The following is a 288,358-nucleotide window of genomic DNA, read 5'->3' on the forward strand; positions in this document are numbered from 1 at the left end:
ATATTTCATATTCGCAAAATCCTAAAGATATGCAAAATGACTTCTAGCTATCAAATAGCTTTTAAGATGCACGGTTACATTGCAGTGAAATTCAATAAGCCCAGATCTGGTGCCAAGGCAGATGTTGGGTTGAGTCTCAAAACAGAGGTTGTAGCCTACTTCCCTGATTCGGTGATCAACAAAAAAGTAATTGCTATCGAGACGCATTGAAGCTTCAATTCAAAACTAAGTGTCATAGTACTTTTGCTAGTACCGTCCTAGTACTGTTTATGAATAAAAAATTAGTCCAGGATTGGAGCAATAAAGTAACCCGAAATAATGCCATCTAATTTGATTAGATCTTGCAACTGAATGGACTACATAGTTAGATAAAAAAACCGACTGTCTTTTCGAAGCTTCATGAAGCTCAGGTCATTATATAGCCAGATCTTTGCTTTCTTCGCAATGCTTCTTGTGCATCTCTTGTGCTTTCCAAATTACTAAAATAAAATTCAGAAAGTAAGTTACCAATATTTAAAAGTACAACATCTACAGGAGCAATACAGTGAACGTCAAATTTAAGCGTTGCTTTGAAGACTTGAGTGATGCCTTTATATAAATATTCAAAACATAAATAAACTGAACCGGCCCTCAAAATAAAAATTAAATGAAATAAATCCAGTGAATATGTTATCGCAAAAGACATTACACTCACCAAATTTGAGAGAAATAGCAAAATTCAAAACCAAATCATATCAGCCTGCTGATGCATTCAAAATACTAGTTCACGTGACAAAAATGTTGGCAAAATTTGTTTACCTTCATTTTTTTTCTGGTTCGGGTCCATCTGGTTTTGGGTTTTCGTATGACTGTGGGCCTGCTATTGTTTTAGCTCCAGCTTCGACCTTTTTGGTAAGCTCCTTGCTGCTATCGCCATCCATTTCTAACTTTTATACCTATGACAAGAATATGGAATATACTTCCGAAATAAAGAGCATATCTGCCATTGCCATAAGTTAACAAAGGCAGAAAAAGAACGAATTCTGATTTTGACAGAAGGTTGCTCCGGCCTGTTGTCTTATGCAAAATAAGGATCGATAAATTTATGTTAGAATAACATCAATACTTTTTCAGGCAACTTTTCAATGTTGCCTTTGGACATAAAAAGCTTGCCAAACAAGTTATCTAAACCGCCCAGTCTACATATACATAGGCTATGAAATATTCCCGGTGGTACTTCAAAGATAAAAACTTTATTAAAAATAGCTACCAGCAAAGCCCAAAATTGATGTTTCAACATAATCTGAAGTGAAGAGAAAAGGGAAAAATAAAACACAAGTTAACATAAAAACTTACCGATGACACAAATTAAGCCAAAATCACAACGGCCTTTCTTTTGCGATCTGAAGTCCAAATTGGTACACACCACTCCTTATAAGCAATATGCGACCGGGAATTCCCTTCAAACAACGAACAGGCGAAGGTAATTTCCAGCAGCGCAATGCAGAAGACAATACATAACGCATGCGCGAAGACAAATATCCTCCTTCACAGATTCCTTAAACATCAAACTGATTCTTCTAGTTGACATTACGTATATTTCAGAGCAAGCGGAAATTCCCTTCGACCAAAGAACTGCCTCTTTCTGGCTAGAAAAAACAATGTAGACACCTTTGGGTTCAAAGAGAGGTGAAAAATAGGGGGGTAGATGTTTTGGTTCAAAAATCAAACTTAATTTCCTCTGCGTGGCAATCAAAGAAAGTTCTAGAAAACCTAGATAATGATTAACTGTCGCAGAAAGGAAACATCGAAAAATGCGTTGTAAGTCCAAGCAAAATACAAATGTGTACCAATACCAGAAACAGATTCGCAAGACCTACTTTTTCTGAGAAGCAGTGTTTCAAAAATCATCCAATAATGGCAGAAAGCAGAGTCACTCGGGGGGAGCAACTAGCTTTTAAAGACTTGCTTAGCGGAGGAGATAATTTCCCCCTTCCGTCAGCACCAGATATAAAAAGAGGCAACAAGCGAATTTTCTACGCGGATATCGCAATATATGAAACACATCGAAAGTACAGTATTCACTGTTAAAAGAAGCTCTCACTATGATGCAAAATAATGAAGATTTGTATCCTTCTGGGCCTGAAGATGACGGTAAGCAAAGTTAAGAATTATTAATCACAATACTGAATAGTTAAAAACGACAGTTAAAGAAAACTGTATCTTTGAAGGTCCTCCGCCACTTTGTCTTAGTCTATTTTTTGCACAGAAACATTTTTAGATAGCGCTAAATGTTCGATTTTATGTTACGCGCCAACCTGCGCGGCATTTACGGAAATACCGCCGATCGAAAAGACAAAAGCATTTTAGAACGATTTTGGTACATTTTCAGAGACAGATAAGGGTCGATTATCAAATTTTAGGATGAATTTACTGCAATAAACATTGAAATAAGCCATCTCATGTTTTGCGATTTAAAAAACATATTGAATCAAGTCCGCCGGATGACGATGAAGCGGTAATGGTTGCATGCGAAAAGCAGCTAGGTTGTACCAAACTTGATTTAAGACGATTAAGCTAAGTTACAAATTGGGAACTTAGAATTTGAAACTAAACTGACACTTTCAAAACATTAAATAAAGCTGAAATTCATGAAATCGTTCAAAAACCAGTTTTAAAACACTACGTAAAACTGGGCCATCTCAGGGAGAAAGCGTAGGGAATTCCCCTTTGACAAAATCAGGCGGGCGAGCTACCGGTTGAACTTTGAGTTGATTTGAACATCATTGAATACAGCATTAAAATGATACAAAAGAAATACAGCATTGAATGCCAATGATTTAATGAATTTCTCCTTGTAACGTTTACATATATCAGCTTAAATGACAAATAGATAGTCAAGAGAAAAATTCTTCTGTAGTATTAGACTTCCCTGTAGGAAAATAAGAAAATTACCTTGAATAGAAAAATAACTGCATATCTTTTCTATCTTTCACACAAACCAGCTTTAGAAAAGCTAGACTGCGTTCAATCTAGAATGGAATGAAAATGCATCAAAAGTTTTTCCATCACGAAATTTGACAATTCATTATATCTTACAACTACAAAGTCACAAAATTTGGTACTGTCGAGTTAAGCAATTTTTTGTTGAGGACATTATCCTACCGTTTATTATCCTAAAGTACATTAACCTACTGAGTTTGATAGTTTGCTACCAACATAGTTAAAGAGCCACGTAGGTCTGGAGGCCTTGGTTTTGAAATGTGAGGCAACAAATATGGCAACAAAGCAAAGGGAATTTCCCTTGGCATCTTTTATAAACTGGCCAAAATTCCCATGGCCAAACATTGGACAAACTCCTTCGCAGATATACAAACGGAAAACTGTACTTTTTAAGCAAAATTCTTCAGGTTATCCAAGCAAGGATTTTCGACGAGTTTCCTTTGCCTATTTTCAAATTCACTAACATCGTTTTCTTCAAACTAAGAGTTGAGTCTACATTCCAGAATTTTTCAAGAACCAGGACTGAGCTGAGTAGTATAAATTAAGGTTTTCATTTCATAAGAATAAGAAACCTAGCAACTAATAATAGCAATACTCACGCTGTGATTTTTAACCAAAAATCAAGATTCTTTCACAATTTTCCATTCAAAGGAACTACATTAAAGAAATTTACATAACCAGACAACTTCTAAAAACTTCCAGAGATTAACACTAAAAAGCGATGACTGCACTTGTAGACAAAAGCTCTTTTACCAAAACTATCAACAAACGTTTCTCGTAAATTTGTGAGATATGAGTTGCATATATTGGCCCATGTATGTTAGTATTCATATACTATACTAGTAAATGTTCTATAAATCATGATTGATTATGCAAATCTAGCGTTAAATCTCAGTAGCATTTGCTTCAGTAAGGTTTTCTCTGTTGCGTTTGGTTTTAAGAATTTCAAAAAACATTTTAAGGATGAAGATACGAAGTTACCTTTTCAAGTAATTAGAATCTAACAAGTCAAGGTAATAACTAAATTAAACATCAGTTGTTTCTCAAAAGATATATCGATTTCCTTCCATGCAATTCCAAAGTGGATGAAAAGTTTTACTGTTAAACAATCATTGTGCATCAAATTAAAACAAGTTTGCCAGAGAGTCTTAAAGTTCAAGAATCATTGGCATTAGCAAAAGTCTGCATTCAGAAGTCAAGTTTCCAAGGAACTTTTCCAAGGCATAGTGGTTGACTATGGGGAATAAAGTTACCCATAAATAAAATGCAGCAGCGTTTGGAAATAACACTGTGTCAACTTTTCACAAAACTAGATAAAGGTACATACTCATATCTGTCTTAGGCCATCCCAATCATGTCTGCCTTGATGGAAATCACTCCCCACCATTGGTTTATCCGAGTGGCAGTAGGACGCAAAACTACTGTCAACACAAGACAGGTAGCAGTCTGTAAAAATAAGAAGATTCTAAGGGAGGCTTATACAAAAAGTCCGTTGATTCTTTCTAGGCTACTGGCCCCTTGTGGCACAAGTTGCAAATTGCCGATTGGCTCCTTTTGCAAAATGTGAGAATGGTTAGGGCTAACAATGTTTTGGTTCAGCGATTATCTTACTTGAAATTAGGACAAAGCTTTTCAAGCCATGTCTTACAGATGATACAGTAAGGATTTCAATGCGTGACTCTTGGCATCATGGAAAGCAGGAACTTTTCTTCGTTGTTTTGTACATGCCTTTTGAGCAAGCACATGAAGAGGTTTTAGTAGTTCTATTTCAATAATGGGCGGAAGTGATCATGTGATCGAAATGAGGAGAATGATTAAATAACTTAATACATGAGAAATCAAAGAAACAAACTTAAGATCTGAATCATATGAGTCGACCTTTGGATAAGGACACAGGGATCAACATACGGGGTTTTAACGGATTCGGATGTTTTTTTAGATTGCAAATTAGTTTTATCAGAATCGAAAAAATTGTGCCAAATCTTCAAATATTCATTCAACTCATATTAAACTATTTATATAAAAATCCTTTCAGCTTACAAACGTGAAGCTAAAAGAGAAAGTAAATACCAATTTTTGCAGGCATTTGTAATAAAATCCTCAACGATAGCAGATGTTAACGTACAGTTTGTGTCGTCAGCATACATATTAGATCTAGAGAACTTGAAATATTATTCAAATCAATTCAGGTAGACAATAAATAGAAGTGGTCCTAAGCATGAGGCTTGGAGTACACAACATGTTACCATTTCTATGCCAGGACGTTTCCTATTTTAGGGGAGGGGGTGTTCTATCTTAAATCGAGATACCGCAGTAGTTAAACGTTAGAACTTCCAAATACAATTTTTATGGTTGTGATTCTTTTTTAACACTCATGACATATAATTATTTATCTTAATAATTATTTGTGTTAGCCAGCATAAGTTTTGTTTTGGTTATTTGGCAAAATAATTAATGGCCCATCCTAGATTCTTATTTAATCTTTGTGGCTCACTAGCAAAATCAGGATGTCTTTCATCACCCTATACATTTTTTTCATTTTATCATAATAATATCTAAATAGTTATTGGTGTTAGCCAGCATTGGCTAAAATCATAGGCTCCCAGTGCATAGGAACTTTGGGGCTAAACCCTTCCTTTTGGATATAAAGAGGGGGCTTTGCCACCACATGCAGCTTTCTGAAGCAAAACAGATTTTTGGTAAACACAAAACAGCAGTATATTTTCTGTTTGAGAAACTGCATATCCAGAAAGATGCATTTCGAGATGCGATTTTCTATTTGAGGGAACTTTTTGATCTATCTCTGAATATTGATGGCGAGCCATAATCGGAATAATTTTGCTATCATCTCTCTCTCTCTCTTAACTTCTTTCGCTTTACCTTTCTTTTCTCTTTTCTATTACTCAGGTAATGATACTCAGGTAATTCTTAATGATATTATGATCTAATGATTGCCGATTAGCATTGTGTTTTATTTTTTTAAAGCTACGAAGGCAAAGGAGAAAACCGAACAACTTTTTAGGGTCATATACAAAGTTTAAAAGATTTAGGCCCATTTTTAAAATACAAAATATAAAACTGCCGCCTGCCCGATATTTTTAGTGCCTTTCTAATGAGAATCAACTAATTTATTTTTTATCGCCTAAAACAGTTGAAAGCAATTCTGTGTTGTTTATGCTTAAAACATTTTTCGACGATCTTGAAGAACCCCAGGCAAATCTATTGTGAGAAAGATTTTAACCACCTTACAAAATGTCGTATAAAGCCCATTTTGGCTTTCGATTGTCAGAGAAAGGACGTTTCTTTGAACGATAAAAGGGCGCGGGTCTAAAAATTTGTTTACATCTTCGACCCAAACTGTTGCACCATCGGAGCTTTTCCCCAGGGCCTATCCCGCGTGGTGGCAGCCTAACGAAGATGTTTATATGCATTCCACTTTTAAGGAGAGTTTCTTTGTTACATTCTTAGCTGTGTCTCAATATTTCATTACTCTGGGGTTATTCAAGGATTGCAAGTACTAACTACCTTTTTTTAAAATATGAAACTGAATGTTTTGGGATTTCATTTGAAAATTTCTGCCATTCGGAAGTTATTTCAACCCCCTGGGACAATAAGAACAAAGGGACAATGGGGTGGTAAAATGCAGGAAATGGATTTGGTTTTGAAGCAAAAAATGATTTTTTATGTGTTAGACCAGAAAGAAAATTATCACCATTTTTCAAGTGGATTATCCTCATCCCTCTTCTTTTTGGTATAACGTTTGGTATAAAAAGGTATAACAAACAATTTAAACTGGTATATATCAACACAAAATTACAATAAAAATAGATCATTTTATGAATATATGTCATCCTGTCGTTAGCTGCATATATCAAAATTTCTTATGAGTTAGCTTTCACGAGAAAGAATTATTGTTTTTCCAGTCCCATTCGGGCAAGGATTACAACGTCCGCAAAGACAACAAAGACGACAACAACATCAAAATGGTTGGCATCATCAAAAACATGATGGATATCAACAGAAAGGTAACCGAATACTTACGAAATCTTTTCAAGAAATTTGCATTTCTACATTTATTTAATGTTTTAACGAAAACACAAAACAATTACTGATAAATAATTTCAGAATTATTGTTACTTCGTTGGTGTTATATAAACAACGGGCGAATCATTAGATCTGCATACCTTTTTGTTGCAAATCTTCAAAAGCAAAACTAATGCTGGCTAACACCAATAATTATTAAGATATTGTCATGATTAAATGAAAAAAATGTATAAGGTGATGAAAGACATCCTGATTTTGCTAGTGAGCCACAAAGATTAAATAAGAATCTAGGATGGGGCATTAATTAATTTGGCAAACTTTTTTGGAAAATCGTCCACCCCCATATAGTAGAATTCAACCCCATAATTTAGAATCCTGTGTTATGTTAACTCTATTCAAAAAATTAAAAATACACAAATTTAACCTTTTTGGTTGCTGTTGTCTATGCCATTTTCAGTCTTTGGCTAACCTTTTGCGAAAGAACAGAGAGCAAAAATGTTCTTCACCTCCCGGAGTAGGATCTTTTCCTTACGTGTTGTTATGTGTTGTAAATAAAAAACTGGGGAAGGTCGGATTATTTAATTTCCATGAATTAAGGCATTACTAAATATAAGATTTTTTAATTTTCCACAAATCTAAGACGGGCGGGACTTTTATATGAAAATATAAAATATCAAAAAAATCAAGGCGGCACCAAAATACGATACGGGCGCTGATGAGAATCAACTAATTAATTTTATTTGGCCTTAATGTTTAATTTCGGGCCTTTTAGGTCCTTACGGGAGAAAGTCTTCCATGGAATGATGCATTATTGTTGAAAAGTAAGAAAAACACCTTGATTTTGAGCAAGGTACACTTTTTGGGCGCGGGCCCAATGAAACTGCCCCTGCTGACACCCCTGTCGATGCTACTGCATCGCGGTAGTAAAGTAAGACAAGATTTTCGATATGCAATACAACCAAACCATCAAGGGTTAGTTGAAAGAAACAAAGGAGGTCCTAAAAATGTGACAGGTTATCGACAAGGCACAAGACAAAGTAGTAGCGTCAACTGAAATCTCAAGCTTATATGTTGTTGGGGAAAACAATTACAAATGAAAAATATTTGACTGAGGCACTTAACCACCATTTTGTCACCATAGGACAAAGAACAAACATAGGGCAAACATAAAAGCAAATTAGATTCTAGGCCTGAAGATGACTCTCTAAATCACATCAACGATCAACGGAACAAAATTTTGTTTGCACCTATCGATTAAGCACCTGTGCGAAGTGCCATAAACTACTAAAAACTTTATAAATAACCTCCACTACGCCTATTAAAGATGCAGCAGACTTTATTTGGATGAAACTAGCAATGGTTGCAACTCGTCGCTAAAGTATGGTATTTTTCCAGATATCAGAAATTTGCACACAAATTTTTATGGTAGGTTAAAAATTATAGGCCTCGCTCCGTCACCTAAGGTTTTTCGATGATATTGGAAAAATAGTTCCATACTGCTCAACACAATCCTTCTTGTTCGAAACATCAGTGTTTTTATGACCTCGCGTAATAAAGAACTACGCCTAAAGTTCGAATCAAAGTTCGCTATGTTCGGATACAACCCTTACGAAATCTGAATAGTTTAGTTTATAAGGTGACACGTCAATATTTTTGAAGCTGGACTTTAAAACAGCACAAAGAATCAACATAAAAAGGCAATACTTACATTTCATTCTCATGTAATCTGTTTAGGCCTAAATACCAAGAAGCATTTCAGGCGACTGCTTGGCTAGGCCGTCTTTATCCTGTATTGACAAAGTCAAAAAAGATAAGAATGATAAAGAAGTTTAGCTCAAATAATTGCTTTAAAATTATTTGTGTTTTCTAATCATTAAGGAAGAGTTTGATTCTAAACGTTGAAGAAAGCTGTTAGATTTGTTTGACTTCTTTCTAGATAAGAGCATTTTGTTTCAATAGAGCAATAGAGCTTCCTTTTGAAGTTCACGGTTATCAAGCATTGTATGCTACTTGAAGAAAGCATACATTTCGATTTATTGAAAACGGATTAAAGAGTTGGATACAGACGGAATTAAAATTGGCAGGTAGCTTGAGAGAACACGTTTTTTTAAAAAATTAGGCTAAAAATTAGAAGTAAATTTCAACAAATATGGCAAGCTTTTTATTGTCGCTAGAATGGCGGACCCTACCCCATAAATAAAGATCCACAAAAGCATGCAAAACATCAAAATACTGGTGGCCTTTACATTTATAGCTTAGTCTTCGTAGATTACGAAGCTTGACATACCGAATCTTTTGCAGCTAGAATGACCGAAATACATGCAGCGCAAAAAAGAATCTTTTGAAAAACAATACACTAAATGTGCCTTCTCGTATTTTAAAAGAATATTTTTGATTACCTGATTTTCCAATTCAAAGGAACTTTCGACGAAAGCATCAGATATTGTACAATTTGTGTATTTCTTCCACATCTTCAGTGTTATTTTGATAATGTGACCTGGAAAAATAGAGATTGTTACAGGAAATGCAAAATGGAAATCATATTGCCTTAAACTGAGAAGGACTTAGTGGAAGTCTTGAACAGATTCTGTCCCTAAAAAATGGCAAAAGCAAGCTTTTGAGCTTCTGCTGCATTTCACGAATAGTCAACAAGAAACTTTACTGACAATGATCATTAAGTTACACGCTACCAATTTTCCCTAACATGACCAAAATTTCACTTAGAGTGGGGGGAATCACTAGTTCTCTGCAATTCTAGGCATAGGAGTCACAAAGTGTGGTCACATCAAAAGGAACGACCAGGACACTGCTCAGCCTTTCAGTGTCCTAAAAACTACCTTCGGATGCTAGGTGGAAAAAATACAAATACAAAACTGAAAGGAGCAACAGCTAGAAGATTAGAAGATGAATACTGAAGATGTCTGATATGAATATAGGAAATAAAAACTGGGAAGGGATATTTTGAAGTAAAATTAAGACACAACGGAAATACAACAAAAGGAAGAGAAGAAGCAATCAGAACCACAATTGTTCACAACTCAAAATTCCTGTCTCTTGGGTAGCTAATACCTGTCCCTTCGTAACTGTCGAGTTGTTGCTTGAATCAGACATAAAAAGTCGAACCTGAAGCCAACACATGGCCTGACCTGGATTGTGTTCTGACAACATTTTCTTCTATGAGGTTTCCTGTGGGTGCCCTATACAATTCATCATCCATAATCAAGGCTGCTAATGTGACATATTATAAATATGAATACCATTTTGCACAAAACTTGAGAAAGGGGTCTCAACATTCTAAAAGACAAGGGAACGATGATTCATTGCATAGTTTGTGGCACATTTCGGGAATCATTGGGGTCTAAGCTCACTAAGCTACCCGTTAACATGTTGCTGAGACACAACCAAAGGGCAAGAAATTGCAGAATTTTAATAGAAGAGGAAGGTGCCTCGCCTGTTTTTGAAAAGTCAAATATGAAATTGTAGAAAGGGCGTGTGCCAACATGTTTAGGTTGTTTAAAGGTTAAGTCAAGGCTACCACCAAAGTTAGGCGGCAAGATAAAGTTTACAAATATTACATTCAAGGGGTGGCCAGAAAACCTTTTCCTGTACCCCGACCCTGTGCCATAAAAAATAGAAAGGTGCAAGGTTATCAATAATAAAATATAATTTTACATTAAATAAATCAAATGAAACAAGAAGAAAAATATAAATAAATAAAAAGTATGGTTCAACAATATAACATATAAACATAAGAACAGACTTATGAACAAGAATAGTAAAAAATATAATAATAAGTTAAAGTAGGTTAAAAGTAGGGTGAAGTAAACAACAAAAATATTGGTTCTATCCGCTTTGCTTTTTGATATTCCACCTTGCATAATATGTATAAATAAGAGTCCAAGGAAGCTTCAAGGGAAGATTGTCAAGATAAAATATTTTCTTGTCACATCTTGATTGGCTAGTTAACAGAGATCAACATAAAGTGGAAAGAGGTTCAAAAGGATAAAAAATGAAGCAACTTTAGTAGAAGGACAGAACAGAGTTGTCAAAAGAAGACCTTGTTTTGGCATGGACAACTCTCTGCACTAGATGAGATAAAGAAGGGAGATGAAGAAGAAACACAAGAATACCAATATAAGATACATACCCTGAAAAACAGGGCTGTCAAGAGGGGGGCAGAGGGGCCAAATTGCCCAGGGTCTCAAAGTCTAGGGGACCTCATAAAGCAATGTATACCATCTAAAGAATGGAATTAATCAAATGTTGTAGAAGTATTGCCTAGAAATAGTAAAACCTTTTTAAAAATTGCAAGAAAATTGTTAAACTTTAATCTCTGTACATATACGCAACGCACGTGCTTCGCTAGTCTTCACTACTCTCAACACTAACAACAACAACAACATAACATTAACTATAATTTTTTTTTTCTTTGCGGATAAAATAAAGTCAAAATGTCACAATTTTAAACTGAATAAATCCTTAAAATAGTTTTCTTCCCTGTTGAATGCACTTCAGTAAATCCAGACATGATGCACCCAGCTTTGTTAATGGATTAGCTAACATCTGTTCCCCTGGAATCCATTGAACACTATTTATGATTTTTCTTTCTAACAATTCTTTAACTGACCCAACATCTATACGCAAACGTTTGTCTTCAACTGATTTTGTGGAGTAGACAGCTTCTACAACTGATTTATTGTCAACAAAAGCATCAATAGGAATGTCATCAAATGAAGTAAGCTCTGAAATAACTTGTTGTAGATAAATTGCATGATCTAATGCATCAGCCAAACTGAGCATTTCTGCAGCAAGAGTAGATTTGACTACTCTTTTGATCTTTGCACATGACCATGCTATAGCAGCAGCTGCATTATTCATTCCAAGTAGCAGAATGATGTGACCTCCCATACTAGATACACCATCACACATGTTGGCAAGAGATGCATCAGAGAAGACAAGAATATGCCAATTCTTACAAGGTCCAAGATGTGGAATTCTGATGATTGAATTGTGCTGCCTAACTCTTAATAAACTTTTGTTGGCTCTCAAAAGATCTGACACTTGGCTGCTGTTGAATTTTGAACTCATTTCAACAACATCAAATGCAAGATCAGGTCTTGTTCCTTGTGCAACCCAGTTGCACTGTCCAACAATTCTACGGAACTGTTTCTGTTCCTCAGATGTTAAGGGGCTTTTCTTTTCCTTGGCTCTTCCTGGATCAATTTTAATACTTTGAATATTTTCGACATATGCCCCTTGACTGATAGTAATACCTTTATGGGTTTGCTTGATGTCAAAACCAATGTATGTAAAATTGTCCTTTGCACGTCGCCCAACTGTAAATCTCTCTGCAAGTGGTTTCAAAACTTTCTCTTCAAAAACTTCATTACCACAATGCAAAAAATCATCAATGTGCATAATCAGAGCACCAGTAACTTGTGTATTTGATGTCATGTAAAACAGTGATGAATCAACTTTGGATTGTTTCATCCCAAGATTGATTAACTCCTCTTTTACACTGTCAAAGAATTGTCTCGCAGCATCCGCTAGCCCATAAAGGGTCTTTTTAAGTTTCCACAGTGCCCCATTACTCTGCGCAGCTTCTGGAGGAGGTTTGATGAACACATCTCTTTGAATTTGCTTTCCTTGAAGAAAGGCAGATGTGATGTCACTAGATTTTACTGTCCAACCATTGCTAGTAGCAGTTGCCAGAAGTATTCGCATGGTTGTTTTTGCAACTGTTGGAGAATTACTTTCAATATATTGAGTCTCTTCAAAACCTCTGGCAACTAAACGGGCTTTCATCCCACCATCTTTATGAGTTATGACCCACTTAGTGGATATGCAGGGCTGACCAACATCCTCAACTTCATCGTAAACATCAAAATCTTTTAATTTCCTTAGCTCAACATGTTTTGCTTGCAAAACATCACTTAAAGTAGATTTGGTATCAGAGACAGTCACTAAGTCAATTTCTTCATTTACCTTTTTCCAATCACTCAGTTGTTCAAAGTTAAGACTTTTCTTTTCGCCTGTGTCTTTGTCCTCTACATTGAACCAGTATTTAGTTGAGGTACTTGCTTTGCCTGCTCTCCCTAAAACTGTCCCTGTAATCCATGGATCGTTTTCATTTATCTTGTATTCGATCTGGTCATTTTTTCTTAATGAGATCTTTTGTTGGTATGCCAATTGTGGTTGCTCTTCCATATCATGTGCATGGTGCTGGGTATCAGGGTCTTGTTCCTGACCAACCCTTAATGCACCCAGGTTTTCACATAGCTGTGGCGTTGAGATTGTAGCACCAGAGCTATTATCTCTTTGCAAGGGAACTGACATATTTGGATTTGTGTCCCTTTGATCTACAACCACATCATCATTTTTCAAGTCTACATCCTTGATTAGTCTGTTTGTTGACACACGAACATATACACCAGCATGGCGTACAAAAACAACTTTTCCATCTTGATAAAGGACTTTTCCTGGACCAAGCCATTTATGACTTCCATCACGCTTGTAAAACACCCTGTCACCAGGATTAAATACATCATCAGTGGCTCTGATAGGATGTCTAAGTGCTCTCCGTATGCGTTCATTAGCTTCACATTGAATGAACGCTTTCCTTGCTGAAAATAGGGCATCCAAATGCGTTTTCAGAATTTCACTTGAAGTGGTGCCTTGTAGTGCTGGAAGTTTCTCTGACATAATGTTTGGCAAGTTTGGGTTTTTTCCAAGGACAAGCTGATAACTGCTAAAACCATTCCACATCTGCAGTGAATTTTTTGCAACATTTGCCCATGCCAGGAGAGTATTTTCATCTGTCTTGGGATTCTCTTCTGTTAAGATTTCCAGCATTCGATCAGTAATTTGGTGATTTCTTTCGCATAGACCATTGCTCCATGGGCTTTCAGCAGGAGTAGAGGAAAGCTGGATATTGAGAATACTAGCCACCTCACGCATTTCAGAATTATTGAATTCTCCACCATTATCAAAAAAAATTCCTTCCATGACACCCCATCCTGCTCCAATCCAATGCTGGATGATTTTCTCAACAACAACAGGTGGGGATTTGCTGTTAATAAAAACTGACACACTCAGTCTTGTGAACATATCTATCATGTGAAGGATATACTTTCCTTTCCAGCTCTTCAGATCAATGGCTATTTTTTCATTGAATCTACTTGCCATTGGCATACTGACCACTGGTCTTGCTGGTGTCTTTTTATACATCTTGCATGTCTGACAGCCATCATAAATCTCGCAAAGTTCTTCATTGTATTGATCTTTCCACACTCCAGCATCAGCCATTAATGCTTTTAGTCTGGGCATAGATGGATGGGCAAATTGTTTGTGCAGCTTCTGCAAAATTTTCTTTCTTTCTTCTGGCATCACATCACTCAGAACCACATTGCAAACTTCCTGTACCCTTATCTCATCAGTTTTTCCAATAGGAATGCAATAATGACCACTTGAAGTAAAGTTTAATGGTACTTCGGTCCCAAAAAACTCGGCTGTATCTTTTTCGATGTTCAATTTTGCATTGGCCTTTTTGAGAGATTTTAGACTCAACAAAAGAGGGATGGCAGACATAACAACATCCACTTCAATGACAACATCTTTGCCAGCAATATTACAAGGTAATTCACAAAACAAGAGAGACTGTAGAACTTCTCCACCACCAAATTTGAATACCTTTTGACCCTTGGTCTGCTGTATTTTCATCAGCTCACCATCTGGTAAAGTGCTTAGGTAACATTGAAACCATTTTTGCCCACAAACGGTAGAAGTACAAGCTGTGTCAAGTACAGCACAATTTATTGCTTCTTCACCAAGAACTTGCACTGCATCTTTGTTGTAACCAGTAAATAAGACAACTTTCTCTGCAGGGTCTGAAAGAACTTGTTGGGCCATCTTTGCATTTTCATAAGAATAAGGGCAAGATGCAACTAGATGTCGGTAAGAACCACAAGCATGGCAGGTTAAAAGTGAACCATCAGGGCCCTTTTGATTGATTGGCCTTACAGAAGCACCACCTGTACTCACTGGAATCCGAGCCATCTTGCGACTTTTGTCACTGGGGAACATCATTGAGCCTCGACCCCTTGACCAAGGCCGCCCCCTGAATGTTTGAAAGTTTCCCATTGCCAAAACATTTTCTGGAGCAGCAACAAAGACAGGTTCCAATTTTATTGCAGCTGAACCTGTATCATCACCAGAAGCCAAATCTCCCTTAAATTTCTTTAAAGATTTCTTAGCCTGCTCAAACAAGTTGTCCTTTTTGTCAAAATTTATCCCAGACAAAATCAACAATTTTTCAGGCTTACTTATATTTGCACTACTTAGAAGCTCAAAACAAAGAATTTCTTGCGGTAACTTAATCCCCTTTTTTAGGATACGGTTATATTTCTGTTCAAAATCAAGAATAAAGTCACTTATCTTCTGGTCAGCAACTCTGGTACAATTTTTAAACTCTTCATACTTTTCTAGGCTATCCTCCATATCATCTTTACCGAGCGTTTTTTCCATGAAGTTGAGCAAAGTGCTTAAGCCATCTTCCTTTTTCAAATCATCGAGTGGAACACTTTCCATCACCTGCGCCCGTACTGACTCATTTTCAGGAAGAGAAAGAGCAACAGCAATACCCATTTTCTTTTTCTCCAGATCCGTTATTTCACTCCACATTTGAACTTCCACTTCCCATCGCTCAAACGTTTTTTCACTGCTGTTGAACACAGGTGGATTTAATTTCATGGCGGTCATGATAGCTGACGGTGCGTGATTTAGGCCTAGGGCCTGACCGGCTCCGTAACGTAAAATAGGGAAGGAAGTAAATATAGTCCAGTACAAACGACACAAAAATCAGGCAAAATGGCACAAAAAACACTGATATAACGCTCCTTAGAACTTTTTTTCCTCTGCTACCACTGTTAAACTTGAATCTCTGTACATATACGCAACGCACGTGCTTCGCTAGTCTTCACTACTCTCAACACTAACAACAACAACAACAACATAACAAAAATGACTGCTATAAATATTCTGAAATGTGATCTTAGCTAGTCTAACAGGCCTGGTCATGAAAATTTCCTGCCCATCACACTAGCAGGGGCCCTCACCTTTCAGCCCCAAAAACCTCTCAGTGGTCCTGCTGAAAAATGCAAGATAGTAATTAGCATGTGAATACTCTAAATGTAGGACTTGAATAAATTCTTTTTAAAAATCTGCTCATTTTCAAAGGTAGCTATTCTATCATACACTTTTTGCAACAAATTCCAACTAAAAAATCAATGAAGTAAAGGATGTTAGTATATTCCTTATGGCGCTTTTATGATAAGGCGAGTTGAACCATTTACTTTAAACACATTTTAAAATAATCTTTCTAGTTCAATCTTTCCAGAAAACAAGAAAACGCAAGATTTACAAACAAAAGGTCTAGAATAGGCAAGGTTATTCTCTGAAGAAAATTTTTTATATTTGTAGTTAAACAATTATACTTTTTTAAATCATGTCCCAGTTTTTGCTGCCCAGTTCAAATGGTGATATACTTTAGTGAATGTATGATGTTTTTGCTTTTTACATAACTTCTTGACAGATTGCTTTCAGAACAGCTTGAAACCTGTTCTATTTTTCAACTCTAAGACCAGCAAAGCCATCTCTTGATTTCAGTGTGAATTTTTATCAAATAGGAAACCCAAACTCTGTCAACATATAAAGAAAAGAATTTGAATTCTAGGAGTTCAGGTATTCGTGAGAAACCTTGACGGCAGATCAAGAAATTATACAATTATCTCTTCCACAACAACTGATGACCTGGCAAAACTTTTTTTTAGAGGTAAGAATAAATTTAAAAACCAATAAGTTATTATAAGTGGCGTAGCGTGACCACAGAACTAGGCATGCGGTAACATATCATACAAGTTTATGTTGAATGTAAAAAATTACATTTTCAGCTTTTTATAGATACAAGCGGTAATTAAAGGTAATCGCCATTATAAATTTTGATTTTGAAAATATGCTTGGGTTTGAGAACCCTGTGATACTTCATGCTCATTTTCTTCTAGAAAAAAGCTGGCATGGCCAGCAAAATAATTTATGTAAGTGCCCCACCCTGTAAGCCATCATACTGGTCAAGAAAGGCACCATCTAAATGTAAGAATTTCAAAGCAAGATCACATAGACAAGGATTTTGTGGGACGTTTTTGATGCCCTACATTGCAAAATTGTTAGCTCACAGGCAGGCCTGTAGACACTTGGGGCAGGGGGGTTATGCCCCCAATAATTTGCAAAAATTGTGTTTGACAATCTTATAAGCGCAGCTTGATCTGACAGTATTTCATAAGGCAGGTATAGAAAAAACTATATCTCTATCCATGCCCTCCCAATCCAGTTTGACTGTCTATGGGCCTGCTCAAAGAAGAGCCCAAACGGACAGGAGCACAAGTTTTTGCTAATTTTGTACCCTCATAGTTGACAAAAATAAAAATACTGAGATGTTAAAGTTGTTAGAATTGAAGATGAAACCTTGTGTAAAGTTTCAGAATGTCAGTCTCAGCTAATCATCAAGTATTTGGGCAAGGCTTGCACTCAGATCTACAGCATGCTCTGGTCCGTAAATTCTGACTATACTGGCAAGCCCTTTGACTTAAATTACGATATGGGGATCATGACAAATAGACTATGACGGAAAGACTAGACTTCAACAGTCACAAAAGCAACAAAAGAAGAGTAATTAGATTTGAAACTATGTATCATGCAAAGAATATTTGCAAAAAGTAGCTTGTAGACAGAAAAATGTTGAGGATTATCAAATATTTGGGAATGCTTGCGCTCAGGCCCACAGCAAGCTCCAGTCCGTTTAATTCTAACTTCTCTCAGAAGCTGCACATGAGCAGCACTAAAGCTGCTCTGGAGTATCGCATGTCCATTTCTATCATCGATGAGGACAGTAGACAGGCAAAAAGAGTTCACTGCATGCTGTTCATGCTCAGAAAGAGAGGCCATTTATTGCGGAATATATTATACAATGACTTTAACACTGCAACCTATTTATTACCGGTAAAAATGTTGCAAGAATTTTGAAATGTGTCTAGAACTTTTTACGCTTTGACGCTACACCACTAGTTATTATGTCACACCAATTAAAATTTCTGACAGCCAAATCCTGCATCTAAACATTACCAAAAGATGCTGCTTATCAAATGCTTTCTTCACTATTGGATTTGATGTGAATAGCAAAGATTTGATAAACAACAACATAGCTATCCCCACAGAGGTTTGTTTAATCATCACATGAGAGGGAGACAACCAAAAAGTCACGAAAAGGAGTAGATCTTTTATGAAGACATTTAAGAATCAAAAAACAATCTTCAAATGAGCACTTTGGAATTTTATAACAGACAAAGGTACATGGCATTGAAACAACAGATATGATTAAGAACAGACAAAAAATAATTCTTGAGAAAACCTTGACTGAAAATAGTTTAAAACATTTTCGTCAAGGTTTCTCACAAGAACTGTTTATCTCAAAAATATAATGGTGCTATTTATTCCTAATATCTTAGCACATGTATAAAATGAAAAAAAAATAATCGTATGCCAAAAAAAAGAGTGACATTTGCTATCAATTTTGTTTTAGTGCCACCTGGTCAAGTTTACTTTGTTTATCAAGGGACTACATTGACCAATGCTACTCTGCAGAAGGTCCCCCAAGGCAAGTATACATGAATGCTACAAAGCAGGAAAAAATAAAAAATTCTTAATCGCAAATCTACAATAACAAAATGGCTTTGTTAGTGAAAACTTTACACTTGCATTTAACTGATTTCAAAAATCATCATCAATCAACCACTTCTTTTTCTGAGCAAATTGAAAATTTCAAATCGAAATGGCTAGCCAGATAAAACTTTTAAAGGAATTCAATTATTTATATTTCATGAGTCTCTTTCTTTATCATTTGCTTGATAGATAAAATTTTACTTCTTTGTTCATCTATTGTTCACATTCTCTTTTTTAAATTTTCAGGTGGTACAATTGACATGATGGGAACACTGAGAGGAGGGTAAATATATATTTTGCAGCAAATAGAAATTGATATATTTGTAATACCCTCAGTCCTGGTAACATCAGGCGTGCGATCGCACGCGCACGCCTCCACACACGCCTAGAACTCCCGAGGCATGCTTTCTATTGCACGCGCAGTTCCATGTTTTGAATTACTATTCTTTTTCTCTTTTGTTTCTTTTAATTTCTTTTGTGTGGGTTATATTGATGGCATTCCTGGAGGCATTTTAACTCTTTACTTCGTTTTCATTAGGCCCGGTTTCCATTACTCCGTTATGCTGTTACTCCGTTATTGTATGTCTCCGTTCTCTCTCTCTGTTCTTTTCTTATTTTCTTGAACACATTGCCCCGGGCCGCTCTGTTTTGGTCAAAATGATAACGTGGCTGTTTCAATTAATCCATATTTGCCCATTATCATATCCTTAGCTCAAGCTCTTTTTGCAACTGAGATTGAATGACTCCGTTTTGAATGCATCTGTCTTCGCTGTTTCCAATAAAACGAAGCGTATTCAAATGATTCCGTTTTCGGATGAGTCCACTTTGAACAGCGTTTTTGAATATATTCGGTTTGGTATCAAATGACACCGTTTTTGTGCGTATTAATGAAACTCAAATTCGAAAACAGAATCACTCGAATCTGTTCTCATACGGAAATGGAGTAATGGCAACAGAGCCTAAAAAACTTGTATCCTTTTTGCTAAATTATTTTGTTTTCAAGAAACTTCTTCTAAAATTCCATAAAACCCTTTTGGTTTTACGAAAACCTCATACGCTCTCTCAAGCAGTGATACACACATTCTAATACAAAGATGTCACCAGGTCTTCATAAAAATCGTAAGGTCTCCATTTTATTGATCGCACGTCATCGCACGCCATGGCACGCCTAAACTTTTCAAGGCGTGCAATTACCAGCACGCCGCCAAATTTCATATTACCAGGACTGTACCCTGCTTAGAATCTATAGAAATCCAATCAAAATACAGAATTCATTAATGATTTCATGCAGTATTAAGATCTTTTCTGGCTTGCTTTCTTTATTTTTCATTCCTCTGCCTTCTTTTTTGGACATCTAAATTAACGGCACAACATACAATTATGTATAATATGACCCCCTGTTTATTTACGCATGTGTATATGTGTGTATACAATGCAATGGCAGTGATATCAACACAGAACTGAGGCTTTTGCATACTCTATTAAAGTTGTATTTTTAGAACCTACTATCCATTGGCAGCTGGTGGTTTTACTAGAATCATTAGTCTAACAACAATTTTTCCAGCAAAAATGAAATGCTTCTCCATTATCCTTACATGCAATTTGTTTGAAAAAATAATATGCTTCTCCCATGAAAACTTAAGTCTGATTACTCATGATTCAAAATATAATTGACCATTATTGACTATTATTTGATGATGCCTAAGAAAATAGAGATAGGGATTTTCTCTATGGATTCAGCATGAATGAACACCATAAAAAGACACAAATAAATAGTTCTTTTTAATTTGCTGCAGCTACATGGCCATATGCATTAAATACTTTTCAGAGAAATTTTACAGCATGGCCTTCCCTGTAGAAGGTATTATTTGTTTTCCATTCCTAGCAGAACAGCTCAGAAAGTCATTGTGCTTCATTTATGTCACCGCTAGTAACCAGGACCTTGTTCTATTCACAGTTGCTCTTAAACATAACCCTAAGCTCAAAATGAACCTAAACCACTAGTGCTTGATACTTTCATACTTTTGACTTAGTCATGATGAGGCTACAGTGAATCAGTGGGTATGGAGGCATTATTGCGTTGGTACAATCAAACCACACATAAAAAATTCGAAATTTTTCCACTAGAAGATTTTTTCCTGATTTGTTAGTTCCATTCTGAAATTCATGCCACTATTAGTGATGATCTAAAAAAATTATCTTTAGTAAATAGTTCAATTACACCTCTAGCAAATGGGTGGGGTTTAGCTTTGTGACTTGTAAGGGCATGGTCAATGTGATATTTTCAGCTAATAGGAGTTCTAAACGAGAGCCAGTCCCCCCCCCCCCCCCCCCTCCCACAAATATCATAGGATCACCACTCCACTGTCAATTGTCATGCCTGGACACTTTCATGACATCACTGAATAGCTGACTACAAATACTCACTGCAAATTGAGAATGTAGCCAAGTCTGATATGAATACGATTTATATTGCTTCGGATACATATCAATAATGCTCAATCATTAGCATTTATATTGGTTAATTCAAAAATTAGTTCTATCAAATTTTCGTTCCATTTCAGGTGAAAGATGAAGAGGAAAACTGGACACTTATGAGAGCATATTAGATTAGCACAACAATATATTTCATTGCTCTAGCACTTCTATTAGTTTCTCTAGCACCTCATTGCTAAATGGAAATAGATTGCATGATTCATTGATATTTAGATATCAATATTTAGTTGTATTATATCAGTCTCACCGTTTCAGTTTGAATAACGAATGCTCCTTTAACTATAGCTTGTCATGTCTTTCAATACAATTCTTCCTTTGTTAACTTTCAGGAATGCATGTAGCAATGCATCATAGCCAATGCAAATGTGCTATCTTCATAGATCCATCCTCTACGCCATACTTTCAGATTCGGGGATGATCTGGCTTAGGTAACCGGCTTACCCATAGAGACGGACTACCCCTGTCACTCAATAGCTAGCCTCACAGTCATGCTTTCTCGTATTGAAAAGGAGTTTGGCAAAGGGAAAGCCCAGTTGCATACTGAATTTGCTAATAATCCCAGTTATAAACATTACAGAAAATTGAACAGCAAAACAAGAAAAAAAGACAAATACAACTCTATTCAATTCTCTGAGCATGAAATTAATAAGTTGACAAACAAGAAATGTAAGGTTTTTATTCTGAACTGCAGTCCAAAAATACATTTTGGGGGCGTTATCAAAGCTTGATATGCATTTTATCTCATAACTATTTATTTCATCTCATAATTATTGTGTATTTATCTATAAATGCACAATCCCGCAGCTATGCGACTGTACAATCAATACAGGGGTGGTGCTAGAGACAAACATGCAAGGTACCGACGTTTATATTCAACCTAACTGCCGACGAAAATTGTATCAAATTGCCGACAGAAAAATAAAAGAAAGATAACACGCATTTAAGCGATGCGCATATCAAACTAGAACGTTTTTTCGACAGTTTTCCTCCTGTAAGAAACTTAATCTCCCAATATAGCCTACACTCTTTTCCTATAAGAATATTGTTTATAAGAATATTCAGGCACAGAATCATCCATGTTTTGATAATATTATAAGAATACTATTCAGCCTCAGATCACGTATTTGTGTCTCATTGTTCAGCAGTTGCCTGTTATGCTATGACAGAGTATTGCATGACTGAGATATTTCAGTTTTTCAAAAAGCATGATTTCTATTTCAGGGCAGCTATTTTCTTTAAAACCTTTGAATTTTTAATAACTATTTTCCCCTGAAGAATTATCACCTTTCAAAAGAAATAACAATACTTAAAGTATATTAGGCTCAAAACAAAAATTTGTCAAGAATATCAGGGTTGAAAAAAAGTTATGATATTCTTAAAAAACGAGTGTATTGTCTAATAATTCTGTTATTTCTAATTCACAAATTAAATGGAAAAAAAGCATTTCTTGAAAAGAAAGAAATTCAAAAGTTGATCGATATGTTCGTTTAGGGAGATTTTTTTCAAAAATTGTAACGCAAGAGAATGTGCTTGTGAATGAATGTTTTAATGGCAATAATACTGTCTCTAACTGAAATGATTAAGGCATACTTTTGTTACCTTTGCTTAATTCAATTTCTGAAATAGAATTCATTACTTTATGAGGCTTCCCCTTATGGTGGTCCCGATTCCAAGCATCAATCAAGAGTCACGCATTCTGCTCTTCACACGCAAACATATTGTGGTGTACGTCGAGACGAAGAGAATCATAAATATGCCATCCAAAACTAGCCATATTAGCACAATGTTTTTCGTCATTGCTTCCGATACAAAGATGACACATAAAATGCTGTTGACAGTGCCAAGAAACCAAATTGAGGCCATAGCTCTGAGAATGTTTTTCTTTGTAAGAATTATCTTGTACCTAAATGGAAAATTAATACCAATGAATCGATCGATATTCAGCAGAAACATAAAAAGGACCCATGTGATGTATAAAGTGCTGACGGAAATCCAAAGCCGATTTTTTATGTCCTCGTCATTATTGTTAAGGTACAGTACCGCTGTGTCCAATACAAGCCACGCAACTGAGCAGACAATGTCAGATATGCTTAGATTCTTGATGATCAGAATTTGATTTGAGTTTCGAACGTCTGTTTTTGATAATACGTAAATTCCAACTGCATTAAAGATGACCGACAGCGCCGATGCACTAGTACATATGATGTAAATAGACAATGTTTCATCTGCCATATTGAATCATTTACCTTTCCACCAGAAATTGGGTCTTTCGCTTTGAGAAATCCTATAATCTCAACCTTCTGAATTCAATTGCTACAAACCATCTCAATAGTACACGGGTGATCTCTATGTACATGTCCAATGTTTCTTTCTATGTTCTAAGTAGTATTTAATATCCTCTACATTGCAGCTGCATTGGTGTGATATTTTCTTTCGGTTCTTGAATTTAAGCTGTTCGGTAGTGCGGGCATGTATTTATGTAATTGAATCCACCTGTTACATGAATCACAAAAAGTGAATATATAACCAAAACGATTGAAAAAGGATCGAGGTGTTTCTTCTGATTTATTTCAATTTAATAATGTTTACTGAGAGAAAGCGTGAGTTATACGAACAGAGAACGACTGTGCCACGTCGTTGCTCTACCGAATGAGCTAGCCGATGTTTTAAAATCAAAATCCCAAACTATACCAGGAGCACCATACCGTCGCAACTGAGTACAGTCGGGGTACACTCATTGATTTTGTTTCTATTTCGATCATTACGTCTGTCAAGTTAAGTTAACAAGTCATCTCTCAAGATTTGCTTTTTTGTCACAGATGCGGTGGCAAGCTTATAGAAAGGCAGCTGGGATATGCCTTTCAACGTGATTTCATCCTTAAGTCAAATTATCGAAAAACATTGATTCTACAGTTTATTGCAAAAATGTATTACATTTTTAAATTCTTAAATTTGAAATTGAATCCTTCGAATCATGATCCAAAATGGCAACTGAGAACACGATTAATCTTCTAGATATTTTTCTTCTAATACTTCTTATTCATGCCAAATCTTGTTCTTCTCTTAGATTTATTTCTTCCTTCTTTGTAAATGGGTTGACAGCCTGGAAAATCAGAAGAAATGGGGAAAGCTTTAGAACTAGAGCAACCAAGCTCCAGTCGGTCTGAATCTTGAAATTAGGGACATGCTCTCATTTGCCAGTAGCAAACAATAAACATATCCTTAAATTGTCATCTTTGTCCCCTTTCATTTCACAAAGGCGCCTTTGACGTGCGAAGGTAGGTGACCAAAGCCTCGGTATTTAGACACAGTGGTTCAGTTCTTACAAAATGTCATTCCAAATTGTTAATCAACCTTTTTGATTAAATATCAAGAAACTTTATAAACAAGACAGCTTTCTTGCTCTTTGAACTCTTTTGCCCTTTCCCAATCCCATCCTTTCCCTTTTCCTTTCCCGAACCCTTCTTCGTATTCAAAATAAAAAAGTTCTTCGTAAGTGGACCTAGAAGTCCTGAAGACAAACAGAAATTCCTCCTTATTCACTGATATAAAGTAGTGTCCCACATATAAGAAACATAAATTTAAGAAACACAGACTCTGATTTTCAACACAATATCCCATCTCATAAGAAACTGGTCCGGTCTGAAAAGCCTGTTTCTTACTCTAAAAACTAAATATATATTTACAAATTTGAAAAACATAACCAAAAACGTTGATAAGATAGTGTATATACAGTGCTCTTTGTCAGATTCAAATGATATGTTTTGAATAACAATCAGAGGTCTTGTCTGAGTAGTTAATCGAAAGTACATGATATTACTAATAAGAAACCGTACTCTGTTTTGAAGTTGATCTCATTTTATAAAAATCAAGTCAGACCTGGAATTCCTACGTTACCTGTTTACCATTTACTTAGCAAAATATTTGTGTTAATTTACTCCAGAGGTCTTTCATTTCAATCTACAAACAGAAGAACCTATCTTGGTGACTTTCTTGCTTCTCCTCACCATTCAAAATTTATAAAATATTGTATTATTTCAATGCCAACCTTCTTTCAATGCCGGTCTCGATTATTCGACTCAACGAGCCCTGTAAATGAATTCAGCAGTCCAATGAACCTGCAAAAACCTGATCGTACCTTGAAACCTGAAAATTTTATACTGACCGATAATAGTGATATCTTTGATTGTAACTATTCATACATAAAAATTAAAATTTAAGTTTAAAAGAAGTAAAGTTTCGCCAATGTCCAATTCCAAATGTTCGTTCTTTTTACAAATGGCCTGTATGATCCAACAGCATAATTTCATCTTGCATAGTCAACACCCCGGCAATCTCCCTCTCCAAATCTTCATACTTTCCCACTTTCTTGCTTTCTTTGTCAAGAACTTCTATGTCACAAGGTATTTCCTAACATTGTTGGCAATAGTAGGCTTAAAAGGGATGGTTAAGATCAGGCCACTCCTGGATTTGAAGAAAGTATTGTGGATATATCAGCAATCTAAATGCACAAAGATGGTGGAAATATTTCAATTGAAAATACCAAGTTATAGCCTGATGCTATGTGAAACAAAGTGAAACACCTCCCCCCCCAAATATCTTCAAACTGACCTAGCTATTGACTGTGACAGCTGAAACCAGAAGGATAAAAACAAGAAGATGCAAACAAGTTTGACTTTTAAAGCTGCTATAAATTAATCAATATAAATTAATTTGGTCATTTTTGAAAATAACATTTGCTGGCAAAAATTTTGCAAATTATTAAACACTTAGTGCCACTATGAGAAGAGTGTAGTTATAGAAATAGATCTTCTTTTAAAACGGTTATATGTGATCCAAATAATTTTGCTTTTGTAGCAACTTGCTTCTTTCTCAAAAGTTTACAGTAGTTTCTATGGAGCATCCAGGACGACGGTGTGTTCAGTTGCTAGAGGGCATGGCGCTAGTGGGCATGGCTACAAATTTTTCTGGTGCATTCTTTCCAAACAACCCCCCGCCTTCCATTTTGCTCCGCGGAATTGTTATCGATATCATTTTTTCATTGCAATGTTTTTCATTCTCTAAGGATGATTTAATATTTCTCAAGACAAATGGTGAATATTTTTGCTTTTGGTTGTTAGTGGAACTTCAAGAATCCTCCCGAGTACTTTTATCTCATGCCAGGTCTTCTACATCCTTTTATTTCCTTCTCAATGCCTGATTTTGCGAGAATGGTAGGATAATCCTCAACTTCTTATAGGCAACTCTATATGTGACCTCTGAGAAAGAGGGCTTAAACATTGATCTTAAATCTATCTTCAAGTCAAACATAGTTCATTTTTGCAAAACCGAAATGTCTGGAAGTCTATTGCTTTGAATTAAAGATGATTTTCATTTCTTAAAAGCATTTTCTTGGCTTTTATTTTTCCAGTGAGCTCTTGGCGTACCTAGCTCTTTCGTTTTTTAGAAGAATCTCTTTGAAAAGGCTGTCTTACCAATTACCGGTCTTAAAAACTCTATGCTCGTGTGCTTGCTCCGGGTAGCCCGGCTTGTGCAATCAATCACTGGACCTCTTACATCAGATTTGGATCAGAGTTTATACAGTTGTCTCGATAAGAGAGTTGTTTTTATCGAAAACTCGGTCTAAAAGAAGCATTTAGGATACCAAGTATTTCGAGGTCTCTTTATGCAAAGATATTTCATATTCGCAAAATCCTAAAGATATGCAAAATGACTTCTAGCTATCAAATAGCTTTTAAGATGCACGGTTACATTGCAGTGAAATTCAATAAGCCCAGATCTGGTGCCAAGGCAGATGTTGGGTTGAGTCTCAAAACAGAGGTTGTAGCCTACTTCCCTGATTCGGTGATCAACAAAAAAGTAATTGCTATCGAGACGCATTGAAGCTTCAATTCAAAACTAAGTGTCATAGTACTTTTGCTAGTACCGTCCTAGTACTGTTTATGAATAAAAAATTAGTCCAGGATTGGAGCAATAAAGTAACCCGAAATAATGCCATCTAATTTGATTAGATCTTGCAACTGAATGGACTACATAGTTAGATAAAAAAACCGACTGTCTTTTCGAAGCTTCATGAAGCTCAGGTCATTATATAGCCAGATCTTTGCTTTCTTCGCAATGCTTCTTGTGCATCTCTTGTGCTTTCCAAATTACTAAAATAAAATTCAGAAAGTAAGTTACCAATATTTAAAAGTACAACATCTACAGGAGCAATACAGTGAACGTCAAATTTAAGCGTTGCTTTGAAGACTTGAGTGATGCCTTTATATAAATATTCAAAACATAAATAAACTGAACCGGCCCTCAAAATAAAAATTAAATGAAATAAATCCAGTGAATATGTTATCGCAAAAGACATTACACTCACCAAATTTGAGAGAAATAGCAAAATTCAAAACCAAATCATATCAGCCTGCTGATGCATTCAAAATACTAGTTCACGTGACAAAAATGTTGGCAAAATTTGTTTACCTTCATTTTTTTTCTGGTTCGGGTCCATCTGGTTTTGGGTTTTCGTATGACTGTGGGCCTGCTATTGTTTTAGCTCCAGCTTCGACCTTTTTGGTAAGCTCCTTGCTGCTATCGCCATCCATTTCTAACTTTTATACCTATGACAAGAATATGGAATATACTTCCGAAATAAAGAGCATATCTGCCATTGCCATAAGTTAACAAAGGCAGAAAAAGAACGAATTCTGATTTTGACAGAAGGTTGCTCCGGCCTGTTGTCTTATGCAAAATAAGGATCGATAAATTTATGTTAGAATAACATCAATACTTTTTCAGGCAACTTTTCAATGTTGCCTTTGGACATAAAAAGCTTGCCAAACAAGTTATCTAAACCGCCCAGTCTACATATACATAGGCTATGAAATATTCCCGGTGGTACTTCAAAGATAAAAACTTTATTAAAAATAGCTACCAGCAAAGCCCAAAATTGATGTTTCAACATAATCTGAAGTGAAGAGAAAAGGGAAAAATAAAACACAAGTTAACATAAAAACTTACCGATGACACAAATTAAGCCAAAATCACAACGGCCTTTCTTTTGCGATCTGAAGTCCAAATTGGTACACACCACTCCTTATAAGCAATATGCGACCGGGAATTCCCTTCAAACAACGAACAGGCGAAGGTAATTTCCAGCAGCGCAATGCAGAAGACAATACATAACGCATGCGCGAAGACAAATATCCTCCTTCACAGATTCCTTAAACATCAAACTGATTCTTCTAGTTGACATTACGTATATTTCAGAGCAAGCGGAAATTCCCTTCGACCAAAGAACTGCCTCTTTCTGGCTAGAAAAAACAATGTAGACACCTTTGGGTTCAAAGAGAGGTGAAAAATAGGGGGGTAGATGTTTTGGTTCAAAAATCAAACTTAATTTCCTCTGCGTGGCAATCAAAGAAAGTTCTAGAAAACCTAGATAATGATTAACTGTCGCAGAAAGGAAACATCGAAAAATGCGTTGTAAGTCCAAGCAAAATACAAATGTGTACCAATACCAGAAACAGATTCGCAAGACCTACTTTTTCTGAGAAGCAGTGTTTCAAAAATCATCCAATAATGGCAGAAAGCAGAGTCACTCGGGGGGAGCAACTAGCTTTTAAAGACTTGCTTAGCGGAGGAGATAATTTCCCCCTTCCGTCAGCACCAGATATAAAAAGAGGCAACAAGCGAATTTTCTACGCGGATATCGCAATATATGAAACACATCGAAAGTACAGTATTCACTGTTAAAAGAAGCTCTCACTATGATGCAAAATAATGAAGATTTGTATCCTTCTGGGCCTGAAGATGACGGTAAGCAAAGTTAAGAATTATTAATCACAATACTGAATAGTTAAAAACGACAGTTAAAGAAAACTGTATCTTTGAAGGTCCTCCGCCACTTTGTCTTAGTCTATTTTTTGCACAGAAACATTTTTAGATAGCGCTAAATGTTCGATTTTATGTTACGCGCCAACCTGCGCGGCATTTACGGAAATACCGCCGATCGAAAAGACAAAAGCATTTTAGAACGATTTTGGTACATTTTCAGAGACAGATAAGGGTCGATTATCAAATTTTAGGATGAATTTACTGCAATAAACATTGAAATAAGCCATCTCATGTTTTGCGATTTAAAAAACATATTGAATCAAGTCCGCCGGATGACGATGAAGCGGTAATGGTTGCATGCGAAAAGCAGCTAGGTTGTACCAAACTTGATTTAAGACGATTAAGCTAAGTTACAAATTGGGAACTTAGAATTTGAAACTAAACTGACACTTTCAAAACATTAAATAAAGCTGAAATTCATGAAATCGTTCAAAAACCAGTTTTAAAACACTACGTAAAACTGGGCCATCTCAGGGAGAAAGCGTAGGGAATTCCCCTTTGACAAAATCAGGCGGGCGAGCTACCGGTTGAACTTTGAGTTGATTTGAACATCATTGAATACAGCATTAAAATGATACAAAAGAAATACAGCATTGAATGCCAATGATTTAATGAATTTCTCCTTGTAACGTTTACATATATCAGCTTAAATGACAAATAGATAGTCAAGAGAAAAATTCTTCTGTAGTATTAGACTTCCCTGTAGGAAAATAAGAAAATTACCTTGAATAGAAAAATAACTGCATATCTTTTCTATCTTTCACACAAACCAGCTTTAGAAAAGCTAGACTGCGTTCAATCTAGAATGGAATGAAAATGCATCAAAAGTTTTTCCATCACGAAATTTGACAATTCATTATATCTTACAACTACAAAGTCACAAAATTTGGTACTGTCGAGTTAAGCAATTTTTTGTTGAGGACATTATCCTACCGTTTATTATCCTAAAGTACATTAACCTACTGAGTTTGATAGTTTGCTACCAACATAGTTAAAGAGCCACGTAGGTCTGGAGGCCTTGGTTTTGAAATGTGAGGCAACAAATATGGCAACAAAGCAAAGGGAATTTCCCTTGGCATCTTTTATAAACTGGCCAAAATTCCCATGGCCAAACATTGGACAAACTCCTTCGCAGATATACAAACGGAAAACTGTACTTTTTAAGCAAAATTCTTCAGGTTATCCAAGCAAGGATTTTCGACGAGTTTCCTTTGCCTATTTTCAAATTCACTAACATCGTTTTCTTCAAACTAAGAGTTGAGTCTACATTCCAGAATTTTTCAAGAACCAGGACTGAGCTGAGTAGTATAAATTAAGGTTTTCATTTCATAAGAATAAGAAACCTAGCAACTAATAATAGCAATACTCACGCTGTGATTTTTAACCAAAAATCAAGATTCTTTCACAATTTTCCATTCAAAGGAACTACATTAAAGAAATTTACATAACCAGACAACTTCTAAAAACTTCCAGAGATTAACACTAAAAAGCGATGACTGCACTTGTAGACAAAAGCTCTTTTACCAAAACTATCAACAAACGTTTCTCGTAAATTTGTGAGATATGAGTTGCATATATTGGCCCATGTATGTTAGTATTCATATACTATACTAGTAAATGTTCTATAAATCATGATTGATTATGCAAATCTAGCGTTAAATCTCAGTAGCATTTGCTTCAGTAAGGTTTTCTCTGTTGCGTTTGGTTTTAAGAATTTCAAAAAACATTTTAAGGATGAAGATACGAAGTTACCTTTTCAAGTAATTAGAATCTAACAAGTCAAGGTAATAACTAAATTAAACATCAGTTGTTTCTCAAAAGATATATCGATTTCCTTCCATGCAATTCCAAAGTGGATGAAAAGTTTTACTGTTAAACAATCATTGTGCATCAAATTAAAACAAGTTTGCCAGAGAGTCTTAAAGTTCAAGAATCATTGGCATTAGCAAAAGTCTGCATTCAGAAGTCAAGTTTCCAAGGAACTTTTCCAAGGCATAGTGGTTGACTATGGGGAATAAAGTTACCCATAAATAAAATGCAGCAGCGTTTGGAAATAACACTGTGTCAACTTTTCACAAAACTAGATAAAGGTACATACTCATATCTGTCTTAGGCCATCCCAATCATGTCTGCCTTGATGGAAATCACTCCCCACCATTGGTTTATCCGAGTGGCAGTAGGACGCAAAACTACTGTCAACACAAGACAGGTAGCAGTCTGTAAAAATAAGAAGATTCTAAGGGAGGCTTATACAAAAAGTCCGTTGATTCTTTCTAGGCTACTGGCCCCTTGTGGCACAAGTTGCAAATTGCCGATTGGCTCCTTTTGCAAAATGTGAGAATGGTTAGGGCTAACAATGTTTTGGTTCAGCGATTATCTTACTTGAAATTAGGACAAAGCTTTTCAAGCCATGTCTTACAGATGATACAGTAAGGATTTCAATGCGTGACTCTTGGCATCATGGAAAGCAGGAACTTTTCTTCGTTGTTTTGTACATGCCTTTTGAGCAAGCACATGAAGAGGTTTTAGTAGTTCTATTTCAATAATGGGCGGAAGTGATCATGTGATCGAAATGAGGAGAATGATTAAATAACTTAATACATGAGAAATCAAAGAAACAAACTTAAGATCTGAATCATATAAGTCGACCTTTGGATAAGGACACAGGGATCAACATACGGGGTTTTAACGGATTCGGATGTTTTTTTAGATTGCAAATTAGTTTTATCAGAATCGAAAAAATTGTGCCAAATCTTCAAATATTCATTCAACTCATATTAAACTATTTATATAAAAATCCTTTCAGCTTACAAACGTGAAGCTAAAAGAGAAAGTAAATACCAATTTTTGCAGGCATTTGTAATAAAATCCTCAACGATAGCAGATGTTAACGTACAGTTTGTGTCGTCAGCATACATATTAGATCTAGAGAACTTGAAATATTATTCAAATCAATTCAGGTAGACAATAAATAGAAGTGGTCCTAAGCATGAGGCTTGGAGTACACAACATGTTACCATTTCTATGCCAGGACGTTTCCTATTTTAGGGGAGGGGGTGTTCTATCTTAAATCGAGATACCGCAGTAGTTAAACGTTAGAACTTCCAAATACAATTTTTATGGTTGTGATTCTTTTTTAACACTCATGACATATAATTATTTATCTTAATAATTATTTGTGTTAGCCAGCATAAGTTTTGTTTTGGATATTTGGCAAAATAATTAATGGCCCATCCTAGATTCTTATTTAATCTTTGTGGCTCACTAGCAAAATCAGGATGTCTTTCATCACCCTATACATTTTTTTCATTTTATCATAATAATATCTAAATAGTTATTGGTGTTAGCCAGCATTGGCTAAAATCATAGGCTCCCAGTGCATAGGAACTTTGGGGCTAAACCCTTCCTTTTGGATATAAAGAGGGGGCTTTGCCACCACATGCAGCTTTCTGAAGCAAAACAGATTTTTGGTAAACACAAAACAGCAGTATATTTTCTGTTTGAGAAACTGCATATCCAGAAAGATGCATTTCGAGATGCGATTTTCTATTTGAGGGAACTTTTTGATCTATCTCTGAATATTGATGGCGAGCCATAATCGGAATAATTTTGCTATCATCTCTCTCTCTCTTAACTTCTTTCGCTTTACCTTTCTTTTCTCTTTTCTATTACTCAGGTAATGATACTCAGGTAATTCTTAATGATATTATGATCTAATGATTGCCGATTAGCATTGTGTTTTATTTTTTTAAAGCTACGAAGGCAAAGGAGAAAACCGAACAACTTTTTAGGGTCATATACAAAGTTTAAAAGATTTAGGCCCATTTTTAAAATACAAAATATAAAACTGCCGCCTGCCCGATATTTTTAGTGCCTTTCTAATGAGAATCAACTAATTTATTTTTTATCGCCTAAAACAGTTGAAAGCAATTCTGTGTTGTTTATGCTTAAAACATTTTTCGACGATCTTGAAGAACCCCAGGCAAATCTATTGTGAGAAAGATTTTAACCACCTTACAAAATGTCGTATAAAGCCCATTTTGGCTTTCGATTGTCAGAGAAAGGACGTTTCTTTGAACGATAAAAGGGCGCGGGTCTAAAAATTTGTTTACATCTTCGACCCAAACTGTTGCACCATCGGAGCTTTTCCCCAGGGCCTATCCCGCGTGGTGGCAGCCTAACGAAGATGTTTATATGCATTCCACTTTTAAGGAGAGTTTCTTTGTTACATTCTTAGCTGTGTCTCAATATTTCATTACTCTGGGGTTATTCAAGGATTGCAAGTACTAACTACCTTTTTTTAAAATATGAAACTGAATGTTTTGGGATTTCATTTGAAAATTTCTGCCATTCGGAAGTTATTTCAACCCCCTGGGACAATAAGAACAAAGGGACAATGGGGTGGTAAAATGCAGGAAATGGATTTGATTTTGAAGCAAAAAATGATTTTTTATGTGTTAGGCCAGAAAGAAAATTATCACCATTTTTCAAGTGGATTATCCTCATCCCTCTTCTTTTTGGTATAACGTTTGGTATAAAAAGGTATAACAAACAATTTAAACTGGTATATATCAACACAAAATTACAATAAAAATAGATCATTTTATGAATATATGTCATCCTGTCGTTAGCTGCATATATCAAAATTTCTTATGAGTTAGCTTTCACGAGAAAGAATTATTGTTTTTCCAGTCCCATTCGGGCAAGGATTACAACGTCCGCAAAGACAACAAAGACGACAACAACATCAAAATGGTTGGCATCATCAAAAACATGATGGATATCAACAGAAAGGTAACCGAATACTTACGAAATCTTTTCAAGAAATTTGCATTTCTACATTTATTTAATGTTTTATCGAAAACACAAAACAATTACTGATAAATAATTTCAGAATAATTGTTACTTCGTTGGTGTTATATAAACAACGGGCGAATCATTAGATCTGCAAACCTTTTTGTTGCAAATCTTCAAAAGCAAAACTAATGCTGGCTAACACCAATAATTATTAAGATATTATCATGATTAAATGAAAAAAATGTATAGGGTGATGAAAGACATCCTGATTTTGCTAGTGAGCCACAAAGATTAAATAAGAATCTAGGATGGGCCATTAATTAATTTGGCAAATTTTTTTGGAAAATCGTCCACCCCCATATAGTAGAATTCAACCCAATAATTTAGAATCCTGTGTTATGTTAACTCTATTCAAAAAGTTAAAAATACACAAATTTAAGCTTTTTGGTTGCTGTTGTCTATGCCATTTTCAGTCTTTCGCTAAACTTTTGCGTAAGAACAGAGAGCAAAAATGTTCTTCACCTCCCGGAGTAGGATCTTTTCCTTACGTGTTGTTATGTGTTGTAAATAAAAAACTGGGGAAGGTCGGATTATTTAATTTTCATGAATTAAGGCATTACTAAATATAAGATTTTTTAATTTTCCATAAATCTAAGACGGGCGGGACTTTTATATGAAAATATAAAATATCAAAAAAATCAAGGCGGCACCAAAATATGATACGGGCGCTGATGAGAATCAACTAATTAATTTTATTTGGCCTTAATGTTTAATTTCGGGCCTTTTAGGTCCTTACGGGAGAAAGTCTTCCATGGAATGATGCATTATCGTTGAAAAGTAAGAAAAACACCTTGATTTTGAGCAAGGGACACTTTTTGGGCCCGGGCCCAATGAAACTGCCCCTGCTGACCCCCTGTCGATGCTACTGCATCTCGGTAGTGAAGTTAGACAAGATTTTCGATATGCAATACAACCAAACCATCAAGGGTTAATTGAAAGAAACAAAGGAGGTCCTAAAAATGTGACAGGTTATCGACAAGGCACAAGACAAAGTAGTACCGTCAACTGAAATCTCAAGTTTATATGTTGTTGGGGAAAACAATTACAAATGAAAAATCTTTGACTGGGGCACTTAACCACCCCTTTGTCACCATAGGACAAAGAACAAACATAGGGCAAACATAAAAGCAAATTAGATTCTAGGCCTGAAGATGACTCTCTAAATCACATCAACGATCAACGGAACAAAATTTTGTTTGCACCTATCGATTAAGCACCTGTGCGAAGTGCCATAAACTACTAAAAACTTTATAAATAACCTCCACTACGCTAATTAAAGATGCAGCAGACTTTATTTGGATGAAACTAGCAATGGTTGCAACTCGTCGCTAAAGTATGTTATTTTTCCAGATATCAGAAATTCGCACACAAATTTTTATGGTAGGTTAAAAATTATAGGCCTCGCTCCGTCACCTAAGGTTTTTCGATGATATTGGAAAAATAGTTCCATAATGCTCAACACAATCCTTCTTGTTCGAAACATCAGTGTTTTTATGACCTCGCGTAATAAAGAACTACGTCTAAAGTTCGAATCAAAGTTCGCTATGTTCCGATACAACCCTTACGAAATCTGAATAATTTAGTTGATAAGGTGAAACGTCAATATTTATGAAGCTGAACTTTAAAACAACACAAAGAATCAACATAAAAAGGCAATTCTTACATTTCATTCTCATGAAATCTGTTTAGGCCTAAATACCAAGAAGCATTTCAGGCGACTGCTTGGCTAGTATTGACAAAGTCAAAAAAGATAAGAATGACAAAGAAGTTTAGCTCAAATAATTGCTTTAAAATTATTTGTGTTTTCTAATCATTTAGGAAGAGTTTGATTCTAAACGTTGAAGAAAGCTGTTAGATTTGTTTGACTTCTTTCTAGATGAGAGCATTTTGTTTCAATAGAGCAATAGAGCTTCCTTTTGAAGTTCACGGTTATCAAGCATTGTATGCTACTTAAAGAAAGCATACATTTCGATTTATTGAAAACGGATTAAAGAGTTGGATACAGACGGAATTAAAATTGGCAGGTAGCTTGAGAGAACACGTTTTTTTAAAAAATTAGGCTAAAAATTAGAAGTAAATTTCAACAAACATGGCAAGCTTTTTATTGTCGCTAGAATGGCGGACCCTACCCCATAAATAAAGATCCACAAAAGCATGCAAAACATCAAAATACTGGTGGCCTTTACATTTATAGCTTAGTCTTCGTAGATTACGAAGCTTGACATACCGAATCTTTTGCAGCTAGAATGACCGAAACACATGCAGCGCAAAAAAGAATCTTTTGAAAAACAATACACTAAATGTGCCTTCTCGTATTTTAAAAGAATATTTTTGATTACCTGATTTTCCAATTCAAAGGAACTTTCGACGAAAGCATCAGATATTGTACAATTTGTGTATTTCTTCCACATCTTCAGTGTTATTTTGATAATGTGACCTGGAAAAATAGAGATTGTTACAGGAAATGCAAAAATGGAAATCATATTGCCTTAAACTGAGAAGGACTTAGTGGAAGTCTTGAACAGATTCTGTCCCTAAAAAATGGCAAAAGCAAATTTCACTTAGAGTGGGGGGAATCACTAGTTCTCTGCAATTCTAGGCATAGGAGTCACAAAGTGTGGTCACATCAAAAGGAACGACCAGGACACTGCTCAGCTTTTCAGTGTCCTAAAAACTACCTTCGGATGCTAGGTGGAAAAAATACAAATACAAAACTGAAAGGAGCAACAGCTAGAAGATTAGAAGATGAATACTGAAGATGTCTGATATGAATATAGGAAATAAAAACTGGGAAGGGATATTTTGAAGTAAAATTAAGACACAACGGAAATACAACAAAAGGAAGAGAAGAAGCAATCAGAACCACAATTGTTCACAACTCAAAATTCCTGTCTCTTGGGTAGCTAATACCTGTCCCTTGGTAACTGTCGAGTTGTTGCTTGAATCAGACATAAAAAGTCGAACCTGAAGCCAACACATGGCCTGACCTGGATTGTGTTCTGACAACATTTTCTTCTATGAGGTTTCCTGTGGGTGCCCTATACAATTCATCATCCATAATCAAGGCTGCTAATGTGACATATTATAAATATGAATACCATTTTGCACAAAACTTGAGAAAGGGGTCTCAACATTCTAAAAGACAAGGGAACGATGATTCATTGCATAGTTTGTGGCACATTTCGGGAATCATTGGGGTCTAAGCTCACTAAGCTACCCGTTAACATGTTGCTGAGACACAACCAAAGGGCAAGAAATTGCAGAATTTTAATAGAAGAGGAAGGTGCCTCGCCTGTTTTTGAAAAGTCAAATATGAAATTGTAGAAAGGGCGTGTGCCAACATGTTTAGGTTGTTTAAAGGTTAAGTCAAGGCTACCACCAAAGTTAGGCGGCAAGATAAAGTTTACAAATATTACATTCAAGGGGTGGCCAGAAAACCTTTTCCTGTACCCCGACCCTGTGCCATAAAAAATAGAAAAGTGCAAGGTTATCAATAATAAAATATAATTTTACATTAAATAAATCAAATGAAACAAGAAGAAAAATATAAATAAATAAAAAGTATGGTTCAACAATATAACATGTAAACATAAGAACAGACTTATGAACAAGAACAGTAAAAAATATAATAATAAGTTAAAGTAGGTTAAAAGTAGGGTGAAGTAAACAACAAAAATATTGGTTCTATCCGCTTTGCTTTTTGATATTCCACCTTGCATAATATGTATAAATAAGAGTCCAGGGAAGCTTCAAGGGAAGATTGTCAAGATAAAATATTTTCTTGTCACATCTTGATTGGCTAGTTAACAGAGATCAACATAAAGTGGAAAGAGGTTCAAAAGGATAAAAAATGAAGCAACTTTAGTAGAAGGACAGAACAGAGTTGTTAAAAGAAGACCTTGTTTTGGCATGGACAACTCTCTGCACTAGATGAGATAAAGAAGGGAGATGAAGAAGAAACACAAGAATACCAATATAAGATACATACCCTGAAAAACAGGGCTGTCAAGAGGGGGGCAGAGGGGCCAAATTGCCCAGGGTCTCAAAGTCTAGGGGACCTCATAAAGCAATGTATACCATCTAAAGAATGGAATTAATCAAATGTTGTAGAAGTATTGCCTAAAAATAGCAAAACCTTTTTAAAAATTGCAAGAATATGACTTCTATAAATATTCCGAAATGTGATCTTAGCTAGTCTAACAGGCCTGGTCATGAAAATTTCCTGCCCACCACACTAGCAGGGGCCCTCACCTTTCAGTCTTCCCTTGGGGCCCCAAAAATCTCTCAGTGGTCCTGCTGAAAAATGCAAGATAATAATTAGCATGTGAATACTCTAAAGGTAGGACTTGAATAAATTCTTTTTAAAAATCTGCTCATTTTCAAAGGTAGCTATTCTATCATACACTTTCTGCAACAAATTCCAACTAAAAAATCAATGAAGTAAAGGATGTTAGTATATTCCTTATGGCGCTTTTATGGTAAGGCGAGTTGAACCATTTACTTTAAACACATTTTAAAATAATCTTTCTAGTTCAATCTTTCCAGAAAACAAAAGGTCTAGAATAGGCAACGTTATTCTCTGAAGAAAATTTTTTATATTTGTAGTTAAACAATTATACTTTTTTATATCATGTCCCAGTTTTTGCTGCCCAGTTCAAATGGTGATATTCTTTAGTGAATGTGAATGTATGATGTTTTTGCTTTTTACATAACTTCTTGACAGATTGCTTTCAGAACAGCTTGAACCTGTTCTTTTTTATCAACTCTAAGACCAGCAAAGCCATCTCTTGATTTCAGGGTGAATTTATCTCAAATAGGAAACCCTAACTCTGTCAACATATAAAGAAAAGAATTTGAATTCTAGGAGTTGAGGTATTCGTGAGAAACCTTGACGGCAGATCAAGACACTATACAATTATCTCTTCCACAACAACTGATGACCTGGCAGAACTTTTTAAAGGTAAGAATAAATTTAAAAACCAATAAGTTATTATCAGTGGCGTAGCGTGACCACAGAACTAGGCATGCGGTAACATATCATACAAGTTTATGTTGAATGTAAAAAATCACATTTTCAGCTTTTTATAGATACAAGCGGTAACTAAAGGTAATCGCGATTATAAATTTTGATTTTGAAAATATGCTTGGGTTTGAGAACCCTGTGATACTTCATGCTCATTTTCTTCTAGAAAATAGCTGGCATGGCCAGCAAAATAATTTATGTAAGTGCCCCACCCTGTAAGCCATCATACTGGTCAAGAAAGGCACCATCTATATGTAAGAATTTCAAAGCAAGATCACATAGAAAAGGATTTTGTGGGACATTTTTGATGCCCTACATTGCAAAATTGTTAACTCACAGGCAGGCCTGTAGACACTTGGGGCAGGGGGGTTATGCCCCCAATAATTTGCAAAAATTGTGTTTGACGATCTTATAAGCGCAGCTTGATCTGACAGTATTTCATAAGGCAGGTATAGAAAAAACTATATTTCTATCCATGCCCTCCCAATCCAGTTAGACTGTCTATGGGCCTGCTCATAGAAGAGCCCAAACGGACAGGAGCACAAGTTTCTGCTAATTTTGTACCCTCATAGTTGACAAAAATAAAAATACTGAGATGTTAGAGTTGTTAGAATTGAAGATGATTCCTTGTGTAAAGTTTCAGAATGTCAGTCTCAGCTAATCATCAAGTATTTGGGCAAGGCTTGCACTCAGATCTACAGCATGCTCTGGTCCATAAATTCTGACTATACTGGCAAGCCCTTTGACTTAAATTACGATATGGGGATCATGACAAATAGACTATGACGGAAAGACTAGACTTCAACAGTCACAAAAGCAACAAAAGAAGAGTAATTAGATTTGAAACTATGTATCATGCAAAGAATATTTGCAAAAAGTAGCTTGTAGGCAGAAAAATGTTGAGGATTATCAAATATTTGGGAATGCTTGCGCTCAGGCCCACCGCAAGCTCCAGTCCGTTAAATTCTAACTTCTCTCAGAAGCTGCACATGAGCAGCACTAAAGCTGCTCTGGAGTATCGCATGTCCATTTCTATCATCGATGAGGACAGTAGACAGGCAAAAAGAGTTCACTGCATGCTGTTCATGCTCAGAAAGAGAGGCCATTTATTGCGGAATATATTATACAATGATTTTAACACTGCAACCTATTTATTACCGGTAAAAATGTTGCAAGAATTTTGAAATGTGTCTAGAACTTTTTACGCTTTGACGCTACACCACTGGTTATTATGTCACACCAATTAAAATTTCTGACAGCCAAATCCTGCATCTAAACATTACCAAAAGATGCTGCTTATCAAATGCTTTCTTCACTATTGGATTTGATGTGAATAGCAAAGATTTGATAAACAACAACATAGCTATCCCCACAGAGGTTTGTTTAATCATCACATGAGAGGGAGACAACCAAAAAGTCACGAAAAGGAGTATATCTTTTATGAAGACATTTAAGAATCAAAAAACAATCTTCAAATGAGCACTTTGGAATTTTATAACAGACAAAGGTACATGGCATTGAAACAACAGATATGATTAAGAACAGACAAAAAATAATTCTTGAGAAAACCTTGACTGAAAATAGTTTAAAACATTTTCGTCAAGGTTTCTCACAAGAACTGTTTATCTCAAAAAATATAATGGTGCTATTTATTCCTAATATCTTAGCACATGTATAAAATGAAAAAAAATAATCGTATGCCAAAAAAAAGAGTGACATTTGCTATCAATTTTGTTTTAGTGCCACCTGGTCAAGTCTACTTTGTTTATCAAGGGACTCGATTGACCAATGCTACTCTGCATAAGGTCCCCCGAGGCAAGTATACATAAATGCTACAAAGCAGGAAAAAAATAAAAAATTCTAAATCGCAAATCTACAATAACAAAATGGCTTTGTTGGTGAAAACTTTACACTTGCATTTAACTGATTTCAAAAATCATCATCAATCAACCACTTCTTTTTCTGAGCAAATTGAAAATTTCAAATCGAAATGGCTAGCCAGATAAAACTTTTAAAGGAATTCAATTATTTATATTTCATGAGTCTCTTTCTTTATCATTTGCTTGATAGATAAAATTTTACTTCTTTGTTCATCTATTGTTCACATTCTCTTTTTTAAATTTTCAGGTGGTACAATTGACATGATGGGAAGACTGAGAGGAGGGTAAATATATATTTTGCAGCAAATAGAAATTGATATATTTGTAATACCCTCAGTCCTGGTAACATCAGGCGTGCGATCGCACGCGCACGCCTCCACACACGCCTAGAACTCCCGATGCATGCTTTCTATTGCACGCGCAGTTCCATGTTTTGAATTACTATTCTTTTTCTCTTTTGTTTCTTTTAATTTCTTTTGTGTGGGTTATATTGATGGCATTCCTGGAGGCATTTTAACTCTTTACTTCGTTTTCATTAGGCCCGGTTTCCATTACTCCGTTATGCTGTTACTCCGTTATTGTATGTCTCCGTTCTCTCTCTCTGTTCTTTTCTTATTTTCTTGAACACATTGCCCCGGGCCGCTCTGTTTTGGTCAAAATGATAACGTGGCTGTTTCAATTAATCCATATTTGCCCATTATCATATCCTTAGCTCAAGCTCTTTTTGCAACTGAGATTGAATGACTCCATTTTGAATGCATCTGTCTTCGCTGTTCCCAATAAAACGAAGCGTATTCAAATGATTCCGTTTTCGGATGAGTCCACTTTGAACAGCGTTTTTGAATATATTCGGTTTGGTATCAAATGACACCGTTTTTGTGCGTATTAATGAAACTCAAATTCGAAAACAGAATCACTCGAATCTGTTCTCATACGGAAATGGAGTAATGGCAACAGAGCCTAAAAAACTTGTATCCTTTTTGCTAAATTATTTTGTTTTCAAGAAACTTCTTCTAAAATTCCATAAAACCTTTTTGGTTTTACGAAAACCTCATACGCTCTCTCAAGCAGTGATACACACATTCTAATACAAAGATGTCACCAGGTCTTCATAAAAATCGTAAGGTCTCCATTTTATTGATCGCACGTCATCGCACGCCATCGCACGCCTAAACTTTTCAAGGCGTGCAATTACCAGCACGCCGCCAAATTTCATATTACCAGGACTGTACCCTGCTTAGAATCTATAGAAATCCAATCAAAATACAGAATTCATTAATGATTTCATGCAGTATTAAGATCTTTTCTGGCTTGCTTTCTTTATTTTTCATTCCTCTGCCTTCTTTTTTGGACATCTAAATTAACGGCACAACATACAATTATGTATAATATGACCCCCTGTTTATTTACGCATGTGTATATGTGTGTATACAATGCAATGGCAGTGATATCAACACAGAACTGAGGCTTTTGCATACTCTATTAAAGTTGTATTTTTAGAACCTACTATCCATTGGCAGCTGGTGGTTTTACTAGAATCATTAGTCTAACAACAATTTTTCCAGCAAAAATGAAATGCTTCTCCATTATCCTTACATGCAATTTGTTTGAAAAAATAATATGCTTCTCCCATGAAAACTTAAGTCTGATTACTCATGATTCAAAATATAATTGACCATTATTGACTATTATTTGATGATGCCTAAGAAAATAGAGATAGGGATTTTCTCTATGGATTCAGCATGAATGAACACCATAAAAAGACACAAATAAATAGTTCTTTTTAATTTGCTGCAGCTACATGGCCATATGCATTAAATACTTTTCAGAGAAATTTTACAGCATGGCCTTCCCTGTAGAAGGTATTATTTGTTTTCCATTCCTAGCAGAACAGCTCAGAAAGTCATTGTGCTTCATTTATGTCACCGCTAGTAACCAGGACCTTGTTCTATTCACAGTTGCTCTTAAACATAACCCCAAGCTCAAAATGAACCTAAACCACTAGTGCTTGATACTTTCATACTTTTGACTTAGTCATGATGAGGCTACAGTGAATCAGTGGGTATGGAGGCATTATTGCGTTAGTACAATCAAACCACACATAAAAAATTCGAAATTTTTCCACTAGAAGATTTTTTCCTGATTTGTTAGTTCCATTCTGAAATTCATGCCACTATTAGTGATGATCTAAAAAAATTATCTTTAGTAAATAGTTCAATTACACCTCTAGCAAATGGGTGGGGTTTAGCTTTGTGACTTGTAAGGGCATGGTCAATGTGATATTTTCAGCTAATAGGAGTTCTAAACGAGAGCCAGTCCCCCCCCCCCCCTCCCACAAATATCCTAGGATCACCACTCCACTGTCAATTGTCATGCCTGGACACTTTCATGACATCACTGAATAGCTGACTACAAATACTCACTGCAAATTGAGAATGTAGCCAAGTCTGATATGAATACGATTTATATTGCTTCGGATACATATCAATAATGCTCAATCATTAGCATTTATATTGGTTAATTCAAAAATTAGTTCTATCAAATTTTCGTTCCATTTCAGGTGAAAGATGAAGAGGAAAACTGGACACTTATGAGAGCATATTAGATTAGCACAACAATATATTTCATTGCTCTAGCACTTCTATTAGTTTCTCTAGCACCTCATTGCTAAATGAAAATAGATTGCATGGTTCATTGATATTTAGATATCAATATTTAGTTGTATATCAGTCTCACCGTTTCAGTTTGAATAACGAATGCTCCTTTAACTATAGCTTGTCATGTCTTTCAATACAATTCTTCCTTTGTTAACTTTCAGGAATGCATGTAGTAATGCATCATAGCCAATGCAAATGTGCTATCTTCATAGATCCATCCTCTACGCCATACTTTCAGATTCGGGGATGATCTGGCTTAGGTAACCGGCTTACCCATAGAGACGGACTACCCCTGTCACTCAATAGCTAGCCTCACAGTCATGCTTTCTCGTATTGAAAAGGAGTTTGGCAAAGGGAAAGCCCAGTTGCATACTGAATTTGCTAATAATCCCAGTTATAAACATTACAGAAAATTGAACAGCAAAACAAGAAAAAAAGACAAATACAACTCTATTCAATTCTCTGAGCATGAAATTAATAAGTTGACAAACAAGAAATGTAAGGTTTTTATTCTGAACTGCAGTCCAAAAATACATTTTGGGGGCGTTATCAAAGCTTGATATGCATTTTATCTCATAACTATTTATTTCATCTCATAATTATTGTGTATTTATCTATAAATGCACAATCCCGCAGCTATGCGACTGTACAATCAATACAGGGGTGGTGCTAGAGACAAACATGCAAGGTACCGACGTTTATATTCAACCTAACTGCCGACGAAAATTGTATCAAATTGCCGACAGAAAAATAAAAGAAAGATAACACGCATTTAAGCGATGCGCATATCAAACTAGAACGTTTTTTCGACAGTTTTCCTCCTGTAAGAAACTTAATCTCCCAATATAGCCTACACTCTTTTCCTATAAGAATATTGTTTATAAGAATATTCAGGCACAGAATCATCCATGTTTTGATAATATTATAAGAATACTACTCAGCCTCAGATCACGTATTTGTGTCTCATTGTTCAGCAGTTGCCTGTTATGCTATGACAGAGTATTGCATGACTGAGATATTTCAGTTTTTCAAAAAGCATGATTTCTATTTCAGGGCAGCTATTTTCTTTAAAACCTTTGAATTTTTAATAACTATTTTCCCCTGAAGAATTATCACCTTTCAAAAGAAATAACAATACTTAAAGTATATTAGGCTCAAAACAAAAATTTGTCAAGAATATCAGGGTTGAAAAAAAGTTATGATATTCTTAAAAAACGAGTGTATTGTCTAATAATTCTGTTATTTCTAATTCACAAATTAAATGGAAAAAAAGCATTTCTTGAAAAGAAAGAAATTCAAAAGTTGATCGATATGTTCGTTTAGGGAGATTTTTTTAAAAAATTGTAACGCAAGAGAATGTGCTTGTGAATGAATGTTTTAATGGCAATAATACTGTCTCTAACTGAAATGATTAAGGCATACTTTTGTTACCTTTGCTTAATTCAATTTCTGAAATAGAATTCATTACTTTATGAGGCTTCCCCTTATGGTGGTCCCGATTCCAAGCATCAATCAAGAGTCACGCATTCTGCTCTTCATGTACTTTTTACAATGCGCTAACTAGAGCGACATGCCGATAAGCTGTAAAGATGCCGAAAACAATTCAGAAAGAAAAATCATAAACCAGCCACTAAAATTTCCATGTCGCTGTTAGATGTCATTCCGACCTTCTCTAAACTGGATGAAGTGTATCGAGTGCCGACGGTATTGGGAAAGCCAAAATAAATTGGCTGCCGACTGGGGGCTAACTAAAATGTTGGGGGGCTTAAGCCCTCTTGACCATCCTTGCCGCCACTTTTGATCAATAAACTTCAGAGAAGCAAGTTGTTTGACAAAATTAAAAGTTTTAACAGCCATTACTCTTTGCTTTTATGCCAAGCCATATTCTGTTATGTTCTGTTATTTTTACAAAGTTTTGAAAGCTTCTTCCGATGGTATTATCCGATTTGAAGAATTCAAAAGTCGAAATTTCGCAGACCATACATTTTGCATGCTTCCGAAAACGTAACTCTCGGTCACTCGCCAAAATGTTTCCAAAGCTAGAATTATCAGTGGTTTTTACTTCGTTTAGGCAAGTTGCTAGTTGGTTATGCAAATTCAATGCCTAAAGAGACAATGAAAAAGACAGTAAACAATGTTGGTGTACATTATATCATTCTAAACTTCAGTCATCACCTTAACATTGAAGTTCACAAATATACTTAATACTAATAAACTATAATTTATGCTTAAAGACAATTAAATACTGGCTCTATCCTAACAGAAGCGAAAGGAATACCTTTGAACGGTCAGCAATCTAAGTTCAAAAACGAGTATCGTAGATAAGAGCCTGTCACACAAAATAAACAGATGACTGCTTCACTCAGGGACAGTTTGACGTTCCATACGATATTACATAGATGTTTCTGCTTTTTTTTATGTGAGCAATAAGTTACACTACACATCTTTTAGAACACTGTCATTACTCGCAGTTATTGATGTAGCGAGCAGAAGGGGGTGTAGGAGGATTGGTAAATCTTCAGTTTATCCATCAAATCCTTAATTGGTCGGTAAAATCACCTATCGTTACCTGATATAGCACCTAAATCTTTCTTTCTCTGTTGTCTTTGTCGGTAAATTGTAATCTTGATGACCCCCCACAACCCCCCCTCTATATTATTGAAGGTCAGGCTACGCCATTACTCACGGCACACATCTAAGTATTGAAAAAAGGGTACGTCTTGCTTGCGGTTGAAGAAACACGTAGATAAGAGGATCAACAAGAAGATTAACTCTGTAGCAAAGAGAAACATTAACTAGCCAATCATTTAAGTTGCTTGTCTGTAAATGAAAAACGGCAATTAATGCCGCATCTGGGACAACTTCAAACAATACGAAACTCATTAGCATGCAAAACACCATACGATAAAGTTTCTGATTGTTACTCATTTGCCCTGACTTGGTATGCTGTATCTTACCTCCAACTACTCGAAAACATATTGATGAATATGTCATTATAAAGAGAATTATGAACAATGAATCCAGAATCAACCAAACCAGAAATATATGGCTTTTGAACACGTCTGAAAAAAATAAAACACAAATGATAGAGCTTGTGCTACCAACCATCCAAATAGAGGCAACAGTTCTAAAAATGTTCTTCTTCGAGGCAATTATTTTGTACTTAAATGGAAAGTTTGCACCAATAAATCTGTCAATTGTAAGAAGAAATAAAAATGAGAGCCATATGAAGTATGTAGTAACAACGAGGCACCAGAGTCTCGTTTCCATTGTTCCATCATTTGGGTACAGGTACAGTGCCAATATATCCCAAATAAGCCACGCGATAGAGACTATAATGTCACATAAACTTATGTTCTTGATAAGGAGTATTTGATTTGAGCTTCTATAGTCAGTCTTTGATAATATATAAAGACCAGTAGTATTCAGAATTATCGAAAAAGCTGATGCCACAGACGATGTAATCTGTAGATGCAAGATTTTCTCCACCATCTTTCTAATTATGAAACAATTCCTAACAAGTCCCAGTTGGTACTGACAAAGGTCTTGTACTTCAATTGCTTAGCTATACAATCTTTAATAAGCTGTTGTGTACGTATTTTCAACTTCTGGTTCATTCACTTCGGAATTATTTACTTTTTGTAATCAATTGTGTGGGAAACTTGGGATTCATAACACGTAGTTCTTGTCATTTGTTTGGATAAAACAGCTGATAAAATGGAGCTTTTACTTCTACTTTTTGACCGCTGCTTGCTTTTTAATTAGCCTTTTCTTAAAACAAAGCATGTTAACCAGTTATTTGGCAATTCAACTTAAGACTTCAACGAATCTTGTTCTCTCTTTTCAAAGTCCCTTTTGCGCATAAAAGTGACTTTTGAAATAATTTTTTCAACTTACTTTAACCTCACCTAACCTCAATCCTATTTCAAGGAGCTTTTGAATTTGTTGCCATATGCCACTTTGTCAGTTGCAGCACTACGAAATTTAGCTGAGAACCACAAACACATGAAATCTAGAGGCAACTGCGCACAAAATATGCCTCCGCAATAACATAAAAAAAATATTTCAGTGATTTGAAGAGCTCAGAAATGAACAAAAAAAATAATAAAAACTGCCTTTCTTCCTCTTTTGCCTCTTACTGATGCCCAAAATTCATTTTCCTCCCAAGGTGTGATTTCATTTATGTCTGCGAGATAAGCTTGATCAAATTATTGATTCTGCAGCAAATTTTTGTCCGTATTTGAAAATTCTTCACGAAAACAAAGAAACTATAAGTAATATCATCCTTGAAAACGAGGCTTATGAGAAATTTACCCACGTGCAATTTTGTGCGTTATGGCAACTGAGCCCTCTAAAAATTTTGATAACAAATACGTTTTATTGCGATTTATCTTTATTTGTATTAAGATCTACTTTTTCCAACATTTCATCTATCTTCGTCGTAATAAATACTGTTGAGATTTCAAAATGTTTGTACAATTTCTTTTTGACAAATTGAAAGCCAAATATGGCTGGTAAAGAGCGTGAAATCGTATCATATGACGATCAGACGCAAACAAGTATATGATTTGCCTTTTAATTGAAACTTTGAATTTGCTTTTAATCATGCATTCGCTCAAGGACCGCGCACCTGTCTAAATGTTGGAGTGCTGAAATGGCCGTGGCAGAAACTTTTTGAGGCCATGCCCTCTAGAACGCCGGAAAACGCCTCTTTTAGAAAACACTGGCTTATTTCTACTGAGGTTTTATAAACAATCTGGCTCAGAGAAGAAATCAATAGCTATAAAAATAGAAGAAATTAGCTTGGGGATAATACAACGTCAAGAAAAACACCTAGAAAATGAGCAAAAAGGGTTCTCAGTCAAGAAAAACTGCTACTTCTTAGGGGTATACTATTCAATGTTGCGTGAGAGCATTGTAAGAGTAAACTTTCCACAAAAATTTCTAACATATTATCGCAAAAAAATGGAGGGGCTATAGCCCCTGCTAGCCCAATGGCTGCGCGGTGCCTGCATTTGCTAAAAATATGACTTTAATTGGTATTTTTCGGTCTTACGCCTTTCTGTGCCAAAAAATTGTAGCAAGTACGAGGAAAAGTCAATCTTTTTAGGCAGTATGTCTCGTCAGTCTGGCGGTAGCCCGGCCAAAGCGAATTGAAATGGCAATCGAATTGTTTATAGAACACTCTTTAAGCAAGACTAAAGTTAAAATCTGCTACTACTACATAAGAATTTTTGAATGAACTTTTATATTCAACATTTCAGTTTTATTTTAAGGATTTGCGAAAAAGTATAAAGATGTACCTGCTAAGGAGCAGTTGGGCAAAATTTGATGGGAAAGACCCAAAAATGGAAACTGAAGAACTTTTATTATTTTGGTAGCCAAACTTTATCGTTTATAACTAAATACAAATGTATCTTACAATGTTTTAATTCAAGAGCTTGTCTTGGCAACAGTCAATGTGTTAATTGCTGGGACTTTTGATAACTGAATATTTAAATGAGCAACGAGAAATTCTCGCTTCTGAGCTTCAGAGAGAATTGCAGACATTACGCAGTTTAGGCACCTTAGGTTCACCATATTTCCAATGACTTTAAAAGTTTTAAATAAAGATTCTACAACTCAGCTCTACATGCTATAAACCATTGGGAGGTTATGGTATGTTGCATTCTAATGAGACAACCCAACAAGAAAAATGTATTTGATTGGTTGAAATTTAACATGAAAAATTAAGCTGGTTTAACTGTTTCAGTGAAAATTCTTGCGATGGAAAGCATTGTTAATGCGTGCAAGACCTGTACGTGTATACAAACCTTGTTAAGAGCCTTACAGACTGGAATTTAGAATAGCAGCCTGTTTATTAAGAACCTATTCAGCATGCATCTTCTATTAAGCGGGTTTTTACTGTAAACATTCAATAAAAAAGGACCCCATCTCACTTTTACCTTAGGGTCCCAGATATCTGCGTTGTGCAGTTTGGCAAAAATTTGTAGATCAAAGATGAAAATAGTTAGTACGTCGGGCAAACTTCCTGTCTAGAGAAAAGGTACCACTAAAAATTTCTTCTATGATTTATAGTTAAGTTTATGGATGAAAAAAACATCTTTAAGTTAAGCAGTCACACAAGTACCATCATGGTCACCTAACATATCATAACGAAATTCAAGTCAATTAAGGACATTGAAATGGCAGTCATTTGAACTGAAAAATTGAACTAAAATTAAAGAAACTATTTTAATTCTATTTTGCTTTCAACATGTGCTTAATAACTCTCAAAGCCAAAACTGACACTCTACGCCCAGACAAGAGTGGGAGCCATTTTAAATTGTCAGTGATGTGTCTCTGACTAAGACAGCGCAGCCCTCGTGGACAACCTAAGAATAGTAGTTTGTTAAGAAGTTGCTGTGCCTTTCGTGAATTTGGCCGAAATGAGCTGTCAGGGCTTGGTGCCTGCTCTACTGAAACCCAAGGATTTAGTTCATTCTTCGACATACTGCATACTTTTATTCAACCACAGAAACCAAGAGTGGTGCAATTCTTCGTACTTGGTTCCAGAAATGTCTCAAAAAGATGATTATGGTCTGCTCAATATTAACAAAACACTTAAGAGCTTACTTTCGGTAAGAGTTTTTCCCCAAAGCTACCAAAGATATTTCTTGTTTAAAATTTTAGCTTGTTATCCTAATTTTTACTTTATAAAAAAATCAAACTCACATTTCAGCTTTTCGTTGTGACCTATCAACTGTAATGGGTCGATAACTCTGAAAAAGCTCTATACTATACTTTTCAATGCCAATTTGCCATTCATCTTACTTTTCAATGCCAAAGTTTTTCAAGAGGAGTAAAGCCATACTTGGGACAACTTCAAAAAGAATGAAGCCCATAAACATATAAAGTATAATGCGAAAGAGCTTTTGCGCGTCATTCATTCTTTTTTAGATCCATAGAAAAATATAAAGGAAAAATTACTTATTATGTGTGCATTCATTATCTACTCTTGTCTAAATTTAATGAACTAGCTGTAAAGCTCATTTTGATAATGTTTATAAATGAGATTTTTTATCAGGCCTTAAATTCGAACACAAGAATTTTTCTTTATCTAAATTGTTTGCAAACAAAAAAATAGAAACAAATTATGAGAGATAAAATACGTATTATGTGTGCATTCATAATCTCCTCTTGTGTAAGTTTAATCAAGTAGAGCAGATGGTTAGGAAGTCAATGTAAGTCATGCTTATAACTGAGTTTTTGGCAGGTTTTAATTACGAAAGTAAATATTTTACTCTATGTTAAGTTTTTGCAAACAACAATATAGAAAACAAGCGCAAAAATTGATCACATTATTATGCGTCTTTGAGCCCTGAAGATAATTTGCGCTATCTAAATACCTCTTAATATTATTTTTCATCATTATTTATAATTGCGATTACTCTTAAACTCCACTTGCATCAAACTCTGCGTGATCGTAACTTAATCATCGACTGATAAGAAGGTCTAAATAACATGTACTTTATTTTAAATGGATTCTAAAAATCATCTTTTGTGGATCGAAGTGGACGTTCACGATTGCCTTAGTGGAAAGAACCATTATTTTATCATGAATCCGGGAGATTCCATGCACAAGACTATCTTAGTCACTCCAACTGGCAAGCTTTTCAAAGTAGTTTGGGTTAGATTTGCATTTAAGATATGAGATAAGGGCTCGGCACCATCTCAGGCACCAGTTCAAAATATGAATTGAAGAAAATTTACACGAGAATGTCGCCAATGGAGTGGTCTAGCTATGTAGAACCTTCAATGAAGCTAATGTTTGTTAGCCTATTCAACTTAAGTTTTCATGGTATCCATGTAGCAAAGACAAATTTCTCCGTTTCTAGAAACAAATACGAAATAAACATTAGAACACTTTGCCTTTTTTTCTAAACGTGGTGTTTGTTTATAGTTGGAAATATCAAGCGCGGTCATTATGAATTGTATCGTGGAACCAGAAATCTTTGTGAGTCCCCAGAATTCTTTACTCCGTATGGAAATCTAACATGTCGCATCTCGATTGCTACATTTCTTTGCTGTCATTTTTTTTCACACTAGCAATAAACTTAGCAAAATTATTTTAAAAATAGGACAGCACAGAGGAAACACTCAAGAAATATTGAAACACAAGTAACTGCCTTATACCATTTCTCGTAAGAAAATTGTTTAACAAGGAAACTCAACCGACACATTCCACCAGAGAAATACTTAATTCCTGGCTAAAAAAACACTAAACATAAAATCAGCTGCAGTCTCAAACAGAGTGACAGCTTTGGCGCCACTGGAAATGTGCAAAGATGTTTGTGAATTCAAAAAGGTTAACAATGAAATGGAGAAACACTCTGTTTTTAATTTCTTGATCTAAATTTTACCATGAAATGGGCCTTCGTTACAGTTCATGAGCATTGGGTGTTTTCCCAAACAATTCAATACAGACTCTTTTCTAGAAGCATCTATAGTTTCTAATAGCATATAAAGTACATTGTTTGACAGTAAGCTGAGTTTGTTTACGCTATACAGACTGTGCCATGCCCTCTTCTGTTGTGTTTAGGTTGTGCATTGCAGCAGATTTGTGGTTCAAAATATTATTAGTACTCTTTTTTGGATAGTTCCGTTGTTTTTAGGAAAAATTGGCAAAAATCAGTAAAGTAACCGCCTTTGAAAATAAGCAGAAGAATTTGAAACTGGTGGGGGTCAGGTACTAAAAATTGGGGAAGATAGAAACAATGGTTAAGTGGCCAAACACACTTGACAAGGACCTCCTGGATTTGCCTACCAGCAAAATTGCTTCTCAGGGATCTAATAACCAGAACAACTGTCATTTTTGCCTTTTTTCACTGGAAGTAGTACAGTTTTACTTACATTAGATAACAAGAAATCATTTTGAAAATGTGATTGCTAACCTAAAACTAAATGATGCCTTCTTTTAAGAAGGATCCCCACGACTTGAATACCATGAATACTACAAATTGACAATTCAGGCCTCTTGATTGCATATTCCAAGTTTCTAATTCAGAGACCGTTTCACGTTTGCGAGAAGCACTTTTCATCGATAAAAGGGACATGCAGAAAGTTGAAAAGAAAAGTGAAGGGACATGCGTCACTTGAAATTAGTTTCAAATGTTTGCCCCAATGGAATGTATCGTAGCTTCGTTTCATAACGTTTTGGGCAGTGGGCAGGTTTGAAGATGACCAATGGCATGGTAACGATGCTGAATTAGTGAAATCTGCTTTTATGGTGTGCAAAGATCCATAATTGTTATTGAGCAGAGAAAATTTGGCAAAATGCTTCAATTGGTTGAAATATTTCTGCATTGGCCTACTTCATAATAAATTTGCCAAGTGACTTAGCGCCGAGTGATTGGCCTGCTCATGTAGAGTCTGTCGAACAGTATCACAACAATACTCAAAACTTTCTATCAATCCTCACTAATTTCCACTTCTAAAAATTTAGCAGAAAGATATTGCACAACAGCTAACCAGATTAAACCCCTGGCAAAACGACTAAACATTTCACAAAATTTTCACAAAAAACCCTGTTTAGTGTTGTTGAGATGTGTTCAGTGACGTTGTGTTAAGTTTGATCCTGGTAAAGAGTGTTTAGTCTTGTTTAGTGTTGTTTAGCAAATTTCAGTCGTTTTGCCAGAAATTAAACATTTGTTGTGCTTGCAGAGAAGTAGAAGCTTTGGAAATTAAAAGGTGTTCTTCATTGTGTGACACAAGTTCACTAGAAAGTCAACATCTGGTTTTACGCTACTTGGTCTTCAACACTCTGCTTTATTATCAATTTGCGTCTGGAATCATCATGGCTTTTTTGGAAATATTAGGGTTAAGTTTATAGATAAACTTGATAGAAAGAAATGGGTTGGATACTTGAAAGTTCCCTTCATCTAATTTCCCTCATTGCTAAAAATAAATAATTACAGGGCATATTATATACATCTATAACAGCTTTTCATAATTGTCAACTTTACACTTACATTGCGTTAACTACAATTTATCGCTTTCAAAACTGACATGAAAGTACGCTTTGCCTGTGGTTGAAGAAATACGTATAGTAAAGGGTCTGTAAGGTGAGTAAACCTATAAACAGCAGACAAATATGGGTCCCAAGCGTTTGAACGTTCTTCTTCATCCAACATGCTGAAAAGAAAGAAAATCATATCTGGGACAACTTCAAATAAAATGAAACTAAGAAGCATATAGAATACCATGCGAAAGAGTTTTTCTTTATCGTTCTTTGGGCCTGATCTGCTACCCTTTATCCTCGGGTTGAGCACTCGAAAACATACCATGGAATATGTTATGATGAAGATTGTGATGAACAACCCATCAAAAGCTATCCATAGCCGAAAAGCAATTTTTTGAAGAGCATCTGATGCAAATAAAATGCTCATAATCGAGGCAATGGTTCCAATGATCCAGACTATTGTTATTGTTCTCCGGACATTCTTACTTGAAGTGATGACTTTGCTTTTAAATGGAAAAGCAACACCAATAAATCTGTCCAATGTTAATAAAAACATGATGAGCATCCACGTGAGATAGACTGCTTCAAGGAGGCAAGATGCGGCGACAATCATTCTCTTGTTTTTGGTGAACAGAAACTCAGTCCATACATCCGACAACAGCCAAACGACTGAGACTACAATGTTACTGAAACTAAGATGCTTTATAATGATGATTTGATTCGTGTTTTTAATGGCTGCCTTTGATAATACTAGCAGCCCAACTGCATTAAAAAGAACTGAGAGAATTGTTATGGTAGAAGATACAATATAAATGGGCAAAGTATCTTTCAACATCACTTTCGAGTCCTGCCAGCATAGATCTTACAGGGTTGTAGTATTATAGTGCTGTAGTATTCAACATTCCTTCCCGTCCTTAATGGTTGCACACTGACATATCGATTGCGTACCGTTTTTAACAACACAAAGCAGGTGCAAATCTACATTTACATGCAGAAATAATTCGTTTGAAGCTTACGTTAAGTAAATAGTAGGCAATGAATTGTTGATAGCAGAGATCCTTTGATAGGAATTTTAAATACGCAAAGACCCCAGCAGGACCCAACTCAAGGGCACATTATCTAACTTCTATTTGCTGTGTGAAAATGAAGAAGCATTGCATGAAGGCATTTACTGCTTTAAATGTTGTCAAAAAGAACCGTGTCACATGCAAAGAATGTAATTTTACCGTGCTGATAACGGATGGCTGCGCACCGTAACAACCAGGGACGGATTACCAGGGGTTGTAGGGGGTGCGAAACCCCCCAACACTTTTTGGTTCTTCGGTAAATTTTGCTTCGATTTCGTAAAAAGCATTTTTTAGTAGTCATTAGTAACAACTATTGTTTTATTTATCTTTTATCTTCTTTATCTCAAAGTTAAAAACTTAATACAAAATGGGCGTTTCCATTAGCTTTCAATCACCTGAAGGGTGTGGCACAAACTGAAATCATTATCCATCAATCCCAATTATTGCGATATAAATCCGTTCCTGCAAAGCCCCTTGATAATTTCTCCATCTCGCATAAGACCCGCTCTTATTCAGCGTGTTTAATAAGGCTTCCTGCTCAAGAAAATTAAGATTTGAATAAGTCTCCCTCTAAAATAAGTCTTTGTTCTGCTTCAGTACCAAGCTTGGATACTCTTTAAACATTTGAGTACAAAATAGTTTCCTTTTGGCAACCCTTGAAAGAATGGTGCGCAAAAGAAAGAAGCTTGCAAAAAGGAGCATGAATTTCACCAAAATTATCTCATATCTATACATTGTTTATAATAAGCACTTTTCAAGTAAGTACAAGCATCTAACAAACTAATCTATCTATGTACATAAAGATCCAATATGAATTATCCAGTATCAAGAAGGATTTCTTTCCAGGGAGGAGCACCAAAAAAATTTAAGACTGCATTTTTTTTACAGCAAAATACACATTTTCTTCTTTATTCTGATGGGTAATAAAACAATACTTTTTGAAAAGTTGAAACTTACCAAGGAGGGAGTGAGTAATTGAATAGGATTACTCTCTCACACACATTAATAATCTATTAATAATATGGTTATATAAACACTGGTGCAACAATCAATTAACTTGGCAATAGTTAAATTAAACTGTTTTCAATTGGGAAGTAGAATTTCTACATGAAAAATAGAGTTTTTGGGTTATAAGGCATCATTTCTCAAGACTGAAAGAGATATCAAACCAGCCTATTTTCTGGTATCAAGTTCCAGGACTAAGGAATATCATAAATTTAACTATATAATGTTTTTGGCAAAATATAACCTGTTTGAATCTGTATAATGTTAAATTTAGCTGATGTGTTGAAAAAAATACAAATTACTGGCTAAAATTAATTTCCCATTCAGGATTAAAGTTTTAAAATTGGATAAAAAAGCCTTAAATGATTGGGTTTTTCAAGTGGTAAAACCTCTAAGACATAAACAAAACACTGAGCATAAGAAATGTTCTTGATACATCAGTAAGTGACTTTACACACAATTAACTTAGCAGGAGACTTACAATTTTGCTTTAGCACAAACCAAACATTGCTTTCATTTGGATAATGAATCACTTATCCTTCAACTAACCATTTTCTCCCAATGTGCCGTCATCTACCTTGACATTACATTTTATTTTACTGGACATAACATTTTTTATTAAAAAAGATAAAGGAAGATAAGGTTTTAAAATATTGGCTTTTGAATTATCCAGAGACTGCTTTAATGTAACTTAAAAATTGCTGATAAGCAAATGGTGGATACAGGTTCTCCCACATGTTTGTTGCTTTACATTCATTTATATAGGGTCAATTGATTATGCAAAATTTCCCTCCCTTCTTATTTTGACACAAAATGCATGCTAAAAATTAAAATTCTTTTGGGTATACGCACACAAAACAGGACTTTAAAAGTGTTTAGCAAATACAAAAACTTCTTATTTTGCTTAGATATCTTTTTTCAGTGAAATAATATGATTCTGAAGTGGATAAAATTTCCAGGAAGCAAGAGGCTCAACAGGTGGCTTTTAATTTATCTGATAGCATTTGAATATCAATGATGTGCAAGTTAATTTCTTTGAAACCCTAGTGTAGGAAACCTGTTTGTATAAAAAATTCAAAAAGGTTAATTCTCCCCAGATTACTCATTATCAGCAATAAGTCTCTGGGTATCTGTTGCATCTATATCTGCAAATGCTTGTGGTATTTCTGCAAAAGATTGCAACTCCTGAGGTAGCCGGTCTCTTAAATTACAAGAATCTCCATATGATGGGGGTGGTTGGTCAGTTTTAAAAGGGTCATCTGCCTGGTATTCTGGAAGTGATTCTGTCAATACAGTATTTGGCAAAGGGAGTGTCAATCCAGTGAAGACAAAGGCAGGTTGTGGAATAGCTGGCACCTCCTCATAGCAAGTAGGGTCTGCTGACTAAAAAAATAGAAATAGTAATATTAGCAAAATAAGACTTGAGACATCAACACATTACATTAAAAGTTGTCTTTTTTGATAGCTTTCTGCCAATGTTGATAATAAGTTGTTATATATCTATATATACATCTTTGACCCATAAAAGCAAAAATTTCCAAAAAGAAAAATGTCACCCTTGACTGTCTGTTAAACATCCTAATTGCCTATTTATTTGAGTTAACTACAGTATTCTACAAAAAACAGAACTGCAGATTCAACAATAAAATAGGAGAGAGGTTTATGCATTTATATCTTTTAACAATATTGTCTAAATGTACCATAACATTGTCGGATTCATTCTGCCGCTGTCGTAGTCTTCTGATCCTTCTGTTCTTCAGACAAAGATATAAGCACCAGAACATCAGTTTAATGAGAATAACAATAACAATGATTCTACAAAAGAGAAATACAAAATCGATGTAATTGGTATGAATTTGAATGAAACATTTTATATATGTATATATATACCTACAACCAAAATTATGCCAATAGAAATTTTTTTTGCAGATATGACCCGAATTGTTGATAATCTAGAGAAGTACTGATGTTCTAACTAAAGAGGGCTGCAATTTGAGAGAGGGGCCTTTGGTTTGGCTGCCTGGGGAGAGTTGCTCAGGGCCCACCAGGAAAATATTAAAGGGTATACTGGGAAACTGTTAGTGTATTCAAAATAATGAATAAATCAGAAGTAAAAGATGACCTTTTCTTCTACATGACCAACCTTGCAAAATTTGTCACAGTGTGAATAAGATATCAAAAGTTAATTTAAAGTTCATATGCACCTCTTACAATCTAAAACCTCAACCTTCTTTGCTAAGATAGGATATCCAATCAAGCTACTCACATGTAGAACAGCACTTCTGTTTCAGCCATACTTGTTTCACTTTAAAGAAAACCTGTTCAAGATGAAAGTTAATAAACTTAAGAAGGTGCAATCAAAACTGTTAAACTGTACAACCAAGTTTCCAAATATCATAACAACCCCAAAAAATAAAAAATATATCTATACAGGCTTTCGTCGGAAAGGCGTGCGATCGCACACGCACGCACTGGCGCACGCCTGCTGCTTTCCAGGAGTGCAAAACATCGCACGCCTTCTTTTATTATCGGAGCAAAATTCATAATTATTGGTTTTGTGCGTTTTTGAGATGAGTTAATATATTGATCCCTCCTTGGTACAATTACTTAATGCCACTTCAAAAAGGCTTGACACCTTTTCAGGATTGCGGATTAAATATAAAATTTTGAAATAATCAAAGAACTAATCTACAGTGGAATCCTGATATTATGAAACCTGACCTGGTTACAAGTACAACTAATTTTCCGGCATGACAAAAAATGTCTGGCCCCTTGAACTCTGTCTCTGCACATTTTCCCTCTGTATAACGAATTCCGTATATAACGAATTCTCGTTATAACGAACCTGATTTAGTCTCTTCATCATAATTTTCCTCATCATAACTTTTCCAAAAATTTTCACCGTTATTTTGGTCTACTTATTCCCGGTGTATATGTATCACTATTTCTCGGTGGAGTCATTATTGTCAGCGACAAAACATACATTGGCAAACATGCACTTTTAATGATGCAAAAAAGGAGAAGAGATTTGTGCAAACGTTCACACCTTTTCAAGGCTTTAAGGCATTTCATTGAACAAATACAAACACAGAAGACTATAACAGACATTTTTTTGTCCCCGAATTTTAAGAGGAACATTTAGTGTTTTCAACAAGACTTTCATTTTCTATCGCTAATGTACGAAAGTAGCCGATTTTGCGATAAAAAGGAGCCGATTTGCCAATGATGCGGAAAAAAGATAACAGAGGATTTGCGGATTTCGCTACCCCCTACAGCCCCCTCTTTAGACATCGCTATGCTTTAAATCTAGATTTTAGCAACATTTGATTCAATGAAAATTGGGCCATCATTATCTTTTATGTATCTGGCCAGTGAGGTACACAAAATAGCTGTAATGTTTGATAACAAAGGGCTCTTGATGCACTGATTTACACGAAAAAACTGCCATTACAACCAGATGAACGCCAAAGCATCAATGATTCTACTAAGGATTCATTATTGAAGCTAATGAAAACTGCTTACGACATGGCAAAACATATTTCTGTACTTGTAGTGCCGTTTTTTGTTGATGTATTAAATAAGCTCAGTTTATACTTGTTTAGAAAACTGCTCAGTTGCTATAATGTAAGTAGTCGTGGTAAGAATTCAGCGAAATAAATTTCATCAAATTATTGCTGTCATCAGTTTCGTGTTGGCTATTTCTTCGTAGATCTACCATAATTACCAAAATGTTTTGTGAAAAAATGTCACACGCCATCACACGCCTGGATGTTTTCAGGGGTGTGGTGGTTAGCACCCCTGCTATATTTTTCCCACGAAAGCCTGCTATATGCATTTAATGAGAGAAAAGAACTAAAATTTTCAGATAGCAGATTTCAGATTTCAGACAATAAATAACCAAAATAAATTCTTCAAATAGTGCCTATTTTGCTCCCTATTGTGGCTAATTGCTTTGCTTTGTTCAAATTCTCCTGAAAACATGGCTGTTGTCAGGTAGTGTCCAAAACTTTAACTCTCTCATTTTCGCCATGATTGGGTAAATATCGATAAAATTGCTCAAAGGAAGATGGGTTTTTTTGTCATTGATGCGACAGGCAGGCGACGAATAGACCCGCAAAAAGAAGATCTTCCGACAAGGTTATGTCAATCCAGTGGCGTAGAAAGGCAAATTCATTAAAGGGGCAAGAAATTTAGATTTTCTGACAAAAATTTTATAAGAGCTTTAATTTCTTAAAAAATTTGTACATAACTTCATGTAAGTCACATGTCATAGATCATACTACTCAAAGGTTCTTCTTGTCTTTCCCTCTGAAAAAAGGCATTTTTAAGTTCTATACCTTATTGAAAGAGATTGTCAATCTGATTCAGAACAACAGAGAATATCAACATATTCAGCTTTAAAATCTTCTCTCAAAATGTAACATTTGGATTAAAATAGACAACTGTGTTAATTTCTGAACAGATCAAGAGTTTTCTGACAAAACAGCAGTTTAGCTGCACAGAGGGGTTTCACCCCTCCCCCTGACCCCCTTTTTATCTATGCCACTGTATCAACCAATATATCCCTATAGTTGTCCCGTAATATCGGATGTTCTTGGAATGAGCACAGCAGAAAAACTCAAGCAGTCGGGCTCTCTGCAAAGTACCCCAGGGCCTTGAGGTGTAGGAGGCCTTATAAAGTGATGAATTCTGTTTTGAAATAAAATTGATTAAAAGTAACAAAATTATGCCCATAAACAGTAAAACATTTTAAGCAAATGAACAAATTTAAGCTAATTTAAAGGGCGTTGTCACAAAATTTTTCTACTCGCTTTGCTCGCAGGGGCCTACTTCTCCGCTTTTACACCAGGGCCTCCAAATTCTCTCGCACACGCCCTGCGTGCAAGTTTGGAAACGTGACAGAATGGTTGAGGTTCACCCTTTTGTTTCCACTAACCGGTCTAATTTTGCTCTGCCATCTGGAATAGTTTTGACCCTGCTAGGAAAGAGAACAAATTCTGTACCGTCATGGTTCTGTTTCTGAACGGGGCTGTGTAAACAGGGTCCGAAATAGCCTGATATTAAAGAGTGTGAATCACACACATGAAAGAAATAATGGTTTACCACACACATGGTGATTTCTTTATGATGAAGACTGATAGGAAAACAGTTAATAGAAAGATAACATAAATTTTCAAAAATAAAAAAATAAGAAATTTTCATAAGGAAGTTTCAATCTAGCTCTAGCTATCATCTTTAATTAATGAACACCGGACATTATAAAAAGCTGACCATAAAAAGTTAGCAGAGACTATCACCTTAAACATCTTATACTTAAAGGCTTCTTTCAACACACATTGAAATATTAATAGGTGAATTACAATGTGGTCATGAAGTTTACTATAAATGCAGGTGTCAGTATACACAAAACCTGTATAATGTGAGTGTCACCATTACAATGGATTTTCATGTCATCACCATGTGGTAACAGGTAGGCAACCAAGGAAAACCTTATTCTATATCATAACTTTATTCAACGAAAGCTTTCTAAAAAAATTGATTCATATATTTATACCTCAAAAGTTATTTTGTTCATACTTTCAGGGAGGTGACTGGTTAAATATGTTACCATTACCCACACATTTTAAATCAATCCAGTGATAGAAGGTTACCATGAGAAAAAATTCAACTATACAAAACTTCAGTTTATACTAACATCTAATTTGAAATTTTTTTCTACTTTCAGTAATTTTTCCAAATTAAAATTGTTTTCCATAAGACAAGAACTCTAAATAGTTCTTTATCAATAAACCTGATTTCAACCAAACTTTCTGCTCCTGCAAACTAAAACTTTGCAAGATTTCTTGGCAAATAATTTTCTCCACGATCTTTCTGATAAATGATGAACTATTTTTTGATAAAATTAAATTAAACTGGATAATGATTCTGATGATGTATGTATTCCAACATTTGGTGGATTACCTTTCCCAAATCATTGGCTAGTTTGGTAGCTGGCTTTTAAACTGAATATGCTTATTGACCCACATCACATTATTTAATCAAAATCTACTGTTTATCTATTGGCATACACCCACTATAATAAATATATAAATTGGTATACCACCTAAAATTAATTGCCCAGTATACATATCTAGTTGAGGGCGCCGCGCAAAAGACTGCGACAGGACATTGTCCTTCCGTAAGATACAAATGGATAATATATCCAATGTACATGTAAATACGTCCAGCTTAAAGTCAAATTCTAGCTAAAGTTTAAACATAAATGTCCAAAACAGTTTAAATAAGCTCAGTTGGCAGTCACATTCCGCTTACAGCCCTAACTTTTCAAGCAATATTTTGCTGTGACTATAACCTGGTCGTAGTAGGCCATAGCCTACTTATTAGCTAGTGTTGCTTCGATTGTAAATTGATTGAAGAATTAAAACTGAGTCAGCACTCACATTAAAGATCCAGTAGAAGTTTTGGTTCCACACCTGGATACTCAACAAAGATCGGGTAAGCCATAAACTTATGTTTGCGGGTTTCTGCTCTTCGCAGACTTTACCATACTTCTTGTTTTCGTTCGGCAAAATATACTCATGCTACCCACAATTCCTTGCTTTCTGTTTCCTACTTGACTAGGCTCCTGCTCAAGGAGAAAGGGCACCAGGGCCACGAGACGTTACTATTTCGAAACCAAGCAAAAAGTTGGGTTGCCTATAAATCAAAAAAGAACATTGCTTCTTTTTCAAACATAGGGATAGGTAAACCCCTTGAGAGGCCCTCAGATCTGAAGGCAAAGTTGCCTGGCAAACTGACATTCAATCAGGGGCGGCGCTAGAAAAACTTCTTAAAGGAGGGCTGGCCAGTACAAGGTTGCCGAGTAGGAGATTTTCAATTTATATCAAATAAAGGCATACACCGGGGTCGAAAGTTGAAGGGATCTTTTTAAAATCTGTCTTCCTTTCAATGGATGTTATTAAGGGCCCAATATTATTTGTTGGTGTGAATATCAATTTTGGATTGTTTAATTGCTTTGAAAATTAACCCGTATTTTGAATTCCTTCCCTACATTCTCAGGCTTAAAGTATCATACTGTATATCATTATGTGATTTGGTGATAAGAGTGATAAGAGAGTTCTGAAGTGATGACGTAGCAAAATCTATTTTTAGAATATTTGAATTTGGATCCCATAAACTGAAAGAACATTATAAAATAGGCGAGCGCATGCGCTACTGGTCACTGCGAACATTCACTACTGGCATTCGACTGCGTTTTTCTGACTACTCGCAAAAACTTGTAAGTATGATTTCCTTATTATGAATACATTTCTTACAAATACTAGCCGTATTTTTCAAGGTTATACACATACTTACAGAAACTTTGTTCGGCTCTAATTTTCCATGTAGGTAAAATGGTTACAGCGCATGCGCTACATTCTCAGTCAAATACGTCTAAAATCGGGTGAGATATGGCCAATGAAAGATTTGAAGTTTGCTAACGAATTACTGTTATTTTCGCTCTGTTCGTAAAGTTATGAACAGAGTCAAAATTACGGAGGTTTGATTGGCAAAGAAGCTGTGCTCATGTGACCATATCTCAGCCAAATCGAAACACATTTGACTGATCTTGCATGATTAGAAATATTTCATGGTGTTCTTTTATGCTAAATTGTTAGAATTCAAAAATTCTAAAAATATTTTTGTGACGTCACACTTCAGAACTCTATAGCAGCAGTCTAGAGCAACACAATCATTAAAATATTAAATATCAGCTTATGAACTTTTGTTTGACAACATAATAATCTCAGCGATAAAATAGTATATAGACACATGTGCGCAAGGCCGTAAGGAGAAAATTTTCAGAAATGGGTCAATCGTCAAAAAAGGTTTTTGGGATTCTTCTAAAGCACGTGGATTTTCCTCACTATCACAACTCTTAAAAATTCAAATGTCCCAAATCCACCCTTCATTGGACTACTGCTCTTAAATTTGGGGTGGAGTAAATATCTTGTGCTGCACATATAGATACATAAAAGGAGCGATAAATATTTGTTGTGGCCTGATTAAATACACACTTATTCTTCTTCAAAGATAGATAAGTAAAGCAAAAAAGCAAGTTTTTATTAGGAACTGTGGATTTATTAGGAACTGTGGATCACTAGGGTTGGTTTATTACATATACAGACTTTGTAAATTGGGAGTGAATTTAGAGAAGAGAGCCAAAGAGTAAAGGTAGCTTAATGAGCAAATTATTCTTCAACACCAAGGATTGAACTGAACAAATATGAACAGCAATAAAGCTTTTATGTCATCATTAGTAGCAGGGTCCGCGCCACAAGGTGGGCGGGGCTGGCCATGGCCCCCCACCTTTCTTCGAAGCAAGTATAGTAGTTTTAAAGCTGCAACAAAGGGGTGAGAAGCCATAGCCCCCCTACATTTTTCCACTTGCCCGTTGATCTATTTTTCAAAGAGATACGTAATAATCTTTGCATGTGCTTAGATCGTCGTCGATATTAACGAAAGCCCAAGAAAATTATTTCCATGGGAATACAAAAATCGTCATTTGTCCTTGTACTATATCTCGAAGTGATATCTCCACCTAGCTATAATTGACCTCAATGCTCCACTTCTTCTCAGATAAATTTCCTAAACTTTATATGTGGTAGAATGTAACCAGGAGTGCAGAGCCAAAAATGTAGAGGCGAGCTATAACGCTTTTTTTATATTGTTTACCAAATGAACGTTACAATTGATTTCGTTTGCATACCTCCTCAATATCAATTTTTTTACCTTTCCTTTTTTCTAGGGTTAAATCAGCTTCCAATGCCTACCTGTTACTTGAGCAAAAAAATCTTGAAAATACAGAATTTAAAGTAGTAAAACTTCGCCAGCATTGATTGAGTTTTCAGTTATCATGTGAGGTCATATATGAATGTATATGTATAAAAATGAATATCAGTCCAATCAAAGATTAGATCCCGGCAGAAATTAGCCATGGTCAGTGGCGTAACCGACAAAGGCTAGAGTTAGAGCAACTCCTAAGGGCCCCCAAAGAATTTAAATAGACAGGCTCCCAAAGAATTTAAATTGACAGGCTCCCAAAGAATTTAAATAGACATGCTTTTTTGCACTATTTGATGTGAACAGGGATTCATTAACAGGTTGCACGGGAGTAATAATCCAGACCTTGGATTAGAGTTTAAGAAAGTGATGTTGCAAACGTCATGACTGGAATACATGCTAGTGTGCAAACGTTGATAAAGAATATGGTTGATAGTCCTGTTCCATTTTTTAATTGCAGCAGCCATGACTTGAGTCTGGTCATTAGTGACTCTATGGGGGCAGTACCGAAGAATGATGATTTCTTTGGGACATTGAAGAATGTTTTTAATCCTTTCTGTTCAGCATATTCGGTGATAGATATCCACATATTATGACAGTTTTAACTCGCATTACCTTGACATCAAAACCAAAAATGAGCGAGATGAAGCAAAGAGACTCAAAGAAAGGATGAATTCTTATGAATTCGTTCTTTTTACTATTATTATTATTTGGGAACAAGTTCTACGGGCAATCGGTACAACTTCTCCTCAATTGTAATCCCCAAAAATTGACCTAACTGTTGCATCGCGATTGAAATGTTGCTCTATTTCAGACCTTGTTGTTATACGCGAGTCCTAGGACTCTGTTAAGCAAACTGTGTCTGCTTTTGCTAGCGCTTGGCACACAGTAGTTGATTTCAAACCAATAACTAAAAGTAGAAGGTCCGTTATTGGAATATTGGAGGACAATATTTTCAATTCCCCACAACAAAAATTAAAAGTAAATGTGTTTCTTAAAACTGTCGATAATGCTTTGATGCAGTTTAAATCAAGGTTTTGTGCCCAAGATCTGGTTACTCCAACGTTCGATATTCTTTTTCTAAACCTTCTAGCTAATAACGAAGACATCTTCAAAGCATAAAAAAACTTGCTGAACCTGTATCCCAAAGATTTTACAGAGGACTTGGAACCAGAGCTACCGGCATTTGCTAACGAATTTCGCGCGGAAATAAAAGAGAAATGGACAGCGGTAGACTTGGTTAATTTGATGTTGGAAAGTCGAGTCAGCTCTCATTTCCACAAGTCTACAAACCTCTTTTTCTTTATTCCTGTCACTGTAGCTACCGCTGAGAGATCTTTTTCGAAGCTCAAATTGATTGTCTTGAAATAATTTCCATGTGAAAGGGCCCTTAAGCAAAATATTCCTAAGAGCCCCAAACTGTTCCGTTAGACTACTGGCCATGATACTTTAGAACTACCCCGAAAAAGAGGAGGGGGTGCAGTCCCCTTTCGAAAAGTAGAAGGGGGCTGAGCCCCCTCATGGAAAGTCAATACTTTACGTATTTCAATTTTTTCACCAATATAATCGTCTTCATAGCAAAGTAAAATGTAATATTTTTAAGGTCGATCAAATTTTTATAAAAATGGCCAATAAGCTCCAGATGTGCTCTCGTTTCATTACTTGAGTGCATACAATCTTTTCTTGGTGAAGCAAAATTTCGATTCCTACTAAAGCGAGATAGAAAGAAGGTTCGAGCATGGCTATCCTCAGCTTCAAAATGAGGTCAACATGGCTACCAAACTTTGAAAGCGTTTGGTCATTTAACGACTGTTAGGAGAATGTCGAAGCTAAATTTTACAAATATAGTTTTAGTTTTATTTTCTCTTTATATTATTAATTGTCTATATGTATTTTATATTCTGTTCAACCCGCCTAGCTGCATTGGAGATGGTGTTCGCTGTCTGCGGCCTAAGTACAGGATGACCGGAAAATCAAATGCAGAAAATCTGATGGTAAGAAAACAAACACAGCGAGCTTGTTTTCTGCGAAAAGTTAGCTTAATGAGAAGTCTTCACTAAATTGATCCAGTAAATAACACATCTTAACAGATTTCATGACAAAGAATTAATGGTTACAAATGATCTACAAAGTAAATTCACGATCGTATGGGAGTTTACAAAAGGATGTTAATGGGTGGACATTGAAGAGGCCTTAATGAAGGCGGCCTTTTTTGTTGGGTGGGCAAAAAAGGCTATTGGTAATTTGATATAAAAGCAGGCCCGCCGGAACCGGGGCCTGGGGAGGGGGGCTGGAACCCCCAATAATTGTCAAACTGTAATATGTTTCCTTTATAACTGTGTACTGAATGAGAAGGAATACAATAGGCAGCCTCCCCAATATGAATTTCGTTCCGACGGCACTGAAAAACAGCTTTTACAAAACATACACTCATTTTTTTTATAAGAAACTGGCTATAAGAAACAAGTACTGGACAGTCAGAAAAAATTAAGAAACTTCAGTACTCGAAGCAAAAAAATTAAGAAACTATTAAATCATGATAAAACTGAGAACAATGAAATTTTGTGAAATCCAAGAACAAGATTGCCCTGTTGGCCTAGAACTTGAGACACAAGGGATAAAAATATACTTCCCACATCTAAATACAGCATTGGAACAGAAGTGAATCTCTTGACGTGATAAAAAAGGGCAAGAACATTTCATAACATCATTCACGACATCATAATTGAGAAACTCTTAAGAAACAATGAGTATTGACATTTTCAGAACATTAAGAAACTGGAGTACTCAACATCGACCTTTGTTTCTTATAAAAAAATGAGTGTAACTAAACTAAAGACATTTCCACAAATGAAAAAATAATTAATGCAATATGTTGTCTTCTATTTGGTTTCTACATTGGGTGCCACTCATAACCGCGGGCATGGGGCCCCCAATGGCATCACCAGCCACTAACCTCTGGGGGGCGAACAAAGATTTTTGAGCCATGCCTTCATTACCACCAGAAAACGCTCTGAATAACAGCTCACTTGATGTCAAAGAGAGTGTATATATTTGTGTGTAAAATGTACTTAGTTTTTCAGAAACTAGTTAATTTTCTTTACTATCTAGATTGGTAACATCCATTGAGCTTTAATTTATTTTTGTGACTTTTTAAAGGAAAGATAATGCAATTAATTTATGCTAATTTACTTTACTGATACCAGAGATCTTTTTTCTATCTCTGTATAATCAATCCATCTCAATACTTATTCTTTAGGTTTCTTTATACACAAGTCATAAAAGTAGAACTTCTTCTGTGACTGATTTGGATCAAGTCTGGCAAAGTAGAAATGTTCTGAATTATCAAAAGAAGTATGTAAAATTTTTATCCAGTTCAACTTTAATAATATGGGCCTTCTTATATATGTTTCTAGAACCCTGCCAGGTGGATTTTAGATCTGATGGACCAGAAAATGCTCTGTCTTCCAAAATGTTTGATTTTTATATTAGATACAGATACAGATGCAAGGAAGGTTTACTTTTTTATTTATCGAGCTCATGATATCAAAACCTTCTGCAGTATACTGGTTGACCTAATTTTAAGAATATACTGAACAATATAAACATGACTTACACACAAACTCATTGATATGACTATACACAAACACCTGATTCATAACTTTCAGTTTCAATTGCATGAAAAGTGATAATACCAATACTTTCCATGCTATAGCTTTTCTGTGTTATTTTTAAGCTTTGTGGTATCAAAGGATCATATAACTATGTTAAGAGTGTTATAGACACCCACAAAAGAAACTTCTATTATTTTGATCCAAACATGAATTTAAAGTAGTAATGTATGTAAATGATAATTTTGAAAGTACTGAACAAGCGTTGTTAGGCTATTAAGGCCTTTTAACACTTTTTCAATGTAAAATTTACTTTCTAAATTTACTTAAAAAAACAGTGGTGATACAGATTTAGAGTGGTTTTTTCATCACACTCAAACAGGCCAGACAGGTTTCCATTTTTACCATGCATATCGCCTCATGCAATTCCCTAGCACAAAGCAACAAGACAATGTTTCTAATAAAAAAGTAATGATTACAAAATACAAATGGCTGAGGTACGCAATATTGATATTTTTTTAGAAACAGGTGCATGGCAAAATTCACAGCTTTTCTCACTTAGGCACAGACATGCAATCACACACCTCAAACTGAACTGCTTAAACTTTTTAGTTCTTTCACTTATTTCATTCTGAACTCAAATATTTCTTGACATGCTCAAAAAATTCTAGACTGTAAATTTGCTGATAATGAATAAATAAGCTCAGCTACCAAACTTTTTTATTGTTTGACAAAATCGAATGATATGCTGATTTTAAAATTTTAGCTCCTTCAACATCAGTCTTCCAAGAAAGACAAGAAGGAATGGGACATTGTTTGGTTATGCATTTGTCCACCCAGTTGATTGGTCTCCATTTGACAGTCATTCATCATCAATACTCAAATTTGAAATTTCACAATATTCGATACCAAAAGACCAAATCTTTAATTTGCTGAGTGAAACTAAGACAAAGGTACTCTTTCAGAAATCATATGTGAGATTTACTTTTTAGATTTACACAAAGAATGTCTTCTTAAATTTGTCTTCAGTTGATATGTACCTTGTTTATAATGCAAAAAGCCAATTGGAAATATCATGAATAGCAAGAGAATGAAACTCTTTCTGATAACAGTTTTCTAAGATTTGCATTTCAGTGCAAAAAAATTATTAGTTAATTTAGATACAACAATGAGAGAAAAATAATTGGTACATAAACGTCAAAATACAAAGTATAGCTAAGAGCTAATGTGTTGGTCTTCCAAGTAATCATGGTTCAGAAAAAATTCTTGTTTTTTCAGAAATCCCATTCAGTTTTTTATGAATGTAATAATTGTGGAACTTGTTATAATTTGCAAAGAGAAATCTAGATTTTTCTCTTGTAAAAAACTTGTGTAAGGAACAGCGTTCACAAATATTTACATGCAACTAAATCCACCTTAGAATCTTTTCAGACATCACAAGTTCCAATAACACACATCAAAGCAAATATTATACTCCACGTTTTGGTCTCTGATGTTTCATTTGAGCGAATGGCAATACCAGCGGAGATTTATCGATCATTACAGTGAGTTGAAACCAATTTATTTCATCAACGCCGTTTACTATGGTTCTTTTATACAATAATTCTTTTTCAGAAAGCCCGGGCTTGCATTAAAAAAGTTTTTTTTGCCTGTAGGGTTACTCAAGACGGATTTTATTTGCCCATGCTTCACTATGACACACTCAGTGCAACTGAAAGATTTCTAAGGGTTTGTATAAAATTGTTTCTAAAAGATGCTTTGCGATATTGGTTTTGCCATTTTGACGGGAAATTTTTTAGAGTCAAGTAAAGCTTAATTTAAGATTTCGCAGGTGGTAATCGCATTAATTAAGCATAAAACTTAAGTAGCAACTTAGAGTCGTATTGTACTACTCATCAAAGCATGTAAAGCTTGTTTACATCCCATTAAGGACCAAGGAATAGATCGGCCATGAAGAACGCCATGAAAGCCAAATTAAGACAATATCTCGCGGAGACCTGATAGTTTGCTAACCGCCCAGACTGCACTAAGCTGATTAAACTTCAATTTCTATGAAAGGAATGACAGAAAAGCCAATACTTCCAATTTGATTTATGCCGTTGCTCGACATATTTTCACCAAGATAACTCTTCATACGTTGTTCATACCAAAAAAATTGTTTTTTTACCCAATTCGGCTAATACCCCTCTCTCGAAAAGTTTTTGAAACACCCAACGCCTGTCCCTAACACACTCTCCAGTACTCAGTACATGGACATCATCCTTCTCTTTTCTCAAAACCTTGTTGGTAGTTTAGCCATTCAAACAGGGGTATAGGCGTGTTTTCAAACGTTGTAGGTTACTTTGTAGTTAAAAAAACATTGATTAAAGGTGGAGAGAAGGACGGAATACAGAACCCTATTGACAAGATATTCTTATCACCACAGAAGACTGGGATGCAAAAGTAGGCGAAGAAGGATTTTATGGAATTGCAGGGAAGTATGATTTAGGTGAGAGGAATGATGCGGGAGAGAGAGTGCTAGAGTTCTGTGATCCAAACGAGATGGTAATAGCCAACGCTTGGCTCAAACAACCGAAGCAAAGACTGTACATATAGACAACACCCAATTGAGTCCACCGAAACCAGATTGATTACATCCTGATAAAAAAGAGATGGGGAAGTACAGTACAATCAGGCAAAACACTCCCTGGAGCAGACTGTGGGTCAGATAATGAACTCATTGTGGCCGACATTCGTTTGAAACTGTAGAGAGTAAAGAGGGCCTAAAGTGAAAAATCGATTCGCAGCGTTAGATCGAACCAGATGAACTATGGCAAGCCATAGTTAGAGAAGAGACCATGACGAACAAAAAGAAGGACAAAATCGAAATAGCTAACAAGTTAAGCAATTGAGATAGCGGACAGAAGGCGAGTAGCCAAAAAGAACGGAGCTCCGAGAGGGAACATACTACAGCTGAACGCAGCATCCAACGCCAAGCCAGAAGGGATAAAGAATGTGCAACGAGATTGAGGATGAAAATCGAAAAGGGAGGACGAGAGATTCGTTCGAAAAGATCAAAGACCTCACAGGAAAAGTCAAACCGAGATTAGGAGGACCAAAGAGGAGGAAACTTGAGTGAGGAGAGCCTTGTAAAAGAAAGGAGGAACAAAAAGCTGTATAGAAGAGAGGAAAATATCACGGAAACGTTTGAGAAAAAGGGCTATGAGCAAGAACCTTCAATAACCAAAGGTGAAGTTAGAAAGACATTGAAAGAACTAGCAAACAGGAAGACGCCAGGAAATGATGAAATATCAATCGAACTCTGTAAAATCCCAGATGAAAAAGGAATATATGTATTAACCATAATATGTCAACTAATATGGATAACCGGTTCATGGCCGAAACAATGGAAACAATCAATATATATATATTGATACCGAAGAGTGGAGACACCAGGATGTGCTCAAACAACACAATAATCGCACTGATATCTCATGCCAGCAAATTTTTGCTCAAGAGCATACAACACCGAATGCAAATACCCATGGAGATAGAAATGCATGTAGAACAAGCTTGATTCAGGAAAGGATGAGGGACGAGATACCAATTATCAAACTTTAGGGGGGTAATGGAGATCGCGAAGGAATACCATCAACCAGTGTACATGTGCTTCAATGATTATTGTAAGACATTCAATTGTATTGATTACAGTATCATTAGGAACGTAATGCACGAGATGGGAATACCAGAGCACATAGCTCAACTCATTGGAAATTTGTACAAAAACCAGGAGGCACAAGTAACAACGGAGCATAGAGACACGGAAACCTTTGGAATCGGAAAAGGAGTGAGGCAAGGCTGCATCCCCTCGCCGTATCTATTCAACCTTTACAGTGAATTCATCATAAGGAAAGCGAACCTAGATGAAATGAAAGAGGCATCGGAATCGGAAGAAGAACGATTAACAACTTTAGATATGCAGATTACATCATCTTAATGGCGCACGAGGAAGAGTAGTGAAGAGGCGGGGTTATATCTAAACTTGAAAAATACGAAATTATGGCAACAGAACAGATCTATGAGTTCAAACTGGGAGATGACAACATTGAAATCGTCAACAACTTTATTTTTTGGGATCAAAAATCGTGGATAACGGAACGTGTCGTGAGGAAATTACAAGACCGTCTGCGACCGTCTAAATTCCAGGGGGGGGGGGGGGGTTGTCTTGCATTCAGGGTATGGGTTATTCTATCAAGTGTAAGGAAACCTTTCATGATTGTGGTTTACTGTGGTTTACGGTTTATTTTTTTTTTTATATCGTAATGCTATTTAACTTGAGAATATAAATATACGCCAGAAGTTTGTACCGCGTACGCTACTATTTCTCCCTTCTTTTGCCATCTCTACCCATGACTGCCTATTTCTGCGCATTTCTTTCCTTTTTGTCCATTTTCGCCCTTTTCATTTTTTGTCCATTTCTGCCCATTTGCTACAAATTACTGTCAATTTCTGAAATTCCAATCCTTTTTTCTTAACAATGCTTTACACCGTCATTTCTAAACATGATAAAATGGTTTGTTTTTCTTGTTTTTTGTTTTACAAGTTTTTTTGCAGCCTGTCAATGAAAGCACTAAGAGCGTTGAGGTGCTCTTAGAATATAAGCCAGTTTCAATTGGACGGCTTAGGCTGTGGATGACCGTTGAGCAGTCACTCAGTCGAATGAAGGAATTCGGTGAGTAGATTACTTTTTGTGAATAAAGAAATTAGCCTGAATTAGCGCGTTTGCTCTTTCTGGAAATGTGCGTCGGGGTCATTGGAATAAAATAGCCAAGTTTTATCCCATTCCCCCACTGTATGTGTGATCAGATTCTTTTTAAAGGGAGGGGGTTCATGAGGCCAAAAAACGTGCTTCTCGAAGACTTTCTCGCAACCTTATTGGTTCAGTTCGAAGACGATTCCCGTGGCGGTGATTCCTTTCCTAGCCAATCAAGATTTGACGCTTATGCTGCCTGAATTAGTCAATTGATAATGATATTTAGAACCATTTTCACCAACATGCAGATTACGAGTATCTATGCAAAATTGCGACCTTATTAACTAAATAATTTGGAAAACTTTTGTAAATTGTTTTGATGACTATATATTTTGGCTAAAATGTACCTAAATGACATATCGAATGTTTACCTTATAGGTTTTACAGATAAGGATATGAACGAGCTGAAAGGAATTTTCACTGACACCAATTTGTATTTCCTTGGACTTACTTTTGCCATCTCTGTTTTGCATGTAAGTGATTAAAAAGCAACTGTTCAATGGTATTTTGTCTTTATCCGATAAAGTTTTATATGAGCAGAATTGAGGGCTTTACAAAACGTTCTCTGTTATGACAGCAATAATTCAAAAGTATCTTTTGGAGAAGAATTTGGGAATACTCATTTTAAATATAGACTTCCAGCAAACTGTGCTAATCACACAACCTTCTATTTTGAAAAATTATTGTTTGGTAGTAAATTCTTTGTTGTGGAAGCTGTTCCTGAGTTCTTGTATCAACTACTGTATTTAAATCAGGTGGCTCCTGTTGTAATCGTTTTTTAGAAAAATCCTACGTGATAGCCAGAAACAATGAGGGCTAACCTTTTCAGGAAGCAGCTGGTCAACAAAGGTCCAAGGGAAATTTGATCAAGAATGGTCTCATGCAACAGCAATAACTTTTTGCACAACCTTTTAGGTTTATTTCCTCCTTTATTTATCATTAATACGGTTTCTCATTCACTTGTTTTACTTGCTCACCAATAAACATTTTACCTTCATCAAAATTGTATTGATGCATTTTTAATTTTATACCTAAAATGAATATGAGTGACATTTTTTCTCTAACCTTTAGCTCCTTTTTGATTTCTTGGCTTTCAAAAATGACATCAACTTTTGGAAAAACAAGAAATCGATGGAAGGGTTATCATTGAGAGTTGGTAAGGATGATTTTTTTTCAGCCACACTTTCGTAGCGGTCATGACCCGGTACACGAAACATTTGAATATTCAAAAGATAATGACCATATGCAGCAGTTTCTAGAAATTTCCAAAGCTTATTAATTTCTTCTGACTACATATAAGCATCGATATTCATAGCGAGAGATGTACGTTTTTGTTTAAATTACTGTTGTTTTGTAATTGGCATTCATTGCGTATTGTTTTTATAGTGCTCTGGAGATGTTGCAGTACAGCAATAATATTTTTGTATCTTCTGGATGAGAAGACCAGTTTACTTGTGTTAGTACCAGCCGGAATCGGGTCATTGATAGAAGTAAGTAATCTATTGGAAATCTATAGATCATGCTCGCCAGGGGTCTCGGTACATTAACTTTCATGATTAGTTTGTGTACTAGATTCTATGGAAAATTGAAAATAATATAGGCAAAATCACAACTCAATTTTTGACTCATATCAATGTATACTTGATCTTAAGTTGAATTATAGAGCTCGTTGTGTGCTTTTTAATTGTAATTTAGGTCTTTGTAGGTCTTTGTGCTCTGAAAACCTTTATTATGACCAATTTCCGTTAGTTCATTTGTGCTCATTCTCTTACTATCTGAAACGCTCAATGCCTGCAAAATTCGCTGTACACTTACATCTAATTATACACAAGTTGTCAATAGCAGTGTTTTTGTATGTGATGTTTGGAGCTTCATTATTGTTGAGTTGATTCCAGACTCGTAGTTATGGTATTCAACTGTAAACCAACATTTTTTAGGTTAAAGCGACTGTGGTATCAGCTGCATATTATGAAAAATATTTATTTTATAGCAAAGTAATCTAGCTTAACGGCCTTAGGAAACTTTTTGTAGGGAATGTAGTCCTTCATTTTTCACTGATTTAATATTTATCCATACAACTATAGTCAAATATTAATGTAAAGTATTTTTTTGATTATCCTGGAATGTAACCCCTTGGTAGTCTACCGTTGGTCTTGTAGAGACCATAACACCTTAATTTCTGCCAAGAAACGGGAGTGCTTTTTTGAAATATAAAAGATTCTACTGGCTGTACTTGTTGAAATGTAATAAAAGGTTTATTGTTATCAATAATTGCTTTTATTTCAAAAACTAGACAGTGGCTACATTTTAGAGAAAAGCTTGGAAAAAATATCTTAAGTTGCTCTTTCAAGTTTTAAATAGGTGAATTATAGAGAAATAAATGTGCCATAAGACAGAAATAATCTTCCTTCGCTTTAATCTCAAAGTGGTGCATTTTGATATATGTATGCCTTTTTAGGCAAGTAGCACAAAACAGGATTTTTAGGGGAAACTGGTTAACATTATTTACGAAAAGAAAGTCGGTAAATTATCGCGATTTGGAATGAATTACTTGGTTTGGTAACATAGTCACAGATAAAGCTAATGGAACTATCAACGATGACAAACTTATCTGTCCAATCACTAGAATATATCTGTTGATTCTGGAGAAAGTTTTCTAGATTTAGCATTGAAAAATACTCTGGTTAAATTGAAATATATCGATAAATTTTGAAAGAAATAAAATATAATAAGTCCATGCTTATTGTAATGAGAAATTAGTTGCATCATTTGCATTAACCCCCACTTACTTTTATGCCAAGTGTCGTGTCTTTAGTTTTGGAAGCTTCAAAACTTAGCTTGATTTAAACACAGGTCATATTTTATGAATTTACTAATGTGCTGAAGGTTGTTGAGGCCTGTGCCTCTTAATCGATCGTTAGAGGATTGACTGTGCCATATTTTGTTTCTGATAGAATTTTTTATTCATCCATATATTTGTTTTTGTCTTAGTTTTGGAAGGTGTCAAGGGCATTAAAAGTTGAAGTCACTTTTGGTGGTGGCATTTTCCCACGCTTCAAGGTACATGTGTCTGTATACAAAGGTGGACACTCACATCCCCATACGTCACATCGTTCGATTAACCTGATGATGCAACTATTCTTTAGCATATTTTGGTGAAACTTGCTACTATACTGTATGTGTTGATTTTCAAGAATTATGTTGAAAGGAATTACATTAGTACATGCTCGAGGACAAGTATGTTTCTTTCAACAAAAGATTGAATTACTAGCAGTTACTTTAGATTGGAAACAGAAGAAATATGAACAAGGTGCTGATTCCTGAAAATAGAAAAACGTATTTATAATATCACAGAAAAATAGGAATATTCAGTTCTTAATAATGTCTTTTCTCTTTCTTTCTTTCACTTCTCGATTCCTTTTTTACACTATTAGGAGCTTTGTTGTATATACCTTCTTAATTCACGAGGCTTGAAAATAATAAACTGGAGTTCTGGAATAAGGTTTTCATTGGTGGATTTTTTTCGAAACCTTAGTTAGTGGGATGGGATGTTTATTCGGGGCTTGAGAGTCGGTAGCTAATTACTTAGTATTTTCCCTGTTTAATGTTGTAATTATTTTAGGTAACATTTTATGAACTTTTAATGTTACTTTGTTATCTATATCTATTAATGAGTGGTAAGTTTTAATGTTGAATTTCTGTTGTTCTAGCTTGGTGAAAAGTCTGCCTCTGAGCAGGAAACAGAAAGCCACGACAGTGAGGTGAGTATTTCCTGTTCTTTTATCTCTCAAGGTAAAATTGTGCAATTTTGAGGATGCAAATATACCTTCAAGCTAACGTTGCATACAGTGAACCTTATGATGCTTTTGGGATTTTTTGTCTCTCTTTTCACCATTACCACACTAGATCTTTTGCTTTCATAACATCAGGATTTTCTCAACTGCAGTACAAAACGACCTCTAATCAAAGTCCGAAATTTTAATTGACCAAATAATCTCAGGTCCTATAGCAAATGAAAGCATTATGAAAAACAGAGAAATTGGGTAGGGTAATATCTTTTGGAAAATATTCCATTTTATATTTTCCGAAACTATTTTTAATGTATTGCAAAATTAAAGAATTAAAGGAAAAACTGAAACAAAGAAAAGAAGCATCTTCCAAGGCTCTTTCTATAAGATAACAGGATTTTGAATAAACTGCATTTTCTTAGGTTATTTTTTAGGTTTGGGCTGAATAGCGCAAAAAAGCTTCAGAAAGATGTTGATTTGCAGAAAAGGTTGCTTTTTTTTAAAACCTGTTTTCTGAATTTTTTTTTCAGGCAATGAAATATCTGTCATTCCTGTTATATCCTTTGCTAACTGGAGGAGCAATTTACTCCTTAATCTATTATCCACATAAAAGGTATGTTTGTCTATGCTTTTGTCCAACCTGCTTTTAAACATTGCAATGGAAGTAGATCGGACGTTGATCAGGCTTGATCTCTTGTATTTTGCAAGCAAGAGTCTAAACCCACTGCAAATAAAAAGTGGTTACCTGATGGTACATCTCTATTTAATCATCCTAGATAACTGTTGCCATTTCTCAATCAAATCTTCATCACTCTAAAAACTGAAATCAATGAGAAGGATTTTCAATGGTGTATTATTGACCTTTTATAAATTATTATTTATTAGTAAAGGAAACCATTATTTGGTCAATTTCTGTTAGTTCTGAAGATGCATGCCTTTTTTATTATGGAAGAGAAGATTGAGACTCCAACAACACGGTTATTTCTGCAATTGATATCACCAACAAATTGAAACATGTTCAAAGAATGCAAGTTAGGCCCAAGTCAGTTCATTGCAAATCCTATCACTGTTCTGTCTCAAGTGTTACTGAGTCAGATGTATTCTTTTTCGCAGTATAGCTAAATTTCAAAGAGACTTTCGTTGTGGATTATTGTGTACCTTTTTTTTAATTCAAACTTTCTACCTTTCCTTACTGTGATACCTTTTGCATTTGTTTTTTACTTTGTATAAGATTGTTCATCTTATTATCTTTGTGTGTGTATGTTCCCATGAATTTCTATGATGGTTCATATCTAAATATCATTTTGATTGACCAGTAAACCAGATGAGACATTATTCTTCAGTAAACCAGATGAAACACTATTTCAATGCACCATTTCAACAAAGCAGCCTTGTGTTGAAAACTACAAAAAGTTTCTTTGTGTTGCTCAAAAAGAAATTTACCCCAGCTTCCGGTTTAGTAACAATCTGATTCATCGTAGCTACAAATTATCACATTTCAAGCTCTCGTGATATCAATTATGTGTGAAAAGAAGTTGTTCCGATATTTTATATGTGATTTAACCGTAATAATTTACTTGCAGTGTAAAATTACTCTGTGAATGATCCATGCAGTTCTATGCCTTTTTATTTTTTAATCTTTGTATCCTCATATATGCATTTCGCAGAAATGCTTGTAACCCAACTAGCAGATCAAATGCCCAATTTAAATGCACAATTTTATCTGAGGTCAATGCTTTCTTATAAAGAACGTTTGTGAATTTTTCCAAATGATACTGTTAATAGAGTGGTGTTCTGATGGAGACACAAGTCTCTGTAGCGTGAAATGGGCTCTCAATGGCAGCCTTACGGGAGATCTGCGAGGAAATGCCATGCTTCCTCCTAGAGAAGTGCCCCCCTTTTGCAAAATCCCATTGTCACACCCTAACTCTAAATATTGTTTTGTTTATAATGATGTGTAATTTCCATTTGAAAATATCTAAAAACGGTGACCATCCTCTACCTGATAGTTCTTTACCCACATATTGGAAGAATTAGGTAAGCCTTACATAAAAGTTATGCAGGGGCAATAACTTCTTTGTCCCTTTTTTATGACAACACTGGTTTTAATTGATGGAGGTTCTTCTGTATCTGATATTTGCCTGTGTTTCCATAAAATATAATAAGATATACTGTGTGATGTGATGCAGCAATTTTAATTATACTTTGCAGTTGGTACTCATGGGTTGTTAGATCTCTTGTCAATGGTGAGTTTATTTAGCCAATATAATGTCAGGTGCTATTTTTTGAAGTTATTGAATGTCTAAATGGAGTAATCAAATTTGTTCTGAATTTATTGAATTTTGATAGAATAGTCAAAAGTAAAAGTAAGAATTATATATAAATTATAAGGGTAAAATGCTTTATACTTTTTCTTAGTTTTTTATTTAAGCAGCTGATGGGATGCAGGCGTTGTTTTTGTTTTGGGAGTACTTATCTTATCAGGTCTGGTAATTTTCAATAACATGCCTCAGGATCATAAACTGCAGATCATTCAAGAACCTCTTGATTTGTTCAAGATTTATCTTCATGAAGGACGCAGGACATAGCCTAACACAATTTTGTGCAATTTTTTAGCTTCAACCTAATGTAGATGCCCCTTTCCCGGTCTGTTTGATATTGCCCAATGACAGATCTATACATGCTGTGGTATGTAGAACAGGACTGTTGTAAGCTAGAACTCTGATTTTCTCACTTGAAGTGATCTTCAAGCAACTGTAAGCGAAATTACCTCAGCACAAAGAAGTAATTTTTTGCTATCAGAGAGCAAAATAAAACTAACTTTTTAAACTGTTTGATCGATATGGGCTCTTCTTTTCCAGGTGTATATGCTTTTGGATTTCTGTTCATGCTACCCCAACTTTTTGTGAATTACAAGGTTAGTATTCAAAATTTTTTCCCAAAGCTTGACTGGAAGAAGAATGTTTCTGCATATTTTTACTGGTTTTTAATTTTTTTCCCTATCCCTTTGTTAACATTTTATATTTGTTTTTGATTATCAAAAATTTCCAAGTTAACAAAAGTGAGCTATTTGTGGTTTAAATTTTGTATCTTCCCCATGTCCATTTCAGATTTCAGGGTACCAGTGCCTCTAAGATTTGAAGTTAATTTTTGGCTGTATGCAGCCTATTTAGCAATTTTTTGTATTGTTTTAAACAGCAATGTTTCTTTTTTTCTATAAAATCTAATCATGTGTTACAAAAGATCAACTTTGCCAATCACAGCAGAAGTAGACAGAAAGGACATAAAGCTTCCACAGCGACTGGCACTTTCAATTTTACTCAGTTTTAAATAACTTGATGGTACTAGCATTTAAAATTCAGTATGAACACAATTACAAAATGCAAAATACGACACATAGCAGAAAAAAATATCAAGCATAGCTACTCCTACTAATTTTTATTTATCAATTTTTGTTTTGTTTTTTAGGATAAATTGAATCGTTTCTTATATATGAGTAGCTTGCAATGACTTTGGACTCTTTTTATATGCACCATTGCAGATGCATATATCAGTTATTGCAATTAACTGTTTAATTTTGAGAACATACTAGTTGATAAATTCAGTTGTTAAAATGGCAGTGTTGGTTATTCTTGTTGTCATTAGAAAAGTGGCAGTTAGATTTTTAAAGTCAAGGTAGGACCACAAATAAGAACTATTTGGAGGATGTGTGACAGGACCAGCTCTTGACACAAAAGGACAAATATTTGTTGATCAAGATAAACTTTTCTCAGACTGCGTCAACATTTTTGTTCAGACCCAATGTTTCAATCATGAGAGTGCGACTGCCAATAATTTTTTTGTATCCCTGGGTCAAGGTGTAGCATCCAGAATCAAAGGATTTGGTTTATATTTTCTACAGTCAAATAAATTGTCCCCAAAAATTATGGAAAATTGTATTTTTGTCCATGAAGACATGCAATTTTCCCCCTATTAGTTGTCCCTAAGTTGTCCATTGACTTCCTATTAATTTCTCTAGTATCTTAGGCATTGTTGCATCTTTTCCTTGTTGTAGATGCTGTACAAAAATATTCCTAAAGTATCCATAAAGTTTATGGATCTATATCATAAAATTTTCATTGCCAAATATGCTGCCAATGTTGCCTCTTATTTTGCCAATTCAGTTTTTTATATATCTTCAAATGGTTTTCAATCATGATGTGGGTTTAATTCCATAGCTGAAGTCAGTTGCACACTTACCTTGGAAGGCATTCATGTACAAGGTCTGTCAACAATATATTGTATCTAGATATTCTACTTATTTACTCTTTAATTCAATTTTTTAGAATATAAGTCATGTTGTTTCATTAAAATATTTTGTTGGTCAAAAATGTTTCAGTAGCTGCTCCATCAGTTTTTATCCCACTTCTAATTCTTTAAGGGAAATTGATCTGCTATAATTGTTATTCCTGTAATTTATATCATAAACTATAAAGCTTAAATGATTTACACCTAGTTGTTTACAAAATTATGAAAAATATATAAATTTTAATATAGCCAATATTTCACGCTGGTTTACATGGCCTCATCAGAGTGAATGTTGTGAAAAGTTAAGCTATTCCTAGTAAAACATTTATTTCCTGGTTATGGTTTTTTTAAAGCAAATTATCAAATATTGTTTAAACTATGAAATGCTTGGTTTTTTCAGGCCTTCAACACTTTTATTGATGACATATTTGCATTTATCATCACAATGCCTACAGCTCACAGACTAGCCTGTTTCAGAGATGATGTTGTTTTTATGATCTATCTTTATCAGAGATGGTAAGGCAAATTTTCAATTATAATTTATTTAATAACATATCATCATCAGGCACCAAAATTCTTCATTTCTTTTATTTCTGGAATATATGTATTAGTTAATTTATGTAGAGGGCAAGATTAAAGATAATTTGATGTTGACATCAAATTAGAATTCACTTTTTAAGAATAACTTTGTAAAGTTATGATATTAATTTATGAACATTACCCAACAATTTATACTCTGCAGAGTGTTTGAGGAAGGGATTTTTAGTATGCTATACTTCCATTTTGACTGTTTTTTTTAATTTTGCTGTACTTGAAACATGTTTTGAAGTTTATATTGAAATAATTTTATGCAAATTACTGTTTAACTTATCTTTCATATACATGTTTTAAAAAACAAGAAGTTTGAGTTGAGCCTTACTTTTTCGTAATATTTTCAGATTTTTTTCTGTATTGTTAAATCTTTCTTTAAAATAGCTTCAAGGTAATAACTCTTAACTTTAAAATAACTTTGTGATTTGATGGTGATGGAAATGTCTTTGATATCATCAGACATGCATTGTCTGTTGACAGTTCATGAACAAAATCATGCAATTTCAGTTTATACACTGATAAATTATAATATAATACCATTGCATTTTTATAATCTTTGCTATTGCTTAAGTCAGTCTTTTAATGTTTCTTAAAATAACGATTCTTAAAATTAGGCAAACAGAGCCTCATGTTTCTTTGAAACACGGTTTTGTGCTCAATGCCCTGTAGGCAGTGCTGATCATTATTTGATATTTTAAATAGGACAGTAAAATACAACTAAATATCTATTGCACTTCATGCTTAATGCCATCATCAGCAACTATCTTTTAGATTTGGCATAGTTATACCATAATTCTGCTACCGAATTTATTCAAACTTTGCAGCTTTCCATAATTTGCTCCAATTCCTTTTAGGTTATACCCAATTGACAAGTCCAGAGTAAATGAATTTGGAATGTCATATGAAGATCAAAAGGAAAAGAAGGAATAGATTGTATTATACATTTTTCCCCAAAAATTTATTGTAGTCTCTTGAAAAATTATTGTTAAGAAAATTGTTTTATCTGATAATAATCCACGAACTTCTTAAGTTGCAAAAATTGGTGACCTTTTGTCTCTAAGTATTACTTTACAAAAACAAGAATTTGTTCTGTTTTTGACACTGCAACTTTTTTATTGGCTCTTAGGATATTAAAGTGCATTTGCATTATTGTTGGGAATCATAAGGACTTCTTGGTATGTAATCAAATTGTCATCAGAAAAGTAGCAGTTAGCTTTGAAACTAGAGGTAGGAGCAAAAATAAGAGCTATTTGGAGGAGTTTTGACAGGACCAACTCTTGACATAAAAGGACAGATGTTTGTTGATGTATTCAAAAAACCAAGTTTACCTTAGCAGGAATCAGGATAAACTTTTTCAAGTCCACATATTCTTCAGACCAACAGTTTAAATTATTGGGGGAGAGGGTGTGACTGCCAATAATTAGTGCCTTGGGATCTAGGTGTAGCATCCAAAATCAAACTGGAATGTGCTTGCCAGGGAAATACTTCACATGAATAAGAGAATTATTGGTTTGCCACATGAAAACACATAAAGGCAAAAATATAAATGGAACCAATCATGTTTGGAATGAAGATTGATAATTTCCCAATTGTAGTTTCTCTATTGATCAATTTCTTGAAGATCAAGATAATGACAGAACAAAAAAGGATGACTGCATTTTATCGCAATTTGAAAATTGGCTCAATCCATGTTGCAAATGTTTTGTCCTGAACAACAAGGTCATTTTGTAAGGGCAACAATGCATTGTACAGGTGGACTCCTTGTGAAACATTACAACAAGAAATTTTAGGCAATTCAGAATTACATCCACTGGCAGAAACAAATTGCTTTGTATCAAAGAGATATATGAGCTTAACCACCCTTGTGCACATCCATGAACACCATAATGCTCTAATTTACAATACAAAATGTTATGATAAACAGTGTCATCGCCTTTTGTAGATCAATGAAGATAATCCAGCCAATCTTTTTATTATAAAGTGTATTCTTTACAGTCCTTTCAGACTCACTAGACCATGAGCAATTGAATGATTTTATTAAAACCCATTGTAGTGAGAAGAGAACACCATGTATCACAAGGAATCTATAGTCTCTTGTACATTAACATTCCATAAATTTGCTTGAGGCTGATTTAAAAGAAGTTGGACTATAGTTTGATGGTATCTTGGGATTTCCTTTTTGAACTATGAAATCACCTTGCCTATCTTAATTGAGTTAATCATGAAAAATACAAGATAAGCAGCATCTCAAAAACTAAAAGAGACAAATACCACAAGCAGACAAGAAAATAAAATAAAAATACAATATTTACTAGACAAGAGTTCTTTTTAATCTTTTATACATAATCTGCTCATAGGATTTTTTTGCTTAATATGGGATCTAGAAAGTCATCACTGATATAAAATCCAGCACTCTGTTCGCAATATGGGAACCTCAGTTACCATCCTCTGTCAAATGCATTCAATCCAAAGGAAACTGACTTTTCAGTAAACGCTTTATTTTTCCAATGGTGTGTAATTCAGCAGCTTCTCGATCAGATCGACGTGAGCAAGCAACATTCTCCGACAGCAATATCTTTTAAGGCCAAGCGAATCAAGGGCTTCACCTTCAGAGAACTCTGACTGCAACAGACCAAGATAACTTTCCCATTTATTTCCAATTACTTTACCACAAGTAAAACACCTGATTGGTATGATCATGGTTCAAGTTATCTCTTTCGGTAACGGCTTGTATGAGTATGAAGAAACTTTTTAACGGGAAATATTAAGGATCAGCAATGTTGATTCAGTGCAGTTCCTTGGCTTAAACCTTCATAAAATATCCTTCTTCAATTTATTACTGATTTTTTCCAGTTGTCTCTATTTGCTGCAATCCTTTCTTAATCGATATATATATGACCTGACAAGCAACTGTTCTTCTTGATTTAGGCTTTTTAGGCCCATGCTGCAAACCCATCCAGAGGATAGCCTCCTTTTCGAAATGAGGGTATAAATACCGCCAAAGTTTTCTTCTTATGGCAACCAATTGGTGTTTTTGTTAGAATTTATTCTGTATCATTTATTTAAAATTTTGGAATTGAATTGGTAAAAGAATAGGTTTCAGTAGAAATTATCATCAAATACCAAACAAGCTGGTTAAAATATATTTCACAAGGAACGTCGGTCATCGTTACTGCGCAGGAGAGCTCTTTATGAACCTTACCCCGTGCACAGTGATCTGACCTTGCTTTGTGTAGCATGGCTGCAAGAAATGTCAGGTTCCCCCTACAAAGGCTCGTCAAAACAGTAAACCAGTTGAAACCGAACTCTGCAATGGCTACTCAGGCGAGGGACATTTCCACAAACTTTAATGCGAGAAACGACATCATGCTACCGAAAGGCACCTTTGAAGGCAAAGTTGCATTTGTCACAGGGGGTGGAACAGGTCTTGGCCAAGGTATGGTGAAAACTCTATCTGCTCTTGGTGCAAAAGTGGGAATCATGAGTAGGTAGGAACAATTTTTTTAATTTTCCAAGTTGAAGTGATTCATATACGAATTTTTGTGAGAAAGGGTTTCAAAAATATTTTTCAATGGATTGTTTTTGAAGGGATTGTCCCCCTCTAAACTTGTATTTAGTTTTAGAATAATAAATAATCCCTAATATGTTGGGGGAAAGGTTAGTCTACGTTAACATAAAATTGGTCAGAAGGTCAGGAGGGGGAGGGGGGGGGGCTCAGCCGTTAAGTGACTTAGTGCACCAGGTGGCCTGTTTGGGAAGTGTAGTATTTTTTAGAACTTATTTTTACAAACTTGATGAAATAAAAAACAGGGCCTGCACCACTGATCCTAAACTGGAGCGGTCATCTGATTGTGGCAAACAGTTCAAACTGCAAATGCTTACTCTGTTTTACTTGTGGATTTTGGTTAATGTATTTGTTGTAATCTACAGGCTTATCTATATCAATGATTTGAGCTGATTTGAATCTTTTATTTAGTGAAAAAGTGGGGAGGCCATGCCCCCCCCTGGTCCCCTCTACGGTTCGGCCCTTGAATAAATGAACTTTTAACAGAAATAAATTTAAAGTATTTTTACTCTTAAATTGTAGCAGATAAAATTCAGGAAACCAGTCTATTGTGAATGTATCTGACTTCCTCTGCATCTGCACATATTGGGAAGATTGCAAAAAATAAGGTCAAAGTGAAATCAACACTTTATTGTCTTACTTACTGTACACCAAGGAATTTCCAAATGGACATCCAAGATCTTGGGCAATCATTACATGTGTTCTGGATAAACTCTGCATGCTAGCTCAGGCACCATACAGCCATTGGGCTAGCAGGGGTTATAGCCCGCCACTTTTCCAGCGTTCTAAAAGGCATGGCCTCAAAAATGTTTGGTCACACCCATCTCAGCCCACCTACTTTTAGACTGGTGCACGGTGCTTGTGCTATCTCTTCATTTCACTTCATAGGGGCTGTTCAGTTTCAGGTCTACTCTGTAATAGAAGTTTATGAATCATACTTGTTTGCTGTGATACAGGCAGGTCTGAAAAGCTGTAGGCTGGGAAGGCAAAATGCCAAAACGATAGCAAATAATATTTTGTGAACCTGCAGAAAGTTAACTAATCAGGTACCATATTAGTTAATCTGTAAAATTTATGTATGTAATTGTCATTAAGTAAATGTCATCTATATATTACTTATTACTGTTATTATAGCAAAGATACATAGCAAAAAAACATGTGACAACTAGATGTGTTGGTAATCAAGCAGCCACAGTTAAAAAGTGTTTTCTTGATCCCAATATACATGGTAGGCTAAAGGTCACTGACTGGTTGGCTAAAAGTATTTTCCAAATTATCTGTTTCAGGAGATATGATGTATTGAAGAAAACGGCTGATGAAATTTCAGGCGAAACTGGGAATCAGGTATTTATTGATAGAAATTCTTTGATATTTTCCTTTTTCGAATTGTTGTTAAACTCTGCATCATATTCCCACAGAGATTAAGAGAATAATGGTTTGGAAAATAGAACATTAAGGAGATAATCCCAAAAGTCAGAATGCCCTTAATCAAATTTAATTAAGCCATAGGTCAACATTTCTCAGATGCCAGAGCATGCAAAAACTTCAAAAGTGATTAAAATGTTCAAAATATTGGGCAAGCAAGGTATTTTGTTCAGATGAAGGTATAGTGCATTTTGCAGTTGCTACCTCTGCTTTCTTTTATCTTCTTAAAATAATCATTGGGTTTGAAGTTATTATTGATATGCACAGTGTTGATCTGCTCTCTTGTTTGGTAGCTTCTCTGAACTGCTTTCTTCAGGGTATGAGGCTACAAATTCCCCCCCCCCCCCCAATGTTCTCATACTTAGATCGGCTGTCTCCCAGTCTTTGCCAATGGCATGCTTAGCTGTTTTGTGATCTATTATTACTTATGTATATATGTATGTATAATTTTGCCATCAAATAAATTACAATTTAAAATTAAAAAGAAAAGAAAAAGAAGATCTAAGTACAGATATATAAAATTTACAGATAGAAGTTAAAAGCATATACTAAAGACACCCCAGGTTAAAAATGACAGGGAAGCATTAAAAGGGTCAATACGATCTTGTTTCCCTACTTGTGATATCAAGGGTTTTCTTCATCAGTCCAACAGAACAAGCTTCTCTTTTCCTCAGACATTACCTATTATAATTGGGGAATGTGACATTTAGGTGCCAAAATAATTTATTTCTTGAGCTACCCTGGCCCAGTAACATAAAATTATATTATTATATACAAAATTATAAAATTATATACAAAACAAACAAATCAATTTGCACACAAGTCATTGGCAGTATCAGTTACTGTGTAAATGCAGATACTTTTGGATTCAATCTTGTGTAAACTGGGTCTTAGTGTGTTATATTTTCTTTTTTCTGTGCTTATTTGTTATCCTTAATAGCGTTCACCTCCTTACAATGCCAATGCCACATCCTTTTCTGGGTGAATTTCACCTTGCACTACTCTCACTGCTCTAGAGATGGTCCTGCTTTTGGCATTGTGTGGGGCTGATTATAAATAGGTGGATCTGCAAGTATAGTAGCCCTAACAGGAAGATATTATGCTATTCAGTGATCTATATAAAGTTAAATGCTGTGTCAGAACTATCTGTAGGGTTGTTTTGATAATCCACATGTTAGTCATACATTAATAAAATTTTCTGAAGTAATTTTTGTGGAAAGATCTCAATTGGTCTTGCAGCTGATGCCAGCACAGCCAAAATGAAGCTGAAATAATTTTCAAAAATATTTTCTTCAAATCTGCCTTTCAGTTAATTGTTTGATCTTTATTTTGTGTTTATTAAACTTCCTGACTTAATCTTATTCAGAAGAAAGCTCGTAGTTTATTTAACTTCTTTTATGGCTAAATGGTCTGCTGTTGAAGCTTTAAGTGAAGCATTTATGAAAGCAATTCAAAATTTATAAATTCCTGCCATAATATTAATTGTCCTAGAAACATCAAAATGGATTTCTCAAAATTTGAGGTATTTTGGCTTCTTTACAGGTGTTTGCCGTTCAAGGTGATGTTAGAGATCCAGAATCTGTAAAGGCAGCATTGGATGCAGTAGAAGCTGAGCTTGGATTGCCAAATATTGTCATTAACAATGCAGCTGGAAACTTTATCTCCCCATTTGAGAGATTATCTCCAAACGCATTTAAGACTGTCATTGACATTGTACTTAATGGAACTGCAAATGTGACACTTGATGTAGGCAAGAGACTTATAAAGGCTAAGCAAGGTACGTTTTCCATCTGATGCTTGTTTATTTGTGTAAACCAAGTGAAATTCTGTCTTTTTCTTTCTTGAAAAATTCTACTGCTCAAACTTTGAGCCTCAAAGTGATGAAAAATCATAGAAAGCTAAAACGAAAACAAACATTTGCAATATAAACAAAGAAATTGATATTGATTTAACATTTTTTAAACACAGTTCAATTTCCTTTCTTTTAAAATTATTTAAGTGCCATTTCCAAATACTTAGTCTTAATAATATCAAAAAATAATATCAAAAGTAGGATTTTGCAAGTTCATCTAATGCACATGAGCCAAGCAATTTTTGGTAACAAAATGAACAAACACCTATTGCCCTTTTTATTAGAAAAAGGTAATTAGTAACTCTTATCTTAACTAATTTATGTATTAATCTTCTGTTTTTGACTTAAGCATCAAATGATATTATTAGATTTGCAGACTAATTTGGTAATATATGTGATTTAGTTTTTAAGTCTTGATTAGTAAAACCTGTCAACATCACTGGAGTGTGTAGATCTCTGCCTAAATTGCATCACACACTCTTCCACAGAACGGTTTGCAGCAACCTTCACTCATTCTTTACTGAGAATGCTAAATATGCTGTATTTAGTGTTGAAATAGCCCGATTGGGAAATTTTGAAGCATTAAAAGATTATATATATAACATTAGAGCACCATGTTATTAGTATAAAAATATATGGAGTCTGTGATGTCTTTATTCTGTTTTAGGGGCAAATTTTCTCAGTATATCAGCAATATATGCAACATCCGGATCTGGTTTTGTAGTGCCTTCTGCAGCAGCTAAGGCGGGAGTAGAAGCAATAACAAAGTATGATTCCCATTAACATTTGCTTTGCTGATATTTGGCCACCTGATGGGCTAGAGTTTAATATAGTGTGAAATATTATCCTGTGCATTTAGAGCCTCTCTTCAAGCACCTTTCAGTTATTGCATTCTCTAACTACCTGTCTCGGTATGGGGGTCTATGAGAAATCAAAATAAAAGTAACAGGCAAAATCAAATGACCCAAAAGTTCCTGATTTTCAAAGATGATTTTTTGAACAAGCATTAGATTTTCTCAGCAAACTTTAGCAAATTGTGGTGGACTGTCAAATTATCAATCTTACCATCAGGTATATTTGATATTGAGGAATGGCTAGGTAGTAACAACGAGAGAATGCTAATAAGCTAACAAAATAATTCACTTTCTTTTCTTGCTCTTTATTATCAGTGTTTTTCTATCTCCTACTTAGTTGAGATGCCCCAATGATTATTCTAAATTCTTAACCCACTATTTGTCAAGACTCTAGTTTTGGTGTAAAATAACTCTAAAATCTAGATAGGTTAAGAATTCCCTTGCTAAACATGTTTTCGCTTGAATACTAAAGAATTACAGCTTGAAAACTAGAGAAAGTGTGCCAGGTTTGTTTTATCAAACTAACTTTTTAACAAGGCTGTTCTACAATGTTCGTGTACTTAGAGCCTTTCTTCCAAGCATCCTCCCCAATATGTGTACTTAAAGCTTGCTAGAAGAACTTCTTAACGGACGCATTAACAGCTCTACCAGCAAACATTATTTTGTAAAATCTTAACAGTGCAGGATTGGAAAGTAGCTGAAATTATCGTTTAGATCCATTCATAATTTCTGCCGCTTAGCCATTTTCTAATTAAGAAAAAAGGTTGCCTAGGCTTTTGTATTACTACAGGTTTTATTTGACTAATGTAAACTTTAGTATTGTTTTGTTTTCTGTTGAGTTAGCTTAGATAACTGTTCATCTTCGCAAGTGGAAGACAGCTGTTTCGAAAAGTTTAACTTAAAGAAAAGAACCACTTTTACTGATAATGGCATATTTCTACATTAACAAAACGATGCTCCACCTATGTAGTAACTTTTGAAATCGTTCCAACAAACGAATTTCCCGTAGCCAGTTCTTCCACATAATATTTATGGTTAATTTACTGCAGTGTAAGGATGATTTTACAATACAGTCTGTTCGATTCAGTTGCTTTTATTATGACAGATATACTTCTCAAACCTTGCTTACTTTCCCTTTTTACTCGCATAATTTTTACTTTTTACTTTTTTAATCATTATTTTAAAAACCCTTTGCTGATTTTACCAGAGTTTCCTACTTTTGCGCTTTTTTCTTTCTCTTTTTTAGTACGAACGTCAGTTTGTGCATTTTGAAAGATTTATTGTGTGTGATGCTGCATTGTGCGTAGATCTGAAGCAATGAAATATTTTCTTCCAGGTCCTTGGCCGTTGAATGGGCTCGATATGGTATGCGCTTCAATGCAATTGCACCTGGGCCTATCAAAACAGAGGTAAGGCACCATTTGGGTGAATCAGTATGCAGGAAATTTCAAATTTCATCAATATTCAAGAAGTTTACATTAAAGGGTCTTGTTCGTCGAGAAAGTCGAGTGGCAATTCTAAAAAGGCAGATGCTTAAACATGAAATATTGTCTGAGGTACCCTGTGAATTAAGCTGCGATAGCAGCAATGGCAAAAAGTCTAAATACGCACGTATATATTACTGTTACTGCAGAGTCCAGAAAAGTTGTTAACCTTCCTTCAGACAAAAACATCCCAGAAAGAAAATCTTCCTCACAAAAAAATAGGAAGTGGGCGTGGCTTGGGTGTGTCATTGGAGCTTCTTTTGTTTTTCGTGGACCTTCCTCCAGTCAGTGGCCGTGCGACCGCAATTTTTTCTTGACACTGTGTTCATGTTTATAATTGGTTCTTGTCGTAGATGCAGGATGTCCTACATTTGATCGGTATATCGGCCTTGTAGAAGCTACTGTAACATGTGTTCAGTCAAAATTAATCGGGCCGAAAAAAATAATCATGATTAGCGTTTGAAATTATTTTGCTACCTCGCAGGTTTCATGCTGACATGACCATGCCTTGGGCACCAAAATCCAAAACTGAATTGTGAAACTCGGAGTCGCAACTAAGAACCTGACGCTCTACACAGCGCATCACGTCAAATATTTCGAATAGGAAATTTAAAATATCACATACTGTCCTTTTTTCAGGGAGCCTTTAGCCGGCTTGACCCTACAGGTGCCTTTGAGGAGCATATGCTTGAGAGAAATCCAACGAAAAGAATTGGAACGAGAGAAGAACTTGCTAACCTTGTAGCATACATGGTTAGTGACTATTCAAGTTGGATGAATGGAGAGGTGAGATCATACGTAATGAACTGAAAAATTGATAATCCATAATATTCTAGTCCCAAATTGTCTTTGATTTTGTTCATATTTACTTGTTTTGGGAAGTTTTCAAAGCTAAATTTAATATCTTCTTCGTATCTACCACTTAACTATGTACTAGTTTTTCTAGTGTGTGCTAGCATGATATACTAGTTTTCAAAAGAAAGTATTTGATAAATAGCCAATGATAATCGAAAAAAAACCAGTGTCGTTGCATTGGATTAAAAGATATCATGATAACAAACATTTCTGAGAAGACTAAAATTTCACGTGTGAAGTGCAAAATTCTAGGTCAGCATACGAAAAGCCAAGGACCTACCAATTTTAATTAAATTCATACTTGACATGGTTTACATTTTCTTTTTGTTTAGTTTCGTTTTTGCAATATTCTATGAATAAACTCGAATCTCTAGTTTAGGTTCTAAGTTTTATTTAGCTGAATTTTGTTTAGATAATAAGAACTTTTAGCATGATGTGCTAGTTTTCAAAAGAAAGTATTTGATAAATTGCAAATTATAATCGAATAAAATCCAGAGTCATCGCGTTTTCATGTGTTTGGAATGGAATACAGAACATTCTGTATAGCATGGAAAGTGTTTAGAGCAGCTTTTCTTTTTAGTTTTAAAAATTGGAACTGTTGAAATTTATAGTTTTAGTAACTTGTTTTGATGCAGGTTGTCGTTCTTGATGGAGGCGAATTTAGAGCTTTGGCGGGGGAAATGAATGCAGCTTTACAGGTATGATGAATAGATTCATTAAATTCTGGTGGTAATGTAATCACTTAGCAAGCGTTCTTCAACCACTTTGCTGCGTGGGTTGAATGCGTGTGCACAAAAGTGTGCCAGGTGGTATTCTCTGTTGTGTCGTGGAAAATTCTCCAATTTCACCCTACTGGTCTAAAAGATTGAAAACAATTACGTCTTTCTTCCATTCCTGTCAGGATATGAACTCTGGGTTCAGCAAAACAGGTCCACGTTTCACACTAAGGGAATCAGATTTTTCTTTTTCATTTATTTGATTTCTATTCAAGATACTTCGTTGAGAACGGCTTATTATTGTGCCTATAGGCCATAGAGTTTCAATTTTTAACATTGTCTGTTGATGGTGTGCCCCGTGATTTTTTTCTATGAAAATGAGTGTCGTAGATCAAAAAATCGTTTTTGAGTAAATAAGTCTTTCGTACTGCTGAAGTACAATGCGGCGAAGTAAATCACCGCAGAGAAGGAGCTACTTTTTCAATAGCCAGAATGTTGTAGGTTCTTGTTTTGAGGGTGAAAATGTTTATTATAGGATGGAAGGTTCTTATTTCAAGGGTATATTCCTTGCCTCTGAGGGACAAAAGGGCCAAAGTGTCTTGTATTATAAGAACATGTAAATTCAATTTGATCTTAAACACAAAATTGTTTGGAAATAAACAATACAGTTCCAATGCTCCTTGGAAAAAAGCTAATCACAGTACATCGGTTTGGCTCCCGCTGTTGGTTCAACAGTGCTTTCCTCGTCCTTGACACAGATTTCTGAAGTAAAATTTGTATACAAATCACAGCTCGCGATTTACGTAACATTTCAAAGACTCTCCTCTTGTCAAACAGTCACGCCAAACAAGCTTCGTACCTTCTTCTTTTAGACTTACTCTAAGGATCCTTACATGAAATTGAATTTGTGTCTTGGATAATATTACATTAAAGTGATAACATTAATGTTATTCCCTATTATAAAATCTTTGCTTTTCCACGTTTCATCTAAGTTCCGTTCCTAGAAATGGAAAAACAAACGAAACATGAAAAAGGGAAGAATAAGGGTTGATTTTCGATGATTTTTTCTCATTTTTCTCTTACCTTACTTCTCAAAGATGCAGCGTATTTCATTCGTTGTACTCTAATTTATTTTGCATGCTGTGCGCTTATTTACATAGTCAAATGAATAAGAGTGGGTTTTCACTTCATTGTTTGCAGAAAATTTGAACCAAATGAACGATATTGCATTTTTGTTAACTGTGTAATTTAGTATTTGTAATTCATTCGCCAAACATTTTTAATGTTTACGTCCGTACTTATTCGTCAAAAAGAACATATCTTTGTGTACTCTTGAATAGGTGATTCCTTGAATTACTAAAAGTGCAGCTGCCTAGTGATTCAAATTTTTTTGCTTAATCGTTTTTTCGCTATTTCTGTAAGCATTGACGCAGTTTCAGTGTAAACAAACTTAGAATGAAGGGAAAATAATATCATTATTCTAAAGAGCCATGTCATTATTGATTGAAAATTTAAAGCAAGATTTTCGATTGCAATGTTATACTGGGCTCAATAATTCTCCCATATTTTCTTAAGTTTAACAAACAATCACTGAAGTTCTTTCTGAAATCGTAATTTATTCAATCGAAATTCTGCTAGATCGTGCAGATGGCCAAGGCTTTATGATAATAGATCTTGTAGACATAAATATCGATTAATTCGTTCATTCTTAACTAAATAATACTACCAGTTTGAGATTCGATCTGTAATTCGGTTTTTTGTCAATTGTTTGATAAACGAAAAATTCTTACAACACTGAACAGCGTTCTATTCAATGTTAAGTTTGCTATTAAATGACATAATCTTAACATAGAATCAACAGAGGAAAATATTATCTTTTATGCTTGTGATTCGCAGATGCCTCAAATGCAATAGTTGTGTTTTATGTTGATTAAAACATTTCCTCTTGCCAGTTATAACCGCAACTGAAATACTGTCGGTTTTTAATTGCTTCAATATCAAATTTCCTGCTCGTAAGCAGTTTAATTAAACCGCATTTTTTAAACTTGCGATTTGTTCTCATTAGGTTACCGATGAACAATGGGATATGATGGAAAAAATGGCAAAGAAGAAAAAACCAAAACTTTGAAAAGACAGCTAGTTTGTAGCTTCTATCCGGTGCATTTCACTGCCAATATTTTAATGCTAAAATAGATTTTAAGAGTGAATGATAGTTCAGATTTTGAATTTTGGAATAAAAAGTGTAATCCTGTACATGTGAATTCGATTCTAAGCCAAAAATGTGTTTGCCTTCCGTGTCTGGATTGTATTGGAACCTCTGTTTCAGCTTATTTTACTTTCATAGTAATAAACATTATTTTAACTCCAATCACCCCAAGATTTTAGATAAAATTTTGGTACTATAAACATTGATGAATTTGAAGAACTCAGATACCGTTGTTTTACCACTTGCCAACTCAGTGATCATGATCGGGACCATTAGCATGCCGTGTTAGAAATCATAATCATTGATTTATTATTATTGGTGATAGCAGCAACGAAATATCTGATTTTGATCTATGATGAAAACATGATCGTCGTTTTTTAACTTTAGAAAAGATGCAGCCATTTAAAACGCTCGTTGTACAGTTTTACAGGATATTCATGCAACATTTTTGAAAATGAAACAAGAGTTGCGGTTGACGATCATGGTTGGCATAGTGATTGTTTTGATCAATCGATGATCGATCATCTTCAAAGTTTGTATTGCCTGAATCATGATTAATATGGTAATGATTTTCATCGACGATCATAATCATTCTTTTTTATTGCTGCTATTATTCATAATCATGATTGTTAGCCTGTAATCGTTAGTTTGATGAGCAACTCTAGTCACAGTGCGCAATGTCATAGTCATATTAACAGAAGTTTAGCAAAGTTTAGACTTATAATCATAATCAGTTTTAGGCCCCGTTTTCATTTGTATAAATTCAAGTAGCCATTATTATGTGGCACACTACCAACATGGTAGTGAATTTCAAAATTAAGCACCTTTCAAGCACATGTTGCCTACAGACAGTATGGAGATATTTGTACGGATTTTTTAAAGACCATTTTGTATCTATCTATTGAAATGCTGCTTTTTGGTGTGATGATCAAGATTTGTCGGCTTCTCTGATCCCTCGGTTAATCGGGATAAAATCAACACAGTGAAGTAGCAACAAGGTGTCCGTATCAAGTTTCTCTTATCTTTATCTAATGCAATGTTTGTCCAGTGCATTTGCTCAGTTTGGTTTTGAATGCAGGTTCAATGTCTTCAAAGAAAACCATTATCCAAACAACTGAGAACATGACGAAGCTGGCATTCTAGGCTCGAATGAAGTAAAATTCAGCTTGAAAGAAATTGAGTTTCAACTTACAGTACGTATTTCGATTAGATGTTTCTATTTTTATATAAGTTCTACACATGTTTTCTACAATATTAGAAGGATGATGGTTTATTATTTCTAGAGCGACAAGTGTTTATACGTACGCAAAGATCTTGTTAGAGTTTCATGAGCTTTATTGATTTTGTATATTGCCCGATTTTCACACTGTTTTTATGATGGGACAGTAACGTGGTTATAGGGTATTTTCACGTGTGACAGGCTGCTATTATGATGGGTTGTGAAGGTTAGTGTGTGTGGTGATTGCTAAGCAGCATATAACCTTATATCAATTATTACCATAAATTACCTTATTGCTTTCGTAGTTGTCAAAAAGGTACTCAATTTGGAACCATTTCTCAGTTTGTAGATAAAAAGGGCTAATAATACAGTTTCTTCAAGCCTGGAAGCCTGGAAGCATGGCCCCTGCCATATAGAGACCTCCGTACATTTATATGATTCCATAGGTATAATTCACAAGTCTTCAAGGAAGGAATTCATGACCTTTTTTGGACGTTAAACGACGCTTTCACCATGAAGGAATTTGAAATTTGAATTGGCTTACATTTTCGAGTTTTTCATTCTCCTTCTTATTCTTTACATTTTCATTATTTTATTATCAAGAAAATATAACTAGGTTTCTCTTTTTATGTTATAAAGATAGTAAAACCTTCCAAGATATATTCCTCCATGCCAAGCAATTATGTACATAAAGATGACTGTTACAATTTCATTAGGCCGATACTGTTGTGAATGTCATCCAACAAAGAAGTCACTTTTCAAGGGCAATGGGGCAATATTTGTTATCTTAAGTCAATAGGTACCTGCCTTGACGCGAGTTCTTACTAAATTAGATTTAAACAGCCTATGTACGTTTCCTGAGAAAAAGATTTTTTATATCTGCATCTAGTCTAAAGTTGCTGGTGTTATCGTCAAGCTCTATTTGAAACAAATGGAGCTATTTTTTTGGGTCAATGTAGTTTGGATCAGGATTCGTAAATATTTTTGCAGTTTTGCTTAAAGCTTGTTTGGTGAAGTATTGTCTTCGTCATTTGGCTGGAATGAATTCAGAATTTTTTATGCCATTGCTCCAACTTTCCTAACTTCCTATTCTCAATGTCTCCTGTAGCATGAGTCGTGTCTCTGTCCGTGGTATAATGAAGATGTAAGCGCTATATAACAGCTATATTGCAATGCTAAAGCTATACAGAAAACTTACGTACAGAAAACGTACAGAAAACGTACAGAAAACGTACAGAAAACGTACAGAAAACGTACAGAAAATGTACAGAAAACGTACAGAAAATGTACAGAAAATGTACAGAAAACGTACAGAAAATGTACAGAAAATGTACAGAAAACGTACAGAAAATGTACAGAAATCAAAGTATTGATGTTTTCCCTGTTCTAATCCTTTCCAGTTCATCCACTAGGACTGCCAAGTGATTGTAATCACACTCTTCTCTCTTAATATGAATAAAATTTGCAAATAATTTCTGGCTCAGAATCATCCTGTTTTTAAGAATATCGTAAGAATATTGTTTAGCCTCAGATTGCATACATTTTTTGGCAGCTGTATGTTTTTTATGTTCATAATAACAGCCATACTTACTTCTCATACCAGCCATAATTTCAAATACCCTTCTGAATAATAGTTGCTGTTGCTTTTTTTGTTAAACCTTGATTCTTTGTTTTTATGGGGGGAGGGGGGGGGCTCTCTCTCGATTAGCTTACCTATTTAGAGAGCTCCTCTTTAATCAAACAATCTTAAATACAACCATGTAGTATACTCTCCTGAGTATGTATGGTTTCTTGTGAATTAGTAATTGTACAGTACTTGTAATTTTGTTGTAATTTTGTAGAGTTGTATTCAGTATTAGTTGATAAATGAATAAAAATGAACTAAAACTTATAAAAGAGAATTGCATAACTGACAAAGCTCGTTTTTTCGAAGATTTGTTTTATTCAAGGGCGGGCGATGTTCCTTGAGAAAAACATGAACACTTTAAGAATATATCCGGGCTCAAACGAAAATTTCTTAAAAATATCGAGAGGGAACAAAATTTATAGTATTCTTATAGCAAAAAATAAGTGTAAAAACTCTACTATCTGCTACAACAAAGTCGAGTGAATTAAAGCTGAATCTCTAATAGAAAAACCTTTTCGCGTATCGTATCAAATTACGCGTATATAGATGTTTGAATTTCGGTGCAATTACCATTACAAAATTTTAGACACGTGAATTGAATGGTGGATAGCGGCTGTATTTAGTCGAAAAATTATTCTTTTATTATTGTTAAAAAAACCGTTTTACCAAGAAGAGAAGGTTCTGGGTAAGAAGACTATTATCAGATCGAAAATTTAAAAGAGAGTTTTATCTTCTAATGCAAGACATGCTTTTGTACGACCAAGAGTTCTTCTTTAGATTCTTCAGGATGACTCTACATCAGTTTTAAGTTCTACTTGCAAAGGGAATTGTTCTCGTGGAATACTTTGTGTTACTCTGAGATATCTGGCAACACGTTTCTTCGACAGAACTTTAGCCGCCATCTTGATTTCATTATCAATGCCCAGAAATACAAAAGTGAATTGGTTGTTTTATGGCTTGATACGACGTAGTACGTAAAAAAGTAGGATCCAATTCAACTTTGTTTGTGTGCATATGCACGTTCTTGAGATACGCGTATTTCAAAAATTCACTAGAAACACGCATGCGCGTCTGTACGATCCGTGTCGATACGTGTAGAATTTTGCTCATTGGAAATCCGGCTTAAAAACCCTGCTTTTGAAAAGCTGTAGAATGGAAATTCTTTTGACCAAATTGCCTGATGCTGTATTTATTGTGCTCTTTTCAGGGATTCAGAGTTTTCATATGCTAAACACGATAATGCACACTGCTTTTGATGATATTTGCCTGCTTTACTGATACACCTGTCTCGCTAAATTCTCAGGGGGGTTAACAAGGGCATACTATTGTTGCGCGATTTCAGTTTGGAGTCACTGATTCTCGTGTCGATCCTCAGTTTGAAGCTGCTCATGGTACCAACGAATGTAGTATTTGGGTGATAATATGCTCCATGGTATAGCTTTAACGCATAATTTGTTGTCATAGAGCTCAGTTTCAGAGTGGTTTAATTTCGAGATTCTATACTTGGTCTATTTTCATCAATTTCAATGTTCTTGGATCATATAATCACTGTGCTTTTTCATAAAATTTACTTTGGTGTTTCGAGGTCTTAGAAAATGTCACTATTCAGTTCCTATAGACCCCCCTGCTCATCTTCAGCCTTGAAGATCTGTTGATATAACATTTACTTTTTCGTTTCGAACAGGTTTAAGAGTAACAGAAGACAACAGGAGCGAAAACTTCCCAGTGGATTTTTCAGTTGATTGGTCGCTGTGATCGAAGTGCCTCCCCTTAAAAAGGTGAAAGACAGATATCAGCGCATGTGATGGTGAGTAAAGTGAATTAGTTCTTTGATTCTGTAGGATCGTCCGTGCGTATTGACTGCGACCGTTTGGGAATGTTTTTCATTTCACGCCTTCCTTTCTTTTTGATGAATTATTTTGTCGTAGTATGCTACAAGGTAAAATGAAATGTAAGGGACTCAGGCTCTACTCGTGTACAATGTAGTGAGGAGCATCACAAACAATGAGAACAATATACAGAGATGTTAAATCATAAGATTATGGAAAGAGTATCGTTAAATCTCATACTTGGCGCTCTCTTATGTTTATCTCCATGTTACTTTCAACTCGCCATCCTGGTTTTTCATTTTGATGTTATCATTCAATTTCTCCTTCTTATATTGTGTTTTCGCGAAAGTGCTAACCTCAAATGCACCAGCATTGATTGACACGCGTTTAGCATGCACTTTTAAGTCACGAAACCAAAATTCCTTTATTTGCGTTCCCTGTACTTTTTATGTCTGAAAGATCTGAAAATTTGTTATTGTCCGTTTAAACATCTAGATATGCCATTCGAAAGATCCTTTTTACCCGTCTGAAAAACTAGATATAACTCATGCTATCCGTGCGCTTCAAAGGTGTATACGTAAGTTAGTGGGTTCCTAAAAGTTTTTTCACTTTGTACAAAATGGCTCTTTGCTCATATGTTGGTACTCCGGTAATAGCCACACAAAAAGTTTCTTGACGCTTGAAAATTTGTGAATTATGTCTGGTCTTCTTGCTTCAATTAAATGATCATATTGAATATTCATGTCCCATAGTAGCTTTACCTGAACATTTTCAACTACACCTTCGGGGGTATGTTCATGCAATTTTCCGTCTTTTCTAGATTTTATTTCTTGCATAAATGCCAATGCACAATCCTCGCAAGATTTTCGTGCCTTCGTTTATATTCTTTCTGTGCCATCTTCTTGCACTCACTGACAATGTGATGTACAGTTTCGCCCTTCTCTTCACACATCCTACAAAGTGATGACTCTGCTGATTTGTCAATATGGTGTTCAATATAGTTTAATCGGAGAACCTGTTCTTGCGCTGCACACAAAAGTGATTCTGTTTGTATCTTAAGATCAGCTTTTCTCAGCCATTCCCATGTCTTCTTTTCATCTGTTGATTCTGGCATCTCTCCAACAAACTGCCCGTACATTCTTTATTCCTTCCATCTTTGTTCTTTTTCATTCATCCATCTCCTTTTGAACTCATTATTATCATTATTATTTTTATTATTAATCATAACTGGAGAAAACCTTCGCCCAGATCTTCTCTTGAAGACTAACAACAAAGCCCCATCAGAAAATATGGTACAGCCCTATCACAACATACTTAGAACAATTGTTAAGGTTGATGTATTCGTTCATATTTTGAATAACCGTTACATGCGGAATCACTCCGAGGATTTGATTATCAATAAATTTGCTGAAATGAAAGATAGCTCGCTGGTACTAGATGAAATAAATAAATGAATTGGTTCAATTATATCTTGTTTTTATAATTCATACATGAGTTGTACAGCATCAATAGACCAATTCGACTTACGACCTCGTTTTGGAAATTTCTCCAAATTTAATTATACGACTTTTTTAAGCTCAGATTTGGTTTTATCACAATAGATTTAGGCTGGATACAATTTTTCATTTTGTGCTTGTGCTTGTAATTTAGATTTTATGGAGAAATGAAGTTTGAAAACTTGCAAGGGATTTGACCGCAAAAATCATTCCGGGCGAAACTTTACCCCCCCCCCCCCCAGTCGCCAATCACGGTCAAATCTCTTATAAAATTTTTATATTTTTGCCGTCATAAAATCAATATCGTGAGCAATAACATAATGAAAATTTCCAAGTAGACTAAAATCATTGCTCTTAATCCGAATCTGAGGTTAAAAATTTTGTACAAAAGAATTTGAAGATTTTTTCAAAACGAGGCCGTAAGTCGAATTTGTCTATTCTAAATATTTTCGACGTCAATCCTGTGGATATTCCCCTTGTTACTAAAGCAACTCTGATCACATCAAACCAGTGATTACAAGTGATTACATTGCTGTTGCGACCGACTTCATAACTGAGCGACTAAATAGATGACAACTACGGGGGGGTTGTCTGCTAGAGCGCCCATCCTCAAAGTTTTTTAAAACAGGATCATCCTCCCCTTGCAGCTTTTAGATGAAGAGTAGATTTAAGGTGTAGCCTCAAAAGGGCAGCAATTTTTTCTATTCAAGAAATATCATTTCAGAAAAGTTGCTTTTAGCAGTCGGGATTCTCAATAAAACGACCCATTGTTGGCTGTCAATCTCATCAATGGCTGTAAATGCATAAACATCAATTTCTGAATTATATAAACCCCAATATAAAGCAATTACTTTTTTTTAAATACCCCATAAAAAAATAAACTCGTCGCCCGTTATTGGCCCGATTTTGTTGACCAACCTGATTGCTTTGATCACAGCCAGCAACATTATGCCTAAACTGATCAATAAGATCATGTGATAATGTTAATCTATCCTTCCTTCCATCCTAACCTTTTGCAATGCCTTAAAAATGTGTACCCATGCGATGCATTTGTAATTATGACAATCTCACTTCTTTTAGTAGTTAATAGTTGTGCAAACTTCGAAATCGCAGCAAGAAATCTCAAGGCAAACAAGCTACGAATTATCAATTGTCTGAGACAGCAAATATTGCCTTGCGAATTTTGCTTTAGTTTTCAGATACCAAAAGCATATTTATTTGTTTGCTTTGTTCTATTATTGTCGGGTTTTCGTGTTTGAAAATGCACCAGCCATCTGCATACAACTACGCATTTCTTGCAGTCATATGTCTTCGAGGTAGTCAGGGACATTTTCCATTTTGCTTAAATATTCGGTGGTAAGTTGTACGTTTGTGTTATCCTGCGTCATTTCTCATAGCTTTTTGCGTAGACATAGACATGCCCAGCTTTATTTGACACTTGAGTTTAGTATCATATTTACCGCTGCCTTTGTTGACATATTCTACGCAAATGTCTGCTTCCACATGACGTCACTGAAACGTTTATGTACAGGGTCATGTACCACCTCCGTTGATATGGTTTTGTCCACTGAGAAGTGGGCCAGGGGTCAATTGCCACAGGGCCTTTTTTAAGGTTATTACAGTAGGTTTCCTTGCTCAACTCAGTTCCTATTCTTTTCTGTTATATTTAGTAAGATTTGGTAGCCTACAGCCCAAACGGGGCACAAACCCAAATAATTGGAGAAATTTTAGAATACATTTGTTCGTTTCGCACATAAAAAATGGAATGCCTGTTGATCATCAAAAATGAAGTTTTTGGCATCTTTTGCTTGAAAGGTCACATAATTACCTGCTTCATTAAAGTCAACTTGCTAATATGGTCACCATTTGAATGGATAGGAAGTTGTTATGCGTTCTCAAAACCAAGGCTAGGGTGTCTACACTGGCAGGATATTTTATCATAGAAGTGTTCAGTTTTATCATTTAGAACGAACCCGGTCACGTAAAATTTATTAGTTAGATAGTTATATTATATTCTATTACCTCTAGTTTTTTTTATATTGTTTCTGCCTATCACTCATTTTCAGATTTTTTGAAAGCAAGATTTAAGAATCCAGTGCTGGCCAAATCCAGCGTTTATTTCTTTTTCTTGTGTTCCCCCTTTAGGGCCTGTTTACATGAAAGAGGTTTAGGCCTCTTTGCCGAGATCTCACCTTTTTCATGTGATCCTTTTTGAAATTCCTTTTCATTTACATTAGAGGTGGGCCAGTTTTTTTAGGCGAGATTTCGCTTCTAACTACCCTAGATTTCGCCTAGGCGAGCTAGAAATTTTCCATGTTAACGCAATCAAGTGGGCTAGCCCTCCAGGGAGGGCTGGAAAAATTATTTTGTGCACGCGACAACATACCGCTTGCGTCGCCAAAGTACAAATAGCTGCCAGTATCAAAATTACCAATTCAAAGTCAATACAATTTGGCTGGACTTCTGACATGGCGGAAATGTTAATCAATGCTCGCCGTAAATACAAAAGTATAATGGTATTCAAAAATATAGATTTCGATGGTGATAGGCCAAAGCAGTATGCTAGGTTAAGAGAAGAAATGGTGAAAGGGTATCCCGATGTAATGTCCAGATAATTAGTAGACCGTATTGCTGTAACAAAAGCGCTGTAAGAATTGTTGTTGCCTAAGGCCTGGTTCAAACGTCGCGCTTCTCATGTGCCGAACCTAACTCGAGAATTAAGTACATGAGGGGCGCGATGTTTGAATCAATTTGGTACGGCAGATTGAGTTAGGAGCGGCAGACTAGTTTGGATCGGTAGAGCTTGCCGAGCTGCACGACTCCAGCATGGCACGGTTCCAAGCGTCGAACTTGTCATGTACCGAACTCAATGCATAATTATATTTAATTTATTTTCCCTCCCAGAATTCATTTCTTTCTTGGAGGGCGCATGCGTTTCAAACAAATATTTGAGATTGCGCGCCTTAACCAAGATACTTCATGTAACAATCCTAAAACCCATTTGGCGCGACATAATTAAGTTCGACATTTGAAACGGGAGCCGCGCTAAACATGCTCAAGTGTCGCTCCAAACAGAGTTAGGTTCGGCACAAGTGGCCGCCATTTCGAAATAAATATTGGCGCAAGAACTTCTCGTGCTAACTTGTTCGTGGTTCCAGCCCTCCCAAGCGGGCTAGAAAATTCTCATATAAACAAGCATGCAAATCCAGCTCTCTTAGGGGAGCTGGCTCTCTCAGGCTGGGTCTTCTCATATAACCCCTAGTGTTCATAATTTTTGCCCTAAAGATATCTGAGAAATGATCATGGAGCTTTCAAATTTGCCAAAATCTTTGTTGAATCTATCTGCAAAGGCAATTTCTTGCTTTACAGACGTGGATTCACTCCTGAATCAATCTAGAAACATTCAAGCGCTCTTTATCTCAGTACGCTGTCAGATATACCAAATTTATTCGTATGCCTAGTTACTGATTATTCACATTTATTGTTGATGATTGCTATTAGCAAACTGGCGATACACCATAGTAAATATTTGCACTGTTTTTCCAGACTCTATTAATTACTTGAATCTTTCTGTCCGACTTCTGTCCAAATTCATTATACATATTTGCATATGATTTGCCGAACACACTTTTCTTTAAAGCGTGTTAATCATTTGGTGTGAAATTTTGCGGGCCAAGTCGATGCAGGGAATAGCTTTTCGGGACATGTTGTTTTCACTTTTATCGATGTTTATTCAAAAACTCCAGCTGCTAAGATAAAAAAATTGCTGATATTAGTGACGGAGAAAGCTTGAAAATTGTTCACAAATGTAATCGCATGAAAGAGTTTGAGCAACGTACATGGGTCACGCGGTAAGAGGTATATTGTTCCCTATTTTCTTTTATGATAAATGCTATGAGCACGCGTGTTGACACGAAGAAGATGGATCGAAATATGCTAAAGTACACTCTCATTAAAAGAAATAAAAAATTGGTTATTGAAATGAAAGACACGGAAATGATGTCACATTAGTGAAATTGCTATCATTACCATATTTATAAAAGAGAGACGTAATTCAAACATTCTAGGCCAGATGGAAACGTGGTGATTTCCAAAAACTGTGATCAAGCAGCTTTCAACTTCTTTGCCAAAGCAAAGTTGCCTCTTTTATTAGCAATTATACTTGGAAGGGGGGGGGGGGCAAATTTTTTAAACCTGTAACGACTAAATAGCTCTGGTCTGAAAACAATGGTATATTGAACTTTGAAAAATCCTAACCCTTGGCCATTGCTTTGTTTAGTTACATTCCTCGTTGACGAAAGATTATCAGATATCATTTACTGCTATGTATTGGTTTTGTTAACTGGCTGAGATTTGCTGGCATCAGGAAGAAATCTTAGCTGGCTATTTAGCCTTTTCACCATTGCTCCGTGCGTATTATGTAGCAAATTCATTTAATTACAAAGACCGATTTAGGGTCGCCGAAGAAAAGATCGGCCAATGGAACTAGGCACTTTTATTTTAGAGGAACACATCCTTCTCTAGTAATTTTTAAAAGACCTACAAAAGAAGACCTTATTTAGGGCCTGTTTATATGGAGAAATTCATCCCACCTTCCAGCCAGTGAGCTGAGAGGTGAGATCCCACTCTTCTATAGAATCCTTTGTGTTGTTCGTTTTGCATTTATATGGAAAACAAGCTAGCCCGGTTAAGTGAGATCCCACTGCATGAGAGGTGGGATTTCACTGAGATGGGATGAATTTTTCCATATAAACGCTGGAAGGTGGGATGAGGCAGGAAGATTGGATGTAACGTTCATAGAAACGTGATCAAATTTCGTCCCACTTGTCAGCACACAAGCTGGAAGGTGAGATAGAATCTACATGTAAATATTTGAGGATTTCATCCAACCTGCCAGATTATGGGCTGAGAGGTAGGATAAATTTGCTCATATAAATAGGCCCTTAAAAATATTGTTTTGCTCTTTATGATATATTTGTTATAGTTGTCTTAAGTTGAAATGTAGATTTTTTGTGTATCGTTAGAAAGTTTAAGTTAGAAAGCGTCTTGCAGCTTCTTAAAATTAACAAAAGATTGGAAGAATTTTTAAGGGCAATTGTAATCTTTTTCTAAATGAACTCAAGAGCAATTAAGAGATGTTTTGGGATAGACATTTCAAGATTTCAAACTTCAGTTGTTTAGGATCTTTGCAAGGAGTTGTTGCAAATTCAGGATAAATGGCATGGCTAGAGGGGTGTGGGATGTTGACGCACCCCTCTGATAATCAAATCATTTTACTTGCATTATTGAATGTTTGTCGTCCTCCTATTTTTCATTCAGAGCGTTGCGTCATGTTTTATTAATATGTCTTACTAGTTTCCTTCTCCCGCCCTCTGATTTGATATGCAGGTTTCTTTCAAAATCAACAGATCTTAAACCACTTTTCAATCAAAAATTACACCAGAACATGCATTTTTAATCCAGCTGGCCTGTTTTTATGAAATTCTATTTTCACATTCTCTGATGGGTATAATGCAGTAAAATGCCTTTTGCAAAAAATGCTGTACGATTGAGCATCGATTTTCGCTAACATCTAAAGTAAGGACGGGAGGAAGAATTTCAGTCTTGATGTGAATGGTATGTTATGAAATTTCTTTAATTGAAAATCTTATTTTTCAGATTTCTTTTTCACTTTTGAGCTAATTATATGTCGAAAGCCTACTGAGCTTGTTTATGTTGTCACAGAAGATAATGAATATCGATTATTCTATTACTCTAATGAAATGTATTCTTTTTAATGTTGTATCTTTTGTCTGAACAAGCCTTGTTTGGCCCTAGTCTTTTTAGGCTTGTGTGCTTAATTTATCCTTTTTGTCCATTGCTTTTAACTTAACTTCCACATAAGCTTGTTAAAAAGTGTAGAAAGCGAACTAAGCAATGAGAGACATTCGTTTTCTTCCCTAATTATTTGCTTATATTTGCATGTATACGAATAGTTATCAGAAACTAAAACTACATGAAGCAACTGTTTTACGGCAACCTCCATCCATAAGCGGAAATATGCGAGCCTGCATTTGCCGGGTATTTGTGGCTGCACTCACAAGGCTTGCAGAAAAAAGTTTAGGAACATGGTCTTGATTGAACTTTAATGTATCCGCTACACACGAATCTAGCAGTCTCGTTTTGAAATTATTTGGCTACAATTTTTGGTTGCAAACGTGTCCTATCTGCTCCAGTGACCCTGTCAAGTTTACATCAGGCAGCCCAGCAAGAAGATTGTATGTAAACAAATGCATGTATTTTAAGTTGAATGATCTTTCAAAGGAATGTATATTATACGTACACCAATTTTAAAACAGGTTCTGCAAGGACAAAAAGGAACCTCCACAAAAGTGTAAGACTGTTGTGGGTTCCTTTAAACAAAATTTTCCTCCAACAAAATTTTTCTCATCAAAGTTACTAGAATTTTCCCTCCAGCAGGGCTACTTTTTAGGCGCATTCATCTTTGTCTAACTTCCAACTGCTTTTTTTGTTGAACCTAAAAGCATAAACATTCAAAACGCAAATGCTCATTGGCTATTAAAATAAGTACAAACATTGAAGACCCATTGGTCATAGCTTCAACACGAAGTCAAAGAGCCTATGTTTCCACTTCCTTAAAAGAATATGTTTAATTCCACTAAAAATAGTTTTCACTCTTTGTGCTTACGGTGGTTAATTCAAAGTCTCGCTAAATCGAACAAAGTACTATTAATAGGATTTAATAACGGATGTTTGATAATTGGAGCATAGTTTGCTTTTTTTATTCACTTTATTTAATGTTGGTTTACAGAATAATAGCTAATAAATAGTTAATTAACACCAACTTGTAACAGTAACAAATATAACTAAGAAGAATCGTGATGTTTACAAGTATCCATTATTAGAAATATATGGTGTGCATAGTCTACACGAGCAAGTAAGATCCGTTTGTTTAATCTTAGCTTTGAAAACTTTGCAGTTTTCTGTCGATCGAATGTCTAATGGTATAAAATTCCACAATTCATTACATCTAAAGGATATTTTATCTAGCCCATAAGTAACAGTGTTCGGCTTTTTGTGTGTAAACGATTGATTTCGCAAATTATATGCAAGTTAAATATTTTTTTCATATATACTTGATTTCAGTTATTTACTGTTTTGTATATTTTTGTTGCTAGTAGTTGTAGGTTCTTTTGATGTATCCTGACATCATTTTTTGTGAGATAATATTTTCAAAGCTTGATTCAAAATCATTGTAAGTTTTTGTCCGGTGCCCTTTTATGGATATTTTCAATACGTTTTCCAGATTTTCGGCTACAATGCATCCATAAAAGTGGGCAATAGTTAAAGTGACAAAGTATAAAGGTTTTCATCAATAGTGGTCTTTTATATTCATTCATAGAAGGGGCGATTCTGACTAGGGCATTTATCTTTTTACCTGCTTCTTTACATAAGTTTTTTATATGTTCTTCAAAGTTTAGTTTGCTGTCTAAAGTTATTCCAAATAGTTTGGCATTTTTCGTCTCTTCGATTGTGGCATTTCCTATTTTAATATTTGTTTTTCAGTTCTGGTTTGTTTATGTTCAAATAACATAAAGTTACATTTGCCTTCATTTAGTAACAATGAATTATCCTAATTTATATACTATATCAGCAACATTTTTACCTACTGTCCATATTGTATTATCATCAGCATAGTTACAAAGAATTTCTATAATCATGAAATAGAAAATATCATTTAGAAAAAAGTTAAATAATAGGGGGCCAAGAACTGATCCCTGTGGGACTCCTTGTGTAACATTTTTCCACGTGGTTGTTTGAGAATTAATTTTCACTCTTTGTCTCCTCTCCTTTAGGTAATTTTATAATAACATCAGAGATTGTTTACTGAACCCATACACATGTAGTTTAGCAATAAAGAGGTCATGTGAGAGGCAATCAAATGCTGTCTAGATGTCTGCTGTCTAGATAAATTTCATTAATAAACAGCAAATGACCCCCACCATGCGTATTTCTATTTTTCCTCTTGGGCTCAGAAAAGCCTGGTCTTTTTAACAAATTGTTTCTAAAGGACTTTTGTTTTAGAGATAAGCATGAGAACTGATTTCCCTGTGATCATATCCATAAGTGGATCTAATTTGTTTCTAATAGAATTTATATTTAAGTGCCCAAAAGTAACCTTTTTGGATTTTTTAGTTTTATGCTATGTAGTTACTCGTATGCACATTTTTCAATGCTGGCTTTGGTCTGTTTGAGTTGTCGTGCGTCGACTGCAGTGCTTTTAGCTACTGCGCTGTTGTGTATCTTTAAATCTGATCCGCATACACCCCGAATTGGATCGTTAAAAGGAATAATTTAGAGGCATTGTTAACTAGGTATCCCACCTGCTTATGCGTAACTTCAATGTATGTAAAGCGCAAACACTCAGAAATTGGCAATGAATACGATGCCTGTTAAAACAATACCGAGTGTTGTCATCACTAATTTCCCTAGAAAACAGCCTAATTCAATAAGAATCCAGTCATGCCTATTTTCTTGTTTTTCTTTCTAGAAAGTTTTTGGCTACAAGGATGCTGAAGGAGGTATGAAGCTTCAAATTCTATTTTTCTACTTTGACATTCTAAAAATCTTTTATTTCAGGAGCAAGTTGCTTGATTATTATTGAATTAGAGAATAAATCAAAAAATAACATTTTCCATTAATTCGCTGAACAATGCATGTATCGTTACATCTTGTTTTCGTCTGCGCCTTCCTTGCTTTCAAGAAGATTGCTGCGTGGTATAATTTCATACCAGTATAAATTAGAAGCTCTATAAAGACTGCAGCAGTGTTTTTCAGCAAAAGGTCGTTAATAGATGTTGATATATAGATGTTATTCATAATAAATTTGTGCATTTCGTGATACAACATATTCTGGAAACAAAATCTTCCACCGATTTTATAATGGGTAATGGCTGGTAATGTGTTTGCTGGATCTCCGAAACAAATATTTCTTGCAAAAACCTCCGAAATAGTTTCTAAATGATTGGTCAAAAAATATTTGTTTTCAAATCCCGTGATAGAAGCGCCTTATTTTTAAAAATATTATTAACAAGTCCGACATTCTATGTAAATTTACATAATAAATCTCAGGTTTTGAAGTTTCTTACAAGTCTGTCTGGGACGGTACACAAACCTCGTGTCTGCTACAAGAATAAATATGGAATCAGCTGTTTATGATGATTTGAGTACCTAGACGTTGGGGGTGTTTCTAACTTTTCCTAATTGCTTAATATAAGCAGTTTTCCGTTTCTCCTTCAAATTAACAAGATAAAGATTGAAGGGTACTAAATCTTCAAGTATGATTTTCCTGTATTCTCAAGATACGCTTACTTAGAAGCAAACTTGTCTTTCAGGCATAACATTTCCCCTTGATTTATGTGTACCTGGCAGTTTGCTACCTCTGTTTATGAGGCAAATGCTGGTTGTGGTATCCCTGAAAGATGCAGTAGGGTCAATGTAAAGGGTGTGCGTTTCTTTAAAATGAGAGCAGTTTTTATTTGCCAAAATCTAGACATCTGTTACTAATCGGTCTCGAAATCTTTTGAACATTGAAAATATTCTCTTTTTATTATAATTAGCTGTGAAAGTACGAGCATCTTTTTGATTTTTGGAGATTTTTTTGTTTACGTCTTCCTCTATAGAATACACAGCATTATGATAGTATAGAATTTACTGCTTTGTAAAGCTCCTTTCTTGTGTGTCTTACGATTTGGAAGTTTTTTTGTTAACTTCAAAAATTATTTCTGAGTGATATTATTTGCAAGCCAACGTACAGAAAAGGCTAAATTAAAAACCTACTGCTCAATGTCCAAAGTTTTAAAAACCTTTCAATAAGAAATGCATTACAGTGCAACAAAAATATCTTCCTGTTTCAACCATACCTATGTATGCATACCTATGTATGATTAGTTTTTACGCGCTGATGCTCTGTCTTTAGTGAAGCGAGCACTATAAAACAGACAGTTTAGATATAATTTTCATTAACGTTTTCATTTTTTCTAGATGTTGAAAATTGCAGTTTCTCTGTTTTTTATAAGTGGTAAGTTGAATTACCTTAGCAATTAACATTGAATTTTGTCGTTGATATTTTAGCTGAGTTTTCTGAAAGTCTGTATATAGTTGATATAAGTTAGTTTAAGGAAAATATTTTGAAAGATTTTAAAAGGGAATCTCTTCAGAATAGAAAAGGTAATGTGATTATAATAGCTAGGGCAATTTCGTATCTATTTTGAGACTTCCATTAGACATGGCTCTGCATTTTGTTTCAACAATACTACTGCAATCAGAGAATCGAATTGAATAAAGATGTAGATGATGATTCAGTCGCCAGTATAATAATGTATTTGAAATATACTTGGTTAAAACCAAAACTGTTCACTATTTATTCAATACAATCATGTTTATTGAAGCATTATATGATATTATACCATAAATTCTGTGTGATTGCTGAGCAGTTCTGATGGCGCCTAAAGACCACACCCATTTAGCACTGGGCGCTGCTACTAGATTTATACAAACCTATAAACAGCTTCGGGAAAATCAAAAGCAAACAAAGAACAGTAGATCTACCTGTTTTTTAACGAGACTCTGGTACCAAGTATAACCTATCAAGCATGACGCCTTATTGGCTGGCCACAAATACAATGACGTAATATGTTTGCTTGCCACCTGTAATATAACAAAAAGTGTCATTTCTCCACAGCATGGTTCTATTTAATTCAACAGTTCATCATATTGTCGATTAAGCAGTTGATCACGATCGCGTTGTCAACTGGCATTGTAATGTCAGCCTAACCTATTCCAATATCCTCTATGGGTGATATCAGAACCCGCGCCACAGGAGGGCAAGGGAAGCCATAGCTTCCCCATCTTTTGCGCTAAATAAAGCTAAATTAGCTAAAAAGCAATTCTATAGATACCAGCCTTTAGATTATAATAAATGCATTGAATTAAAGCCCGACAGTAAAACAACATAAGCAAATTAGTGGCGCAGGCCCTGAATATGGGTATATCTGTAAAACTTATATCGTTGGTAATCAACATGAACTCACTGATATGTATATGTTGTACATGGCTTATTGTCATATTGGCTGAGCTGAGCTAACTGGACCAAGTCTTTCGGATAAGAGATCCACAAACAGGCGATTTCAAATGTTTTTTTCGAAAGTTTCCATCTTCTACAGAAGTCAAATGAGACCTAGTTTCACTACTGAATCCTTTTGTTAATATCGTTTTGTTAATATCGTGGAATCTTTTGTAAGTAAATTAGATGCATTTTGATTTTTTCGGGCATCAAATCCAAGATTTTTGCTAAAGTTATCTTCCGCTGAGCCATTACTCGTTACAGTGAATACGTAGGCACATGCATTTACAAACGTCCGTAATGAAGCCTTGTTTCTAACTACTTTTTATTCAATTTTCCAAGTTTAGGCTTGTGTTAAAAAATCCTGTCAATATTTCCTTTCTTGAGGACATTGTTAGCCTCGTGTTCGGCCCCTATATGACGTGATGGGGTCTTGTTGCTCTATTCAATAAGGCCTTTTTGTCCATATGTATTGAAACACTCCTAGGGATATTATAAAGGTCCATCTGCAGCCTTGTATCACTCTTGATAGTTAAATGGCTGTAACATACTAATTTCAATAAAGCTCTTATTTTTATATTCTCTATACTTTAGCCAATTGCTATGCAGATGTCATCTTCAACACAGACAACGCTGAATTGACTGAGAATGGCACAACTCTGCTGACTGGTAATCTCTTAAATAAGAAATTTACCTGCTCTAACAATATAACATGGACTTTCAAACTTGCCGCCTATAATCTGGAATCTGAGCATTATAACATATTTTCATATGGAAAGAAAGTGTTCTTGAAAGGTAGCAATCCCCTGGTCATCAGAACAAGAGGTGACATTGTCGTGAATACCACAGTTGATGTCAGCGGTGTGCCACTGAATGCATCAGGATTGCAAAATCACCTTGGTGGTTTCGCTCTAACAACAAAAAATTGTTGTTTTGTCGGTATGTAGTCAAAACCTTTTTTTATATACCCGAATGAAGTCTTGAGAAATTGATTTCTTTGTGTGCATATAGTGAGTGTATATATATATGATAGTATCCCTGTGATTTTTTTACATTTTCTGTCCTTAATTCTATAATCTCTTGTTAAGACTTTGTCAATTTTTCCCAGGAAATTTTCAGTTTTTAAAACACTTGAATGACAAGTAGTTGAACGTTTCAGCCTATTTCAATAGCATAACTTTAATGAACATATAGAATCCGAAATACCCATAAAATCTCCATGCAAAAATGTGAATCGAAATCTCCAACAGTAAACTACAAAAATTTGAATCAAAATCACTCTTTCAAAGCCAAGCAGACACCTGAATATGACTGACACCCTCGTCTTTCAGGGGCTGGACCAGGGGCTGGTTTTACGTACCATGGAGGAGGATACGGTGGTGCTGGCGGTGGGTCATGGACAGACCCCAATAATAACTATTTTTATGGGAGAAGCTATCAGTATACCGGAGAGATTATAGGCGGTAGCACAGGTGTGTATTTGTATATTATTACCCAGCTTTGATGGTGAAAGTCATCCTAATAACTACTCTTTGTGACAAGGACAGGGCAAGTACAGTTACTTGAAATGGGTAATATGCAAGATGCTCTTCCATTAATTCACCAATTTACGTTTTACGGTATTAGGAATGCAATATATACTCGCTGTGTGAAATACAATTCCTGTCAAAATTACTTAATACACCAAACAGCTTCAGTAATGTTTCAATATTTTCAGTTTCTTTTCCCAAAAACTGCGTCTTATTCTATTTTATCTAAAACCCTTAAGCCCATTACTCTGTGCTTCAAGACCCCAAGATTATAATCAATGCTAGTGGTGAGGTGGATTTGTAAAATTTGAGGCGCCATAAAACAGTCTATTTGCTGTGTTGTTAAGAATTGCAAACGATTCATGCACGTCAAAAATTTCGAAGCTGTTTCAAATGACACTCCTTATAATTCTGCAGTAAGCAGTTTAAGCCAACGTTAGACAGGTGTTTGGCAAGGATGAATGCTGAACTCCATCCTTTTTGTGAGTTTTTTCAGTTGATTTAGATTGAGCCAATGGAATCTGTAGATTTAAATAGGCTGCAATTTGACGTAAATTACTTGTGACCAAAGAAAATTAGTAAAGCCTCAACAAGTTGATTCCCGTACGATGGCTATGGTATGACGAGGCTCATTTTTCTCCGTGACTCGAAACAAGTAACGATCTCTTTAGGTAATGTTCCTTCTTCTACAGCTACAGCAGGTGATTTGCAGCAGCTCTAAAAGATATATCATTCCACAATCCTAGCTGTGTAAAGTATTTATATTTGAAGAACATTTTGCTATCTTTGAATAATGTTTCACGTGCACATGCTTATCACATAAATCTCATGTGTATTTCATTTACTGGCTATAAGACACAGATTAGATAAGCCATATCGAAGGAAGTTTAAATAAGAAATCTTTTTTTTGTAGGTGCCATTGTTTATGATTCTGATCCTGGAACAGGGGGTGGAGCAATTGCCATCCAGGCAAATGGTAGCCTGGTTTTAGGTATGAATCTGATCTATCACAAAATGTGTCCAAAGTGTCCGACGACCTTTTAGCATAAGGCTTTATCTAGCAAAGTACCCTAAAAATTGTTTGCTCCTTTTCACCTCATCCATTGCTCTAACCCTGTCGTTTCGCAACGGCTGAAAACGATTTAGAGATACGAGGTAGAAGTATTTGATCAGTCACGAAGTCTGTCCCAAGTATCCGACGACCTTTTAGCATAAGGCTTTATCTAGCAAAGTATCAAAGCAATTTTTTGCTCCCTTTTACCCCATTCATTGCTCTAACCTTGTCGTTTCGCGTCTGCTGAAAACGATTAAGAGATACGAGGTAGGAGTATTTGATCAGTCAAAAAGTCTGTCCCAAGTATCCGACGACCTTTTAGCATACGGCTTTATCTAGCGAAGTACCCTGACAATTTTTTGCTTCCTTTTACCCCATCCATTGCTCTACTTTGCCGTTTTGCATCGGCTAAAAACGATTTAGAGATACGAGGTAGAAGTAACCGCAATATCATATCTCAATATCATATCTCATTTGAGCAGTGTAACGATTCTTTAAATTTTGTGATAGAAAATTGAATCGCCAATATTTGCTTCATTTATTATGTGAATTATCCTAGTTGGTTGAGATATGGAATTTAGTACTGAAAATGAATTTATCTACCCCAAAACTCGAGAGAGACAATTTACAAACACCGTTTTTAGTGAAGAATAGACTTCAAAGACAGAGAGCTCAACGCTTTGAAAACACATATTATATTTAGGATATTTGTTACTGTAAAGCTTTTAAATTTTTTGAAAATCATATATGCATATAAGATAACATATAAAGGTTCTTGAATAACAGTAATATGGAATTAAGGGAAGCCTTCTTTTGAAAGCAAATATTATGGTCATTTTTTAGTTGCAATTTTTGCAATTCATTTAACATTCTTATGTTATTTGCAAATTAGAAATGTGCATGCTATAATTTGTGCATGAATTAAGGGCGATCTACATGTTCCGATCAGCCATCTATCAGCTCACCAGCAGTTTTCAGGAGCCGCTTTATGTGTGAAACTACTTGCACTTAGTTGCTTCTAGCTAGCAATTCTCATTTCCTTGAGCTACCTAACTTTGCATTGGCCTTTAAGTGCTGGATAATAGCGTTTGGCTTCACATTTCAAAAGGCAACTGATATCAAGAGACTGTTGACTTTTTTCTTATGCAAAATGCAAATGCAAAATGCAAAATGTCGCAGAGCATGGCACAGCGTTAGTACAACAGTTCCCGTTTATTGTAAAGTGTTCTTCAAGACTTGCAAGAAATTGCTACAATCCTCCAACAAACCATGCTAAAATTTGCCCGGCCATTCCTAAAGAGTTGAACCCAAGAATAGTCTATATTATTTGCTTCTATTATACTCTTTTTATCATATTTAAATAAATTTCAAAGAAATGTCTATAACAGTTTTTCTCGTCTCATTAATCAAGGTTTGATTTTAATTTTATTATAGGATCTCGAGGAAAGATTATTGCTAATGGATATAGTGTGACGAACACTAGTTACCCAGCATGTTCCGGAGGCAGTTCCGGCGGTAAAATTGTGCTAGCTGCCAATAAGGTAATTGCATTCTCGAAGATTTTTTTGGCTTTTGTGGGTCGAAACTTGATATTCTAGCTATGACCCGGAGGGTACGAATCCTAGTAATACTAACTTTAATAATGTTGATAAATAAACCATTAGAGCCACAGCTTGGTTATCGACTAAGTATATTTACTTGCCTTTCGGTTTGTATGTTTGGTTCCTAGGTTTTATGCTATATGCTTGCTCACTTGCTTGCTTGCTCACTTCTTTGCTCGCTCACTTCTTTGCTCGCTTCTTCGCTGAATTTGTCTTCGTGTTTTCATTTTTGCAAGTTTACATACCTGCTTGTTTACGTGCTCGCTTGATTGTCTGGTTGGTTGGTTGCTTGCTTGCTTGTCCGGTTGCTTGCTCAGCTCCATGCTAGCTTGCTTGCTTGTTTGTCCTGCTTCTCGCTCACTTGCTTGCTTACTTCTTTGCTTGCTTCTTCGCAGAATTTGTCTTCATGTTTTTCATTTTTGCATGTTTGCATACCTGCTTGCTTGCTCGCTTGCCCGTTTGCTTGTTTGTTCGTTTGCTTGGTTGCACGTTTGCTTGCTTGCTTGTTTGCCTGGTTGCTCGTTTAATTGCTTGCCTGGCTGCTTTATTATTTCTTTGCTTTTCTTCTTTGTCTTTATGTCTTTATATCTCATGTTTGATTATTTGTTTGCTTGCTTGCCAACATGTACACTTGGATGTTTGGCTGAGGGATAGCATGCCTACTTGTTTGTCTTTTCATGGTCTTGCTTGCCTGGTTACTCCGTTGCATGTTTTCCAGCTTACAAAAAAATCTCATTTTCAGGTCGTGTTAGAAGGAGAACTGTCAGCAGTTGGAGGTAACAGCGGAAAGACTTCAAATTACTCTGATTATTGCGGTGATGGAGGAGGTGGTGGCGTCATTCTTGTTAAGTCGTTTAGTTACCACACAGCAGGGTCATTTGTTATCAAAGTAGAAGGCGGCAAGGGTTTGGTAAATGGTACCAATGGAATCAAGAAATTTTCCAGTAAGTCCGTGAAAAATAAGTTATGATTGCATTTTTCTCTATTTCAGAATTATTCTTGCAGTGTTCTCGAACAGTTTACCAACCAAACACCCCCTCTCACAACGAGGCTTAGTTTTCCCAATCATAAACCTCATAACAATTTGCTGTTTATTGCAAACCTGAACTTTAATCTTTATCTAATTACGATAAAATTTCCTATTATAAAGTCAATCGATTACCATGTGCTCATAACAACATTTAAGATGATGTTGAATGATGCATAAACTTTTAACATAAATTTTTTAGATACAATTCAAATACCAAAATATTTTCTATAAGTTGTGAGAAACTGCAACAGCTCTGTAATTCACAAGTAGCCGTTTCTTTAAAATGCATTCAAATATGTAAGTTTTTATCAAGTTATATAAAGCAGTATAAATTTAGGTTATAATACGACATTTTATACTTTGCAGAGTATTGACTGTGTACTTCAGGAAATTCAGCAGTATGATATTTGATAAAAATACTATTGTAATATTAATGACTATTCTGTAAAGGTCTACCAAATTGATTTCTGTTAGCAGTTTTTTAAGCCTTATCAATGACACTTGCTGTTTTTCAACTATTGTGCTTAGGGTTCTGGACAAGCTTGAGAATTCTTTCATTGCTTAGATATTTCGATATTTTATCTTTGAAGGCCAAAACTTGTTCATCCAAATAAATTTCGTTTTCTTGAAGAATTTTCTGAGAAATTTACCAATTTTCTAAAAATTCCTTTTATTTTTTTTAGAAACAGCTCTTTCTCTTTTCCCTAATCGCAGGCCTTTTTGGTCAGCAGCTCACTGCCTTCGTATTTGTTTGTAGTATATTTTCATCCTTGAATTTTCTTGATTATAGCCAAACATATTCAAACAACTGTGATAAACACAACATCTTGTATAATGACAATCAATGGAAATCTAGCAGACAACTTTTCAAAACATGGTAACCTGTCAAGCGTGAACAACGATATAGGATGCACGCAATGGAGTTGGAAAATTTGCACGTTTACATTTGAACATGACTTTGAGTTTTCAAAGGGAAGCAATGTAACAATCACTGGAAGTCATGCTCTCAAAATCGTTTCTCTCAATGGACATTTATCTGTTTCAACGAATTTGGATCTAAGTGCTCGTGGGAAAATGGGAACGGCGAAAATGCAAACCACATTTTTGGGAGGCTATCATAATCATGGCAGTGAGCGTAATACAGGTAAGCTCCATCTTTCTTAGTTTATTTTTTCAAGGAAATTCCCCAGAGGCCTATATTAAACTTTCAAAAAGGCCACGAGGAAAGAGCTAAGAAGAGGGGGAAGTGAGATCAAGTCTTTTGAGTTTATTTCTGGAGGAAAACAGGTTATAAGAATCCGTGAAGCATGAAGAAGGTAGTGTGAAATGAGAGATAAATCGTGGGACTAAGCTCATATATATGGCATGGATAAATGGAAAGTGTGAACACAGGACAAATTTATGGTGTTTTTGAGGAATATGAAGTGTAAAGGGATATGATTTATATAAATTTCATGGGAGAGTCTGCATATGGGAGTATCTCATGTCGGTGGAAGTATGCTCAGGCAGATCTCCTCTTAGAGTCGAAAAATTCTTAGAGCATTTAGATAACTGAATCGAAACAAAGATAAATCTCAAAACAATACAGTCTAGTATCTCCCAAAGTCTAAGAATCGTGTAAATAATTTTGTTTTATAACGGGCGTATTAAATTGTAAAGCATAGAGACTATAAAATTACTTGTACATATCTGCTACTCAATATGATTAAGGCAAAATTATGGTTATGATTATATTATATGATTATAGCATTGTATCTCTTCTGATGTATGAAATTGTGTACAAAGTTTCTTAATATTGCTAAGCCAGTACTCAGGGATTCGTAACTGCTCTGCAGTTTTAAGTACCCAGTTTATTTTAATTTTTTCCTGTATTCAAAGGACCCGGAAGTGACGACAACGGTGCGGGACATGGTGACGTCAACAATACACTATCACGATCGTATGGCATTGATCCAACTCTTTTAATTGGTGGCAGCTCATGTCGAAATTGTAAGATTTACATTTCAATCTTCTTAGTCACAAGTAAGACAAGTTTAGACAGGTTTTTCTGCTTCAGGTTTTTTTACTTCAGGTTTTTCTACTTCAATGCCTTCATTTTTAATGGAGATTTCTGTTCATTGAAGAAATGTAATGAAGAAGTCGGACATAAAGTGCTCGATGCCGTATATGCACAACTTTATATTCTTGTTGCGTAATAATTGGATTAAAAATGAAACTCGGAGTCTTAGTACCATCATGTTCTATATACCAAAGCGTACCTTCAACATATTTATATATTTCTTACCAAGCTTTTTTATTTTGTTTTCTATTTTTACGATGTTTTAATTTTCATATAACGTTTTGATTATGCTGTCATTGTTGAATAACATCCAGTGTAATTAACCTTCTGTAATTAACCGGCTTTGTAATTACGTTTGCGTAGAGAATGCCCTGAAATGTATTTCTGAAGATGCATGATTATCTTTAGCGAATTAGCATGGCTTATCTTGCAATTTCGCCTTTCGTTCTAGCGAGTCTATCAGCAGCATACGGTGGTGGAGCAATCGCATTAGAAGCAAAGAAAGGCAAAATAGTAATAAGTAAGCAATATTTTTAAGCTTAGCTGTTGCAAACATTTTTCTTAAACTGAATGTATAATCATGCTTGTAAATTTGTCCAGAATCGTGAAGCAAGTTATCTTTATTGAAATTCTAAAATATAAGAGCTAGATTTTTATCTTTATTTTTCCAAAGTTTTCATAAGGGCCGACAGTGGATTTTGTATGGGTTCGTTGAAATTGATCTGTCTGGGTTTCCATTAGGACACAAGTCTAAAAGATGATATATTTGTAGATAATCAACTTTAAATCCTCAAAGCACAGATGTTTCTATTGTACCGTTTTGTATAGATATAGTCTGATACATATATCTAATAGTCAAATTTTCCATTACTTTCATCTTCCATCTCTTATCTTCTCACTTTTTATGCGGGGCGTGGGTCTCGGGCTTGTGTTCTTGTTTTTTGGACCTTGGCTTTTCCTATTGGAGACAATTTTCAATTCTTTTGGGAAAGACTATTCTTAATTTTGAATGATGACAATGCAAGCAAACTATAAACATGTTTCGGAATATTTAAACGGCTTTATTATTTTCCATCAAGCCTCCAATCCATTCTGCAAAGTGACTTATATTTTGAGAAAAGGGCTCTTATACGTTGACGTTTCCTTTGAAAATGTGCTCATTTGAGTCTTCTAAATCATTGACCCTTCCATACACATCAGTTTATATCCAATATAAATGCGTATCATTTGTACTCAATAAAAATTTCTACAACCTTCGCAATTTGATGCAAGCGTTCTGTTTCGTAGACGGAAACATATCTGCAGATGCCTATTCTGAAAACCCCGGAGCCAGCTGCGGTGCAAGTGGAGGGACTGTCATCCTTGATGCTAATGAGGTGAGTCACTAAAACCTCCATGCTTAAAGGCTCCTGCGCAACCGGCTTGCTTTGCGACTATAATTCCAAAACCGCCCTAATATCGTACTGCATGAAAATGATAAAAACAGTCAATTTCTCCTTGCGTAAAAAGACAGCTACTGCTAAGCATGCCGGTTGCGCAAGATCTTTTGATTTCAGCCTTAAAGTTTTACAAACCCATAAATCTGTTTCATTGCCTGCAATTTATAGAAATTGAAAAATACTTATCAGAAAATTAAATCAAGATTAAACACGGACTGGTTACTTAAAACCATGTAAACCCGTCAAAAAGGTCGGAACAAGGCAACATTGACTTTGTGAAACTGTCGAGAAACATTTCACGTAGGGATTCCGGGTGCTATGTATAAAAAGTTTCTTAGAGATCAACCAATAAGCAAAGCTGGTTTTTAAAAGCGAGTTATATCGTGTTTTCATCTTTTTCATCTTACTTTTTTCCTTTTCTTCCTGATAGAAATTACTCTCTTTTATCTATGTTAAGTCGTGCGTGTGAAACCGTATCATTTCTCTTGCCTTGTTTTGTCTGTTACCAGTAAGCTGGAAATTATAGAATAGGAAAATTTGCGTCATTTCTCTTCTTAAAACCGAACCTTTAGTTGAATGTGTTTTTGATTACTGTCATATCTCTTGAATTTTCTTGTGTTTCGATTAGCTTTGATGAAAATTGCATCTTTTTTCTATCAATCTGCTGCAAAATATCACTAAGATTTTTTGCAACAAACCGAACCTTCAGTCGACTTTGATTTTGAGTCAAAAATATGTTTTCGATTACTGTAAAATCTCTTGAATTTTCTTGTGTTTCGATTAGCTTTGATGAAAACAACATCTTTTTTCTATCAATTTGCTGCAAAATATCAATAAGATATCAAATTAAATCATAAGAAGGTAGGCGTATTGACGATCCTGTTTTTCAATTTGAATTGAAACCTGAAAGCTCCACCGGCTGGGCTTATGAATAATGAATTCTAACGTTAGGAATTACTGCTGATGATCTGTTATGACATTTGAGTCACCAGATAACACTTCTACAATGCTAATACTAAAATGAAAATACGAACATCATATCCCAGGGAATCACTTAATCTTTTTTATACATGGGAAGGTCCACCTGCCGTTAACAAATTTCATCCAAAAGTATCAAAAACAAATTTAACAGACTCAAAATTTTCAGCTAAAAAGTGTGGAAAAAACCCAGAAATATCAAAATACAAAATCTTGTTTTTGAGCACATAAAAGACGACTGGTTATGGTAGTTTGGACTGTTTCCTATAATAATCAATTTAAACACGCCTGTTCACTCTTTCCTGTTCTTGACATTTTATGTGCTACTTGAACCCATAGGTATCAAAAGGGTTTATTGTTAAATCAGGTATCCAAAAGGATCAGATCACAAGGAAACTTTATATCCATAATTATCGGATGGACCTCCCTGTATTTAAAAAATTCAAGTGACCGCCCTGGTCTCCAGATAAGGTCTTGCTTTCGGAAATGAAAAAAGTTCCACTAAATGAAAGTCTTTCTGACCACCATGTGGACAGTTTATTGCCCGGATAACTTATTTGGACAGCTGGTTAGTTGATCAATCCATCACAATACGTGTCACCGTTTCCTATGCAGAATTGTCATTGCGAGTCATTTCTACTGTTGTTGTGAAGCTTTACCCGCTTCTAAGAATTACGTCATTGCACTATTCTCTCATTGAGTGCTTTTCAGTCAATGCAAAGCCTTACTTTATTCATTTTACCGAGCTTCACAACTCATGATCCCATAAAATTTGTCTTCAAAGTTTTTTCAGTAAAATGCACAGCCACAGGGGAGTATTAAATGAAAACTACGAATTAGGCACAGAATAGATGCCGCTCTATTCCTTTGACATGTTCAAAAATGTACCGAACCCTAATCGTGCCGAGTCGCAAAGGTATGCCTCGAGATGACCTGCGCTTTTAAGAAGTGCAGAGTCTTTAATTTGCCGTTTTTTATCTATTTCTAAGAAGACTGAGTCACTGCCCGAAAGAGATGCCGTAAGCAGGGCCGCGGAGAGGATTTATGGGCCCCGGGTCAGATCGGATCGGGTCAGGACGAAAGATTAATAGCAAGGCAAGCCCAAGGTGGACTCTTCTCGCGTTTACGGGGAATGCTCCTCCAACAGAGTTTGAAGACAGTTCTTGTGAAAATTGTTATCATGGCAAAATTACGCTGGCGGCTTTTACTTCTGTTGGCTATTTAAATATAATTTACATAGATGTGATATATTGATTCCACAATGCATAAAAATAAAAACATCTTAACCATAAGATAAGGAATTCTTCATGACTACACGAAATGCCAGAACATGGCAAACTAAAGTAATTCAAGTTTTTCGGTAACAAAACTTTTTTGGCAATTCTTTATATTTTGATTTTATTTAATTTAATAAATTCAAGCAAATAAGATCCACCGTTGCAAACAGATGTAGGTGCCCCAGTTTTTTTGTGTGACGTTAAGTCACCTTCACCTTCTGTTCTTTAAAAGCAATAGGTAGAGTGCAAAAAGCTTGATATCCCTCCAGAGTCAAAAACAGACATTGCTAGCTTTTCAAATTACTTAAAATCGTTCAAAGCAATAATATTGATTACAAAAGGGTTTAAATTTTTGAAGCAAGTTGACACTAGAATAAAATTATTGCAGCTAAGACAAACCACAATCAATCCTGAGTAGCAAAACCTTGCAAACCATTTAGATGAAATACAACTGTCCCAAAAATATCGAAGACCATAAAAAAATAATAAAATTGATCTATCTGTGAGTGTAACCCAAAAATAGGCACATGGTGGTTTCTAGTTTTGTTCAAAGAATTTTTCCTAGAAAGCTAAAAAATTACCTAGAGCTACAGGCTCTGTTTCAGCGAGATAACATAATATGATTATTGCTGTTATTCCTTTACTTCATTCATTTATAGACCGACAATTATTACTATTAATGACAGGTTGTGATAATGGAATCCCAGGTTCAGTGACCCCTCTGCCCCCCTCTCCTCAGCACTGGTCGTAAGTCGCCTTTAGCTCTCCTGTTATTTGTTATTAGGGCCATCTGCCAACGTCACATCTGTATGTGCACCCAGCTTCTTATTATGTTGCGTATCTCAGATCTAGAAGTTTTCAGAAGTTTCTTATCTAAAGAGTTATACACTTTTTTGAAATATAAGAACGTAACATAAGATAGTAAAAAAAGACCTACCGTAAATTCTCTTCTTAGCCCCCCGGGGGCTTATTGTTTCTTAGCACTTTAAAGGGGGGCTTATAAGAGAGGGGGCTAAATTGAGCGAGGGGGCTTAATGAATATTTTGTAATAAAACCGTTTATAGTGGTAAACTAATTTTTTGTAATTTGCGAAAAGAAAAACATCAAATCAGCCTTCTATCAATAATATTGTCATCATCATCGTCATCAATTATTAATTCTAAGATGTCTTCTTAGGCCATGTCGCCTTCTGAATTCGAGCATTCGAAAAGGTCGACTTCATCCCTCGGAGTACCAACGGCCTGTAATTTTGGTAAAAGGTTCTCACATGGCCTGTGCTTAATGCACATCGTGCACATTAAATCTTTGTCTTTGGATCTGACATGACTGGAAGAGACATATTGTGAATTTTGATTTGATGCGAAGTATTGAACGACCAATGAATAAAATGAAAATCTCTGTTTTTGTCAAGTTTACTTATTTCAGCATCAGTGAAAATTTGGGGGGAGGGGCTAAATTAAGAGAGGGCTAATTAAATTTTTCCTTCTGAAAAGGGGGCGCTAATAAGAGAGGGGGCTTAATTGAGAGGGGAGCTAAAAAAGAATTTACGGTAATTAATCAAAAGGTGCTCTACATTCTATGTCAATAAACAGGAAATAGGTGGCTAGTTTTCGAAAGAATCAACTCCACCCGGTCTTTAGCATAAGGGTATTCGAGCAGTTTCCTAAGATGGATGTCATCATCTATGGTTTCTTGATTTTTTTTGTTATCTTAGGGATCGGTTTCTAATAGATGGTTTTTTTATTAAAAAATTGAGTGTACTTTGAGGTTTGTTTTGTTAACCGGAATGAATGGTGAATAGAGTCTATAACCTGCTGCCAAAGCATAAAGATGGATTCCTTCCTAATCGGATGGACCTCGGGGCCTATTTCATGGATCTTTAACGACGGCAGTAGTTGTCAATAACTGTCATGTTCATCAAAATATTCATGAGAGTTTTGCCTGTTTGTTTATCATGGTTGTTTGGATCGTAATATTAGTTAGAGCAAGTAAAAAGCCATCATAAAATATCGTTGTTGTATTGCTACGTAGGACACCTTTGCGCCTCATAAGCTCGAAAGCAATAATATACATTGTTTTCTAGCGAATTGATCAAACTTGCACGCTCTAAAAGGAGTACATATTCATAAATCCGCTAGATTCCTCTAATTTACAGGCAGCCAAAGCTCAAACATCATTAACATCAGCAACATAATCAGTATCATGTTATCATTGTCATCAACACCTCTGTCCAATTCTATACTTGACTGCCTCTTCAAATTCTTCATTCACCAATCCAATATCTTTCTTTGAAGCTAGACATACTTTGATGAAAAAGTGTCTTTCGGTGCATCCCGACACACATTTAGCTTTCAAAGAAGATGTCTTTTTTCACGGGAATGAGTCCTGTCCGAAATTTTGTGTCTGAAAAAACCTTTTGTTAAACTGTTTTTAGGTTTTTCCTTAAAGATTCTTTAATGTATTCAAAACAATTCCATGTATTTAGAGCCACAGCTCATTAAAGACTATGCGGAAAATGAAGTGATCGACTTGGCCAAGAAAGCAAACTGTTCTTCGCTCGTAGTTAAAATCTCCTGCGACGCAAAAACCTATTTGCATTGGATATTCTCATCACCGGCTTTTTAGATGCCTTGATAAGAAAATTAAAAAAGACTTTGTGAATATTTCTGATTGTTTGAGCGTAGATTATTGTCGTAAAATTAATAAATGTCTTTGGGAAATGGACAAACTGTTTGCCGGCGATGAGGTGTGAATAGAGTGGAACTAATTAGAACTTTCGATGTACCTGTTCTACATACAGAGCTTTTTGCGCAATCGTTTCTCAAGGATAGCTCATTGAAGGCCACCCTCTTGGAACTCACAGCAGATAATGACAACTCCCGATGAATCAGTTTGAAATTTTTCTGCTGAAATTCTCTTTATTGTTATTGATTATTGCAGTCGTCAATGTGATTTGTCATTATGATTTTGATCAAATGATAGCCTGACAAGAATTGACCAGGCTTAGAAAAACAAAGGTAAATTAAGGTTCTAGACTCTAGTCTTTCTATACGATACCAAGTAGCGTTTATTAATGTCTTCTCTTCATCTTCGAATACCCTAACTTTCTCTCGTGCCATCTTTTTTATCATCCACAACAGAGCTTCGTTTCGTTTGAGTACTTCCCCAAAACAGCCTATCAACAATGCCATCATGTCATTGCCACCCGTTTTCCTTGCCTTATCAAGATCATTTTAATCGGCACCACTTTCTTTTCGACGCATTAATTCCTTTTTTTCAACATTACTTTTTGTAAAGAGGCATGGACTAGTCCAGAATTCTTTGATGTTGTATTCTAGCTATGGCTTCTTTACTCTACGGCTGTCATTCTCTAACCATGTTAAAATAAGCTGCTCAAACAAACAGAAGCTTGTAATTGTAATGTAACTGAATTTAGAACAAAAGCTTTTCTTTGTCATTCTCATTTTTTGTTTAAAACAATGAAATTTATACACATGTTGATTCTCTCAGCAATGAACCGATTAAAAATTTTTATGATACCTTATCAATCTTTAGTTTGCTTTTAAGAAATTTAAATTGCTATTCAAAAACTGACAGTTAACAACCAGTGCTTCCTTTTCTATGTGCGTGTATGACAGTGCTGTATAGGTAAGCTAAAATGTATTCAGAGATTGAATGCAGAATCCAGTTGACCCCCGTTAAAGGAGCGCTTGAGAATGCTGCGAAGGCGTATGTGTATACCTTTGCGAACACGCACTAGAAACCATTCATTAAGGTGGAGATTAGCCTCTTCAATGTAATGATTTTTACGGTTTATTCAGGAAGACGATGATATGAAGTGCAAACAGCCGTAAAGAGCAAACATGCTATGCTTCGCCGCTATGTAAACATCAATTGGCTTATCTGATAGCTCAACAGAGCAATATCGATGGTCTTCGTCTTATTTTGAGCGCAAAGAGAAATCTCCGCAATAATCTACACCAAGATCTCGCTTTTATGTTCAACGTCAACCACGTTTTAGAAAATGTCCATTCTGGCGTGAGTTAGCAAAGGATGGTACACAATATTATCAAACTTAGTACTTACATAACAGCAGCTGAGCCCCACTCATTAAAAACAGTTTTTTTATCAAATTTGAAGTTTCATGATGAAGTTTTTCTTGCAATGCCTGATTTTGCAGATAGTGATCAAGGGATACGTAACCGCAGACGGTAGCGATGGCAAGCATAGCGGCGGCGATGGAGGCGTAATCTCTACAACCTCGGCATACCCAAAAGCATTGGCAAGGCCCGGGAAATGCATCGAAAATAATGGTGTTCCTGGCAGACCTGGCACTGTAAAAGGTGGGAAATTTTTTTTGATTTTGTTGGATAAGGTAGTAAGTTTTTTGCTTTTTTTTTTAATCTCGGCATCAGAACTTCCTAATTTTGTGTGGAATATGTCTGTTGATTAATTTTTGTGTTGAAAAACGATCAGTGAAGGTAAGTTATTTCTGACAACAATCTTCTAACAGCAAAAACTAGTTTAAAGGGCTGCTTGAAACCTGCTTAAAACGCTTAAAACCTTTGAGAAAAATTCAATTTTAGATAATTTTTCTCATAATTTTCCAGCTAATTATGTTTGCTCATGTTTGTAAAAAGACAACTAGGATTTCACAGATGATTTACGGGGGTTTCCGATAGTTTGATGACAAAATATTTGCACTCAAAACGTTCTGCTTGAATAAATTATTCTACGTAAAAGGAAACGCGAAAGCCATAACACACGTCAAGTTAATTGAGAATCCTCTCAGCTAGAACGTTGGTTTCCAGAGAATGGTGAATTATAATAAGATTTAACGTTTTATATCGACCAAAATATTTATAATACTTATGGGACAAACAGCTGATTTTCTCAACTATCTCGAAGCTTTGTTTCTTATTGATGTTATTAAAAAAGGTCTTCCCCATTTTTCAAAATATGCGCGTGTAACTCCCAGCGATATAGCATACGAGATATCGTTTGTTCACTTTCAGTCGAAAAAAGATGAAGGAGCTGTCTCTCCCTGGGGGATTGGAAGGGGAGAGGGGGCAAAAGATGCAACAAGGCTCTTTTTTGCGTTATAAAATTCGTGGCGTAACGGAACAGTGTGGGACCCTTATTGAAAGTAGTGTTTTGGGGCCCCTATACTTAACTAAATTTGCGTCAAGTTTTATAGCCTGAGTGCTCACTCTATGGGGTTTTCCTGTAAAACCCAAAGAAATAACATTCAACAACATATAAAGGGAAATTCTGCTGCCTGAGATATTTTCTATGATCTTCATCTAAGCTTTTCCTGGATTTTTATGCAGCGTATACAGATGCAGCTCGTACATGCATTTGAAAACATGTCCAGAAAGATCAATATTTTCAAACTGCTTCATTGAGGAAGTCAATTAGATTATTGATATTTGTTATATTCTCGTAAATCAAATACAAAATTTTATAACGATATGGAAGAGGGAAATCTAATTGACATGCTATATCTTGCATTATTTTTTAGCTGCTCACAAACCATATTCAATCTTTTGCCAAATTCGATGATGCTGTGAATGCTATTAAGAAGCATATGTTTGCATCAAAAAACCCATTTTTCGAGAATTTTCTAGTGCACACTGTGCGTTACGCCACTGTATAAAATCTTTCTGTCATTTCTTGTTTATAGGGACCATGCACCAGTCTAAAAGTGGAGGGGCTGAAAAGGGTGTGACCATAGTTTTTTGAGGCCATGCCCTGCAGAACGCCAGAAAACGCCCCTTTTAGAAAATACTTTTTTCATTTCTTCTCAATTTTTATAAACACTCTGGTTCAGAGAAGTTATCAATAACTATAAAAATAGATAAAATTAGCTTGAGAGTAGCAAAATACCAAGCTAACGAAGCTAGAAATGAACGAAAAAAGTTCCCAGTCAAGAAGAACTGCTACTACATAGGAGTAAACTATGCAAAGATACGTTAGAGTAAACCTTCCAAAAAATTTGAAGCCTATTATTGCAAAAAGGTGAGGGGGGGCTATAGCCTCGGCTAGCCCAATGGCTGCGCGGTGCCTGCTTGTTTATGATCGTTTTTCGAGAGTTACTACTGTATGCTCTGCCTTGAAAAGCATACTAACTAACCGGCAATTGCCCATCCAGCCACAATTATCTTCCTTACAATAGACAATAGACGAAAGACAATATTTGATTGTCCTACATTTTATATGAACAATAGCTTGACCTGCGGTTGAAATCTTTTGGCAAAAAGTCTGGAAAAATGTTTTTGAAAAAATCTATCGATCCGAAAAGTAATTGTTACGGAAGATAGCTTTTTCTCTCAAACGAAGATTAGATAACGAAAACTACGTCAGTTTCTTATAGTCGGGCGTCTTTGCTGTCATAGAACTATTCGAACCCTCTAGTTGAAGTAATAGTGGCATATATCGTTGATCTGATAACCCTTTAGATCTCAAATCTTTTTATCTAAAAGCAGTAACGACATTTAAAGTTATTTCGTTTGTTCAGATTCTATTGAAAAACCATCAACAAGACACCCAGTGTCGCTTTCTGCTCTCTTGCACTACAAAGCGAGGTGTTTCGGAGATCTTTCAATACGTTTGAACATCCGTTTTTAGGTTTGGCTTTTACTTACCCACTTGTGTAAATTCAATATGAAATTTATTTTCCTTTAGAGGAAACTTAAAACATAAACGTCGTTAAGTATATTGATCCCTATAAACACACTTTGGTATATTTTGCATATTGAAAATTGAAAAGCTGCTAAACTGGTCGCATTTCTTGTTATAAACGCCACAGGCGTTACAGTAGCTACTATGCATATGTAGGTAATTAAAAAACATTATCATTTAACAACTTTGATGGCAAAGGGTAACACCTCACGTTCAGAACGTCTAATGTTCTTACCATTGGTGACATAAAACAAATAATTAATCCCCTCGTAACCTTATTATTTTGTGAAGATGGAATACGTAATGGAAAATGGAATGCCCTCGTAACCTGATTATTTTGTGAAGATGGAATACCTTTAAGAGGCAGCATTATCAATCCTTTTGCAAAGATGCAATTATTTTGTCTAGCTCCCCATTTGAAATGCATCGTTTTAATGCATCTTTGTTTCCTTATTTATTTTGTATACAAATGCCACCTTCCGATTTTCACACATGTGTTTGTTAATTGGATGGTTCAGAATGATAGCACAAAGCAAAAAAACATAATTGATAAGGTTTAAGTTAAACTGCAGATAATATATAATGCAGCAGTGTCAGGTTCTGGCGAATCGTGTCCTTTCTCCCAAGATTTTCGTAAGTCATGGTTGATTCCACGTAAATGTGGCGATAGCTCCGAATTCTGTTGGTAGGTTGCCTGTTTTATTGGTTGCCTGTGAAAACAGCAATGCTTGCATTCCTTGCTTCTCAAGTCAAAATCTGACCTGTTTTTCCAACATCTGACATGCAAAATCAACATTTGTGCACGACTTTAAACGAGATTCTGGTGTCTTTAGCATTCTATTTGTAAATAATAGAGGTGGAGATGAGGAAACTGGGCTGTCTATGATCGAGGATCCAGTCTTTCTTTTGGAATGATTAATGTATATTTGATCTTGTTTTCAATAACAACCTTTCATTTTGATTTTATAGACGTAACATCCTGCCATTAGTTATTATGTTCTTCCTCCTAGCATAATGTATTCAATTAAATCAAGGCTTCAGGAGAGGTTAAAAATTAGAAAATTCCTCAAGCCGGAGGTATTAATGGAGGTATTGAATTGTATTTTTGTATACCAGCATAATTTGTATTACTGCCAGCCAGGTAAGCCTTCAATGCGAAATCGGTTTTCGATGTGCGTCCCACAAAAAGATGGACATTTCCACCTCAAGACTTCACTGCCAAATGGCAGAGTGTATTTTTACATAGTTCTTCAGATATACATATCCTTTTTTCACTGTTTTCTTGCGCCATTAAGACAATTTTTCTATATTTTCAGGCCTTCTAGCAACCTCACATTAGCTTTCTTCGAAGTATATCGAAAGCCTATTTGCAATATCTCTGACTGTTACATTTTAATATTCGTTCAGCAGATTCTCTAAATTAGCCAAAAATTCCTGTCTTTTAGAAAGGGTAGAACACATTCTCTTTCCACACTCTGTAACCCTCAAAGAGCTGCCAAGTCTTGATACGCAGGGTTTAAGTGACTCTTTATGTGGGAAGACAGGATTTCATATAGGATTTGATTTGTACAGTTGCCTGATGATCGGATTAAGCGTGGCACTCCGAGTAGCAATTAAGAAAGGTGTTGTTCTTTACACCAAAAGCCTAGGACTTGATTTGATTTACTTTGAAACCGGTAATCGAGTAAACTTTTCTGATGATTCTGAAGAATCCAATTATGTTGTCAAGCTGAAGAAATTTTTTGTAATCAAAGTTAGCTGATAGAGGTAAAAACGGATTTTCTATTCTACCAAATGTTACTAAATGGATTTTTTGGAACAGCCGTTAAGAGGTCTTATTTCAAAATTTACATGGAAGATTTCATACTAGGAATCATTTCTTTAGTCTTTTGAAGATCCCATAATTGATCAGATTTCTGAGAAAGATGTCAATGCTTTATACGTCACTTTTTCATCCAATATGTTATGTACGTTGCATTACAAATCATTTCTCTTGAATTAAATTTTTTGGTGCAATTTTAGTTTCTAGCGGGAATCTATTGTTAAAAAAGCGAAGAGATCCCATCATCAATAGATGCATCAAGCAATTACAGTTTTTCAGCTGCAGTTTTTTATGATTGTGAAACTGCTTAAAAATGCTTTACTTAAAGCTTCGGACCGACGATTAAAGAGTTAATGGATAATTCTTATCAGAAATGCATTTTAGTTTGCTTAGGTTGGGTCACCTGACCTGATTCTTCAAAACTCAGAAACTACAATCGAGAATTCGAACTCTGGGCTCAAGAACTTTGGCAATCAGATATGCCGTTTTGAAACATAACAGAGTGTCAAATGAACACGTGTGAAATCCATCTTATGCACGATTGCTTAGCAACTAATTTGAAGATGCAAGGATTCAAGTCAAATTGTAAACACGAAATTAGGAGGTAGCACCTATAGAATTCTCAAGTGTTGACGACCCAAAATTCGTTTATAGAATTTTTGAATTTGAATCCGAAAACCTGAAAGATGATAATTAAAAAGCTCTTACTGTGCAAAAGCAGTCCGATGTCTTGCGAATTGCCTGTGATATTAGCTCATGCGCTTTCCCCATCATATCACTGTAATTTGGTCTCGGTTTTAAGCCAGTATAGCAGTGTACGAAAATTTTTATAAAATCAAAATCTTTCATTGACCACATCTCACCAGTTTTTAGACATATTGAACTGATTTAATATTTAGGATGTTTTAAGGTATTATTTCAGGATATGTTTTTTAATGTAAAAACTGTTTATAAATATGTTTTTAAGGGCATCAGGTCTAAGAACTCTAAATGATTTGTTGCTGAGCTCAGGTTTGAGCAGCTACCGTATTTTGTGATCAATGGGAAAGTCGTTCATATTTGTGTGGATGGAGGAAGGTTTATAGGCGGAATTTGCCTATAGAACTTTTTTTGATGACAGTATAAGCGGGGAAGCCATGGGTGGAAGAGAACACTCTTTCATACCCTTATCTCCTACTGTTTAAAAAAATTGATTGGTTTTCAATCAAATGCTTCCTTTTCTTCAAGAAGTCAGTCCACAGGCCCACAAACTACCTAATTCTTTGATATTCTTACAAATATGAAAATCTTTAGTTGAATAAGTCCTTAACAGCTGCAACATTTAATGCTACTTACATGATTCATAAAACAACTTTTACCGTTCTTTTTCAGCGAAAACTGATAAGTGAATTAGACTCTGAATTCGTCTAGACTTGAGGCCGTTGTCTGACAAAAAGCGTTGGTTTTCCATATCTTTCTTTTGCGCCGATTACGTCTTCGTTGTCCTAAAGATCATTTTATATCTAAATACTTCTTTACGGGTTTTCAGTATCATTTATAAATCAAACAAATAAAAAAGAGAATTAGAGGTAACTCTAGAATGGATATAGATTGCAGGTCAAAAATATTTTGCAGTAGGGCTTCGCTGGATAGGCCTAAAATATTTTGCAAACAAAGATACACACTAAATTAAAAAAGCTCCGTTGTAATTTGCTGGTACTGACGTCTAAGGGGCTCTAAGGAGCCTCTTAATTATGTTGAGTCAGCATTGCGACTGCTGTAGAGCATTAATAAAGTGCATACATTCCTAATGCCTAAATCAAGAGTCATTCCAACCTTCACTTGTTTACTGTGAGAAACACCAGTATATACTGTGAGGTTAACCCTCCTGAGATGAGCTCTTTAAAGATTACAATCTTTACGAAATATAACAGATATATAAAACTAATTTAGTCAAAATTACCATCTAAGATATGAACATCAGTACCGACATTATCTAAATCAGTTTAATTTGATTTCCTACCAGAGTTTCAGAAGCAAAAGCCAAAATAGAACGTGACCTTGGTCAAGTCAAATCTGTTTCTCTAGTCAATCTGCAAAATCAGTACCTTACAGAAATCTCTGCAAAACAATTAGCTTTTCAGAAATTTCAGAATTCCTTCCCACAAACTTTTTGATTAACCGTTGTTTTTGTTTGTGCAGATATAAGTGAGTTCGTTGGAGGTAGCGCCAAAGGGGGGCTGCCTTATTCTCTCTGTTCTTATATTTGTTGGATTTACTGGAAACTTTTAATGACGAATTTTCAAAGTAATAAGTTTCTATCACTGAGACTTTTATTGGTGTGTTTTTTATTCTGAAAAACTTTGCCGGAAAATTGGTCTTTTTGGCCCTCTCTATAAGTCAATCATTTCAGGGAAATTTACAACCAAGCGATCTTTCTGCTTTTTGCTTGAGGCTTTCAATGGGACAAATGAAAAGCTTGCTCGCAGAACCAATAGACGCCATGAATATTTTCAAATCTTCAATATTTCACACGCAATATCATCTTCTATTATTTAAGAGGGGTTCCACACTTTCTGCATATTGCGTATGTTTGTTCTGCCTCGTGACGTTGCTAGCCAATGTCCTTTTAAAATGAAGCAATGAATCGTCTGTAATACATGAATATCATTTACAATCTTCGCCATTTTATTTTTCACTTTTTCTTCCAGTACCTGGAATAAATGTTCGAAAGATTTCCAGGTCATGCTTCTCTTCAACTCCTCCAATGACGTCATCAAGAACCTCAGCAATATCCTCCTCCACCGCTTCTTTTAAGATCACAGGTGTGTCTCTAATGCTTCGTTAAAAGTAGTGTTGATGTAATTTGGAAAAAAACGTATGTGGTTATTCCATAGAGGTGAGTTATTCAGACACTTGAAAATACCGCAATGAATATCTTATGTTTGAATTGTACCTTTTCCCGTCTGCAATAATAATATATTCTTATTTAATAAACTTTGAACAATACTTTAGATAAACTGCCAATCGACGTTCAATATTCCCCGAATTTTGCCTAATTATAATGATTGTTATTTGTGAACGTTTCGACTTAAACGTGACAATTGCTACTCGGCCTCCAGACAAATGAAAAATGCCTTGAACATTTTAACAACGATCAACGGTTAAGATTTTAGGACAGCCTGCCATATACGCCTTCTCTGTTATTATCTCAATATATTATCATAAATCTTCAGTTATCATAAATTATCATAAAACCATACACAAGTTCACTAGACGATACCACCGGGAGCATGGAAATACAAAGCAGCCCTGTGGCGATTTAAAATCAAACAATCGAAATATAAAACTAAATAAACTACAATTAGAAGATACAAAATGGAAGAAAAAGAATAAAAATGAAAGATTAGATCAAACTATTTCTAGAAAGAGGAGAGAGGAAATATGTTGTTTGTATCAAAATTATTCAAATCATTTAGAGGCCTGGATATATTTTAACGTTGCAGCGAGAATTTTCGAATTGGTTTTCTTTTCTGTTGGTCTACCTATTTGGTCCATCTTTATCCAAGTCCGGGGCCAGTAGCGGACTAGGGGAACAAAAAACACCTCATAGATAAGGATGTATTCCCCCGCACAATTACTTACATCTCATAAGATATACATCAGCACAAGTTCAGTGCTTCAAAGAAGATGCTTGACCACTACATGAAAGAAACCTATTACTTAAAATTCTCGATTTCAGACATCCTTACTATGCAAGTTATCGTTTGTTTTAATTGTAATGAGGCAAGAGACAGTAGAATTTTGGAAAAAGTCGAAGAAAAATGCAGATTACTAGGATCAAACTAGCAAGGCTAGAATTGCAAGACTAGGATGCAAATAGAGAGATTAGGATATATTTATTTACATGAAGAAATTTGGGAGCAGACTTCCAGAACCCAAAAAGCAGGCTTTTCAATAAGCGATCAAGAAACCCCTACACAAGCTTAATGGTATCATTTTCTGTTGTTAATTTTTGTATAAAGCCCTGGCAAAACGACTAAACATGTTTAGTGAAATATTTAGTCGTTTCGCCAGGACTTAACTCTTATATCTTCCTCAAACCCTCATGTTACATACAATTTTGCCAAAAATCTGTGCCAATCTAAAATTCACATTTTACTTACAGTATATGCTGTAATAAAATGATTCTTATTCTATTCTGTAGCTTCAGTGAATGTTTTTGGCCTTTTATGATACCCCAAACACTTCTTTACAATTTCTAAATTAAATTACCATATGCCGGAAGTCTAAGTAGAGACTATTTTATTACACTTTGTCGCACGTCTGCTTTTATTTTTGTTCTTTGCTTTGACAGTATCGACAGCTTCAAGTATAGGTATGAATAACCAGCCTGCAAACAGCTCAAAGCAATCACGCTTTTCTATAACCGAAAATACTCCACTTACGGTTGGCACCAAGGCGATAACAACAGCATCAACATCTGATGCATATACTAATGCTCGTAATGAACTCAGTAAGCGTAACTAAAAATTACATAAATTTTATCTATAAAGTTAATTACTGTTGCTTTATTTGAAGGTGATAGCGATAAATGCGTCCTCCTATAAAATATATCCTGGCTTCATATAATATAGTATCAAATGATAGGATATATGTTGAAATACCTCATCTTATATTTTGTCTAGCATTTCTATCGTAGATTAAAACTGCTTTATTATTTTTTGACTTAAGTCTGGAAATTCCTTCAGAATCTGCATCTCCTTTCTATGATACTGACAAACTTACAAAATCCTTTTAGAAGGCAAAGTGTTGCTCTTCCCTTCCTCCGTTTCATCGCGTTTGCCCTTTTTTGTTTGTCGGTGATATTTGAATATTGACCTCCTTTGTACAGATGCTAATTATCTCATTTCTTTTGACGCGGTATTCGTTATCTCTACAGATTCGTTGACTATATCAGCGACTCCTTCTTCATACCAACTAATGCAGTCCACCTCAGTCGTGAAGGACAGAAACAAGATTTCCAAAGAGGTACTTCTTTTGGATGATTTGCAGCCTTAACTTTGATTGACCTGGATTTAGTGTTAGTGGTGTCAAGTTAAAATTTAATTTTAATTGATGGTATGTTACCCAAACTTGCATTCATTTACCATTAGAGTAATATGAGATGGAGCAATTATAAAGGTATTGGAAGTGAACGAAGGATATTACGAGTGAAGTATGGAAGGTGCACAAACTGCTGTCAATATTGTCTGAAGTCTCTACATTCATTGAATTTATATCTTATACACGAGTGCGATCAACGCTTATCTGTTCTCTTATCTCCCAGATTATGCCGTTCGTGAATAAAATAGTGAATTCAGGCTCAGCCTTAAGAGTGTCAGAAGAGCTCGCTGCTGCTGTCATTTCAACAAGAGAGGTAACAGCTGATGACTCTCATGTCATAATGGGTGTGATCGATCAAATTGCCAATGCATCAATCTATAAACCCAGTAGTATGGTCGAATGCCAAAATGTTACAATGGTAAGCAGCGTTATAAAGGTCTCTATTATGCCTTACCTATTGTTGGTTTAGGAAACCAGCCTCTTTATTTTCCGCAAACAGTTGAGTTTAAATCCACAAAAATCCACCAAGCTACCGCCAAATCCCCTTGGTTTTATTCAGAAGCGGATTTGTAGCTATTAGCCATTTGCAGGTTCCCAGTACTTATACAGTTTTCCTTTCCATCTCATGTGCCTAACAGCCTATTATACACCTTACAAAAAGTTTTGCTTGGCGTTCAAAATGACTTTTTTGAACATTGGTTCACTGCCCTTAGCTGATAAACCGTAAGCTTAGGTCAATGTAAAAACAAGGCTAAAAAGCATTGAAATGAGTTTTATAGCAGATACATACTTTGGTATATCTATTTATAGATCTCAGGTCTTCTCTAGGCCCAGGTGTCTTACTGCTAGCTCTAAGAATATCATTCACCGAAACGTTTCACAAGGTACATTAATGTGATGCTGGATACCTTAGCTATAGCAAATAGTTTTTTTACACTTGAATGCTGCAATATAAGCTACAATCCTTGTCAAAACACTTAAAAAACGTCCCTAAACTTTTCACGCAGCCTCCCCTCCCCCTTCCCCCTAAACAATGTTGAATATTTTTATGTTTATAAACTTGCTTTTTGATGTGCAAAGTTCTGCTTCAATCAAATAAAGTAAAAATTGCTAACCGACATTGTTAAGGAGGGAGGGTAAGAGTGGTGTTCGGTGTTGGGAGTTGGGTGGTCCGGGGGAAGTAGAAAGAGCTCTCTTTTGCGTTTTTCAAGTGATTTTGGCAAGGATTGAATCTCTTTTAAAGGAGATTTTCAAAGAGTACACGGTGATATATATGTACTTTAAGGGCATCTAGAATTTCTGCATGCGTGCAACGTGCATGGCACGGCTTCATTCGGAGCAAACGAATTGACTGAATCAATTGACTGCCCGTCATACTATGGTATAAAGAATGGTAATCTTTTGAAAGAAATTTGTTTTCTTATCTAGAATGTCATAAGAAGCTGCTCTAAAATGGCAAAGAGTAATTTTGAAAGGGAAAATTATCGCAATCTTTCATCGGTGAGTACCGTTAAGATTCAGTAAGACAGTGTTTATCATAGAGCATGATTAGTCTGTCCTTCAGCAGGATTTGTTAGACAGGTACAATCCGTTTATTAGGATTAGTCTTTACCTCAGTACGTTACCTTGAGATAAGTAAAGTTCCCTGAGTAAGATAGTTACGATTAACAAATATAATTCGTTGATAAGTATCTATTTTACTTAAGTAAGATTCTGTTCAACGGTAAGTTAGATTGTTGAAAGTTTAGGTAGGGCAGACGTATTTCTTATAGTACCATAGTAATTGTAAACTGTTGTATAACATTGAAATGATTTTTTCCTTTCAGGAACTTGTTCCAAGAATAACAAGAACGTTAGAAAGTCTTGGTGACGTTATAGGCAGCGTTTTGAAAGAAAACCAAACTTTTCTTATGGAAGATGATATTCTTGGTGAGTGCGTGTTTCTTTTTAAAAATTTGAAGCTAAATATGACAAGCTAATTTCTCTAATCTATGAAATTCACTATTTCCATCTTTTGAAGATTTTCTCAAGAACTATCAAGATGAGAAGGTTCTTTACTTGATATATTAAGAATGAGCTAGGATAACTGGGACTAATTTTAAATGCTTATTTTCAGTTGATTTTCCTTCCGTGTTGCGTAATTACAATCCAGATATTACAATCCTTGTCAGTATTGTGACAGAACATCAGATAGTAATTTGATAGTTAATTCTAGCAAGTGCAACTGCCGATTGTGTCGTGTTATAATTACATGCCCAGTCAAACGCCAAATAAAGAGAAGATCAAACATCAAACAAAGTGGAATTCCAACATTAGATAATAAATACCAAACATTAAGAAGATTGAAAATCAAATGTCAACAATGAAGATCAAACACCAGATTAAGCAATAAATTAAAAAAACTAGTATCTCTATCTTAGTCATCTTATGTACATTGCGTTTGATGAAGTTATATATTTTACTTTGCAGCAATCGAAGTCACCAATGTTGATACAACAAACCCTGTTGACAGATCTTTTCCATCTTCGTTGAAAGCAAAAAACAGAGAAGATATAGTCATCATTCCAAAAGAGATTTTCCTTGCAACAACAGGTTCTTGCTAATTGCCTTTAATATTTCATTTCAACTGAATAGAGGAGTAAATCATTTACTGCAGCATAATGGTCAAGTAATGTGTGTTACCATTTTATGTTGCAAGCTATATAATGATACTATTATTCCTTGTTTTCTACAAAAGAAATGTCTACATTCCATCAATACATGAAGTACCTTCGGGTACTGTCCAGCATTTAAGGATTGGGTTAATTGTTTCAGGTGCTTCAATATATACATACACATTCTGCTAAAAATAATCTCATCTTTTTTCTTTAGTGCGTTTTTTACATCCTGCTGTCTTTTTACATAAAATAGCCGTTAGTGCTATTGGTTCCAAAAAATTTTATCTTTTTTCTAAAATATTACTAGATAACTGAATACTACTTTCGACAATTGGAGTTTCAACCAATATTATGCGGAACTTGAAATTTTGCAGCTAGACTGAAAGCAGTATTCAAAGCTTTGAGCCAAGCTTGGTTGAGAAATAGAGTGATAATAGAAAAAAAATTTGTCCTTTGAATTTATAAGTTTGGAAGTTTGCAACTACGAAATCTGCATAAGAAATCTTTTGTTATTCTGTGTTAGATAGCCTGGCTTGATTCTTTAAACAGGTAGCGTTGACGTCATTCTAGTGCAGATGAGCACAAACTCAACATACAACAACAGGTAGGACTTAATTGTCTTCCGTCATGTACCGATATGTGATAGCATTAGAACGTTATGCATCCACTATTCTTTTTTCTTATTGAAAGTAATTTCTTCAAACAGAACTTGAAAAATCATTGACGAAACGCCTATGAAACTTCAATAACAAAAAGATCCACAACTATTTATTTTTTTATAAGCATTTACTGGAATACTATAACATAACATAACATAACATAACATAACATAACATAACATAACATAACATAACATAACATAACATAACATAACATAACATAACATAACATAACATAACATAACATAACATAACATAACATAACATAACATAACATAACATAACATAACATAACATAACATAACATAACATAACATAACATAACATAACATAACATAACATAACATAACATAACATAACATAACATAACATAACATAACATAACATAACATAACATAACATAACATAACATAACATAACATAACATAACATAACATAACATAACATAATAAAACATGTTGAAAGGGGCTGGAAATTTGCAATGTTTTTCCAGTTGCCCGTTTCTGCTTTTCTCTTTCTGGTCTTCAGGCTATTTTATTTAAAAAGTTTTCTATAGATTTAATCTTTTGTCGATGTAAGTATGATTCCTTAAGGGAACCAGATTTAGCGGGACTTGGAAATTTTACTACTTTGTCGGAGTCTTTAGGAAAATATTGCCTTGAGATTAACCCTGAATACTGAGCATTTAGTGAAGAATGAGAGAAAGAAAACCTCTGACTCTTGAGTTGCTAGACTGAATGAGAACCTAAAACTTTTATTGATTGTACCATCTATTCATTGATCACAGTAATTAGCTATCAATATACACTTTGTAGCAATGCAGACAATAACTGAACTTGAATCACATTTTGCTTCCAATTCTGTCAACGTTTTCTTCACATACTCTAATTGCTGTCAACGTTGAATTCAACAGACACTTCCAGACGTTATTTTGTATTTTCAGCCGCGATGTGAATGGATCAAATGTCCTGGCTCTTTCGAACATTATTGCAGTCAAACTCAGCAAAGGAGATTCAAGTTCTCTAGTCAAGCCTATTACTATACGTAATAAATTGTTAAGAGAGGTATGTATTGCTCCTATTGCGCTGTGGATCTCCCTTTCTTTCATTTGTTTTATGAACCGGCTTATTTTTCTCGATATCTTTTACATGAATTGGTTTTATCACAAACTTTTTTTACCAAGTATTGGCTTTATCAAAAATATCCAAGCTTTACTAACAACATGAGTTTCTCTCGCCGGGTGCCATTATCCCTGTTTGATACTGAGCCTTGCATATTTGCGAAAATTTTGATGCTTTTGGTGCTTTTATGTTCATTTTTCGATTCTTTTCTTTGTTTACTATGCCTTTCGGCCTTCGCCTTCAACCTCGTTTCGTGATCCTTTTTGTTACTCATAGATTTCCCATGCGCTTGTCCTTTTCTTCTTTTTCTCAAATCCTTCTACAGTTTCACCTACCACAAAGTAAATTATCAGTGACCTTTAGAAACACTATTTAATTTCAAATTCTTCATATATTTTTAAAGCAAGCTTGTGATCTTTTATCTCAATGTACAAATTGTTAAGGAGCCTACTAATGTTATTTATTTTTAATCATTTTCATTAACTTATATTGTTAATACTTTATGTACCACTTAGCCTGACCTTTCCTGTCAACGTTTAAAGTTTTCCTTGTAAAGTTTTTGTTTTGCTTGGTATTTAGTATGAGTTTATATTATCAGTTCTCTAAGATCGTATTACCTTACAGAATAAATTACTGTATTGTACTAATTAGACACGAATTTGTAAGACAGATCGTAACAGGAACTTTGTTTTTGATGTGCTACATACAGTTGGTCATTAAGAATATTATAGTTTCATGTTGAGTTTTAAGGAATTGGTCGTTTGCCTACTTTTATTTTTCTGTTCTTAAAACTTTTCTGACAAAATCTCGTTTAGAGCTTTACCTCCCTTTTAATTTGAACTTCTTCAATGTTTCAGGTATCTGAAAACCAACTCGTTCGCGGTGGATTTTGGGAGGCTAGAAGGTAACCCCGCTAGCCAAGAAACTTCACTTTGCTCAAATACTTTTACTACCATCAAAGAAATTCACAAAACATTAATGGTTGGGTTGTTTTCAGTGAAAGTTTTTGCTACAAGTTCTGAAAAGCCTTTTGAGTCTCTTGAAAACGCTCTTCATTTTTTACTCAAAAGTTTAAGAAATTTTCTCGTGTGTGCATACATTGAAAATCAGCTCCTTGAATGTGGGGTTGTTTAGTGTGTTAGACTAAACTACCCAGCCCTGACAAACAGTTACCTCATTACCTGTTATATAAAAGCTATATGGCTAAGTGAAGTATCTGATTTTAATATAAAGTTAAAAAGGTCTCTAAAATTCTTACATCTAAAGAAAAATGCAACTACATGAAACATCTGATTGAGAAGAGTGTCAGCTCTGTTTTTAAAATACAATGCTGACAGACATCTCCGGTTTTCCCTCTGAGAAGACGATAAAACGAATATAAAGAAACGTGAATTAAGTCAGAAATTTTCCTCAAACCTTTCATCAATCACCCTTTTTAATTTCTCATTCTAATCTAACTTCACATTTTATCAATGAAATTATCATAATTTTCAGTGGAGATTCGTCTGGGGGATGGTCTTACAAAGGGTGCTCAACAGCTAGAAAAGGGGATGTTGTCGAAACTAAGAGCAATCATATGACAAGCTTTGCCGTGCTCATATCTTTTAAGAAGGAAAAGGTAAGTTTACTTTAATTTGTTTCAGGCCATAAATTTTGGCTTCAACCTTCCAATTTACCGAATTTTCTATAGATATGCCAACAATGCAAATGACGAACTGCAAAAAACTTACTTGATTTTGAAATTGCGTATGAAAAAACGTTAGAACTAAAGTGCCATACTTTGATTAGAAATTTGGTTACCGATAACAAGCATTTTTCCTAAACTTTTTTATCAATCAAGATTTTCTGAGGGAAGATTTTTGAGGGTACTTTTCAAATTTTTTTGATGGTTTCAGGGGACACTTATTCGAGTGGGGCTTTTTTTAGGATGGGCGCTTTTTAAAGGAAATACGGTAGCGTTAAAGATGATGTTGCTTCTTAGAGAGCTCAAATCAATATACTAAGTATTTCAGCATTTGTGAAGGCTCGTCTGTTTTTAAATGCCTTAGATTTCAAAATCATTAATTTTTAAAACTGTAGCATGAAGTATCAGAACAAATTTGACAAGCGAAAGTTACATTTGATAACATTTTAGCTAATGTAGGTTTTGATTGGAAACTGAAATTCCGCCTAGCTTCAGGTAATCAATAAGCTGCCAATAGAAAAAATATTTGCACAGAATCGCAATGATGAAAAAGTAAATTTTGATCTTCTTAGTTCTCACTTAGTTGTAAAAATTGAAATATTCTTCTACATTTTTCGAAACCATGAAATATAAAGAAGTGAATTAGCATTTCTAATGATAAAATTATCAACATAACGACTGTAATGATATTAAATCTGAAATGAAAGGTCTTGCTTCTCTTTTTTTCCTTCTTCTTCTTCTTCCTCCTCTTCTTTTTCTTTGTTTTTCTTCTTCTCTTCTCTCCTCAACCTTCTTTTCCTTTTCCTCCTTTTTTTCATTTCTACTACATCCCTTTTTCTTCTTCTTTCTTTTCTACTTTTTATCTTTCTTTTCCTTCGGTTTCTTTTCCCTCTTTCTCCTCTCTCTCATTCTGCAAAACAAGACCTCTTGTCGAAACAGTTTTTCTCGAGCCTTTATCGTGAACTTAACAAAACCTTTTTCTGTCACTGTTCCAACAGAGCCTTCTTATTCAATTCCTTACTTCCTTCCGTTCATCCTTTATTATTTTCTTCAGCAGACGTTCATAGCTGTGACTATGTGGTGCCCCCTTTATTTTTCATGCAGTGTCATTGCATGTTAAGACTTAATAAAGTAAAGTATTCCAGTTTTCACATAACATTGTTCCTGCTACTTATTTTGAACTTTTTTCAGATTCCTGACCATCACGTTAAAGCTCTTGGTTTTATTACCTCCATCGGCTGTGGTATCTCTTTGTTCTGTTTGCTGTTAACCTTTGCAACTTTTGTCACTCTAGAGTAAGTACTATTGGCTGATTTTATGAAAATCATTTTTTGTCTACTCGTGTTCTGCAAAACATTTGCGGATTTCAGTTTGCTTCAAATCTGTATGAGTCCCTTAAGTCCAGAGGAATTGCTGTTTCAAGTATATAGCAGTAGATGTTTTAAAACAGTTAGTTGAAACTGGTAACACATTTGCATAGTAGAAAGTAAAAGATCTTCTCTAGTCGTTTTTGGCTGCAAATAGCGCAAGATCAACCAAAATATAGTTGATTTCTACATGACTGCAAATTAACAAGTTTACATAATAGATAAGATGTGTGAGAAAAAGACGGTTTTAAGTTTCACCACAAATTTAGTGAAGTTTCACCACCACTAGGAATCTTGCAAACTTGTCTATTCGGTATCTAGACCTCCAGAACCTGGCAAAAGAAATCTTCTTCAAGGTCACATTACAGATGATGCTAAAGCAAAACCTTTTGTGGGATACAAACGTGTTTTGCATTACTTGCAATCTTCATTTCATTTCCATCTTTTATACTCTTATAAATATAATTGTATCTTTTACTGGCTGGTCATTTCAATAGTTTCGAAAAAACGACCTACAATTATTTTCATTCTAGTTAATGATACTTACAAAAAATTTAGTTATCTTTAAAAAGAAGGTTTTTTTACAACTGACTTGTATTTTTTCAAAATGTCTTACAATGTTAAATAGCTAGAATATGCATGTTTTCTAATTTCAATATGTAAACTTATATACAGGCTCGTGTGTCTACAAAAGTAACTTTTCTAGGATTTTTCTCATGGCAAAAGATTATAAAAAGTTTTACTTTCAATTCATCTTGAGTGAATTAGAATTTCCATGCTTAAGATGAAGTATCAAGTATCTTGGTATAATATGAGCAGCAACTAGTAATACAAATTTTCATTGTGTTCATAGCCTGCGTGCAGACTTTACTATCCGTTGCGAAGTAGAGCTCTATTGGCTCTCCTTCGCAACGAATAGTAATATCTGCACGCAGGCTAACATTTTCTGACTCCACAAAACGAAGATTCCTATCATTGATTATAGGATTCTTCATTTTCATTCAACTTTCCAAAGAAAGCAGAGTTACTTTGTTTTGAAAATGTTTTCAATTATTGAATCTGAATCTATTTACGTGAAAAAATCGTTATAGCTTTGTATGCAGGTAATGGATCTTAAAATTGTATATAATTTGCTACTCTAACCTGTTTACCACATGGTATTCTCTTGTAATCATTCATTCAAAATGTGTTTTAACTAAGAATCAATACTACCAGCTCTATTGGTGAATTTTGTAACTGCACTGGTAGTAATTGCAGTAATGCGTCTGTCCATAGCTCGTTGGATCCTGAAAGAACTGCTATTCATACCAACCTTGTCGTCGCGCTTGGTATTGCCCAGATTGTATTCCTTGCAGGGATAAATGCAACAGAGAACAAGGTATGACACCATATGCAATCTTAGAAATCATGTATAGATAATCAGGCCCTATGAGAGTTCGCTTCGCTTCACACGAGCCTTCCATATTTGTGACTCTTGTTTATTTTGAAAATTGTTTCATGGAGGACACGTATTGGTAAACAAATTGGTATTGACACACAGGTGCGGCTATGACGTAAATCTTGGCATTTTTTAATGTTGTGGTTTCAAGAAACGTAGTGTTTTCACATTATTTGCTTCGAATGTTATATGTTATATTTCTGTTGGAAAACAGTATTTCAAATTGTTACAATTATGTTATAAATCAAGGGTGCCAAAATATTTTTACTCTCAACTGCAGAGATTTCTGCTTTATTCAGTTGGTATAAAGCTCCTGATTCTCTGGTGCACAGTCGCATTACATTTTTAGATATTATTTATATAGTTATTAGTATTTATTAATATCTAAAACTAAAGCCTTATTAAGCCTTAACAGATCTGTTGATGCAGCACAAATTTAGCTTTTTATTGGGCCTATTCGGCTTCAGGACATTTCTCGTCTGTTTACATAACGGCCTATTTCATGAATGGGCCTAGCACTGCAGCACCCGTAGCATCCATCTTCATCCGGCTCCTGTCTCAAACTATTGGATCCAAGGTGCTACTTTTCTAGTGTTTGTTCTGTCAGCATCGTCGTCATGTTTGGCAAATTAATTATTGCATGCCACAGCATACCCGGAATCTTATGTCAGGTACAATATAAAAAAGCGTGCAAACAGTGAATTTTTTACAGCCTTTTGTACACACAAACTTTAAATAAAGGAATAAAGGTTTATTCCAGGTTGAATAGTATCCAAGGGTGGTACAATTCCTCAAAAATTGCTTAAAAGACCTAGCTGCTCGAGTCTTGTTTACATATTTTTTACTTCTAAACTATGTGCGTCACTTTGTAGCAAAGAAATATTTCTAACTAGAAAAGGAAGTTGACTGAGTTATATTTTTTTTTAAATTGAAATTAATTTTGTTTTCGAGTTACAGACGCTTTACTTTCTGAAGTTTATTTATGTAGATGACCTTTTCTATCGGAAGAAATCCCATTTTTTTAAACAAACGATCTTGCCCTTTTTGCGTAAGTTATAAAGATACTCAATACCTTTGCCGACAACTGGGGGCAACACCTTGAATAAATATCTAAATTCTACTGATAAACCGTGCCAAAAATAACCAGTTTATAATGATTTAATTTGTCATAGGTTGTGGGTAGATAACACAAAGTGGGTTGATAATAAGACTTGAATAATTGGATAAGACTTGTGATTATGTATCACATGTCATGGCTTTGCGTACGTCTATTTACAATTACTTGACTTGCTTATTGATTTGTATGAAAGTTGCTATGCTGTTCACAAACTGATTTGAGGCCACAATTTCTGTATTGTTGTTTAGAGCATGAAGATCATTAAAACAATCCCCTGAAATGATTTTGAGGACCTTTTCAACTATTATTCACTCTGAACATCCTGGAGATAAATTTCTTTGTTTTCCTTAATAACCTCTACTCTCTGTTTGACTTTCTTGCAATTTAACAACGGTGATTGCCTAATCTACAAACAGTTGTGCACTTATAAAGCTAATGAAATTGCGAATGTGCAAGTGCAGGTGACAACACAGATTTCAGTGAAGCTTTTAGTTCATTTAGATTAAATAAACGGATGTTTGTTTGAATTCCATCTGCTTTCACCTGCATTTACAAAGCAAAACACCCCATGGTCTGCATTCTTGCAAATTTGCTTAAAGCTTGCAGTCTCTCCTGGTCGTGCAGTTCTATTACAAAGCTTTAGTAGGCACATACTGCCCAGTTTGCCAAGGGAACGTATTCGTTAGAGGATATCGAAAATTGGTAGGTAGTTCCTAGTTTATATCAGTAAGGATCGTAACAATTTGCTTCGTTATGTGCCCGTGAGAATTTCTGCAATGCACAAATACCTGATCATAAATGGAAAATTATATTGGAAGATTCAATTGAAGATATGGAAAGACATCTTTGAGAAAAGGAGAATAGACTAATAAAGGAACGTTGAAGAGCCATTGCTGTTTCTTTACTAATGCTTCTACGCAGCTAATATTTGTGAGGCCGACGAGAAGAGAAATATATGATTTTTGCCTGAATCATATATGGCATGTTTCACAGGCTAAAGACGACATCTTCTTCGAAACTCTTGGTATCATTTTGTTGTTTTCTCTGCATTGTCAAGTGAAGAGCACCGTCGCATTCAACTAAGTGTTGGTTTGGAGCAGTAGTGAAGTTATCTGGAGTAGTAATTCGTTACAGCTGCGAGGAAAATATCGGTATATAAGACAGTAATGAATTACCATTGAGATTTAGGTAATTAATTTGATTCGCTGCCCTTTCGGAGGAGACATGGGCCATGCAAGTGATGTCATCGTATATAGTGTAATTGGGATTGTAACTGTGATATTAAACACAATAGAGATAGTTTTGATAAAAAGAACAAAATCTAAGTTAAAGACGTACCAGCAACTGCTGCTGAGCCTTGCGATCAGTGACCTCCTGGTAGGCCTAACCAGTGTAATAAACAGCATTCTAGCAGCACGTGTATCGACACAACTTTCAAGGCAAGTTTTCACTTTCATGGTCATCTATTCATTTACAGCCTCGGTTATTAACCTGTTTATAATCGGCGTTGATAGGTTGGTGGCCGTGCGGTACCCTCTGAAGCATGTTATCTGGGTTCGAAAGGGTACGATCATAAAAGCTGCCATTTATTCCTGGATTTTCCTAGGCATTGAGGTAATTGCTTTTACTTCAATAGGTATTGCCATTCCTAGTTCTATGCATGGGCCAGTATTATTTTATTTATGGGCATTCCCAATAATTATCATTGGGTCCACAATTGTCTTCCTCATACTCTACGGTTGTATCTGTTATTTTGCCATGCATGCACAAAGCAAAGCTGAAAGAATTCTAAATGACGATATAAATGCAAGAGGAAAGAGGCAGCTTTCCAGCACCAATATTGCCTATATTGCAACTACAAAGAAAGAGGAAGCTCACATTAAAAAAGGCATTTTTCACGAGATTCCTAGTGGGCACACTTCTGCGATGAAATTGCAAAGCATTTTCACCAGTAATGCTCTGCAGGCAGAAGAAATCAATCAAGCAGTAGACCAAGAACAACAGATGGCTCTTGATAAAGATCCTTCAGGGCCCTCACCTCAAGCAAATCTTCAGCCTTCAAAGGAAGTGAAAAAAACCAAGCCTGTATGCAGATATTGCAAAAAGCAAAGAGCACTGGTCATCACTTGCAGCATGGTTGTTTGTTCGTTTTTTGTATGTACCTTGCCTTTTGCCATAGAAACTCTTGCATCTACTAGCCAAAGGTTTGAAGTGCTTCTTGTTGTTAACTCCCTTTGCAACCCTCTAGTGTACTTCTTCAAAGGCCTGTGGGGAGAGAAAAGGCTCCGCTCCAGCAAGAAAAAGAACCATATTAAAGTTGCTCCTAATTCGGTTAGTTGTCAGTGCGCCAAGCTGAAGGACGTTAAACACTGCTAGTTGAATCAAATGATTTACAGATGAACTAATGGAAAACTGAAAGGAAGTTAGTGACATCAGATACTCCCCGTCAGACTCAGCCCTTTTTTTACCATTGACACCAGCAGTCATGTAGCAGAAAGACCATAAGGATATATAGGCAACACTGCTACCAAATTAGAAGATGGCTTCTCGAACTAACAGCGTTATATTGAGAGATACTGATCAATTGAAATACTGCCTTTAACTGGTTTTAAACTCAAGTTGGCTTGAATGCGTCATTTAAACTTATAACAACACAGAGTCGGTAAGAGAATATCGAGAATTTGGGCAAGTGAATAGCATTTTTTCTCAGCAACCGCGTGTTGAACGGCTCTTGGTTTAGTCATGGCTTGGCATATTATGTTTAACTATGAGCTTCGTTTCTCATTGAAGAAAACTGCAGATGCTGGCATTGAGATAAATCTGCACTGAGTGCGTTATCATTCTGATTTTGTGTTATTTACTGTAGACTGCATATCTTGGTAACCAACTATCCCATTTTAGGAAATCTTTTTTGCTGGATTCATTTTCTTTTTAACCATACTGGTAATCCTGTTTGTCTTATACCTTTTTGACTTTGTTGCTATTGTACCTTAATTTGATTTCAAAAATGTTCTCATAAAGGTGTTGAATTTTTATTTTGTAATCTCTAAAGCTCGTCTTGTGATCCATTTCTTTTTGCATCTTACTAACTCCTTTAAAGTATGAGGGCAAATCTTCTAAAGTATTTCCTTTTCAAGGGAAAAAATAAAAACATTTTTGTTTTGATTCTTTCTCCTTCACATAGCTGATTCTTGAACAAGGACAAGGGCAAGGCCTAACTTAATGGTATATGGTAATGGGAAATAACTTCCCAGTGAGTTCTTGCATTTTGTATACAAACCATTCTCTTTAAGGCTGTTTTAACTTCTAATGTCAGAAAAGTTGTTTTTTTGACGGTATAAGAGTCTTGCACTTGTACGGATTTGCAGGATTTGCATGAACGATGCCGTCTAGCTATTGTGTTACACAGGGGGTTTCCAGGTTGCCGGCAAAGTAGGTGAACCCCTCGTTTTTGCAACGGAATTTTTTATACCAAGGGGGTTATTTTAATTGTATCTGAAGGCTAATAGACATAATCATAACCAGAACTGGACACAGGGTCTCTTCTTTTTGCTTAATCAAGCGAAAGGCCCTTTACTTAAAGCTAGTTGCTTTCTTTCTCCGTTGAAGCTGAGCCGAAAGGTCATTTACCAAATGAAATGTATAACGTGGATTTAGATATACCATTCTTTGTAAAATATGACTTGAATAAAAATAGAAAAATAAACTTTCGCAATGAAAACTACTGAAAGCACCTTACTAGCCATTTGGAGAACAGGCTTGTTGCCTTGCCGAGTTTCAAAGCTGCAGACAAATTTTTCTTTTAAATAAAATTGAGCTTGTCTTTATTTGTCTGAGTTAATGATAAGTAAAATTGATAGCTAAAAAAATTAGAGAGTGAAAAGAATCCGTCAGTTCATAATCGATCACTATTTGTTGATATTAGAAAAACTGTCCGTCCTTATTATTCCCCAAAACAAAGCACAAGCCGTCATCCACTATTTAGAAATAAAGTTATAAGATTTTTTATTTATTCGTGAATATGCCGGAGAGGATTTAAAACTTAACATATCTGCGATTAAACTGTTCATAATAACTTAATTTTTGAGTTGTTATTTAAACTTCTAAGGCCCTTGGCCAATTTCACACAGGAAGCTCTGTCTACGAGATGCTTTCTATAGTTAAGGGCCTACGCCAAGACGGAATAAGCCAACAAAAATAAAGTTTATGCATTTTCATCTTTATTTGTTTCCTTGTTCCTTCCTGTCTTCATTTTACCTCTCTTCTCTCTGCCTTTATAGATTATTTCATTTCGTTTTTCCTCTATTTGCCGAAAGGCCTAAGCATGATCAATTGTAGAACAATAACATATTTTTTAAGCATTTCAGTATCTTAGAATACTTTTCTGCGTATGTAAAACTCTACCATTTGGTCCATCTTCAATTTTTCCCATATTTTTCAAATATTTTGACAAAATGTTGGACTTATTATACCAATAACATTTTAAATTATTCCCTTTCTAGTTCTGCTTGGCACAGAATGTTATACTTATGACCATCATTAGAGGGGTATAATCGCGGCCCCTGCTTGCACCACCTCGGCCAAAGAGAAGCTACAATCCCGCACAAAAATTTTGTGACAAAATGCAGTTTTTGTCATTTTCCACTCTACCTTTCTCCTGTAAATTCGAATCCCCTCTTTTCCCCCCGAAGAAATGTTAGATTTGTAGTTCTATCATATTTGCTTCAAAGTCATGCATCCAACATTGAATTAAGGGAAGGAGAAAGCTACTTTTCAAAAGAAAGAGAAAAACATAAAGTTTTTTTTGAAAAGTCTGAACTATAACTGTCCGGGATTGTAGGTTTGGTAAGCAAAACCAGGCCTAAATCATGGCCTAAATCGCTCTTATAGCCATGATAATTTGAAGAGTAGGAATAAAGGACTGTCTCAATATAGTGACCTCTTTTGAGATCAGGAAATAAAAGTCCATAAAAGCTGATCTTCATTTTGTCCAGGTGAAAAAGTAGCTTAGACAAAATCCTAAAACAAGTTGATTAATTAGCGAAAAAGATCCAGTTAATCTTGAAATGTTTCTTGCAACAATGTTGTAAGGCTTTACGCATAACTTTATGTCTAGAATCATCGTCACACCCCTGAAGGTCAAATTCCTAAAGTATATGTTTTCTTTAAAGGTCGTTAATATTTAACATTCTTTGTAGTCTTGAACTTTTAATTAGGTTAGAACAATGGCTTAAATCTTCATACGTCAACCAGGCAATGTACTTTCTTTTACAATGGTTTTGTTTGGAAGTTATTTTATCTAAACATTGCGGGGAAGATAGCAATTTTCAGCAAATATGATGTTCAGCAAATATAATATGAATTTTCAGTAATTTTCACCATAGTCTGCACAATGATGTGAAAGCCTTGTTGTTCTTTTGTTGGCTGGTTCCAAAGGACATAAAAGCTTGGCATTGAAATCACGGCGATGGCTCTAGGTCTTAGATTTATTAAACTCCGATATCTCCATTCTAGATTCATTGAATTAAGTGAGTTGAGTGCGCAATCGTTTTGTGGCCATATGTCTCGCTTGGTCCTTTCCAGCCTCTCATTACCGAAAAGAAACCTTTGAAGCCTGTAAGAAAACAAATCTGTTCTTGGTTGTTGCTAATAATTAGCTTCGGTTTTCAGTGGCAGTCTGTGTTCAAATATTTCTCTTGATTTCTTAACATAGGTTTTGTTGTTTCTTGAATACAGGCAGTAGGAGCAATTACGTACTCACAGGCGACCAGATTTTTGATCTTCTGCTGGTATAGATTCATTTCTTGATGTGTTGATATCAAGTGTGTGGAAAAGCATTTGCTTTGCTTTTTGTTGCTAATGCTTTTTTCGAAAAAGATACAATGCATGATCACCACTTTATGAAACAACCTTTTTGGTCATAGATTCACGGATGGTTGCTTAATTCAAAATAGAGTTTTTTCTTTGCTTCAAAAAGTTGTAGGAACTCGAGTTTGTCCCAACCTCAAGTCCTGGAAATTAGAGGCAATACGAAATTCTTTCACCGCTTTTATCCTGTCAAGTCTAACAATTCTATATACTCCCCTGCCTGCACCACCTTGGCCAAAGGGAAGCTAGGCGTGGTAAGCGAAACCAGACCTAATTCGTGGCAACAACATTGACTTGCTACTAAACTTGTTGTGCTCCTTTTGTTAATGCATTCTTAAATTATTATAATTTCTAAAGTACGTCCAAAGTAAAGCAGATTAAAATATCTAAGAATTTTTGCCGTTTTTTAAAAGTTTGAGAAGAAGAGAGCATTTACTGTTTGTTATGGCAAACAACATCCTAAATGAATTTTTCCAAAAAGATTTTGGAGCTTTCTCCGTGGACTCTTCAGAAATCGATTCGAAACTAAACAACCACATTACTAACTAGTACCTTGCATTATCTAATGAATAAGCTCGTCAATTTAGAAAATTAAATGACTGACGAATATCGTAAGAGGAATTTTAGCTCTTCAGTACAGAAATATTTTCTGTGCTGTTTCAAGGTATTAGAAACATCGAGGTAATGATAATTTCTTGATTTGTTGTTTCAAGTACTGAAAGTTTCGTAATGTCAAAATTCTTAAATACCAAAATACTTCTTTCTCGAAAGACAAATCACACATAAGAACGTACGAAGACATGGCATAGGACAAAGCACCTAATAGAAAAGCTTCCTTTTATCAATGTCAGTTAAATCAGAATTAAGTACGTTAAAAAGAATCACTGTTATCACATCTTGAAAAGAATTACAATCAGACACTTTGTTAAAGCTGAGTTGGATCGGTACTGTGGCTTCTCATTTTTTTTTATTTTGGGGTCGGTTAGTTACAATTATAAAGAATGCGCTATTATATACCAATAGGTCGGCAACCTTTAAAAAAACAGAGTGCTCGGACCGCCATCCAGCATATGCCTAAGGCTTTCCTCATAATCTCTGTTGTATATTCTATGGTTTAATTTCTATAAAAAAGCAGCGACGTTTATTGTAAAGATCAATATTTAGTCTTGTGAATGACCATTTCATATACGAGCCAACTTCAATTGGTATGTTTTTCTTTTTATTTGTTCATGGTCAAATATTGCGAGAATTTGAGTCATTGTATTCACATCGTTCCATGATTATTACTTTTTTCTTGTTTATCCTGAAACTTTGAATTGTTGACAAGCTTTTACACATGTTTACAAAATCTTAACCATTAACAAAGGGATGCCAGGTTTCGGTGAAGTTTTTTTCAGATTTTCTAAACGTGAAATTCATTGTAAATTCAACGTCAATATCATCAACCCTAGGGGTTGACCCGACCCGTTGCTCAGTCGCGTACCCAGGGCTGTAGCAGTGGGGGGGTCTGGGGCGCTTTTAAGGGCGTGGTCCAATTTTTTACCACGCCCTTAAAACACTCGCAAATGCGGGAAAACGCCCTTTTGCACATTTTTCCCCATTATTTGATTAATGTAAGCTACCGTAAATAGCAAAGCATTTTACAATTGTTATGGACGCAAGCATACAGTATACTACCCCCTCCCCCCCAATGAGTTTTACATCGTTTTTGGACAAATCTCGAGGACCATATTTTAGAAAAGTGGGGGGAGTCCGGACCCCTCCATACCACTGCCGTTGCTGATAAAAACTATGAATTAATTTGAAATATTGCATAAGCAGAGGTTTTTGGTCAATTTTTTGATGCAGTAATTCAAGTGCTGGCTTTGGTTAGTTTGATAAACATTTAGCTCTTATAAACAGTCAGCGCTTTTTCCACCAGCCTTATGCATATTGAAGTTTCTGCTATCAATTCAGTTCGAATACTCCAAGTATATATGCAATAGCCAGAGGATTAATGTGATGAAATAGCGATGCAGAGAGTACACCGTGTCGTGTTTTGCCAGGATTAAATATCAATTTATAGACCCATCCCTCTAGTGTCCTGTTTGCTTTAGAAGTTTTTCTCTTTTGAGAGCTTTGTCCAATGTGGTGTATAATTAAGTTAATTTGGCATCAAGAGACGACGTTTCGAAGCTAGTGCCCAGGTTCTTGAACGTATACCAACTGCTCGCTGTAATTTGTGTCAATTTGTCGGCTTAAATGTTTTTTCCAATGAAAGCTGCTGTTTTTTTCAAATTTGACTGGAAATTTTTCAATAAAGTGCAGAATGTGTTTAGTTTGTATTATTAATGATTGAATGGCTTTCCCAGACTCTTTGGACGTCTTAATGTGGCTCAAAAGCCACTCCTTGTACTCTTATGCTTGTAACCATATAGTCTCGTCCCTTCCTATTGAATTTGAAAACATTAATCGCCTTCATTTCTTCTCAGGCTGCTTGTACGGCAGTTGCTGTTCTTCTGCATTATTTCTTCACTGCGGCTTTCTCGTGGATGTTTGCTGAAGGAGTGCACCTCTACAAAAAAGTCGTCTCAGTCTTCTCTCATGGAAGCAAGCTAAAATTTTATTACGTCATTGGATGGGGTAGGTACTGACTGACTGACTGGCGAGAGCCTAGGATTTTTTCTTTCTTATCATTAGCTCTATCTTACTTTTAGTCACGAAGCGAGAAGTAGAGGAAACGTGTGTTGTTTTAAACGAAAGAGCCCTCTAAGCACTTAAAATGACAAGAACTAGAACCAAAATTAACACCAAATCTACCTCAATTAACTGCCCATGTCAAAGGAGAGATATGTTGGTTTCGTACCTTGATTGCATTTGTGTAAAATTTATTTAGGGTAGGTGAAACGAGTTCCGGAAATGCCTGGTTGGCATAAGCTGTTCGAGAATACGGACTGTTGTTAAACTCCTCGAAATGTGCATTGTTCGAAAGTTTTCTCGTGAACAGCGATTTTGAGATTTACCATTCCCTGCATACTTTCGAAAACTTTCCATTCGATGTTAGGTGTGTCCCAGTGGCGGAAGCTGAGCAGGAGTAGGTTGGGTTGGCGTTGTTGGAAGTAGCAGGGGATTATTCGAGTCAATTGTCATTTTCCTGGGGGCATTTTCTTATACCACTCCTTAAATCAAGTATCCGATTTTCGAGTTTATCCTCTTGAAGTTTACGTAAGCTAGTTATTTACGGTAATCGAGTGAATGAGATATAGCTAAAGAATAAATATGTAGCTTGTCGTTTGAATAATTTCTATCGAAAACAACCATAAATGGAATGTTCTAGACTTGTTTTCGTACAAAAGTTAATAAACTCCGTAATTTTGTGTCGAAGACTAACCCCTGCGGTGAATCAGATAAAGTATACATTTTCAAGACAAACATTTAGATCTTAAAAATCTTTTTGTCTAGGCTTGCCAATTATAATAGTCGCTTTATCAACTGGAATCAGACCTGATGGTTACGGAACCGAATCGGCGTAAGCTTCATGGAATTTTATTTATTCGTCTTAGACGCTTTTAACTGCTTTTAACATTATACTTTCAGTGTAATAGTCTCTAAGGCCAAATTACCGAGATTATGAAAAACAGGAACACCTAGTAGAATGATTCAGTTAATCTTTTTCATTTTGGTTTCACCAAACACCCTAAATCACCACCATCAAAATTTGTGAGGCTACAAAGTCTTTACCATTTGTTGGCATCAAAAGATCTAAATCTTTAAAAAGATCCGTCGCTCTTTAGGCTCGAAGATTGCGATCCATCTAAGGGCCCCTTAAACCTTTCTCTTCGAAAGGGCGAGTCCTGAGTGGTTTAAAGATTTTTTAAAACATGAAATGTGAATAGCCTGCCAGTATCTCAGCGTTTTAAAAAGCAGTTTAATCTTTTTACAAGTTTTCTTGACCAAATTGATCAAAACTGCTAAATTTCTGTATGATTGCCGATGGCATTGTGATAGTACTCGCCTACTAATCAGCCTTCCCTTGCTAGATTACATGCTTATATAGTAAAAACTACCACGCCCCCTCGCCCAATTCAAAATTAGGGTGTACTAATTTGGATTGCGAAAAAATCGACAATTTTTATGGCAAAACATCAACGTAGGGGGTACCAGGTTTTTGGCGTGATTGCGTGATCGGCGTATTTTCGATACGTGAATTCGTGGAACAAATTTTTATTATGCGTGAATGCGCGAAAATGACTGCTGCAAGCGATTTTCGAAAGAATGCTTTCGTTTTTACAAGCAGACAGTCTTGGTTTCCGATACAAGACCAGATAAATGTCTCCGTTATTCAGAGGTTCCAATACAGATGGCTCTGCCAACTAGAAATTACTCCTAATAGATGGTTAGTAAAAATTCAGGGAGTTTCAGGGAAATTATTCTACGCGTGATTGCATGATTCAGCATGGATACCTGGTACCCCCAACGTAGTCATGCAAGATCTCAACGCTGTTCACTGTGAATTGTAACCTTCCTTATATGTGATATCATGAATTTCATACAGAATTTCTAAGTTGATTTATTGTACGGAAAATAGGGAGCTACATAGAAAATCACAGATAATCAGAAAATCAATAGAATCGACTTTCGTCGCAACATTTCGCAAATAATGGTCACGGTATTACTGGCTACAATACACACGCACACGCACACATTCAAGATACATTTAACTGTATCCTAGCAAGACACCTCCAACCTGGTAGTAAAGGGACTTTTCTCTAAAAAACATATTGTTGTCAAACGTAGAGAAGTGGTGGAATAAAGTTACCATTACTGCAACTCTATCTTGTTCTACTTTGAAAAGCCTGATTGTACACCTTTTATGTAAATTATTGCTTATTTAAATAAAAAAACCATATTTTTGCTATGTAAGTGTAACATTTTCATTGGCAGATGTTGGATTTCTCTAGATGGTGGGCTCATATGGGCCTTTGTTGCTCCTGTTATCATCGTCATCATTGTAAGCTGCTACCAGATTTTTCAAACTCATATTTTTCTCTTGAGGACTTTTTTGATTATTTAAGTATTCTTACTGTCTCTTACTGTCTCACTTTTAAAAGTATAACCCAAATTTAAAAAAAGCCAAATAAAAAAACTAAAAATGTAACAAAAGTAGTTGTTAATCGAATCTTTCTCACATATTCTCTTAACTCAATTTGTTATTTCTATCTTGTTGTTTACGAATTCATACAAAAACAAGAAAGGCTTGTCCTGAACGTTGTTAATCTTCTGACGTCAGGTTTATAAATAGGATAATGATGTTAATCATTTAGCCATGATGGAGAAAATCGACCGTAATCTACCTATACGCCCTTTAATCTTTCTTCTTGCAAACAAATTGTATGAACGACTATATAGATAATCTCATATGACTGCCTTGGGAAAGCTTAATTTAGTCTTTTTCAAAAATGCTAAGCAAGGCTGTCTTTTAAACGTTGCAAGTCATGTAGCTATTTACTTTTTTATCCAATAGATAAACTTCATCGTGCTGATCATCGTTGTAAAGATTTTGATGTCTTCTGTGAGCACGGTTCAAGTTGACTCGAAGACCAGCCAGGAAACAAACAGATCTACTCAACAAATAAAGTAGGCCTTACTATTAAAAAAATTCACTAAAACCTTTCTCGTGCGTAATTAGTCTTCATATTATTTAGGAATCGTATTTACGGCGTCTAGGTGAAGATTTCCCATAAAGAAGTACTGATGGTGATTGGTGTCACTGACTTTTGCTCCATGAATAAACCAGGAATGGGCTCTATAGTAGATGAATTGTTGTATAACGCCGACGTAAATCATTATTCTCCTTATTGTACACTAGACATTTGTGGCTTAAAATGATAATGTTTAAGATTTACTGACCATTTAGAACTTATTAGCTAAGATTTAGTCATTTTGGAAAAGCAGTCTAGTCAAGAAAAAACTTTTTTATGTGCCTGCATGGGGTTTTTAATTTGGCGTTTAACAGGCTTAAGGCAAGGTATCTTTTAAATACAGTAATTGATTATTAAGAACTCAAGTTGGCTCCAATAAAACAATTTATGAAAGCCAGAATAACAACAACTGGTTGAAAGTGTTTTGTCTAGCAAGTGGTGTGACAACTTTGTGGTAAAACTTTTGATCGTCGCATTCAAAGAGACTGGTGTCCTACTTTTGTAGTCCATCATTTATCCTTAGGATGCGGTTGTGATGCCCACGACCCTAGTGGAATAGTCACCTTTCAAAGATAAATGGGAGGGTCTCTGATGCCACAATTTCGTTAGTTACAAAAAATATATATTAAACCTGTGCATTTCATGATCTTCTATCTTTCTTGTCTTCTGTAATGTTTTTATTATCGTTCTTAGAGCTGGAGCTAAAGCTATGGTAATACTTATGCCAATTCTTGGTTTATCTTGGGTGTTTGGCCTTTTGGCTGTAAACGAGGCCACCATCGTATTTCAGTACCTCTTCTGCATTTTCAATTCCATGCAAGTAAGTAGCTGAGACGGTTTTAGGACTTGTTTTTTCAAAGACGAAATTTTATAGTTATAAGAGTGCACAATTATTCAATTTTGACTAATTTTTTTTTGGTTTTGAAGCAATAAAAATGAATTGCTAAATCTTTTTGCTAGGGGCTGTTTATATTCTTAATTCACTGTGTTGGAAACAGTGAAGTAAGGTCAGCATTCAGAAGACTTCACGAGAAGCACACGGTTTCAAAAAGTATTGGAGAGAGGTCCTTTGCCAAATCAATTTCGAAGGTACTACTTAATTCATTGTCTCGTACACTATTGTTTGCAAAATGGATCATCATTTCCAGTTTATTTGTCTTTCATGCTCCCTCTTGACGGCCACTTTACCCGAAACTGTTTTGCATATCTTACAAATAGGGAGCTGGAATTATTACCATGTAAGTCTTGATTATTATATTATTGATCATGCTATTTTCAAAATTTTAACGACAGTCTGCATTGCCTTCACAAGTTGCAACGGAATTGCATGTATCGAACAAGCTTTTGCTCATAACCCATGTTCTAAGGTTTCGTTGCATTCCTCCTGTGATCAATCACTTCTGTTCGAGTTATTTGAATAAGAATTCATCATAATCCACAAGAGGTTATAAATCTCTTTTTTCAATACACTTTTATGTTTGCTTTTGAGATTTGAGTATCATTTTTAACAGCACACTTTACCTTTGTCTGTTCTGTAATTCCTCCTGCAACACTCTACGTCCAGGCGCATTAATCCGCTAGAGATAAGATATTGACGTCAGAGTCATATTTCGAAAGGTCGGACTTTTCGTCTTTTTGTTCCACAAACATGGCCTGGAATTATGTTGCAAGACGTTCTGTATCCGAAGATCCCTTAAATGTACCGCGTATCAGAATCAAGTTTAAGTCTGTTTCCCCTCATTTAATGTCCTATAATCCAGGGGCGCAGCGGATCCTAATTTCTTAATGGGGCTTTGTATGGATCTCGCCCGAACGGGGTCTCCTACGCCTTAGTTTGTAACAGGTTATATTTTTAGAAAATTGAATGTTGGCGGTTTTTCAATAAAATCCTCATCAGGTAAAGTTCTTCTTTTGGAATGTTGAAGAATTAAAAACATTTAAAACATTTTTAGGCTATGGAACTGATGACCGACACTGTGATCGCACTTGTAAACGCGAAGCAAATACTAGCTCAACTTTTACGATAATGCGCTTTTGCTTCTTCATATAGGCGTGGTTTTATTGAATTCAGCAAGAGAGTATTCATGCTGTAAGGTCATTTCTTTATTGAGGAAAAGTCCTTCTCTTTACTCTCAAGTTTCAAAAGCCTACAGGACTTGTACCTTTTGTGACATAGCACTGTAAGGACTTAAATGTAAGTTGCGATGAGGTCTCCGAACTACAGTCCCAAGGGTATAGGGTTCGAGTATATGCCATCATCAAACTTTCACCTGGAATTAAAAGAGTCACCAGCTCTCTGTAATTCCAAGGATGGGAACCACGAGTTGCGGTTACATCGAGTTGAAGAATAAGGGCCGCGCTTAGTAAGCTCAACTTCTCTGTCTCGTAAAACTACCTTTGAAAGCAAGGTAACAGCCAATGAAATGTTAGTTGAGTGTCAATTTTATGCTCTGTTTTGAGCGTCTGTTCAATGCTCTTTCAATTTTTGAAACCGTATTTCTTGAGGTTCTTTTTTGGAACTCCATAAAATAATTTATCCTTGCATTTAATTCCCGTCAGAAATCTAAATCTGGTTCGCCTGGAGCGGAAATACTTGTAAGGCGAGAAACCCCTACGAGCAATGGTAAGATAACTGGAAGTACTTGCTTCAATCTAATATTCTCACATCTTAGGTTACAATTTTGTCCGTGAAACTATTACAATTTTTTAATTAATACGCCTAATTTTGCCTTGTCAAACATACTTAATGCTTGTGTCTTGAGCACCGTCTGGTTGGAATTTTTATCCAGGAATGACCTTTGAGTAAATGCGACCCAAAAAGCTGACGTCTTATCTCATAACCAGTCCTCGCTGTCTAGGCAGACCAATTGATTTTGTCGGTGCGTTGGTTCAGAGCTTTGTACATACTATGGCAACAGAACTCCAATTGTCTGTGACACAAGATGTTTGGTTACTATCTGGAGCCGATTTTCAACCATAAGATAGATAACAACACCCAAGATTTGAGATACAGTTCTGTTTTATATAAGCGTCTTCCGTTATTTATTAAATGGGCGTAAAGATTTAAATGAGAACTCACTCTATTGAATTTTTCTAGAATATAACATCTAGAATAAGAAGTCCAATTGTAAGTCAAGAAAAATTTCTAACGTACTTTTAAATAGGATGTTGAGCATTATTTTTGTCTTGTCAAAACTTTTTCAGAATCCTAGACTACCTTTTACTTTTTTACAGATGGCGAGAGAACGGTCACACCCAAGGTATAACTGAATATTTCCCTTTATATGATATGGATTTGTCTTAATTTGGCTTTCTAATTTTGCACTTTCTGATCACTGTCGGCCTGTTTGTTTTGAATCGAAAGTTGTTTTCAAGTTTAAATCGATCGTCTCAAGTAACGAAGCAGAAAATCGAATATATTTCTTGCTAATATTCCATGATGTGCAATTCATCAATGAAAGAAAGGCTTCTAGATCCTTGCCTTCTAAGAATCTCTTTGAGTTCACAGTGATTAATATGCGCAATTTGGAGAGCAAACATCTGTTCAGAATTCTGGGTTTTTGTGAGAAAATTTGGATACTTGACTGAGAATGGCCGTATATATGTAAGAATGTGCTAAATTAAGAATTTCTTATTGGAATTTAGAAGAGCAAGATCAAGAATTAGAAGCTGGAGTCATTGCTGTTGAAAAACATTTCAAGAGAATTATACCCATAGTTCCCTGTACTTACGATCTATATATCTATACTTATAACTAAATCTTTTCCAAAAGTTATACGTACCTATGAATGGTTCGCTCTTGCTACCATTTTGCTATTATGTTACAAAAGTAGGAGTTCTAGTAGAAGGCACTAAAGATGCGAAGGTGACGTCATCTTTAGGTGTAATATTGCCTTGTTTATTTTCGTAGACGCTATCTGCAGGCCAGATATCACTGAATTCCTTGAACGCACCAACTTATAATGACCACTACTACACGGATGATGATCGTTAGCTTACCGGTAGGTTTCTACCTTTATTCATTGTAGTTTACCTTTTCTGTATTGAATTTTGGAAATAGCTTGTACGGATCTACGGATCATGAGGTTTTTTGACCGGAATTGACCTGAAGCTAGAATAAACTCGTGTGTCACAATGTATATTAACAATATTAATACCATTTTAAGTTTTTAACGTAAAAAAGTCTGCATGCTTAAAACTATTTTTCCTTGGATGCCCACAAAATAGAAATCATGACAGCCTTTGTAAGTGGCCTTCTTTTTTTATCATTGAAAGTGAAGTGGCAGATAAAATTTTAGAAAATTTATCCTTTAAATTCTCCTCTCTTGCTTTAAACAACCATGCCCATTCTTACCGTGGCTAGAAATGAGCAAATTTAAGACGTAGCCTTATCAGTTTAGATAGTATCAAACGGATTAAAATGGTGGGAGGTGGCATACCTTCTGGTTTGAACTCTAGGTCAGTTTTTGAAAGTTTTTAATATCGGAACAGTTGTTTTGGAGGGTTGTTATATTTTTGAGAAAACCGATTTTGTATTGTGCGCTACATCAGAGGTGTGAAACCACGAGCTTTTTCAGTAAGCTTGCTATATCCCTTTGAGCAACAACTATGAGCTTTATACAACTTAGAAAGCGTCTTTGAATTCAAAATTTTCTAAAAAGATGCAGCAGAATATGTTTTGCGATACCGTGTGTAGCATTGATTGTACCAATATTACTTTTTGTCCAAAATATGTGGAGTTCAGGCTACTCCAACTGTGAATTCCAGCCCAACCCAGAAAGTGTCCTTAATCTTTAAATATCTGTTGGTCTTGTAAAAGACACTGTGTCTCTATGATGTATGTTACATGGTGTATTTTTAATTTCTGGCTAACGCAAGATTGATCTTTACGAAATTTTGAAAGCTCGAAAGATGGTTTTTATGATGCTAAATTATCGTCAATACAACGGTGGTAGATATATAAGAACCAGCAAATTGAAGTTCAGGCTGACTATTCTTAATTGTTTCGAAAATTTGAGGCTTGATTGTTCTTAATTTGTTTTTGATTTTTTTGTAAATCAATTCAGTTACAAAACAGACATTTTACAAAACTATACTCTGAAAGAAATATCTGCTTTACAACTCGGATACGATGAATGACTATACTCGGGATAAAGCAAGCTGAGTATTTATGAAAAATTTATGGAATTTAATGAAAAATCAAAAATTAAGGCCGCAAGCATAGGGCAGCTATAACTGAAATTTTTCCCTGCTTCATCACCGGTGCGGTCATTTACAATTAAGAATGGCAAGAAGAAAAAGAAAAATATTTTCAACACAATTAAGGTATTGCCGCATTCAGACATTAAACAATACAGGACGATAACAAAACGAGTGTTTTTTATTTTCGGGGGTATAAACAGTTTGATTGCTAGTTAGTGTGCTGTAAGTTGGGTTGGGGGGGGGGGGGGCGTTCAGGTCTTTTTCGACAAGAAAATGAGCGAGACATCCTTTATTTACTGACTTTTAAAATTACTGAAAATGGCATCCCTAGATGGCAAAAACTTCTCGTTTTTCAGATTTTTAAAGAGGTTCACCACATTGTTCAAAATTACATTTTAAAGTGGCTCAGTCTTTTTTGGTTCTTAAATGTTGATCAATTTTGAGGTTAATGTTCTTATTGAACGATTTCTATAAAAACAAGGGGTAGTTTTAATAAAGGTTAACGCTAGGACGCCTTACCAGGTGGAAAAGTAATATTGGCTGGTAGGAGCATGCTGTAATATGAGATTTTTTTCATCGGTTCAAAAGGATTGCATTGTTACCATCTTAAAAGAGTTATGTTATTTACAGAGTTCCACATACCGGTATGATCCTAGCTACGTCGGGTACACAATCGAAAAATGAGGATATAGAGCAAGACAACCAGCTACTTCTAGCCTAAGAAACAAAACTTGCCCCCAGCCTAGTCTACTCGTTCTTGCAGATTTAGAATTTTTTGCAAGTGAATAAAGCCAAACCTAATTTGGAGACAAAACACTAACAAACCTGGCAACCTAATTTTGCTTAAAATTGTGGTTGGGTGAGGTTATCTTTATCAATTAAATTGATAGATATATGTGATCATATCTTCAAAACAGTTTCAAGGATTCGTTGAACACAAACTACCAAAAAGCTTAAAAGAGTTCGGGTTATTTTGCATCCAGATAGGGGTCAAAATTCTAGATGAGACCGAGCTTAATCACCTGTCGTTCGGTAATGTCTTATCCCCAGCTGGTGTTGCATTCAAGATTCCGTTTCTTAGCTCTTATAAATCTGCTTTGTTAATTCGCCACACAGGATTGCTAGAAAGAACTTCGATTTTGGTTTCTCTAGTTTTATGCTTCAGGACCTTCCAGTATGTAATTCAACAGACTAAGAGGTTATCTGAAATTTTTTTGGTATTCATTTGCAAAAAATTAATCTGGTTAAAATTTGACAAGAACGAAAAAATTAGAAGCAAAACTTAAGTGCGTGATTGAATCTGCAGATTGCTGTCAAATCAAGGAAAGTAAGCTCTTGATGTTAGGTATATTCTTCGAGATTAGAAGACCATCAATCGTATGAGAAACTTGAGCATATTTGATCGATTGGATTAACAAGGACTAAACGTATGGAGAAAGTGACTTAGCCAATGAATTGAATAATATCTATTGATAAGGCAGAACATAAGGTAACATAAACCTAATTTATGTTAATCCTTATAATGTCAGCAATACCTAATCTATTTGTGATTGACCTGCGTCATTCCCACTAAACATTCAATTTTTTTGACAAAGGGACTCCAACCAGGGGCAAGGCATTATTTTTTTGTAATAGTTTAGTTTTTGTCTTACTAATGGAATGGTAATAGAGGGTGGGGTAAGTATGTTTAAAAGGTCATGTGCTGTACAACACCCACTGTGAACACTGAATCTTTTCACTCTTGTTAAAAGCGTACGAGGATTTCACGAAAACAAAAGAATTTCCAAGGATTTTCAGATAAAAGAACACGATTTCCAGCAAAAGGACAAGTGATTCGCATGGAGTGACTCACCCCTCGCCTTTAAACAGTCAGAATTTATGAATCATCAAATAATAGGATTTATTATATGGAAAAAATGAGACGCATAATGAGTGCACTATCTTTATAAGAAAAATTTGGTAAGAACACAAGCCCTCAAAAATGGCAAATAATAAGAAAAATTTATTAAAGGCTTAGGCCAAGGTGCTGTAAAATGTCAGTTTCAAGAACTTTTGTTTGCATACGCTTTTCAATTGTTTGCATCTAAAGATTTTTTTATTTAATCTTTTGTGAATTGTTTCTAAAAGTATTTATCTGTAAGAAATTTCTTATTATAGATCTATGGAAGGATAATATAATTTATTGGCAACTCAAGGACGATCCAGGCGCAATAACAAATTAAGAACAGCCAACCTCTATTTACTGGCTCTAGTCTTCACACCAGAAGCGTGTACAACTCTGCTTATACGGCATCGAGTGAAGACTTTTTGGCAACTCGTTAAACAATATTTTTTCATTGCTGGCTCTTTATTAAAAAAGATTATATAGGAATAGCCTAAAAGTAAATTAGTATCATTATTAATTCAGCCGAGGAGATTCTTCGTTTTTTATTCTTTGTTAAAGTCCTTGCAGTTTAATATTGATGAAAATCGAAAGTTTAGTTAATTAAAAGGATAAGAGAACTTGCTCAATATAAGGTTTGACTGATCAGGTTTACAATACTTGAAAGGTCTGATCAAAGCAATCATTGTCGCCATTTAGTCAGAATCAAGTCATTGAACGTTTGCTATTCACGTTGATGAGCTATTATCAAAGCAGCTGATCAACACCAAAGACCTTCTGCAGTCTAAAAAGTCAAAGTCGGCCGTGGATTCCCTTTGCTTCTTTGTAACTCCTTTCATAAACACAAATAGGGGTTATTCATTCCCATAAACATGACCCCAGATAAATCTCTCGCCAAGGACAAATCTTCTCACCTAGAATCGAGCTAGGTTGCAGATTAGAAATCGTATATTTTAAGAGTTTCCATTAATAGGTTCTGAACTGTTAACGTTCTCATGCCTTGTATCTGAGATTCGGACCTTATTTTCATGTTGGCATTGCTCTGTCTAAAGATTTGCGGCCGAAGCCTTTTATTTAGGAAGAAAGAGAGCCCCCTCCCCCTTCCAAGATAATTTGCTCATCGAATAGAATCGTATATTGTATTTGTCAAGATATAAATTTGAATTGGACCTTTCTGCCTTTTTCTACGGTCATACTTCTGCTGAGATGCTGTCCATTAGATAACAAACTTAGCAGCTAATGTTTTCATTGAAAACTTACTGCTTTGTCAAAGTTCTAGACTTCCTTCCCAATCGCCTAAATTTAGATTTACCCTGGAGTGAGCAGGTAGCAGTTTCCTTCTCCTGAATTTCACAATATATAATTTTGCCTTTATTGTTTTCATTAGTGGTGTAGCAAAAGTTGTGACTGTTGATATTATTGCATTTTTTCTTGTAAAATTGTGCCAAAGCTAGCTCAAGCCACCCTTAAATTCTCTTATACAGCAATGTCATACAATCTGTCATCTTACCTTTTTATTTTACTAAAACACGAATAAATTACACGCATTTTCTTTATTTTCCACGCATGAAGCTTTGAAGAGGCATAAAGAATTAATTATAACCTTTTTAGGAAAAAGGTTCCGTAAACCAAGTTGTCTTAACTCTTAATTCAAAATTTAGGGCTGGCTTTTGATCACTCTTAAAAGTACACTGAACTGTATGATGTTTGAAGTTAACTAGTAAATTACATGGTTTTCTCTATTTCCAGGTGGTGAACAGCTTTGGTCTTTGAAAGAGGATTCGGTCGATTGATAGACTTTTGGACATAACAAACTGACAGGTTTTTCATCATACGCTTTGCCACGAGCTGTTTGGAAATGTATGTAATGTAACAATATGTGTGCAAAGCTTTTATTAAAATCTATATAAATTATGCATAGAGCATACGTACTTTTGTATATACCATAAAATGTTGAGACCATCTGTTATTGAATGACTACGTCATTTGCCTGTTTTGACAATATTGACGGTATTGGCAAATTTGTCCATAATTCAATGTCCTGGCCCAATGAGGATGGAACAAAGCTCAGTTGCATCCCTTTCCTTCTCTATTGAAAAAAGGAGTTGGTTTCATGAATGAATAAAGATTAAATATTAAATAGATTACAGATTCACATAGATTAAAGATTGCTGCCTTCTTGTTATCTTTAGCTGATACCGATGATCAAACTTTCAGTTAGAATCCTTGAAGACGAAAGCTTAATTGGATAGATATAAATGACCCGTGAAGAGTCACTGGTTCGAAGCCTGCCGTTGTTATGTCACTGGCTCATTTTTTCTTTCGGTATATTTTTCTAAATCATATTCTACTATCACTGAAAAGATAAACCATCTTGGTCTCTCATGTCAAGCAAATCATCTCAGCCCTACATCTGGATAGTTTTGGATGAAACCTCGTAGCCCTTTGCGCTTCGGGCAATTAATGACATTCAGGCAATAGTCTATTTCATAGCACTTGTGGTAGAGTAATTTGAAAAACATCAGCTATTTCACACTAAGAGTAAGCACTGTCTTTGAAATTTAACTTTTAATTATACATCGGCTTCTACATCGGCGTAACATTGGACTTCTACACCTCGCAACTCTCTCAACAATCTTAATCAGCTAGCTTTTAGCTCTGCCAAGCAGTACACTGAGAATGCGTGGGAAATAATAATTATCTATCCTTCTACACACTTATAGGGTGGGGGTAGAGAATTTCAGGAAGTTTGCAATCTGCCAATGTTTGCCTGTAAAGATACGGCGAAAGTTTTTTTGCTAAGCTTTCATTTGTGCTGCAGATTGATCTTTGCTTAGTTTGTGGAAATTTAATTTATTGTTATTTTGGACCCTAAATATATTGGTTTAATCGGTATTTCTAAATTGAGTTTAACTACATGGAGAATTATGAATGATAATAACAGGATAAGTTTGAAGCTGCAATCGTTATTGTTAAATTATTCATTGATTTTCTTCTAGAGTAATTGCTTCTTTTGTTGAAAGGTGTCTGTCTGTTGTAAGTTGCTTGCCTAGTTAAAGAATTGCAGAAAGTCATGATACATTGTCTTTTAACTGCCCGCCGTTTGATGTTATCCATAACTGAGGGGTTTAAGTTATTGTTGGGTGTCCGTTATTGGGAGTTGTCCATATCGGGAAGTGCCCATTGTTTGAAGGTGTCAAGTTTCGAGAGGTTGTCCGTTGGAATTAAATGCTTTTCCTAAAACCTTCAAGTTTTGCCTATGGAAGGTTCAAGTTTTCTGCATCACCAGTTTCGAGTTAACCATTATTGATTCTTCGCCAAAACATTCATTTTTGTGTAAGATTTCATTAAAATCATTACAAATCTTACATGCTCAAGACCATTTCAATGAATAGGGGCTGATCAAGCTTTCTGTCGTTTATGAAGGCTTTTCCTGAATAACATTTAGGTGAAACAATGTTTCTGCTTTTCTGCGCTATTTGGAAATATGCGTGAGCTGATTCCTATCACTATGCCCTGTTCTGTTTGGATTTTGGCCTAACAACGGTAAAGGTCTTGCGTGATGAGAAAGGTGTCAAGTTTCAGATTGAATTTTTCTTTCCTCGTCAGAAGCTGTCCCCCTCAGAAGATTGTCCATTCTCAAAAATGTTATGGTGGCTTGCTTGTACTGAGTTGCTGCTCAGTACGTATGTTTGAAAGACATTACCCCTGCGTGGTCCATTTTTCTGTCACATATAAGGGGATATTCAATGATTATGCCACACTAAAGTTTCCTTTTTTGAACCAATTTTCCAAATTTGTTTTATATCATCCAATTCAGGGGTTCCACTTTTATGAACAATTTCTGGAATACTACCTTCCTCATCATCAAAGTCGACGTCATTGATAGCATGCCATTCGGGCTCTTGAAACACCATCGTACACAGCAATTCCATGGGCTCCGACACAGGTTGGAAAGGGGGGAGGGGCAAGGAAAGTTTTAGCACCCACAACAAAAGATTTTGCTCTACTGTTTTGCAAAAAAGCTCTACTGTTTTGCAAAAAAGCTCTACTGTTTTGCAAAAAAGCTCTACTGTTTTGCAAAAAAGCTCTACTGTTTTGCAAAAGAGTTGGGACCATGCTCCCCTCGTCACTTCTTCCCCCTTCGACGGAGGCCCTGAATTCTCTTTGGCGGTGGACTGCTACTCTTTGAGGTCGTACTTTCCCTGTTCTGCCATGTTTTTCATCACCAGCGGTGTTCTTCATCGTGAATCAAGGATCACCCACCGCCCCAATCTTCTGTGACGTGATTTTTGAACAGCACCAAAAGATGCCTTCAGTGTACGAAATTTTCGAGAGCGGACAGTTCTCTCAAACAATAAAAGCTAGGGCTTCGAAGGTAATAAGGTCAGTGAACGAAAATACCTAGATGGCGTTGACTTAGTTCGGCTTATGAATTCAAAGCAAAAATATGATAAGAACTTCCTTCAGACAACAAAAACTCTTAACCAAAAGGTTCTTTGAAAAACTACAAGAGTGAAACCCAGAAATGTACATCTCATCTTCGGCCATGTCTCCAAAAATGACCGTAGATAAGCATGCGTTTAGTAGACAGAGGCTAAATCCAGAGAAAATGGTTGGCGCAGACGACGATATCTTTGCAGGCACGTGGGAACCAGGGGCAGGCTGTAGCCCCTCACTTTTTGCTGAGGCGTGATAATAATGTTGTGGCATCAATGGCAGAGAAACTACTATAGTTTATTAATTGTTCTAGAACCCCCTTCCCGCCCCAAAATCTATTCCAGCGTCCCTGCCAGAGTCCAGAAAACACGGCAAGACAAAGATTTTAGGCCACGTCCTTTTACCTCCAAAAGAATACTGAAAGGGAAAGCTTTTCGTGTTCCGTGGTTTTGTTTTTTTTAATTTATATTATAGCATTCGATTTTATTATTCGACATTTAAAAGAATTATTCTTAATCTGTAATGTTTCAACTGTTATTCTAGCAAAGTTTTATCGTATGCGATATTTACTATCAACCTAAACACATAATTTTGTCTCTATTTATAGCATCTGTCACCCCTTATGACCATTTATAGCTTCTCCCTAGCCACGCCCTATCCACGGAAAAATTTTGGCCGGAGAAAGGTTAAGGATTTTTCTAGACTCTTGTCCCTGTTTTGATAGTATTATCATCAGTGCTACGTTTTGAGACAATAGTTTGACGCTGGAGTTTAACCTTTTGAGAATTAATATGGCAATTTAATGTTCACCACCTTTGTTCACTGAACCAGCAAGGGTAGGTAAATAGTAAATCGTTGAAAACGCATTGTTTTCCATTAGAAAGGACACCCTTCAACTGGGGCGTGGCGCCTCAGCGTTTTCCCTCAAAAGGTGTTTTTAAAATCTGTGATCACCTGGAATTTTTCGAACATACGATAAACTGACGTGGCAATACAAGTGGAAACTTTATTTGAGACTAAGCTGGAGTGATTGAGGTAAAAAATGACAAGTTTGTACTTGAATAGCTTTCACAAATAATTTATTACTGTGCTTACATCCAGATAATTCAGCATATCTATGTTTACAATACAAGAGCTCAATCTTCGCAGCAACTTTCCCCAAATAAAATAAAAACATTATTTATAATCAATCATACTGACACTGTCCGGTAACATATGAATATTAGTAAAATTAATTTAAGCCTTTTTAAAATACAACTCTTCCTGAGAACCCTGTATCTGCTTCTAACGTCTGTACACAGCAATTGTCTGGCAAACTTTGTTCAACTATATCTAAAACGGTGCAATGATGGGGTTTCGCCACTGAAATTTACTTCGGCCTAGCCTATACCAATCTAGTGTAGGTTACAATATGATCTTAGCGAACTGGTTACCAAATAAAATATGACCAGGGGAAAGGGGGGCTGCTATTCAAACCAGCAACCGAAAAAAGTCGAGGAGATAGATTCTTGAGAAATCCAAGCGGTACTGAATTGAAATTATTCTGGAGTTTTTTCATAAAGTCATTTCAAAATGGAGTCGAACTTTTCCCATGTGCAAAATTCGTCGTTTTTGGAGGTGAAGCTTATGTGTTAACATGAACATTAAATCTGCCCTTACTTAAGGTAATTTGCAATTGGGAACCTCAACTCCATATGTTTTCGAAGGACCAAATTCTAAGAACCTAAGTACGTCACAAAGGCTTTTAAAATAATTCTTTCTACCCTTAAAATATAAGAACTATGTCTAAAAGGTTTTTTCTACAATCTTTTCATTCAGTTCGCCCCTTTCCTTGTCAATTTTTTTTAACGTTCCTTTGTCTTTCGTCTTCTTGGTATGGCTTGCTAAAAAATTTCAGTAGCACGCTTTATGTAAATTGGTGAAATTTGAAGTGATGTTGGATGCGGTGGGTGTTTTCAATGCTTCAATGACTGCTGGTTTCGGATAATTTTCTTAAACATTCTCCTTATGTAGTGACCAAGCTTGGAACTATGTTTACTCGATGTTTTTCGCACAAATCTGTCTTCGCCGTTGAAGTGGCCCTTCCAGTCATTTGCACAGGTCGTCGTCACTGACGTCATCATCCATCTGGAGAGCAGTGTGGCTTCTCCTTTGCAAAACTGGTATTGTCCAGTCCAGACTTTCGTCGATCCGTCCTAAAAACAAAATTATTCATGTGTCGTTCACAACATATCTGGGTCGTATGAAATTTATAATTTTATAGGTTCTCAGAACTGTTCCAACGACCATTGGCAGACAAGTCAAGACCTTTCTTCGAAGGGTGAAACATTAATCTAGATGATCTTTAATTGACTGTTATATTCTTTGGTGAGCCAAGAGTACGCCCCTGTTCCCAGCTCCCCGATAGGCAAAGCTACCACTGTTTGTACGTCTACTCTACATTCCAGTGGTCAACAATTTTTCTTGCAACGCTGTTTATCGTGAAACCAAATCTTGCTAAGAATTTTTAATACATTCAAAATTTTGGCTTTTCTTTATCACAGGCCCTTAATCTGGATAATTGCCGGCGGCAAATGTGTTTGCCCGGCAGGCTTTAGATTTCTTCAGTGACCCTATTGCAGATTATGTTGGCTGATTCTCGTGAAACTTTAACATATCGCACCTTGTAATAATCTACGAATTTTGGACCTCACGACATTCATAAGAATTTAAACTACGCGTATCTTTTTTTATAAGAAGCTAGGGTCCAGTGCTGGTAGTATTGCAATATACAGTGATGTCAAAACTATTTCGAGTGTCAATTCGGAAAATTGAAACTGCAAATTGAAGTTTTTTTAGCTTTGTTCAATTTGGGTAGGGCTGTTTCTTAACTTTCGAAAAATTGAGCCTGCCGTTTCTTATAACCTGTTTCTGATAAATAAAATGAGCGTATAGGCCTTAATTTATTTCTAAAATCATTCTTAACCTAAAGGAAACGATGGGTATATTCGTCAAGAAAAGGGAAAAAGAAAGGAAGCCTTTCAATGTTTCCAGTCTATTAAGGAAAGCTCAAAATTTTGAGAATGCTCATATAAATAATGTTGACGAAGTTTGAGGCTGGCTGTTATTCCTGGTTTATTCTTTAACCGTTTTGAGCTTCAATTGCTTTCTTCACTTAATTCTTATAAAAGAAAATGTGCCTGTCCTTCTAGCAAAACTGCCTTAGACAGATGTCATTTTTGGTTGTTTCCCAACTGTTTAAAACCCTTCCTTAAATAGACATTTTAGATCGCTCTCCCACTTGCCTAGCTAAAACCAATGGCATACAAAACGTAATATACAAAAACATTTTACGATTTTGCCATCTTTGGTGTGCTCAGATTTTCAGTGCGAGTGATAATTTTTGCTGACCAAGTCATGCACTTAGTCATTTATAGGCCAAAGTAGTTCGATAAAACTTGATTTTTTATTTGCTGTTACCTTCATAGAAACGACAAAACCAAATGTTGATGGTTTTCCTTTTCCCGCTTGGCCATGCAACGGCTGGGTTTTACTATCAGGGGAAGCTTCGCTCAAGTCCAAATATGTACCAGTCAGTGTCCCATCGGCATTGTGTTCCAGTTCGACAGTTACACCACGTTCAGATACCCATGTGCCACTGAGTGGGCAGCATTCGGCATCACCAGGTTTCTGGGCTGAAAAAAAGGGAAGATTCTTTAATTTACTAAAGGCTCTGAAGCATGGGCAGCATCTCGAGTCTTATGTTGAATGGTTGATAAACGAATAGACTCAGAACATAAAAAAGGGTCAATTTGCAAAGAATAAGAGCAATGTGAGAACATAACATAAGAAATATAAATATGGGAAACTTTTGCCATTAATTAGTGTCATCCCAGAAGAGGCACGGGAAAGCAGTCAATGCAGTCAACGGGGACGTAGGATGGAGGGGTGCGGTGTTGTGCAGGTATCAGTACCTGTAAAGTTTTAATTAGGGACTCGTGTAAGTTAGAGCAGTAGCAGTGGCTGCAGTTGTACGGGGGTTAGGGGGCAGTTGCTGATAACAGTCTTCATGAAAAACGAAGGGCCTTTATAATATTTAACAGGGAAACTCTCGATTGTGAAAAATTGGAGAAAAGGAAACCCTCGGACCCTTTTTTCGAATTTTTTGGTAACAGCTCTACGAATGTAAAACCACACTAATGTTACGAGAAAGCATATACTGCCAAGAACGTTTCGATTGAACCAGATGGATTAAATTGGTTGCTGTCAAATAATATATTGATGAAAATTGCACATCATATTTTTTCCTTACTTTCTGTGGGCTGCTTAAAGCAACAAATGCTTCTCGAATTGTTAAAACCATCTGGCAAAGAGCCCTAAAAAGATTTCTGGGTAACAATAACAGCCCTTTGGCTTTACAAACTTTTAAGACAATATGGCTACATGAAAAATTCCCGTGGTAGACAAAAAACCAAGAGCCCAACCAACAACTATATTTCACAACATCAACTGCGGACAAAAGCATTTTCCCAGAATTTGTACAGGCGTTGAAGTTAGAGAAACCTTTCCCAATTAAACTTAATTTTCACTGAGTTACTTATTGGTCACAAACTGATCAGTGCATAACGTATTTCTTAAAAGCATACCTTGGACGAACATGCCAGAGCATAAGCAATACAGGGTTGACAAAATGATAATGGTCTTCATCTTCGGGCTTCAAGAAAGCAATAAAAAATATGTTAGACTAGTATATTTTACAATGAACCTGGAATTGAATAACAATGCTAATTAGATGTTTCTCTAGTTGAGGGTTGTGCAAAAGAACTTGCGGCAAATATACCGAATGAGCGGTTGCTGAAAGATATTCACTGTTAGTGGGATTAATCAAACTCGATTAGAAATGCCAAGATTAATATTTCCTGAAAGCTCTGCAATCCCCTTTCAAAACCCCATCGCACAGCCCTCGAGGAACTGCTTCTCTCCACTCTCAATTTACAATTGAGATATGTATTCCTTGACTTCACGTGATGATCGTATGACATGATACCATATTTTACAGTCATCTCAGAAGTCTAGATAGTGGCAATTTGAGACCCGCTTTACTTTGGCAGTTTTCAACATACCATTTTGGCTTAACTTATCAGGTCTAAATGATGAAATTATGGTCAACCTTATTGCAAATTGCTAAATTTAGCATCGCTGTCAACTCGTTCTACTAAACTTCAACTGCAAGGTGACAAAAACGCTTATAAAGATTTTCCATGTGCAATGTCATAGGACCGTCTCGCTTTCATAATCAAGTATAGAGCTTGTTATTAATTGAAGAAAAACACAACCACAATCATGTAACTGCATAGAAAATAAAAGAAAAAAGAAAATTTTGCATGTGCAAAAATAATAATATACAATATGAGCCTGAAACTACACCTAGGATGTTGTTGAAAAGTTATTTTTGTCCTGCCACTTTTCCACATGAAGGAGAAAGCGAAAGCTGGAAAGCATGGCGGTTGCAAGCTGAAGTTCAAAGACCGCTAGTTAGTTGAACCCGAGAGGCAAATCACTCCAAGGAAATCTCGTACACCTTTGGTGGAAATCCTATTGTTTTATCTAAATAATTCTCGAAAATCCTTTTGTTTTAGGGAAAATCTCGTACGCTATTTGCAAGAGTGAATTGCCACTCGGTTGAACCAAGATAGAAATGCAAAGGCAGAAGGGGGTTGAGGGGACAATGCCCCCAATCATTTCCAAAATGTATTCAAAACCATACCAAAATCGCCTGGCATTAGCTTTTAGAATGTTTAGCCCCTCTATCCGTAATTTGTTCTGCGGTCTTTGGTTACGATTCAAGAAAAAAGGAAATTGAGTTTCAACTTTTCTTGTTTTCTTTGTATCCTCTGAAGGTTGAAGATATTGTCCGGAAAAAAAGGAACACTCCTGAGGACTAAATCGAGTGCATTTGCATGGGGATGGGGTACAGTCGCAAACCGTCTGTACATGGTGAAATTGGGTCGGAAATATGGAATTTTGCACGTAAGTACTTTGATGACTTCCGCTATTGCTTATCTAGAGATTATGCAAATAAAAACTTCGATCTATGTAATAAGCTTTGGCGCTTTGTTCTGTAGGGAAATTGCGTGCATGAAAGGGGCGGCAAAACTAACGGTAAACTAGATCGTGACGTAAGATATAGAACCAGACCACCAGACTGTGTCTCGACAAGGAAATCGTTCGATATCTGCTGTTTGTCGTACGATCAGTCAAGCCGGGCTGCAACTAAAGAGCTGCGTCGTTGAGGTCCAAAAGCTCTGAGTGATAGTGTATCAGAAAGATTTTAATAACAGAGAAACTAGCGATGATCAGAATTCAAAATTTTGTAAAATAATCCTTTAATTTCGAATCATCTGAAACGAAGCTCAAAAGAAATAAAACTATCAGTGACATTCAGTGCCAAGAGCTAAAAAATCTACCGATTGGGAAGGGCCTGTAATTACGACCCTCGTTCCACAACAGATATAACAAGTCTTACCGATAAGTATTTCGCCCTTACTGATATAAACTGATTGATGTAAAGTGATTTTCGTTAAGAGTTGGTTGCTGTCCTAACAATAACATAGCTTCACTTGATAGAGTTTCTAATGAATTTATCAATTTTCGAATCAATAAAACTTATTCACGATGCTTCAGACAAAAACTCCTCTTTCTTGAGGTTGTGTGGTAAATATTTAAAAAAGTTTGAAAGAAAGTTTGTTATTAATCCCAGTGAACTAAGATTACAAAATCCGTCTAACCAGCCCTATAGCTGACGTAAGACAGTTTGGGTACCGGATGATTCCACACGCTGTTCTGGGGAAAAAGCACATGGGCTTAAATACCGTAAATCCTCGAATTAACTCCCTGGCGGCTGATCTATTTTTTATATTTTTGGATGGGGGCTTATTCGAGGGGGGGGGGGGGGCTTATACGAGGGAGGAGGGGCTTAAACGAGGGGGGCTTATTGACTTATTTTAGACATTAAGAAGACATTATTCAAAGACCTCGTTTATTTTAGTAGGAATTTCTTTTCGAGCATTCAATTAATTACTACCAAAAGATGAATTTGTTGTGGTAATTTAATAAAACGCCATAGGCAACCTCAGACGGCAAAAATCATTAAACGGAGGGGTCCAATTCGAGAATTAACTGTAGCAGTGGGCGCTTATTCGAAGGGGAGGGGGTTATTGATAATTTGTAGCACTAGGGTGGGGGCTTTTTTAAGGGGGGGGGGCAATTCGAGGATTTATGGTAAGCAATGTTTCTTCGTCTGGCTAATGGAAAGGTTAATACGTATGTTAGACAGGCTCGATAATATTACTGGGAATGCTAAATGAAGGGTAAAAACCCCTTACGACCGCAAACGTTCGCAGATTAATTTCGGGAACGGGAGGAAACCGAAAATCCCCGCGCCCATAGAATAGCAAAGAACCTGGTTTGAGGTCAAGAGAACTTTTAACGGGGTTTCCCATCAGGGCCTGGCAGAGTCCAGTCGATTTGAGGGTCTTACAAGGTGGCTACAAAATCGAGGGGTAAATCACTCCAAAAAAATCTCGTACACCTTTCGTGAAAATCCTATTGTTTTAACTGAAAATCCCCAGAAATCCTTTTGTTTTAGGAAAAATCTCGTACGCTATTTGCAAGAGTGAATTGCCCCTCGTACAAAATAGCCCAGTTTCGATAATAATAATACTACCACTTAGTTCATTTTGCGATTTATTATAGAAAATTAACAAAATCGAGCACAAAGAAATGGATGCTACCAAGGACATAATTTCGGTTCTTATTCTACAATTTGAGGGTTATCATTAAAAGACTACCATTTGAGGGTAATTTTTTAAAAACTTTAGCTTTGGCCCTCTTTGACCCTGACTGGAACACCTTCTATTAGGCCATAATAGGATTACCCCCCCCCCCTCCGGATTTTAAGATAATCACTGGAAAATTCAAGATAGTGTCCTCCAGAAAAAGGCCAGTAAATAAGAAACCTAGCTCGAATAAAGTTTTCTCGAGTGGTGGCCCAAGTTTGTTTCCCGCAGAGTAACGGTTGTCGAAATAACTATTTGCTGGTTACATGATGACAGCTGAGATTCAGCCCTGCTTTAGTGTGAACACGTGAAGGATTCGCTCCACGTGCCCATCGAGTGTCTTCCGATTGAAAACGGAACATCTTTCCGAGGATACGCCCACATTTGAGACCTGCGTATAATGTGCTTGTTTACGATCTCACGATACCTCTCAGAAATTTGCACTAGACCTCTCAGAAATTCCTTCAAATGAAAGAAGTGTCGAACAATTTTCCGTTCTCTCCTTGCAATCCCTTGCATTCTTTATTTTCTCACAGAAAGCCTTAACTTTGAAAAATAATCCTAAAGGAAAACTAAAATCTTAAATTACAATTGTTATTGGAAACTACATGCAGCCTGCAATGCCTTGATTTGGTCATGGCGCATGAAGAGGAAGAGGAGAGCCTGTGTGAAAACCCCACGGGTAGGCACCTGGAGCCAGAGGTGGCGCCAGAAATCTTCCGACAGAGGGGTTGGAGCTTCCAACAGGGGGGCTAATATGACTAAAATGAGCAGTTTTCGTATGTTATTTTGTCAAATTTGCTCCGATAATAACCTAAAATTCCTCCGATGGGGTGATAGATGCTTCCGACGGAGGGGCTGTAGCCCCCCTCGCCCTCCCCTGGCGCCACCACTGCCTGGAGCGTTTTCCGTCTCTAATTTTACCCCAGGGCCCGAGCTCATTCTCAACTGCTTTACCTATAACGGGTAGCAAGGGAGCGTTTTGTGAACCGAAATATGCAACAACATTCATTATTGGGTGCGATATTTCAAGCCTTGCCTAGATCGGACACTCGAAGTCACAGACCAGTTTCGGCTTCGTCAACATAATCCTCTTACAAACACACAAGATTGAAGAATTTCTGTAGGATTCTTTAAGAAGTCTACGACTTCCGCTCGATCCTCTGTTAAAGATTATATTGCATTGGTCTTTTATATTCTATTGTTGCCTTGAAAAGGCAGCATTTCAAATAATTTATCCTGAAGCGTCAACATTGGAAATTTTTTAAACCATCCTAACGGATCGGCAAACATTAAAACGGTGCTTATAAGAAGAAAATTCTTATCGAGCACTTCCTCTTTTAACACATTATTGCTAAGCATTATTGTTCATGCATCTATGAATAAATATATATTTTTTCTTTACGATTTTTTTCAAGACTTTAATGATTTGAACCCAATCAGGAAAAAAAGTCTTTAACAAGTTTTGCTTATGAGATTGGTCAAAAATATTCCGGATAGGTAAATTTTTTACAGTGATTGATCGACTGGATGTAATTCGGAAAATATTACATTCTTGGAAATAGAAACAAACCCCGACATAAGTATCGACTTTAGTTGATATAAGCGTCAAGAAAAAATTACGGATTTTTCTTTTACTCTTGCGAATCTTACAATACGAAAGATCGACATCAGCAATTCAAGCAAGATGTTTTTTCTCTTGCTGTCACATCACCAATAGGCAATTAGCACGAACGTCTCTAGCAGCTTTCAAATCTCAGTGACAAATAACGAAGAAAAGTGGTTTCGAGTGTCGTGACCTGACACAATAAATGTAAAGTCTCACATGTGAAAGAATGATTCTGACTACAAAGAAAGAAAGTATAAATTTAGGCGTAAAGTATCTTGTCTACAGACTTAAACGCATTAGTTAGACAGATACAGAAAAAATTTAAAATCACCTTTGGTGTTGGATGTGCTGTCACCCGTTCGTCTTTGATTCGTGAAAGAGGAAGATTGTTCACATGCCTGCGGTTATATGGATGTCGAAATGTTGTTGTGTTGTACATGACATGCCGAGATGACTGTCACCATAATCATAATCATAACACACATTTGTCAGGAATTCTATTTTTGTCCAGGATTACATTGTTGAGACTAAAAAGACCTTAAACGGTACCATAAGAGGTGCGTTTGTTATAACGGTACCATAAGAGGTACACTATTGACTGACAATGATTAATCTTTCGTCATAGTCCACTTAAGGAGGTTCAAGAGCACCGAAGGCTTGAAAATTCATTGTATCCTCAGAATTCCAATATAAACAAACCTTTGTGGGGAAGGATACAAATGTTGATCAATCCGAAATTCATTGCATTGCACAGTCAATAGTGTAACGAATTTAAAAGTAGCAATAGTCCATTCTAATTTTCCACAGCTTTTGGAAAAACCCCTTGAAAACAATAGCTAGCGGCAGGCCTGCAATAAGTGGTGTAGTGCTATAAAAATAACAAGGGGGTGAGGGGGGTGGGGCTCTTGCACAAAATGTTGCGAAAAAAAGCAGCAAGAGTAGAAATTTGCCAATTTTTGGTATCAACAAGGGGGACTACCCTAGCTCTACACCCCTGCCTGTAACAGATGCTGTAGCTTATTTGTTTTCCATTTCACTTGACTCGATGTAATTAATAAGTAAGTACTTACAAAAAGATTAACATTATTCAACATAACATGCATTTCTAATCTTAGGTACCTTAGGCCTCTAAGCCAAATAGTAAGACTAGTCAATATGATATTTAAACACCGGCACAGATAAAGTTTATTTCTGAAACAAGAAATGAGCTTTTTAGTGGGGGGTTTCTATCGATTTATAACAAGGAGAAAGCACTAGAGAAAATCTTGAACTTTCACTCATATCGATGCCTATTTGCGCTTTGGTTTGTATGCACATCTGCTTCCAGACCTCACCTCAAAACCTGATGACCTTCCTATACATAATCCTACAATATCCCCTCTCTTTGCTGTAATTTGCATAATTTCATTTATAATTAGTTTTCTGATAAAGTTTCACTCGCTATCATTAATTTTGGTTTTGGATAGTTGCATGTTTTATGTTGAAATTGCAGAGAGTTATAAATTGAAAGAAAAATTTATCGAATTCGTTCAGTTTGCTTTCAAACAAAAGATACTCATTGCGTAATCGTTGGTTTAACAGATTCTTTTCGGTTATTCTTTTCTATTATCTCGTCGTTTGGACCTTGACACCGTACAACAATACTAACTATGCATTGTTGCAAAGTTAGAAAACCTCTACTGCCGTTATCTGCATGCCCACCTTAGCTCTTATAGTCTTATCGTGCACTATGAAATTTCACCAGGGCCATCGAGAACCATACTAGGACCAGCGGCAGGCCCAGTCATTGGGCCCTATCACCCAAAAGCACTCACACATAGCTAAAGATCCTCGTTTTTGAGATAAAACTTTGTTCCAAATTGCATTTTGCAGAGACTCAGCCTCAGCTTTTTATTAATTTGCTCTCAACTTTTGACTTGTTCTTATAAAATTGTTCTTATAAAAACTGAGTGCAATAATGAAAACATATATTTATAAAATAATGAAAATATATTTTTATAGGTATGCATACACAATAAGATTTATTTGGTTATTTCAACGCTAGAGGCACTAAATGAGAATTCAATAAGACTGTCTTTGATTTTTTCATCAGAAATGACAAATTGATTAAAATGACTAAGAGAAGATTCAAATCGATTCAAATTTTGGCTAATCTTTGGTTATTGCTCAACGATCATTCTCTATTTGACGTAAATAACAGTGCTAACTTATTTAAAGACATGACTCATCAAGTTTCTGTGGTGACGCTTTCAGTGATGCAGTGGTTTTTATGTATCTCTCCATTCCACAGCTAGCTTGATTTCTGTACTGAAGTAAGAATGCATTGCGTTTTCACCAAGATCACCACAACAGTGAGTGTGCCCCACCTTTGCCTAGATCTTGATGAAATGGCCGACATCCTATTATCTGTGCAACTCAATCAGGGTTTTGGCCAAGGGGGCAGGAGGCCATATCCCCCCACTTTCCAGTAAGACATTTGATAAAGGAACAGTTTTTACTCCATGACCTTTCCCTTTGCATACTTTAGCAGGGCCGTATTTACGTCCCGTTGGGCCCTGGGTCCAAAGTTGATTGGGGCCCTTTAAAATATACCAAGACATTTCTGTCACGTGCACAGTACTTGGCTAAACATAATCAAACATGATCAACCAAATATAAGGCATGAAAAAACTTGTATCCATTTCGCATTTCAGTACATTCCCAATATAACTACCCAACTGCTGAAAACTTTTACTGCTGAAAACAATGATTTTATCGGGGTTTGAAACTCCCAGGACATCAAAATATGCTGCCGTTGAACATAAGCAAACAACGCGCTACTGTCACTTTGTGGACCTCAGTTCACACTCTTTTTTGTTTACCCTTTTCAGCATTGTGAAACATTTTTCACCAGAGAAACATCTGTATTGCAAATTGTACAACAAACTAAGCGCAATCATTGCATTGGGAAAAGCTCCAGCCAGGACAAGCCAAAGTTTCAAAAGCCCTGGGGTAAAAGCAGAACATGAGGCCCCCTGCGAGCTGAGCGAGCTGAAAATTCTTGCGACCACGCCCATTATTCCATTTTTAAAATGACATTCATTACTTTACGAGGCCCCCTAACTTCATTCAAACACAAGATTGAGATCAAGAGCATTTTAAAGGCTTTTAAAATTTTGCACGGGGCTCCTTAATTTTGCAGTGGGCCCATGGGTAAATGGGTCACTGTACTTTAGAGTAGCCTTGATTTCAAGAGCCATCGTGCAGTCAGCTTTCAACAGGAGAGTCAATCATGAAGCATTTAATATGGTTTTCAAGTTGTTTATAAATTGGAAAAGTGGAGTTGACAGGTAAAGGCCAATCTACCATATACTGACTCTACGAGTCAAGTGGCCTTAAAAATTTGACCGCAGCCTTTACCAAAATGAAACTGTATAGGACTAAACTATATGATCATTCGATTTACCAAAAACTTTTTTAAATAATCTTTTGGTGGTACCAAGCTTAAAAATGGCTTTGAAAAAGCAAACATTTTGAATCATACTAAAGCTTTTCATCTGACACTCTTCACAGTATAAACGTCAGAACACAGATCGTTATACTCTGAAGAGTGTGAGGCTAAATGCTTTAGTGTAATTCAAAATGTTTGTTTTTTCAAAGCCATTTAAAAACTTTCTTAATATCCAAAACTACGCTAAAGAGAGGGAACCACTTAGTTGCTGTTGTGCTCCTTGTGCCCCTGAGGATAGTGCATGCATGAATCATTAAATGGACGAGATCATTTTTCACCTATTTGAACTCATTGATGTCTATTAGGTTATTAAATGATCCTCTATTCTCGGATGCGCGAAGCTTTTTAGAGTTAGGGGATGTGGGGCGAAATTTTTAGTAACAGGTACGATTTTTATTAAAAGACTGAAAGTTCGAAAATTTTCTATAGTGGTGATAATAAAATGTCTTTGCTTTTTAGCATGTTGTAAAAATATTTCAGTGGTCAACCCCTTGATTTTCTCTCTTTTTACTTTTTGAGAAGGCATAGTAGAATTGAGGAAAAAGTTGCACAAGTTCAATTTCCTGGAATGTGGGAATAGAAATAACCAATGCGCCAGCCAGAAAGTTTTATAGCAAAATCATATTGAGTGTTTAGATCCGTCGAGAAGTAAGCTGAATGGCGGCGCCAGCCACTAAGCTCTGGGGGGGGGGGGGGGGGGGGGGAGGGGGGGACAAACCAAAAAAATTAAGCCACGCCCTTTTACCAACAGGGAACGCCAGTTTTGTCCGAAGTGAACGCCTATGACCAACTTTTGTTTGAAAATTGGCAGTTTGAAAATCATAGGATTACATCGCAAAAAGCACGGTGTCAAAATATTACCCCTCCCCCAACATTTTCTCATCGAATTTGGACAAAATCGGTGCTGCTGTGAACTGGGGGGGGACGTGTCCCCCCCCCAGTCCCCCCGTGGCGCCGCTACTGGCTGAAGCTGTTTTCTATTGTACCCCAATTTTCAGGCCAATTTGTTCAATGGTTTTGCTTTTTTATGCACATTTTTAACCTGAGTTAGTCATCCGTTTGGCATTCTTTTGCAATTTTGTAAATCCCATGTAGAAACTCTGTACCAGCCATGCCACAGGGAATCACAACCTCTACAGCCTCGTTATAGATGTTGACTAAGAGGAAAAATAATAAACAAATTTGTTTTCAAGTTTTGGAATAAAAAAGGTGGGTGGAGTGTTTTTCGGTGAGATGAGTTTGGTAAGTCATCCTCATCTTCCTTATGAATTAAGTATTGGTCACCTTCTACAAAATATAGTAATCTTCATTGTTATGAAGTGAGACCGGAGGAGGGGGAGACTAATTTAGAAAACTGCAAGTTATAAAAGCCGCAAGGCCTAACTACAAATGTTTGACAAATTCAAATCTTTTTCAATTCTGAGAGACGAGAAAAGATAAGAAAGATTTATGACGGTTGAAAAATGCTAATTTTAGTTTATTTTTGTGTTTTTCTTCCGTTTTGTGATCCATGAAACTATTTTCATGTGTAGATGAAGATGGATAATAATGATCCTGTCACAAAACCACATTATACGAAAACTATTGTGTAGAATTGATACGTATGTCACCTCACTATTCGTTCAACAACCAAAGTAATTAGTAATTACTGAAACTATCTTTATCATAATCTGTGATATTTGCATCCAAACAAATCCCTTAATGATGTAATGAATTTTGGTATTTAGATTATGCATTGCAATTGTTATAATCAACTCGTCTGGATTATTTTATGCAATTTTAGAGATTTATGTGTTATAAGAAATAAATCTGAATGGAAATCATCCAAAGAGTTGTCAAGGAGAGCCTCCCAATATCTGATGAAGCTTTGCGAAACAACGAGGAGAACATGGATGGTGTTGATTTGTTGTCTACGGTTGTAATAAAGTTTAGCTCACAAGCAACACAAGCAACAATTGATTGGTTGATTGAGTTGATTAAAGCCCCAGGTACATTTTTATTGTGCATTTTGCAGGAGCTTTGCCAGCTGTCACACCTTAGGCAGTTATCACATATTGAAACTATGTTGAATGAAACTGAAAGTAACATACATTGGGTGGTATGGAGTTAGCCATGTGCGAAGTGGTTCAGGTTCTGGTTCATTGTTTTTATAAATATCCACTCTACATGAATAATTGTAATTATGAATATATATAATAATTTTCAAAAATATTGTACAGATGTTTTATCTACAAAAAGCAACAAGCTTTACGTGGGCGAATTTCATAAAACAGGAGTTCTCTCAGTAGATCAATTAGTCAAGAAGAAAGCATCCTCTTCTAATACCAATCTGTTGCCTTTCTCAATTTTTGCAAAGAGTGTTATGTCACGGGCTAGGCCTTGTCATGAAATCCTGTAAAAACATGTTTTTTGTGAAGAAAATTCAATTTGTTATTTTCTGCATAAATTGTTCTTTTCAGTCTCATCAGGCGGAGCAGAGCTGATCCCATCCCTGAAGTCTGACAACCCTTCTGAGATTGGCAAAACATTTTATATAACAGCAAAATACAAAAGACTTCTTCATGCTGCAGAACATTTCAAAATTATGAAAAGATCAACTGAAGACCTCTGTGACGAGTTTAATTATGAAAACAGGCATTTGTTCAGTGGATTTAGAGATGAAGATGAAACATTTTTATCTTCAGCTGAAAAGCAATATTTGATTAAGCAATGTCTTAACATGATAACATCACCTGATATGGGGTCAATCCCTGGTGTCAAAAAGAAAACAACTTTGTATAAAGACAGACCAGTCGGTAAGTCTTTGCAACTAATTATTACAAAAAATGCAATTATATTGTTTGCTTCACCATTTTCAACTGCAACATAATTATTAATTGTGCTTAATTTATGCAAGATTCATGAATTTTCCAATCAAAGAGCTTGCAACCCAGTGAATAATTTTTTCCCAAACCAGGATAATGTTCACTGCACCTTCCTTTTCCAAGAAAATTGAGGTAGGGTTGATAATTACAGCCATTGTTTGAATATATACTAAGTGTTTTCAATGTCTTCATTATGTCAAAGTTGTTAAAGATTTTATAAAACTTTCCCTTTTTTCAAGTATTATACATATGATTCTTTAAGAAATTTTGACAATGCTTGAATATTTCATCACCCTGTTTTCCTTTGGCCAGTAAATATTCTTCACCCTAGCTACAAAAAAAATATTAAAATAAGATTTGTTAGATTGAATAGAATGCAAAATTCAGACAGGTCTTATGTTTTTATGAATTAGCAACAAAGATATTTTTAATTGAGTTTTTTATTTGATAGTGACTAAAGTAAAAGCAAATTTTTATCCAATTTTCAGCCCTGGGTTAAAATAAGAATATCTTTTTAATAATTATGCATGTTTTATATAATATGAGAAGAAATAGACCATTTCTGATTGGTTATTTTTCTGATTTGTGTTAATTTCAAAACATTCAAATTTCAGTTCCAAGATGTTTGGCATATGGTGTTATAACATTGTTTCCCCTTCACGAGCCAGAAAAATTGAAAGCTCTGGAAAAGAACTGGTATGCAAATTTCAAAAAATGGGACATTCCAGTTGGTAAGTAAAAAATGAAACACTGAAAGTTTTGGTAATGAATGGAACACTGAAAAAAAAATGAAAACAATTTAGTTACTTTGTCATAATATGGTTAAATTTAATAAGTAGCTTGTAATCATTATGTTAATAAAAAGTCCATTTATTTTTCTAGCAAAGTGCTCCATACTATTGTACTATATTCTTAGGAACATTTTAGGGTGTAAAGAACTAGGCATTGAATTCCATTTTATAAGGCAAACATCAAGATCAATGATTGGAAGCTTAGATATCGGTCTCATCTGATTATAACTAAGCTGAACTAAGTTGAGTAGATTAGGACCTATGATTATATTCAATTTGGTAGCTTATTTTCCTATTTTGGGATTTGTGGAAAAGAAGATTTTTAGTTTTCCTCACCACTCGTTTTGTGAATGTTTTTATAAAATATGCCCCTTATGTCATTTCACACAACATTATAAATTTTAAAATGTTTCCAAAAGCAATAATTCCTGTTCAGCAATAATTTTTGTATTATTAGAAGAAATATTTATCTATTTACAATGTTCATTGTTAATTAATTAAATGTTGCAGTTAACCATTTCCAAGCCTGAAGACACCAAACAAATGATTATATCTGTATTCTGATGGGTAACGTTTTCCCATATTCCCTGTAGTTACTGTTTGTTTTGTTTATGCACAAGATATGTAGTGAAAATTAAATATATTCGTTTTATCTTAGGTGAATTAAGAGAATACTTTGGAGAAACAATCGCACTGTACTTTGCTTTCCTTGGTTTTTACACAAAGTTCCTTATCCCTCCATGCCTTGTGGCACTCTTTCACAAATTTTTTATCTATGATGAGCACAAGGAAGAAAACGCTTGGTTCGCAGCTCTCAATCTGATTTGGACAACCGTTTTCTTAGAAATATGGAAGCGTCACTGCTGTACACTAACATTTGCATGGGGAACATTGGCTAGAAACAAAGGTTTGCTCCGAATAGTTTACAAAATCCTTTGAGTTTTTCGTCCAAATACTTATCTTTTGCGACTGCACTTTAGAAGCATCGTATTTAAGACATGGATGGCGTGTTATGGATGTTATCTTGTGAACAACTGGGTTTTAGGTGCGAGAATGGCTCAGTGGTTAGAGTCACTGGCTAAGGATCCAAGGGTCTGTGGTTTTAGCCCCTGAAATGAAAAAACTTAGACGTCACGAAGTGTGATCATATCAAGAGGAAGAACCTGGACACTGCTCGATAAGAACAGTTTCTTAGTGTCCGAAAGCTACCTTCTGATGCTAGATAGCAAGGACAAATTTGATCGGTATCTGGCCTTGGACATCAAGTATATTTTTACGACCTTTTCCAGAAGGGCTTGTTTAAAATTCAAGGTTCAAGGTTGTTTTTCTAATCTGTGCAAGTATGCATATTGAAAAGAACACAATGCTTTCCAAGCCTGTAATGTCTTATACATTCACGTCTGTTTTCATTTTTTGAGATCTTGTTCAAAGCAGTTGTCAATAGAAGTTCTTACAGAACGAATGTCCAACGTAATAAGTTAATAAAAATTTTTTGTGTAGTTGCTAGTTTTTCAAAATATTTTCACTAAGCGTACAAAGTTTTTATCAAATGCGTAACCGGGTCAGCCCCGAAGTTTATATTTTTGAATGATTGCCAAAAAAAATACGTAGAAACCAGCTCAATCACAGGATATTTGCTTTTTTTATACAAACTTTATTCTACGAAGGTTATAAGCGAAAAGTTGTTTATACATAAATTTATAAAGTCAGGTCAGTTTGCTCAGTGCAGAGGAAATCTGCTTCCTTTTTGGAAGACATAGCTTAGTTCTTTGTTCTTGGAAAATTGCTGATGAAAGAGTTATAAGCTAAGATTGGATTGCCTGGGTTTAAAAAACGATTGTCTGAAAAAATATTCCAATTGACTTATATAGAAAAATTTACCGAAGAATGTTTTTCTTCTTTGTTCAACCATTTTGCAAGCAATCCCTTAGTTTTACAAGAATATTTATTGTTTTTTCTGTTTTGTTTTTTTCCCTGTTTCCTGATGCAGATTTATTGTGGCTTGATATGACTTGATGTAATCTAAAAATTCGGAAATAAACATTTAAAATGAACTAAATAGCTATATCCCTTTTCAAGTATTGTTTTGCTTGTGATTCCTGATAACTGATGGTTAAGTAGTTTTTTTTAAAAAAATTCAGTCCGTGAACCCCTATTCTCGCTGACGTGAAATTTTTGCCCTGATAACGGTTTTTGAGCCATTGCCACTTCGGTGTAAAAGCAATTTAGCATCTTTCTCATTTCTGTTACCATGGAGAAACTAAGGCTACAATCGTTTGGTATTGTAGATGAATCTCGCCTTGTTGAGCAGCCACGTGCAGAGTTCATTGGTCAAAAACGAATCAGCCCGATCACAGGGCTACCAGAACCATATTACCCAACATGGAAAAGAAGAGTAAAGATGTACTGTGTCTCGTTTCCACTCTTGATGTTCTGTTTACTGTTTGCTGTTCTTGGGATGTGGCTATATCTTGATTTCCAACAAATAATGAAAAACCGATATAAGGAGAAAACTGGATTTTTCGTATCTATTGTTATGAGAATACCCAGCATCCTTTACGGTGCAGCAATTTTTGCCCTGAACACAGTCTATAGCCGGATTGCTACTAAACTTAATGACTGGGGTGAGTGACACATACATAACTCATTTGGTATGAATACTTTTTAACTGTGTCCCTTACTACGTTGATAACTGGCAACATTTCAAAAGAGGTAAACGTTAGAAATTAATTTCTTTTTTTCTATCCATAGTTGTACTTGCAATTTGTTCATTTGTATTGGTTGAAGAATTTCTGGGAGGGGCGGAGGGGGGTTGGGATTTGGCTCAGTCTAGGTGGATGATAATAGCTTGGGTTCAGTTTTAAATAAGAATTGCTTTCTGTGATGTGTTGCATGTCCTTATTTTCTACCTTGAAATGTTGATAAATAACCTCATCACTTCAGCCGTTATGCCGAATTTTTCCTAGCAGCAAGGTAAAATGAGTAAATAATATTTAAAGTGTCTCATGTGACTATTGTCAAGGAAGCTTAAAAATTGGGCTCTTTGGTGGAACATTTGATTCCATCTTCAGTACATTTCTTTGAAAACTCTCATTTGTTTATTTCTAGAAAATCATCGCTTGGTCTCGTCTTATAACAGCAGCCTCACTGTGAAGCTAGTGTTGGTGAGTTGCACCTTGCTATGTGGCATTTCAATAGAGCAAACTATTCCATAAATGCTTTTCCGTGGTCAAGAAATCAGGTCTCTTACCTAGACCCGAGGTGGGCAACCAGAATCCGGCCTGGAAAGAGAATTCTTGTTGCCGCGAGATGATAAAATCATAATTCAATTTTTTTAATTTTGGGTTGGCAAATATGATTTTCCGAGTGGGGACAAATGTTGGATGAAACATATCGATTCAAAATGAGATTATTTTCATCAAACCATGAAAAGATGTTTTCACTATCCGTTGTCACGAATTTTTCCTACCTAAAACAGGACAGCAGAATCTTTGAAGGATAGGGCGAAAATTAACAAATGCAGGAAAAAAATCTTGCAGGATGCACTCATAGCAGTTGAGCAGGGCTCACATTTGTCCCTATTATGTTGCTAGTTGCTAGTGCGCCCGGAGGGTGGCTATATTGAATAAAATTTGTGTTTATGTATATCAAAGTCAATGACCTAACGTTGATTGGTGGATAATTCTGCATTCCCTTCCTTGTATATTTTCATCAGTTTTCCTTTTTGCACATATGATTGTAATGGTCTTACCTTGTAAACCAGGGCTAGCTAGTTGCAAACTATTTGTGTGATAGGGAGGTATGTAATTGTAATATACATAGTTAAATTTGAATGATTTTTTATTATAATTATCATCATCATTTAATTAAAACTATCGTATTCGTTTTTCTTATTACTTTTGACCCGCTTAAAGAAAAGGGTTGAAGGCTCTGGCCCACTCTTCAATTAGGTTGCCAACCCCTGACCTGGACAATGCCAAAACTGTCCACTCAGGTTTTGTTTTGAGATTTTTTGAGGAAATTACTTTACTTTTTGAACCAGTCGTCATAAATATCAGGTGCTTCAATAGTGCATTAAATCTACTGTTTATGCGTTTTTATGTCGGTGGCAAAATATGAATTTCAAAATTTACAGTAAATTTTATCTTCGAGATAATACCTTACCTCGTAGTTTAAGGCTTGTAACCTTGACAGGTGTGCTTAATCTCAAATCAATCATTCTTTTTATTGTAGTTTCACTCAGTGAACAGTTTTATCTCTCTGTTCTACATCGCATTTTATCTTCACGACATGGAGCTTCTAAGACAGGTTTGTTTCTGCTCGATCGATTGCCTACAAATTATGTTCAGCTCTCAGAAAATGCCGTTTGCTTTCTTAGCTTCGAATTCTAGTATTTGGAAATTTGTTCAGTCACAATTTACTTCGCCATCAAAATTTACTTCGTTTAATTATACTTGAAGCTGTTCTTGGCCAAAAAGGGTGATCAATGCTTATACTTCCTACAAGTTAGAACTTCAGTACTGGTACAAGATAAGTGGCCATGCATATGACGTCATATTTTCGTCTGTCTGTCAGTCTACTTTCGGAAGCTTTTTGCTGCCAAATAGTAAAGATGGTTCCGCAATAAACATGACTCAGGTCTGACGTAAATTTGCTCGGTTACATTATCCGAGCTTTCTTTTAACACTACGGTATTACCTGAGAGTCAAGGTTCAGTATTGATATTGTCATCCTTGCATTCATTATTTGATAGTCATTAATGTGTTGTATTTCGGCAACAGATCTCGTGCAGCCATATAAGTGTTGAAGGATCATTCTCTCGATTTAAGCTGCTGGTTTATCGTAAAGAGATACCTCAATACCAATATCAGTTTTCAGATAAACAGCACGTTTTTAATTTTCTAGCTGTTCACATCGAAAAGTTGAAATAGTTGTTAAAAAGAAACTCAACAGCCTTTTTAGGGTTTATATGATCAGGTAAATAAATAATTAGAGGCCAATAAAATTTGACCGCCTTATCCAGATTTTTTCTTGCCTGCTGACGTCCCAAAACTTATGTTCGAACATTGAGCATAATTGCGAAAAAGATGCTTGCTCCTAGGTTATCGGATCTCCTAATATCTGGGAAAAAATTCTGTGGTTGAAAGAGGAGCAGTAGGTGCATATATCATGTCCTACATATGCCTTTCAGGCTCAAAGTCTAAACTTTTCAGTTCGTTCATATCACCAAGCGATAGGGAAAATTGCTATTCACTCAATTAGGTGATGATCTACAGATAATTTTCCAGTCTTTTATTAGACTGTTTTACAAGGTGGATTAGACTGTGCGAATTTCTTGGTCTGTAACGTGTCATTTCTTGCTAACTTCAATGGTGCTGTACCAATAAAACTCTAAAATTTGTGCATTATTTCTTTGTCATCTTTCTTTGTCTTTTAGTTTATTATACTCTTTAAATGTTATGCTAGGATAACTTTTTGAAAACTCAAGTTAACGTTGTTTGTCTGGAGACGAGCTTCTAACTTGTCCATGTTTCACTTCTGAACGGCGCTAATAGAAAATTAAAGTAAAGTAATACGAATATTGACAACTTTTAGCTGTTAAGCTTGACGACACAAACGAAATTATTACAACTCAACAATTTAATTGGGCTACACTGAAGCTGTCTTGATAACGGGCTATGCTCGAAACATCGTTATTTATTTGAAAAAATTTTCCCAGTGCAATTTACTTACGTTGATCGTTATTATAGCATTATATTGTACCGCACGCAATCTAGTAGATTTACACTGAAGCTAACTGCTAACGAGAATCTGTTTGTTTTTAAGTAGAACTTCCTAAGAGTCATTTTTATACGTTTTTTACTTTTTGAAAAAAAATATTCTAAGTTTTACAGGCAAATGAAAAACCAATGCTTTTGAAAAATGTCTCTGCATTAAAACATTAGAATGTGTTTGGATGGTGTAAAACTCACCATAGAACAGGATTTGCAACGGCAGTTACTAATTTGGTACATACTTCAGCTGGTGGATCAGCCTAGCGTCTTCCGTGTACATACTTGTAGCGTTGCCTGTTTCTAGTTGTTTCAAGATCAACTTCTATTATTCATTTCTCTATGCAGCACTTGGCTACTCTGCTTATCACTCAACAAACCATTCAACAAGTCCAAGAATCGCTGATACCATATCTTATGTTCCAAAGACACAGTGTCAAAGTTAAGAAAGATGGAACCAAGATTTCCGTAAAGAGGGAGAGAATCAAGGATAGGATTACCCGACAGGAGAAATTGCCAGTCTATCAGGTCAGCAATCTTGATACAATGTTATCTAGTACTGTAATTTTGCAAAGCAACGCTGTTCTTTTGATGCATATTTTTCCAAAGCTAAATTTTTCAGTTTCTTATATAAACGACAATCTCTTGAATTGAAGTTATGGCGTACCTCTCAAGATACCTACCACAAAATACCTACCGCAAAATACCTTCCAAAAAAACTTTTTCAAGGTATATTATTGGAAATTCGAGAGTCATGCATTATTTTTCAGCAATAGATTATGAAACTTCATACGTCAATAGCAATTTTGGAATTTTAGGCATTGTTAAAATCTTGAAAGATTTGAAAGTTCGAGAAACTTTAAGATTTATTAGGAATTTGGTAATACGAATAGAAATATTTTTTCAGGTAATGCGAATAGAAATATTTTTTGCGTCACTTGACAAAAGTTCATATATTATAGCCTTTAAATGTTTTCAAATTTTTTTGTCTCTTGTGATAGCATTGTTTCGTGAATGAGTGGCAAATTTGTTTTGCCCAAATTCTAGCTGTAAATTTATTTGACCTTTAATTTAAGAAACAGAAGGAAGCCCATCTTTTTTATGACAATTAGTATCACCGCAAACCCTTGATTGAATACAACCCGGACATTAGAAAAATTTTCCAGCTTTTTGACTGGGCGATTATTGGGGTAAGACGCTGTATAGAAGGGGTGCTTTATAAAATGTTTCAGTCTGGAGCATATACTTAAACAATTGCAAGAAAATTTTAAGAAAAAACATACTTTGAAAACGATGCAATTGCAGCTGGATTAAGAAAGCGATGGCTTTAACTTTATTTTGACAGTTTACAAATTTCTTCCACTGTGCACTCCAATATCATTTTCCTCATATAAAATTATTTACTTTTTTGCTTCTGTATTTAAAGGGAGTTTAGTCGAGTAGGCCGCTTGTTGGAGGACGCGCGTTTTTCGAGCGGGCACTTGATAGAGGATTCACAGTATCTCTTATGGGTGTGTTGAACTCGTTAACTTAGTTAGCAATTTTTCACAAAGCTGTGACCTACTGCTTTCTGATTAAATTTTTTGTGTCACATATTTGTGGTTTTCCGTTTGTTTTTCCTTTTTTAAAGAAAAAATTTGTTACGGTTCGAGACTAGGCCATTCATTTGTCGAGCAAAGCTTTAAGGACTTTTCTACTGCCATTTGTCATTTTGTGTATTATCGTACGAGCAGACAGTTATTTCAGACGGTGATTGAAAGACTGATTCGACAATAAAGAAGCCCAAACACCAAAAAATGTCATAAAATCAGATGAGTGAATCAGTTCTAAACACTCTATTCTCTGGCTCACGGCTTGTTCTATTTATTTCAAGCTGCTTGCCTATTGTTTTGAGTTTTTATTTTTGTTTACTTTCGTTAAAAAGATATTTTTGTTTTTACCCTTTCACGTTCAACGGATTTCCTTCAAACTGGTACAAGAATAATAGAGCAATCTAAATTTAGATATAATATTTTGGCTGGAGAAAGAATGGGGCAGTCGAAGTCCTTTTATCTGTTTTGCATAAATAACATGAACGACACTATACTGTCTGGGAAGTTGGGAAATTGAATTTTTTCTGAGAAGGTTAAGCTAACATTTTACTGCATTTAAGTAGTTAATATTGTAACACAGGTGAGTGGTTTTCCTGGTTTTGCAAGCACAGAAGTTTCCAATATTAAGGCCATTTTAGGAATTCTTTTAACAAAAGTCACTTTCGCGTCTAGAAGTTTTATGTACGAAGTAGATTAAAACTTTAGTGTATCAGCTCCTTGTATAAATTTGTTTACAAATACACACCTTATATAGAAAACTACGGGGGTGTTCCACTCCATTCAGTGATTCAACTGGGATTTCTTGACATGCGCATCTATTGCATTGTACAGCAAATTAGAGTATTGCAAATATCGAGAAAATGTCTGACAGTACATTTTATGTAATTTAAAAGATAAGTAGAGTTTATAGCTCTCACTTGCTTTGAGAAAACATCTCATTTTGAATCACTGCTCCAACTTTTCCTTAAAATGTGATAAGTGAAACTAAAACTTATATACAGTTGCTATATAAGAGCTATATATATACAGTGGCTATATATACATAAGAGCTAAAATATAAAGTTAAACTTATATACAGTGGAATCCCAATATAACGAACTCTGAAGGGAACTAGAAGATAGTTTGTTATATCGGGAGTTCGTTGAACTGGGAGAAAACCTTTTTTAGCTTTTTTCGCAGTTCACACCTAAAAAACCTGGGAAGGGCTTGTTTAGGGTCTCTAACTTCTGTGCGCATTTAACTAAAAAAACCAAGCTGAATTCAAATGTTACTAATGGTTAGTCATTTAAAATGGAAATCTGTATGTTTCTGTTATTATTTAGGACTAAGAGATTGGCAAAACTGGTATCACTTCCCTTCTAGTTAGCGGCTAAATGTCGTCTTCAATTACTTATTCTTATTTGTATTCTTCTGCTTCTCCATCTGGGTCTTTCAATACCGTTTGTCGTCGCTCATTGGCAATTTCTGACGCAATCTAACTATCAGCCAGTGCTTGAAATGTATCATCGGCATGTTTTGCCGATTATAAAAATGATTTCCCACCAGATTAAATGATAAATGAACACCCAAAATAAATAAACAGAAATAACAGATGAAAAATTTATGAAAAGATCACCAGACATTTAGTTCGTTACACCGGGAAGTTCGTGATACCCGGGGTTCGTTATATCGAGATTCCACTGTATTCTATATTTAACAAAATTGATATGTTGTGCATTCAAAGTTTTAGCAGCTACTTCGTCTTTGGGGAAACATGAAATAAACTGTTTACAGGGTTAGAGAGACAATTGTTTATTTTGTCACATAGTTAAGGTGGATTTTAGGATACTAAACTCATTTCATGGCTATTCCTACCAAAGGACACTGTGCGTATAAGACCTAAAAAAATTAGAATTTACCCGAAGTTTGAATTCTCGACTCGAAATGAAAATATCTATTCCCTCGTATATTTTCATTTTCGATGATTGATTAGCCCCTTTCTGCAGTTTTCAGAGCCTGAGCCGTAAAGTATGAGGAAATAGGCCATTGTGAACTTTGAATGAAAAATGTATGGTAGTACTTGGGATATCCCTGTCCTACGTTCTGTGATAATCAGAAAGTTGTTTCCAAGAGCGAGTTGAGCGAGGACAATTTTTTCCAAAAATATGTTTATTTTCAAAGTTAGAAGGCTCATTAGTTGCACCTTTCAAACAAAAACCGACCAAAACTGGATCAGTTTTGAGACATAGATACGTCACAATCTTCAGTTTCCGACGAGAGTAAAGGACGGACAGAGACAAGCTACTGCTGCAATAAACGTAAGAGAAAGGCACAGGAAATCGGATGCTTCTTTTCCGTTCTTTGCTCAGATACAAATTTCACTCTATAAGCAAATTGTGTCAAAACGAAAGTACAAAAACAGTACTTGCAGTGAACAAGCAACGCGTCGAGACTGAACAGAGCGATGATATTTTCTTGCTCTCTCTGCGAGGACACTCTTTTTTGATTTGTAATCATTAATGCAATCTATTGAATGAGGCTTCTTGTTTTCTATGGCAAGAATCAAATTACTTTTTCTTCTTCTGAATTAAACAAAATGGTTTCTCAAGTAGCCAACCTATTTGTTGGTATCTGTGTCCAAGATTTTATATAAATAACGATGTCTTGCCCCCAGATTCTTCAGACAGGCATGAGTGTAATTTGGAAGTATCAGTGGTTCCGTCAGGGATTAAAGTAAATCTTGACAACGCATCAAATTCAAATTTGCGGTTGCTCTCAGTAATGTAATTTTGATCATATTTTGCCCCAGGGAACTTTCGCTGATTATCTGGAAATGTACATCCAATTTGGATACGTGTTTCTCTTCTCAGCGGCATACCCTTTGGCTGCCTTTTGGGCTCTGCTAAATAATGTCATCGAAATCAGAAGTGATGGATTTAAATTATGCCGTTTGCACCAAAGACCTTTCTTTGAGTCTGCCTCATCAATTGGTGCTTGGCAGGTGAGTAATACAACATGGTATCATAGTATGATAGTATGATGGTATGATGGTATCATGATATTATATTATATTATATTATATTATATTATATTATATTATATTATATTATATTATATTATATTATATTATATTATATTATATTATATTATATTATATTATATTATATTATATTATATTATATTATATTATATTATATTATATTATATTATATTATATTATATTATATTATATTATATTATATTATATTATATTATATTATATTATATATTATATTATATTACATTACATTATATATTATATTATATTATATTATATTATATTATATTATATTATATTATATTATATTATATTATATTATATTATATTATATTATATTATATTATATTATATTATATTATATTATATTATATTATATTATATTATATTATATTATATTATATTATATTATATTATATTATATTATATTATATTATATTATATTATATTATATTATATTATATTATATTATATTATATTATATTATATTATATTATATTAAGATTATTCTGTTGAACTATATTATATTATAATGAACCACTTTTAAATAAGATGTGAACTTGAATAAATAATAACAATATTGAACGGTATTTGGCCGATAATGCTGATAATGCTGCTTCCCCTTCATAATTACATTATTCACTATTGCAATCTTCAAAAACATTTTCTGCTATTTCTGTTTCTGAGAAAGACAAGTTTACTTCATTGTTCAGAATGATCTCTATAACAATTTGTTTTCTGATTCTACAGGCTGCCTTTGAAGTCATGAGTGTTGTTGCAGTGATCACCAATTGCTCGTTAATTGCAATGTCTAGCAGTACCAAAAAGTGGCTTGGAAATATGTCAGGCACAAACTATATACTCTTGTTCGTTCTAATTGAGGTAAGATCTCGATTTAAAATAAGATAATCATAATTTTATTGTTGGAATAAAAATGCATTTGGTATCTGTGATTTAGCCGGATACGTGCTACAATGAAATTATTGAAATAACTTGTGATAAAGAGGTGCAGAGAAGAAGTGAAAGATTTTCTAAATGAAAATCACTCCAGATTCCTCAATTGTACTTTCTTTAGCAAAGGTAACTTTGAGTGGTGTTAGGTAGACCAATTAGTTCCGTTCGGGGCATTAGGAGGAATTAATGTCTTCTTCGCGAGGTTTCGGCAGAAAAATGCCAAGCTAAAGCTCTCATGTTGAGGCTGCGTTCCCTCTACACAGGAAGGGGCATTGCCTTTTTTAAGGAATTTCTACTAGGCGGCAAAGTTAGGCCATTACACGATATTGCGTAACCATGGGCGTAGGAAGCCGTATAAAAGTTGAGGGCACATGCTTCAAGGGGCACCTTAACAAAGTTTGTTTAAAATGCAAGATAAATATTATTTTCTTGCATAGTTGTGAGCAGTGTGAGCAGAGACTTCAAGGCCCTAGCAACATATTTGATTAATGGCTTTCTTAAAATAGAATTCATTACTTTTGAGGCCCCCTAAACTTCGAAGCCCTAAAGTAATTTTCCTTCCCCTACCCCCTCTCGGTAGCCCTGGCTGTGAGTCAGTTGTTTTGATGTTTCTCAAAGCAGATTGCATTGACAATTTTAGATCATGGCTCCAAAAGGTTACCCCTGTTCCCTTTACACATTTCAAAGCAGAAAGTTATGCAGTTAGCAAAAAAGGGAAACTCTGTAAGCTTCAAATTGGAATTTTATGTAGATTTTTTAAAGCTGGAAGGCATTTCGCCCCTGTCGCTTCCCGATTCCTATGACTTTGTGCATAACTACCTCGATTCGTTAGTGATTATCCCTGCAAGTTTGTATTTACCTAGAAGGCAAACCTCTTTTAAAAGCTTATCTACATCCCCCCACACACCAATCTCTGGCATTATTCGTAATAATCTTTAAAGTCTCACTGTCTTCAATATTAAAACCTCTTATTTACTGATCGACTTTTTTAAAAAAAAAAATTTTCTAGTGAAATAGTGAAGTGAAATTTTTACATTATGTGGAGTGGGTGGTACGATTTGAAGGGTCAAGTCTAATAATTATGATTATCTAGCAAAGTATACAAGTGTGAATACATTTTGATACAATGTACCGAAGCCTTTGCCGCCCAATAAGGTCAACTTTTAACTATCTAGGCGGCAAAATTGTTTCCTAGTTTATCTGTTAAAAAAGGCCATGGGAAGAAAGTTCGATTTCTACACCCATAAAAAAAATACTGTCCTTTGCAAACCCAAAATCAGCTTTAGAAAGAGTAAAAGAATTTCATTTTTTCTAATATTTCATTCGTTGATTGACGAAGAACAAACTTTCTGGAAATTAAAAAAGCACGCTGTTAATCAATCCTTGGTCTTATATTGGGCGAGTTTCCTTATTTAACCAGAATCTTAAATATCTGAATTATCGATATTTTTAAGAGGAAAAGGTTTTGAAGAGGTAATTTACGTAGGAAAAATTAAAAATATAGAAACATGACAAAAGTCATAAAGCCAATCTACAGAGTAATTTAAACGACGGATTTAAATGATGGTTTGTCCTCGCGTGCCATTTTCTCCCTCTCTGGGTAAGGTCAGAAAACCAACCGAGTCAAGATCATGTTAACAAGATAGAAGATATTCGTAGAGCATAGTACCAAATGTCTTTCTAGCATTCAAACAAAAGATAAGATACAGCAAGCAAGGCCTGCTCAAAACTGATAGATCAAAAAGACTGCTAGAACTATCATGACTCCTGAATACCTTCTGATAATGGCATTTTTATAAACCAACACTTCACCTTCAAAATTATTCAATGTACAAGATATTTGGTTTTCATTTTTCAGCATCTAATCATTGGAATGAAAATATTTTTGGCATCTATGATACCTGACGTGCCTGGCTGGATCACAAAGAAAATGGCAAAGATTCAGTATGAGAAAACAAATCTTCTGAAGGTATGCTAATTTTATGTTATGCTAAATCTCCAGCTTGAAGAGCATTGACCAAAGACATAATTCCTGGCTTTAGCAGCCCAACTGCAGCCTCAATAAAAATTGTCAAGATTCGGGTTAGGCTTGACATACCAGTCCATGTGGATTCAACAATCATTTTGTTTGATCTTAATCTAAATGTTGTATTGTTTGTAATGAAAGATCATTCAGATATTGATATCAACAAATTTCTTTCAGAAAAATAAAGATGACCTTTATGCAGAACTCATTCATGGAGAATAAATACAAACGATGAACCTTAACATCACCTGAGAACGAGTAAGGGGCTCTTGCACCATATACACAGTTGTTTCAATATATTTATATCTTATGGGAAATGTGTCTCCAATTTCAATATATTTTTATTCCATGGGATTTGTGTATTCAAGTAGAGTAGGTCTTCGTTTTTGTTTAGAAATTTTGTTAAAAACAGTTTTGAATACCTGCTCAAAACACCTTAATTGTAGATGCCTTTCAATCCAATTCAGGTTTTGCTTTTGATAAAACTTAAACAAATTTGGAGGGTCCATGCATAATTTTGCCTTTTTATGGAATATGGAATATGTAGGAAAATGTCAACTAACAAAGCAGAGCAAGTCTTAACCCATTCACTCCCAGCTGTTATCAAGCTATTTTGCATTTTGCCCCAGCCTCTATTTCGTGTTTTTTGCTCTGATCCCCGAGACAATTTTATGAAGTTTAGAAAATAAGGGCTGACCATAGAAAAACTCATTTATCTCAAAAACCATAACTTCTTTTAACAAACATTCTAGAGAAAAGAAAGAGATACAGGATTAAGGATTATAATTATACCAAATTTTAGCTAATTTCTTGACAGATAATACCAATATTAATTGCTTTTCTTCATGGTAAGGCCTAAAAGCAGTCAATGAAAAAGCTGATTGAAACTCCAATGCTACATCCTTCGTTAATAACTTGAAACTTCTTATTCAATGAGCAATTTCTGCATTTCTGATATAGTTAGGTTCTTTTTCCAGTGTCCATGGTCACTCTATCTTGCTTTAAATGCTCTACGCTTGCAAGAGTCTGGCTTTCCTTGTGGGGTTTCATTATGGTGTTTTTGAATGAAAGCTTTTACAACTTTCCACTGCTGTTTAGTTTCTTCTGGTTCGCTGACGCCTTGAAGCAAGTATAATAATTGAACAGGTCGAACTAAAAAAACATTAGGTACATCCACAACCGTTTAGTAATAACAAGCTGTTGGGTAAAGTATAACAAGGTGTTGTGTTACAAGTTGATCGCAGTCCTCACTTGCTTTGGTTTACGATTCGTAACCACAAGAACTTCATTCGTGAAATCATCCTTTAATGCGTAATTGTAAAGGTAAGGTCCTGCAAATAGTCAATATTTTTTGAGACAACAAATAGTGGCAAGCGGTCTTTCTTTTTTCGCTAAGCAGATGCAAGTATTCACACTTCGGAAATCTGATTGGACGCCATCTTTTACCAGCGTTCTGATTTCAAACGGCTTAGTTTCATTCCAAGTTAGATCCAATGTGTCTCTGTTTTCTGTTCTGCACACAGGTTTGCTTCTTTAGCAAGTTTTTCAAAAATAACTACCAGAAGAGAGTTTTGAAAAGTCAAACTTTGTCTTTCACTGTGCCAAAGAACTGTCGGGCCTATGCGTTCCTTCCCTCAAAAGCTTGATCGCTCGACACGAAGGTCGCAATTCAAATTTGACTCGGTTGCGCCTTCATCACCTTCTGATTCTGGAGAGCTACTCTCCAAAACATCAGAAATATCAGCATCAGATTGTAATTCAAGTACTTCGTTGGTAAATTGGGTAAAAATGCTCCTCTTTATGGCTACTCCAAACGCAACGGGAAGTAGGCCTACCATTGTTGGCAAACAGCCGCAGAATTTCAAGGCCGACGCGTTGTAACGGTCTTCTCAAAATATTCTAGTATGGGACCATATGCATATTTTTGCATATAAACAAAGTTTAATTATTTCTGTATGGTTTCGTTTTTGTTAAGGAACAATAGCCTAAGTGTAAGCTAGCCAATAGGCAACAAGAATTCACGACGTCAAACGACGTCCGTGGGGAAAAATGCAAAAAAGCTTGCGACGTCATTTGACGTTTTTGGGGAAATGTGCCAAACACTCTTTGACGCCGTTTGGCGTCAACGGGAGTGAATGGGTTAAGGTGGAGCAAGAAGACAGTTGATATGGACAGGGGGGTTCCAGATAAAATTTGAAGGAGTGGCAGTTGGTAGTGGGGGCACTGACAACTTTCAGAAATTGGTGATGTGTGTACACTGTATGCAACAATTTCAGACCCTGGCTACTGACAGAAGGCTCTCTATTCACTTTCTAAAGAATTTGTCACCATGATTGTTGTATACTTCGAGGTAATCCTTGAAGTAAATTAACCAATAAGTCTCAGAAAATTTCACATTGATTCTCATTCTTCAAAAGGGGCACAAAATTTCCAAAAAGAAGCACCAGACTTGCTTCAACCCAGTGAAGAAGAGGCAACTGCCCCCAGTTGCCCCCTCTTAAATCTGCCACTGGATGTGGGGCTTACCCATTGGACTTTTTCACATTTCAACCTTTAAAAGATCTGGGACATACAAATAATATTCTTATGTCTAATATAATCCATGACCATGACTATGAAACCATGTGAACTGAACATCAGTACCTAAAACATATGAACTGAATCTCAGTACTACTGCATCTTTATTCACTGGAAGTATCTTTATTCTTTATATACATGAAGGAACTTGGCTTTTAATTTTCAGTGCATTGCATCTCACAACAACTTCATACATGACTTGGTCATGTCTTTGGGTAGTTATTTTATAAAATCAATTATGGTTCATGGTTATTTTTGTGTTGCAAAACATTTTGTATTTAACAAATAAATGCAATTAATACAAGAATAAAGCTATACACCAAAATTTGAACATTGTAACCTGAATATAAAATGCTTAATAATGTGAATGATAAGAAATGTTAATTGCACATGTACATTCATACAGAAAGTCACTTTATTCCCAAAATAATCAGTTCCGCAATGCTGCTAGTCTGGAAAAGGAAAGAAAAAAAATTCTATTAGTTCAAAGGGTAGGCAGGAAACAGCAATACCTTGAAATAGATAGAAACAAAATTGGTGCTTATGTCTTGCTCTTACAGTCCATTATTATTAGAATTAGTTTTACTGTTTTATATACTCTAAGAATGAACAGAGCCATAAACTAGCACTGAACCTTGAGACCAAGAACTGAACTAAAAAGTTAAAACTCTTGAAAATTAACAGAAAGCTAGCTAGTAAGCTACTTATGAGGCTAGAACCAAGTGATGGCTATATCTACCTTCTGTCTAGGTCATCCTCTTTTGATCCCTTCACTTTTGAGGCAGCACCTTGTGCTAATGAGCCACTAGCTGGATTCACCTCTGCCAGTTGGTCCATAACTTCCAAACCATTTTCTTCTGCCACTTGTAAGATCAGCTGATCAACCTGTGAATGAAACAAGCCATTGTTTTATTTCTGGTGCAGATTTGAGATTTTGAAACTATTGGGTAATTAAAGATAAATCCCTTGGAGTATGCTTAAATGACGACAACGTTTTTCACTATAATATATTGTATTTGTTGCTACCTAGCTTTTAAAGGTAGTTCTACACAATGATAAGCCATGCTTTTTGAGCACTGTCCTGGTCCTTCCTCTCAATGTGACCACACCTCCTGGTTCCTAAGCCTGGAATTACAGAAAGCTGGCAATTCTCCCTACTTTAAGTAAAAGTTTGGTTGTGGCAGGGAATTGAACCCCGCACCTTTGGATCTGTAGTCTGCATCTGTAGTAAAAATTTGGATCTTTAGTCTGCAACCCTAACTACTGCCCCATCCTGGCACAAGGCTACAGAAATCATAGAAATGATGTCTGAATTATAACACTCATGAATCAATCACCAGCAAGTACTGCAGTACCTGAAACTTGTTTTAAATACTTAACATGTTTTTACATTACCTGATCTTGAGGTGTTGTTAGAGTAACAGCATTACCCATTGAGCCTTCTAAAACCTAGATGAGAATTGATAACTTGAGATAAAAATCATATTTTGAGATCATAAATCAGGTCATAAGTCAGACCTGTATGATAAACTGATATCCTCTGATAGCAAGGGTGACATTGAAAAAAGCTGAGATTATCCTTCATTCGGATCTATCTGGATTCAGATTGCACCTATGCAAAGCTCTTGCAAAAGATTGTTTTGATATGAGAGATTGTTTTTTCATCTTTTGTTTCTTGTTGATTTCTCTAAAGTTAAAATTAATTTTTTCTGTGTGCTTTATTTTAATGGCATTTCCGGGGGCATTTGATGGCATAATCACTCTTCAAGGTCCTCTTTCCATTACTCTGTTTTTGTATGTTTTTTCAAAGAACATTCAGTTTTTGTATTTTCTTGAACTCTTCCCATTACTCTGGGCCATTCCATTTTGGCCAAAAGGAAAATGAAGAAAAAGATGCATTTTCAAATGGCTCTATTTTCAAATGACGCCACTTTGAACAACTTTTTGGATGACTCCAGTTTGGTATTAAATGACAAGTAAGGTCTCCATTTTATGAATCACAAACATCACATGCCTAAACTTTTCAAGGAGTGCCATTACCAGCACTGGAACAGATTTCATATTACCAGAACTGAATAAACTTACATTTGACTTCAATAAGCTCATTCAGAAATATAAAAAAGGCATTATAGACCGCTGGTCTATGATAGATTTTTCCATGAGAGGCCTGTTACCATCCGAATTCTACAAGCTACCCCACAGATGTTGAAATTGCTCTATAAAAATTTTACCTGTGTGTGAACATCTAAGTCTTCAAACTGTTTTTCAAATTTCTCCATAACTGCTGAGACCTATTGAAAAGGCTGAATTAATACAGTTTTTCAAATGGCACAAACTAGGTAAAAATTATTTAAAAAGTAAAAACAGTGTATGATATAGTCACTTGACAATAAACAATCATTGGCATAAAAAGGGGTTGATCTTCAAAGGAAGTGTTAGAATGGATAAGAATTTTCCATGATAATATAGCAAAAATTTGCAAGGATCAGGCAAAATTCTAAAAGAAAAATGAAAATTTTAATCCATTATAAGTTTATAAGAGAAAACATGCCTTTTGCAAATCCATTGACTGCAAGGCTTTATCAAGTCCTTTCACAACACCAGACATGTCTTTTGTTACCTTGAAAAATAGTGAAATTCAAATTATATGTTATGATTCTATCTTTTATTTGGAGACAAACTTATTTCATATCATTTATTTGTAGGAGAAAGCTTAAAGGCACTAAGTCCCAATAGTAAACTATTTGCACTAACAATAGGCTCTGTAGCCATTTACAATTGAGAAATCTTTGAGAATTAGTGATCTGTTGCAGATTGGAAAATTGACAAAAGTTTATCCGAATATAGTGCCTTTAAAATATGGCAAGCCTTTTCATACATTCATGTAAGAAGACATATCAGATGATAACAAATAAATGTTAGTGCTTTTATTGTCCTCTTCTATGCACTTATTAACCATATCATTGGTGACAGGAATTCAAGCAAACATTATATAAATAATTATATTAAACAAAGTGTAATGAATTTGTAATGAAATGAAATTGTAAATTTATCACAATCTTAAAAAGAGAATTTTTAAAATGGTAAGGGCATATATTTCACAGGTGATACCTGTTTCATAGCCAAAGCAGACTGAATTCTTGAAGCTACTGCGTCTACTCTTGATGCAAATCGAAGATAATTCAAAGATTCATTTTTCTTTCTAATTGCATTCTCTGCATAAATCTTTGCTCCTTCAATATTCTTTTGCTGGATTGCCTAGAAAAATTAAACAGATATTAATGTTAAATTTTGAATTAATTCAACATTGAAAAATATCTCACTTTCCAGTAGCTGTTTCAAGTTTACCACCACAGTTTTAAAGATTGGTCATAAAAATAAAGGAAACATTTTCCATTCCAGACTGCAAACAAATTATTTAGCATATAGAAACTTGTCTTGGCTTCTTGCAGTTTGGTTTCCATTAGAGCGAAAATGTGTTGGAAATGGGATAAAATCATCATAAGATATGTGTTGGTCATTGGAAGTCCTGGGTGAATGTGGAACACTAACTCGCCACATTTTAAAAATGCATTTTGAACACTTTTGAAATATGATAAATTTTTTTTATTGCATTCAAAAGAGTTAGGACATCGTCAAAGGTACCAACATTATCATTGCAGAAATACAATGCCATTTGTAGATTTTTGCCTCAAATACTGGGGGCAAGAAATGTGTTTGAACAATTGTTAGGCAAAATGTTCAACTTGTTTGCTTGGTTAAATCTTTCCCTACCTTTCTGTTGAATTAGAACAAGATTTAGCAATTTAGTCTCAAGATTCCTTATTGGTCAAATCATGTGCTGTTTTCCCTCCCCCGTTTATATTTTATTTTTACGCAAACTAAATAAAAGGGTAGTGGTAGGTGGCAGCATTTTACAAAGAATTGTCTTTAATTTGCCACACGCGCTGGAAAACCTTGTAGCTGCAAATGCCTTTACATTCAACATTTGGTGGGAATGATATTGAATTAAGTGAATTGCTATATTTCCAGTCTATTTCTAACATGTTTAGTTCAACCTTTTCCCAATGCATTTTGGCTCTAGTGGGAACCAAGCTTAAATGTGATATAATAAAAGACTGTCCTTGGAGACAGATATTTGAGAACATAACCTTTATCTGGCATTGTTTTTTACCCTAACCAAATCTTAAAGACTAGAGATGTGCAATGCTGAATGACCTTTGATTAGATTACAGATTTAGTTACTTAACATATGATTTTAATTTCAATAGATCTATTCTTGTGCAAAACTTTCATCACGGTAATGTTGATAGATACATAGATAGCTTTCATGATTACTTCTCTTTCAATGCAAATATTCACCAACACTCTACTAGGCAATCTAATCGCGGTAATTTGTTTTTGACTCATAGGAACAGTTTTCGGTATGGCCTGAAGTCTATTCGATATATGGGGGCAAAAATGTGGAATGACCTACCAGTAGAAATTAGAAATTCTCCTTCAAAATATTCTTTTAAAAACAATCTTAAAATATTTTTACAAAACAACATAGTAGTCAATGATGGTTTTTAAACTTAGTCTATAAATAGATGATATTATTCTGTGGATGACTGATAGCAACTTACAGATAATTCTTTTTACTTTTAGAACTAAAAAATTAAGCAGAACGCATCTAATTTACTAGGGGGTGCTTTCTCCTCGATTAGTTTATAAACTACTGAGAAAGTTTCCTCCTTTAAATAATTCCCTGTTTACAATACTAGCTTGTTTCTCCACTACTCTGTATTTGTTATGTTACGTTTATATTATTTAACTTCCTTTTACATTGTTTATACTTTTAAGCTTGGATTATTTCTAATTTGCAACAAGTGTATGTATCCAGTGGAATTTAAAATAAAACTGAACTGAACTGAACTGAACTGATAGATAATGTTTCAAGATTAACTGTTTGCAGCTTGTTTCAGTAGGTTCAACATCTCACAGTAGAAGTTAATACATTTTTCCTGATTTTAGATCAAATTTAGGGCTTTCAAACCCATTACATGCTGTTTAAAAATACCTTCTTGTATGTTAACAATTTTAACAAGAGTAAATGCTATAAAATGGCCAATGGTACAACTCCAGAACAAGTAGCTATTGCCTAAACTTCTGGAATGTATGGACTGTAAGAGGCACCTCAATTTGAAAAACCTAATTTGAGAATAAATGTTAGGACAATTTTTATTATGATCCTTTCTTAATCACTTCCCAAAAGGAAGAACGGTTTTGTATGACATAATATATACTTTAAAAATCTCCATGTGTATTTAACAAAAGTTTTCATTCCCAAGCTGGTTAATACACTTCTAAAAACTAATATTTGGCCCCATTTAGGAAACATCAAAGTTATATTGATAGAGTTTCTAGTTCATACAGAATCATGGATTTAACAAGTTATTGAATCTGCCATTACATTACATTGAATTTACATTACAGCAAATTTTTTTATATACAATAGTGTTTGGTGTAATTTTTAGAGTAAACCTGATCTAGTAAGCAGGGATCAGAATTGGTGTTTTATGCTAACTTTTTCTGTTTAAATCAGCTAGTGCCAAAAATAGTGATTTTTAATAAAAATTTAGCCCTCACAACACCCTCACTTTACCACAAAAATTTGGCAGAAACATTTGATGAGGTTAAACGGGGGTTTTTAGCTAACTATAGATTACCTTTTTAACTTTTTGTTGTTGAGTCTTCTGGTCTTTTTCGCATCTTTTCGAGAGCCTCTCCAATTGCTTTGATGAAAACTACAAATGAATCCTAAATTTAAATGTACTTGCTCCCTTTATTTTGAATCTTGATAAATAATAAATTTTATTGCTGCAAATTTAAACTAACAAGCCATTTGAACATGTAGAAATTAGCAAGAGAAACCAGTTATAACGTAAATAAATAAAGTATATAATAGAAAAATAGAGACATGTTTAGGGAGGCTGGAGAGCAGACAGCAAAAAGCAACAATACAAAGATGTAAGAGAAATAAAGAATTCTCAAGCATTAACAATAAACAATCTTTGCATATAAACAACAGTATCTTGCCAGGTAAATTTCAGAATGTAAAAGAAACTGACATCCTTCAAGAAAATACTAGGCAGAAAATTCACTCTGCAGAGCTTGCAAAGCTTGCAGCCTGCAAAGCTATTAGCTGCTAATAAGGCTTGTAAAGCCATTCATTTCACAGCTACTATGCACTTTATTTTCAGTGACAAAGTTAGAGAAAAATTCAAGAATAATTCAAATACTCATGAACTAACCTTCAATTGAAAAAGAGTGTCTGAAATAAAAAGGATACGTACATTTATTGCAAATACATCACAAGCGGATAAGGATGTATTCCAAAAGACGACAATGATTGCCTTAGCACCAAAACACAAGTATAAGAAATAATTATATAATTTGTAGCTTGTCTAGGAGTAAATATTTAAATCTTTAGAAGTGCTGACAGCAAATTCTACCATGAAATAAAAACAAATCCGCATCTATCCTCCTTTTCCAACACATCCACAACCTAACATTGCCTTTATCTAAATGTCCTGCTTATATCTATAGCCTCATGAATTGCAATTGCTTAGCTAGAAGTGAAAGCGACGCATAAATCGGCATACCCTCCATCCTGGAAAGATGAGTCTCTTTTTCTACACACTTTCAGTTTGCTGATATCAACAGAAATTTAATCTGAGTCACTTTCCTGCCATTATGAAATACATCACTTGTTATTTTAAAAGGCTCCTCCGCAGCTATATTTAGATTTTGCAAACGAGTCATTGCATTGTATTTGGAAAATATTTCATTTCCCTTCATACACCCATGTATGGAGGGCCTTCTCGAAAAGTTGAATGACCAGGGTATTTCTCTGTTTCTTCAATCCTCTGTCCTTTCGTCTTCTGCAACCTGATGTTTTTGCACCCTCTTTGGCACGAATTCTCACCCCAATCCCTCATTTTGACCGTTGAATATCAAAATCAGTTCTCATACAGACACACCGAGGGCAGTCATAGCAGTGCCCAAAATAAGAAATGTGCGTGGGATCGGGACAATGGGCGTGGCAGATACTGCCACTTTGGTGCAAATAAGATACCCCAATTGGGCAGAATCCTGAATAAATGAAATTTTATTAACAAAAGCCGATTCTTTATAATATTTGGATTGGTTTAATAAGAAACTTGGCATCATGTAGCTATTATGTCTTAACTTGTCACCAAAAACGTTATCGAAAGGAAACCCTTATACATGGTTTGTTCAGATTTCCGTCAAATTTGTTTTCTCTTTTCTTTCACCTTCAAAAACCCCCTGAAATCGTCTTGATTCCCAGACTATGGGGTTTTGGAATTTTGGAGCCATACTTTTGCAGCTGTTCAAGGAACTGGGAACTTGCGAGATCAAGCATTTTTTTGCAATATGCATATATTTGTTAGGTGTTTCTGGAGCTATGCTGCTTTGCCCACTTGTCTCTATTTGTTGTAAGTGAGAATCAGCTCGTTACACCTGCAGAATTAAGGTTTGCTGCGAGAGTCCGAGCCATTGTATCGTCTGGTAGAATTCCTCTAAGAGCAGGTCTCAGATCTCTGTGGTCTAAGATTTCTCAAACATCAATGCATGATCAAATAAAATTTTGCTAAATTTTTGTCCGTGACAATAACTGGGTGGAGCTTTTCACGTCTCGTTTTGCTTGACAATTACTGGGGTGCTCCAGCCCCCAACCTCCCTGCTTCCGACGGCCCTTGGATATCACATAAACCCCAAAATATGTTATTGGCAGGAAGTCATAATCTTGCAGATCTCCAAAAAGAATCTTGGTAGCGTCAGTGTCTTTTTTAAGTAAGTCATAAATGCAAACTAACTTGAGTTGATGAATTGAAGTTGAAGCTGAATACATAGTCCATCTTATTCCCCAACAGCATGACAATCCCATAAAGCGCAATGATTTTCCTCCACATGTGCTGAAGCTTCAAGTTCTGAAGAATCTTAAATTTATGCTCATTTCTTACGGCAATTAAAAAATGGCCTCAATACACTGGGCCGCCGGACGCAGTTTTGAACAGGGGGGGTCCAAACCGAATAAAAAGGGCACAAATATTTTTTTCCGAAACATTAGTAAGTGCCAAAAATGGTACAGATTTCACGGTAATTTAGACAATTATAAAAATCATGACACACGTTGGACATAATAATGATATTAACTTTCTTACTTTCATATTTAAACAATTTCGTCCCCCTTGGTAATCGCACCATCCTCACTTAAACACAAATTCGTTCGCCTCCATCAAATTTTATCTTAAAAGCTAAAATTTTATGGTTAAGTCATCTTCACGCAATCGGCTGAAGGTGCGGGCACATTCTTCACTGTCATAGCAAATTTAATTTGCAACATTGATCTCGTCAGTCTTATGAACGAAACAAGTTTTTAACTCTCCTTAAACTTGATCCTGGGGGGGCTCAGTTTGTTGGTAAAACGTATTACATGCGAGTTCCGAAAAACTCGAAAAAAGTTAAAATTCTGGGACATAGAATTTTGAAAATTGGGTTGTATTCTTAATCAGTCAAAGGAAGCACAAAAAGAGCAGGAATTTACTGATATGATGTTGCAGATAACTTTTTAGATAAATGAATGGCATATTGAAGTACAACAAATTTTGCAGTACGTCTAGTCTTGTATATTGTTCTAATCCTAGATAAGAAATTTAAGTATTTGTTAGCATGTACTCATTGCTTGGACACAACTTTTTCATTTCTTCATAAAAAACATTGAACACAATGTTGTGAAGAAAGCAATATGTACCACAAGGGATCATTGTTGAAATCAAATTTAGTGAACTCTGCTTTTTAACTTGCCTAGTCATAAGTTTAAGAAAAATAATGGTTCTAACATGAATTGGTATCAAAAATTCCTACTCAAGCTTGAATGTTCTCAGTGAAAAGAGTTACACAATTTTTGAAAAGTCACAGAATAGGGTACATTTTACGCATCTCAGAATCAGAGATAGGGCTCCAGTTTCTACTTTCAAGAACGCACACGATATACATTGGACCAACTGACTGTGCCCGCCGGGAACTTGACCGGACCTTTCACTAATTGATTTGTTGTTGAAGACATACTAAGGAAATTTTCTCGCGGAACTGGCAATCTCCTTCGCAGTTGATATTGTTCATCACAGGAGCTTGCGTTTTGCATCAAGACCAAGTGAACATTGAAGGAATTTAATGAAAGGTCCTCCAACAACGTCCAGAGCTATTTTTTTACTTAGTTTCTAAAGGCAGAATATCTGGCATTGAAAAAACACACACAATATATTTTTCAAAAAGGGGCACTTGTTTATACTTTTTGCAAACAGGGGGGGCTTTGCCCCCGTGGACCCCCTGGCTCCGGCGGCCCTGATACATAAGGCTAGGATTTGGCATTCACTTCCCGCTGAAAAAGTTTCCGAATTCTTTCTTAGGCGTTTTGGTTGGTATTCAATGCTGCACTTTAAAAGAAATGCATTATTTACAAATCCACACTTTCAAGAATTATAGATCCACAATTCTGATTTATATCGCCAAGAAATTAGTCAGATCCACACTTATTTTAGGCCCTGTCTGTAAACGAAAAAAAAATTAAAAACTGCCGGACGCGTTCCGATTACCTTTCCAGTCAAAACTCGCTTTAGTTGCCGTGGTGTATTGACTCCATCCACAAGCTACAACACAACAACATTGGCCCACGGCATTATACGTGACCAAGTCCCTTTAATGTAGAAAACAAGCTCTCCTCAAAGTTCTCATGTGTTGACGTCAAGCCAACAGTAACTGCAACTTATACAAATTAATAAAAATTTACAAGTATCGGCGCACTTTCTTTATACAGTCGCTAAATCTTTTCGAGCTCGCTTCAATCCCGGTCAAAAGGAAACAAAAGGCAATTTTTGCAATTTCCTTCTTCAGCGTTGCCTCTGTAAAATTGAATCCCCTCTTTCCTCCCAAATCAATGTTGGATTTGTAGTTTTATCATTTTAGCTTCGAAATCATTTATCCAACATTGAATCGTGGGAAGGGAAAAGTTTTTTTTAAAGTAAAAAGTCTCAACTATTTTTGTCCAGGATTACCACCTTCTGACCACTTCGCGTCTTTTAGCACTCAAGAGAAGATTTTGCATACCAACCTCCTCCAACATTTTTCCAGAACATGAAAGTTTTCGCTGCACATTTCTATGGAGGTATAAGGATCTTGTACGATTCATAAATACTTGAAGATACGAGCCTTTATGACTGACTCACTGACGGGGAAGGGATAAAATCATCAAAGCGCTGGGGAACAAAGCCCATTTTTCGCTGAACATTGCTGACCTCAGTGAATTTGATTGTTTTTTTTCGAAGATCAGCAACCATTTCCATGCATCGGGCCTCATTCAAGTTAACATATCATTCCTTAATCCCTTTGTTATGTTGTTAAAAAGGGGCTAATTGGTACTGCAATTCGACTAATAGAGGTTCAAAAATTTAGAACTTTAGGACCTAGGTTTTGAGCTAGGATTTTTATAAAAAGGCGTGTAATGAAAATATGTGAAATGTGGATCTTTAGAGATTTATGGCGACTTAAACGATTGTTTTCTTACATGTTTTTTGAGATTTTGAATAAAATATTTGGGGCTAATTCCAACACGACACCACTTTGCAAACAAAAATAACAGCCATCAAGAATAGTCAATTTGCACTTTACACCATGGTATAGTGCCCGAGGTTCGTTGCAATAAAACAGAAAAACTTAGCTTGGCTCTAACCCAGCTACCAAGGATTCCTTTTTTTAAAAGAAAATGACGATTTTTTCTTAAACAAAATCGTTTTGCTCCAGATTTTTTTGGGGGGGGGGGGGTCCAACCCCCCTGTCCCTCCGGGATTTACGGCCCTGCGCGAAATTCACGGAAATAACGACATAGTGAATGTGGCGAAGCGTCTGGAAGCTGGGAATTTCGAGAGGCTAATATCGAAGTTCAAACTACTCAATGTTGAATAGAGATCTGTCAAGGATATGCAGAGAGTACCCTAGACCAGGGATTTTTAAGTATTTCGAGTGCCTTGGCAGAAAAACATGCAGATTCTCTTCATGGGCTAATGAACATTCAACTTATTGTTACCATGCTATATTAGAGATAAGATAGACCGGTTCATTATTTCTTTATTTATAAAATCTTTCCAGTATGCTTATTTTCACGAAATAAGTCTTGGAAAGGTGGATGACAGAAGGGAAAGAGGGAGGCGATACTGACCTTGAAGGACATGGTGCTGGCTAGATGCTGTTGGGGTTGGCTCAATGTGCATTACACGTCAGATTTACACGCCGAAGGCCAGGGATAACTTTTTGGTGGGAAGTGGGGCTAAAAGCCTCAAAATGTAGGATAGTAAATAAATACAAAAAATATTTAACAGAAAATTCTGTAACTTAACGACGTTTCTTGTACCAGGTTGAGTCAAAAGATCATTGTTTTGCCCCCACACTGCAATGTTTAAGTTAGGACTTTAATCTTTGAAGACTCTTCTTAGGTCGACTTGAAGTGCTTGAAGTCAGAAATGATGATTGTTGGTGTAGTTATTGCCACCAAGTTTTGCGGCAAGATAAATTTTAGACTAAACTTGTCTAAGAATGATGACCAGAAACTGCATCTAAAGTTGATTTCAACGGGAGAAAGTTATATACTAAATTAATACGAGAGAATATTCGATGGGCCGAGAATTGTTCGAGAAATGAATATTCAAGAGGCAAAAGGATTCGGTGGGCCGGATGAAATCTCTTTGCAGGCCTTGGTTAGCCCGCAGGCCTCAGAATGGCTGCCCTAGACGGTACTTCCACCAATCAAAATGCTTCCTTTCATGAATAATTTTTAATTGGCGAGAACAACGGCCAAGTACGCTGAGATTTATGCAGCGTATAGCCTCACATATTGTTCAAAATAGTCTCGCTTTGAGGTCAATAAAAACAACTTATGGAGGAGGAGGTCGAATTATCTGTTCTGGGCAATTTTATATCTTCGTATTTGCCAAAATTGGATCATAGAATTGGAATCTTCATTTTGAAATTAGTTTGTGCCGAAAATGTCATGTTATTTGGGCCGTCAGGCAGCGAATTATCCTATTTTCAAAATTTAGCTTTTCCTATATATTCCAGTGGAATCTATCTATATATCTATATATCAAATTTTTTCACTACAGCACCAAATTCCCGTCAAATCTAAAGAAATATCTAAATATTCGAAACAAAGTAACTCGCGACCGAATGGTCCAAACAGCATGAAAGGTCTGTAGATAGTGAGATACAGAATCGATGATATCAACCCGGTACGGCGAACGGAGTCGGTTTTTTTAGCTTCATCGAAACAACAAATACGACTTTATATCCAAGAATTATTCCCTGTTTGTGTGACTGCTTTATAACGATCCTCTCATTGGACCACAAATCTACCAACAGCAAAGGTAGGCTGCATATAGATTTAGCTGTATGCTCCTGCATATAGATTTAGCTCTATGCTCTCCTAGAATGGTAGGCGAAATTTACAATCTTTTGTTGGTAAGGAAGGTTTGCTATTTGTATTTTGTGATGTAGTAAATTTGAAAAGGCAGAAAAACTCCCTTTCAAGTTGCCTAGTGTATTCAAGTATATTGGCTGAGCGAAAAGAACTTAGCGAAAGGCTATCGCGCAAAAAGCTGTTAATGCAGCTGTTGTCGCAGGATGGGCCGGCTTCAAGGATGGCGCTATGGGGTGTCATGGGGTGCAGTTGCCCCCCCCCACAAAATCTTCACAGGTTTCGCGCGAAAGCTTTTCGCTCAATGGAAAGTAGGCTTTATCCGCCATTATGATTATGTGCAGTTATGTGCTCACTATCTTCAATGCTACCTTTGGGAACTTCAGATTCATTTGTGAGCAACTTTTTTCAAAGTTTTCAAAGTTTTCAAATAAAAGCCTCAGTTGACTAAATACAGCTTCTTCTAAACAATGTTCTACCATTAAATTAAGGTTGTACCGGTACAGTGTAAACGGAACGGCTAAACGGAACAATTTGGAACCGCGACAGTGTAAACACTTGCGAACCGTAACGGTACAAAATTGTCCCGGAACAGTGTAAACGGGGTCTTAGATTGAGGCATAGGCATAACGGGAAGCTATGCGTTTCAACGTGTTGTTCTCGAAATCAGCTATCATTATTCACTTTTATTTTACCCCCACCCCCTTTTATAATCTGTAAACCAGTGCTGCAAACATGTCGCTGCGCAAGCGATGTACGGTGATGGAAATGTTGGGCGAAATGTTGAATGCATTTGACCACCCGCTGAAAAATATCAACGAACTTTCTATTTTTTTGGGAGTAAATGTTGGATGAAATGTTGGATGCGTTTGACCGGGGCTTAGAGAATTCAAGAACAGCTATTGTGACACTAAGTGAGCACTTTGTTTATGGTTTATACCGACTGAAAGGAAATCATAGTACCCTAAGTTTGCAAAACCAAGGAACCAAAATAAGGTTTCGTCGACACGATGGCGGATATTTTTGAAAACGCCATTTTTTTAATCTGTTTTAAAATAGTCTGCTTCCACACTATGAGCGGCCACACCGAAAGAAATAGAAGCAGAAACTTTTTTAAGCAAAGATGAACCTTCTTTAAGTTTAAAGAATGTCCTATAAATTGTTGGTTCTTCGAAATTTTGCCTCCTTCCACACCAGCCGTTCTGGTCGTATGAACACCATCAACGACCCTGCGACGGTGCGCTATCCTCGGGGAAATAGTTGTAGCCTCGGTTCCAACCTTTCAGCAACAAACACGGCGGGAGCGGGAATGAACGAATGAACACCTACACCATGTTGCATTGCACGAGGCGGTCATGGATGCATGAAGGTAGAGACTGCAGTTCCATTCCCTTGTTCTTATCAACCAATCTTGGACACATCTATTCACAAATAGCTTAAACGCAAACTGCTACAAAGTACGAAGAATGCTGTTCTGCTAAGGATTCAAAAGAGGGCAGTTGCGACACGAACTTGGTATCATCATGAAGAAAATCTCAGCAATTTCGCTGCGGTATGTTGCCAACTCCTTTTGTCACCTTATTAGTATTGGCAAATTTGCATTTGTGCAAATTATGGTATTTTTGATGCCGGTTGTTTATTATGAAAAAGGGACCCCAAATGCAACCTGCAAACTGGCATTCGTCAAGGTTGCCGGGAGCGAGTTTGAAACCAGTTCACTGAGCAGCGCGAAGCAGCATCAGATTTCGACTCTTTCTTTCTAACAGTTCTTTATTAATCATTGCATTAACAGGGAAAATTGGAATAGCAATTTAGGAAGGCCGCTTCGTTACATTAAATGTGTTCTTATACTGCCTCATGCACTGGTCCTAAACTTTAATTTGCTGGAAATGGTTGACACAGAAAGTTCAATGTAAGAAAATGATTTACCACATGTTACAACCTACCTTGCAGCTTAAATGTCAGCAGTAACACTAATGTTTTTAGTTACTAAGAAAGCTTCTTTTACCATTTTTGTATATATTTAGCTGTAATAACTAAATTTTGTCATTGGCTGGCAGCAATTTTTTGATTCTTGAAAGACAACATATTCACTAAGGTTAAACTTTTACCCCTGCAAAACCCCAACCATTGTTCACGGCCTAACCATAGTTTGCATTGATCCTTCCATGGTTGAGCCATGATTCTGACAAGTTCTGACCATGGTTAGTGACCATGGTTGATCAATGTAAGATTTCGCCTGCAATGAACTTAACTTGTTTGTTCTTTGAGAATGTTAATTCTGGACTGTGTAAGAAGTTCAATAGAAATATAAGAAAAAAGAACAATTTTCTGTATTTGTTATCATTTGATCATGTCTGATCAGGTCAAAACCTTTGAATTTCTTTTATGAAATTTTGGCCTGACCATTGCGGACCCATTGCTGAACCATAATTCATTTCTCAACTGACTTTTCATAAAATGGCAACAAGCTCTAACATTAAATAGTTTGATTTCACTTGTTTTGTTTTGTGGACACACTTCCTTGTCTCTAAGTCATAAAGCATCAAGTTTTTTTCAATTTGAAATGTTTTATGAATATTTGGCCTGACAGTTGCTGACACATTGCTGACACATTGCTGAACCATTGTCAATTTTTCAACTGACATTTTTTAAAATGGCAAATAACTTTTAAATTGAATAGTTTGGTTTCACTAGTTTTATTTTGTGGACAAATTTCACTGTTTTTTGGTCATTAAGGATTTATTTTCTCTGAATTTGAAATGGTTAATGAAACTATGGACCAGAACATTGCTGACCCATTGCTGAACCGTGTTCCATTTCTTTACTGACAGGTTCCTTGTCACTCTTTCACCAAAAATGCTAGCTGCCTTTGAATATCATTAAATTTTAATTTTTGATTTTTTTAGAAATATATTGAAAATATCTTGTCATAGGATATATATATATATATATATATATATATATATATATATATATATATAAATATATATATATATATATATATATAATCAAAGAAAATTTGCATTTGTAATTGGCAAAATTTGCATTTTTACTAGTGTACACGTCTTTTCAACTGTACAATATACATATATAATCAAAGATATATATATATATAATGAAAGATATATACTCATGATTTTCATCAGATTTGCAAGAATATCAATCTTGAAAAATATCTGATGAAAGAAACTGACAAGGTACCAGGGTCATAAGAGTGGATTCTTGGGTTTCTTCTCAGATTACTTTTTATTCCAGAAAAACAGTACAATCAATCATGTCAATGTGAGATTGTCGACAAATTAGAATATTCTATTGAAATCCTGCGGTACAATTGCTCTTATATTTCTCTATGGTATCGTATGCCTGCAATACCATTTGAGCCAGGTTTTAAATATCTCAGAATGGTAATGTCTTGCCAATGTCATTCTTAGTCAACAAAACAAAATTATTATCTCAAATAGAAGCAAATTGTCCTCTCAGTTTCTGGCATGTGATTGTGTGCCATGCATCTATTGTGGTGCAATATAGCAATATTGTGCACCTCATCCATTTTTATTTATGATTACTATTTTATCCGAAACATTGTCTTGTTGCTCTTTGGAATCATTTTTAAAGAACAGCATTCACCATCTAGGAAATCCCATGACATTGTGTGTGATAAAGGATCCACTTTGAATCAGCATTACCACTATGATCATTACCGGAAATAATATTTAGATTGAAAACGTATTTAAAAAAGGTTGCTGCTTTAAGACGCCCCATCAGCCACACATCTGCTAAAATTGGTACGGAGAGGCCTGCAATTCTTATTTTTCTTCCCAGTGTACCTATTAGAGGCCACATGAATAAGCAAGATACCTAAGGAGTCACCGATTCAAAAATGACTCCTTCCTCATTTTCAAAATATGAGCTTAAAATTCACAGAAACTACCTGAGACTTTTACTACCTGATAGGAGCATAAATTGAGGTATTTTATGTTGTTTTGAGTAAATAATTTTAGTCAGGTCTGGGGTGATAAATTTTAGTCAGGTCTGGTTTCGAACATAACTTAAGGCTTTATGCGTTGTTTAAAGAAAGACAATTGTTAAAAAAATTCACAATTTTTGAAATTTTTTACAACTGCCGGGTCATGAATTTTTTCAAAAATGCCCAAGCCTTTATTTTCAAAGTATCGGCCTAAAATTCACCGAAACTTCTCAAAATCGTGTTTGGAACATAAATTGAGACTTTCTTGGTTGTTTCGAGTAAAAAATTTTTTTTAAAAAAATTGCAAATTTTTGAAGTTTTTTGCAGGACCGGGGTCATGAATTTTTTCAAAAATGTCCAAGCCTTTATTTTCAAAATATGAGCCTAAAATTCACCGAAAGTTCTCAAAATGGTGTTCGGAACATAAATTGAGACTTTCTTGTTGTTTCGAGTAAAAAATGTTTTTTGAAAAAATTTAAAATTTTTGAAGTTTTTTGCAGGTCCCGGGTCATGAATTTTTCCAAAAATGCCCAAGCCTTTATTTTTAAAATATGAGCCTAAAGTTTTCTGAAATTTCTCAAAATCGTGTTCGGAACATAAATTGAGACTTTCTTGGTTGTTTCGAGTAAAAAAAATTTTTTGAAAAAAATTGAAAATTTTTGAAGTTTTTTGCAGGTCCGGGGTCATGAAGTTTTCAAAAATGCCCAAACCTTTATTTTCAAAATATGAGCCTAAAATTCACCGAAAGTTCTCAAAATGGTGTTCGGAACATAAATTGAGACTTTCTTGGTTGTTTCGAGTAAAAATACTTCTTTGAAAAAATTTAAAATTTTTGAAGTTTTTTGCAAGTCCGGGGTCATGAATTTTTTCAAAAATGCCCAAGCCTTTATTTTTAAAATATGAGCCTAAAATTCACTGAAACTTCTCAAAATCGTGTTCGGAACATAAATTGAGACTTTCTTGGTTGTTTCGAGTAAAAAATTTTTTTTAAAAAAATTGCAAATTTTTGAAGTTTTTTGCAGGTCCGGGGTCATGAATTTTTCAAAAATGCCCAAGCTCTTATTTTCAAAATATGAGCCTAAAATTCATCGAAACTTCTCAAAATCGTGTTTGGAACATAAATTGAGACTTTCTTGGTTGTTTCGAGTGAAAAATGTTTTTTGAAAAAATTTAAAATTTTTGAAGTTTTTTGCAGGTCCTGATTTCTTTCAAAAATGTCCAAGCCTTTATTTTCAAAATATGAGCCTAAAATTCACCGAAACTTCTCAAAATCGTGTTCGGAACATAAATTGAGACTTTCTTGGTTGTTTCGAGTAAAAACAATTTTTGAAAAAAATTGAGAAATTTTGAAGTTTTTTGCAGGTCCGGGGTCATGAATTTTTTCAAAAATGCCCAAGCCTTTATTTTTAAAAAATGAGTCTAAAATTCACCGAAACTTCTCAAAATCGTGTTTGGAACATAAATTGAGACTTTCTTGGCTGTTTCGAGTGAAAAATGTTTTTTGAAAAAATTTAAAATTTTTGAAGTTTTTTGCAGGTCCTGATTTCTTTCAAAAATGTCCAAGCCTTTATTTTCAAAATATCAGCCTAAAATTCACTGAAACTTCTCAAAATCGTGTTCGGAACATGAATTGAGACTTTCTTGGTTGTCTTGAGTAAAAAAAATTTTTTTAAAAAAATCGAAAACTTTTGAACTTTTTTGCATGTCCGGGGTCATGAATTTTTTCAAAAATGTCCAAGGCTTTATTTTCAAAATATGAGTCTAAAATTCACCGAAATTTCTCTAAATCGTGTTTGGAACATAAATTGAGACTTTCTTGGTTGTCTTGAGTAAAAAAAATTTTTTGAAAAAAATCGAAAATTTTTGAAGTTTTTTGCAGGTCCGGGGTCATGATTTTTTCAAAAATGTCCAAGGCTTTATTTTCAAAATATGAGTCTAAAATTCACCGAAATTTCTCAAAATCGCGTTTGGAACATAAATTGAGACTTTCTTGGTTGTTTCGAGTGAAAAATGTTTTTTGAAAAAATTTAAAATTTTTGAAGTTTTTTGCAGGTCCGGGGTCATGAATTTTTTCAAAAATGTCAAAGGCTTTATTTTCAAAATATGAGTCTAAAATTCACCGAAACTTCTCAAAATGGTGTTCGAAACATAAATTGGGACTTTCTTGGTTGTTTCAAGTAAAAAAAAATTTTTGAAAAAAATCGAAAATTTTTGAAGTCTTTTGCAGGTCCGGGGTCATGAATTTTTTCAAAAATGTCCAAGGCTTTATTTTCAAAATATGGGTCTAAAATTCACCGAAACTTCTCAAAAGCGTGTTTGGAACATAAATTGAGACTTTCTTGGCTGTTTCGAGTGAAAAATGTTTTTTGAAAAAATTTAAAATTTTTGAAGTTTTTTGCAGGTCCTGATTTCTTTCAAAAATGTCCAAGCCTTTATTTTCAAAATATCAGCCTAAAATTCACTGAAACTTCTCAAAATCGTGTTCGGAACATAAATTGAGACTTTCTTGGTTGTCTTGAGTAAAAAAAATTTTTTGAAAATAATCGAAAATTTTTGAAGTTTTTTGCAGGTCCGGGGTCATGAATTTTTTCAAAAAGGTCCAAGGCTTTATTTTCAAAATATGAGTCTAAAATTCACCGAAATTTCTCAAAATGGTGTTCGAAACATAAATTGGGACTTTCTTGGTTGTTTCAAGTAAAAAATGTTTTTTGAAAAAATTTAAAATTTTTGAAGTTTTTTGCAGGTCCGGGGTCATGAATTTTTTCAAAAATGCCCAAGCCTTTATTTTTAAAATATGAGCCTAAAATTCACTGAAACTTCTCAAAATCGTGTTCGGAACATAAATTGAGACTTTCTTGGTTGTTTCGAGTAAAAAATTTTTGTTAAAAAAATTGCAAATTTTTGAAGTTTTTTGCAGGTCCGGGGTCATGAATTTTTTCAAAAATGTCCAAGGCTTTAGTTTCAAAATATGAGTCTAAAATTCACCGAAATTTCTCAAAATCGTGTTTGGAACATAAATTGAGACTTTCTTGGTTGTTTCGAGTGAAAAATGTTTTTTGAAAAAATTTAAAATTTTTGAAGTTTTTTGCAGGTCCTGATTTCTTTCAAAAATGTCCAAGCCTTTATTTTCAAAATATCAGCCTAAAATTCACTGAAACTTCTCAAAATGGTGTTCGAAACATAAATTGAGACTTTCTTGGTTGTTTCGAGTAAAAAAAATTTTTTGAAAAAAATCGAAAATTTTTGAAGTTTTTTGCAGGTCCGGGGTCATGTATTTTTTCAAAAATGTCCAAGGCTTTATTTTCAAAATATGGGTCTAAAATTCACCGAAACTTCTCAAAATGGTGTTCGAAACATAAAATTAGACTTTCTTGGTTGTTTCGAGTAAAAAAGGTTTTTTTTGAAAAAAATTGAAAAATTTTGAAGTTTTTTGCAGGTCCGGGGTCATGAATTTTTTCAAAAATGCCCAAGCCTTTATTTTTAAAATATGAATCTAAAATTCACCGAAACTTCTCAAAATCGTGTTCGGAACATAAATTGAGACTTTCTTGGTTGTCTTGAGTAAAAAAAATTTTTTGAAAATAATCGAAAATTTTTGAAGTTTTTTGCAGGTCCGGGGTCATGAATTTTTTCAAAAATGTCCAAGGCTTTATTTTCAAAATATGGGTCTAAAATTCACCGAAACTTCTCAAAATAGTGTTCGAAACATAAATTGAGACTTTCTTGGTTGTTTCGAGTAAAAAAGGTTTTTTTTGAAAAAAATTGAAAAATTTTGAAGTTTTTTGCAGGTCCGGGGTCATGAATTTTTTCAAAAATGTCCAAGGCTTTAGTTTCAAAATATCAGTCTAAAATTCACCGAAATTTCTCAAAATCGTGTTTGGAACATAAATTGAGACTTTCTTGGTTGTTTCGAGTGAAAAATGTTTTTTGAAAAAATTTAAAATTTTTGAAGTTTTTTGCAGGTCCTGATTTCTTTCAAAAATGTCCAAGCCTTTATTTTCAAAATATCAGCCTAAAATTCACTGAAACTTCTCAAAATGGTGTTCGAAACATAAATTGAGACTTTCTTGGTTGTTTCGAGTAAAAAAAATTTTTTGAAAAAAATCGAAAATTTTTGAAGTTTTTTGCAGGTCCGGGGTCATGTATTTTTTCAAAAATGTCCAAGGCTTTATTTTCAAAATATGGGTCTAAAATTCACCGAAACTTCTCAAAATGGTGTTCGAAACATAAAATTAGACTTTCTTGGTTGTTTCGAGTAAAAAAGGTTTTTTTTGAAAAAAATTGAAAAATTTTGAAGTTTTTTGCAGGTCCGGGGTCATGAATTTTTTCAAAAATGCCCAAGCCTTTATTTTTAAAATATGAATCTAAAATTCACCGAAACTTCTCAAAATCGTGTTCGGAACATAAATTGAGACTTTCTTGGTTGTCTTGAGTAAAAAAAATTTTTTGAAAATAATCGAAAATTTTTGAAGTTTTTTGCAGGTCCGGGGTCATGAATTTTTTCAAAAATGTCCAAGGCTTTATTTTCAAAATATGGGTCTAAAATTCACCGAAACTTCTCAAAATAGTGTTCGAAACATAAATTGAGACTTTCTTGGTTGTTTCGAGTAAAAAAGGTTTTTTTTGAAAAAAATTGAAAAATTTTGAAGTTTTTTGCAGGTCCGGGGTCATGAATTTTTTAAAAAATGTCCAAGGCTTTTTTTCAAAATATGAGTCTAAAATTCACCGAATATTCTCAAAATGGTGTTCGAAACATAAATTGAGACTTTCTTGGTTGTTTCGAGTGAAAAATGTTTTTTGAAAAAATTTAAAATTTTTGAAGTTTTTTGCAGGTCCTGATTTCTTTCAAAAATGTCCAAGCCTTTATTTTCAAAATATCAGCCTAAAATTCACCGAAACTTCTCAAAATCGTGTTCGGAACATAAATTGAGACTTTCTTGGTTGTTTCGAGTAAAAAAGATTTTTTGAAAAAAATCGAAAACTTTTGAAGTTTTTTGCAGGTGTGGGGTCATGAATTTTTTCAAAAATGTCCAAGGCTTTATTTTCAAAACATGAGTCTAAAATTCACCGAAACTTCTCAAAATGGTGTTCGAAACATAAATTGAGACTTTCTTGGTTGTTTCGAGTGAAAAATGTTTTTTGAAAAAATTTAAAATTTTTGAAGTTTTTTGCAGGTCCTGATTTCTTTCAAAAATGTCCAAGCCTTTATTTTCAAAATATCAGCCTAAAATTCACTGAAACTTCTCAAAATGGTGTTCGAAACATAAATTGAGACTTTCTTGGTTGTTTCGAGTAAAAAAAATTTTTTGAAAAAAATCGAAAATTTTTGAAGTTTTTTGCAGGTCCGGGGTCATGAATTTTTTCAAAAATGTCCAAGGCTTTATTTTCAAAATATGAGTCTAAAAGTCACCGAAATTTCTCAAAATGGTGTTTGAAACATAAATTGGGACTTTCTTGGTTCTTTCAAGTAAAGAAAATTTTTTGAAAAAAATCGAAAATTTTTGAAGTTTTTTGCAGGTCCGGGGTCATGAATTTTTTCAAAAAGGTCCAAGGCTTTATTTTCAAAATATGAATCTAAAATTCACCGAAATTTCTCAAAATGGTGTTCGAAACATAAATTGGGACTTTCTTGGTTGTTTCAAGTAAAAAATGTTTTTTGAAAAAATTTAAAATTTTTGAAGTTTTTTGCAGGTCCGGGGTCATGAATTTTTTCAAAAATGCCCAAGCCTTTATTTTTAAAATATGAGCCTAAAATTCACTGAAACTTCTCAAAATCGTGTTCGGAACATAAATTGAGACTTTCTTGGTTGTTTCGAGTAAAAAATTTTTTTTAAAAAAATTGCAAATTTTTGAAGTTTTTTGCAGGTCCGGGGTCATGAATTTTTTCAAAAATGTCCAAGGCTTTAGTTTCAAAATATGAGTCTAAAATTCACCGAAATTTCTCAAAATCGTGTTTGGAACATAAATTGAGACTTTCTTGGTTGTTTCGAGTGAAAAATGTTTTTTGAAAAAATTTAAAATTTTTGAAGTTTTTTGCAGGTCCTGATTTCTTTCAAAAATGTCCAAGCCTTTATTTTCAAAATATCAGCCTAAAATTCACTGAAACTTCTCAAAATGGTGTTCGAAACATAAATTGAGACTTTCTTGGTTGTTTCGAGTAAAAAAAATTTTTTGAAAAAAATCGAAAATTTTTGAAGTTTTTTGCAGGTCCGGGGTCATGAATTTTTTCAAAAATGCCCAAGCCTTTATTTTTAAAATATGAATCTAAAATTCACCGAAACTTCTCAAAATCGTGTTCGGAACATAAATTGAGACTTTCTTGGTTGTCTTGAGTAAAAAAAATTTTTTGAAAATAATCGAAAATTTTTGAAGTTTTTTGCAGGTCCGGGGTCATGAATTTTTTCAAAAATGTCCAAGGCTTTATTTTCAAAATATGGGTCTAAAATTCACCGAAACTTCTCAAAATAGTGTTCGAAACATAAATTGAGACTTTCTTGGTTGTTTCGAGTAAAAAAGGTTTTTTTTGAAAAAAATTGAAAAATTTTGAAGTTTTTTGCAGGTCCGGGGTCATGAATTTTTTAAAAAATGTCCAAGGCTTTTTTTCAAAATATGAGTCTAAAATTCACCGAATATTCTCAAAATGGTGTTCGAAACATAAATTGAGACTTTCTTGGTTGTTTCGAGTGAAAAATGTTTTTTGAAAAAATTTAAAATTTTTGAAGTTTTTTGCAGGTCCTGATTTCTTTCAAAAATGTCCAAGCCTTTATTTTCAAAATATCAGCCTAAAATTCACCGAAACTTCTCAAAATCGTGTTCGGAACATAAATTGAGACTTTCTTGGTTGTTTCGAGTAAAAAAGATTTGTTGAAAAAAATCGAAAACTTTTGAAGTTTTTTGCAGGTGTGGGGTCATGAATTTTTTCAAAAATGTCCAAGGCTTTATTTTCAAAACATGAGTCTAAAATTCACCGAAACTTCTCAAAATGGTGTTCGAAACATAAATTGAGACTTTCTTGGTTGTTTCGAGTGAAAAATGTTTTTTGAAAAAATTTAAAATTTTTGAAGTTTTTTGCAGGTCCGGGGTCATGAATTTTTTCAAAAATGTTCAAGGCTTTATTTTCAAAATATGAGTCTAAAATTCACCGAAACTTCTCAAAATGGTGTTCGAAACATAAATTGAGACTTTCTTGGTTGTTTCCAGTAAAAAAGATTTTTTTGAAAAAAATGATAATTTTTGAAGTTTTTGTCAAGTTTTAGTGACAAACATTCTCTTTATATTCTTTCTTATTTTTTTTTAGATTTAACTTCGAAGTTAACCAAAATGTCATCAATTTTATCCAGCAAGGTATTTTCTCAGCCTTTTTAGCTTTTTTGAGAAAAACATTTCTTTTGACAAAATTGAAAATTTTTGAAGTTTTTTGCAGGTCCGGGGTCATGAATTTTTTCAAAAATGTCCAAGGCTTTATTTTCAAAATATGAGTCTAAAATTCACCGAAATTTCTCAAAATGGTGTTCGAAACATAAATTGGGACTTCCTTGGTTGTTTCAAGTAAAAAAAATTTTTTGAAAAAAATCGAAAATTTTTGAAGTTTTTTGCAGGTCCGGGGTCATGAATTTTTTAAAAAATGTCCAAGGCTTTTTTTCAAAATATGAGTCTAAAATTCACCGAATATTCTCAAAATGGTGTTCGAAACATAAATTGAGACTTTCTTGGTTTTTTCGAGTAAAAAAAATTTTTTGAGAAAAATTGAAAATTTTTGAAGTTTTTTGCAGGTCCTGATTTCTTTCAAAAATGTCCAAGGCTTTAGTTTCAAAATATGAGTCTAAAATTCACCGAAATTTCTCAAATCGTGTTTGGAACATAAATTGAGACTTTCTTGGTTGTTTCGAGTGAAAAATGTTTTTTGAAAAAATTTAAAATTTTTGAAGTTTTTTGCAGGTCCTGATTTCTTCAAAAATGTCCAAGCCTTTATTTTCAAAATATCAGCCTAAAATTCACTGAAACTTCTCAAAATGGTGTTCGAAACATAAATTGAGACTTTCTTGGTTGTTTCGAGTAAAAAAAATTTTTTGAAAAAAATCGAAAATTTTTGAAGTTTTTTGCAGGTCCAGGGTCATGAATTTTTTCAAAAATGTCCAAGGCTTTATTTTCAAAATATGAGTCTAAAATTCACCGAAATTTCTCAAAATGGTGTTCGAAACATAAATTGGGACTTTCTTGGTTGTTTCAAGTAAAAAAAATTTTTTGAAAAAAATCGAAAATTTTTGAAGTTTTTTGCAGGTCCGGGGTCATGAATTTTTTCAAAAAGGCCCAAGCCTTTATTTTTAAAATATGAGCCTAAAATTCACTGAAACTTCTCAAAATCGTGTTCGGAACATAAATTGAGACTTTCTTGGTTGTTTCGAGTAAAAAATTTTTTTTAAAAAAATTGCAAATTTTTGAAGTTTTTTGCAGGTCCGGGGTCATGAATTTTTTTAAAAATGTCCAAGGCTTTTTTTCAAAATATGAGTCTAAAATTCACCGAATATTCTCAAAATGGTGTTCGAAACATAAATTGAGACTTTCTTGGTTGTTTCGAGTAAAAAAAATTTTTTGAAAAAAATCGAAAATTTTTGAAGTTTTTTGCAGGTCCTGATTTCTTTCAAAAATGTCCAAGCCTTTATTTTCAAAATATCAGCCTAAAATTCACTGAAACTTCTCAAAATGGTGTTCGAAACATAAATTGAGACTTTCTTGGTTGTTTCGAGTAAAAAAAATTTTTTGAAAAAAATTTAAAATTTTTGAAGTTTTTTGCAGGTCCGGGGTCATCAATTTTTTCAAAAATGCCCAAGCTCTTATTTTCAAAATATGAGCCTAAAATTCATCGAAATTTCTCAAAATCGTGTTTGGAATAAAAATTGAGACTTTCTTGGTTGTTTTGAGTGAAAAATGTTTTTTGAAAAAATTTAAAATTTTTGAAGTTTTTTGCAGGTCCGGGGTCATGAATTTTTTCAAAAATGTTCAAGGCTTTATTTTCAAAATATGAGTCTAAAATTCACCGAAACCTCTCAAAATGGTGTTCGAAACATAAATTGAGACTTTCTTGGTTGTTTCCAGTAAAAAAGATTTTTTTGAAAAAAACGGTAATTTTTGAAGTTTTTGTCAAGTTTTAGTGACAAACATTCTCTTTATATTCTTTCTTATTTTTTTTTAGATTTCACTTCGAAGTTAACCAAAATGTCATCATTTGAATCCAGCAAGGTATTTTCTCAGCCTTTTTAGCTTTTTTGAGAAAAACATTTCTTTTGACAAAATTGAATATTTTTGAAGTTTTTTGCAGGTCCGGGGTCATGAATTTTTTCAAAAATGTCCAAGACCTTATTTTTAAAATATGAGCCTAAAATTCACCGAAACTTCTCAAAATCATGTTTGGAACATAAATTGAGACTTTCTTGGTTGTTTCGAGTAAAAAAAATTTTTTGAAAAAAATCGAAAATTTTTGAAGTTTTTTGCAGGTCCGGGGTCATGAATTTTTTCAAAAATGTCCAAGGCTTTGTTTTCAAAATATGAGGCTAGAATTCACCGAAACTTCTCAAAATCGTGTTTGGAACATAAATTGAGACTTTCTTGGTTGTTTCGAGTGAAAAATGTTTTTTGAAAAAATTTAAAATTTTTGAAGTTTTTTGCAGGTCCGGGGTCATGAATTTTTTCAAAAATGTCCAAGGCTTTATTTTTGAAATATGAGCCTAAAATTCACCGAAACTTCTCAGAATCATGTTTGGAACATAAATTGAGACTTTCTTGGTTGTTTCAAGTAAAAAATGTTTTTTGAAAAAATTTAAAATTTTTGAAGTTTTTTGCAGGTCCGGGGTCATGAATTTTTTCAAAAATGCCCAAGCTTTTATTTTTAAAATATGAGCCTAAAATTCACCGAAACTTCTCAAAATGGTGTTCGAAACATAAATTGAGACTTTCTTGGTTGTTTCCAGTAAAAAAGATTTTTTTGAAAAAAATTATAATTTTTGAAGTTTTTGTCAAGTTTTAGTGACAAACATTCTCTATATATTCTTTCTTATTTTTTTTTAGATTTCACTTCGAAGTTAACCAAAATGTCATCAATTGAATCCAGCAAGGTATTTTCTCAGCCTTTTTAGCTTTTTTGAGAAAAACATTTCTTTTAACAAAATTGAAAATTTTTGAAGTTTTTTGCAGGTCCAGGGTCATGAATTTTTTCAAAAATGTCCAAGGCTTTATTTTCAAAATATGAGCCTAAAATTCACCGAAACTTCTCAAAATCGTGTTCGGAACATAAATTGAGACTTTCTTGGTTGTTTCAAGTAAAAAAATTTTTTTGAAAAAAATCGAAAATTTTTGAAGTTTTTTGCAGGTCCGGGGTCATGAATTTTTTCAAAACTGCCCAAGCCTTTATTTTTAAAATATGAGCCTAAAATTCACCGAAACTTCTTAAAATCATGTTTGGAACATAAATTGAGACTTTCTTGGTTGTTTCGAGTAAAAAAATTTTTTTGAAAAAAATCGAAAATTTTTGAAGTTTTTTGCAGGTCCGGGGTCATGAATTTTTTCAAAACTGCCCAAGCCTTTATTTTTAAAATATGAGCCTAAAATTCACCGAAACTTCTCAAAATCATATTTGGAACAAAAATTGAGACTTTCTTGGTTGTTTCGAGTAAAAAAAATTTTTTGAAAAAAATCGAAAATTTTTGAAGTTTTTTGCAGGTCCTGATTTCTTTCAAAAATGTCCAAGCCTTTATTTTCAAAATATCAGCCTAAAATTCACTGAAACTTCTCAAAATGGTGTTCGAAACATAAATTGAGACTTTCTTGGTTGTTTCGAGTAAAAAAAATTTTTTGAAAAAAATTTAAAATTTTTGAAGTTTTTTGCAGGTCCGGGGTCATCAATTTTTTCAAAAATGCCCAAGCTCTTATTTTCAAAATATGAGCCTAAAATTCATCGAAACTTCTCAAAATCGTGTTTGGAACATAAATTGAGACTTTCTTGGTTGTTTCGAGTGAAAAATGTTTTTTGAAAAAATTTAAAATTTTTGAAGTTTTTTGCAGGTCCGGGGTCATGAATTTTTTCAAAAATTTTCAAGGCTTTATTTTCAAAATATGAGTCTAAAATTCACCGAAACCTCTCAAAATGGTGTTCGAAACATAAATTGAGACTTTCTTGGTTGTTTCCAGTAAAAAAGATTTTTTTGAAAAAAACGATAATTTTTGAAGTTTTTGTCAAGTTTTAGTGACAAACATTCTCTTTATATTCTTTCTTATTTTTTTTTAGATTTCACTTCGAAGTTAACCAAAATGTCATCAATTGAATCCAGCAAGGTATTTTCTCAGCCTTTTTAGCTTTTTTGAGAAAAACATTTCTTTTGACAAAATTGAAAATTTTTGAAGTTTTTTGCAGGTCCGGGGTCATGAATTTTTTCAAAAATGTCCAAGGCTTTGTTTTCAAAATATGAGTCTAGAATTCACCGAAACTTCTCAAAATCGTGTTTGGAACATAAATTGAGACTTTCTTGGTTGTTTCGAGTTAAAAATGTTTTTTGAAAAAATTTAAAATTTTTGAACTTTTTTGCAGGTCCGGGGTCATGAATTTTTTCAAAAATGTCCAAGGCTTTATTTTTGAAATATGAGCCTAAAATTCACCGAAACTTCTCAAAATCATGTTTGGAACATAAATTGAGACTTTCTTGGTTGTTTCGAGTAAAAAAAATTTTTTGAAAAAAATCGAAAATTTTTGAAGTTTTTTGCAGGTCCGGGGTCATGAATTTTTTCAAAAATGTCCAAGACTTTATTTTTAAAATATGTGCCTAAAATTCACCGAAACTTCTCAAAATCGTGTTCGGAACATAAATTGAGACTTTCTTGGTTGTTTCGAGTAAAAAAATTTTTTTGAAAAAAATCGAAAATTTTTGAAGTTTTTTGCAGGTCCGGGGTCATGAATTTTTTCAAAACTGCCCAAGCCTTTATTTTTAAAATATGAGCCTAAAATTCACCGAAACTTCTCAAAATCATATTTGGAACATAAATTGAGACTTTCTTGGTTGTTTCGAGTGAAAAATGTTTTTTGAAAAAATTTAAAATTTTTGAAGTTTTTTGCAGGTCCGGGGTCATGAATTTTTTTCAAAAATGTCCAAGGCTTTATTTTTAAAATATGAGCCTAAAATTCACCGAAACTTCTCAAAATCATGTTTGGAACATAAATTGAGACTTTCTTGGTTGTTTCGAGTAAAAAAAATTTTTTGAAAAAAATCGAAATTTTTGATGTTTTTTGCAGGTCCGGGGTCATGAATTTTTTCAAAAATGTCCAAGGCTTTGTTTTCAAAATATGAGTCTAGAATTCACCGAAACTTCTCAAAATCGTGTTTGGAACATAAATTGAGACTTTCTTGGTTGTTTCGAGTGAAAAATGTTTTTTGAAAAAATTTAAAATTTTTGAAGTTTTTTGCAGGTCCGGGGTCATGAATTTTTTCAAAAATGTCCAAGGCTCTATTTTTAAAATATGAGCCTAAAATTCACCGAAACTTTTCAGAATCATGTTTGGAACATAAATTGAGACTTTCTTGGTTGTTTCGAGTAAAAAAATTTTTTTGAAAAAAATCGAAAATTTTTGAAGTTTTTTGCAGGTCCGGGGTCATGAATTTTTTCAAAAATGTCCAAGGCTTTATTTTCAAAATATGAGGCTAAAAATCACTGAAACTTCTCAAAATCGTGTTCGGAACATAAATTGAGACTTTCTTGGTTGTTTCGAGTAAAAAAAATTTTTTGAAAAAAATTTAAAATTTTTGAAGTTTTTTGCAGGTCCGGGGTCATGAATTTTTTCAAAAATGCCCAAGCCTTTATTTTTAAAATATGAGCCTAAAATTCACCGAAACTTCTCAAAATCATGTTTGGAACATAAATTGAGACTTTCTTGGTTGTTTCGAGTAAAAAAATTTTTTTGAAAAAAATCGAAAATTTTTGAAGTTTTTTGCAAGTCCGGGGTCATGAATTTTTTCAAAAATGTCCAAGACTTTATTTTTAAAATATGAGGCTAAAATTCACCGAAACTTCTCAAAATCGTGTTCGGAACATAAATTGAGACTTTCTTGGTTGTTTCAAGTAAAAAAATTTTTTTGAAAAAAATCGAAAATTTTTGAAGTTTTTTGCAGGTCCGGGGTCATGAATTTTTTCAAAAATGTCCAAGCCTTTATTTTTAAAATATGTGCCTAAAATTCACCGAAACTTCTCAAAATCGTGTTCGGAACATAAATTGAGACTTTCTTGGTTGTTTCGAGTAAAAAAATTTTTTTGAAAAAAATTGAAAATTTTTGAAGTTTTTTGCAGGTCCGGGGTCATGAATTTTTTCAAAACTGCCCAAGCCTTTATTTTTAAAATATGAGCCTAAAATTCACCGAAACTTCTCAAAATCATGTTTGGAACATAAATTGAGACTTTCTTGGTTGTTTCGAGTAAAAAAAATTTTTTTAAAAAAATCGAAAATTTTTGAAGTTTTTTGCAGGTCCGGGGTCATGAATTTTTTCAAAAATGTCCAAGACTTTATTTTTAAAATATGTGCCTAAAATTCACCGAAACTTCTCAAAATCGTGTTCGGAACATAAATTGAGACTTTCTTGGTTGTTTCGAGTAAAAAAATTTTTTTGAAAAAAATCGAAAATTTTTGAAGTTTTTTGCAGGTCCGGGGTCATGAATTTTTTCAAAACTGCCCAAGCCTTTATTTTTAAAATATGAGCCTAAAATTCACCGAAACTTCTCAAAATCATATTTGGAACATAAATTGAGACTTTCTTGGTTGTTTCGAGTGAAAAATGTTTTTTGAAAAAATTTAAAATTTTTGAAGTTTTTTGCAGGTCCAGGGTCATGAATTTTTTCAAAAATGTCCAAGGCTTTATTTTTAAAATATGAGCCTAAAATTCACCGAAACTTCTTAAAATCATGTTTGGAACATAAATTGAGACTTTCTTGGTTGTTTCGAGTAAAAAAATTTTTTTGAAAAAAATCGAAAATTTTTGAAGTTTTTTGCAGATCCGGGGTCATGAATTTCTTCAAAAATGTCCAAGACTTTATTTTTAAAATATGTTCCTAAAATTCACCGAAACTTCTCAAAATCGTGTTCGGAACATAAATTGAGACTTTCTTGGTTGTTTCGAGTAAAAAAATTTTTTTGAAAAAAATCGAAAATTTTTGAAGTTTTTTGCAGGTCCGGGGTCATGAATTTTTTCAAAACTGCCCAAGCCTTTATTTTTAAAATATGAGCCTAAAATTCACCGAAACTTCTCAAAATCATATTTGGAACATGAATTGAGACTTTCTTGGTTGTTTCGAGTAAAAAAATTTTTTTGAAAAAAATCGAAAATTTTTGAAGTTTTTTGCAGGTCCGGGGTCATGAATTTTTTCAAAAATGTCCAAGACTTTATTTTTAAAATATGTGCCTAAAATTCACCGAAACTTCTCAAAATGGTGTTCGAAACATAAATTGAGACTTTCTTGGTTGTTTCGAGTAAAAAATTTTTTTTTAAAATCGAAAATTTTTGAAGTTTTTTGCAGGTCCGGGGTCATGAATTTTTTCAAAAATGTCCAAGACCTTATTTTTCAAATATGAGGCTAAAATTCACCGAAACTTCTCAAAATCGTGTTCGGAACATAAATTGAGACTTTCTTGGTTGTTTCAAGTAAAAAAAATTTTTTGAAAAAAATCGAAAATTTTTGAAGTTTTTTGCAGGTCCGGGGTCATGAATTTTTTCAAAAATGTCCAAGACTTTATTTTTAAAATATGTGCCTAAAATTCACCGAAACTTCTCAAAATCGTGTTCGGAACATAAATTGAGACTTTCTTGGTTGTTTCGAGTAAAAAATTTTTTTGAAAAAAATCGAAAATTTTTGAAGTTTTTTGCAGGTCCGGGGTCATGAATTTTTTCAAAACTGCCCAAGCCTTTATTTTTAAAATATGAGCCTAAAATTCACCGAAACTTCTCAAAATCATATTTGGAACATAAATTGAGACTTTCTTGGTTGTTTCGAGTGAAAAATGTTTTTTGAAAAAATTTAAAATTTTTGAAGTTTTTTGCAGGTCCAGGGTCATGAATTTTTTCAAAAATGTCCAAGGCTTTATTTTTAAAATATGAGCCTAAAATTCACCGAAACTTCTCAGAATCATGTTTGGAACATAAATTGAGACTTTCTTGGTTGTTTCGAGTAAAAAAAATTTTTTGAAAAAAATCGAAAATTTTTTAAGTTTTTTGCAGGTCCGGGGTCATGAATTTTTTAAAAAATGTCCAAGGCTTTTTTTCAAAATATGAGTCTAAAATTCACCGAAACTTCTCAAAATGGTGTTCGAAACATAAATTGAGACTTTCTTGGTTGTTTCGAGTAAAAAAAATTTTTTGAAAAGAATCGAAAATTTTTAAAGTTTTTTGCAGGTCCGGGGTCATGAATTTTTTCAAAAATGTCCAAGACCTTATTTTTAAAATATGAGCCTAAAATTCACCGAAACTTCTCAAAATCATGTTTGGAACATAAATTGAGACTTTCTTGGTTGTTTCGAGTAAAAACAGTTTTTTGAAAATAATTGAAAAATTTTGAAATTTTTTGCAGGTCCGGGGTCATTAATTTTTTCAAAACTGCCCAAGCCCTTATTTTTAAAATATGAGCCTAAAATTCACCGAAACTTCTTAAAATCATGTTTGGAACATAAATTGAGACTTTCTTGGTTGTTTCGAGTAAAAAAATTTTTTTGAAAAAAATCGAACATTTTTGAAGTTTTTTGCAGGTCCAGGGTCATGAATTTTTTCAAAACTGCCCAAGCCTTTATTTTTAAAATATGAGCCTAAAATTCACCGAAACTTCTCAAAATCATATTTGGAACATAAATTGAGACTTTCTTGGTTGTTTCGAGTGAAAAATGTTTTTTGAAAAAATTTAAAATTTTTGAAGTTTTTTGCAGGTCCGGGGTCATGAATTTTTTCAAAAATGTCCAAGGCTTTATTTTTAAAATATGAGCCTAAAATTCACCGAAACTTCTCAGAATCATGTTTGGAACATAAATTGAGACTTTCTTGGTTGTTTCGAGTAAAAAAAATTTTTTGAAAAAAATTGAAAAATTTTGAAGTTTTTTGCAGGTCCGGGGTCATGAAATTTTTCAAAAATGTCCAAGGCTTTATTTTCAAAATATGAGTCTAAAATTCACCGAAACTTCTCAAAATCATGTTTGGAATATAAATTGAGACTTTCTTGGTTGTTTCGAGTAAAAAAATTTTTTTGAAAAAAATTGAAAATTTTTGAAGTTTTTTGCAGGTCCGGGGTCATGAATTTTTTCAAAAATGTCCAAGACTTTATTTTTAAAATATGTGCCTAAAATTCACCAAAACTTCTCAAAATCGTGTTCGGAACATAAATTGAGACTTTCTTGGTTGTTTCGAGTAAAAACAATTTTTTGAAAAAAATTGAAAAATTTTGAAGTTTTTGCAGGTCCGGGGTCATTAATTTTTTCAAAAATGTCCAAGGCTTTTTTTTCAAAATATGAGTCTAAAATTCACCGAAACTTCTCAAAATGGTGTTCGAAACATAAACTGAGACTTTCTTGGTTGTTTCCAGTAAAAAAGATTTTTTTGAAAAAAATTATAATTTTTGAAGTTTTTGTCAAGTTTTAGTGACAAACATTCTCTATATATTCTTTCTTATTTTTTTTTAGATTTCACTTCGAAGTTAACCAAAATGTCATCAATTGAATCCAGCAAGGTATTTTCTCAGCCTTTTTAGCTTTTTTGAGAAAAACATTTCTTTTGACAAAATTGAAAATTTTTGAAGTTTTTTGCAGGTCCGGGGTCATGAATATTTTCAAAAATGCCCAAGCCTTTATTTTTAAAATATGAGCCTAAAATTCACCGAAACTTCTCAAAATCATGTTTGGAACATAAATTGAGACTTTCTTGGTTGTTTCGAGTAAAAAAATTTTTTTGAAAAAAATCGAAAATTTTTGACATTTTTTGCAGGTCCGGGGTCATGAATTTTTTCAAAAATGTCCAAGACTTTATTTTTAAGATATGAGCCTAAAATTCACCGAAACTTCTCAAAATCATGTTTGGAACATAAATTGAGACTTTCTTGGTTGTTTCGAGTAAAAAAATTTTTTTGAAAAAAATCGAAAATTTTTGATGTTTTTTGCAGGTCCGGGGTCATGAATTTTTTCAAAAATGTCCAAGGCTTTATTTTCAAAATATGAGGCTAAAATTCACTGAAACTTCTCAAAATCGTGTTCGGAACATAAATTGAGACTTTCTTGGTTGTTTCGAGTAAAAAAAATTTTTTGAAAAAAATTTAAAATTTTTGAAGTTTTTTGCAGGTCCGGGGTCATGAATTTTTCCAAAAAGGTCCAAGGCTTTATTTTTAAAATATGAGCCTAAAATTCACCGAAACTTCTCAAAATCGTGTTTGAAACATAAATTGAGACTTTCTTGGTTGTTTCGAGTAAAAAAAATTTTTTGAAAAAAATCGAAAATTTTTGAAGTTTTTTGCAGGTCCGGGTCATGAATTTTTTCAAAACTGCCCAAGCCTTTGTTTTTAAAATATGAGCCTAAAATTCACCGAAACTTCTCAAAATCATGTTTGGAACATAAATTGAGACTTTCTTTGTTGTTTCGAGTAAAAACAATTTTTGAAAAAAATTGAAAAATTTTGAAGTTTTTTGCAGGTCCGGGGTCATGAATTTTTTCAAAAATGTCCAAGGCTTTATTTTCAAATATGAGTCTAAAAGTCACCGAAACTTCTCAAAATCGTGTTCGAAACATAAATTGAGACTTTCTTGGTTGTTTCGAGTAAAAACAATTTTTTGAACAAAATTGAAAATTTTTGAAGTTTTTTGCTGGTCCGGGGTCATGAATTTTTTCAAAAATGTCCAAGGCTTTATTTTTAAAGTATGAGCCTAAAATTCACCGAAACTTCTCAAAATCGTGTTCGGAACATAAATTGAGACTTTCTTGGTTGTTTCGAGTAAAAAAAATTTTTTGAAAAAAATCGAAAATTTTTGAAGTTTTTTGCAGGTCCGGGGTCATGAATTTTTTCAAAAATGTCCAGGGCTTTATTTTCAAAATATGAGTCCATAATTCACCGAAACTTCTCAAAATGGTGTTCGAAACATAAATTGAGACTTTCTTGGTTGTTTCGAGTAAAAAAATTTTTTTGAAAAAAATCGAAAATTTTTGAAGTTTTTGTCAACTTTTAGTGACAAACATTCTCTATATATTCTTTCTTATTTTTTTTAGATTTCACTTCGAAGTTAACCAAAATGTCATCAATTGAATCCAGCAAGGTATTTTCTCAGCCTTTTTAGCTTTTTTGAGAAAAACATTTTTTTTGACAAAATTGAAAATTTTGAAGTTTTTTGCAGGTCCGGGGTCATGAATTTTTTCAAAAATGTCCAAGGCTTTATTTTCATAAAATGAGTCTAAAATTCACCGAAACGTCTTCAAATGGTGTTCGAAACATAAATTGAGACTTTCTTGGTTGTTTCGAGTAAAAAAGATTTTTTGAAAAAAATCGAAAATTTTTGAAGTTTTTTGCAGGTCCGGGTCATGAATTTTTTCAAAACTGCCCAAGCCTTTTTTTTTAAAATATGAGCCTAAAATTCACCGAAACTTCTCAAAATCATGTTTGGAACATAAATTGAGACTTTCTTTGTTGTTTCGAGTAAAAACAATTTTTGAAAAAAATTGAAAAATTTTGAAGTTTTTTGCAGGTCCGGGGTCATGAATTTTTTCAAAAATGTCCAAGGCTTTATTTTCAAAATATGAGTCTAAAAGTCACCGAAACTTCTCAAAATCGTGTTCGAAACATAAATTGAGACTTTCTTGGTTGTTTCGAGTAAAAACAATTTTTTGAACAAAATTGAAAATTTTTGAAGTTTTTTGCAGGTCCGGGGTCATGAATTTTTTCAAAAATGTCCAAGGCTTTATTTTTAAAGTATGAGCCTAAAATTCACCGAAACTTCTCAAAATCGTGTTCGGAACATGAATTGAGACTTTCTTGGTTGTTTCGAGTAAAAAAAATTTTTTGAAAAAAATCGAAAATTTTTGAAGTTTTTTGCAGGTCCGGGGTCATGAATTTTTTCAAAAATGTCCAAGGCTTTATTTTCAAAATATGAGTCCATAATTCACCGAAACTTCTCAAAATGGTGTTCGAAACATAAATTGAGACTTTCTTGGTTGTTTCGAGTAAAAAAATTTTTTTGAAAAAAATCGAAAATTTTTGAAGTTTTTGTCAACTTTTAGTGACAAACATTCTCTATATATTCTTTCTTTTTTTTTTTAGATTTCACTTCGAAGTTAACCAAAATGTCATCAATTGAATCCAGCAAGGTATTTTCTCAGCCTTTTTAGCTTTTTTGAGAAAAACATTTTTTTTGACAAAATTGAAAATTTTGAAGTTTTTTGCAGGTCCGGGGTCATGAATTTTTTCAAAAATGTCCAAGGCTTTATTTTCATAAAATGAGTCTAAAATTCACCGAAACTTCTTCAAATGGTGTTCGAAACATAAATTGAGACTTTCTTGGTTGTTTCGAGTAAAAAAGATTTTTTGAAAAAAATGGAAAATTTTTGAAGTTTTTTGCAGGTCAGGGGTCATGAATTTTTTCAAAAATTTCCAAGGCTTTACTTTCAAAATATGAGTCCATAATTCACCGAGACTTCTCAAAATGGTGTTCGAAACATAAATTGAGACTTTCTTGGTTGTTTCGAGTAAAAACAATTTTTTGAAAAAAATTGAAAAATTTTGATGTTTTTTGCAGGTCCGGGGTCATGAATTTTTTCAAAAATGTCCAAGGCTTTGTTTTCAAAATATGAGTCTAGAATTCACCGAAACTTCTCAAAATCGTGTTTGGAACATAAATTGAGACTTTCTTGGTTGTTTCGAGTGAAAAATGTTTTTTGAAAAAAATCGAAAATTTTTGAAGTTTTTTGCAGGTCCGGGTCATGAATTTTTTCAAAACTGCCCAAGCCTTTATTTTTAAAATATGAGCCTAAAATTCACCGAAACTTCTCAAAATCATGTTTGGAACATAAATTGAGACTTTCTTGGTTGTTTCGAGTAAAAAAGATTTTTTGAAAAAAATCGAAAATTTTTGAAGTTTTTTGCAGGTCCGGGGTCATGAATTTTTTCAAAAATTTCCAAGGCTTTACTTTCAAAATATGAGTCCATAATTCACCGAGACTTCTCAAAATGGTGTTCGAAACATAAATTGAGACTTTCTTGGTTGTTTCGAGTAAAAACAATTTTTTGAAAAAAATTGAAAAATTTTGAAGTTTTTGTCAAGTTTTAGTGACAAACATTCTCTATATATTCTTTCTTATTTTTTTTAGATTTCACTTCGAAGTTAACCAAAATGTCATCAATTGAATCCAGCAAGGTATTTTCTCAGCCTTTTTAGCTTTTTTGAGAAAAACATTTTTTTTGACAAAATTGAAAATTTTGAAGTTTTTTGCAGGTCCGGGGTCATGAATTTTTTCAAAAATGTCCAAGGCTTTATTTTCATAAAATGAGTCTAAAATTCACCGAAACTTCTTCAAATGGTGTTCGAAACATAAATTGAGACTTTCTTGGTTGTTTCGAGTAAAAAAGATTTTTTGAAAAAAATTGAAAAATTTTGATGTTTTTTGCAGGTCCGGGGTCATGAATTTTTTCAAAAATGTCCAAGGCTTTGTTTTCAAAATATGAGTCTAGAATTCACCGAAACTTCTCAAAATCGTGTTTGGAACATAAATTGGGACTTTCTTGGTTGTTTCGAGTGAAAAATGTTTTTTGAAAAAAATCGAAAATTTTTGAAGTTTTTTGCAGGTCCGGGTCATGAATTTTTTCAAAACTGCCCAAGCCTTTATTTTTAAAATATGAGCCTAAAATTCACCGAAACTTCTCAAAATCATGTTTGGAACATAAATTGAGACTTTCTTGGTTGTTTCGAGTAAAAAAGATTTTTTGAAAAAAATCGAAAATTTTTGAAGTTTTTTGCAGGTCCGGGGTCATAAATTTTTTCAAAAATTTCCAAGGCTTTACTTTCAAAATATGAGTCCATAATTCACCGAGACTTCTCAAAATGGTGTTCGAAACATAAATTGAGACTTTCTTGGTTGTTTCGAGTAAAAACAATATTTTGAAAAAAATTGAAAAATTTTGAAGTTTTTGTCAAGTTTTAGTGACAAACATTCTCTATATATTCTTTCTTATTTTTTTTAGATTTCACTTCGAAGTTAACCAAAATGTCATCAATTGAATCCAGCAAGGTATTTTCTCAGCCTTTTTAGCTTTTTTGAGAAAAACATTTCTTTTGACAAAATTGAAAATTTTTGAAGTTTTTTGCAGGTCCAGGGTCATGAATTTTTTCAAAAATGCCCAAGCCTTTCTTTTTAAAATATGAGCCTAAAATTCACCGAAACTTCTCAAAATCATGTTTCGAACATAAATTGAGACTTTCTTGGTTGTTTCGAGTAAAAAAGATTTTTTGAAAAAAATCGAAAATTTTTGAAGTTTTTTACAGGTCCGGGGTCATGAATTTTTTCAAAAATTTCCAAGGCTTTACTTTCAAAATATGAGTCCATAATTCACCGAGACTTCTCAAAATGGTGTTCGAAACATAAATTGAGACTTTCTTGGTTGTTTCGAGTAAAAACAATTTTTTGAAAAAAATTGAAAAATTTTGATGTTTTTTGCAGGTCTGAGGTCATGAATTTTTTCAAAAATGTCCAAGGCTTTGTTTTCAAAATATGAGTCTAGAATTCACGGAAACTTCTCAAAATCGTGTTTGGAACATAAATCGAGACTTTCTTGGTTGTTTCGAGTAAAAACAATTTTTTGAAAAAAATTGAAAAATTTTGAAGTTTTTGTCAAGTTTTAGTGACAAACATTCTCTATATATTCTTTCTTATTTTTTTTAGATTTCACTTCGAAGTTAACCAAAATGTCATCAATTGAATCCAGCAAGGTATTTTCTCAGCCTTTTTAGCTTTTTTGAGAAAAACATTTCTTTTGACAAAATTGAAAATTTTTGAAGTTTTTTGCAGGTCCAGGGTCATGAATTTTTTCAAAAATGCCCAAGCCTTTCTTTTTAAAATATGAGCCTAAAATTCACCGAAACTTCTCAAAATCATGTTTCGAACATAAATTGAGACTTTCTTGGTTGTTTCGAGTAAAAAAGATTTTTTGAAAAAAATCGAAAATTTTTGAAGTTTTTTACAGGTCCGGGGTCATGAATTTTTTCAAAAATTTCCAAGCCTTTACTTTCAAAATATGAGTCCATAATTCACCGAGACTTCTCAAAATGGTGTTCGAAACATAAATTGAGACTTTCTTGGTTGTTTCGAGTAAAAACAATTTTTTGAAAAAAATTGAAAAATTTTGATGTTTTTTGCAGGTCCGAGGTCATGAATTTTTTCAAAAATGTCCAAGGCTTTGTTTTCAAAATATGAGTCTAGAATTCACCGAAACTTCTTCAAATGGTGTTCGAAACATAAATTGAGACTTTCGTGGTTGTTTCGAGTAAAAAAAATTTTTTGAAAAAAATTTAAAATTTTTAAAGTTTTTGTCAAGTTTTAGTGACAAACATTCTCTAGATATTCTTTCTTATTTTTTTTAGATTTCACTTCGAAGTTAACCAAAATGTGATCAATTGAATCCAGCAAGGTATTTTCTCAGCCTTTTTAGCTTTTTTGAGAAAAACATTTCTTTTGACAAAATTGAAAATTTTTGAAGTTTTTTGCAGGTCCGGGGTCATGAATTTTTTCAAAAATGTCCAAGGCTTTATTTTCAAAATATGAGTCCATAATTCACCGAAACTTCTCAAAATGGTGTTCGAAACATAAATTGAGACTTTCTTGGTTGTTTCGAGTAAAAAAATTTTTTTGAAAAAAATCGAAAATTTTTGAAGTTTTTTGCAGGTCCGGGGTCATTAATTTTTTCAAAAATGTCCAAGGCTTTATTTTCAAAATATGAGTCTAAAATTCACCGAAACTTCTCAAAATCATGTTTGGAACATAAATTGAGACTTTCTTGGTGTTTCGAGGAAAAAAATTTTTTTGAAAAAAATCGAAAATTTTTGAAGTTTTTTGCAGGTCCGGGGTCATAAATTTTTTCAAAAATGTCCAAGGCTTTATTTTCAAAATATGAGGCTAAAATTCACTGAAACTTCTCAAAATCGTGTTCGGAACATAAATTGAGACTTTCTTGGTTGTTTCGAGTAAAAAAAATTTTTTGAAAAAAATCGAAAATTTTTGAAGTTTTTGTCAACTTTTAGTGACAAACATTCTCTATATATTCTTTCTTATTTTTTTTAGATTTCACTTCGAAGTTAACCAAAATGTCATCAATTGAATCCAGCAAGGTATTTTCTCAGCCTTTTTAGCTTTTTTGAGAAAAACAATTTTTTTGACAAAATTGAAAATTTTGAAGTTTTTTGCAGGTCCGGGGTCATGAATTTTTTCAAAAATGTCCAAGGCTTTATTTTCAAAATATGAGTCCATAATTCACCGAAACTTCTCAAAATCATGTTTGGAACATAAATTGAGACTTTCTTGGTTGTTTCGAGTAAAAACAATTTTTGAAAAAAATTGAAAAATTTTGAAGTTTTTCGCAGGTCCTGGGTCATGAATTTTTTCAAAAATGTCCAAGCCTTTATTTTTAAAATATGAGCCTAAAATTCACCGAAACTTCTCAAAATCATGTTTGGAACATAAATTGAGACTTTCTTGGTTGTTTTGAGTAAAAAATTTTTGAAAAAAATTGAAAAATTTTGAAGTTTTTTGCAGGTCCGGGGTCATGAATTTTTTCAAAAATGTCCAATGCTTTATTTTCAAAATATGAGTCTAAAATTCACCGAAACTTCTCAAAATGGTGTTCGAAACATAAATTGAGACTTTCTTGGTTGTTTCGAGTAAAAACAATTTTTTGAACAAAATTGAAAATTTTTGAAGTTTTTTGCAGGTCCGGGGTCATGAATTTTTCCAAAAATGTCCAAGGCTTTATTTTTAAAGTATGAGCCTAAAATTCACCGAAACTTCTCAAAATCGTGTTCGGAACATAAATTGAGACTTTCTTGGTTGTTTCGAGTAAAAAAATTTTTTTGAAAAAAATCGAAAATTTTTGAAGTTTTTTGCAGGTCCGGGGTCATGAATTTTTTCAAAAATGTCCAAGGCTTTATTTTCAAAATATGAGTCCATAATTCACCGAAACTTCTCAAAATGGTGTTCGAAACATAAATTGAGACTTTCTTGGTTGTTTCGAGTAAAAAAATTTTTTTGAAAAAAATCGAAAATTTTTGAAGTTTTTGTCAACTTTTAGTGACAAACATTCTCTATATATTCTTTCTTATTTTTTTTAGATTTCACTTCGAAGTTAACCAAAATGTCATCAATTGAATCCAGCAAGGTATTTTCTCAGCCTTTTTAGTTTTTTTGAGAAAAACATTTTTTTTGACAAAATTGAAAATTTTGAAGTTTTTTGCAGGTCCGGGGTCATTAATTTTTTCAAAAATGCCCAAGCCTTTATTTTTAAAATATGTGCCTAAAATTCACCGAAACTTCTCAAAATCATGTTTGGAACATAAATTGAGACTTTCTTGGTTGTTTCGAGTAAAAAAGATTTTTTGAAAAAAATCGAAAATTTTTGAAGTTTTTTGCAGGTCTGGGGTCATGAATTTTTTCAAAAATGTCCAAGGCTTTATTTTCAAAATATGAGGCTAAAATTCACCGAAACTTCTTCAAATGGTGTTCGAAACATAAATTGAGACTTTCTTGGTTGTTTCAAGTAAAAAAGATTCTTTTGAAAAAAAATGATAATTTTTGAAGTTTTTGTCAAGTTTTAGTGACAAACATTCTCTATATATTCTTTCTTATTTTTTTTAGATTTCACTTCGAAGTTAACCAAAATGTCATCAATTGAATCCAGCAAGGTATTTTCTCAGCCTTTTTAGCTTTTTTGAGAAAAACATTTCTTTTGACAAAATTGAAAATTTTTGAAGTTTTTTGCAGGTCCGGGGTCATGAATTTTTTCAAAAATGTCCAAGGCTTTATTTTCAAAATATGAGTCCATAATTCACCGAAACTTCTCAAAATGGTGTTCGAAACATAAATTGAGACTTTCTTGGTTGTTTCGAGTAAAAAAATTTTTTTGAAAAAAATCGAAAATTTTTGAAGTTTTTTGCAGGTCCGGGGTCATTAATTTTTTCAAAAATGTCCAAGGCTTTATTTTCAAAATATGAGTCTAAAATTCACCGAAACTTCTCAAAATCATGTTTGGAACATAAATTGAGACTTTCTTGGTTGTTTCGAGGAAAAAAATTTTTTTGAAAAAAATCGAAAATTTTTGAAGTTTTTTGCAGGTCCGGGGTCATAAATTTTTTCAAAAATGTCCAAGGCTTTATTTTCAAAATATGAGGCTAAAATTCACTGAAACTTCTCAAAATCGTGTTCGGAACATAAATTGAGACTTTCTTGGTTGTTTCGAGTAAAAAAATTTTTTGAAAAAAATCGAAAATTTTTGAAGTTTTTGTCAACTTTTAGTGACAAACATTCTCTATATATTCTTTCTTTTTTTTTTAGATTTCACTTCGAAGTTAACCAAAATGTCATCAATTGAATCCAGCAAGGTATTTTCTCAGCCTTTTTAGCTTTTTTGAGAAAAACAATTTTTTTGACAAAATTGAAAATTTTGAAGTTTTTTGCAGGTCCGGGGTCATGAATTTTTTCAAAAATGTCCAAGGCTTTATTTTCAAAATATGAGTCCATAATTCACCGAAACTTCTCAAAATCATGTTTGGAACATAAATTGAGACTTTCTTGGTTGTTTCGAGTAAAAACAATTTTTGAAAAAAATTGAAAAATTTTGAAGTTTTTCGCAGGTCCGGGGTCATGAATTTTTTCAAAAATGTCCAAGCCTTTATTTTTAAAATATGAGCCTAAAATTCACCGAAACTTCTCAAAATCATGTTTGGAACATAAATTGAGACTTTCTTGGTTGTTTTGAGTAAAAAATTTTTGAAAAAAATTGAAAAATTTTGAAGTTTTTTGCAGGTCCGGGGTCATGAATTTTTTCAAAAATGTCCAAGGCTTTATTTTCAAAATATGAGTCTAAAATTCACCGAAACTTCTCAAAATGGTGTTCGAAACATAAATTGAGACTTTCTTGGTTGTTTCGAGTAAAAACAATTTTTTGAACAAAATTGAAAATTTTTGAAGTTTTTTGCAGGTCCGGGGTCATGAATTTTTTCAAAAATGTCCAAGGCTTTATTTTTAAAGTATGAGCCTAAAATTCACCGAAACTTCTCAAAATCGTGTTCGGAACATAAATTGAGACTTTCTTGGTTGTTTCGAGTAAAAAAATTTTTTTGAAAAAATCGAAAATTTTTGAAGTTTTTTGCAGGTCCGGGGTCATGAATTTTTTCAAAAATGTCCAAGGCTTTATTTTTAAAATATGAGCCTAAAATTCACCGAAACTTCTCAAAATCGTTTTCGGAACATAAATTGAGACTTTCTTGGTTGTTTCGAGTAAAAAATATTTTTTGAAAAAAATCGAAAATTTTTGAAGTTTTTCGCAGGTCTGGGGTCATGAATTTTTTCAAAAATGTCCAAGGCTTTATTTTCAAAAAATGAGTCTAAAATTCACCGAAACTTCTCAAAATCGTTTTCGGAACATAAATTGAGACTTTCTTGGTTGTTTCGAGTAAAAAATATTTTTTGAAAAAAATCGAAAATTTTTGAAGTTTTTCGGAGGTCTGGGGTCATGAATTTTTTCAAAAATGTCCAAGGCTTTATTTTCAAAAAATGAGTCTAAAATTCACCGAAACTTCTTCAAATGGTGTTCGAAACATAAATTGAGACTTTCTTGGTTGTTTCAAGTAAAAAAGATTTTTTTGAAAAAAAATGATAATTTTTGAAGTTTTTGTTAAGTTTTAGTGACAAACATTCTCTATATATTCTTTCTTATTTTTTTTAGATTTCACTTCGAAGTTAACCAAAATGTCATCAATTGAATCCAGCAAGGTATTTTCTCAGCCTTTTTAGCTTTTTTGAGAAAAACATTTTTTTTTACAAAATTGAAAATTTTGAAGTTTTTTGCAGGTCCGGGGTCATTAATTTTTTCAAAAATGCCCAAACCTTTATTTTTAAAATATGAGCCTAAAATTCGCCGAAACTTCTCAAAATCATGTTTGGAACATAAATTGAGACTTTCTTGGTTGTTTCGAGTAAAAAAAATTTTTTGAAAAAAATCGAAAATTTTTGAAGTTTTTTGCAGGTCCGGGGTCATGCATTTTTTCAAAAATGTCCAAGGCTTTATTTTCAAAATATGAGTCTAAATTTCACCGAGACTTCTCAAAATGGTGTTTGGAACATAAATTGAGACTTTCTTGGTTGTTTCGAGTAAAAGAGATTTTTTGAAAAAAATCGAAAATTTTTGAAGTTTTTTGCAGGTCCGGGGTCATGATTTTTTTCAAAAATGTCCAAGGCTTTATTTTCAAAATATGAGTCTAAATTTCACCAAAACTTCTTCAAATGGTGTTCGAAACATAAATTGAGACTTTCTTGGTTGTTTCGAGTAAAAAAGATTTTTTGAAAAAAATCGAAAATTTTTGAAGTTTTTCGCAGGTCCGGGGTCATGAATTTTTTCAAAAATGTCCAAGGCTTTATTTTCAAAAAATGAGTCTAAAATTCACCGAAACTTCTTCAAATGGTGTTCGAAACATAAATTGAGACTTTCTTGGTTGTTTCAAGTAAAAAAGATTTTTTTGAAAAAAAATGATAATTTTTGAAGTTTTTGTCAAGTTTTAGTGACAAACATTCTCTATATATTCTTTCTTATTTTTTTTAGATTTCACTTCGAAGTTAACCAAAATGTCATCAATTGAATCCAGCAAGGTATTTTCTCAGCCTTTTTAGGTTTTTTGAGAAAAACATTTTTTTTGACAAAATTGAAAATTTTGAAGTTTTTTGCAGGTCCGGGGTCATTAATTTTTTCAAAAATGCCCAAACCTTTATTTTTAAAATATGAGCCTAAAATTCGCCGAAACTTCTCAAAATCATGTTTGGAACATAAATTGAGACTTTCTTGGTTGTTTCGAGTAAAAAAATTTTTTTGAAAAAAATCGAAAATTTTTGAAGTTTTTTGCAGGTCCGGGGTCATGCATTTTTTCAAAAATGTCCAAGGCTTTATTTTCAAAATATGAGTCTAAATTTCACCGAGACTTCTCAAAATGGTGTTTGGAACATAAATTGAGACTTTCTTGGTTGTTTCGAGTAAAAGAGATTTTTTGAAAAAAATCGAAAATTTTTGAAGTTTTTTGCAGGTCCGGGGTCATGAGTTTTTTCAAAAATGTCCAAGGCTTTATTTTCAAAATATGAGTCCATAATTCACCGAAACCTCTCAAAATGGTGTTCGAAACATAAATTGAGACTTTCTTGGTTGTTTCGAGTAAAAACAATTTTTTGAAAAAAATTGAAAAATTTTGAAGTTTTTTGCAGGTCCGGGGTCATGAATTTTTTCAAAAATGTCCAATGCTTTATTTTTAAAATATGTGCCTAAAATTCACCGAAACTTCTCAAAATCGTGTTCGGAACATAAATTGAGACTTTCTTGGTTGTTTCGAGTAAACAAAATTTTTTACAAAAATTTAAAATTTTTGAAGTTTTTTGCAGGTCCGGGATCATGAATTTTTTCAAAAATGTCCAAGGCTTTATTTTCAAAATATGAGTCTAAAATTCACCGAAACTTCTCAAAATGGAGTTTGGAACATAAATTGAGACTTTCTTGGTTGTTTCGAGTAAAAGAGATTTTTTGAAAAAAATCGAAAATTTTTGAAGTTTTTTGCAGGTCCGGGGTCATGAATTTTTTCAAAAATGTCCAAGGCTTTATTTTTAAAATATGAGCCTAAAATTCACCGAAACTTCTCAAAATCATGTTTGGAACATAAATTGAGACTTTCTTGGTTGTTTCGAGTAAAAAAATTTTTTGAAAGAAATTTAAAATTTTTGAAGTTTTTTGCAGGTCCGGGGTCATGAATTTTTTCAAAAATGTCCAAGGCTTTATTTTTAAAATATGAGCCTAAAATTCACCGAAACTTCTCAAAATCGTTTTCGGAACATAAATTGAGACTTTCTTGGTTGTTTCGAGTAAAAAATATTTTTTGAAAAAAATCGAAAATTTTTGAAGTTTTTCGCAGGTCTGGGGTCATGAATTTTTTCGAAAATGTCCAAGGCTTTATTTTCAAAAAATGAGTCTAAAATTCACCGAAACTTCTTCAAATGGTGTTCGAAACATAAATTGAGACTTTCTTGGTTGTTTCAAGTAAAAAAGATTTTTTTGAAAAAAAATGATAATTTTTGAAGTTTTTGTCAAGTTTTAGTGACAAACATTCTCTATATATTCTTTCTTATTTTTTTTAGATTTTACTTCGAAGTTAACCAAAATGTCATCAATTGAATCCAGCAAGGTATTTTCTCAGCCTTTTTAGGTTTTTTGAGAAAAACATTTTTTTTTACAAAATTGAAAATTTTGAAGTTTTTTGCAGGTCCGGGGTCATTAATTTTTTCAAAAATGCCCAAACCTTTATTTTTAAAATATGAGCCTAAAATTCGCCGAAACTTCTCAAAATCATGTTTGGAACATAAATTGAGACTTTCTTGGTTGTTTCGAGTAAAAAAAATTTTTTGAAAAAAATCGAAAATTTTTGAAGTTTTTTGCAGGTCCGGGGTCATGCATTTTTTTCAAAAATGTCCAAGGCTTTATTTTCAAAATATGAGTCTAAATTTCACCGAGACTTCTCAAAATGGTGTTTGGAACATAAATTGAGACTTTCTTGGTTGTTTCGAGTAAAAGAGATTTTTTGAAAAAAATCGAAAATTTTTGAAGTTTTTTGCAGGTCCGGGGTCATGATTTTTTTCAAAAATGTCCAAGGCTTTATTTTCAAAATATGAGTCCATAATTCACCGAAACCTCTCAAAATGGTGTTCGAAACATAAATTGAGACTTTCTTGGTTGTTTCGAGTAAAAACAATTTTTTGAAAAAAATTGAAAAATTTTGAAGTTTTTTGCAGGTCCGGGGTCATGCATTTTTTTCAAAAATGTCCAAGGCTTTATTTTCAAAATATGAGTCTAAATTTCACCGAGACTTCTCAAAATGGTGTTTGGAACATAAATTGAGACTTTCTTGGTTGTTTCGAGTAAAAGAGATTTTTTGAAAAAAATCGAAAATTTTTGAAGTTTTTTGCAGGTCCGGGGTCATGATTTTTTTCAAAAATGTCCAAGGCTTTATTTTCAAAATATGAGTCCATAATTCACCGAAACCTCTCAAAATGGTGTTCGAAACATAAATTGAGACTTTCTTGGTTGTTTCGAGTAAAAAAAATTTTTTGAAAAAAATCGAAAATTTTTGAAGTTTTTTGCAGGTCCGGGGTCATGCATTTTTTCAAAAATGTCCAAGGCTTTATTTTCAAAATATGAGTCTAAATTTCACCGAGACTTCTCAAAATGGTGTTTGGAACATAAATTGAGACTTTCTTGGTTGTTTCGAGTAAAAGAGATTTTTTGAAAAAAATCGAAAATTTTTGAAGTTTTTTGCAGGTCCGGGGTCATGATTTTTTTCAAAAATGTCCAAGGCTTTATTTTCAAAATATGAGTCCATAATTCACCGAAACCTCTCAAAATGGTGTTCGAAACATAAATTGAGACTTTCTTGGTTGTTTCGAGTAAAAACAATTTTTTGAAAAAAATTGAAAAATTTTGAAGTTTTTTGCAGGTCCGGGGTCATGAATTTTTTCAAAAATGTCCAAGGCTTTATTTTTAAAATATGAGCCTAAAATTCACCGAAACTTCTCAAAATCATGTTTGGAACATAAATTGAGACTTTCTTGGTTGTTTCGAGTAAAAAAATTTTTTGAAAGAAATTTAAAATTTTTGAAGTTTTTTGCAGGTCCGGGGTCATGAATTTTTTCAAAAATGTCCAAGGCTTTATTTTTAAAATATGAGCCTAAAATTCACCGAAACTTCTCAAAATCGTTTTCGGAACATAAATTGAGACTTTCTTGGTTGTTTCGAGTAAAAAATATTTTTTGAAAAAAATCGAAAATTTTTGAAGTTTTTCGCAGGTCTGGGGTCATGAATTTTTTCAAAAATGTCCAAGGCTTTATTTTCAAAAAATGAGTCTAAAATTCACCGAAACTTCTTCAAATGGTGTTCGAAACATAAATTGAGACTTTCTTGGTTGTTTCAAGTAAAAAAGATTTTTTTGAAAAAAAATGATAATTTTTGAAGTTTTTGTCAAGTTTTAGTGACAAACATTCTCTATATATTCTTTCTTATTTTTTTTAGATTTTACTTCGAAGTTAACCAAAATGTCATCAATTGAATCCAGCAAGGTATTTTCTCAGCCTTTTTAGGTTTTTTGAGAAAAACATTTTTTTTTACAAAATTGAAAATTTTGAAGTTTTTTGCAGGTCCGGGGTCATTAATTTTTTCAAAAATGCCCAAACCTTTATTTTTAAAATATGAGCCTAAAATTCGCCGAAACTTCTCAAAATCATGTTTGGAACATAAATTGAGACTTTCTTGGTTGTTTCGAGTAAAAAAAATTTTTTGAAAAAAATCGAAAATTTTTGAAGTTTTTTGCAGGTCCGGGGTCATGCATTTTTTCAAAAATGTCCAAGGCTTTATTTTCAAAATATGAGTCTAAATTTCACCGAGACTTCTCAAAATGGTGTTTGGAACATAAATTGAGACTTTCTTGGTTGTTTCGAGTAAAAGAGATTTTTTGAAAAAAATCGAAAATTTTTGAAGTTTTTTGCAGGTCCGGGGTCATGATTTTTTTCAAAAATGTCCAAGGCTTTATTTTCAAAATATGAGTCCATAATTCACCGAAACCTCTCAAAATGGTGTTCGAAACATAAATTGAGACTTTCTTGGTTGTTTCGAGTAAAAAAATTTTTTTGAAAAAAATCGAAAATTTTTGAAGTTTTTTGCTGGTCCGGGGTCATGCATTTTTTCAAAAATGTCCAAGGCTTTATTTTCAAAATATGAGTCTAAATTTCACCGAGACTTCTCAAAATGGTGTTTGGAACATAAATTGAGACTTTCTTGGTTGTTTCGAGTAAAAGAGATTTTTTGAAAAAAATCGAAAATTTTTGAAGTTTTTTGCAGGTCCGGGGTCATGATTTTTTTCAAAAATGTCCAAGGCTTTATTTTCAAAATATGAGTCCATAATTCACCGAAACCTCTCAAAATGGTGTTCGAAACATAAATTGAGACTTTCTTGGTTGTTTCGAGTAAAAACAATTTTTTGAAAAAAATTGAAAAATTTTGAAGTTTTTTGCAGGTCCGGGGTCATGCATTTTTGAAAAATGTCCAAGGCTTTATTTTCAAAATATGAGTCTAAATTTCACCGAGACTTCTCAAATTGGTGTTTGGAACATAAATTGAGACTTTCTTGGTTGTTTCGAGTATAAAAAATTTTTTGAAAAAAATCGAAAATTTTTGAAGTTTTTTGCAGGTCCGGGGTCATGAATTTTTCCAAAAATGTCCAAGACTTTATTTTTAAAATATGTGCCTAAAATTCACCGAAACTTCTCAAAATCGTGTTCGGAACATAAATTGAGACTTTCTTGGTTGTTTCGAGTAAAAAAAATTTTTTGAAAAAAATTTAAAATTTTTGAAGTTTTTTGCAGGTCCGGGGTCATGAATTTTTTCAAAAATGTCCAAGGCTTTATTTTCAAAAAATGAGTCTAAAATTCACCGAAACTTCTTCAAATGGTGTTCGAAACATAAATTGAGACTTTCTTGGTTGTTTCGAGTAAAAAAGATTTTTTGAAAAAAATCGAAAATTTTTGAAGTTTTTTGCAGGTCCGGGGTCATGAATTTTTTCAAAAATGTCCAAGGCTTTATTTTCAAAATATGAGTCCATAATTCACCGAAACCTCTCAAAATGGTGTTCGAAACATAAATTGAGACTTTCTTGGTTGTTTTGAGTGAAAACATTTTTTTGAAAAAAATTGAAAAATTTTGAAGTTTTTTGCAGGTCCGGGGTCATGAATTTTTTCAAAAATGTCCAAGGCTTTATTTTTAAAATAGGAGCCTAAAATTCACCGAAACTTCTCAAAATCGTGTTCGGAACATAAGTTGAGACTTTCTTGGTTGTTTCGAGTAAAAAAATTTTTTGAAAAAAATTTAAAATTTTTGAAGTTTTTTGCAGGTCCGGGGTCATGAATTTTTTCAAAAATGTCCAAGACTTTATTTTTAAAATATGAGCCTAAAATTCACCGAAACTTCTCAAAATCGTGTTCGGAACATAAATTGAGACTTTCTTGGTTGTTTCGAGTAAAAAATATTTTTTGAATAAAATCGAAAATTTTTGAAGTTTTTTGCAGGTCCGGGGTCATGAATTTTTTCAAAAATGTCCAAGGCTTTTTTTTTCAAAAAATGAGTCTAAAATTCACCGAAACTTCTTCAAATGGTGTTTGAAACATAAATTGAGACTTTCTTGGTTGTTGCAAGTAAAAAAGATTTTTTTGAAAAAAATCGAAAATTTTTGAAGTTTTTTGCAGGTCCGGGGTCATGAATTTTTTCAAAAATGTCCAAGGCTTTATTTTCAAAATATGAGTCCATAATTCACCGAAACCTCTCAAAATGGTGTTCGAAACATAAATTGAGACTTTCTTGGTTGTTTTGAGTGAAAACATTTTTTTGAAAAAAATTGAAAAATTTTGAAGTTTTTTGCAGGTCCGGGGTCATGAATTTTTTCAAAAATGTCCAAGGCTTTATTTTTAAAATAGGAGCCTAAAATTCACCGAAACTTCTCAAAATCGTGTTCGGAACATAAGTTGAGACTTTCTTGGTTGTTTCGAGTAAAAAAATTTTTTGAAAAAAATTTAAAATTTTTGAAGTTTTTTGCAGGTTCGGGGTCATGAATTTTTTCAAAAATGTCCAAGACTTTATTTTCAAAAAATGAGTCTAAAATTCACCGAAACTTCTTCAAATGGTGTTTGAAACATAAATTGAGACTTTCTTGGTTGTTTCAAGTAAAAAAGATTTTTTTGAAAAAAAATGATAATTTTTGAAGTTTTTGTTAAGTTTTAGTGACAAACATTCTCTATATATTCTTTCTTATTTTTTTTAGATTTCACTTCGAAGTTAACCAAAATGTCATCAATTGAATCCAGCAAGGTATTTTCTCAGCCTTTTTAGCTTTTTTGAGAAAAACATTTTTTTTTACAAAATTGAAAATTTTGAAGTTTTTTGCAGGTCCGGGGTCATTAATTTTTTCAAAAATGCCCAAACCTTTATTTTTAAAATATGAGCCTAAAATTCGCCGAAACTTCTCAAAATCATGTTTGGAACATAAATTGAGACTTTCTTGGTTGTTTCGAGTAAAAAAAATTTTTTGAAAAAAATCGAAAATTTTTGAAGTTTTTTGCAGGTCCGGGGTCATGCATTTTTTCAAAAATGTCCAAGGCTTTATTTTCAAAATATGAGTCTAAATTTCACCGAGACTTCTCAAAATGGTGTTTGGAACATAAATTGAGACTTTCTTGGTTGTTTCGAGTAAAAGAGATTTTTTGAAAAAAATCGAAAATTTTTGAAGTTTTTTGCAGGTCCGGGGTCATGATTTTTTTCAAAAATGTCCAAGGCTTTATTTTCAAAATATGAGTCTAAATTTCACCAAAACTTCTTCAAATGGTGTTCGAAACATAAATTGAGACTTTCTTGGTTGTTTCGAGTAAAAAAGATTTTTTGAAAAAAATCGAAAATTTTTGAAGTTTTTCGCAGGTCCGGGGTCATGAATTTTTTCAAAAATGTCCAAGGCTTTATTTTCAAAAAATGAGTCTAAAATTCACCGAAACTTCTTCAAATGGTGTTCGAAACATAAATTGAGACTTTCTTGGTTGTTTCAAGTAAAAAAGATTTTTTTGAAAAAAAATGATAATTTTTGAAGTTTTTGTCAAGTTTTAGTGACAAACATTCTCTATATATTCTTTCTTATTTTTTTTAGATTTCACTTCGAAGTTAACCAAAATGTCATCAATTGAATCCAGCAAGGTATTTTCTCAGCCTTTTTAGGTTTTTTGAGAAAAACATTTTTTTTGACAAAATTGAAAATTTTGAAGTTTTTTGCAGGTCCGGGGTCATTAATTTTTTCAAAAATGCCCAAACCTTTATTTTTAAAATATGAGCCTAAAATTCGCCGAAACTTCTCAAAATCATGTTTGGAACATAAATTGAGACTTTCTTGGTTGTTTCGAGTAAAAAAATTTTTTTGAAAAAAATCGAAAATTTTTGAAGTTTTTTGCAGGTCCGGGGTCATGCATTTTTTCAAAAATGTCCAAGGCTTTATTTTCAAAATATGAGTCTAAATTTCACCGAGACTTCTCAAAATGGTGTTTGGAACATAAATTGAGACTTTCTTGGTTGTTTCGAGTAAAAGAGATTTTTTGAAAAAAATCGAAAATTTTTGAAGTTTTTTGCAGGTCCGGGGTCATGAGTTTTTTCAAAAATGTCCAAGGCTTTATTTTCAAAATATGAGTCCATAATTCACCGAAACCTCTCAAAATGGTGTTCGAAACATAAATTGAGACTTTCTTGGTTGTTTCGAGTAAAAACAATTTTTTGAAAAAAATTGAAAAATTTTGAAGTTTTTTGCAGGTCCGGGGTCATGAATTTTTTCAAAAATGTCCAATGCTTTATTTTTAAAATATGTGCCTAAAATTCACCGAAACTTCTCAAAATCGTGTTCGGAACATAAATTGAGACTTTCTTGGTTGTTTCGAGTAAACAAAATTTTTTACAAAAATTTAAAATTTTTGAAGTTTTTTGCAGGTCCGGGATCATGAATTTTTTCAAAAATGTCCAAGGCTTTATTTTCAAAATATGAGTCTAAAATTCACCGAAACTTCTCAAAATGGAGTTTGGAACATAAATTGAGACTTTCTTGGTTGTTTCGAGTAAAAGAGATTTTTTGAAAAAAATCGAAAATTTTTGAAGTTTTTTGCAGGTCCGGGGTCATGAATTTTTTCAAAAATGTCCAAGGCTTTATTTTTAAAATATGAGCCTAAAATTCACCGAAACTTCTCAAAATCATGTTTGGAACATAAATTGAGACTTTCTTGGTTGTTTCGAGTAAAAAAATTTTTTGAAAGAAATTTAAAATTTTTGAAGTTTTTTGCAGGTCCGGGGTCATGAATTTTTTCAAAAATGTCCAAGGCTTTATTTTTAAAATATGAGCCTAAAATTCACCGAAACTTCTCAAAATCGTTTTCGGAACATAAATTGAGACTTTCTTGGTTGTTTCGAGTAAAAAATATCTTTTGAAAAAAATCGAAAATTTTTGAAGTTTTTCGCAGGTCTGGGGTCATGAATTTTTTCGAAAATGTCCAAGGCTTTATTTTCAAAAAATGAGTCTAAAATTCACCGAAACTTCTTCAAATGGTGTTCGAAACATAAATTGAGACTTTCTTGGTTGTTTCAAGTAAAAAAGATTTTTTTGAAAAAAAATGATAATTTTTGAAGTTTTTGTCAAGTTTTAGTGACAAACATTCTCTATATATTCTTTCTTATTTTTTTTAGATTTTACTTCGAAGTTAACCAAAATGTCATCAATTGAATCCAGCAAGGTATTTTCTCAGCCTTTTTAGGTTTTTTGAGAAAAACATTTTTTTTTACAAAATTGAAAATTTTGAAGTTTTTTGCAGGTCCGGGGTCATTAATTTTTTCAAAAATGCCCAAACCTTTATTTTTAAAATATGAGCCTAAAATTCGCCGAAACTTCTCAAAATCATGTTTGGAACATAAATTGAGACTTTCTTGGTTGTTTCGAGTAAAAAAAATTTTTTGAAAAAAATCGAAAATTTTTGAAGTTTTTTGCAGGTCCGGGGTCATGCATTTTTTTCAAAAATGTCCAAGGCTTTATTTTCAAAATATGAGTCTAAATTTCACCGAGACTTCTCAAAATGGTGTTTGGAACATAAATTGAGACTTTCTTGGTTGTTTCGAGTAAAAGAGATTTTTTGAAAAAAATCGAAAATTTTTGAAGTTTTTTGCAGGTCCGGGGTCATGATTTTTTTCAAAAATGTCCAAGGCTTTATTTTCAAAATATGAGTCCATAATTCACCGAAACCTCTCAAAATGGTGTTCGAAACATAAATTGAGACTTTCTTGGTTGTTTCGAGTAAAAACAATTTTTTGAAAAAAATTGAAAAATTTTGAAGTTTTTTGCAGGTCCGGGGTCATGCATTTTTTTCAAAAATGTCCAAGGCTTTATTTTCAAAATATGAGTCTAAATTTCACCGAGACTTCTCAAAATGGTGTTTGGAACATAAATTGAGACTTTCTTGGTTGTTTCGAGTAAAAGAGATTTTTTGAAAAAAATCGAAAATTTTTGAAGTTTTTTGCAGGTCCGGGGTCATGATTTTTTTCAAAAATGTCCAAGGCTTTATTTTCAAAATATGAGTCCATAATTCACCGAAACCTCTCAAAATGGTGTTCGAAACATAAATTGAGACTTTCTTGGTTGTTTCGAGTAAAAAAAATTTTTTGAAAAAAATCGAAAATTTTTGAAGTTTTTTGCAGGTCCGGGGTCATGCATTTTTTCAAAAATGTCCAAGGCTTTATTTTCAAAATATGAGTCTAAATTTCACCGAGACTTCTCAAAATGGTGTTTGGAACATAAATTGAGACTTTCTTGGTTGTTTCGAGTAAAAGAGATTTTTTGAAAAAAATCGAAAATTTTTGAAGTTTTTTGCAGGTCCGGGGTCATGATTTTTTTCAAAAATGTCCAAGGCTTTATTTTCAAAATATGAGTCCATAATTCACCGAAACCTCTCAAAATGGTGTTCGAAACATAAATTGAGACTTTCTTGGTTGTTTCGAGTAAAAACAATTTTTTGAAAAAAATTGAAAAATTTTGAAGTTTTTTGCAGGTCCGGGGTCATGAATTTTTTCAAAAATGTCCAAGGCTTTATTTTTAAAATATGAGCCTAAAATTCACCGAAACTTCTCAAAATCATGTTTGGAACATAAATTGAGACTTTCTTGGTTGTTTCGAGTAAAAAAATTTTTTGAAAGAAATTTAAAATTTTTGAAGTTTTTTGCAGGTCCGGGGTCATGAATTTTTTCAAAAATGTCCAAGGCTTTATTTTTAAAATATGAGCCTAAAATTCACCGAAACTTCTCAAAATCGTTTTCGGAACATAAATTGAGACTTTCTTGGTTGTTTCGAGTAAAAAATATTTTTTGAAAAAAATCGAAAATTTTTGAAGTTTTTCGCAGGTCTGGGGTCATGAATTTTTTCAAAAATGTCCAAGGCTTTATTTTCAAAAAATGAGTCTAAAATTCACCGAAACTTCTTCAAATGGTGTTCGAAACATAAATTGAGACTTTCTTGGTTGTTTCAAGTAAAAAAGATTTTTTTGAAAAAAAATGATAATTTTTGAAGTTTTTGTCAAGTTTTAGTGACAAACATTCTCTATATATTCTTTCTTATTTTTTTTAGATTTTACTTCGAAGTTAACCAAAATGTCATCAATTGAATCCAGCAAGGTATTTTCTCAGCCTTTTTAGGTTTTTTGAGAAAAACATTTTTTTTTACAAAATTGAAAATTTTGAAGTTTTTTGCAGGTCCGGGGTCATTAATTTTTTCAAAAATGCCCAAACCTTTATTTTTAAAATATGAGCCTAAAATTCGCCGAAACTTCTCAAAATCATGTTTGGAACATAAATTGAGACTTTCTTGGTTGTTTCGAGTAAAAAAAATTTTTTGAAAAAAATCGAAAATTTTTGAAGTTTTTTGCAGGTCCGGGGTCATGCATTTTTTCAAAAATGTCCAAGGCTTTATTTTCAAAATATGAGTCTAAATTTCACCGAGACTTCTCAAAATGGTGTTTGGAACATAAATTGAGACTTTCTTGGTTGTTTCGAGTAAAAGAGATTTTTTGAAAAAAATCGAAAATTTTTGAAGTTTTTTGCAGGTCCGGGGTCATGATTTTTTTCAAAAATGTCCAAGGCTTTATTTTCAAAATATGAGTCCATAATTCACCGAAACCTCTCAAAATGGTGTTCGAAACATAAATTGAGACTTTCTTGGTTGTTTCGAGTAAAAAAATTTTTTTGAAAAAAATCGAAAATTTTTGAAGTTTTTTGCTGGTCCGGGGTCATGCATTTTTTCAAAAATGTCCAAGGCTTTATTTTCAAAATATGAGTCTAAATTTCACCGAGACTTCTCAAAATGGTGTTTGGAACATAAATTGAGACTTTCTTGGTTGTTTCGAGTAAAAGAGATTTTTTGAAAAAAATCGAAAATTTTTGAAGTTTTTTGCAGGTCCGGGGTCATGATTTTTTTCAAAAATGTCCAAGGCTTTATTTTCAAAATATGAGTCCATAATTCACCGAAACCTCTCAAAATGGTGTTCGAAACATAAATTGAGACTTTCTTGGTTGTTTCGAGTAAAAACAATTTTTTGAAAAAAATTGAAAAATTTTGAAGTTTTTTGCAGGTCCGGGGTCATGCATTTTTGAAAAATGTCCAAGGCTTTATTTTCAAAATATGAGTCTAAATTTCACCGAGACTTCTCAAATTGGTGTTTGGAACATAAATTGAGACTTTCTTGGTTGTTTCGAGTATAAAAAATTTTTTGAAAAAAATCGAAAATTTTTGAAGTTTTTTGCAGGTCCGGGGTCATGAATTTTTCCAAAAATGTCCAAGACTTTATTTTTAAAATATGTGCCTAAAATTCACCGAAACTTCTCAAAATCGTGTTCGGAACATAAATTGAGACTTTCTTGGTTGTTTCGAGTAAAAAAAATTTTTTGAAAAAAATTTAAAATTTTTGAAGTTTTTTGCAGGTCCGGGGTCATGAATTTTTTCAAAAATGTCCAAGGCTTTATTTTCAAAAAATGAGTCTAAAATTCACCGAAACTTCTTCAAATGGTGTTTGAAACATAAATTGAGACTTTCTTGGTTGTTTCGAGTAAAAAAGATTTTTTGAAAAAAATCGAAAATTTTTGAAGTTTTTTGCAGGTCCGGGGTCATGAATTTTTTCAAAAATGTCCAAGGCTTTATTTTCAAAATATGAGTCCATAATTCACCGAAACCTCTCAAAATGGTGTTCGAAACATAAATTGAGACTTTCTTGGTTGTTTTGAGTGAAAACATTTTTTTGAAAAAAATTGAAAAATTTTGAAGTTTTTTGCAGGTCCGGGGTCATGAATTTTTTCAAAAATGTCCAAGGCTTTATTTTTAAAATAGGAGCCTAAAATTCACCGAAACTTCTCAAAATCGTGTTCGGAACATAAGTTGAGACTTTCTTGGTTGTTTCGAGTAAAAAAATTTTTTGAAAAAAATTTAAAATTTTTGAAGTTTTTTGCAGGTCCGGGGTCATGAATTTTTTCAAAAATGTCCAAGACTTTATTTTTAAAATATGAGCCTAAAATTCACCGAAACTTCTCAAAATCGTGTTCGGAACATAAATTGAGACTTTCTTGGTTGTTTCGAGTAAAAAATATTTTTTGAATAAAATCGAAAATTTTTGAAGTTTTTTGCAGGTCCGGGGTCATGAATTTTTTCAAAAATGTCCAAGGCTTTTTTTTTCAAAAAATGAGTCTAAAATTCACCGAAACTTCTTCAAATGGTGTTTGAAACATAAATTGAGACTTTCTTGGTTGTTGCAAGTAAAAAAGATTTTTTTGAAAAAAATCGAAAATTTTTGAAGTTTTTTGCAGGTCCGGGGTCATGAATTTTTTCAAAAATGTCCAAGGCTTTATTTTCAAAATATGAGTCCATAATTCACCGAAACCTCTCAAAATGGTGTTCGAAACATAAATTGAGACTTTCTTGGTTGTTTTGAGTGAAAACATTTTTTTGAAAAAAATTGAAAAATTTTGAAGTTTTTTGCAGGTCCGGGGTCATGAATTTTTTCAAAAATGTCCAAGGCTTTATTTTTAAAATAGGAGCCTAAAATTCACCGAAACTTCTCAAAATCGTGTTCGGAACATAAGTTGAGACTTTCTTGGTTGTTTCGAGTAAAAAAATTTTTTGAAAAAAATTTAAAATTTTTGAAGTTTTTTGCAGGTTCGGGGTCATGAATTTTTTCAAAAATGTCCAAGACTTTATTTTCAAAAAATGAGTCTAAAATTCACCGAAACTTCTTCAAATGGTGTTTGAAACATAAATTGAGACTTTCTTGGTTGTTTCAAGTAGAAGATATTTTTTGAAAAAAATCGAAAATTTTTGAAGTTTTTTGCAGGTCCGGGGTCATGAATTTTTTCAAAAATGTCCAAGACTTTATTTTTAAAATATGAGCCTAAAATTCACCGAAACTTCTCAAAATCGTGTTCGGAACATAAATTGAGACTTTCTTGGTTGTTTCGAGTAAAAAATATTTTTTGAATAAAATCGAAAATTTTTGAAGTTTTTTGCAGGTCCGGGGTCATGAATTTTTTCAAAAATTTCCAAGGCTTTATTTTTAAAATAGGAGCCTAAAATTCACCGAAACTTCTCAAAATCGTGTTCGGAACATAAGTTGAGACTTTCTTGGTTGTTTCGAGTAAAAAAATTTTTTGAAAAAAATTTAAAATTTTTGAAGTTTTTTGCAGGTCCGGGGTCATGAATTTTTTCAAAAATGTCCAAGACTTTATTTTTAAAATATGAGCCTAAAATTCACCGAAACTTCTCAAAATCGTGTTCGGAACATAAATTGAGACTTTCTTGGTTGTTTCGAGTAAAAAATATTTTTTGAATAAAATCGAAAATTTTTGAAGTTTTTTGCAGGTCCGGGGTCATGAATTTTTTCAAAAATGTCCAAGGCTTTTTTTTTCAAAAAATGAGTCTAAAATTCACCGAAACTTCTTCAAATGGTGTTTGAAACATAAATTGAGACTTTCTTGGTTGTTTCAAGTAAAAAAGATTTTTTTGAAAAAAATCGAAAATTTTTGAAGTTTTTTGCAGGTTCGGGGTCATGAATTTTTTCAAAAATGTCCAAGACTTTATTTTCAAAAAATGAGTCTAAAATTCACCGAAACTTCTTCAAATGGTGTTTGAAACATAAATTGAGACTTTCTTGGTTGTTTCAAGTAGAAGATATTTTTTGAAAAAAATCGAAAATTTTTGAAGTTTTTTGCAGGTCCGGGGTCATTAACTTTTTCAAAAATGCCCAAGCCTTTATTTTAAAAATATGACCCTAAAATTCACCGAAACTTCTCAAAATCATGTTTGGAACATAAATTGAGACTTTCTTGGTTGTTTCGAGTAAAAAAATTTTTTTGAAAAAAATCGAAAATTTTTGAAGTTTTTTGCAGGTCCGGGGTCATGAATTTTTTCAAAAATGTCCAAGGCTTTATTGTCAAAATATGAGTCTAAAATTCACCGAAACTTCTCAAAATGGTGTTCGAAACATAAATTGAGACTTTCTTGGTTGTTTCGAGTAAAAAAAATTTTTTGAAAAAAGTTTAAAATTTTTGAAGTTTTTTGCAGGTCCGGGGTCATTAATTTTTTCAAAAATGTCCAAGGCTTTATTGTCAAAATATGAGTCTAAAATTCACCGAAACTTCTCAAAATGGTGTTCGAAACATAAATTGAGACTTTCTTGGTTGTTTCGAGTAAAAAAAATTTTTTGAAAAAAGTTTAAAATTTTTGAAGTTTTTTGCAGGTCCGGGGTCATTAATTTTTTCAAAAATGTCCAAGGCTTTATTTTCAAAATATGAGTCTAGAATTCACCGAAACTTCTCAAAATGGTGTTCGAAACATAAATTGAGACTTTCTTGGTTGTTTTGAGTAAAAAAGATTTTTTTCAAAAAAAAATGATAATTTTTGAAGTTTTTGTCAAGTTTTAGTGACAAACATTCTCTATATATTCTTTCTTATTTTTTTTAGATTTCACTTCGAAGTTAACCAAAATGTCATTAATTGAATCCAGCAAGGTATTTTCTCAGCCTTTTTAGCTTTTTTGAGAAAAACATTTTTTTTGACAAAATTGAAAATTTTGAAGTTATTTGCAGGTCCAGGGTCATTAATTTTTTCAAAAATGCCCAAGCCTTTATTTTTAAAATATGAGCCTAAAATTCACCGAAACTTCTCAAAATCATGTTTGGAACATAAATTGAGACTTTCTTGGTTGTTTCGAGTAAAAAAATTTTTTGAAAGAAATCGAAAATTTTTGAAGTTTTTTGCAGGTCCGGGGTCATGAATTTTTTCTAAAATGTCCAAGGCTTTATTTTTAAAATATGAGCCTAAAATTCACCAAAACTTCTCAAAATCGTTTTCGGAACATAAATTGAGACTTTCTTGGTTGTTTCGAGTAAAAAATATTTTTTGAAAAAAATCGAAAATTTTTGAAGTTTTTCGCAGGTCCGGGGTCATGAATTTTTTCAAAAATGTCCAAGGCTTTATTTTCAAAAAATGAGTCTAAAATTCACCGAAACTTCTTCAAATGGTGTTCGAAACATAAATTGAGACTTTCTTGGTTGTTTCAAGTAAAAAAGATTTTTTTGAAAAAAAATGATAATTTTTGAAGTTTTTGTCAAGTTTTAGTGACAAACATTCTCTATATATTCTTTCTTATTTTTTTTAGATTTTACTTCGAAGTTAACCAAAATGTCATCAATTGAATCCAGCAAGGTATTTTCTCAGCCTTTTTAGGTTTTTTGAGAAAAACATTTTTTTTTACAAAATTGAAAATTTTGAAGTTTTTTGCAGGTCCGGGGTCATTAATTTTTTCAAAAATGCCCAAACCTTTATTTTTAAAATATGAGCCTAAAATTCGCCGAAACTTCTCAAAATCATGTTTGGAACATAAATTGAGACTTTCTTGGTTGTTTCGAGTAAAAAAAATTTTTTGAAAAAAATCGAAAATTTTTGAAGTTTTTTGCAGGTCCGGGGTCATGCATTTTTTCAAAAATGTCCAAGGCTTTATTTTCAAAATATGAGTCTAAATTTCACCGAGACTTCTCAAAATGGTGTTTGGAACATAAATTGGGACTTTCTTGGTTGTTTCGAGTAAAAGAGATTTTTTGAAAAAAATCGAAAATTTTTGAAGTTTTTTGCAGGTCCGGGGTCATGAATTTTTTCAAAAATGTCCAAGGCTTTATTTTCAAAATATGAGTCCATAATTCACCGAAACCTCTCAAAATGGTGTTCGAAACATAAATTGAGACTTTCTTGGTTGTTTCGAGTAAAAACAATTTTTTGAAAAAAATTGAAAAATTTTGAAGTTTTTTGCAGGTCCGGGGTCATGAATTTTTTCAAAAATGTCCAATGCTTTATTTTTAAAATATGTGCCTAAAATTCACCGAAACTTCTCAAAATCGTGTTCGGAACATAAATTGAGACTTTCTTGGTTGTTTCGAGTAAACAAAATTTTTTACAAAAATTTAAAATTTTTGAAGTTTTTTGCAGGTCCGGGGTCATGAATTTTTCCAAAAATGTCCAAGACTTTATTTTTAAAATATGTGCCTAAAATTCACCGAAACTTCTGAAAATCGTGTTCGGAACATAAATTGAGACTTTCTTGGTTGTTTCGAGTAAAAAAAATTTTTTGAAAAAAATTTAAAATTTTTGAAGTTTTTTGCAGGTCCGGGGTCATGAATTTTTTCAAAAATGTCCAAGGCTTTATTTTCAAAAAATGAGTCTAAAATTCACCGAAACTTCTTCAAATGGTGTTCGAAACATAAATTGAGACTTTCTTGGTTGTTTCGAGTAAAAAAGATTTTTTGAAAAAAATCGAAAATTTTTGAAGTTTTTTGAAGGTCCGGGGTCATGAATTTTTTCAAAAATGTCCAAGACTTTATTTTTAAAATATGTGCCTAAAATTCACCGAAACTTCTCCAAATGGTGTTCGAAACATAAATTGAGACTTTCTTGGTTGTTTCGAGTAAAAAAAATTTTTTGAAAAAAATCGAAAATTTTTGAAGTTTTTTGCAGGTCCGGGGTCATTAATTTTTTCAAAAATATCCAAGACTTTATTTTTAAAATATGTGCCTAAAATTCAACGAAACTTCTCAAAATCGTGTTCGGAACATAAATTGAGACTTTCTTGGTTGTTTCGAGTAAAAAAAATTTTTTGAAAAAAATTTAAAATTTTTGAAGTTTTTTGCAGGTTCGGGGTCATGAATTTTTTCAAAAATGTCCAAGACTTTATTTTTAAAATATGAGCCTAAAATTCACCGAAACTTCTCAAAATCATGTTTGGAACATAAATTGAGACTTTCTTGGTTGTTTCGAGTAAAAAATATTTTTTGAAAAAAATCGAAAATTTTTGAAGTTTTTTGCAGGTCCGGGGTCATGAATTTTTTCAAAAATGTCCAAGGCTTTATTTTCAAAAAATGAGTCTAAAATTCACCGAAACTTCTTCTAATGGTGTTTGAAACATAAATTGAGACTTTCTTGGTTGTTTCAAGTAAAAAATATTTTTTGAAAAAAATCGAAAATTTTTGAAGTTTTTTGCAGGTCCGGGTTCATTAACTTTTTCAAAAATGCCCAAGCCTTTTTTTTAAAAATATGAGCCTAAAATTCACCGAAACTTCTCAAAATCATGTTTGGAACATAAATTGAGACTTTCTTGGTTGTTTCGAGTAAAAAAATTTTTTTGAAAAAAATCGAAAATTTTTGAAGTTTTTTGCAGGTCCGGGGTCATGAATTTTTTCAAAAATGTCCAAGGCTTTATTGTCAAAATATGAGTCTAAAATTCACCGAAACTTCTCAAAATGGTGTTCGAAACATAAATTGAGACTTTCTTGGCTGTTTCAAGTAAAAAAGATTTTTTTGAAAAAAAATGATAATTTTTGAAGTTTTTGTCAAGTTTTAGTGACAAACATTCTCTATATATTCTTTCTTATTTTTTTTAGATTTTACTTCGAAGTTAACCAAAATGTCATCAATTGAATCCAGCAAGGTATTTTCTCAGCCTTTTTAGGTTTTTTGAGAGAAACATTTTTTTTTACAAAATTGAAAATTTTGAAGTTTTTTGCAGGTCCGGGGTCATTAATTTTTTCAAAAATGCCCAAACCTTTATTTTTAAAATATGAGCCTAAAATTCGCCGAAACTTCTCAAAATCATGTTTGGAACATAAATTGAGACTTTCTTGGTTGTTTCGAGTAAAAAAATTTTTTTGAAAAAAATCGAAAATTTTTGAAGTTTTTTGCAGGTCCGGGGTCATGCATTTTTTCAAAAATGTCCAAGGCTTTATTTTCAAAATATGAGTCTAAATTTCACCGAGACTTCTCAAAATGGTGTTTGGAACATAAATTGAGACTTTCTTGGTTGTTTCGAGTAAAAGAGATTTTTTGAAAAAAATCGAAAATTTTTGAAGTTTTTTGCAGGTCCGGGGTCATGAGTTTTTTCAAAAATGTCCAAGGCTTTATTTTCAAAATATGAGTCCATAATTCACCGAAACCTCTCAAAATGGTGTTCGAAACATAAATTGAGACTTTCTTGGTTGTTTCGAGTAAAAACAATTTTTTGAAAAAAATTGAAAAATTTTGAAGTTTTTTGCAGGTCCGGGGTCATGAATTTTTTCAAAAATGTCCAATGCTTTATTTTTAAAATATGTGCCTAAAATTCACCGAAACTTCTCAAAATCGTGTTCGGAACATAAATTGAGACTTTCTTGGTTGTTTCGAGTAAACAAAATTTTTTACAAAAATTTAAAATTTTTGAAGTTTTTTGCAGGTCCGGGGTCATGAATTTTTTCAAAAATGTCCAAGGCTTTATTTTCAAAATATGAGTCTAAAATTCACCGAAACTTCTCAAAATGGTGTTTGGAACATAAATTGAGACTTTCTTGGTTGTTTCGAGTAAAAGAGATTTTTTGAAAAAAATCGAAAATTTTTGAAGTTTTTTGCAGGTCCGGGGTCATGAATTTTTTCAAAAATGTCCAAGGCTTTATTTTTAAAATATGAGCCTAAAATTCACCGAAACTTCTCAAAATCATGTTTGGAACATAAATTGAGACGTTCTTGGTTGTTTCGAGTAAAAAAATTTTTTGAAAGAAATTTAAAATTTTTGAAGTTTTTTGCAGGTCCGGGGTCATGAATTTTTTCAAAAATGTCCAAGGCTTTATTTTTAAAATATGAGCCTAAAATTCACCGAAACTTCTCAAAATCGTTTTCGGAACATAAATTGAGACTTTCTTGGTTGTTTCGAGTAAAAAATATTTTTTTAAAAAAATCGAAAATTTTTGAAGTTTTTCGCAGGTCTGGGGTCATGAATTTTTTCAAAAATGTCCAAGGCTTTTTTTTCAAAAAATGAGTCTATAATTCACCGAAACTTCTTCAAATGGTGTTCGAAACATAAATTGAGACTTTCTTGGTTGTTTCAAGTAAAAAAGATTTTTTTGAAAAAAAATGATAATTTTTGAAGTTTTTGTCAAGTTTTAGTGACAAACATTCTCTATATATTCTTTCTTATTTTTTTTAGATTTCACTTCGAAGTTAACCAAAATGTCATCAATTGAATCCAGCAAGGTATTTTCTCAGCCTTTTTAGGTTTTTTGAGAAAAACATTTTTTTTTACAAAATTGAAAATTTTGAAGTTTTTTGCAGGTCCGGGGTCATTAATTTTTTCAAAAATGCCCAAACCTTTATTTTTAAAATATGAGCCTAACATTCGCCGAAACTTCTCAAAATCATGTTTGGAACATAAATTGAGACTTTCTTGGTTGTTTCGAGTAAAAAAAATTTTTTGAAAAAAATCGAAAATTTTTGAAGTTTTTTGCAGGTCCGGGGTCATGCATTTTTTCAAAAATGTCCAAGACTTTATTTTCAAAATATGAGTCTAAATTTCACCGAGACTTCTCAAAATGGTGTTTGGAACATAAATTGAGACTTTCTTGGTTGTTTCGAGTAAAAGAGATTTTTTGAAAAAAATCGAAAATTTTTGAAGTTTTTTGCAGGTCCGGGGTCATGAATTTTTTCAAAAATGTCCAAGGCTTTATTTTCAAAATATGAGTCCATAATTCACCGAAACCTCTCAAAATGGTGTTCGAAACATAAATTGAGACTTTCTTGGTTGTTTCGAGTAAAAACAATTTTTTGAAAAAAATTGAAAAATTTTGAAGTTTTTTGCAGGTCCGGGGTCATGAATTTTTTCAAAAATGTCCAATGCTTTATTTTTAAAATATGTGCCTAAAATTCACCGAAACTTCTCAAAATCGTGTTCGGAACATAAATTGAGACTTTCTTGGTTGTTTCGAGTAAACAAAATTTTTTACAAAAATTTAAAATTTTTGAAGTTTTTTGCTGGTCCGGGGTCATGAATTTTTTCAAAAATGTCCAAGGCTTTATTTTCAAAATATGAGTCTAAAATTCACCGAAACTTCTCAAAATGGTGTTTGGAACATAAATTGAGACTTTCTTGGTTGTTTCGAGTAAAAGAAATTTTTTGAAAAAAATCGAAAATTTTTGAAGTTTTTTGCAGGTCCGGGGTCATGAATTTTTTCAAAAATGTCCAAGGCTTTATTTTTAAAATATGAGCCTAAAATTCACCGAAACTTCTCAAAATCATGTTTGGAACATAAATTGAGACTTTCTTGGTTGTTTCGAGTAAAAAAATTTTTTGAAAGAAATCGAAAATTTTTGAAGTTTTTTGCAGGTCCGGGGTCATGAATTTTTTCAAAAATGTCCAAGGCTTTATTTTTAAAATATGAGCCTAAAATTCACCGAAACTTCTCAAAATCGTTTTCGGAACATAAATTGAGACTTTCTTGGTTGTTTCGAGTAAAAAATATTTTTTGAAAAAAATCGAAAATTTTTGAAGTTTTTCGCAGGTCCGGGGTCATGAATTTTTTCAAAAATGTCCAAGGCTTTATTTTCAAAAAATGAGTCTAAAATTCACCGAAACTTCTTCAAATGGTGTTCGAAACATAAATTGAGACTTTCTTGGTTGTTTCAAGTAAAAAAGATTTTTTTGAAAAAAAATGATAATTTTTGAAGTTTTTGTCAAGTTTTAGTGACAAACATTCTCTATATATTCTTTCTTATTTTTTTTAGATTTTACTTCGAAGTTAACCAAAATGTCATCAATTGAATCCAGCAAGGTATTTTCTCAGCCTTTTTAGGTTTTTTGAGAAAAACATTTTTTTTTACAAAATTGAAAATTTTGAAGTTTTTTGCAGGTCCGGGGTCATTAATTTTTTCAAAAATGCCCAAACCTTTATTTTTAAAATATGAGCCTAAAATTCGCCGAAACTTCTCAAAATCATGTTTGGAACATAAATTGAGACTTTCTTGGTTGTTTCGAGTAAAAAAAATTTTTTGAAAAAAATCGAAAATTTTTGAAGTTTTTTGCAGGTCCGGGGTCATGCATTTTTTCAAAAATGTCCAAGGCTTTATTTTCAAAATATGAGTCGAAATTTCACCGAGACTTCTCAAAATGGTGTTTGGAACATAAATTGAGACTTTCTTGGTTGTTTCGAGTAAAAGAGATTTTTTGAAAAAAATCGAAAATTTTTGAAGTTTTTTGCAGGTCCGGGGTCATGAATTTTTTCAAAAATGTCCAAGGCTTTATTTTCAAAATATGAGTCCATAATTCACCGAAACCTCTCAAAATGGTGTTCGAAACATAAATTGAGACTTTCTTGGTTGTTTCGAGTAAAAACAATTTTTTGAAAAAAATTGAAAAATTTTGAAGTTTTTTGCAGGTCCGGGGTCATGAATTTTTTCAAAAATGTCCAATGCTTTATTTTTAAAATATGTGCCTAAAATTCACCGAAACTTCTCAAAATCGTGTTCGGAACATAAATTGAGACTTTCTTGGTTGTTTCGAGTAAACAAAATTTTTTACAAAAATTTAAAATTTTTGAAGTTTTTTTGCAGGTCCGGGGTCATGAATTTTTCCAAAAATGTCCAAGACTTTATTTTTAAAATATGTGCCTAAAATTCACCGAAACTTCTCAAAATCGTGTTCGGAACATAAATTGAGACTTTCTTGGTTGTTTCGAGTAAAAAAAATTTTTTGAAAAAAATTTAAAATTTTTGAAGTTTTTTGCAGGTCCGGGGTCATGAATTTTTTCAAAAATGTCCAAGGCTTTATTTTCAAAAAATGAGTCTAAAATTCACCGAAACTTCTTCAAATGGTGTTCGAAACATAAATTGAGACTTTCTTGGTTGTTTCGAGTAAAAAAGATTTTTTGAAAAAAATCGAAAATTTTTGAAGTTTTTTGAAGGTCCGGGGTCATGAATTTTTTCAAAAATGTCCAAGACTTTATTTTTAAAATATGTGCCTAAAATTCACCGAAACTTCTCCAAATGGTGTTCGAAACATAAATTGAGACTTTCTTGGTTGTTTCGATTAAAAAAAATTTTTTGAAAAAAATCGAAAATTTTTGAAGTTTTTTGCAGGTCCGGGGACATGAATTTTTTCAAAAATGTCCAAGGCTTTATTTTCAAAAAATGAGTCTAAAATTCACCGAAACTTCTCAAAATCATGTTTGGAACATAAATTGGGACTTTCTTGGTTGTTTCGAGTAAAAAAATTTTTTGAAAAAAATCGAAAATTTTTGAAGTTTTTTGCAGGTCCGGGGTCATGAATTTTTTCAAAAATGTCCAAGACTTTATTTTTAAAATATGAGCCTAAAATTCACCGAAACTTCTCAAAATCGTGTTCGGAACATAAATTGAGACTTTCTTGGTTGTTTCGAGTAAAAAATATTTTTTGAATAAAATCGAAAATTTTTGAAGTTTTTTGCAGGTCCGGGGTCATGAATTTTTTCAAAAATGTCCAAGGCTTTTTTTTTCAAAAAATGAGTCTAAAATTCACCGAAACTTCTTCAAATGGTGTTTGAAACATAAATTGAGACTTTCTTGGTTGTTTCAAGTAAAAAAGATTTTTTTGAAAAAAATCGAAAATTTTTGAAGTTTTTTGCAGGTCCGGGGTCATGAATTTTTTCAAAAATGTCCAAGGCTTTATTTTCAAAATATGAGTCCATAATTCACCGAAACCTCTCAAAATGGTGTTCGAAACATAAATTGAGACTTTCTTGGTTGTTTTGAGTGAAAACATTTTTTTGAAAAAAATTGAAAAATTTTGAAGTTTTTTGCAGGTCCGGGGTCATTAATTTTTTCAAAAATATCCAAGACTTTATTTTTAAAATATGTGCCTAAAATTCACCGAAACTTCTCAAAATCGTGTTCGGAACATAAATTGAGACTTTCTTGGTTGTTTCGAGTAAAAAAAATTTTTTGAAAAAAATTTAAAATTTTTGAAGTTTTTTGCAGGTTCGGGGTCATGAATTTTTTCAAAAATGTCCAAGACTTTATTTTTAAAATATGAGCCTAAAATTCACCGAAACTTCTTCAAATGGTGTTTGAAACATAAATTGAGACTTTCTTGGTTGTTTCAAGTAAAAAATATTTTTTGAAAAAAATCGAAAATTTTTGAAGTTTTTTGCAGGTCCGGGGTCATTAACTTTTTCAAAAATGCCCAAGCCTTTATTTTAAAAATATGAGCCTAAAATTCACCGAAACTTCTTCAAATGGTGTTTGAAACATAAATTGAGACTTTCTTGGTTGTTTCAAGTAAAAAAGATTTTTTTGAAAAAAATCGAAAATTTTTGAAGTTTTTTGCAGGTCCGGGGTCATTAACTTTTTCAAAAATGCCCAAGCCTTTATTTTAAAAATATGAGCCTAAAATTCACCGAAACTTCTCAAAATCATGTTTGGAACATAAATTGAGACTTTCTTGGTTGTTTCGAGTAAAAAAATTTTTTTGAAAAAAATCGAAAATTTTTGAAGTTTTTTGCAGGTCCGGGGTCATGAATCTTTTCAAGAATGTCCAAGGCTTTATTTTCAAAAAATGAGTCTAAAATTCACCGAAACTTCTTCAAATGGTGTTTGAAACATAAATTGAGACTTTCTTGGTTGTTTCAAGTAAAAAAGATTTTTTTCAAAAAAAAATGATAATTTTTGAAGTTTTTGTCAAGTTTTAGTGACAAACATTCTCTATATATTCTTTCTTATTTTTTTTAGATTTCACTTCGAAGTTAACCAAAATGTCATTAATTGAATCTAGCAAGGTATTTTCTCAGCCTTTTTAGCTTTTTTGAGAAAAACATTTTTTTTGACAAAATTGAAAATTTTGAAGTTATTTGCAGGTCCGGGGTCATTAATTTTTTCAAAAATGCCCAAGCCTTTATTTTTAAAATATGAGCCTAAAATTCACCGAAACTTCTCAAAATCATGTTTGGAACATAAATTGAGACTTTCTTGGTTGTTTCGAGTAAAAAAATTTTTTGAAAGAAATCGAAAATTTTTGAAGTTTTTTGCAGGTCCGGGGTCATGAATTTTTTCAAAAATGTCCAAGGCTTTATTTTTAAAATATGAGCCTAAAATTCACCGAAACTTCTCAAAATCGTTTTCGGAACATAAATTGAGACTTTCTTGGTTGTTTCGAGTAAAAAATATTTTTTGAAAAAAAACCAAAATGTCATCAATTGAATCCAGCAAGGTATTTTCTCAGCCTTTTTAGGTTTTTTGAGAAAAACATTTTTTTTTACAAAATTGAAAATTTTGAAGTTTTTTGCAGGTCCGGGGTCATGAATTTTTTCAAAAATGTCCAAGACTTTATTTTTAAAATATGAGCCTAAAATTCACCGAAACTTCTCAAAATCGTGTTCGGAACATAAATTGAGACTTTCTTGGTTGTTTCGAGTAGAAAATATTTTTTGAATAAAATCGAAAATTTTTGAAGTTTTTTGCAGGTCCGGGGTCATGAATTTTTTCAAAAATGTCCAAGGCTTTTTTTTTCAAAAAATGAGTCTAAAATTCACCGAAACTTCTTCAAATGGTGTTTGAAACATAAATTGAGACTTTCTTGGTTGTTTCAAGTAAAAAAGATTTTTTTGAAAAAAATCGAAAATTTTTGAAGTTTTTTGCAGGTCCGGGGTCATTAATTTTTTCAAAAATGCCCAAGCCTTTATTTTTAAAATATGAGCCTAAAATTCACCGAAACTTCTCAAAATCATGTTTGGAACATAAATTGAGACTTTCTTGGTTGTTTCGAGTAAAAAAATTTTTTGAAAGAAATCGAAAATTTTTGAAGTTTTTTGCAGGTCCGGGGTCATGAATTTTTTCAAAAATGTCCAAGGCTTTATTTTTAAAATATGAGCCTAAAATTCACCGAAACTTCTCAAAATCGTTTTCGGAACATAAATTGAGACTTTCTTGGTTGTTTCGAGTAAAAAATATTTTTTGAAAAAAATCGAAAATTTTTGAAGTTTTTCGCAGGTCCGGGGTCATGAATTTTTTCAAAAATGTCCAAGGCTTTATTTTCAAAAAATGAGTCTAAAATTCACCGAAACTTCTTCAAATGGTGTTCGAAACATAAATTGAGACTTTCTTGGTTGTTTCAAGTAAAAAAGATTTTTTTGAAAAAAAATGATAATTTTTGAAGTTTTTGTCAAGTTTTAGTGACAAACATTCTCTATATATTCTTTCTTATTTTTTTTAGATTTTACTTCGAAGTTAACCAAAATGTCATCAATTGAATCCAGCAAGGTATTTTCTCAGCCTTTTTAGGTTTTTTGAGAAAAACATTTTTTTTTACAAAATTGAAAATTTTGAAGTTTTTTGCAGGTCCGGGGTCATGAATTTTTTCAAAAATGTCCAAGACTTTATTTTTAAAATATGAGCCTAAAATTCACCGAAACTTCTCAAAATCGTGTTCGGAACATAAATTGAGACTTTCTTGGTTGTTTCGAGTAGAAAATATTTTTTGAATAAAATCGAAAATTTTTGAAGTTTTTTGCAGGTCCGGGGTCATGAATTTTTTCAAAAATGTCCAAGGCTTTTTTTTTCAAAAAATGAGTCTAAAATTCACCGAAACTTCTTCAAATGGTGTTTGAAACATAAATTGAGACTTTCTTGGTTGTTTCAAGTAAAAAAGATTTTTTTGAAAAAAATCGAAAATTTTTGAAGTTTTTTGCAGGTCCGGGGTCATGATTTTTTTCAAAAATGTCCAAGGCTTTATTTTCAAAATATGAGTCCATAATTCACCGAAACCTCTCAAAATGGTGTTCGAAACATAAATTGAGACTTTCTTGGTTGTTTTGAGTGAAAACATTTTTTTGAAAAAAATTGAAAAATTTTGAAGTTTTTTGCAGGTCCGGGGTCATTAATTTTTTCAAAAATATCCAAGACTTTATTTTTAAAATATGTGCCTAAAATTCACCGAAACTTCTCAAAATCGTGTTCGGAACATAAATTGAGACTTTCTTGGTTGTTTCGAGTAAAAAAAATTTTTTGAAAAAAATTTAAAATTTTTGAAGTTTTTTGCAGGTTCGGGGTCATGAATTTTTTCAAAAATGTCCAAGACTTTATTTTTAAAATATGAGCCTAAAATTCACCGAAACTTCTCAAAATCGTGTTCGGAACATAAATTGAGACTTTCTTGGTTGTTTCGAGTAAAAAAAATTTTTTGAAAAAAATTTAAAATTTTTGAAGTTTTTTGCAGGTCCGGGGTCATTAATTTTTTCAAAAATATCCAAGACTTTATTTTTAAAATATGTGCCTAAAATTCACCGAAACTTCTCAAAATCGTGTTCGGAACATAAATTGAGACTTTCTTGGTTGTTTCGAGTAAAAAAAATTTTTTGAAAAAAATTTAAAATTTTTGAAGTTTTTTGCAGGTTCGGGGTCATGAATTTTTTCAAAAATGTCCAAGACTTTATTTTTAAAATATGAGCCTAAAATTCACCGAAACTTCTCAAAATCGTGTTCGGAACATAAATTGAGACTTTCTTGGTTGTTTCGAGTAAAAAAAATTTTTTGAAAAAAATTTAAAATTTTTGAAGTTTTTTGCAGGTTCGGGGTCATGAATTTTTTCAAAAATGTCCAAGACTTTATTTTTAAAATATGAGCCTAAAATTCACCGAAACTTCTCAAAATCATGTTTGGAACATAAATTGAGACTTTCTTGGTTGTTTCAAGTAAAAAAAATTTTTTGAAAAAAATTTAAAATTTTTGAAGTTTTTTGCAGGTTCGGGGTCATGAATTTTTTCAAAAATGTCCAAGGCTTTATTTTCAAAAAATGAGTCTGAAATTCACCGAAACTTCTTCAAATGGTGTTTGAAACATAAATTGAGACTTTCTTGGTTGTTTCAAGTAAAAAATATTTTTTGAAAAAAATCGAAAATTTTTGAAGTTTTTTGCAGGTCCGGGGTCATTAACTTTTTCAAAAATGCCCAAGCCTTTATTTTAAAAATATGAGCCTAAAATTCACCGAAACTTCTCAAAATCATGTTTGGAACATAAATTGAGACTTTCTTGGTTGTTTCGAGTAAAAAAATTTTTTTGAAAAAAATCGAAAATTTTTGAAGTTTTTTGCAGGTCCGGGGTCATTAATTTTTTCAAAAATGTCCAAGGCTTTATTGTCAAAATATGAGTCTAAAATTCACCGAAACTTCTCAAAATGGTGTTCGAGACATAAATTGAGACTTTCTTGGTTGTTTCGAGTAAAAAAAATTTTTTGAAAAAAGTTTAAAATTTTTGAAGTTTTTTGCAGGTCCGGGGTCATTAATTTTTTCAAAAATGTCCAAGGCTTTATTTTCAAAATATGAGTCTAGAATTCACCGAAACTTCTCAAAATGGTGTTCGAAACATAAATTGAGACTTTCTTGGTTGTTTCGAGTAAAAAAATTTTTTGAAAAAAATTTAAAATTTTTGAAGTTTTTTGCAGGTCCGGGGTCATGAATTTTTTCAAAAATGTCCAAGATTTTTTTTTTAAAATATGTGCCTAAAATTCACCGAAACTTCTCAAAATCGTGTTCGGAACATAAATTGAGACTTTCTTGGTTGTTTCGAGTAAAAAAAATTTTTTGAAAAAAATTTAAAATTTTTGAAGTTTTTTGCAGGTTCGGGGTCATGAATTTTTTCAAAAATGTCCAAGACTTTATTTTTAAAATATGAGCCTAAAATTCACCGAAACTTCTCAAAATCATGTTTGGAACATAAATTGAGACTTTCTTGGTTGTTTCGAGTAAAAAATATTTTTTGAAAAAAATCGAAAATTTTTGAAGTTTTTTGCAGGTCCGGGGTCATGAATTTTTTCAAAAATGTCCAAGGCTTTATTTTCAAAAAATGAGTCTGAAATTCACCGAAACTTCTTCAAATGGTGTTTGAAACATAAATTGAGACTTTCTTGGTTGTTTCAAGTAAAAAATATTTTTTGAAAAAAATCGAAAATTTTTGAAGTTTTTTGCAGGTCCGGGGTCATTAACTTTTTCAAAAATGCCCAAGCCTTTATTTTAAAAATATGAGCCTAAAATTCACCGAAACTTCTCAAAATCATGTTTGGAACATAAATTGAGACTTTCTTGGTTGTTTCGAGTAAAAAAATTTTTTTGAAAAAAATCGAAAATTTTTGAAGTTTTTTGCAGGTCCGGGGTCATTAATTTTTTCAAAAATGTCCAAGGCTTTATTGTCAAAATATGAGTCTAAAATTCACCGAAACTTCTCAAAATGGTGTTCGAAACATAAATTGAGACTTTCTTGGTTGTTTCGAGTAAAAAAAATTTTTTGAAAAAAGTTTAAAATTTTTGAAGTTTTTTGCAGGTCCGGGGTCATTAATTTTTTCAAAAATGTCCAAGGCTTTATTTTCAAAATATGAGTCTAGAATTCACCAAAACTTCTCAAAATGGTGTTCGAAACATAAATTGAGACTTTCTTGGTTGTTTCGAGTAAAAAATTTTTTTTGAAAAAATCGAAAATTTTTGAAGTTTTTTGCATGTCCGGGGTCATGAATTTTTTCAAAAATGTCCAAGGCTTTATTTTCAAAATATGAGTCTAAAATTCACCGGAACTTCTCAAAATGGTGTTCGAAACATAAATTGAGACTTTCTTGGTTGTTTCGAGTAAAAAAAATTTTTTGAAAAAAATTTAAAATTTTTGAAGTTTTTTGCAGGTCCCGGGTCATGAATTTTTTCAAAAATGTCCAAGACTTTATTTTTAAAATATGTGCCTAAAATTCACCGGAACTTCTCAAAATGGTGTTCGAAACATAAATTGAGACTTTCTTGGTTGTTTCGAGTAAAAAAAATTTTTTGAAAAAAATTTAAAATTTTTGAAGTTTTTTGCAGGTCCCGGGTCATGAATTTTTTCAAAAATGTCCAAGACTTTATTTTTAAAATATGTGCCTAAAATTCACCGAAACTTCTTCAAATTGTGTTTGAAACATAAATTGAGACTTTCTTGGTTGTTTCAAGTAAAAAAGATTTTTTTGAAAAAAAATGATAATTTTTGAAGTTTTTGTCAAGTTTTAGTGACAAACATTCTCTATATATTCTTTCTTATTTTTTTTTAGATTTCACTTTGAAGTTAACCAAAATGTCATCAATTGAATCCAGCAAGGTATTTTCTCAGCCTTTTTAGTTTTTTTGAGAAAAACATTTTTTTTGACAAAATTGAAAATTTTGAGGTTTTTTGCAGGTCCGGGGTCATTAATTTTTTCAAAAATGTTTAAGCCTTTATTTTAAAAATATGAGCCTAAAATTCACCAAAACTTCTCAAAATCATGTTTGGAACATAAATTGAGACTTTCTTGGTTGTTTCGAGTAAAAAAATTTTTTTGAAAAAAATCGCAAATTTTTGAAGTTTTTTGCAGGTCCGGGGTCATGAATTTTTTCAAAAATGTCCAAGGCTTTTTTTTCAAAATATGAGTCTAAAATTCACCGGAACTTCTCAAAATGGTGTTCGAAACATAAATTGAGACTTTCTTGGTTGTTTCGAGTAAAAAAAATTTTTTGAAAAAAATTTAAAATTTTTGAAGTTTTTTGCAGGTCCCGGGTCATGAATTTTTTCAAAAATGTCCAAGACTTTATTTTTAAAATATGTGCCTAAAATTCACCGAAACTTCTCTAAATCGTGTTCGGAACATAAATTGAGACTTTCTTGGTTGTTTCGAGTAAAAAAATTTTTTGAAAAAAATTTAAAATTTTTGAAGTTTTTTGCAGGTCCGGGGTCATGTATTTTTTCAAAAATGTCCAAGGCTTTATTTTCAAAAAATGAGTCTAAAATTCACCGAAACTTCTTCAAATGGTGTTCGAAACATAAATTGAGACTTTCTTGGTTGTTTCGAGTAAAAAAGATTTTTTGAAAAAATTTAAAATTTTTGAAGTTTTTTGCACGTCCGGGGTCATGAATTTTTTCAAAAATGTCCAAGGCTTTATTTTTAAAATATGAGCCTAAAATTCACCGAAACTTCTCAAAATCATGTTTGGAACATAAATTGAGACTTTCTTGGTTGTTTCGAGTAAAAAATATTTTTTGAAAAAAATCAAAATTTTTTGAAGTTTTTTGCAGGTCCGGGGTCATGAATTTTTTCAAAAATATCCAAGGCTTTTTTTTCAAAAAATGAGTCTAAAATTCACCGAATCTTCTTCAAATGGTGTTTGAAACATAAATTGAGACTTTCTTGGTTGTTTCAAGTAAAAAAGATTTTTTTGAAAAAAAATGATAATTTTTGAAGTTTTTGTCAAGTTTTAGTGACAAACATTCTCTATATATTCTTTCTTATTTTTTTTTAGATTTCACTTCGAAGTTAACCAAAATGTCATCAATTGAATCCAGCAAGGTATTTTCTCAGCCTTTTTAGCTTTTTTGAGAAAAACATTTTTTTTGACAAAATTGAAAATTTTGAAGTTTTTTGCAGGTCCGGGTCATTAATTTTTTCAAAAATGCCCAAGCCTTTATTTTAAAAATATGAGCCTAAAATTCACCGAAACTTCTCAAAATCGTGTTCGGAACATAAATTGAGACTGTCTTGGTTGTTTCGAGTAAAAAAGATTGTTTGAAAAAAATCGAAAATTTTTGAAGTTTTTTGCAGGTCCGGGGTCATGAATTTTTTCAAAAATGTCCAAGACTTTATTTTTAAAATATGTGCCTAAAATTCACCGAAACTTCTCAAAATCGTGTTCGGAACATAAATTGAGACTTTCTTGGTTGTTTCGAGTAAAAAAATTTTTTGAAAAAAATTTAAAATTTTTGAAGTTTTTTGCAGGTCCGGGGTCATGAATTTTTTCAAAAATGTCCAAGACTTTTTTTTTAAAATATGTGCCTAAAATTCACCGAAACTTCTCAAAATCGTGTTCGGAACATAAATTGAGACTTTCTTGGTTGTTTCGAGTAAAAAAATTTTTTGAAAAAAATTTAAAATTTTTGAAGTTTTTTGCAGGTCCGGGGTCATGAATTTTTTCAAAAATGTCCAAGGCTTTATTTTCAAAAAATGAGTCTAAAATTCACCGAAACTTCTTCAAATGGTGTTCGAAACATAAATTGAGACTTTCTTGGTTGTTTCGAGTAAAAAAGATTTTTTGAAAAAATCGAACATTTTTGAAGTTTTTTGCAGGTCTGGGGTCATGAATTTTTTCAAAAATGTCCAAGACTTTATTTTTAAAATATGTGCCTAAAATTCACCGAAACTTCTCAAAATCGTGTTCGGAACATAAATTGAGACTTTCTTGGTTGTTTCGAGTAAAAAAAATTTTTTGAAAAAGATTTAAAATTTTTGAAGTTTTTTGCAGGTCCGGGGTCATGAATTTTTTCAAAAATGTCCAAGGCTTTATTTTTAAAATATGAGCCTAAAATTCACCGAAACTTCTCAAAATCATGTTTGGAACATAAATTGAGAATTTCTTGGTTGTTTCGAGTAAAAAATATTTTTTGAAAAAAATCAAAATTTTTTGAAGTTTTTTGCAGGTCCGGGGTCATGAATTTTTTCAAAAATATCCAAGGCTTTTTCTTCAAAAAATGAGTCTAAAATTCACCGAATCTTCTTCAAATGGTGTTTGAAACATAAATTGAGACTTTCTTGGTTGTTTCGAGTAAAAAAAATTTTTTGAAAAAGATTTAAAATTTTTGAAGTTTTTTGCAGGTCCGGGGTCATGAATTTTTTCAAAAATGTCCAAGGCTTTATTTTTAAAATATGAGCCTAAAATTCACCGAAACTTCTCAAAATCATGTTTGGAACATAAATTGAGAATTTCTTGGTTGTTTCGAGTAAAAAATATTTTTTGAAAAAAATCAAAATTTTTTGAAGTTTTTTGCAGGTCCGGGGTCATGAATTTTTTCAAAAATATCCAAGGCTTTTTCTTCAAAAAATGAGTCTAAAATTCACCGAATCTTCTTCAAATGGTGTTTGAAACATAAATTGAGACTTTCTTGGTTGTTTCAAGTAAAAAAGATTCTTTTGAAAAAAAATGATAATTTTTGAAGTTTTTGTCAAGTTTTAGTGACAAACATTCTCTATATATTCTTTCTTATTTTTTTTTAGATTTCACTTCGAAGTTAACCAAAATGTCATCAATTGAATCCAGCAAGGTATTTTCTCAGCCTTTTTAGCTTTTTTGAGAAAAACATTTTTTTTGACAAAATTGAAAATTTTGAAGTTTTTTGCAGGTCCGGGTCATTAATTTTTTCAAAAATGCCCAAGCCTTTATTTTAAAAATATGAGCCTAAAATTCACCGAAACTTCTCAAAATCGTGTTCGGAACATAAATTGAGACTGTCTTGGTTGTTTCGAGTAAAAAAGATTGTTTGAAAAAAATCGAAAATTTTTGAAGTTTTTTGCAGGTCCGGGGTCATGAATTTTTTCAAAAATGTCCAAGACTTTATTTTTAAAATATGTGCCTAAAATTCACCGAAACTTCTCAAAATCGTGTTCGGAACATAAATTGAGACTTTCTTGGTTGTTTCGAGTAAAAAAATTTTTTGAAAAAAATTTAAAATTTTTGAAGTTTTTTGCAGGTCCGGGGTCATGAATTTTTTCAAAAATGTCCAAGACTTTATTTTTAAAATATGTGCCTAAAATTCACCGAAACTTCTCAAAATCGTGTTCGGAACATAAATTGAGACTTTCTTGGTTGTTTCGAGTAAAAAAATTTTTTGAAAAAAATTTAAAATTTTTGAAGTTTTTTGCAGGTCCGGGGTCATGAATTTTTTCAAAAATGTCCAAGGCTTTATTTTCAAAAAATGAGTCTAAAATTCACCGAAACTTCTTCAAATGGTGTTCGAAACATAAATTGAGACTTTCTTGGTTGTTTCGAGTCAAAAAGATTTTTTGAAAAAAATCGAAAACTTTTGAAGTTTTTTGCAGGTCCGGGGTCATGAATTTTTTCAAAAATGTCCAAGGCTTTATTTTTAAAATATGAGCCTAAAATTCACCGAAACTTCTCAAAATCATGTTTGGAACATAAATTGAGACTTTCTTGGTTGTTTCGAGTAAAAAATATTTTTTGAAAAAAATCAAAATTTTTTGAAGTTTTTTGCAGGTCCGGGGTCATGAATTTTTTCAAAAATATCCAAGGCTTTTTTTTCAAAAAATGAGTCTAAAATTCACCGAATCTTCTTCAAATGGTGTTTGAAACATAAATTGAGACTTTCTTGGTTGTTTCAAGTAAAAAAGATTTTTTTGAAAAAAAATGATAATAATTGAAGTTTTTGTCAAGTTTTAGTGACAAACATTCTCTATATATTCTTTCTTATTTTTTTTTAGATTTCACTTCGAAGTTAACCAAAATGTCATCAATTGAATCCAGCAAGGTATTTTCTCAGCCTTTTTAGCTTTTTTGAGAGAAACATTTTTTTTGACAAAATTGAAAATTTTGAAGTTTTTTGCAGGTCCGGGTCATTAATTTTTTCAAAAATGCCCAAGCCTTTATTTTAAAAATATGAGCCTAAAATTCACCGAAACTTCTCAAAATCGTGTTCGGAACATAAATTGAGACTGTCTTGGTTGTTTCGAGTAAAAAAGATTTTTTGAAAAAAATCGAAAATTTTTGAAGTTTTTTGCAGGTCCGGGGTCATGAATTTTTTCAAAAATGTCCAAGACTTTATTTTTAAAATATGTGCCTAAAATTCACCGAAACTTCTCAAAATCGTGTTCGGAACATAAATTGAGACTTTCTTGGTTGTTTCGAGTAAAAAAATTTTTTGAAAAAAATTTAAAATTTTTGAAGTTTTTTGCAGGTCCGGGGTCATGAATTTTTTCAAAAATGTCCAAGACTTTATTTTTAAAATATGTGCCTAAAATTCACCGAAACTTCTCAAAATCGTGTTCGGAACATAAATTGAGACTTTCTTGGTTGTTTCGAGTAAAAACATTTTTTTTGACAAAATTGAAAATTTTGAAGTTTTTTGCAGGTCCGAGTCATTAATTTTTTCAAAAATGCCCAAGCCTTTATTTTAAAAATATGAGCCTAAAATTCACCAAAACTTCTCAAAATCATGTTATGAACATAAATTGAGACTTTCTTGGTTGTTTCGAGTAAAAAAATTTTTTTGAAAAAAATCGAAAATTTTTGAAGTTTTTTGCAGGTCCGGGGTCATGAATTTTTTCAAAAATGTCCAAGGCTTTATTTTCAAAATATGAGTCTAAAATTCACCGGATTTTCTCAAAATGGTGTTCGAAACATAAATTGAGACTTTCTTGGTTGTTTCGAGTAAAAAAAATTTTTTGAAAAAAATTTAAAATTTTTGAAGTTTTTTGCAGGTCCGGGGTCATGAATTTTTTCAAAAATGTCCAAGACTTTTTTTTTAAAATATGTGCCTAAAATTCACCGAAACTTCTCAAAATCGTGTTCGGAACATAAATTGAGACTTTCTTGGTTGTTTCGAGTAAAAAAATTTTTTGAAAAAAATTTAAAATTTTTGAAGTTTTTTGCAGGTCCGGGGTCATGAATTTTTTCAAAAATGTCCAAGGCTTTATTTTCAAAAAATGAGTCTAAAATTCACCGAAACTTCTTCAAATGGTGTTCGAAACATAAATTGAGACTTTCTTGGTTGTTTCGAGTAAAAAAGATTTTTTGAAAAAATCGAACATTTTTGAAGTTTTTTGCAGGTCTGGGGTCATGAATTTTTTCAAAAATGTCCAAGACTTTATTTTTAAAATATGTGCCTAAAATTCACCGAAACTTCTCAAAATCGTGTTCGGAACATAAATTGAGACTTTCTTGGTTGTTTCGAGTAAAAAAAATTTTTTGAAAAAAATTTAAAATTTTTGAAGTTTTTTGCAGGTCCGGGGTCATGAATTTTTTCAAAAATGTCCAAGGCTTTATTTTTAAAATATGAGCCTAAAATTCACCGAAACTTCTCAAAATCATGTTTGGAACATAAATTGAGAATTTCTTGGTTGTTTCGAGTAAAAAATATTTTTTGAAAAAAATCAAAATTTTTTGAAGTTTTTTGCAGGTCCGGGGTCATGAATTTTTTCAAAAATATCCAAGGCTTTTTTTTCAAAAAATGAGTCTAAAATTCACCGAATCTTCTTCAAATGGTGTTTGAAACATAAATTGAGACTTTCTTGGTTGTTTCGAGTAAAAAAGATTTTTTGAAAAAAATCGAAAATTTTTGAAGTTTTTTGCAGGTCCGGGGTCATGAATTTTTTCAAAAATGTCCAAGACTTTATTTTTAAAATATGTGCCTAAAATTCACCGAAACTTCTCAAAATCGTGTTCGGAACATAAATTGAGACTTTCTTGGTTGTTTCGAGTAAAAAAATTTTTTGAAAAAAATTTAAAATTTTTGAAGTTTTTTGCAGGTCCGGGGTCATGAATTTTTTCAAAAATGTCCAAGACTTTATTTTTAAAATATGTGCCTAAAATTCACCGAAACTTCTGAAAATCGTGTTCGGAACATAAATTGAGACTTTCTTGGTTGTTTCGAGTAAAAACATTTTTTTTGACAAAATTGAAAATTTTGAAGTTTTTTGCAGGTCCGAGTCATTAATTTTTTCAAAAATGCCCAAGCCTTTATTTTAAAAATATGAGCCTAAAATTCACCGAAACTTCTCAAAATCATGTTTGGAACATAAATTGAGACTTTCTTGGTTGTTTCGAGTAAAAAAATTTTTTTGAAAAAAATCGAAAATTTTTGAAGTTTTTTGCAGGTCCGGGGTCATGAATTTTTTCAAAAATGTCCAAGGCTTTATTTTCAAAATATGAGTCTAAAATTCACCGGAATTTCTCAAAATGGTGTTCGAAACATAAATTGAGACTTTCTTGGTTGTTTCGAGTAAAAAAAATTTTTTGAAAAAAATCGAAAATTTTTGAAGTTTTTTGCAGGTCCGGGGTCATGAATTTTTTCAAAAATGTCCAAGGCTTTATTTTCAAAAAATGAGTCTAAAATTCACCGAAACTTCTTCAAATGGTGTTCGAAACATAAATTGAGACTTTCTTGGTTGTTTCGAGTAAAAAAGATTTTTTGAAAAAATCGAACATTTTTGAAGTTTTTTGCAGGTCTGGGGTCATGAATTTTTTCAAAAATGTCCAAGACTTTATTTTTAAAATATGTGCCTAAAATTCACCGAAACTTCTCAAAATCGTGTTCGGAACATAAATTGAGACTTTCTTGGTTGTTTCGAGTAAAAAAAATTTTTTGAAAAAAATTTAAAATTTTTGAAGTTTTTTGCAGGTCCGGGGTCATGAATTTTTTCAAAAATGTCCAAGGCTTTATTTTTAAAATATGAGCCTAAAATTCACCGAAACTTCTCAAAATCATGTTTGGAACATAAATTGAGAATTTCTTGGTTGTTTCGAGTAAAAAATATTTTTTGAAAAAAATCAAAATTTTTTGAAGTTTTTTGCAGGTCCGGGGTCATGAATTTTTTCAAAAATATCCAAGGCTTTTTTTTCAAAAAATGAGTCTAAAATTCACCGAATCTTCTTCAAATGGTGTTTGAAACATAAATTGAGACTTTCTTGGTTGTTTCAAGTAAAAAAGATTTTTTTGAAAAAAAATGATAATTTTTGAAGTTTTTGTCAAGTTTTAGTGACAAACATTCTCTATATATTCTTTCTTATTTTTTTTTAGATTTCACTTCGAAGTTAACCAAAATGTCATCAATTGAATCCAGCAAGGTATTTTCTCAGCCTTTTTAGCTTTTTTGAGAAAAACATTTTTTTTGACAAAGTTGAAAATTTTGAAGTTTTTTGCAGGTCCGGGGTCATGAATTTTTTCAAAAATGTCCAAGGCTTTATTTTCAAAATATGAGTCTAAAATTCACCGGAATTTCTCAAAATGGTGTTCGAAACATAAATTGAGACTTTCTTGGTTGTTTCGAGTAAAAAAAATTTTTTGAAAAAAATTTAAAATTTTTGAAGTTTTTTGCAGGTCCGGGGTCATGAATTTTTTCAAAAATGTCCAAGACTTTATTTTTAAAATATGTGCCTAAAATTCACCGAAACTTCTCAAAATCGTGTTCGGAACATAAATTGAGACTTTCTTGGTTGTTTCGAGTAAAAAAATTTTTTGAAAAAAATTTAAAATTTTTGAAGTTTTTTGCAGGTCCGGGGTCATGAATTTTTTCAAAAATGTCCAAGGCTTTATTTTCAAAATATGAGTCTAAAATTCACCGAAACTTCTTCAAATGGTGTTCGAAACATAAATTGAGACTTTCTTGGTTGTTTCGAGTAAAAAAGATTTTTTGAAAAAATCGAAAATTTTTGAAGTTTTTTGCAGGTCCGGGGTCATGAATTTTTTCAAAAATGTCCAAGACTTTATTTTTAAAATATGTGCCTAAAATTCACCGAAACTTCTCAAAATCGTGTTCGGAACATAAATTGAGACTTTCTTGGTTGTTTCGAGTAAAAAAAATTTTTTTTGAAAAAAATTTAACATTTTTGAAGTTTTTTGCAGGTCCGGGGTCATGAATTTTTTCAAAAATGTCCAAGGCTTTATTTTTAAAATATGAGCCTAAAATTCACCGAAACTTCTCAAAATCATGTTTGGAACATAAATTGAGAATTTCTTGGTTGTTTCGAGTAAAAAATATTTTTTGAAAAAAATCATAATTTTTTGAAGTTTTTTGCAGGTCCGGGGTCATGAATTTTTTCAAAAATATCCAAGGCTTTTTTTTCAAAAAATGAGTCTAAAATTCACCGAATCTTCTTTAAATGGTGTTTGAAACATAAATTGAGACTTTCTTGGTTGTTTCAAGTAAAAAAGGTTTTTTTGAAAAAAATGATAATTTTTGAAGTTTTTGTCAAGTTTTAGTGACAAACATTCTCTATATATTCTTTCTTATTTTTTTTTAGATTTCACTTCGAAGTTAACCAAAATGTCATCAATTGAATCCAGCAAGGTATTTTCTCAGCCTTTTTAGCTTTTTTGAGAAAAACATTTTTTTTGACAAAATTGAAAATTTTGAAGTTTTTTGCAGGTCCGGGTCATTAATTTTTTCAAAAATGCCCAAGCCTTTATTTTAAAAATATGAGCCTAAAATTCACCGAAACTTCTCAAAATCGTGTTCGGAACATAAATTGAGACTGTCTTGGTTGTTTCGAGTAAAAAAGATTTTTTGAAAAAAATCGAAAATTTTTGAAGTTTTTTGCAGGTCCGGGGTCATGAATTTTTTCAAAAATGTCCAAGACTTTATTTTTAAAATATGTGCCTAAAATTCACCGAAACTTCTCAAAATCGTGTTCGGAACATAAATTGAGACTTTCTTGGTTGTTTCGAGTAAAAGAAATTTTTTGAAAAAAATTTAAAATTTTTGAAGTTTTTTGCAGGTCCGGGGTCATTAATTTTTTCAAAAATGTCCAAGGCTTTATTTTTAAAATATGAGCCTAAAATTCACCGAAACTTCTCAAAATCATGTTTGGAACATAAATTGAGACTTTCTTGGTTGTTTCGAGTAAAAGAAATTTTTTGAAAAAAATTTAAAATTTTTGAAGTTTTTTGCAGGTCCGGGGTCATGAATTTTTTCAAAAATATCCAAGGCTTTTTTTTGAAAAAATGAGTCTAAAATTCACCGAAACTTCTTCAAATGGTGTTTGAAACATAAATTGAGACTTTCTTGGTTGTTTCAAGTAAAAAAGATTTTTTTGTAAAAAAATGATAATTTTTGAAGTTTTTGTCAAGTTTTAGTGACAAACATTCTCTATATATTCTTTCTTATTTTTTTTAGATTTCACTTCGAAGTTAACCAAAATGTCAGCAATTGAATCCAGCAAGGTATTTTCTCAGCCTTTTTAGCTTTTTTGAGAAAAACATTTTTTTTGACAAAATTGAAAATTTTGAAGTTTTTTGCAGGTCCGGGTCATTAATTTTTTCAAAAATGCCCAAGCCTTTATTTTAAAAATATGAGCCTAAAATTCACCGAAACTTCTCAAAATCATGTTTGGAACATAAATTGAGACTTTCTTGGTTGTTTCGAGTAAAAAAATTTTTTTGAAAAAAATCGAAAATTTTTGAAGTTTTTTGGAGGTCCGGGGTCATGAATTTTTTCAAAAATGTCCAAGGCTTTATTTTCAAAATATGAGTCTAAAATTCACCGAAACTTCTCAAAATGGTGTTCTAAACATAAATTGAGACTTTCTTTGTTGTTTCGAGTAAAAAAAATTTTTTGAAAAAAATTTAAAATTTTTGAAGTTTTTTGCAGGTCCGGGGTCATTAATTTTTTCAAAAATGTCCAAGGCTTTATTTTTAAAATATGAGCCTAAAATTCACCGAAACTTCTCAAAATCATGTTTGGAACATAAATTGAGACTTTCTTGGTTGTTTCGAGTAAAAAATATTTTTTGAAAAAAATCAAAATTTTTCGAAGTTTTTTGCAGGTCCGGGGTCATGAATTTTTTCAAAAATATCCAAGGCTTTTTTTCAAAAAATGAGTCTAAAATTCACCGAAACTTCTTCAAATGGTGTTTGAAACATAAATTGAGACTTTCTTGGTTGTTTCAAGTAAAAAAGATTTTTTTGAAAAAAAATGATAATTTTTGAAGTTTTTGTCAAGTTTTAGTGACAAACATTCTCTATATATTCTTTCTTATTTTTTTTTAGATTTCACTTCGAAGTTAACCAAAATGTCATCAATTGAATCCAGCAAGGTATTTTCTCAGCCTTTTTAGCTTTTTTGAGAAAAACATTTTTTTTGACAAAATTGAAAATTTTTGAAGTTTTTTGCAGGTCCGGGGTCATTAATTTTTTCAAAAATGTCCAAGACTTTTTTTTTAAAATATGTGCCTAAAATTCACCGAAACTTCTCAAAATCGTGTTCGGAACATAAATTGAGACTTTCTTGGTTGTTTCGAGTAAAAAAAATTTTTTGAAAAAAATTTAAAATTTTTGAAGTTTTTTGCAGGTCCGGGGTCATGAATTTTTTCAAAAATGTCCAAGGCTTTATTTTTAAAATATGAGCCTAAAATTCACCGAAACTTCTCCAAATGGTGTTTGAAACATAAATTGAGACTTTCTTGGTTGTTTCGAGTAAAAAAGATTTTTTGAAAAAAATCGAAAATTTTTGAAGTTTTTTGCAGGTCCGGGGTCATGAATTTTTTCAAAAATGTCCAAGACTATATTTTAAAAATATTTGCCTAAAATTCACCGAAACTTCTCAAAATCGTGTTCGGAACATAAAGTGAGACTTTCTTGGTTGTTTCGAGTAAAAAAAAATTTTTGAAAAAAATTTAAAATTTTTGAAGTTTTTTGCAGGTCCGGGGTCATGAATTTTTTCAAAAATGTCCAAGGCTTTATTTTCAAAAAATGAGTTTAAAATTCACCGAAACTTCTTCAAATGGTGTTCGAAACATAAATTGAGACTTTCTTGGTTGTTTCGAGTAAAAAAAATTTTTTGAAAAAAATTTAAAATTTTTGAAGTTTTTTGCAGGTCCTGGGTCATGAATTTTTTCAAAAATGTCCAAGGCTTTATTTTTAAAATATGAGCCTAAAATTCACCGAAACTTCTCAAAATCATGTTTGGAACATAAATTGAGACTTTCTTGGTTGTTTCGAGTAAAACATATTTTTTGAAAAAAATCAAAATTTTTTGAAGTTTTTTGCAGGTCCGGGGTCATGAATTTTTTCAAAAATATCCAAGGTTTTTTTTCAAAAAATGAGTCTAAAATTCACCGAAACTTCTTCAAATGGTGTTCGAAACATAAATTGAGACTTTCTTGGTTGTTTCAAGTAAAAAAGATTTTTTTGAAAAAAAATGATAATAATTGAAGTTTTTGTCAAGTTTTAGTGACAAACATTCTCTATATATTCTTTCTTATTCTTTTTTAGATTTCACTTCGAAGTTAACCAAAATGTCATCAATTGAATCCAGCAAGGTATTTTCTCAGCCTTTTTAGCTTTTTTGAGAAAAACATTTTTTTTGACAAAATTGAAAATTTTGAAGTTTTTTGCAGGTCCGGGGTCATTAATTTTTTCAAAAATGCCCAAGCCTTTATTTTAAAAATATGAGCCTAAAATTCACCGAAACTTCTTCAAATGGTGTTCGAAACATAAATTGAGACTGTCTTGGTTGTTTCGAGTAAAAAAGATTTTTTGAGAAAAATCGAAAATTTTTGAAGTTTTTTGCAGGTCCGGGGTCATGAATTTTTTCAAAAATGTCCAAGACTTTATTTTTAAAATATGTGCCTAAAATTCACCGAAACTTCTCAAAATCGTGTTCGGAACATAAATTGAGACTTTCTTGGTTGTTTCGAGTAAAAAAAATTTTTTGAAAAAAATTTAAAATTTTTGAAGTTTTTTGCAGGTCCGGGGTCATGAATTTTTTCAAAAATGTCCAAGGCTTTGTTTTTAAAATATGAGCCTAAAATTCACCGAAACTTCTCAAAATCATGTTTGGAACATAAATTGAGACTTTCTTGGTTGTTTCGAGTAAAAAAATTTTTTTGAAAAAAATCGAAAATTTTTGAAGTTTTATGCAGATCCGGGGTCATGAATTTTTTCAAAAATGTCCAAGGCTTTATTTTCAAAATATGAGTCTAAAATTCACCGAAACTTCTCAAAATGGTGTCCGAAACATAAATTGAGACTTTCTTGGTTGTTTCGAGTAAAAAAAATTTTTTGAAAAAAATTTAAAATTTTTGACGTTTTTTGCAGGTCCGGGGTCATTAATTTTTTCAAAAATGTCCAAGACTTTTTTTTTAAAATA

General features: G+C 33.8%; 10 protein-coding genes and 1 long non-coding RNA gene across 31 annotated transcripts; 6 read left to right on the forward strand and 5 right to left on the reverse strand.

Annotated features, from left to right (window-relative positions):
* Nucleotides 1-316: 316 nt before the first annotated feature.
* Nucleotides 317-15,783, reverse strand: LOC135690514 (uncharacterized). 10 transcript variants are annotated; one of them, XM_089116138.1, is made up of 9 exons: nucleotides 15,240-15,783; nucleotides 9,426-15,200; nucleotides 8,735-8,813; nucleotides 4,310-4,428; nucleotides 3,582-3,636; nucleotides 2,935-3,011; nucleotides 1,336-1,628; nucleotides 799-935; nucleotides 317-479 (listed from the first exon to the last, which is right to left on the reverse strand). In XM_089116138.1, exons 1-2 carry the CDS (start codon nucleotides 15,781-15,783, stop codon nucleotides 11,506-11,508), a joined length of 4,239 nt encoding a protein of 1,412 aa, XP_088972264.1. In that variant the 3' UTR covers nucleotides 317-479; nucleotides 799-935; nucleotides 1,336-1,628; nucleotides 2,935-3,011; nucleotides 3,582-3,636; nucleotides 4,310-4,428; nucleotides 8,735-8,813; nucleotides 9,426-11,505. The 10 variants fall into 10 exon arrangements, with proteins under 10 accessions (XP_088972264.1, XP_088972262.1, XP_088972259.1 ...); XM_089116136.1 differs by having other exon boundaries at nucleotides 1,336-1,439; nucleotides 9,426-15,783; XM_089116133.1 differs by having other exon boundaries at nucleotides 1,336-1,624; nucleotides 9,426-15,783.
* On the forward strand, nucleotides 1,628-21,578 carry LOC148960378 (uncharacterized). Of its 2 annotated transcripts, XM_089116140.1 has the most exons (6): nucleotides 1,628-2,133; nucleotides 6,906-7,007; nucleotides 16,757-16,855; nucleotides 18,659-18,733; nucleotides 19,045-19,081; nucleotides 21,363-21,578. In XM_089116140.1, the coding sequence occupies exons 1-6, from the start codon at nucleotides 2,085-2,087 to the stop codon at nucleotides 21,364-21,366; spliced, it is 366 nt and encodes a 121-aa protein (XP_088972266.1). In that variant the 5' UTR covers nucleotides 1,628-2,084; the 3' UTR covers nucleotides 21,367-21,578. The 2 variants fall into 2 exon arrangements, with proteins under 2 accessions (XP_088972266.1, XP_088972267.1); XM_089116141.1 differs by lacking the exon at nucleotides 16,757-16,855.
* Nucleotides 21,579-26,514: 4,936 nt separating this feature from the next.
* On the forward strand, nucleotides 26,515-43,707 carry LOC148960379 (uncharacterized). Of its 2 annotated transcripts, XM_089116142.1 has the most exons (6): nucleotides 26,532-29,100; nucleotides 33,871-33,972; nucleotides 38,900-38,995; nucleotides 40,799-40,873; nucleotides 41,186-41,222; nucleotides 43,499-43,707. In XM_089116142.1, the coding sequence occupies exons 1-6, from the start codon at nucleotides 29,052-29,054 to the stop codon at nucleotides 43,500-43,502; spliced, it is 363 nt and encodes a 120-aa protein (XP_088972268.1). In that variant the 5' UTR covers nucleotides 26,532-29,051; the 3' UTR covers nucleotides 43,503-43,707. The 2 variants fall into 2 exon arrangements, with proteins under 2 accessions (XP_088972269.1, XP_088972268.1); XM_089116143.1 differs by lacking the exon at nucleotides 33,871-33,972 and having other exon boundaries at nucleotides 26,515-29,100.
* Nucleotides 43,708-55,367: 11,660 nt separating this feature from the next.
* On the reverse strand, nucleotides 55,368-62,262 carry LOC135690519 (uncharacterized). The gene is made up of 4 exons (XM_065208105.2): nucleotides 62,108-62,262; nucleotides 57,934-57,985; nucleotides 57,368-57,482; nucleotides 55,368-57,050 (listed from the first exon to the last, which is right to left on the reverse strand). The coding sequence occupies exons 2-4, from the start codon at nucleotides 57,960-57,962 to the stop codon at nucleotides 56,766-56,768; spliced, it is 429 nt and encodes a 142-aa protein (XP_065064177.1). The 5' UTR covers nucleotides 57,963-57,985; nucleotides 62,108-62,262; the 3' UTR covers nucleotides 55,368-56,765.
* A 3,959-nt stretch (nucleotides 62,263-66,221) lies between these two features.
* Nucleotides 66,222-84,452, forward strand: LOC148960380 (lipid scramblase CLPTM1L-like). The gene is made up of 17 exons (XM_089116100.1): nucleotides 66,222-66,484; nucleotides 67,750-67,844; nucleotides 68,868-69,054; nucleotides 69,533-69,645; nucleotides 69,757-69,829; nucleotides 72,695-72,812; nucleotides 73,272-73,366; nucleotides 73,965-74,049; nucleotides 74,280-74,383; nucleotides 75,885-75,953; nucleotides 76,604-76,654; nucleotides 77,212-77,294; nucleotides 78,893-78,927; nucleotides 79,543-79,598; nucleotides 80,899-80,943; nucleotides 81,369-81,484; nucleotides 82,414-84,452. The coding sequence occupies exons 1-17, from the start codon at nucleotides 66,311-66,313 to the stop codon at nucleotides 82,487-82,489; spliced, it is 1,575 nt and encodes a 524-aa protein (XP_088972226.1). The 5' UTR covers nucleotides 66,222-66,310; the 3' UTR covers nucleotides 82,490-84,452.
* Nucleotides 84,453-84,641: 189 nt separating this feature from the next.
* Nucleotides 84,642-94,599, forward strand: LOC148960381 (2,4-dienoyl-CoA reductase [(3E)-enoyl-CoA-producing], mitochondrial-like). The gene is made up of 8 exons (XM_089116101.1): nucleotides 84,642-85,047; nucleotides 86,411-86,468; nucleotides 88,092-88,326; nucleotides 89,069-89,168; nucleotides 90,592-90,664; nucleotides 91,379-91,525; nucleotides 92,230-92,292; nucleotides 94,376-94,599. The coding sequence occupies exons 1-8, from the start codon at nucleotides 84,797-84,799 to the stop codon at nucleotides 94,436-94,438; spliced, it is 990 nt and encodes a 329-aa protein (XP_088972227.1). The 5' UTR covers nucleotides 84,642-84,796; the 3' UTR covers nucleotides 94,439-94,599.
* A 140-nt stretch (nucleotides 94,600-94,739) lies between these two features.
* Nucleotides 94,740-171,359, forward strand: LOC135690509 (uncharacterized). Of its 9 annotated transcripts, XM_065208077.2 has the most exons (38): nucleotides 94,740-95,048; nucleotides 95,595-95,709; nucleotides 99,047-99,169; nucleotides 109,239-109,269; nucleotides 110,732-110,768; nucleotides 112,407-112,751; nucleotides 113,144-113,284; nucleotides 114,255-114,332; nucleotides 115,830-115,936; nucleotides 116,739-116,940; nucleotides 117,817-118,170; nucleotides 118,905-119,015; nucleotides 119,537-119,605; nucleotides 120,373-120,461; nucleotides 126,960-127,122; nucleotides 133,973-134,086; nucleotides 135,619-135,777; nucleotides 136,204-136,292; nucleotides 136,591-136,785; nucleotides 137,796-137,867; nucleotides 138,194-138,296; nucleotides 138,837-138,959; nucleotides 139,574-139,628; nucleotides 140,627-140,747; nucleotides 141,662-141,708; nucleotides 142,299-142,422; nucleotides 143,680-143,783; nucleotides 145,131-145,233; nucleotides 154,750-154,900; nucleotides 155,720-155,786; nucleotides 157,202-157,268; nucleotides 157,782-157,894; nucleotides 158,653-158,779; nucleotides 158,920-159,048; nucleotides 160,519-160,582; nucleotides 161,194-161,219; nucleotides 161,870-161,960; nucleotides 166,793-171,359. In XM_065208077.2, the coding sequence occupies exons 4-37, from the start codon at nucleotides 109,258-109,260 to the stop codon at nucleotides 161,951-161,953; spliced, it is 3,945 nt and encodes a 1,314-aa protein (XP_065064149.2). In that variant the 5' UTR covers nucleotides 94,740-95,048; nucleotides 95,595-95,709; nucleotides 99,047-99,169; nucleotides 109,239-109,257; the 3' UTR covers nucleotides 161,954-161,960; nucleotides 166,793-171,359. The 9 variants fall into 9 exon arrangements, with proteins under 9 accessions (XP_065064149.2, XP_065064148.2, XP_065064150.2 ...); XM_065208076.2 differs by having other exon boundaries at nucleotides 94,740-95,709; XM_065208078.2 differs by lacking the exons at nucleotides 94,740-95,048; nucleotides 95,595-95,709 and adding an exon at nucleotides 98,694-98,794.
* On the reverse strand, nucleotides 170,534-179,370 carry LOC148960382 (uncharacterized). Its single transcript, XM_089116103.1, has 4 exons — nucleotides 179,241-179,370; nucleotides 174,109-174,176; nucleotides 172,943-173,157; nucleotides 170,534-171,678 (listed from the first exon to the last, which is right to left on the reverse strand). The coding sequence occupies exons 2-4, from the start codon at nucleotides 174,167-174,169 to the stop codon at nucleotides 171,439-171,441; spliced, it is 516 nt and encodes a 171-aa protein (XP_088972229.1). The 5' UTR covers nucleotides 174,170-174,176; nucleotides 179,241-179,370; the 3' UTR covers nucleotides 170,534-171,438.
* Nucleotides 179,371-183,511: 4,141 nt separating this feature from the next.
* LOC135690510 (anoctamin-10) lies at nucleotides 183,512-199,767 on the forward strand. Of its 2 annotated transcripts, none has more exons than XM_065208086.2 (13): nucleotides 183,512-183,608; nucleotides 184,183-184,387; nucleotides 184,859-185,194; nucleotides 185,878-185,994; nucleotides 186,713-186,961; nucleotides 188,343-188,678; nucleotides 189,163-189,218; nucleotides 190,288-190,362; nucleotides 192,174-192,353; nucleotides 196,206-196,397; nucleotides 197,184-197,315; nucleotides 199,246-199,356; nucleotides 199,591-199,767. In XM_065208086.2, exons 2-13 carry the CDS (start codon nucleotides 184,213-184,215, stop codon nucleotides 199,633-199,635), a joined length of 2,004 nt encoding a protein of 667 aa, XP_065064158.2. In that variant the 5' UTR covers nucleotides 183,512-183,608; nucleotides 184,183-184,212; the 3' UTR covers nucleotides 199,636-199,767. The 2 variants fall into 2 exon arrangements, with proteins under 2 accessions (XP_065064158.2, XP_065064157.2); XM_065208085.2 differs by having other exon boundaries at nucleotides 183,550-183,641.
* LOC148960383 (uncharacterized) lies at nucleotides 188,524-192,177 on the reverse strand. Its single transcript, XR_016145139.1, has 2 exons — nucleotides 192,027-192,177; nucleotides 188,524-191,602 (listed from the first exon to the last, which is right to left on the reverse strand). It is a non-coding gene; the product is annotated as an uncharacterized LOC148960383 (long non-coding RNA).
* A 2,548-nt stretch (nucleotides 199,768-202,315) lies between the features above and the next one.
* On the reverse strand, nucleotides 202,316-208,771 carry LOC148960384 (charged multivesicular body protein 1a-like). Its single transcript, XM_089114606.1, has 9 exons — nucleotides 208,635-208,771; nucleotides 208,284-208,303; nucleotides 207,699-207,776; nucleotides 205,102-205,248; nucleotides 204,542-204,610; nucleotides 204,222-204,281; nucleotides 203,386-203,439; nucleotides 202,730-202,875; nucleotides 202,316-202,442 (listed from the first exon to the last, which is right to left on the reverse strand). Exons 1-9 carry the CDS (start codon nucleotides 208,639-208,641, stop codon nucleotides 202,421-202,423), a joined length of 603 nt encoding a protein of 200 aa, XP_088970732.1. The 5' UTR covers nucleotides 208,642-208,771; the 3' UTR covers nucleotides 202,316-202,420.
* Between the last annotated feature and the right edge of the window lie 79,587 nt (nucleotides 208,772-288,358).

The sequence above is a fragment of the Rhopilema esculentum genome, chromosome 4 (assembly GCF_057945365.1).
Source record: "Rhopilema esculentum isolate cy_ngs chromosome 4, ASM5794536v1, whole genome shotgun sequence".
NCBI classification, from domain to species: Eukaryota; Metazoa; Cnidaria; class Scyphozoa; order Rhizostomeae; family Rhizostomatidae; genus Rhopilema; species Rhopilema esculentum.

Coding starts and splice junctions, on each gene's coding strand:
- LOC148960378 (XM_089116140.1), top strand. CDS start 2,085: ATGATGCAAAATAATGAAGATTTGTATCCTTCTGGGCCTGAAGATGAC. Junction 16,856..18,658: donor GGCAAAACTTTTTTTTAGAG/GTAAGAATAAAT, acceptor ATTTTGTTTTAG/TGCCACCTGGTCAAGTTTAC. Junction 18,734..19,044: donor TCTGCAGAAGGTCCCCCAAG/GCAAGTATACAT, acceptor TTAAATTTTCAG/GTGGTACAATTGACATGATG.
- LOC135690510 (XM_065208086.2), top strand. CDS start 184,213: ATGGAAATCATCCAAAGAGTTGTCAAGGAGAGCCTCCCAATATCTGAT. Junction 190,363..192,173: donor ACATGGAGCTTCTAAGACAG/GTTTGTTTCTGC, acceptor TTCTCTATGCAG/CACTTGGCTACTCTGCTTAT. Junction 196,398..197,183: donor CATCAATTGGTGCTTGGCAG/GTGAGTAATACA, acceptor CTGATTCTACAG/GCTGCCTTTGAAGTCATGAG.
- LOC148960381 (XM_089116101.1), top strand. CDS start 84,797: ATGGCTGCAAGAAATGTCAGGTTCCCCCTACAAAGGCTCGTCAAAACA. Junction 86,469..88,091: donor CAGGCGAAACTGGGAATCAG/GTATTTATTGAT, acceptor GCTTCTTTACAG/GTGTTTGCCGTTCAAGGTGA. Junction 90,665..91,378: donor CTGGGCCTATCAAAACAGAG/GTAAGGCACCAT, acceptor TCCTTTTTTCAG/GGAGCCTTTAGCCGGCTTGA.
- LOC148960379 (XM_089116142.1), top strand. CDS start 29,052: ATGATGCAAAATAATGAAGATTTGTATCCTTCTGGGCCTGAAGATGAC. Junction 29,101..33,870: donor TTCTGGGCCTGAAGATGACG/GTAAGCAAAGTT, acceptor TTGTTTTTCCAG/TCCCATTCGGGCAAGGATTA. Junction 38,996..40,798: donor CCTGGCAGAACTTTTTAAAG/GTAAGAATAAAT, acceptor ATTTTGTTTTAG/TGCCACCTGGTCAAGTCTAC.
- LOC148960380 (XM_089116100.1), top strand. CDS start 66,311: ATGTCGAAGCTAAATTTTACAAATATAGTTTTAGTTTTATTTTCTCTT. Junction 74,384..75,884: donor GAATCGGGTCATTGATAGAA/GTAAGTAATCTA, acceptor TTTTTGTCTTAG/TTTTGGAAGGTGTCAAGGGC. Junction 78,928..79,542: donor TGTTAGATCTCTTGTCAATG/GTGAGTTTATTT, acceptor CTTCTTTTCCAG/GTGTATATGCTTTTGGATTT.
- LOC135690519 (XM_065208105.2), bottom strand. CDS start 57,962: ATGGCTGAAACAGAAGTGCTGTTCTACAT. Junction 57,483..57,933: donor ACAGAAGTGCTGTTCTACAT/GTGAGTAGCTTG, acceptor TCTCTTTTGTAG/AATCATTGTTATTGTTATTC. Junction 57,051..57,367: donor ATGAATCCGACAATGTTATG/GTACATTTAGAC, acceptor CTATTTTTTTAG/TCAGCAGACCCTACTTGCTA.
- LOC135690514 (XM_065208092.2), bottom strand. CDS start 15,783: ATGACCGCCATGAAATTAAATCCACCTGTGTTCAACAGCAGTGAAAAA.
- LOC135690509 (XM_065208075.2), top strand. CDS start 104,504: ATGAAAGAGTTTGAGCAACGTACATGGGTCACGCG. Junction 115,937..116,738: donor TTGTGCTAGCTGCCAATAAG/GTAATTGCATTC, acceptor TCTCATTTTCAG/GTCGTGTTAGAAGGAGAACT. Junction 160,583..161,193: donor AGAAACCCCTACGAGCAATG/GTAAGATAACTG, acceptor ACTTTTTTACAG/ATGGCGAGAGAACGGTCACA.
- LOC148960382 (XM_089116103.1), bottom strand. CDS start 174,169: ATGAAGACCATTATCATTTTGTCAACCCTGTATTGCTTATGCTCTGGC. Junction 173,158..174,108: donor CTCTGGCATGTTCGTCCAAG/GTATGCTTTTAA, acceptor CCTTTTTTTCAG/CCCAGAAACCTGGTGATGCC. Junction 171,679..172,942: donor GTTTTGTCGTTTCTATGAAG/GTAACAGCAAAT, acceptor TTTTGTTTTTAG/GACGGATCGACGAAAGTCTG.
- LOC148960384 (XM_089114606.1), bottom strand. Junction 205,249..207,698: donor AACAACAAAAAGTTAAAAAG/GTAATCTATAGT, acceptor TAATTTTTCTAG/GCAATCCAGCAAAAGAATAT. Junction 202,443..202,729: donor GAGGATGACCTAGACAGAAG/GTAGATATAGCC, acceptor TTCCTTTTCCAG/ACTAGCAGCATTGCGGAACT.